The sequence below is a fragment of the Dasypus novemcinctus genome, chromosome 29 (assembly GCF_030445035.2).
Source record: "Dasypus novemcinctus isolate mDasNov1 chromosome 29, mDasNov1.1.hap2, whole genome shotgun sequence".
Classification (NCBI taxonomy): Eukaryota; Metazoa; Chordata; class Mammalia; order Cingulata; family Dasypodidae; genus Dasypus; species Dasypus novemcinctus.
Window position 1 is genome coordinate 13,088,799 of NC_080701.1, and position 233,005 is coordinate 13,321,803.

Genomic DNA, 233,005 nt, shown 5'->3' on the forward strand with positions numbered 1-233,005 from the left:
ACTGAACTGTTGGGCACCCAAAAAACCAAAAACTGATTCTGCAAAGTCCAAGCCTCTGGAAATCAAGCTCCCAGATGAAAGTGCCCCATTGGAGGACTTAACTAAACTTGGGACTTGTAAAATCAGGATGAAGATGCAGTTATGTAGGAAAGACTTGTGGAAAATCTGTCTGATGGTTCGACCCTTGCTTCTTGCATGCTAAACCAACAAGGTTTTTGAGAGAGCTGTATGAACAAAACTATTGCCAGCTTGGACTAAAAGGGACATGGAAAGGAGAGATTGAAGGAGAAACAGTTTTAAGAGGAAAACCATGGAAGCTGAGATCTGGAATTCAGACATTACCTTGGGCTGAGAGAAACCCTACCCATGTTTTCAAAGAGGGTGAGTTTGCACCAGCAGTTGAAGAGAGTGGATGTTCCCACCGATGTTTTAGGAGAGTTTTGCCACTTCAGGGTACAGAGAGGGTGGAGCACATTCCAAGGATTATGGCAGCTAAGGTCAGCACCCCACAGGTCTGAAAGGGGTGGATCTGTCCTCACAGATTAGGGGAGGCCAGGTGGTCAACTCATTGCCCTGAGAGGGTTGAGCCCATATGCCAAAGGTTAAGGGGAATGTTGTCTCCACATCACTGTACTAGGGGGGTTAAGACTCTAACCAAAGATTGAGTAAGGTGTGGCAGTCACCCCAACACTCTTTGAGGGTGAGGTCTGGAGCTTGGTCAATGCTTGATGAGGGTGGAACCAAGAACATGGCCATTGGGCAAGCATGTGGAAAGGGTGGGTTCCCATATGGCCCCAGGGAGAAGAAACCATCTTCTTAAGAATGGCTCTCAGACTGAAATCGAATGGAGGATGCCCTGTAGGTTTACTGAACTGTAGAGGACACGGGATTCATGTTTCCCTTCCAACTTCTCCTTATTGTAATGAAAATGTCTATCCTTTGCCCATTTGTGTATTGGAAACAGATAAATTGTGTTGTTAGAGGTCTATAGCAGACAGGACTTTGCCCCAAGACAAACTGTATTTCTTTAAATTGATAGATATGATTTACTACTTGCATTGTTACTGAGTTAAGGTTTTTTCAAATATTGTAATGTCTTTTTGGAATTCAGAGGGTGAAGTGCAGCAGTTTGATATAGTTATGAACTCCAAAAATAGATTTTGGATTATGTTTGTATTCTGGTCTGTACCTGGGCATGATTATGATTAGGGCTTTGATTGGGTCACTGTCATTAGGGCCACCAAGGGGTGGGGACTCACAGATAAAAGGCCTGGCAAAAGACAGAGTTGAGGGTTTTTGATGTTTGAGTTTGATGCTGAAGCCTTAAGCTAGAGCCCTGGGAAGTAAACTCACAGAAGAAAGAGAAGCCAGCCCCAGAAAGAGCTCAGGAAGAAGCGAGACCTTGGAAGGGAGGAACCCAGGAAGACTGAACCCTGGCAGACATCAGCAGCCATCTTGCTCCAGTATTTGAAAATACTTTGGTGAGGTAAGCAACTTATGCTTTATGGCTCTGTAAGCTCCTACCCCAAGTAAATGCCCTTGACAAAAAACAACCAATTTCTGGTATTTTTCATCAGCACCCCTTTGGCTGACTAATACACCTACCTAAGGTTACTTGAAAGCAGATGACATTTCAGTCAGGCCTTATAACATCAGGAAGATTCCCAGGTATAGATGCTTAAAGATGGCCCCAAATCTTTTACCATTTCTCCTTTTGAGAGGTGAAGTCCAAATCCCTTCCCCTTGAATCTGGGCTGGACTTAGTGACTTGCTTAACCAGTAACTTGTCACAAAGGTCTGACATTCTAGAACTTCTGAAGTTAGGTTATAAGCAGTTTGCAGCTTCTGCCTGGGACTCTTTTACCTAAGTGGAAAGAATGTTCCACATGAAACTCACGTGCACCCTTATGTTCCAGCCAACTGAACTCTGCCCTCTCCCCTGCATACTGTGCCCAATCCTGCCATCACTGCATCTTCCACCTGTCCTCTGATCTCTACAATCCCCAAATTTCAAATCCTCTCTGACTTCAAAGCTTTCCTCAGTCTTCCCAGTAAGATGGCATTTCTACCTAAGATTACTTGAAAGCAGGTACCATGTCTTTCCTTCAACAAAAATCTACTGAGTACCTATGATGTGTCAGACGTGTGTCATGTGTTATCCTTTAAATCTTTTTACTGCACATGGCGCTGGGTTAGGCCAGATCGCCTCGAGGGCTGATGAGAATGAAGACTGCAGCTTGGCTACTGTTACTTCCATGTGGGTTTACTAGAAAGCCAGCAAACAGGTAGGGCAGAGGATACAGAGGAGAGATCAAGAACACAAGGTGCCAGAGGGGAGGGGACTACTGGGCCTCCCCTTTCTCTTATGGAGGCACACCCAAAGTTTGGGGTCCAAACAGAGTGAGAAACTGACCCAGAACCTTGAGCCCACGGCCTTATGAGCTCAGGGGGAAGGGAGTAGGAGACAGTGGTTGCCAGTCTCCGTCCAGGTTTCGGGGCTGTTTTCTTTTCTTCCATTGCATAGGCACTGGCCTACCTGAAAAGTCAGCGTAGCAGCCTGGCCGTGGCTGACATGTGGTCTGAGCCATGTCTTCCACGGGACATGGCTAACCTCAGGTGTGGATGGGAGCTTGTTTATAAATAGGACCATCAAAGATCCTGCTGAGATGCGGCCAAACTGGATCAGGGTGGGCCTTGGGCCAAGGTGACTGGAGTCCTTAGAAGCAGAGGAAATGTGGACACAGGAGTAGGAATGCGGAGACCGATGACCATGGCACGGAGGGAGAGACAGTCATGGATCACTGCTAAGCCACCACCAGGACGCTACAGACTTTGGAGAAAAGCTTGCCAATACCTCGTTCTGGACTTCTAGCTTCCAAAATTACGGGACAGTAAATTGCTGTTGTTCAGGCTAACCAGTCAGTGGTATTTGTTATAGCAGTCCTGGCACACACTAGGGCCACAAGGAAGACATTCAGTAAAAGGGTCATAAAAGAAAGCAGTAGCACTATATCACTACTGAAAGCCATGGAAAAATTCAACCAGGTTACCTAGCTAGTAAAGGCTAATGGCAATAAAATGCTAAACACCTAAGTGATTTCCACAGTGTTCCTCCAATTGCTACAAGTTTCTTCTCTACTCTGGTCTTCTGAAAATTAGCCAAAACCCCTAAGTTCACAACATCAAATTTTACAAGAAGCCTATGATTTATTTTCAAGTTTTTGGAACAGTTTTCAGATAAAATTGACAACAAATATTGAAAGCATTCATTGAACTATGACTCTTAGCATAGGAAGGGACTCTTGAAGTACTCAAGCCTCCAAAAGCAGGAATAATCACTGCTACAATGTCCCTCCAGATATTTAACCAGTTTCGTCAAATCTTTTTCAACCCATAAAAATGATACAAACAGTGTTTAATCGTTTAAAACAAAAGAAAGAAAAAAAAAAAGTGGGCAGGTCTTAGCCTGAAGCAGTGAGAGTAGACACTGTCCCAAACCCTCAAGGCTGCAGAATGAACAAAAATAAGAGGCAGTATAACTGCTGTCTAAAGTAGATTTATTGTTGTTATAGTTACCTTGTGTTACTTGGGTAACTTGTAACATTGATATAAAACATACATTTTTAATTAAAAAGTAAAAACTTTTCAAAAAGGGGGGATAGGACTCTCAAGTTGTGTATTTAAAGTTCACATCCTTGAAGTAGCTTTGCAATATGCAGAGCACAGTACTGGCTTCAAAACAATAGGAAGATTCTGTGCACTCGCATTATTTAAACTATGACAAGCTGCTGACAGCTTCCTCTATATTCATTCAAGCACATTAATTTACTTGTACTTCATATAGTTTTATACTTGGGATGAGGCTAAAACCAACAAATGAAAAAACCACAGCTAGCGAAGACACGTTTTTTGTTTTTGTTTTTTTTAAAAACCACTTTAAAGTATTAATCGTGATGAGATGTGATCAAATGAAAATCAATCCTGGATAACAACAACAAAATTTTCCATTACATGAAGACATTCTGTTATTTACTGAACATTTCCAATATAAGAAGAATCCTTTTTTAAAATAAAGAAATACATAAAACTGGAAGAGTAAGGAAATAGGAAGTTGTGCAGGCTCAGCTGCCAGCAATGCTTCTCTGGGTTCTCAGCGGAGCGTGACCAGCTCTTCGGAAGAGGTAGGGTGAATGGCCACCGTGTTGTCGAAGTCGGCCTTGGTTGCTCCCATTTTCACAGCTACAGCAAAGCCCTGCAGCATTTCATCACACCCGACTCCTTGCATGTGGATCCCAACCACCTGGGGGGGAAAAAACTTCCTTAAGTAAACTTTTTGACAGGGTACATAGTCATGAGCTGCACCTGGTATTTTAAAACTGCTACCAAATGACTTACACTCCTTCTGATCCCAGCGTAGTCTAGAACAGCCTACCAGGCGACCTGCCTCGATGTCCCTCTCACCTCGCCGAGCTCTCCCGCAGGCTTTCCGCGGCCCCGGCCTCACCATGCTCGGTTCCCTGCTACAAGTGGGCCTCCCTGCCGTGTGGCAGGGAAAGTCTGCTCATGCTTTGGATCGTGACAGAACTGTGCCTGCCCTGCCCTTCCTGACCCTGTTACGCTCTCAGTGGCGTGCTCTCACCACCAAGACGGATGTGCTTCATGGTTCAACTGCGGCTGCTATTTTATATTTGTGTGACTGTGCAATTATCACCCACCTTTCTGAGTACTTTCTAATCTCCAGAGGTAGGGCCCTGCCTGTTCTCGCTTACCACTCTAGGTTCTGGCTCAACACAAAGACTGGCACTGGGTAAAAATCCGTTGGATGGCTGCATGGATGGTGATTAAAAGGAGCTTGTGGGCGGCGGACTTGGCCCAGTGGTTAGGGCGTCCGTCTACCACATGGGAGGTCCGCGGTTCAAACCCTGGGCCTCCATGACCCATGTGGAGCTGGCCCATGCGCAGTGCTGATGTGCACAAGGAGTGCCCTGCCACGCAGTGGTGTCCCCTGCGTAGGGGAGTCCCACACGCAAGGAGTGCGCCCCGTAAGGAGAGCTGCCCAGCGTGAAAGAAAGTGCAGCCTGCCCAGGAATGGTGCCGCACACACGGAGAGTTGACACACAAGATGACGCAACAAAAAGAAACAGATTCCCATGCTGCTGACAACAACAGAAGCGTACAAAGAAGATGCAGCAAAGGGACACAGAAAACAGACAACCGGAGTCGGGGGGGTAAGGGGAGAGAAATAAATAAATAAATAAATCTTTAACAAAAAAAAAAAAAAGGAGCTTGTTTCAGGGGAGCCGATGTGGCTCAGTGGCTGAGCGCCAGCTTCCCACATACAAGGTCCTGGGTGCAATCTCTGGCCCCGGTACCTCCAAAAAAAAAAAAGAAAGAAAGAAAAAAAAAAAGGTGCTTGCGTCAAATCACATTTTCCACTGAAGTTTCTCAAATATCTTTAAACTATTAGTGAAGGCTCACCTTCAACAGATACTTTCAGGGAAAATATCCACTGAGAAGCAAAATTAGAGAAAATAAAATGTAGCCACAGAAAAGATTTGTTAAAAAAAATCAAGTAGGGAAGCGGCTGTGGCTCAATCAGCTGGGCTCCCGTCTCCCATACGGGAGGCCCTGGATTCGTGTCCCGGGCGTCCTTGTGAAGGCGGGCTCGCCCACATGCCATGGAGCGCCACCTGGCCTGCAAGCGCCGCGGAGAGCCGACTCAGCAAGGTGATGCAACAAAACGGGAGACAAGCAAAAACACGGAAGAGAGCGCAGCAAATGGCCAGAGAGCAGACAGCAAGCAAGCTGCAAGGGGGGGATAAACAAAACAAACAAAAGCAAATCAAGTATATCTCAGTGAATTAAACGTAAGCATAATTTTAGACACTGTGATCTAGTTGAACTGACAGAGCCTCTGGTGATGGCAGGAACTTTCTATGAGTCCTCTCCATATTGCAGTTCTTAGTTTTAGTAGATTTGGGTGATATTTATCAAATGAATGAATGGTCAATGGTATGAAGGAATAATTGATATGAAGAGATAAACAGGGACCTTGCTGGTTCAGTATCCAGAAATCTTAGCTGAGGAACTTTAAGACCAAGAAACAGGAACCTTTGATTTGCTGCTAATCTAGTTACTTTCTTCTCTTTGCCCTGATCCTTGACTTCTGTCAGTTCTCAGTGACACTGAGTTTCTGCAAGTCAGGGACGATCTCTTGTGGCTTTGGGGACAGGCCACAGGATCAGACACAAAGTTCTTTTTTTAAAAAAGATTTATTATTCATTAACCACCACCCCCCACCTTGTCTGCTCTCTGTGTCCATTTGCTGTGTGTTCTTCTGTGTCTGCTTGTATTCTTGTCAGCGGCACCAGGAACTGATGCTGGGACCCTCTGGAGTGGGAGAGAAGCGATCATTCTTTTGCGCCACCTCAGCTGGTCTGGAGTGTTGCTTATTTGTCCTCTGTGTCTGTTTTCAGTGCATCATCTTGCTGTGCCAACTCTCCGTGTGGGCCAGCACTCCTACCAGGCCAGCACTCCCCACAGGCCAGCTCGCCACATAGACTAGCCTGCCTTCACCAGGAGGCCCCGGGCATTGAACCATGGACCTCCTACATGGTAGATGGGAACCACAATTGCTTGAGCTATATTCGCTTCCTTCATTTTTTTTTGGAGGCAAACTTTATTCATTCTTCTCTCCCCTTTCCCCTCCCAGCTCACTTGTTTGTACTCATTGTCTTTTTTGTTTGTTGTCTATTTTTTCTTTAGAAGGCACCAGGAACCAAACCCAGGGCCTCCCATGCAGGAGGCGGGCACTCAACTGCTTGAGCCACATCTGCTCCCTGCTCATTTTTTTTTGTTTTTCCTCGTTGTCTTCTTATTGTCTTCCTTGTTGTTTTTGCTCGTTGTCTGCTCATTGTTCATTTGTCTTCTTTAGGAGGCCGGGGAACTGAACACAGGATCTCCCGTGTGGAAAGGGGACACTCAACTACTTGAGTCACATCCACTCCCCATACTGAGCTCTTTTAAAAAGAGAAGCTGGAAATTACTCCTGAAGCTTCAATTAAGCCACTGTCCCTCCCAAACCTAGGACGACTAGAATCAAAAGATAGATATTAACAAGTGTTGGTAAGATGCAGAAAAATTGGGACCCTTGTACACTGCCGTGGGGATTGTAAAGTGGTACAGATGCTTTGGAAACTATGTGGCAGTTCCTCAGGAAGTTAAATATGGAATTATCACCTAACAGCAATTCTGCTCCTAGGTATATTTCCAAAGGGATTAAAAACATAATTACATATGACTGTTCCATAGCATTATTTACAATAGCAAAAAAGCTGAAGCCACCAAAATGTCAACTGATTGCCGAATGGATAAACAAAGTGGGGTATGTGGGCATAATGGGATATTATTCAGCCATAAAAAAGGAATGAGGCACCAATATTTGCTAAACATGGATGAAAATGGAAAACTTTACATTAAAGGGGAAAAGCCAGACATGAAAGGCTACATATCATATGATTCCACTTATATAAAATGTCCAGAATAAGCAAATCCATAGAGAGAAAAATGATCAGTGGTTGCTAAGGACTGGGGGAAAGAGGGAGTGGGTACTGCATTTCTTTTTGGGGTAAGGAAAATAATTTAAAATTAGATAGTGGTGATTACTGCGCAACTTTCAATACACTAAAAACCACTTTAAAAGGGTGAATTTATGGTATGTGAATTATATTTCAATCAAACTGTTTCTCAAAATAAGAAAAAAATCTATTGCCAGGAAATTGAAAAAATTAGAAAATATCTCCCTAAACACAGAAAGTCATAACAATTCAGCATATTTCCTTTATTCTCATCCCTTTTTTCTTTTTAAAGATTTATTTTATTTCTCTCCCCTTCCCCCCTACCCCGTTGTTTGCTTTCTGTGCGTATTCGCTGTGCATTTTTCTGCGTCTGCTTGCATTATCCAGCAGCACTGGGAACCTGTGTGTGCGTCAGCTCTCCATGTGTGCAGCGCCACTCCTGGGCGGGCTGTGCTTTTTACATGCAGGGCGGCTTTTCTTGAAGGGTGCGCTCCTTGCGTGTGGGGTATACCACATGGGGGTGCCCCTGCATGGCACAGCATTCCTTGCACGCAGCAGCACTGCACGTGGACCAGCTCAACACACGGGTCAGGAGGCCCTGGGTTTGAACCCTGTACCCTCCATATGGTAGACAGATGTTCTATCAGTTGAGCCACGTCTACTTCCCTCATCCCTTCTTAATGTATATATTTTTACAGTTGAAATCATAAAACAAATACAATTTTGTATTCTATCCTTTGATCCTTAACATTGTATTACAAACATTTCCCCCATATCATTAAAATCCATCAGAAACATTTTTAATGGCTATATAGTACTTTATCATTTGAATGTACAAAAAAGTACTAAATATTTCCATGGTGCTGGACATTGAGGTAGCTTTGATTTTTTTTCCCTTTTATAGGTGACCTGTGAGAAAGATCATTCTGTATAAATCATTACCTACATTTCAGATAATTTCTTAGAGTAGATCACCTCAAACAGGTCAAAAAGCATATGAAATTTTTTGTTCTAATTTCTTGATTCATCCTAGAATGGTCGTCCAGGAGATGCACCAATGCATAACTTAGCCATTGGTTTATACAAGTTCCTATTTCTTAGCATCCTGCCAACACTGGGTATCATTTGTCTATCTTTGCTAACTTGACAGGCCAAGATAATGGCATGCCACTGTTATTTTTATTTGCATTTCCTTGGGGGAGGTTAACTTTTCCCCTTTATGATTATTAATATCCCAGCCTCTATTACATTTCTTGCCTATGTTTTCCTAGCTTAAAGCTTGCTTATTGTCTTTTATTTACAGTATCTTGTGACAAAAGAAAAGTTTTAGTTTTTATGTAGTACAATTAGTGCCTTTCCAGCTGATTTTTTTTTTAAAGACCGTGTCATTTGCTGTGTGTTCTTCTGTGACTGCTTGTCTTCTCTTCAGGCAGCACCAGGAACCGATCCTGCGACCTTCCAGAGTGGGAGAGAAAGGTGCTCAATCTCTTGTGCCACCACAGCTCCCTGGTCTGCGGAGCCTCTTACTGTCTCTCCTCTGTGTCTCTTTTTGTTGCATTGTCTTGCTGTGCCAGCTCTCCGTTGGGGCCAGCTTGCTGCAGTGTGGGCCAGCACTCCACTCGAGCCAGCTCGCCTTCACCAGGAGGCCCCGGGAATCGAACCCTGGACCTCCCATATAGTAGATGGAAGCCCAATTACTTGAGCCACATCTGCTTCCCTTCAGCTGACTTCTTGTTTTTAAGCTAGCAGTACTTTAGATCAGGGGAATAGTTATCTCTAGGTGCTGTTTTTGTGGTTTCAGTTTTCACAGTTAGCTTTTTAATATCTCACCTGAACTTTATTTGTGGGTATAGTATGATCCCAAAATAATTTCTCACCAAAAATACACAACTGATTCTCAGAAAATTTCAATGAATAAACTTTCTCTTCTGCACAAATTCAAATTTATCTTACAATTTTTATATTTACATTTTTGAGTTTCCTATCTATCCTGGCCTACTGGTCAATGATGAGTTTTTGTGGTTTTCAACCTTCTCCCTTGTTTCTAAAAAGCAGTGGAACCTTTTTGCAAAAGGAAATATTAGGAAGAATCCCCAAACAGAAGGCAGGTAAAATGGGACTGTGTCAGCCACCAGAGGCTTCAGCACTTGGTCTCCTCCCTCCTCGCCCCACGAAAATATGGCTATGCCTGCCAGCCACACAGAGCCACAGAGAGCTCACTCGATTTCCCCCATACCTTTTCCTCTTTGCCAGCACAAACCATTTTCATCACACACTTTATTTTCCTTCTGGTAATAGCATGATACATTGGCGTAAAGGAGGTTGCATAGATCTTCACATTTTCTTCTCCATATTTAGAAATGGCCTGATCTAGAATACATATAAAAGAAGCACCGATCAAAAACTAAACAATGACACTGAGCTTTCTAGGAGTCAGATAGCTAGGGAGACATAATCTGAATCAAATCATAAGGAAATAGCAAACAAAACCAAAACAAGGGACATTCTACAAAATAAATGTCAATGTTAGGAAAAACAAAAGGGGGAAGGAGAGGAGGCTCAAGCAGTTGGGCACCTGCCTACCACACGGGAGGTCCTGGATTCGATCCCACTGGCTCCTAAAAAAAAAGTAGATGCAAATAATGGGGAGGGGTGTAAGTAAATCTTTTCAAAAAGGGGGAAAATGAGGAATTTTGTCTCTAGATTAAAGGAGACTAAAGAGATATGAAAACTAAGTACAATGCATTCATCTTGGATTGGACCTTGGAAAATTGAGGACATTATTGGGAAAGTTTGAAAAAGGCCTAGAGTTAATTGAAAATATTGTATAAATTTAAATTTTCTCATTTTGAGCTTTCTACTGGGCTTACGTAAGGCAATAGTCTTGTCCTTAGGAAATACATCCTCACGTGGACATGTGCGTAAAGACAGAGCAAAGAAAGCAAAGGTGTTAAGGATATACAAGAGTCCTTTGTACTGTTCCTGCAATTTTTTAAGTCTGAAGTTAGTTTAGAATAAAACACTAAAAGAGGCAAACGGTGATGTGCAGGAAAGGAAATGTACTCTCAAAGTATGAGTTGAGGAGGAAACTGAAGCTGTGATGAGAATACGAAAGAGGAGTTTAACCCACAGGGGTGGGAGAGGTTGAGGCGGGTGAGAGAGGCCTAGTTTGTAGCTGGAAGTGGGGTGGGGAGTAAAATTATAAATGACCTTCGTTTCTAAATACCTACCTTCCGTGAGCCCCACCGTCCCAATAGGGGGGTGGCTGAAGACCACTGTAGGAATGTTCTCATAGTCTAACTTGGAATCTTCTTTGTGTTCAAAGAGCCTATGGGCAAGTTTTCGGCCAGCAGCTATGGCAACTACAAAGAAATTTTAAAGTCAGTGTTTACTTATTTGTTCATTTTAACACAGAATAGTTCTACTAGCCATTTAGCCATCTGGTTTATTAGGTCTGACAAATTTTATGCCAATGCTTATTATAATATCTAGTTCAATCTTGAAACATCGCAGAGTTCAGTAAAAAAGCAGCAATTATTATTGTTGACTTCAAATTGAAATTTCTTTTTTCAAAATAGGATACATACAAAGATGTCTTCATTTTGACATCGTTTTCCACTGCTAGACTGTGTTATGAAGTTTTCCAAACTTTGCTTTCATTACCAGAACTTCCCTAAAGGCACCAAGAGGCTTTGGGTATGTGCCGTCACGCGTTTCCACCCTCAGGCCGCTCTGGGAAGGTTGGTGAGGGCCCACGGGGTAGAGTCCAAATGGATGAACAAATGAAGTCAGCAATGGACAAAGAGCTCTACCTGGTGCCAAGAGCCTCAGGCGGTGGACTGAGGGCTGAGGCTGTATCAAGACAACCGGCCATGTAAGAGTGCCACTCTAAGTTAATCCTTCCCCAAAGCCACTTCCTTCCACTGTCACCACACACAGCACTGACTCTAACGTACAGAGGGCTTCAGAGGGTGACTGATCCTGAAAACCTCAGTCTTCACAAAGCATTAAAAAAAAAAAAAAGAATATTGTTCAGAAAATGGCAGACACCCAACCAACATATAATTCAATACATTTTTTTCATTTTGATGATGTAATAAGATACTGATCCTTTTAACTCTGCTTGAGCTGATTGGTCTGTGAAGAGCTGGACAGCTCTGTAATGCACAGGACTTCCCTTCTTCAAAGAAAGCAGCAGCATTACCTGGAGTAAGAAGAGCTTTTCCACACACATCCCCAACTGCATAGATGCCTTTTGCACTGGTATTCTGGAACTCGTCGACGATGATATGCCCTCTGTCATCAGTCTGAACACCCTAGAATTGTGAAGTGACATCACGTAAGGACTTAGTCCATTAACTCAAAACGGTGGACGAAATCTCTGCTGCTTCATTTCACACTGATGCTTCTCCAGCCTGATTCTCCAAGAGACCACAAGACTCAACCACAGATGAGAAACATGTAAAGGTGGCGAGTTTCACACCTTTTGCTTAATTTACCCAACCTTGACGTCTTTTTAAAGGATGTGACTTTGCAATGTACAGTTCAACTGGCCAGCTAAACGTGAAAAGGAATTACTGAAGCTGGACAAGGAACCACTCAATTATCAACATGTGCCACTTGCGGTCCCCGTGCAGCCCACCTGAGTCAGTGCTTCTTAGCTCCTTCCACTGAAGCACTGCCCCCCAGGCATGCCAGCTCACTCCTCAGAGAGGAACAGCCTGCACAGCCACCAAAAGAGGAGGATTTTGGAAGCTTACCATTTCATCTTTAAAAAGTCAAGCAAACCTTACGTTCTAGTCTAAACTGTATTGATGTTTCGCTTAGCCAAAACTTTTCTTCCCTATAATTATGTCAAATTTTTGCTCCAAGTCTTGTGACGCTGCAGAAACCCAGGAGTGTATGCTCCAGTGTGAGCAGCAGAGATACAGCAGAAGTAGAAGGCAGGTAGTAGAGCAGACGAGAACTCGTCCTAGGGAGCCAGAGAGACCTAGGTCCAAAGCCCAGCTCTGCCTCTCACTAGTCACGAGACCACCTTGCACAACCACCTATCTATCAACACATATTTGAGCTTCTCTTACAAACGAGGCATTAGCATGGCCCAGGGGAATCCAGTCACTACCCCAGGGCGTTTTCAGCTTGACAACTGTGTGTTACATCTGTGTTCCTGCTTTCTTCATCCTTACGTCTCAGAGAGTTGTTGGGAAGGTTAAATTAGATAATATGAATTTGCTATTTCATTATACAACTTTGAGGAGACAAGCATCCTAGTAAATAGAAAGTCTGTAAGAAAGAGCCAGCGAACTGCTGGACAATCTAGATTAAAGGTGGCAGGGAACTGATCTAGAGAGATGACATTAGAAAGGGAAAGTTTTTTTTTTTAATTGCAAAGGAAGAAGTAATGGAACTCAATGACAAACTGGATACACAGAATGAAAAGAAAAAGATTTCACCAAAATTTTGGGTGTCTGGGGAAGGGGTGGGGAATCACAAGGCCACTAACAGACTCAAGAGTGCTTTGGGCAGACCAGGACAACTCACCACTTGGTTTAAGTTAAGGTCCCTGGTGTTGGGGTCCCGCCCGATGGCCCAGAGCAGGCAGTCGACGTGCTGGATGGTGGTAGAGGTGGGTTCCCTCCCAGGAACTGAAGTAACCACAGAGAGTTCCAAGCCAGACGAGGTCTGCTTAACCTCCCTGACCTATTGGCAAATGAACCGTGTTGAATGGAATAAAAAAGGAAAGGAAAGCAAGGAAAGGTTAAACTAGAATTCTGAACCCTTTTAAAATACCCGCTGAATCCTACATGCTGACATAGGCACTGACCAGCAGCACTAAAGCTCGCTGGGGCCAGGTGCGTTTCCCAGGTTCAAATCATCCAGCTGAGCACTTGAAAGGTCTGCTCAGATTCACCCCGTAAGTCACAAACGTGAGCCGGTGCTTCTCAACTGGAATGCAGGGAGGGAGTGGCCGCAGCAGCACCACACAGGGAACTTTTTCAAACCATACAATCTCGGCTTCTCCCTGGGCGTTCTTAATCAGAGTGGGGGAGAGGTGGGTGAGAACTAGCCCCAGCAGGGCTGAGCCTGTATTTTAGTGATTATCCTAAAGGGGTTCTGACACAAACCCCAATCACCAGTCTCACACTTCCGCCTTCACAGAGCAAGTTCAGTTTGTTACTTTAGTTAACATGGCTATGCTGAAAAGGTGGAGTTGGGGGAAAAAAAATCAGGTTTTCAAGGCTAATTCTCTAGGAGAATGGTGCTGAAATCCAAGCAATTCCCTGAAGGGTATTTTGTAATTCTATCCATCTATTAAACCCAAAAGAATAGCTTTAAAAATAGATTCCACAATAACATTTCCCAAAAAGCAAATATAAACCTGAAAAACAAGGATTCTGGTAAGTATTAAAGTATAACATTTTTTTAAGATTTATTTTATTTATTTATTTCTTCCCACCCCCTTCTTGTTTTTCACCTGCTGTGTCTTTTTGTCTTCCTTGTTCCTTGTTTCATTAGGAGGCAATGGGAGCTGAACCCGGGACCTCTGATGTGGGAGGGAGGTGTCTGGGTTTTTTTTTGTTTTTTTAATGATTTATTTTTTATTTCTCTCCCTTTTCCCCTCTCCCCCCAGATGTCTGCTCTCCGTGTCCATTCGCTGTGTGTTCTTCTGTGTCTGCTTGTATTCTTGTCAGCGGCACCCGGAATCTGTATCTCTTTTTGTTGCATCATCTTGCTGCATCATCTCTCCATGTGTGTGGCACCACTCCTGGGCAGGCTGCGCTTTTCTCATGTGGGGCAGCTCTCCTTACAGGGTGCTCTCCTTGCGCATGGGGTTCCCCTACACGGGGGACACCCCTGAGTGACACAGGACTCCCTGTGTGCCTCAGCACTGTGCATGGGCCAGTTCATCACACGAGTCAGGAAGCCCTGGGTTTGAACCTCGGACCACCCATGTGGTAGGCGGACGCCCCATCCGTTGAGCCAAATCTGCTTCCCCTCTAATTGTTTGAGCCATCTCTGTTCCCTGCTTTGTTGTGTCTCTCATTCTGTTTTTCCTCCCCATGTCTCTTGTTGTGTTATCTTGTTGAGTTAGCGCACCACACCTGTTTATCACATCAGCTCAGTTTTTCGAAGGCACTGGGAACCTCTGCTCCCTGCTTCTGTTGTGTCTCTCATTATGTTTTTCTTCTTACATCTCTTGTTGCATCATCTTGTGCCAGCTAGCTGTGCCTGCTCATTGTGCCAGCTCACTGTCTTCTTTAGGCAGCACAAGGATCCAAACCAGCGACCTCCCATGTGGTAGGTGTGAGCCCAGTCACCTGAGCCACATCCACTTCACTTCAAGTACAACTTTCAATGCTTTAGTTCTAAATTCAACTGCTAGATTTCTCATTTTTTATATCTTGATTTCATTACTATCTTAATGTGAAATACAGCTTTTCAGACGAAAGGAAATAATTGCTAGGACTGCAGAAGGGAATAAAGCAACTGGGGTCTCCATAGAGTTTCATGTTTATAAAACTAACTGGAGGAGGCAAAAAGCAAAAAGTGTGATTCAGGACAGACAGACAGCTGAGGGGCTAACCTAACCTTGCCTGGGCTCGGTCATACCTGGGAGTATTTCAGGACCTCTATGCCGGCGTTCTCCAGCTCTTCAGTGCAGTTTGAACTGATTACTGAGTCGAAATGCCTAAGTACCTGTATACAAACACAGGCAGCAGAGGGATGGGAAGTGGGAAAGGGAATAAAATTTGATTAAAGACACGCTCAAACTCAGGAGGGATATTTCAGTGTTGTACTCCCTCCCTCTCATCTCCTTCTTCATTCATGGCCATGTTGTGAGCTGGGATTTAAGTCCTCTATTCCCTAAGTTGCCACCAATGTCTGGACTGCAGGTGACGTCACCGACTCCAGTTTTAAAATTAAATGACGTCAACCCTCAGTCTCGATTGTCATCATGTTCCTCACCTCCCGAGTTTGTCCCTGTTTCCAGTAAGACTAGGGACCAGAAATTCCCCTGCCTTTTCAGTATTCCAGGCCTGTTCCCCGGTGACAGACTTTAAAGCAGGGGTTCTTAAGAGGGGTCTGTGAGCTTGCACTGACATTCAAAAACACATCATTCTCATGGGGATGTGTTGGTGCAGGTGTGATATATTTATTAAATAACGACACACAGTATAGTGTGGAACTAGTAAGGGTCCATGGTTTTCACCCAAATGGCAAAGGGGTCAGCGAAACACAAAAGGTTAAGAACTCCTGCATTAAGGGAAGGTTCTCTGTGAAATCGCCTTAGCCTGGCCTTATGTTTATTTGTGATACTAACACACATGCACACCTCCCAGGCACAGTTAAGGTGCGGGGTCATGAGTCTCCACAGTGGTGCTCCAGACTGGAGTTACCCAGGCCAGGGAGAAGAGGAAGAAAGGGCAGGAAGCACTGGAACAGGGAGGGACAGGAAGCCCAAGCTGCCGAGGCTCTCTGCAAAAGAGCCGGCTTTATAAAGGCGGGAATTATCTACTCCACTGTAGATTGTTTATGTACTTATCCATTTACTAAGTTCAGGTTAGCTATCTCTCTGCTTTTCCCCTTCCTTCCAATTTATTGACATACATTCCAGCAATGCAGAATAATGTTTGCCTATGAAAAGCATTTTTCAGGACACAAATCTCCCAGGGGTTAATTGTATGACAAGTTTCCAGGCCAGTGAGAAAGCTCCTTGAGGTACACGCAGTGACTAGGACGACCGCATCCCTGTCTCCCCCCAGTAACTAAAGAACAAGAATCACTGCATCTGGGAGCAGGGATCTCGGAGCTCCTCTCCCAGCAAGGGCCCAAAGCATCAAACGACCTGCCCAAACCACGCACCTGTTAGGGGCAGCCAGCAGTGGGACCCAGATTCTCGGCTACTGCTCTTGCTACTGTTTCAGCGAGTGTTTGAGAACACTAATACTGGGCCACATCAGCAGTGCTTAACCGAGGAATGGCTGGCGTGGCGGCTGCATTTCAGCACCGAGAATACTGGTCTGGGCTTTCTGCGGCCTTAATTGACTCCAAGTTTTGAGACTAATTGGAAGTCATAAAACTTCTTTTGGCTTTAATTTTTTTTTTTTTTTTTTTAAGGTACTGGGGACAGGGAGTGAACCACTGAGTCACATGGGCTTCCCTGAGTTGGTTTTTCTCTGTTTGCTTGCTTGTTGGTTGTTTTGGTTTTAGAAGGTACCTGGGACTGAACCCGGGACCTCCAATGTGGGAAGCAGGCACTCAACTGCTTGAGCCTTAATTTCTCATTCTATAAAATGAGGTAGAGTAGACCATCTATAAAGTTCCTTTTAATGCAAAGAATTTAGTGAATTTTTTTGAATGTTGAAACAGTCTAACACTACCTTATCGTATGAAATTGATTTCCAGAATAAGAAATCAACCTGCCAGTCTATTTAGCTAGTATTTATATTTAACCTTGAACATAGGTGTCTGGTGACTATCTACCACCGGCTGAGGTCAAATCAAAATCACTGCCATCAGCCAGGCACAGGCAGCTGGGAGGGGCTATCAGGGTTATTTCTAATAACGTGGATCAGCCCCGCCTGATGTCCATGTGCTCTGTATTCTAGTATCTAATTAATGTACCCTAGTATTTAATTAAGGACAACAGAGGAGAAAATCCTCTGTGGGTTTTTTTTTTAATCGACATGAAGAAACAGGAAGGGAAAAGGATTGCATTTACCTTATCATGCCGTATCATGAGTGAGGTCCTAGAGCCCAGGGCTGAAAGGATTCCGGCGATCTCCACAGCGATGTACCCTGCGCCCACGATGACACTGCGGCTAAAAGGAGAGCACAGCGCTCATTTTAAAAAAATGAACTTTTAGGGAAGCGGACTTGGCCCAGTGGTTAGAGCGTCCGTCTACCACATGGGAGATCCGCGGTTCAAACCCAGGGCCTCCGTGACCCGTGTGGAGCTGGCCCATGCGCGGTGCTGATGCGCGCAAGGAGTGCCGTGCCACACAGGGGTGTCCCCCATGTAGGGGAGCCCCATGCACAAGGAGTGCGCCCCATAAGGAGAGCCACCCAGCGTGAAAGAAAGTGCAGCCTGCCCGGGAATGGTGCCATCCACACGGAGAGCTGACACAGCAAGATGACGCAACAAAAAGAAACACAGATTCCCAGTACTGCTGATAGGGATAGAAGCGGTCACAGAAGAACACACAGCGAATGGACACAGAGAGCAGATAACTGGGGGTGGGGGGAAGGGGAGAGAAATAAATAAAAAATCAAACCTTTAAAAAAAAAAAGAACTGTTATGGGGAAGTGGATGTGGCTCAAGACACTGGGCTCCCATCTGCCATATGGAAAGTCCTAGGTTTGGTACCCGGGGCCTCCTGGTGAAAGCGAACTGGCCCGCATAGCACAGAGAGCTGGCACAACGAGATGAGCCAACAAAAAAGAAACACAGAGGAGATACAGAGAAAGACACGACAAACCAGGGAGCTAGGCGGCTCGGGCAATTGAGTGCCTCTCTCCCACGTTGGAAGGTCCCAGGATCGGTTCCCAGTGCCTCCTAAAGAGAAGACAAGATGAGAGGACAAGAAGACACAGAGGAGTGCGTAGCAAATGCTCAGAGAGCAGAGAGCGAACATAGGTGGTGGGGGTGGGGTGTGGGGTGTGGAAATAAGTCTTTTAAAAAAACAAATTTGGGGGGGGGATAATTTTAGATTTATAGAAAAGTTGCAGAGATAGTACAGAGCTTACCCTCTGTGCCCTGTTTGTCCTGAAGTTAACATCTTACATAACCATGGCATAGTCATCAAAACTAAAGTTGACATTGATACATTACTATTGGATAAGTTCCAGACTTTATTTGGATCTCACTTGTTTTTCATCAATGTTTTTTCTTCTATTTCAAGATCCAACCCAGGGAAATGGATGTGGCTCAACCAATTGGGCTCCCATCTACCATATAGGAGGTCCAGGGTTTGATGCCCAGGGCCTCCTGCTGAGGGCGAGCTGGCCCATGCGGTGAGCTGGGCCACGTGAAGTGCCAACCCACACGGAAATGCCACCTTGCGCAGAAGTGACACCCTGGGTGTGAATGCAGCCCAGTGTGGGAAAGCTGCCCGCACAGGAGTGCTGGCCAATGTGGAGAGGTGGCGCAGCAAGATGATGCAACAAGAGACACAGAGGAGAGAAAATAAGATGAAGCAGAAGAGGGAGATGGGTGGTGCAAGAGAGGAATCACCCCTCTCCCACTCTGGAAGGTCCCAGGATGGGTTCCCAGAGCCGCCTAATGAGAATACAAGCAGACACAGAACACACAGTGAATGGATACAGAGAGAACAGACAACAGGGGGACGGAGGAGAGGGAAGAAACATATAAAAAAATAAGTCTTTAAAAAAAAAAAAGACCCAACCCAGAATATCACAGTGCAAATTTAAGTATAAAATATGCCTTTGTAGAACAAGGGAAACGCATTTCTAGTTATTTTTTTAAAAAGGCCGTTAGCCCTAATTCTTCAGAGGAGAAACAGAAACACCTTTGAAACTAGAGATGACTCCTTATTCAAAGATCCTTTGAGCTCAAACTAAAACTGGGGCCAAGATTCTCACCACCATTGTTCTACTCTGCTCAATAATTCTCCTGGCTCTTTGTTCAATTCCATCAATCCTTGATTAATGGGCAATTTCAGCAAGTCACTTTAATTTGCAGGCTACGTCTGAAGTAAAGCTAAGCTCCTTGAATAAAACAGGGTCTAAGAAAGAATCTGATGATGGCAGCACAATATTGTGACCATAATTAACAGCACTGAATTACATAGTTAAAGGAGGAACCTTTGGGTTATGCATATGTTACTAGAAAAAAATTTCAATGAGAAAGAACCACAGGACTATGCAACACCAATATAGAGGGTGAACTATGTTGTAAACATAGTTCACATCAGTGAACCCTGATGTAAACTTTGGGCTCCAGCAAATAGGACAATTATAATATTCTTTTGTCAATTGTAACAAATATACGACACTAATGCAAGGTATTGATAACAGGGTCTATGGGTACTCTATTTTCTGCATGATTTTTCTGTAAACCCACAGTTACTCTAATAAAATAAATAAAGGTTTAAAAACGAGAGAGAGCAGATGTGGCTACACCTGCTTCCCGCGTGGAAGTTCCCAGACGTGGTTCCCAGTGCCGCCTAAAAACAAAAACAAAACAACAAGCAAACAAATGAAAAAACCAACTCAGGGGCCTGCTGTGGCTTATTAGTTGAGCACCGGCTTCCCACATACGAGGTCCTGGGTTCAAACCCTGACCCCAAGACCTAAAAAAAAACTAATAACAACAACAACAAACTAGATGAATGCTTTGATGAAGGTCTAAGTCCACAGCGGAGAAGCTCTGATCCTGCCCAGAGCAGCAACGTTTTCTGCTGCGCTGTAGCCCAGAGAGTAAGAGCTCGTCAGCGATCGCTATTCCACTCGGGCACGGAGCCTTCTAAGGCATCAAACATGGTCCTTTACCCCGTCACAGTGCTTGTGCAAGAAGTATGCAATTACAGGAAGAACAAAGGAAACCTTCCTCTAGCATCTTCTATAAGCAAGGGATCTGTATTGTGAGCCCCTGTCCTTGGAGGGCCTCTGGCTCCAAGTTCGAGGTGATGACTCTCAGCCGACAGTACAGGACGCACATCTGTGTGGTTCAGAACCTATGGAAGGAAGCTCTGCTTCCTTCTCTACCTCCCTCTCTCCTATTACGTCGGCCTCTTTCCCCTTCCTTGATTCTTCCCTCCTCCTTTTCGTCATCTGTCTTCTCTTCCACAAATACTTATATTCGTGTCTCAGTACACTACAGAGGATGGACGGTGGTACCTCCGGTAAAGAGGGGAAACGTGCCCTGAAGGCTGCTGGGGCAGAGAGGCCAGGTCAGGTCTCGCAGGGGTCTTGAGGGCTCCGAAAATGCTCCCGAGTCTTGAAAAACGAGTAGTTGTTGCAGGGATTGGGGGACACATCCAAGCAGAGGGGACATACAAGAAACCATAGTGAAATGACCTGGCTTCTCCAGGCAACTGCAAGGAGCTCAGTGCTGCTCTCCCAGTTCCCAGCACTTACACCAAGGCGACCACAGAAATGATCTTTTGTTCCTCTGAATCCTCAAACCACTTCTCTTTTAACCTCATGACGGTACTCAGAACCTCTTGCTCTATGGCTGGTCCACATCTTTATCACCACCCAGACCATAAAGCCCTCTGAGGGCAAAAACCAAACTGCACTGCCCACAGCACATGGCGCCTTGCTCACAGAATTCGTCCTTCCCCACTTATTTACTTATTCACAAAAGCTGTAACAGGTACAGGGGTCTTATGAAAGAAAAAGGAAAGAAAAATCATGTTATCAACTGTTAATTCATTTTCCTGTGTCCCCAGAGCCTCTGTTAATAACATGCATGCCAATACAAGTTTAATAAATGAGTGTAAACTGTTTAATGGACAGGTGGCTATCATGAAACTCCTCTGACGAGTCTAGACTGAATTACATCATCTAAACACGGTGCGCCGTGACCGCATTTCTAAGTACATGATCACATGCGTCATATCATTCAACCCTAAAACCAAGCAGCACAGGGTGGTTCGTGAGGCCGTGAAGGCCGTTCTCCAACACGTGTCTCTATGTCCGAAAATCTAAAAACTGTTTTGATCAAAACTCCGCAGGCAGGAGATTGACTCAGCACCCTGTCTGCTCTGAGTATGGAAATGGGACGTTTTCACTGGAGCCGGGGAGCCGCACAGAAGTGCTCGCTTGTCCCTTCCTGTGACTCCATGTGAATGAGATTAAAGGTAAGAACGTGGATTACTAGTCATCCTCAAGGAAAGTCTTCATAAAAGCCAAAGATTAGGCCCTCGGTCTGGATCAGCGACACGGGGAGGGGGCAGCAGGGCTGAGCAATCCCGGCTCCAGAGGGCGTCCTCCAGGAGCAAAGGCCGCCTCTGGGCCAGCTGAGCCCCTCCTGGGTCCCTGGTGGACTCCTCTAACCTCAAAGGCCTCCAATTTGCAGCATCCTCAAATTAGGGAAATCGTCTTCCTCTTTATCTTTTTTCCCTCCAGGTATGTAACTCTATGACAGAAGACAAGTGAAGTTATTCTGACAAGCGCATGTAAAGAAAAACTTCAGAAAATGCATTTTTGTGGGGCTGACAGAACTTTCAGCGCTAGCTGCTCTGAAAACCAGAATCAAAATTAATTTACGTACATCATCTGGACACTCCCTATCAAGGTGAAAAAGGAAAGACAGCTTTAAACTTGCTTTTGTTTTCATGTTGGAAACTCAGGCTGACTTTAGTGGACTTTACTATAGATTCCAAGAAATCACCCAGTATTTGATTCTGATTATAAAAATTCTGCAATGGCCTCTGACCAAAACCATTAAATATCTGAGTCATCTGATTAGTGGAGGAGGCCACCGGCCACGAATACTGAAGGGATAGAGAACGAATTCAGGAAATTCTTACACTTAACGGTTGGGGCTGGAGAGGGTAGAAGAAATGCCAGCAGGAGAGATGGCAGGAGAACGAGCCATGGAGGTCAGGGAGGAAACCAGCTTACCGGGGCAATTCTTCTAGCTGAAAAAACCCATCGCTGGTTATTCCCAGGCTGGCACCTAGGTAGAAAAACACCATATATCACATAACGTTGTACTTGCCCTTGAAAAATAATCGTAACATTTTACGCAAGAACCAAACACTTTCTCAGCCAACATAATCTCTGTTTTGACAAGTTTTGTGAAAGCTTCCACTTGGGAAGCCACCAACCAAGTCTTCCCTGAATCAATGTTTTATTTTCTCTGTAGAAATAGGAACAGTGATGACTAAACAGCCTTTAAATTTGTCTGAGGAACTAGCATCTCCTCAGCTCTGTGAAGAGACTCTGCTGGTTCTGCTCCAGCCTGCTTCTCTCTACTCTCTTCTTCAAAGGTTTCAAACAACTCATCTCAATGTGGAAGATACCCAAATGCATAGTTCCAGTTTTGGTCTTCTTCCAAAATTCCTGTTCTATTTTTTTTCACTGTCCTATGACACAATGCCACTTTGCTTCAAAACTCAATGTAGGAAGCAGACTTGGCCTAGTGGATAGGGTGTCTGCCTACCACATGGGAGGTCCGCGGTTCAAACCCCGGGCCTCCTTGACCCGTGTGGAGCTGAAGCTGGCCCATGCGCAGTGCTGATGCGCACAAGGAGTCCCGTGCCACGCAGGGGTATCCCCCGCGTACGGGAGCCCCACATGCAAGGAGAGCACCCTGTAAGGAGAGCCGCCCAGCACGAAAGTAAGTGTAGCCTGCCCAGGAATGGCGCCACACACACGGAGAGCTGACACAGCAAGATGACGCAATAAGAATAGACACAGTTTCCTGGTGCCACTGACAACAATACAACAATGGAAGTGGGCACGGAAGAACACGCAGCAAACAGACACAGAGAGCAGACAACTGGGGTGGGGGGGGAGGGGAAGGGGAGGGAAATAAATGAAAAATAAATCTTTAAAAAAAAAACCCAGTTTATTTAGAATTGAACCTTAACTGTATCTCTCAAGTCACATCCCTCTCTTAAGTTCAGCACTTCAGTCAAAGCCTTGGGCTGTCGATTTGATTCCTTCTCTTTCATCCCTGCCCTATCTCATCATTTACTTAAAACACTTGCTTTTGATCAAACCCGAGACACCATGATTAAAAGACACCCTGATTTCAGAAGTGTAATGAAACTCACTTCTGCAGCCATGCATAACATCCAGTATTCCCATGCACCACCCCACCACTGCCACCTTGCATTGGTCTGGAACATCTGCTACAACTAATGATAGCACATTTTATAATTGTACTATTAATAAGGTCCATGGTTTAATTCAGGGTTGACTGTGTAGTGGAGTTCCATGGATTTCTTTTTAATTTTTTTTTGTTACCAAATATACAATCTAACATTTCCCTCTTTAAACATTAGATACATATTTCACTGCTGTTAACTGTGTTCACAGTGTTGTGCTACTATCACCACCATCCATGACCAAAACATTTCCATTATTCCGAATAAGAAGCCTGTACATTTTGAAGCTTAACCTCCCATTTCTTATCCCCACCCTGTTCCCGGGTAACTTATATTCTAGATTCTGACTCTAGGAATTTGCTTATTCTAATTGTTTCAAATCAGCAAAATCACACAGTATTTGTCCTTTTGTGTCTGGCTTATTTCAGTCAACATGATGTTTTCAAGGTTAATCCATGCTATCATATATATCAGAACTTCATTCTTTTTTAGGGCTGAATAATATCCCATTGCATGTATATACCACATTTTATTTATCTATTCATCAGTTGATGGACACTTGGGGTGCTTCCATCTTTTGGCAACTGTGAATAATGCCACTGTGAACACTGGTGTGAGGAATGAAATTTTCAGTACGATAAAATGTGTGCCTTAAAAGTCAATGAAATACAGTAACTGATTCTTTTCTCCTCTATGTCTCTATGCCTATTTTCTAGCGCCTGTCGTGTAGCAGGGGCTCAATGAGTGCCTGCAGAACAGAGCTGACGACCTCACATTAAGTAAGTTTCAAATAAATATTTGTTTGTTTCTTTTATGGAAGTTGTTCTTTACCTTTTGGGGGTCATGAACCCCTTTTTAAAGCTGGTAAAAATTTATAATCTCCTAAGAGAAGAAAAAAATGTAGACACGCATACACACTCCAAATCTTGCACACAAGGGCAGGTTGGTCATGGATCTTAAGAAGCCAATCATGGAGAGCGCAAAAGATGTATAAACGATGCCCACTGGCCGCAAAGACCTTAGGAGCTGGTTAGGGAGGAAGACATGGACGATGTTTCTTGCCTAAGAATAAGGCAGGAGGCTCCCTCTTCATCCCTGGGCTCAGCCCCCATGTACAGAGAATGCACAGGCCAGACAGGCTATCGCGGAGGCTCCTTACTGCTTTAGCCTTTTAACTTGGCCCATATTAGAGTAAAATATGCATATAAAAGAGACTTAAATTGCTAATTCTCCTTATAAGATTTCTCTCCCTTAAATCAAAGAGGAAACGCCCCTCCACCGGTGCTGAGAGGAAAAGGTGGGGTTCTGGGCTCCCCCCCCCGTGTTACCTGCAGGAGGCCTCCTTATTCCTGAGCGGGGGCTGGAGGTGTCTTTCTCAGCCCCATCGCTCGCCACCGCTTAAGCCAATTACCTTCAGGTTCCGCAGACACCTTCTCTTGTTTCTCTTGTTCTCTTTTTCAAAAGACATAACTGGTATGGGCAGGCTGCTGCTTTGGCTTATAAGGTCGAAAGCAACAGTCAGCTGCTCCCGCCTGTTCGTAAGAAGGAGGTGCCTCTGGAAGACTCACCGGGGACCTGGCTCTCCTGTGGAAAGGCAGGCATGCCTCCCGTGGCAATCAGGATGTGCGGAGCCGTGTATTTTCTCCCGTTGACCTCTATCGTGGGCTCGGGGTCGCCTGTGAATGCTGCACGGCCACGGATGATTTCTATATGGGACTGAAGCAGGAACCATGGAGACATTAGCTCGTCCTTACCATAAAACAAAATGCGCACTGTAACTTATCAGATCCTTCCCCTCTTCTACTGCGGATTTTGATTTCTGGTTAGCTGATGCCAAGACAAGCCGATGCCATTATCCCAGATTTCTGCCAGATTCCTAACCCAGAAATCAAGAAACACATGCAAGTTACCCATACAGAGAAAAAGACTGCATCCTAGTCCCCACGTCTTGAGGGTGAGAGTCCTCCTCACTTTCAGTGAACATAAATTGAAGAATCATGTGTTGCGGGGGGGGGGGGGGGGGGGGAGCTGATGGGGTAGGGCAGCAGGTAGAGAGAAACAAGAAGTGGAAGGGAGGGAGAGTCCAAAGAGAAATAAAGACTCAGGTCAAGGGAAGAAAATACAATGCTTCTGTTTTCTGAAGCAAAATGGGAATAAAATCACAAAATCACATGACCGTGAAGTTCTAGGCTGGAGGTGTCAGGACCAGGGCTTTGATTTGGGGGACCGCCAGCCAGCTTCTGCCCGTCGTGACACAGGCACTGGAAGGCAAACACAGACCACTCCCAAGGACAAAGGAACCATGCCAGCTCGAGCACAGAGCGGAATGCTCTAAATCTGGGGACATGCTTGTCTCTGAATTATCTCCTCCTTTTCAAAGACCACAATCCCAGGCCTGTTTCTGCAGGTGCAGAGCTTAATCAAATGGAATTAAGATCAAGGCTAAAACTTACAAGGCTCCAGAAGTATCTGCCCTGAGGAGATAATGATTTCTTAAGTGGTGGGAGACAAAGAGAGGTGTGTCGGAGTTACAATTGTAAGATAACAGTTTGGGGAGGAACTGATTAGATTTTATGTTTTCGTTTCCTAGGATATTAGAAGATTTCCTTACCTGAATAGAATTTATGAATCAACTTTAAGTAATTACTACCCCATAGTAAAATGCCAGCAAGAAAAAGGTCATTGTAAATTCTACCATAAACTAAGATTTGTTATTTTTTAAAAAAGCTATTTCCTTCAAAAAAATCCTTTTCCAATCTCTTTTACAAAAGTATTTTTCTAGTTCCATTTAAAAAAAGATTTTTGAAATTAAAAAAAAAATTTCAAGAAATAAAAAAATAATAAAAATAAAAAAAGATTTTTGTATGGGTGTTTCAGTATAACAAATGGTATTTTTTTTTTTTTTTTTTTGAGGTACTGGGGCAGGTATTGAACCTGGAACCACATATTTGGGAAGCTGGTGCTCAACCACTGAGCCAATCAGCTCCCCTAAGTTGGTTTTTTTTGTTTGTTTGCTTGTTTTGTTTTTTCAGTAGGCAGCAGGAACCAAACCCAAGACCTCCAATGTGGGAAGAAGGCGCTCAACTGCTCGAGCCACAACCGCTCCCCAACAAATGGTATCTTAATGCTCATGTATAGCAGCCCTGAAATGGAGTCAATGCACAGGAGAGAGCAGGCCCCAAATAATTTCCTCTTGAATTAGAGAGTAACATCAGAAAACACCACTCTCCAAAAATTAAAGCCAGGAATAAGAATATAAAAATAGTAAGTTATTAATAGAAGTAACTCATCCTAAAGTGGTTGATAGACATGCTTTTACAGTGGCCCAAATATCAAGAATTTACTGATACAAATATAACCTATGTTAAAATCTTAGAAACTGCAAAGTAAGACCACAAAGATAGATGAAGGGTGGTACGATATACACTATCAAGAAAAAGGCAGAGGAACGGGTGTAGCTCAGTGGGTTGAGCATCCACTTCCCATATACAAGGTCCTGGGTTCAAGTCCTGATATCTCCAAAAAAAAGAAAAGAAAAAGGCAAGTGGAATGGTGCACAATCAGTCAATGTCTCCAGTCTAGTCCAGGTAGAAGAGGGAGGATATCCAAGGTTTAAGGCAGGAAAAGCATTAGCGCAGTGAAGGACAACATGCTAAGCTGGAGACAGACAGACATCTGCCCAATTTCCTTTATCAGATTTAATTCATACAAACAACCTTCTGAACCCTAAATTTGGTCTCCTGAGTAGATGTAGCTACCAAGGATGAAGTTGCTTTAAGTAACTGGACAATACCAGCTTTTCAGCCAGATACGCTCCTGACTTTCGCTAATAAACTGGCCTACTGGTATGTGAGTCAGCTTCTTACATGTTTGATTTGAGCAGAGAGCTACACCTACTCAAAATGTAGCAGCCAGGACAGACCTGGCCAAATGACTCACCCACATCACCCACACCACCCACTCTCCATAGAAAATAAATTGGCCCACAGAGCCAGAGGCTTCTGCTCTGACAGGTGAACTTCTTAATTATTAATTACGCAAGAAATAAGAGAAGCAAGAGCAGTAATAAGAGATATGCCCAGAGGCGACATTTCAGTTTGGCTCAGTAGCATGCTCCAGCAGAGAACAGCTCCTCTTCGGCGCTGAACACCCAGCTGACAAACCTTGGTTAGGTTGTTTTGATAGATGGTGTTCAGGCGGCTCACATAGGCATCCCGCTTTTCCTTTATGACACTGCAACAAAACCTGAGTCATTACGGGGAAACAGGGCTTTCCTCTCGCGTGAGGAACAAAGTCAAATGTCACCGAGACAGTCACCCCTTCCCCACAACCCTCTGCTTTCTCCTCTGCTTTCTCCTCTTTGGGGAACCGGCATTCCACTCTATGGACAATGCTTGGCAGACATCTACCATAAACAAACTCTTTTCTGCTTAGAAAACTAGTGGCTTTGGCAAGGTGCCTAGCACAGGGTAGCTACTCAACAAGTATGTATTGAGTGAATGAATGAATTTGCTAAAATACTTTAAAATATTGATGGCTACAAAAAAATTATGGCTCACTTAATTATGAAAGAAAAATATCTATATTTGCAATCAAACTCTCTAAGCACTCACCCGCCAATGAAATTTACCTCTCACAGCTTTCAAAGCCATAATCAACGTGGTCGTGCATGAGCTCAAAGTGGACAGCTGTGTTCCACATTACCTGTAAAAAAAAAAAGTAACCAAAACAGGAGTGCATGAGTCCCAAAGGAAGAAAGAAACCATATATTGGATGGTAACTATATAACAGCATGTATAAATACTTACCTTAAATTAAAAGCAAAACTAAACATTTTCAAAGAGAAAGTCCAGAAATATGATCAGATAGATTTTATAGAGAGGTTTTCTTCTGAAAAGTCTGGAGAAATTACTTCTACTGTTAAATAATCTTGATTATAAACACTATAAAAGCAGATTATAAGCCTCAAATTCCTTTTTTTAAGTTAAAATTTAAGTCCTGCCCCCTTTTTGAAAAATATCAACTCTAGCAAATGGAATTGCATCAACAACTTTATAGTGGAGTCACAAGAAAATTTTTAGATAAAGTTGAGGAACTGGAAACTTTTAGAGAATGAGTTCCTATTATATATTCAACAACTACGAAACATGTCCTTTTTGGAATATATGTAATTAGAACTCAAAAGGCTCAAAACACTGCTTGTGGAATGTATCCTATAAAACCATAAAGGCCCTTTGTGCCAAATGATCTTCATGGCAAGTGAATTCAAACTGCCACTTTCCTTCGTCACCACACGCTTTAGACCCTTCTTGAAGAGCCTTACAGTCCTTTGTACCATCTCTTCAGGCATAATGAATAAACTGATGACTTTGCTAAATTATTTTAAACAGTGAGTAATAAAGATCAATACTACAAATAAATTGTTATTTTAACAAATATCACTTCATCTCCTATCATCACAAGGTACGATATTATTTGCTTCCAATTTGTATCGTGGGCAATGTTACAGCGTCAACCCCTCTGGAGCACCTCCGTATGAACTGCATTGGGTTTCAGGCGCAGACCGAACCAGCATGGTCGGGGCCAGCAGCCCCAGCCTTCTGCTTCTCTCTATTGCTGCTTCACTCTGCCCTTCTAGATGGGGGGAGTTGCTCTGGGCGTCAGTCTATTTTTCTACAAAATAAAAGGCAGGTGCCAACTAACCTCAAGAATGCAAAAGCACAGCAGCGGACTTGGCCCAGTGGTTAGGGCGTCCGTCTACCACATGGGAGGCTCACGGTTCAAACCCCGGGCCTCCTTGACCCGTGTGGAGCTGGCCCATGCACAGTGCTGATGCGTGCAAGGAGTGCCCTGCCACACAGGGGAGCCCCACGTGCAAGGAGTGTGCCCCGTAAGGAGAGCCGCCCAGCGCAAAAGAAAGTGCAGCCTGCCCAGGAATGGTGCCACACACACGGAGAGCTGACACAACAAGATGAAGCAACAAAAAGAAACACAGATTCCTGTGCCGCTGACAACAACAGAAGCAGACAAAGATGACGACGCAGCAAATAGACACAGAGAACAAACAACCGAGGTGGTGGAGGGAGGGGAGAGAAATAAATCAATCTTTAAAAAAAAAATTAAAAAAATAAAATAAAAATTGGGCTACCATGCAGTATTAGCCCAGATAGCATTTTAAAATTATGAGGCCCTGAGGTAGAACCAATTAACACTGAATTTATAGCCATAATTGATTTAAACTCCATAAAACCAACTTATAATTAATTTACACAATATATATATATATCCATAATTGCATGGCTTCAAGTAGAATGGATGTAGAAATCTAGGATCAAAAGGAGAGAAAATAATTGAGGGAAAATGTCCCAAAGAAAATTTCCTAAAACAGGAAAGATCTACTTATACTAGGGAAGAGATTAGGGCAAACCTTGCTGGAATTAAAGGCAAGCGTGCATTACTAAGGAGATTAGGGTATTTGCGTAGATGATTCCAGAAAGCTGCCAATGGAAAATGTACTCTAGGTAACAAAAGGTTGTAAACTTGGGATTATAACATGTTCTGACAGTACATGCAAATAAAGAGTCAAATTATTTGCAAGTATAAGCAACAGGCAGCTTTGGAAATGAGAGCTGATAATTCTTCTCCTCTGTCAAGGGTGAATTTACACTATGTGACTGGTACTATATAGATTTTCGACCAAAAATCACTAGAGTGGTAAAGAGAATTCACAAGGCCGCAGAATCTGATGAAAATAATTAAGAAGATTCCATTCAATAACCTGGTTTGCTAGCTGGGTCTCCCTACTGAGAAAAAAGTATCATGTGCAGATGACCAGCCCTAATTACCAGGCCCCGATAAATTTTCACGCACTCTAAAGTAAAAAGGCAACGTATCATTTTCTAAGACAACTCCTTGTAATGTTGGGTGATGAATTCACTAGTCTGATCACTCCTGAGAAAACCTATCAGTGGAACATGCATTTTTGGAACTGCAAAGATGGGGATTAAGATACAAGTGAGTGCAAAGCAATTTTATCAGCAGACTACTTACCACAAAGGTACCCATATCCTGTGCCCAGATATGTCATTCAAACAGCTTGAGAAACACAATTTTAGACTGGCCCTGAGATACCCAAGTTACATAATACGTGATTTAAAAATGAATAATTCATAGGGAAAAGTATTTGTATTTAAAAGCAAAAGGTTGGGAAGCAGGTGTAGCTCAGTGGTTGAGCATCTGCTTCCCATATCCAAGGTCCTGGGTTCAATTCCTGGTACCTCCAAAAATAAAAATAAAAATTTAATTTAAATTAAAATAATAAAACAAAATAAAGCAAAAGGTACCACCAACAAAACAAAAGAGACAAGAACCCACAACAACCTTGACACATCTTGCCAGAAGAAAAACAGCTCTGGTTTCCCTGGGAAAAACTGATTTAGAGAGGCGTCAGGGTAGATGAAAGACCAGAAGGCGGCAGGCCAACCCCCTCCCCTCTGCAAAGTCACCCCGGGACTCTGGGTGGTGAACCCGGGCCACATGTGGGAGAAGCCTCCACTGGCATTGACGTGTCGTCCTGTCACATCAGCACTTGGGCTGCAAGTTGGGTGTCACCTTTTCTATCTGCTGGCGGGATCTCCCCACTGAGGAAAAGCAGCCTTTGCAGATGGGTCGTGCTTTCCTTGTGGGCCCTGACCGCAGACGGCTTGCTGGTCCTGGTTTCTTCTAGACCATCATGACCACACACTGCGCTGGTCCTGGTTACCTCCCCACGAGAAGCCACCACGTGGTGAACGTTCAGGATGGATTTCTTCAGCATGACCGGCAGGGATCTCCTTAGCAACCTCTCCCTTCCCCGTCCTCCCGCTTGCCAGCCTCCCCGCAGGGGCAGCCCAATCCCGCCAGGAGGACCTACAGCAACGTGGAGCCCGGCCCGTGGGAAGAGTCTGCCTGGAGCTCGCGGAGCCTCTGTGGCCGAGGGGGGCTACTGCTGACTACATACCCAGGAAGGCAGAAAGGAAAGGGGCGAGAGAGCTGGCCTCCTCTCAGCCCGCTGGCGTGCTAAGCCAACTCAGGAACTGCCTATCTCCAGGTTCTCAATAAGTGGTAATGAACATTTTAAAACCCACCTTATTATTTAAACCATTTTAGTTGGTTTCCGATTATATCCTGCAGAAAGAATCTTAACAGATACATCCAGAAACAGCCTTAGTCTCGTCATGATGTATCAAATATGAAAAAAGGAGTGTGGATGGAGAAGAATTAAAAATCCTACCTTTTTGGGTACACAGCCGACATTCACCTAGAGGAAAACAAAACAAACTTTAAGCACATTAAAATAATAACATCAAATAAACCTGCAGAAATGCACCCCAAGTCTGAGCCAGGAGACCTCCCTGAGTTCTAAATCCCAATGAACTAAATTCTACACCGTTATTTTCCTTTTTCCTATTCTAGAGTTAGAAAGATACAAAGATTTTCATTCATCAGTATTTTCTCAAGAAAGGCAGTCGAGAGAAAGGAGACAATTCCATTTCCAGGGGACTGTGCCGCGGAGAGGGCCACAGTCAGATGGCAGAAGCCCGAGCGGATGGAGCAGTGCAAGGAAGAGAAGAGCAGCAGGGAGGTGAGAGGACCTGCCCGTGGGGGCCGAGGGACCACTGAGTCTCACAGGGTTTCTCGGAAACTTACAATGGAGTACGCTGGGCAAATTACCCAGGAGGTCCCGAGACAACCTCTGGTGGAAATCTACGGGATTCCTCAGAGCAAAGGATGATGGATCAAGAGGTGAGATTCATCCACGCTCTAAAGTCTACACACTTGTGAAAGAGGGACCACAAATGTGACTCTTGACCTTGGAGCAACCAACACGAAAGAGAAAACACACATTGTTGTAAGATTTCATCAAATAATAACTAACCCATTGCTTAGGAAAAGAACAATTCATACCAGTAAGGCAAGAGAGGAATTCCTCCCAAAGGCCCTTCTAAACAACCTGCAATGTATTTTCTTACACTCATATTTTTGTTCACATCTGTTTATTTCCTTTGGATAACTAAAATTTCTAACATTAAAAAAGACCCGAACAAGCTGGGTTAAGTATGACTTTAATTACACGGAGTGGTATAGCAGAGGAACTAGTTGTAGGAGAACTAGATTGACCTCACTTTGGCATGTTTTAGACTCCTTAGCTCTCTAGACCTGGGTCTAATGTACATTCCAGGTGCCCTTTCACCTTATAAAATACTTACTGGAACATGCTGGGGTGTGTTGGGCAATGTGCTTAGTCACTACAATAAAGTTTTGAGATTTAAATAAACAAGGTATCACTGTGTATGTTAAAAAAAAAAAATCTGCATGCTCACTCATGCTTACTGGCACAGTTATTATATCTCATACAAAATGCCCAGGACATGACTATTTCTAGGCATTTAGCCTAAAGAAGCAACCCAACATATAAAAAAGCTAAAAGCACAAAGAGAGTCAGGTTATGTATCAACACATATTTGGGTATGATCATTTCCCTACTGTTAGCTATTATTTGGGAAAATACTTAAGTAATAAAAGTAAAAAAAAAAAGCAAGATTGAATAAAACAATTTTTAAAAATGATAAAAGATAATCTAAACAATTAAGTATTTTTAATCTCCCAGATTCCTAAAAATTTAAAAGACTGATCATAATCAGGGTTTATAAGCATATACCATTTGGCCCAGCAATTGTTTTAGGAATTTGTCCTGGAGAGAGAGTCAACATACTAGGCTCATGTGCCCAAATATGCATGTTGAAGGAAGTGCCCCGGTGCACTATCACAGTGGATAAGGGAAACAAATTGCCTATCAGTAGGGAAGATTAAATAAACTACTGTGCACTGAGGCTATGGAATACGCTACCACCATTTAAAAGGATGAGGTAGATTTCTACACACTGTTATGGAAATAGTTCTAAGATAAATAGCAAGAGGCCGTATAAAACCTATTTCACGATCCACTTGTGTTATGTAGATTTAAACACAGTTTGGCTCTATTACAAGCTGGCAACAGTCTTTACCTGACTGGGAGGGAGAAAGCCAGCATATTTTACTCTATATACTTTTTTCTTTCAACTTTTAATTTTGACACCGAACCCAGGACCTCCTGTATGGGAGGCGGGTGCCCAATGGTTGAGCCACATCTGCTCTCTTATGACAAATTTGATGACAATGACACCTCTGTTACTTCTGCAACCTATTGCCTGCCTGTGCACAAAAAGTATATGGAAAAAAACAGGAGATAAGTTCCGCCAGCAGATCCCTATCTGAAACAAATCAATCGTGATCCTTCATTACAAAGAAACCTGCTTCCCAGACGGGTAGGTACTAGGGTGAAGGGGCTCTGGCTTCCCAGAGATGCACATCGCCAGAAAGACCTAAAGCTACAACGCTTTTCACCTGGCAAATTCCCTTGCCGACCCCTGCATTCTCCAGGGGGGCATTACTCGAGGAGGAGATGCAGGAACAGCCAAGTGTCTTGCACTCTTGAGTGTACTCATTGTCACAGGGGTGCCTGTAAGTTATGTCTCCCTTTCCAAGCTGACAGTGATAGTTCATCCAATCTGGTGTTGAGAATCCCACTGTTCAGTCGGCCACTGCCTCACAGGAAACAATATGTGGAGTCTGGTGAGAAAGGTGGCAAAATTCAGGGGCTTCATTTTTCCTACTTACTTTCAATTCTGCCTAGATAGGTAAAACTTCACACTGCCCATGCCAGCAGAACTAGAACTTGATGAGTAATTTACAACTGTACCTCTAAGATGTCACCTATGCATTAAACTATCTTCTAGTCCCATGTCCCCCCCACCTCCCCGCCCCCCATAATTGTCTATAGTTCCTTCTTTCTGTCTTCCTTCTTTGCTGGTTAAAATCTAGTCCAAGACCAGTATGAGGAAGGAAGCACTTCTTAGAAAATGGACCCATCATCATTTACCAAGCAAAATACCATCGATTCATCAACTTATTCGTTCAACAAATGTATACTGAGCACCTACCATGTACAAAATACTGTTACAGGGGCTTGGAATATTTTGGGAACCAAAATAGATAAAGATTTCTGTCTTTACACAGTAACTGCACTGTCCAGATACCGCTTAGCCCTGTCCCTGGCACATAGTAAATGCTCAGTGGTCATGCCTTAACTTTTAAAACCTTTTTCATTTCAGATAAAGGCTAGCCCAGGGAGGGCATCTAACTTGAGAAAAGGGGAAAAAAGCATTCCTTGCAAAAGAAGATCTAAAGCAGGAACTGAAATATCTGCAAAAGGTGTTAAAGGGTGAGACTAAAATTGTTTTGGGTTCAATACTTAGCAAACCAGAACATTAGATTAATCTGAACTTCCCAGTGCCAGGGATCATCAAACTTAAAAGGCTTGCTACTCTGGGACATTCAGGGGGACTCAAAACTCTTCTGGAAAGGCATTTTTACCCAAGTCAGTTCTCTGCGCTATCTGACGCCCACTGCACAATAATACATCTGGCCTCTCTAGCTCATGCCGCCACATGCACCAAAAAAGAAAACAACCTGTGATTCCACATCTCATTTAATCTCTAGTGTTGCAACACCCAGCGAATACAAGATTATCACTTATGACTCACTGGAATCCATTCATAAATTGCAAAGGTTATTAGTATTTCCAAATTCCTCAGATTCCGCTCCACAAAAGAACATTCTCTGCTGCTACTTATTCAAAGTACCTTTTACCACCCCACCCCACCCCCAAAAAAAAGAAAAGGAACTCTGAGGAGTTCAGGGGCAGTCTTTCTTTATCTGTCCCTGCAGACTTAGAGGGTTGTGAGGCAGATGGTGAAGAAATATTATACTCAGATTGGTGCAAAAAAATCAAACGGAGGGGTGGGGGTAAGGAGTGGAGGTATATGGGAACCTCTTATATTTTTTATTGTAACATTTTGTGTGATCTATGTACCTTTAAAAAAAGACAATAAAAAATAAATAAAACACACAAAGACCAAAAAATTAAACAATCATCAAGGTAAATCAATAGACAATTTTTAACAACAGTATTTGACAAATTCCTCTAACCTCATCCTTTCTAAATCACTCCTTTATTTGGCACTTACAAATACAGGTGTGCCCCTTTTATGAAACTCTAAACCCACGAAAACAATTTGGATAATTTTCTGTTTCTGAAGGGTATCTGTCGATATTGAAAGAACTGAGGGCAGGGTTCTTTAAAATAGTAACTCAAAAGAATGGTATCTTATTAAAATGTATATTCACCCTACCTCACATCTTATACAAAAATCATCTCAAAATGGATCAAAGACCTAAATATAAGAGCCACAACCATCAACCTCCTGGAGGGAAATTTAGGGAAGCATATTCAGGATCTTGTGTTAGGCAATGGTTTCTGAGACTTTGTACCCAAAGCACAAGCAACACAAGAAAAAAATAGATAAATGGGACCTCTTCAAAGTTAATAATTTTTGTGCATCAAAGAACTTTATCATGAAAGTAAAACGACAACCTACACAATGGGAGAAAATATTTGGAAATCACACACCCAATAAAAGTTTAATACCTAAAATATATAAAGAAATCCTTCAACTTAATAACAAAAAGACAAAACAACCCTTAAAAAAAAAAAAAGAGGCAAAAGCCTTTAACTAAACAACTATCCGAAGAAGATATACATGAAGATATACAAAGAAGACATACATGAAAAGATGTTCAACAACATGAGCCATCAGGGAAAAGCAAATCAAAACCACAATGAGGGAGCAGTAGGGGCTCTAGAGGCTGAGCGCCCACTTCCCACATGGGAGGTCCCAGGTTCGGTTCCCAGTGCCTCCTAAAACAAACAAACAAACAAAAAAACAAACAAGCAAAACAAATGAGAAGGGGAGGAGGCTGAGCACCAGCTCCCCACATATGAGGTTCTGGTACCTCAAAAACAAACAAGAAAAAAAACCCACAATGAGATACCGTTTCATACCCATTAGAGTGGCTGCTATTAAAGAAAAGAACAATGGAAAATAACAAGTGTTGGAGAGGAGGCAGAGAAATAGGAATACTCATTCATTGCTGGTGGCAAGTAAGATAGTATAGCCGCTGTGCAAGATAGTTTGACAGTTCCTCAGAAGCTAAGTATAGAACTACCATACGACCCAGCAATCCCAGTACTACATATATACCCAAAAGAATTGCAAGCAAGGACTCAAAAGAATATTTGTGCACTGATGTTCATAGTGGCATTATTCACAATTGCCAAAAGATGGAAGCAACCCAACTGTCCATCAGTGGATGAATGGATAAATAAAATGTTGGATATTCATAAGATGGAGTATTATTCAGCCATAAAAGGAATAAAGTATTGATACGTGACAGCAGAGATGAACCTTGAAGACAGCATACTGAGTGAAATAAGCCAGACACAAAAGGACAAATATTGTATGATCTCAATGATTTGAAGCAATTAGCATAAGCAAACTCCTAGAGTCAGAATCTAGAATCTAAGTTACCAGGGGACAAGGTAGGGATAGGGAATGGGAAGTTAAGGCTTAAAACATGCAGGGTTCTCATCTGAAATGAGGGAAATGTTTCAGTAATGGATGACGATGATAGAACAACATTGTGAATGCAATTAGCAGCACTGATATACATATCTGAATGTAATAAAAAGGGAGAATGTTAGATTGCATACATGGTAACGGAAAAAAAAATTTTTTTAATCCATAGAACTACACTACAAAATGAACCCTAAGTTAAACCAAGGACCACAGTTAATGGTACAATTATAAAAATATGTTATCTTCACTGTAACCAACGTTCTACACGAATGCAAGGTGTTAATGGTAGGATGGTATATGGGAATCCTGAATTTTAAGCTTGACTGTTCTGTAAACCCAAAACTTCTCCAATAAGGGGAAAAAACTGTATCTTCAGCCTTATGGGGATACAGATGTCAAAATCTTCGCTCAGACACCTTCGAGGTAGGTCACAATTCCCATGTTACTTAATAATTGTTTTTAGCCTAGACTTAAACACAATCACCTACTGTGCACAATCACCTACTACTCAGGCCTCTTTGAAGCCGCCCCCCGCCGCCAACGGTGCTGCGGTGCTGCACAGCTCACAGTGACACTAACATCCACCCCGGAAGGCCTCTGGCACAGTGCCTGGCCCTCACTTCCCAGCTCTCACTGATGAGTCCGGCGTGCCAATACCACAGGAGCACGATTTCTCTATCAGAAAATCAGTACAGTCAGCAAGCGCCTGGAACAGGTGCTCCTGCAGACCCTGGGGCAAAAGAGCTGGTAAGTCAGAGTGAACTCTTCCCCAAGCTGACTCTTCTGACCTCTGCGTGGGCAGAGCAGTAAACCGCAGACAAACCTCCTGGAGGCTCTAACTCACCTCCGCGGTCGGCAGTCTTTGCCTTTCTCCTTGGTCTATGTTTGATCATGAGAGAAGCATTCTATACAGGTTTTTGGAGACTCAAAAAGCCGAGGTTTAAAGATCATGTCATCTGGTTTTCTCCCCTTTCTTCATGGCAGCAGGTGGCGAGGGATTACTTACCTTTAATTGAATTATATAGATTATTTCTGTTTCCTATTCTTCATGTCTAACCCAATACCCTACACTCCTGTAACTTTTTTTCCCTGTGCAGTTTTCTGTGATGTATTTTATTTTACAAGTTTAAAAAAAAACACACCCTGGGCAAACTGGGAAAAAACTTTGCATCTCATATTATGAATAAAGGACTAATTTCCCCCAAGCATAAACAGGTCCTAGAAACTGCTAAAAAGATCAACAACGCAAGGAGAAAGCTGAAGGCAGGACATGGACAGAGTTCCCAGAACAGCAGACATCATGGGCCCTTCCACCAACAAAGAGGCTCAATGTCACTGCTGGAAAGATAAGTGCAGATTTTAAAAACCTGGAAGGCTGCTAAGGGGTGTGGAGTTTTTCTTTTTGGAGTAATAAAATTGTTCTAAAATTTTTTGTGGTGATGAAAGCACAACATTTTGATTACGCTAAAAGCCACTGACTCTACACTTGGGATAGACTGAAAGGTATATATCTGAATAAAACTTAATAAATAAATAATTGTGCAAAAATGGCCAGAAACAGCCGCTATGTACGGGAGGGGAAACAAGGATTGAGAAGTGATGAAATTTTCTTGTTTGTTGGTTGGTCTGTTTTTCATGATTATTATTGAAATAATGAAAATGCTCTAATAATGATTGAAGTGATGAATGCACACCTATATGAGTATACCAAATACCACTTTTGATGAATTGTATGCTTTCTTAATATGCACCAAAAAAAATTTGTTTAAAAAAAAAAAACCTGGAAGGTTTCTTCCTAGAGTTTCCTTAAAAAAAAACAAAGCCATTTTTTTCCACTTCCTCGGGCGTTTTGTTTGTTCACTGTGGCAGTATCATCCTGTCCTAACCCATCGCAGAGGGTGGTTTGTTCCTCGCCCGGGTTCAGCTGGGAGGCTCGAGGGAACCTGTCCGCTCCTCTCACCTACACCTACATCGCAGCGCATTCACCCACAGCCTGCCTGTAGTCCTTCACTGCCCGCCTGGGCGTGTCCTGTGAAAACGTGGGCCTAGAAGGGGTCTCACAGCAGGGGTTTCAGCGGGGTCATTTTGCCCCTTCAGAGCTTTCCACGAAAAGCCCCCAAGGGGCTTTTCAGGAGCCCGGAGAGGCAATGTGTGAGGGGCAGAGCAGCTGCGGGCAGGCCGGCCATGGGGTCCAGAGGCCAGATGGACGGCGGGGTCCCCACCTGCCCTGGGCTCCCCCCCCCACCCCCGGGGGGCATCCAGGGGGGCCCCCACCACCAAGTGTGAGGCCAGCGCTCCACGACTCTGCCTGGCGCCCCCCCTACATCTTGATCCAGAAAAGGAACACTTAGTTTGAGAGTGGAAATGTGCCTTCCGAGCCGCACGTGCCTCTTCACGAGGGTCAGCCGTTCAGGTGTGGAGGACGTTCTGGTCCTCCTCGGCCTCTCACTCTGAATACACGATGGGGACAAGATCGTCTCCCACCCAAGCTGCTCACTTCCTTTTCTCAGGTGTCTTGGAAGTAATAAATTCTACTCAAGAAAAGGGAACTCTCAGACACACAAACAGACGTCACTCATCTTGAGAATAAGCAGGAACAGGAGGGAGGAAAAGCCTCCTGGGAAAGAAGACTAAAGAGGAGTCAAAAAGGCAAGTAGCCACGCCATACAGAGGCATGAAATTAGGAAACGGACTAACTGGTCCTCTGCCCTTCACAAGGTCGCAGGCTTCACCCGACTCCCTCTAATGCTTCCAGGGGGGGAAGGTCCAGTCCCTGCTCCCCACAAAGCCCCTGACACTGTGTGTGACTCACATACACTAGTGGAGGCACACAGCAGAATCACCCACGGAGCTTGCACACCCGATCAAAACCACAGCGTGATACCACTCTGCACCCATGCGAATGGTTATCGTTAAAAAATAGAAAATAAGTGCCGGCGTGGATGCAGCCAAATAGGGACCTTCAGATGTTGTTGGCAGGAATGTAAAATGGTACACCTGCTGTGGAGAAGTTCAGTAGTTCCTCAAAAAGTTAAACATAGAATCAGCATCTGACCCCTCAATCCCACTTCTAGGTATATACCCAGAAGAATTGAAAGCAGATTCGAACAGCTTTTTGTACACCCATGTTCACAGCAGCATTATTCACAATTGCCAAAAGATGGAAACAACCCAGGTGTCCATCCACCGATGAGCAGATAAACAAAATATGCTGTATACATATAATGGAATATTACTCAGCCGTAAAAGGAATGAAGTTCTGACACATGCCACTACCTGGATGAATCTTGAAGACATGTTGACTGAAATAAACCAGACACAAAAGAACAGATTTTACATGATTCCACTACATGAAACAAGTAGAATATGCAAATTCATAGCCAGAAAGTAAAGCACCATTTGGGGAGGGAAGTATATGGGAGCAGGGGAAAGGAGAATGTGGAGTAAATGCAAAAAGGTGCAGGGTTTCTGTCTGGGGTACAGGAAAATTTTTGGTAACAGATGGTAGCAAGGGTAGCACAACATTGTGAATATGATTAATGCCACTGAATCGTATGCTGGAGAGTTGGCTGAGATGAAGTTTTATGTTGTATATATGTTATCACAATTAAAGAGAGAAAGACTAAAGAGACAGTGACATTTAAATGTAAATAATACATGATCCTGGACTGGATCAGATAATGGAGGAAAGAATGCCCAAAAGGATGCTATAGGGACAACTGGAAAAATTATAATAAGAACTGTATGCTCTAGATCTATATTTCTTGAACTTGATAGGAGTATGTAAGGTGGTTACATAAGTGAGTATCCTTGTTCTCAGGAAATGTACATGCAAGTGCTAAGTGTTAGAGAAACACAATATATGCACCTACTCTCGAATGTTTAGCAAAGGATAAAATAGATGGGTAGAATGATACAACAAATGTGGCAAAATGCAGATGGTTGGTAAAATCAGGTATCTGGGTGGAGGGAGGTACACGGGAGTTCTAAGTATTGTTTCTGTATTATTTTTGCAACTTTCCTGTAAGTTTGAAATTATTTCAATATAAAAATTTAAGAAAGAAAGTAAATCAGTATATAAATAAAATACATCTGCTGGGGCTTCATATCAGATCTGTCAAGTTAGCAGCGCTGGGGGAAGAGACCTACATGGTAGACCCTTAACTAAATGTTTTTAGAATGAATTGATGTCTGGTTCCTCAGAAGCAGCACTGAAAGGTTCCCCCTACACTTGAGAACAAAGCTTAAAATTGTTTACAAGTCATGGCTACCTCTAAGCAAAGGGATGGTTTCTGACGGCTGGGTCCCTTGTTCCACAGGTTATACCAATAAAAGCTTCCTACTTTTCTTAAAATATCATTCGTGATAAAAACGGCAGTGATAGAAGAAAACTTTTTAATGAACATTATTCTAAAAACATTAAAAGTTGGCAACCGTACATAGTAACCCCATTTTTAAAGAAACAGCAGTTTAGTCTGGCTGGGAAGCATTAGATTTATAGATCAAAAATCACTTCCCAGCAGTCAAGCAGGTGAGTGCCTGCTTCCCACACAGGAGATCCCAGGTTCGGTTCCTGGTACCTACTTAAAAACAAAAAAAACAAAGAAATGGAAAAAAAAACAAACAAACCCGACTCAGGGGAGTGATGTCGCTCAGTGGTCTAGCACTGGCTTCCCACATACGAGGTCCAGGGTTCAATCCCCAGTCACAGTACCTAAAAAAATAAGCCACTTCCCAAAGGTGGACTGTGGTTAACAATATAAATTTGAGAGTGTTCTCTCATGAACTATAACAACTGTATAAGACTAACACGTGGTGTTAATAATAGGGAGCATATGGAAAAAATATACCAAGTGTAGACTACGGGCCATAGTTAGTGGTAATACTCTGATGATGTTCTTTCATAATCTGTAATAAATATTCCACAACAATGTAAGGTGTTGGTGAAAGGCTGATACACGGGATTGCTGCACATTATGCATGATTGTTTCATAAGCTCACTTCTCTAATTTAAAAAAAAAAATTAATCACTTCCTGTTCTACCACTCCATGCTAAATTTTCAAGGAAGAAGGTTTAAATCAAACTTGTTTAATTTTTCTTTTACATGGTACAAAAAAATAAACTCCATGAAGGGAGAGATTTTAATCTGCTTTGTTTGCATCTAAAAAAGTACCTGGCACACAGTACATGTTCAGTAATATTTGTTAAATAAGTTAATAAATGAACAAAAACAAAACATAATCCCACCATTTAGAAATAGGCACTACTTAGAGGATGACTCTAATTTGAATCATCCATATGTATTCACCCACAGCAACTACTAAGCTTTAGAATTAAATATATTTTAGGAAAAAAACTGGTTCAACAATCTTAAACTATGTGGCTTCGCGAAGGGGCTTTTCTCAACAGCACCACTTACCAAAAAATCACTTTTACTGTACTTTGTGTCGCTCTCCTTCTTAAAACCCTTACACACTTCAGTGTGCTTCCATAAACTCTACATTTTGGCCACAACCTACCCACGAGTTTCCCATCTCTTACTTCTATCCAGAGGTACCCTCTGTTCCAGTTCAACTGGATTACATAATAGATCCAGCCTCTGAGCCTTTAGCTCAGATGATGCTCATCTTTTAAGGTTCATGGTGCCCAGGCAGAAGGGGAATAAGTGATTATTCTGACCTTCCTCTTAACTACCAAAATCTGTTAACTGCCTAGGACAATTAAGAAAGGTAACTCCGCTGTGGAATTGACTGACTGTATTTATCTCCCTCACCAATGTAAATTCCTCGAGGGAAGGGATCCTTGTCTCACAGATGTTTACCTGCCCCTTCCCCCTCAGTCTGCCCAACCCTAGCACCTCAGTACCCAGGAGGATAACAGAAATGAATCCATGAACAAATGATATAATGCTTCAGAAAGCCTCAATTTTCCCTACACCCGCTTGGAATCATTGCACTTAAGTTTGTGGATAGCTCAAATAAATGTAATCCTCAGACTTCCTAAACCCAGGTTTTATTACCTGGTTATATTCAACCCATAGCTGCACCCTGCCTTGCCATTCAAAACCAAAACCCACGTTGAGAAGAGCCCTAATGGAATGTCCCACAAAAAATCAAATGGAGGATTTGCCAAAAATATCAATGCTTTTAGGGAAACCAAAGTTGGTGCAGCAGCAGATGACAAGGCCATGCACACAGTAAGGCAGTAGTAAATGGTAGACTGTCCTGAGCTGCCCTTTGCTCATTCTGAGAAGTCGTTTATCTCCCTCGGTGTTCACTTAACAGGAACCTAAAAATGGGGTCAGCCCCTACATGACTTCTCCCAGTGAAACCAGGCAGTGGCAGGGGATCCCACAGGCAGATTACGACATGAACTAGGAAGGAGGGCATCAAAGAAGAGAGGAGATAAAGAACTTGGATAAAGTTAGATAAAGAACTTAGATAAAGAATGTTGACTTGAAAAAATTCCACATCCTATCCTCACATATATATTTTTAATGTAATATTATTACAAAGTCAATAAAAAATAAAAAAATAAATAAAAAATTAAAAAAAAAAAAAAAAAAAAAAAAAAGAAGAGAGGAGAGCGCCCCAGGGGGGAGGAGTGAGGCTGTTCTCACTGGGAGCCCCGGCAGGGGTGGGGGTGCTCTCAGAGGTACCTCTTAGTCCACCTCCACAGAGAAAGGCTTCTCTAGTTTGTCTAGACTAGGGGGTCAAGGTGCAAGTTGATAATTAATAGGGATTTTTTCCTTTCTCATTCCCACTTTCATTTTCAATGTGAAAAATGGGCGATGGGCAAAGGAGTGAATCCTTTCTAGCCATCCATTTTCGGTTTCATTCATTTCACAAGTGGTTAGCAAGGAAGGTATTGTGTTAAGGTGATAGGAGGCCTTTGAGGAATTCCCAACTTAGTATAATTTAAACATGGGTGTCCAAAGGAATTTAGAGAACTCATCCTCAATCCCTGGTTACTGTTGGATACACCATTTTTTAAAAATTTATTGTCTTTAAAATAAAAAATAAAAAGATCACACAAAACGTTATGTTAAAAAACATAAAAAGGTTCCCATACACCCCATTTAATAGTCAGCAGCAAGCACCTCGCACCAGTTTTGTAATAGAGAAGCCTGTACAGGGAACCGGATGTGGCTCAACTGAAAGAACATCTGCCTACCACGTGGGCGGTCCAGGGTTCAAACCCAGGGCCTCCTGACCCGTGTGGTGAACTGGCCCACACTCAGTGCTGCCATGTGCAAGGCGTGCCATCTATGCAGGGGTGTCCTCCGCGTAGGGGAGCCCCATGTGCAAGGAGGGCGCCCCTCAAGGAGAGCTGCCCCATGCAAAAAAAGCACAGCCTGCCCAGGAGTGGCACCGCACACACGGATGCCACTGACCCAGCAAGATGACGCAACAGAAAGAGACACGGATTCCCAGTGCCACCGAGAATGTAAGCGGACGCAGAAGCACACACAGCGAATGGACACAAGAGAGCAGACAACTGGGGGAGGGGAAGATAAATAAAATAAAATAAATCTCCTTTAAAAAAAAAAAAGGCTGTATCAGTAATTTGAGAACCAAATTTATTTTTAGAAATTATCAATGACTTTCCAATCTCAGGAGTCACACACCTCCTCCCCTTTTTCTTTTTTGTCATTTTTAAATCCATCCAACACAAACCAAATACACACAAACAACACAAATACAAAAGCACAAGGTCTGAGAACCCACGTAATAACAACCCTTCATCAAGGTAACCTGTAGCCAGTGAGTCTCAATCTTGGCCGCGATTCGGGATCACCTGCCGAGCCAAAAAAAAAAAAAAACAAAACAAAAAACCTCAAAGCCCAGGCCGCACCGGGCAGCAGGGCGTTTCCAACCTGCCCGGGGGATTCGAACGTGCGGCCACGGCTGAGAGCCACGACCGTCCCGCCCTGGAACCCGAAGGCAGCGGCCCCGGCCCGCCGCCTCCCCCGCACACGCGCGCGCAGCCACGTCTCGGTTCGGTTCTGCGTTTCGCGGGTCTACCGACAGGTCAAGCGTTTCTCTACCAGGGAGCGTCTATCCCCCTGAGGCGCGAGGGTGAGCCAGGGCGGTCGTTAACGCCACTCGGCGGGGTCCTGAACGGAGGTGGCAGTGCGGGGCCCGCCCGCTCCCCTCTTCCTCTAAGCCCGGGGGGGGGGTCCCGCCCCGCGTCGCCCGGCGTCGCCTCAGGAAAGGGCACGGCTGCCCGAGGAGAAGCGCCCGGAAGGCGCCGAGCCAGGGGCGCGGGGAGCCGCCCCGGGGTGGGGGGGCCCCGTACTCACGCAGGTGCCGCCCAGCTTGTGGCTCTCCACCACGGCGGCCCTGGCGCCGAGCTCGGCCGCCCGCCGCGCGCTGGCCAGCCCGCCCGAGCCGCCGCCGAGCACCAGGTAGTCGAAGGAGGTGGCGGCGGCGGCGGGCGGCGCGCCCCGCGGCTGCGGCCTGCTCGCCATGGCGCGGCAGAGGGCGGCGGGCGTGCGCCGCGGCGGCAGCGGGAAGCCGGGCGAGGCGCGCGCCGCCCGCCGGGAGCCCGACCGCACGCTCGCGCCCAGGGCGCGGGGCAGCAGGGCCATGCGCGCGGCCCGGGGCGGGAGGGGGCGCGCGCCCGAGGCCAGGACGCCCTCACGGTGACTCAGCACCCAGGGGAGCGGGCGAGGACGGCCCAGGGCGCCCAGCCAGGGCCCGGGGGCGGAGGGAGGGCGAGGAGGCGGGCTCCGGAGCGGAGTGGGCGGGAGCCCGCGCCCCGTGTCCTTTGCCTGGGGGAGTCCCCGCCTCGGTCTCCACCCCCTGCACCTGGGTCCCGCGCCCGTGGGCTCGGCGGGAGTGGGGTCTCTCAAGGCTTCGCGAGCCGCGGCAAGAGGGAGGCCCTCCCGCCCTTCCCCTGCCTTCCCTCCGCCGGCGACCTGGGAGTCGCCAGGGAGAGCTTTGCCGTCAGTTGGGGCTTGGGGGTTGATGTTTCACGAAGTTTGAGCCGCAGACTGCCTGGACTGTTGATTCTCCTGAATCTCGGGCCTGGGATCCCCGGAAATATTCATTTTAAATTACACCCTCCTCCCCGTCAAGGGACCCTTAAGCGCACTTACTTTGAAAAATATTGGAATTATAGGCCGAATCTGGGTAATGAATTTTGTGATCCACAGATGGTGCTTAGAGGAGACACTAAAGCATTTTTTTCCCAGACTCTAGAGACTGCGGTGTCCTTTTGGAATGACTGGGATGAACTCTAACAGCAAAGTGCAAGCCTTGAATGTGTGTGGAGATGGGCCACGGTCCAGTGCCCTCTGCCCAGATGGACTACAAAGAGGTCATTTTATCACAGGCTGTGAGCCCTCTGCCAGGAGGAATGGCAGAGAAGCTTGGCTGAGGACACACTGAGGGCAAATGGAAATGTGCACACACCAATCAGAATGGTATCCCATTCGTTTCTTAAAGTGTTTTGTTATTGTTTTTAAAAACTAATATAGGGGCAAAAGGGAAAGTTTGTTCCAGTAGAATGCCAAGTAATAAGTGTTGAAGGAACAAAAGAATTTGAAAAAATCACCATTTTAGTGATAATTATGTGGCCAAAAAGCATCAATGAATGTTGTACACGTTAGGCAAAAATTGGGGGAAAAGGCTATTTACACAGTCTCAGAGTAAATTCCCACAGACTGCTTTTTTTACATTGCTCCCCACTCCCCCCCAGTTGTCTGCTCCCTGTGTCCATTCGCTGTGTGTTCTTCTGTGTCCGCTTGTATTCTTGTCAGCAGCACCAGGAATCTGTGTCTCTCTTTGTTGTGCCATCTTGCTGCGTCAGCTCTCCATGTGTGCAGTGCCACTCCTGGGCAGGCTGCGCTGTTTTCACGTGGGGCAGCTTTCCTTGTGGGGTGCACTCCTTGCATGTGGGGGCCCAGGGGACACCCCTGCATGGCATGGCACTCCTTGTATGTGTCAGCACTGTGCGCAGAGGCCCTGGGTTTGAACCCTGGACCTCCTATATGGTAGATGGATGCTCTATCAGTTGAGCTAAATCCACTTCCCTTATTTTTTTTTTAAAGATTTATTTCTTTCTGTCCCCTTCCCCCCCCCCATTGTCTGCTCTCTTGTATCCATTCATTGTGTGTTCTATGTCTGCTTGCATTCTTGGCGGCACCAGGAATCTGTGTCTTTTTTGTTGCGTCATCTTGCTGTGTCAGCTCTCCGTGTGTGCAGTGTCAGACTCATGGGCAGGCTGTGCTTTTCACATGGGGCGGCTCTCCTTGCAGGGCGCACTCCTTGCGTGTGGGACTCCCCTACGCAAGGGACACCTTTGCGTGGCATGGCACTTCTTGCGCGTGGCAGCACTGTGAGTGGGCCAGCTCACCACACGGGCCAGGAGCCCCTGGGTTTGAACCGTGGACCTCTTATATGGTCGGCGGATGCTCTATCAGTTGAGCCACATTCACTTTCCTGTCACTGCTTTTAAAATCTAAGTTTCTAAAAGTTTTATATTTCAGTACAAAAATGATCAGGTTCACATTAACTGCCAAACATTATGTTTTAAAAAACTGAATATTCTTTGTTAAAGAGATCACAGGAAATGCTTTCCAATATCTTAAATATATTTTAAAAATTCTGATACACATAATCTAAATAAAAAGCCACAAACGGTGGCTAAAATCCTGTCAGTGTTCAACCCAATACAACTTAAATCCACAGTTATTATACATAAACAATTCAAAATTAAAGTTCATAATAGTAATGTGAACAAGTTATTACTACATCACTACTGATGGGTTCCACTAGACTTTCAGCCAGGCACAGCATATGTACATATATGATAGAATGCTTATGAAATTAAAGTTATCAGAGTTACAAATAAGGAATACATAAGTACTAACACAGCAATGCCAAAGTATTAGGGCCATCAAAAAAAATGAATAGGATGTGAAGTAACACATTTGATAGTTACCTCTGAACCACTTTCCACTGATTTACAAAGCATGGTTTTATAATTCTTTTAAAAGGCAAATGTCCCTACACTGCTGCATATAGAATGTAATTTCATTCTACATTCTTGACTACAATGCAGTCTTCAAATCCTCTTGCAGAGTTTGACAAAGGTATTAGGATTTCCTCAGAAAGTCAATTGTCATATTTTCAGCAGGCTTTGGTTCTTCGTTGGCCTTGCAAAGTTCCTTAATAACGAATGATAAAGCTTCTGGGTTAATTTCTTATTCACAAAGCCATACACAAATACACTGAGTTTCCATACCTAAGCCAGAATTCAAAATTCGGGAGCTCTCAAGCAGAATATCCATGGTCTCCCTTACATCTGCTGTCACTGCTGCCTCGAGGGGGCTGCTACTGTTGGCCGTAATCAAGGCCCCTCCAGCCTAAGGCCTTTTAGATCCATCACTTTATTGTCATTTGAGTGCTTTCCAAAGGGAGCAAAAGTTGATTCACACGTTTGTCCCCCCTAACCTTATCCAGATGCAAGTAACTTTTACCCATTTTTTAAAAATGTTTTTTGTGAAAGCTTGGAAAATATAACCAAAATACAGAAAATATGCACTAATAAAACAAAAACACTAAGTGAGAAATGCTTGGTATATAGAGCTGTCAGTGTAAACCTTTTATTATTACATAAATTATCCATAATATTCTTCCTAAAGAAAAACCCTGTTAATATTTTACATCCATGTATTAGTCAGCCAAAGGGGTGCTAATGCAAAATACCAGAAATTGGGAAGCGGACTTGGCCCAGTGGTTGGGGCGTCCATCTACCACATGGGAGGTCCGCGGTTCAAACCCTGGGCCTCCTTGTCCCGTGTGAAGCTGGCCCATGTGCAGTGCTGATGCGCGCAAGGAGTGCCGTGCCATGCAGGGGTGTCCCCTGCGTAGGGGAGCCCCATGCGCAAGGAGTGCGCCCCCTAAAGGAGAGCCGCCCAGCGTGAAAGAGGGTGCAGCCTGCCCAGGAATGGTGCCACACACAAGGAGAGCTGACACAACAAGATGACACAACAAAAAGAAACACAGATTCCCATGCCGCTGACAACAACAGAAGCGGACAAAGAAGACACAGCAAATAGACACAGAGAACAGACAACAGGGGTGGGCAGGGGGAAGGGAACAGAAATAAATAAATCTTAAAAAAAAAAAAAAACAGAAATTTGTTGGTTTTTATAAAGGGTATTTATTTGGGGTAGGAGTTTACAGATACTAGGCCATAAAGCAGAGGTTACTTCCCTCAGCAAAGCCTATTTTTACATGTTGGAGCAAGGTGGCTGCTGACCTCTGTGAGGGTTCAGGCTTCCTGGGTTCCTCCCTTCCTGGGGCTTGCTTCTCTTTCCTCTGTGAACTTACTTCCTGGGGCTCCAGCTTAAGGCTTAGCATCAAACTCCAACATCATAACCCCTTAATTCTGTCCTTTGCCATACCTTTTATCTGTGAGTCCCCACCTACCAAAGGGTGGGGACTCAACACCCTACTGGCACAAGAGGTTTACATAATTCCTTAAGTAAACCTATGAATCCAATATAATCTAATATGTCTAGAGGTGTTGGAAACTGAGACACAGTGGCCTCACAAGGAGAGATGTACTGTCTCCATGGCTATGCTTGCACCCTAAGGAATGTGGTAATTAAGAGTTTCCAACAAATGGGATGAAGCTGTTAAAGGCTGAAAGAAAAGATGAGTTCATACCTTTTGTAGTGAATAGAAAACTTAGACTGTGTACCTTTTTTTAAAAAATAACTGTCAAATCGTTTTTTTTTAAAGATTTATTTATTTACTTCTCTCCCCTTCCCCCACCGCCACCCCAGTTGTCTGTTCTCTGTGTCTATTCCCTGCGTCTTCTTCGTTGTCCGTTTCTGTTGTTGTCAGCGGCACGGGAATCTGTGTTTCTTTCTGTTGCGTCATCTTGTTATGTCAGCTCTCCGTGTGTGCGGCGCCATTCCTGGGCAGGCTGCACTTTCCTTCGCGCTGGGCGGCTCTCCTTTAGGGGGCGCACTCCTTGCGCGTGGGGCTCCCCTATGCGGGGGACACCCCTGCGTGGCAGGGCACTCCTTGCGCACATCAGCACTGCGCATGGGCCAGCTGCACACGGGTCAAGGAGGCCTGGGGCTTGAACCGCAGACCTCGCATGTGGTAGACGGATGCCCTAACCACTGGGCTGAGTCCACCGCACTGGACTTTGTACCTTGAGATAAGATTTTTTAAAATTCCTTAGACTATGGGTAATGCTGATAGTTAACTGCATGTTGCTGCTTGTTGTCACGTAGGCTATATGTTGCTGCTCGTTGTCATGTAGGCTACGTGTTCCTGCTTGTTGTCATGTGGACTGGAGTATATAGAGAGCCCCTTGTAAACAATAAAGTTGTCTGAGGAGTTATTACTCACAGACCCCCTGATCCCAGCTCTCTCACTCGTTCTTTCTTTCTTTCTTTTTTTTTTTCTTTCTTTCTTTCTCTTTCACTCTCCCTTTTCTCTTTCTTTCATAACCTTCGGGTCCAAATCTCCAGCACAGAGGAGAAGATCAGTTTACAAACATAATCCAATATTTCTTTTTGGAATTCATCAGTAATATCCAACTGCTAAAGTCTATATAAACATGTATTTTTTTCTTAGAGATTTTTCCCCCTTTCCCTCCTCCCACCCTGCTGTTTTTTTGCTATCTGTGTTGTCTTCTGTTCTCACTTTCTCTCCTCTAGGATTCATCAGGATTCGATCCTGGAGATCTCTGATGGGGAGAGAGGTTCCCGTCAATTGTGCCACCTCAGTTCGTGGTTTTGCTGCGCTTCACCTTGACTCTCTTTTGATGACGCATCATCATCTTGCTGAGTGACTCACTTGCGTGGGGCACTGGATCACCACGTGAGCACTCATGTAGGTGCTGGCTTGCCGTGCAGGCACACCTTTCTCTTCTTCTTTTTCACCAGGAGGCCCCAGGGATTGAACCCAGATCCTCCCATATGGCAGATGGAAGCTGTATCACTTGAGCCACATCCACTTCCCAAACATGTCTTTTTCACATAATACTTTCTGGAATTCTCTTGGAAGACAATCTGTTTTTCATATTGGACTATATGAAAATGACCATCTGCAGCAGTGTCATCCCCAAAATGGGCAAAAAGAATCATCATTAACTTGAGTGATGTAAAGCAATGTTCAACCAAATCTAAACATGTAGAAATATGACTCTATATGTGTAAATAAGTAGATATTTTATAAAAGTCCCATGCTTGCAGCTACCACTTTTTATTTCTTTTTGCAATGGAAGTGTGATTTAGTGGAAAGTGAGTGCGTTTAGATAAACTTTGGTTCAACCCTCAACTCCACCATTTACCAGATACAGGGCTGAGGAACCCGTTAACTTCTCTGAGATTCTGTTTCCTCATCTTCAGAATTTGCGTAATAACAGCTAACATTTTGTAAGCATCTACATGTAAAACGTTACAGACATTTTCTCAGTTAGCACACTGCCTAATGAAAAAGGTACTATTTTTAGTTCCCAAAATTTCAATCTCCTTCTTGAATTTTCAGAACTCGTGATTACTATGCTCCAGACACACTGCTTATTTTTTGCCTTTGTACTTGCTTCTCTCAGCTCTTTTCAAGATTACTTCTTTCTTGTCATTCTAACTTCCAGCCAAATATCATTTTCAGAGGGAGGCTTTTACTGATTATCTAAAGCTATAGTTCTTAAACATCAGTTTTCATCAAAAGAACATGAGATTGCTAAGACCCATCTCCGGAATTTCATGTTAGTTTCCTTCCTTGTCTCTCCAACTAGAGTCTAATTCCATGCTGAACAAGGACATTGTCTATCTTATTTATGGTTTTATCCCCAGCATCTGTAAGAATATCTGGGGCATTATAGGTGCTTCCTATTTGTTGCTGAATAAATGAATCAAGCCTAAAAGGGTTCAATCTTGGTTGCTCATGTAATATCATTCCTTCCTTGAGTGTACCCTCTCTCCCCCTCCTCAGTGGTATCTCAATGTGGCATATCAAACTTACCTATGGAGCATTTTAAAAATAATTTCTAAACCAGACTCTGTGAGGGAAAGAGTACACCTACAGATGAAATATTCAATGATGAATTTCTTAAAAATGTATTCATTTATACTCTACTTCTAAAGATAATTTAAGATGGCATTTTTATTAATCAAATAGTAATATAAGAGCAATATTATGTATTGAATCATGTCCACCACATTAACTTGTACTAATCCCTGATCCTGTGAATGCGAATTCATTAGTAAACAGGATTTTTGAAGATCTTGTTAGTTAAAATGATGCCAAACTGAACCAGAGTAGGCCTTAATCCAGTGTGACAGGAGCAAGCAGAGGAAATTTGGACAAAGTAGGAGATAGGAGACAGATGGTCACATGACGGAGGTAGAGTTGAGTTATGGATTGCCAGCAAGCTGCCACCAGAAGGTTACTACTTCAAAGAAAGCATGATCCTGCTGACACCTTGATTTTGGACATAGAGCCTAGACAGATACTTGGACTTGCACATTTAAAGTGAATGTTGGTAAATCTCACCTAAACTGAGAATTGTTTTAGTTTGCTAAATGCTGCCAAAGCAATATACCAGAAATGAGTTGGCTTTTACAATGGGGATTTATTGGGTTAAAAGCTTAGTTCTGAGGCTGTGAAAATATCCAAATCGAGACATCATCAGGAGAGCCTTTCTCACTGAGCTGCAGCTGTGGGAGATCAGGCACATGGCAGCTTCCCCTAGTCCAGGGGTTTTTAACCTTTTTTGTTCCACAGACCCCTCTGCCAGTCAGGTGAAAACTACAGACCCCTTACTAAGTCCACACTGTACAGTGTATTATTTAGTAAATGTATCATACCGCACCAACATGGCCCCACAAAAATAATGTTTGTTTTTTCTTTCAATTCAAGCTCGCAGACGCCTGTGCTAGTCTCTTCCCTCTCCTCCTGGCCTGGCTGCGTCAGGCTTCTGGCTAACGTGGCTTCCTCTCAGCTTCGTTGCTCCACTGATTTCAGCTTCTGGGTTCCTCCCTGTCCCTGCAGCATTTTTCTGTGTCTGTGGCTTTTTATTTCCAAGTTTAAAGGACTCCAGTAAGAAGATTAAGACCACCCTGGATCATACAACCTAATCAAAGGCGCTTAATTGAATCTAATCAAGAGCTCCCACCTGCAATAGGTTTACATGCACGGGGATGGATTAGCTTTAAGAACAGGAAATCTGGGGTCCACAAAGCCTTCAAACTGCCACAAGTTTTAAAAGCAGACTGGAGCTGGCAGAAGAATCAGTAAACTTGACAAGACAACTGAAGTGCTTCAGGTTGAGAAGCAGAAAGAAAAAAGAATGAAGAAAAGTGAACAGAGCCTAAGAGACAAATGGGACACCATAAATGGTACCAATATATGCATAATGGGAGTCCCAGAATAAGAAAAAAGAGAGAAAGGATCAGAAGGAATATTCAAAAACATACTGGAAGACAACATCCCAAATTTAACAAGACAGGGATATGCACATTCAAGAAGCCCAATGCATCCCAAACAGGATAAACCAAAGAGAACCATGTCCAGACACACTGTTGTCTGTCAAATTCCAGGACAAGAAGAAAGTAATGAAAGCTGCAAGGACAAAAGAAGATGCTATGTAAAAGGGAGTGCCAATAACATTAAGTGCTGATATCTCATCAGAAACCATGAAGGCAAGACTGCAGTGGGACAACATATTTATAGGACTTAAGGGAAAAAAAAAATTACCAGCCAAGAATTTTATATCTAGCACATCTGTTTTTCAAAAAATGAAAGACTGATTAAGACATTGCCAGCTAAACAAAGGTTGAAGGAATTCATCACCACCAGACCTGCCCTACAAGCAATGCTAAAGGGTGTTCTGCAGGTTAAAAGGAAAGGTCACTAGACAGTGGGTCTAAGAGACATAAAGAAATAGACCTCTGGTAAAGGTTACCATATGGATAAGTATAAATGCCAATACAATTGTATTAATTGTATTTTTTATATGTATCTCTACTTTTTACTTCTTACAGGATTTAAAATGCAAATGCATAAAAAAGTAATAATGAACATATGGTTTTGGGCATACAATGTATAAAGATATAATTAGTAACAAATGCCATAAACAGATGAGGGGATAGAGGGGCATAAAGGTAGTGTATGTGTATGCTATTGAAGTTAAGGGTATCAAACATCACTGTTTTAAAATTAGTGTATTAAACTTAAGCCCCATGGTCATCACAAAGAAAATATATGAAAAATATATACAGAAAGAAATGAGAAGGGACTTAAAATGGTACACCACACAAAATGAAATATATACAAAAGTAGGCATTAACAGAAGAATTGTGGAAAAGAAAGATATAGGACTTACAAAGATCAAAAAGAAAAACCCCTGAAGAAAGACCTTCATATCCAGTAGTTACTTTAAATGTAAATGAATTAATCTCTCAGTCAAAGGCAGAGACTGGCAGAATGAATAAAAAAGCATGATGGAACTCCGGGAAGATGGCAGACTAGAAAGACATGGCACTTTCTTCTCTCCCAGAAAAATGGCTAGAGGACAGGCAGAAATGTCCTGGAAGAAAATCTTCTAGGGTTTAAGACACCAGGGGAAGGCTGGACACTGCCCAGAAGAGAGAGGAACAAAAGAAAAGATGGCAAAACTGTGAGTTAAAAGTGGCAGCTGCTACTGCCTGCAATCTCCTCCACACTAAAGAAACATTTGAATACTCAGGCCTCTGGGCCAGTGGCTACAGAAAAAGGGGGACCCAGGGATCAACCTCCCCAGGAAATGGGAGAGAAATATGGTCTGCTGTGTCCCACAAGCCCTTCCAGGCTGGGTGGGGCCACGCCATTGTTTGCTTTGGCAGCCAGCTCAGGACTAAAGAGATCTGGGACTAAAAAGATCCAACCCTCTCAAACTCCCTCTCTGCTAACCAGGACTGATTGTGGAGGTGTCAGAGGGCAGTGGAATTATTTCCTAGGGGAAAAGGAAGGAGGCTGTCAGTAAAGATTGGAGAACTGTCTCTGAGAAAGTTTGAATTACAAGGTTCATAGCTTCCAGGCAGGAACTGATATCACAAAGATCCAGTCCCTGTTGCAGCAAACTCGACCAGGCATAAACAGAGATGGATGCCAAGCATGCCAACTGCCGACAGACCAAGGAAGTACAGGTGAGGAAATTAAAAGTAAAGAAGTAGGGTGCCCTGGGGACTCCATGAGGGCGCAGCCGCCATGGCTCTGGAGTCCTGTGCGACCCAATGAGACCTGGTGCTGCATGGATGGCTGGGCTTCTGTGGCCTGTGCTCACTCTCCTGCTGAAAATAAAAGCCAGGACCATAAAACTACTAGAAGAAAATGTAGAGAAACATCTTAAAGACCTTATGGTAGGTGGTGGTTTTTTGGTCCTTATACCCAAAGCCCAAGCAAGAAAAGAAAAATAGGTAAGTGGGACCTCCTCAAAATCAAACACTTTCGCACCTCACAGGACTTTGTCAAAAGGGTGAAAAGGTAGCCAACTCAGTGGGAGAAAATATTTGGAAATCACATGTCTGATAAGGGTTTAATATCCATGATATATAAAGAGATGCTATAACTCAATAAAAAGACAAACTACCCAATAAAAAAATGGGCAAAAGACTTGAATAGACATTTGTCCAAAGAAGAACTACAAATGCAAAAAGAAAAAAGAAAAGAAAACACACATGGAAAAATGTTCAAGATCACTAGCAATTAGGGAAATGCAAATCAAAACTATAATGAGATATCATGTCACACCTATCACAGTGGGCACTATTAAAAAGACAGAGAACAACAAGTGATGGAGATGTGAAGAGATAGGAACATTTATTCACTGTTGGTGGAAATGTAGAATGGTACATCCACTGTGGAGGATTGTTTGGCAGTTCCTGAAGAAGTTGAATATAGAGTTGCCACATGACCTTGCAATACCACTAGAAGAATTGAGAGCAGTGGCATGAACAGATATCTGCACACTGGTGTTCATAGTGGCTTTATTATTCACAATTGTAAAAGCTGGAAACAACCCAGGTGTCCATCAACCAAAGAATGGATAAGCAAACTGTGATGTGTTCATGGAATGGAATATTATGCAGCTGTGAGAAGAAATGACGTCAGAAAGCATATGACAACATAGATGAACCTGGAGGATATTATGTTGAGTGAAGCAAGCCAGGCACAAAAGGACAAATACTGTATGACTGCACTTTTATGAACTAAATAGTGTAAAATATTATATGATTCCATTTACATAAAATATAAATCAATTTATAAAGATGAAATAGATTATGTTTCTGTAGGGTTGGGGAAGGCATACTAATGGGTGTGGAGTTTTTCTTTTTAGAATAATGAAAAAGTCCTAAATTTTTTTGTGGTGATGAATGCACAATATTGTGATTATACTAAAAGTCATTAATTATATACTTTGGATAGATCATATGGTATGTGAATATATCTCAATAAAATGCTTAATAAATGTGCAAGAACAGTCAGAAATAGCAGCTATGTACAGCAGGGGAAACAGAGATTGCAAGGTAAAGAATTTTCTTGTTTTTATTATTATTGAAATAATGAAAATATTCTAATAACGACTAAACTTATGAATGTACAACTATATTATTATACCAAATACCATTGGTTGTACACTTTGGATGAATTATATACTTTATTAATATGTACCAATAAAATTCATGTTTCAAAAAAACAAACAGGGAGGCAGATGTGGATCAAGTGATAGGGCTTACACCTACCATATGGGAGGACCCAGATTCAATCCCTGGGGCCTCCTGGTAAAAAAAGAAAAGGAGAAAGCTTGCCTGCGCGGTGAGCAGTGCCCGTGTGAGTGCTTACGCAGTGAGCCAGTACCTGTGCAAGTGATTCAGGCAGCAAGATGATGATGCAAGAAAAGAGAGACGAAGGGGAAAGTCAAGGTGAAGCACAGCAGAAACTAAGAACTGAGGTGGCACAGGTGATAGGGAACCTCTTTCCACATCAGAGGTCCCCAGGATCAAATCCTGGTGAATCCTAGAGGAGGAAAAAAAAAAAAAAGAAAGAAATAGATACAGAAGATCACACAGCAAATGGACACAAACAGCAAAATCAGCAGGGAAGGAAAAAAAATGACCCAACTATATGCTGTTTGTAGAGACTCACCTTAAATTCAAAATTGGTTGAAAATAAAAAGGATGGGAAAAAATATATAAATACTAAAAAAGAGACCTGGAGTAGTATACTAATATCAGGCAAAACAGACTCAAAGTCAAAATTTGTTACAAGGGACAAAGAAGGGCACTATATACTGACAAAGGGCTCAACTGAACAAAAAGACATAATTATAAATATATATGCAGCCAACATAAATATACGAAGCAAATATTGATATATTTGAAGGCAGAAATAGATGGTTCTACATTATTAGGACATTTTAACACACAAGCTTTCAATAATGGGTAGCACATCTAGACAGAAGAGCAATAAAGAAATAGAAGACCAGAACAATATTAGAAATCAACTACACTTAACAGACATATATAACACTTCCATCCACAGTAGCAGAATATATATTCTTCTCTAGTGCACACAGATTATTCTCCAGGATTGACCATATAGTTAGGTCACAGAACAAGTCTCAATAAATTAAAAAATATTAAAATCATACAATGTATCTTTCCCAACCACTGTGAAATGAAGCTAGAAATCAGCAACAGAGGGAGAACTGGAAAAATCACGAATATGTAGAAGTTAAACAACGAATGGCCCAATGAAGAAATTACAAGGGAAGTTAGAAAATATTCTGAGGTGAATGAAAATGAGAACGCATACCAAAGTGCAAAGGCAGAGCTGAGAGGGAGATTTATAGCTGTAAATGCTTACATTAAAAAAGATCTCAAATTAGAGACCTAACCTCACAACTGGAGGAATTAGAAAAAGAAGAGCAAACTAAATCCAAAGCAATCAAAAGGAGGGAAATAACAAAGGATAGAGCAGAGATAAATGAAATAGATAATTAAAAAAACAATAGATTGAATCAACAAAACCAAAACTGGTACAATGAAGAGAGCCATCAAATTGACAGGACTTTAACTAGATTGACAAAGACAGAGAGAGCAGACTCAATAACTTAAATCAGAAATGAAGGCAGGAGGGCAACATTACTACTAACCCTACAGAAATAAAAAGGATTGTAAGACAATCTCCTGAAGGCTACGGAGATTCACAGGTTCTTTAGTCATGGCAGATGGCTCTGGAGTTCAGTGCCATATCAGTGGGCCCTACTTTGGAATTTGTGTTCCTGAGTGTGACGGAGTTGGACTCAGATGTGACCTTTCTACACATGCCTCTTCTGTCCCTCTTACTGAACCTGTGGTTGGCGCTAGGGTTGGTGTATACTCAGGAGACTTGACTCTCTGGACTGTCCTTGTGCCAGCTGGGTCCTGAGCCTCAGTAGAGTTGCAACTCCTACTTTCTGGTTCATTGGACTTACCCAGGTCAGCTATCAGGGAGGTGAAGATGGTCAACCACCACACCAAGGAACCAAGAGTGCCTACAACTGCAAGCAGAATTGCATCCTTAATCTATGTGGAATCTAAGCCCCCTCTTGATATAGAGGTGGAGTGGACATCACCATCCCAGGACCCAAAGGATGAATAAAATATGGATTAGAGTGGACTTACTGATATTCTACTGCAGAACTATTGTGATAGTAATGGAAGAAATTGTAGCATTGGTGTGGAGAAAGGGGCCATGATAGTTGCTGAGGGCAGAGAGAGGGAAGAAGAGGTGTGATGTGGGGGCATTTTCGGGACTTGGAGTTGTCCTAAATGATATTGCAGGGACAGATGCTGGACATTATATATCCTGCCATAACTCACTGAATGTACATGGGGAAGGTGTAAACTACAATGTAAACTATTATCCATGTGGTGCAGCAGTGCTCCAAAATGTATTCACTAAGTCCAATGAATGTGCCACAATGATGAAAGAGGTTGTTGATGTGGGAGGGGTGTATGTGTGGGGGGCAGTATATGGGAACCTCTTACATTTTTTTGAAGTAACGTTTTTTGTGATCTATGTATCTTCAAAAAATACAATTAAAGAAACTGATGGGGGTGGGGGATAGAGAATAGGGTATATGGAAACCTCTTATGTTTTTTAATGTAGTGTAATGTGTTGTGTAATCTATTAACTTTAAAAAAAAGATTTTAAAAAAGAGGCTACTATGAACAATGTTATACCAACAAATTAACCTAGAGGAAATGAACAAATTCTAATAAAAACACAGTAACGAGAGATGACCTCAAAGAGTAATAACAAGAGATTGACTCAGTCATTAAAAGCTTGCAAGGGAAGTAGATATGGCTCAAGAAGTTGGGTGCCTGCCTACCACATGAGAGGTCCCAGTTCTGTTCCCAACAAGCAAGACAGCAAGCAAATATGGCAGGCTGGCTTGCCGAGCTGATACAATAAGATGATGCAACTAGATGATGCAAAAAGGAGACACAACAAGGAAACATAATGAGAGACAAAATAAGCAGAGAGAAGAGGCGGCTCAAGCAATTGACACTTCCCTCCCATGTGGGATATCCAGGGTTCAGTTCCCATTCTCTCCTAAAAAAAGAAGACAACGAGCAGACACAGAGTACACACTATGAAGAGACAAAGACAGCAGACAACATACACAAATAATGGGGGGGGGGAGTAGGAGAAATAAATAAAATAAATCTTAAAAAAAAAAGCCTTCCAACAACAACAACAACAAAGCCCTGGACTAGATGTCTTCATTGGTGAATTTTACCAAACACTCAAAGAATTAACACCAATCTTACTCAAATTTTTCCAAGAAAGTAGAGAGAACAATTCATAATTCATTTAATAAAGCCAGTGTTTCCCTAATACCAAAGCCAGATAAAGATAACAAAAGGAAAAGAAAATTAGCAACCAATATCCCTTATGAATTAGATGCAAAAATCATCAACAAAACACTAGCAACCTGTATCCAGTTGCACATGAAAAGAATTATACACCATGATCAACAGCAGGTTATCCTAGGTATGCAAGAGTGATTCAATAAAAGATCAATTAATGCAACGCACCAAATTAATAGAACAAAGAAAAAATCCTTATGATCATCTTAATTGATGCCGAAAAGGCATTTCAGAAAGTCCAGCAACTCTTCTTGGTAGAAATACTTAGAAAACTAGGAATAGAAAGAAATGTGATAAAGGGCATCTATGAAAAACCCACTGGTAACATTATATTCAATGGGAAAAGACTGACAGTTTTCCCTCTAAATCGGGAACAAGAAAGAATACCCACTATATTCAACATTGTACTTGAAGTTCTAGCTAGAGCAATTATGCAAGAAAAATAAATGGAAGGCTTCAAAATTAAAAAGGAAGAAATAAAACTTTCCCTGTTTGCAAATGAAATGATCCTATTTACAGAAAATCCTGAAAAATCCACAACAAAGCTCCTAGAGCTTTGAATAAATTAGTTCAGTGGTGGAGTACAAGATTACTGCACAAAACCTAATAGTGTTTCTATATGCTACTGAGGAACAACCTGAAGATGAAATCAAGAAAGAAATTCCATTTACAATAGCAGTTATCAACAGAGCAAGAATAAATATCCAGGAATAAATTTAACCAAGTAGGTAAATGATTTGTGCACAGAAAATAGCAAAACATTGCTAAAAAAAATCAAAGAGGACCTAAATAAATGGAAGGACATTTTGCATTCATGGATTGAAAGATTAAATATTGTTAGGATGTCAATCTAATCAATCTAACCAATCTAATCAAAGTGATTTACAGATTCAATGCAATCCCAATAAAATTCTATCAGACTTCTTTGCAGAAATGGAAAAGACAATCATCAAATTTAAGGATAAGTGACCCCAAATAACCAAAACCATCTTAAAAATGAAGAATGAAGTCAGAGGACTCACACTTCCTGATTTTAAAATGTATCACAAAACTATAGCAATTATAGCAATCAAAACAGCATGGCACTAGCACAAAGACAGACATATAGACCATTGAAATTTAATAGAGAGGTCAAAAATAAACCTTCACATCCAAGGCCAACTGATTTTTGACAATGACGCCACATCCACCCAATGGGGAAGAATAGTCTCTTTAACAAATGGTGTGGGAAAACTGAATGTCCGTATGCAAAAGGACCCTTACCTCACCCCATATACAAAAATTAGCTCTAAATGTATCAAATACCTAATTATAAGAACAAAACTTATAAAACTCTTAGAAGAGAACATAGGTAAGCATCTTCAGGACCATGTATTAGGCAATGGTTTCATACTGTTTATACCAAGAACATGAGCAACAAAAGAAAACATAGATAAATGGGACTTCATCAATATTAAAAACTTTTGTGAGTCAATGGACTTCATCATGAAAGTAAAGAGACAAGCTACAAGATGAGAGAAAGGTTTTGGAAACCACAAATCCAATAAGGGTTTAATACCCAGAATATATAAAGAAATCCCACAACTCAACAACAAAAGACAACACAATCTAAAAATAAGCAAAACAGGAGAAGATGTGGCTCAAGCAATTGAGTGCCCACCTCCCACATAGGAGGTCTGGGTTTGGCTCCTGGTGCCTCCTAAAGAATAAAAGAAACAACAGACAACATGCAAAAACAATGAGCAGACAAGCAAAAAGCAAAGGAGCAGACACTGAACAAAAAAAATGATGAAAAGAATAGACATTTCTGCAATGAAGATACAGAAATGGTGGAAGCGGACATGGCTCAACTGATAAGAGCATCTGTCTACCATATGGAGGGTCCAGGGTTTGATACCCCGGGCCTCCTGACCCATGTGGTAAGCTGGCCCATGTTCAGTGCTGCCGCGAGCAAGGAGTGCCATGCCATTCCGGGGCACCCTTGCATAGGAGTGCACCATGTACAAGGAGTGTGCCCCACCAGGAGAGCTGCCCCATGTGAAAAAAGCGCAGCCCACCCACACACACAGAGAGCTGATGCAGCAAGATGATGCAACAAAAAAGAGATGGAGTTTTCTGGTGCTGCCTGAAAATGCAAGTGGGTGCAGAAGAACACACAGCAAATGGACCCAGAGAGCAGACAATGGGGGGGGGGGGGGGAGGAGAGAGAAATAAATAAAATAAACCTTAAAAAAAAGATATAAAAATGGTCAAAAAGCACATGGAAAGATGCTCAACATCATTAGCGATTAGGGAAGTGGAAATCAAAACCATAATGAAATACCATTTCACAATTACTAGAATGGCTTCTATTACAAAAATGAAAAATCAGAAGTATTAGAGAAGATGTGGAAAAATAGGAACACTTGCTCGTTGGTGGGAATGTAAAATGGTGCAGCTGCTGTGGAAGACAGTTTGGTGGTTAGTTCCTCAGAAAGTTAAGTATAAAATTACCTTATGTCCCAGCAATCCCACTTCTACATATATATCCAAATTAATTGAAAGCAGGGACTGAAACATGTTTGCACACCAATGTTCACAGCAGCATTATTCACAACTGCTAAAAACATGAAGAGGACCCAAGTGCCCAAAGAAAATGTAGTATATACATACAACAATATTATTCAGCCATAAAAAGGATGGCGTTCTTATGCATGATACAACATGGATGAACTTTAAACACATGTTGAGTGAAATAAGGACAAGTATATGTTCTCCTTGATTTGAAATAAATAGAATAAGCAAATTTATAGAGTCAGAAAGTAGAATACAGGTTAGCAGGGGCTGGAGTGATGTAGGGAATGGGAAGCTAATGCATAACTGGCAGTTTCTGTTTGGGGTGATGGAAAACTTCAGAATTGGATACTAGTGATGGTAGCATAACAATATTGTAACACCACTGAATTATATAAGAATGTGGGTAAAATGGGAAATTTGAGGGCATACATATGTTACTAGAATAAAAATGGAAAAGAAAGGACTGGATAACATAAACAGTGAACCCTAATTCAGCTGTAGGCTTACTTAATAGTATAATTATATTATTTCATCCTTTGTAACAAAGGTATAACACAAATGCTGAGTATTAATAATAGGGAAAACTGTGTGTGTGAGGCAGGTATATGGGAATTCTGCTTTTTCTGTATGATTTTTTTCATAAACCTACAACTTCTCAAATAAAAAATGATTGATGGATAAAAGAATAGATATGTGATTTACACACAATAGTAAAATGTGGTGGGTATATGTCTTTCATTGTAAATTTCTTTTAACTTTTATGTCTGTAAATTTTTTAATACCATACTGAAAAAATTAGTTGATTTTTTTTTAAATACAAAAATTCCAATCAACAGGTTAAAAAAGCTTGGATACACTTAATATATAAATTCAGCTCCTATATAATAAATATTTGTTCCCCAAATCAGATTATTTGTAATTTTAAAATGTGTTGACAATTGTACTTTTTCATACATAAAGAAAACTGGTTGCATTATTTGTTAAGAAAAATGTGAAATATGAGTTTTAGGAATGTTAACAGAGAATGATTTAAAATAAAAGTTATTGAGATAAAAATTTTCTAGTTTAAAAATCTCATCTTTATAAACCACATTCAATGGGCATTCATAACATTTTATTGTGAAATCTGAGACATCTGCGCTGCATAAGTCATCAGGACTCTACAACAAATCAACATGATTTTACAATTTGTTACAGGAAATTCTTGCCCAAGAAGATAGACTGTACATGGGTAATAATTTCATAGTTAGCTTTAGGAACTTCCAGAAAATCCATCCATCTGAACAATGGTTGCTAATCTGGGTAGAACATTAAGATCAAAATCTAAGAAGCCTTTCCTTCTCACATAACAGATCACAGAACGCTGCAGATCCCCTTCCTTATCTGACAACTGTTCACAAATCTGTCTCCAAGGGCTCACCTTGCTAGGCCCACCAAACCTAAACTAATAAATATACCAAGAACTATGTCCAACTTTTCAGCTCCCTGCATTTATGGCCCACCTTCACTCCAACCTAAATTTCAAAACCATCTAAAAATCATCTTTGAAAACTCCTCTAAAAGACGTCTAAGATTATGTCATTGTAGTGTTTTCCCTTACTGCAGGAATAAACTAAGCCTTACCTGATAAACAGGTTAAATCTTTGGGGGAAGTTGGCAGTAGAAATTGCAGTGAAGAGAGTTCACAAGAGTTTGGGGAATGCTGAATCCTGTGCTTTAGATTTGAAGCAAATCTGGAGTAGTTTGGAACCTCCATTTTATAGTCAAGAGAGAGGTTAGGCATCAACAGATTGAGTCATGTAATGTAGAAAGCCAGGGAAGAAAAAAAATACCAGAGGGAGGAAATCTTGTGAAAAGGAAGATAGCACTTGTAGAACTTCCTTTATTTCCTGTCTTCATGCATGATGGACACCAGATACACAGACAAAAATGAGAAACTCTGAATGAGTCTGTTAGAGTTAGCTAAAGCCAAGAATTACTTAACATCACATTACGGTTTGCATTACTTTAATCACATTGATCTTGAGATTGTGCTCTTATATTTTGCACCTTCACTTCCCACCCACCAAACCCCCAATTTTTAACATTTCTGATGCAGTTTAGGCATGATTCCTTCAGGAAAGTTTTCTCCAACTGTCAGGGAAGGGTTGAGTAGCTCCCTGCTCATATCTCTTATCACAGGGCTCAGACACTAACTATATTTTATCTGTTTACATGGCCTATCTTTCCCATTTTTCCTAGTTTCTTGGGAACAAATACAAGAACTTATTCATATTTGAGTCTCTCTGATTTTCATGGTACCTGACAAATTATGGGGCTCAATAAATGTTAGTTGACGTAGAGTGGAGGGTGAGGTGGGAGGATTCTAGTGGTTGGGTCAGAAAATGGAATTTTAAATCTTGAAGTCTTTAAGTATAGAGTACCTCTCACTTAGCTGAGCTGCAACATAGAGGTGAGTCACGGGATGGCAGTGAAGTCATAGAACCAAGAGGCCAAGGTCATTTATGATAGCACCTGCTGGGAAAATTAACAAGGGGTGGAGCGAGGGATAGCTGGCTTCCAGGGAACTGGCACCAGGATGTGGGTTGGGGTAGGGATTTGGTGCCAGTTCCTACTTTGGAGTTGTCTCCTCCTATGAGCCAGAGAAGGTGAAGGCAGCCAAGAACCCCTTAGAGAGATAAGGCCGGTGTTTCAGATAAGAGTGGTGACAGGCGCTTAGTAGCTGGACACAAAAGCCCACAATCACCCTCCACAGCCACAAGCTGCCTCCTCACAGCTTCGGCTGCCTGTACACTCTCATTGCCAGGTATTTTACTCTTTTTTTTTTTTTCAATTATTTTATTTTATTTATTCATTAAAAAATATATTACATTCAAAAAATATGAGGTCCTCATTCACCCCCACCGCCCCCACCCCACCACTCCCCCCACAGTAACACTCTCCCCATCATCATGACACATCCATTGCATCTGGTGAGTACATCTCTGGGCATCGCTGCACCCCATGGCCAATGGTCCACACCATAGCCCACACTCTCCCACGTTCCATCCAGTGGGCCATGGGAGGACGTACAATGTCTGGCAATTGTCCCTGCAGCACCACCCAGGACAACTCCAAGTCCCAAAAATGCCTCCACATCTCATCTCTTCCTCCCATTCCCCACACTCAGCAGCCACCATGGCCACTTTTTCCACACCAATGCCACATTTTCTCGATTATTAACCACAATAGTTCATGAATAGAATATCATTAAGTCCACTCTAATCCTTACTGTATTCCTCCTTCCTGTGGACCTTGGCTTGGTTGTGTCCATTCCACATCTATGTCAAGAGGGGGTTTATATTACACATGGATACTGGATGCAATGCAATCCTCCTACTTTCAGTTGTAGGCACTCTAGGCTCCATGGTGTGGTGGTTGACATTCTTCAACTCCATGTTAGCTGAGTGGGGTAAGTCCAATAAATCAGAGGGTAGGAGCTGAAGTCTGTTGAGGCTCAGGGCCTGGCTATCACATTGTCAGTCCAGAGATTCAAATCCCCTAGATATCTTAAACCCCAGCACCAACTACAATTCCAGTAAAGTAGCATGAAAGGCTTGTGAAAAGAGATCACATCTGAGTCGAGCTCCATCACGCAGAAACACCAACTCCAAAGAAGGGCCAACTGACATGGCAGTGAACTCCATCTGCCATGACCATAAAACCTGTGGGTCTCTTTAGCCCTCAAAAGAACCAATACCTGGGGTTGTATCTACTTTATCTGTCTCTGAGACTCTGCTCAGGTGTGCATAAGGACAATCCTTCTGACAACCTCCAGACTCTTTTTTAGAGACTCATAGCCATATAAACTCATTTGTCCTTTCCATTTCCCCCTTAATTTAGGTCAAACAGCATTTTTAACACCTGTTATTATATGTAGACAGGGATATTCTGCTGGTCCGCGTTAAACCTTTAATTCAAGATCATTTTCTAGTTACGTCATCAGCTGGTACTTGGTAGTGATCCCTCGGCGCCAGGAAAGCTCATCCCAAGGTGTCATGTCCCACGCTGGGGGGAAGGCAGTGCATTTACATTCTGAGTTTGGCTTCGAGACTGGCCACATTTGAGTAACACAGAGGCTGTCAGGAGGGAACTCCTAGGCACACTGCTGCTCTAGGCCTTGTTCTTATTTCAGGTGTATAGGCTCACAAGCATAGTCATTAGTATCAGGGGCTCACTGTTGGACCCTCATTCCTTCCTGGTCCTTGCCATTGCACCCAGGGGACTGCCGCTGCTCCCCTAGGGACCATGACAGAGCACCCCCTGGCCAGGAACCCAGTACCCCCCCAGCTGTTGTTTTTAATTGTTTCCACTATGAGTATATCCAAACATTTCCATGCACCCTGGACACATGCCCTGTATAACTCCCTGTCATCCATATGTCCCTGGTCAATGACATCCCATACCAGTATTCCTCCACTGCCATTGTTGAACCACTCTGTGATCCAAAACTTTCTGAAAAGTGAAGCCCAATATAATGCCAGGTTCCCTTAACAGTAAAATGGAATATAGTGATGAATTTAAAGGTTAGATATAAAATACATATTGATTTGGAAAAATTCTACATCCTATATTTTTCTTTTTTCTTTTTTTCCTAATTATTGAGCTTCTCTTCACAAGAGCCATAGATCACAGTAATTCATATATATAATATACAGTACTCCCCATATTCAATATAAAACCTTTTCCCTTCCACAGCGGTATTCTTTTAACTTATTCATATCATATTTACTGAAACTGATGTACAGATATTGAGACAATAGCTTTCAAACAAGGTAACATTTGTGTTTACATTGTGGTTTATACTTTAGGCTATACAGTTTTCTAAATTTTTAGTTTTCCTATGTTTTACATTATGGTTTACATTATTAGTCTGTCATCCCCTATATGTTTTTGGTGTAATATTACATGTTTTATATCCATCCTTGTGTACTCTTGTGAAACACTTCTACTGCCCTCACGTTGGTTCCATCTATTCAATATCTCCCTTGGAGCACACAATGACAGTCAATCTTCATTTCTTGAGGAGCTATGTTCAGAGATACTTGCAACAGTGTTGAGGGCTTGACTTGCTCAACTACCCTAATGCTCTGGGAGCCACCATTTCTCTTGAGACATACAGTTCCCTCTATTTGATGGCATTAGTCCTCCCCAGGATGTGGGTCTACCTTCACTCTCATTACATGGGTCTCTACCCAATGGTATAACCCACTCTGGCAAAATGAGCATTCAGATATTCCCTAGGAGTCGGTCCTGCGTCAGATTATCCCCTTTAAGTATCTTAAACAGGTAACTTCCCTAATTATATTTTGAAAAGGTTTTCTCAGCATTATACTCTCAACCAACACCTGACAATCTCCTATGTTCGTATGTTGCCCTATTCTCCCCCCAATTTCTTGGGCAATATTACCCATCCGCCCATCCCTAGCCCCCCTCAAACCCACAAAGCCCCACCCAAAGGTAACCTTACGCCCCCATTTTATCCCTTCCTTGTACACATACTTACCTCCAGCTTATCATAGATTTCACCCATGTAGATGTCAGCTTACATCCTTCCTCTACCCCCCGATTTCCTGTAAGCCTATCTTCCGTCTCTAGCTCTCTGAGGCAGCTTGCTTATTTCATATCATTGAGGTCATGTAGTGTTTGTCCTTCAATGCCTGGGTTGCTTCACTCAACACAAGGTTCTCAAGATTCATCCATGTTATCACGTGTGTTTGTAGTGTATTTGTTCTTAAAGCCGAGTAGTATTCCATTGTATGTATATACCACATTTTATTGATCCACTCATCTGTTGATGGGCATTTGGGTTGATTCCAACTTTTGGCGATAGTGAACAATGCTGCTATGAACATTGGTGTGCATATATCGGTTTGTGTCCTTGTTTTCAGTTCTGCTGGGTATATACCCAGCAGTGGAATTGCTGGGTCATATGGCAAATCTATGGTTAGTTTTTGAGAAACCGCCAAACTGTCCTCCAGAATGGTTGGATCCTTCTGCATTCCCACCAGCAGTGGATGAGTGTTCCCATTTCTTCACATCCTCTCCAGCATTTGTATTCTGTTTTTTTCATAGCTGCCAATCTTATGGGAGTAAGATGGTATCTCATTGTAGTTTTGATTTGCATTTCCCTGATAGCTAAAGATTTGGAGCATTTTTTCATGTGCTTTTTAGCCATTTGTATTTCTTCTTTGGGGAAATGTCTGTTTAAATCTTTTTCCCATTTTTTAAATGGGTTGTTTATCTTTTTATTTTCAAGATATAGGAGCTCTTTATATATGAAAGTTATAAATCTCTTATCGGATATATGGTTGCCAAATATTTTCTCCCATTGTGTAGGCTCTCTTTTTACTTTCTTGACAAACTCCTTTGAGGTGCAGAAGGCTTTAATTTTGATAAGTCCCATTTATCTATTTGTTCTTTTGCTGCTCATGCTTTTGATGTGACATTCATGAAGCCATTTCCTATTACAAGGTCTTGCAGATATTTCCCTACACTGCTTTCCAAGGTCTTTATGGTCTTGGCTCTTATATTTAGGTCTTTGATCCATGTTGAGTTGATCTTTGTATAAGGTGTGAGATGGTAATCCTCTTTCATTCTTCTACATATGGATATCCAGTTTTCCAGGCACCATTTGTTGAATAGGCCATTCTCTCCCAGTTGAGAGGGTCTGGTGGCTTTATCGAATATTATATGGCTATATATATGAGGTTCTATATCAGAACTTTCAATTCGATTCCATTGGTCTGTGTGTCTCTCCTTATGCCAATACCATGCTGTTTTCACTACTATAGCTTTGTAGTATGTTTTGAAGTCAGGTAGTGTGATTCCTTCAATTTCGTTTTTCTTTTTCAATATGTCTTTGGCTATTCGGGGCCTCTTTCCTTTCCAAATAAATTTCATAGTTAGCTTTTCTAGTTCCTTAAAGAAGGTTGTGTTGATTTTTATTGGGATTGCATTGACTGTGTAGATCAGTTTTGGTAGGATAGACATCTTAATAATATTTAGTCTTCCTATCCATGAACAGGGAAGGTATTTTACTCTTGAGAGAGAACTCCGGCTTTACCAAAGGCGCAGGCGCCGCCGACCTCGAGCTCACACACTGGCTTCACGGCACCTGGCGTGGCCCGACGCCCGAGAGGCGGTGCCTCCCCGGAACAACCTGTGACAGGAGGGGGTGACCTGTGTTTCTCCTAAAAACGGCTTCAGACTATGAGTTCAAAACCAGAGGGACTCCTCTCAGGCCGACCGAGGAGTCCCCTTTAAGGTCCAGCTCTGGCCCCAAATCCCTCCCTTAGGAAGAGCGCCACCCGCCCCAGAGAGGAAGGCGCGACCGGAAGGGGCGGGCCCTGGCGCGGGGGTCCCGCCACAATGGCTTCCCGTGGGGTCCTTGGTGTTTTCCTTCTCTCTGTTCTCCCCCTCTTGTGCCTGGAACTCCGACGTGGTAGCCCGGATCTAGGTAAGCGTTGACTTTTGCCCTCTGCCTCTCACCCGGTGTCCTGACCCACGTAGGTCGCTTAGAATTTCTTATCTTGAAGGCCGCGTTGCCCAAGGGCGGCTTTGACTACGGCTCCCAGGCTGCACCGCGCCCGGCCCCGCTTCCGGCGCCGGCCTGGCGGACCCTGCTGGGAGCGGGTCTCCCGGGGTTGTGGGGCTGAGGCGGGAGCTGGGGTGAACTTCGCGGGAGGACTTTCCCTCCAGGCTTAGCTGTTCTCACAGTGAATGCCCACTCTAGGTCGGGCTTGGCACCAGGCTCCCGGCGTACATGTTACAAGCTCTGGGGAAGTTTTTCGAGTGGAAGGACCAAGGCTAAAATCCCAGACACAGAGACGCAGACTACTTTCAAATTGCCCCGCATGCCCCCACGGGCACAATCATAGTGATTTGATGAAGGCTTTCTGAGGTATTTTAGCTGAGATTTGAAGGATGGTTAGGAGCCATCCCTGTGAAAAACCAGAGGAAGAACATTCCAGGCATATGTGATTGTGACATGTTACAGGAACGGGATGAAGGACATTGGCTGGATCGAGGAGAGTAAGGTGGAGACTGGCTCAAGATGATAACATTTATTGAGCCCCTGTTGTAATCCAAACATGTGATGTTTATCATTATTTCATTTAATCTGCACCACAGCCATAGGGGGTAGATACTTTTATAATTCCCATTTTACAGTTAAGAATCAGATACATGGAAAAGTGTCTTTCCTAAGGTTGTTTAAAGGTCACTCTGGATTCTGTGTGGATAAAATTTGAAAAGCTGTAGTAGAAGCAGTAAGGCAAGTTAGGTGTTTGAAGTAGGCAAGTAGTAATGATAGCCTGGATGAACAGAGAGATGAAATGTGGACAGATTTGGGATTATTGAGGAAGTAGAATGAAGAGACCTTGTTGATGGGTTGACGTTTTGGTTGAGAGGAAAAGATTCAAGATTGATTTCCACAGATGGTGTTGAACAACTCTAGGTAGTCAGAGTGCCATTGAGAAGAAGAAACAGGATTACTGAGGAGAACGGAGAATCAGGAGTTCGGTTTGGAAATATTAATGTTCAGTTTACATGTCTTGTCTCCCTTATTGAGTTCTAAGGGTAGAGACGATGATGAACCTTAGCTTTGTGTATCTCCACCCTGCTTCTCCACCTTCCCTTTCGCCAGAGAGTCAGATACAGAAATGTTGCTTGAAATAGGAAATTCAACAAAATGTTTTTTCTAAGCATTTGCAGAGAACCCATCCCCCCAACCAAACCTTTATCAAAATGAAATAAAAGAATGTTAACTTCACATTCATCTGTTACAAAAGTTACTTGCTCCATTAACCTTTACAGCATCTATTCCTACTCTGCTCATCTATAATCTCCTACTTTGCACAAATAATTGAATCACTAGTCAATGAGAAGATGGTTACTGAGGGGTCGGAAGGAATTCTGCTCACGTGATCACTTCTGACCCCAGGGGGATAACTTCTTGAGAGCAAAAAGACCACAAACAATTTTTATTTTTATTTTAAATTTTTAAAATTTATTTTTGTATTCCCAAAACCTATCATAATGTCTAATTTAATAAAAATTAGACCAGGAATTCTAAACCATGCACCTAGGCTGAAGACAGCATTTCCTTCTGGTTCTTGGAATTTTCACTTGATGGATTCCTTTTGACTAGTATCTTCTCTCTGTGAACTGGTGTTAGTTTCCTTTGGTTTCTTTTTTTTTAAGAGATTTATTTATTTTTGTTGATTTCTCTCCCCCCCCCATGTCTGCTCTCTGTGTCCATTCACTGTGTGTTCTTCTGTGTCCGCTTGTATTCGTGTCAGCAGCACCTGAAATAGTGTCAGCAGCACCTATGTCTCTTTTTGTTGTGTCATCTTGCTGCATCAGCTCTCTGCGTGTGTGGTGCCATTCCTGGGCAGGTTGCACTTTTTTTGCACTGGGTGGCTCTCCTTACGGGGTGCATTCCTTGTTCGTGGGGGTCCCCCATGCGGGTGACACCCCCGCGTGGCATGGCACTCCTTGCGTGCATCAGCACTGCACATGGGCCAGCTCACCACATGGGTCAGGAGGCCCGGGGTTTGAACCTTGGACCTCCCGTGTGGTAGGCGGAAGCCCTATCCATTGGCCCAAATCCACTTCCCCCTTTGGTTTCTTGATATTGGGTTCTCCAAATAATAACAGTATATAAGTCTGTTTTATAAATCATACATCCCAGTGTGACAGCTGGCGGCTGTGCTTTATGTTTTATGTGGAACATTACTTACAGATACTGCTACTCTTAGCAGCTGCCCCAAATTGAGTTCCCAGAGGGAAAAGTGGAACTTCCAAACTACGCTGTATTGCTAAACATAGAAAAATAATCCCTATCTGTTTCTACTATGTAAAAGCCTTCATTGCCAATATAATTTACTTGTACTTCAGCTACATATTTTAAGAGTGTTTCTTCACATTTGTTATTCTCTGAAGTGTCCTTCTTATGGGCCTTTGAGAGTAGGAATTTAAAAAATCAACTTAATTTTAAAATTTTTACTTGGAGGGTATGCACCAAGGTACTGGTGTTGGAGGATGTCCTGATTTTAAACTACCTGAACATTACCTGTTCAGTAGTTGTTGCTGTCAAAAGTTGGAGAGAGATGATACAAAAAAAATTGTATTTCTTCCTTAAGCAATTTTTAATTGTTTCTTTTTTAAGGATTACATATATCTGTTTTCAGTTTAAAGTATTTTAAGTCTGAATATAAAAATTTTAAATAATCTTCCTTCATTCCTTTAGTTAATTGACGTACCTACCAGACCTGATCACACTGGTAAGATAGTTCCTCTGTACCTCTGCCATGTGACTTTTTTTTAAACTTTTTATTTTGAAATAATTTCAGACTTACATGGATTTACAAAATTAACACAAAAACAATACATGGAATGCCAGCGTACCCCCATGCAGATACCCAGATTTACCAACCATTAGCATTTTGCTACATTTGGTGTGTCATTTGATCTAATTATGGCTACCTATCATCTGTATTTATTTATCTATATCTATCTATCTTCTCAACATTTGAGAGTAGGTTGCATACATCATTCTCTTCTAATACTTAACACTGCCATATATATTTCCTTAGACTAGGAACACTCACTTATGTAACTACTTAATTATATCACGTTAAAGCAATTTAACATTAAGGTATACAGTCCATATTCCAGTTTATTCAGTTTCAGTAATGTCCTTTGGGGCATTTTCCTCTCCATTATTAGATCTAATCCAGGATCATGTATTGCATTTAATTATCATTCTCTCTCTCTTTCCCTCTCTCCCTCTCTCCCTCTTTAACCTCCCTAGACTACCCCTTTCAACCACATTTACATTTATAAATCAGCAGCGTTAAGTATACTCACTATAATAATATGTAACCATATTATATTCTTTGTTTTTCGCTAAATGATTTAACTACCATACATGATCACATTGGTAGGATGGTTCCTCCATATCTCTGCCATATCATTTTTAAAAATAAAATAAGGGAAGCGGACTTGGCCCAGTGGTTAGGGCATCCACCTACCACATGGGAGGTCCACGGTTCAAACCCCGGGCCTCCTTGACCCGTGTGGAGCTGGCCCATGCGCAGTGCTGATGTGTGCAAGGAGTGCCCTGCCACGCAGGGGTATCCCCCGCGTAGGGGAGCCCCATGTGCAAGGAGCGCACCCCGTAAGGAGAGCCACCCAGCGCGAAAGAAAGTGCAGCCTGCCCAAGAATGGCGCCGCACACAGAGAGAGCTGACACAGCAAGATGACACAACAAAAAGAAACACAGATTCCCGGTACCGCTGATAAGGATAGAAGTGGTCACAGAAGAACACAGCAAATGGATACCGAAAGCAGACAACTAGGGGAGGGGGGAGAAATAAATAAAAAATAACCTTTTAAAAATAAATAAATAAAATAAAATAAAAATCCTAAAAACTCCTGTAGGGTAGAAACCATTTTTTGTGTGTGGTTTAAGTCTTTTATTATGAAAAAATCTCAAACATAGAGAATAATATAATGAACCTCCTTGTACCATCACCCAGCTTTAACAATTACCAACCTTTATACAATCTTGTTTCAATTATACCTCCACCCACATCTTCTCTCCTGTATTATTTTCACTTAGCATATTTTTTGTCTGATATTATCATCTTGTAACATTAACCTATGTTCAGTTTCAAAGAAAAACAGTCATATATGCAATTTTACTGATATTTCACATTTACTATGCTATACATTCCCATCCTACATTTTTCAGCTTTCCTTTTAGTAATGTACATGACCTTAGACTTTCCCTTTTGACCACTGTCATACCCATATAATAGCACTGTTAGTACAGATGTTATGTTGCTTTCACCTTTTCTATTCATTTCCAAAGATTAACACACATCTTTTTTACCAACTCTACACAAGTCAACCCTCAGCTTTCCATTCTCTATAACCTATTCCCTGGTGACCCGTATTCAAGTTATTAATTCCATGAGATTATACAATATATTTAGTGTAGTCAGACATTATCCTTTTATGTCTGGCTTGCTTCACTTAGCATAATGTCCTTCAGGTTCATCTGTGTTGTCATATGCTTTATGACTTCATTTCTTCTTACTGCTGCATAATATTCCATCTTGTGTATATATCACAGTTTGTTTATCCATTCATTGGTTGATGGACACCTGGATTTCCATCTTTTGGCAATCGTGAATAACACTGCAATGAACATTAGTGTGCAGATGTCTGTTCACGTCACTGCTCTCAGTTCTTCTGAGCGTATATCTGGTAGTGGTATTGCTGGCTCACATGGCAAATTTATATTCAACTCTTTTAGGAATGCCACACAGTCCTCCACAGTGGCTGTACCATTCTGCATTCCCACCAACAGTGAATAAGTGTTCCTATCTCTCCACATCCTCTTCAACACTTGTAGTTTTCTGTCTTTTTAATAGTGGCCATTCTAATAGGTGTGAATCATTATAATTTTGATTTTCATTTCCCTAATCTCTAGTGATGTTGAACATTTTTTCATGTGTTTTTTTATCATTTGTATTTCTTCTCTGGACAAATGTTTATTCAAGTCTTTTGCCCAATTTTAAACTGGGTTTCTTTTTATTGTTGAGTTGTAGCATCTCTGTATATCATGGGTCTTAAACCCTTATTGGATATATGATTTCCAAATGTTTTCTCCCATTGAATTGGCTGCCTTTTCATCCTTTTGACAAAGTCCTTTGAGGTACAGAAGTGTTTAATTTTGAGAAGGCCCTATTAGTTTCTATTTTCTTTTATTGCTTGTGCTTTGGGTATAAGGTCCAAGAAACCACCACCTACCACAAGATCTTTAAGATGTTAAAAACCATTTTTCCCCCCTTAGATGGCTCTGTTGTCTGTCTGCTCATTGTCTCTGTTCATTGTGTCTGCTCATTGTCTCTGCTCGTCTTCTTTATGAGGTACCAGGAACCAAACCTGGGACCTCCCATGTGAGAGGCGGGTGCACAACCACTTGAGCCACATCTGCTCCCAGTTTGTTGTGTCAGCTCATTGCATCTGCTCACCTTCTTTAGGAGGCACTGGGAACCGAACCCAGGACCTCCCAGCTGCTTGAGCGACATCCACTTTAGAACCATTTTTAATCCAACTTTTAATCTCCCTTCTTTCACCACTTAGCAAAATATATTCTCAAAGTAAGTACTTGTGTACATTTTTACTGATTTAATTTTCATCTTAGATCTTAAACTATTGTGATACAAGACTAAATGCTGAATTTTTACTTCTTCTAGGCATACATGTCAATGGTAATTTTACTTACCAATGACTTTATAAATATTGAGAAATAGAGAAGCACACAGTTGAAGAATTTTACCATAAGAAATAAGAATTTAGTGTTTCAGTGGTATATTAGAGTTCTCTAGAGAAACAAAACCAACAGGAGAGAGAGAGCAATAGAGAGGAGAGAGATCCAAATATTAAGAGATTTACTTATAGGAGTTGGCTCACACAGCCATGGGGTTGTCAAGTCTAAATTCTGTATAGGGCCACAAGCTAGAAACTCTGCAGGTGAAGTTGTATTCCCCAGAAGAGGCTGGCTGCAGAAGGGGCAGGCGTTCTTCCTGACCGCTGAGAGCCTCACTTCTGTCTTAAGACCTGATTGGCTGCGGAGACCCCTCACTGCTGAAAGTGATCTCCTTTATTGTTTGTGGATGCAGTCAGTTTAGCTGCAATCACCTGACTCCAGATGCTGTTCCATCTACAAAATAACCTCACAGTAACAAAGAGGCGAGTGCTGGCTTGCCCAAACAACTGGGCACCTTCACCTAACCAGGCTGGCACATGCAATTAGCCATCACAAGTGGGAATGAGTTTTAAAATAGAACTAGGACTTGACAAGTTGACACTGTCACAATTTAATTCCTAATTATGTGTGTGATTTTCCCTTCTCAGAGAAAAGGAAACCAGAGCTTATTCATTATGATAGTCATAATAGTTATAATGTAGCCAGTCACTCTTAACTTTACCTGTATTCCTAAAACAGAAGATGCTTGTTTCAGATGTTTATTTTCTGAAACTTATTCTGTTAATGACAACTATTATGAATTTTATTGCACAAAAGAGAACATTATATGAAAATAATTAAGGCAGTTGCATAAAATAACTTTTAGTATACTTTCAGTACAAATAATCTTCCAATGTATTATGATTTATAATTAATATTAAGAAAAATATTTTAAATTTTAATTGTACTTTTTTTTTTCCTTTATAAGGAATTAAAGATTTCATTTTGCTGTGTGGCCGGATTTTCTTATTGCTTGCTCTTCTTACTTTGATCATTTCTGTGACTACCTCATGGGTTAACTCATTTAAATCTTCCGAAGTTTATCTGAAAGGTAAGTTTATTCTTTATGATACCCTCTTAATACTTTTCTACTCAAATTTTTTCTTTGTTTATTCTAGAACTTCATTAAGAACCATTTTAATAATTTGTCTTTTATTTTATTTACTTTTAATTAATTTATGATGTGTAATTTCAAGATAGATGAATCATTACAACTTTGTCATGATTATTTTGAAGGGACTATAAATCCTATTATTTTTATTTAAAAATTGTGGGTATTCTTATATATACATTGGAAACTATCATTTCTAAATTGATAATTATTAATTCCCTAATTTTAGATTTAATTGTCTATTTGTGCAGTTTAACTGCAGTTTGGCACCTAGAGTTTATACACTAGTCTACAAATGGTAAATGTATCTACCATTAATCTCTAGACTAGTCTTTTCACCCTTAATTTATTTTTCATTTCGTTTTAGAAAATTTATTGAGGCCCTTATATCTTGTTATACAGTTAAGTACTCTAAATTTTAGTAAATCATGCTTGTTCTTCTTTTCGTTTTGTTTTGATATGCACAAATTTGTGAGTTCTAGAAACCTTTTAAAACAATATTGTAATTAGCCCCAGAACAGATGAATCATAAAACTGAAGCCTATATTCTTATATGCTATTAGAAATTTGCCGATAGTGAATTAAATTGTGTTTTATTTTGCTCTTTATTTTTGTAAGTAAGTATAAAGGAAAATAAGCAGTGTTTCATTTATAACCCTTTCAAATCAACTGTGCATAAAACCATAATCTTAGAAGCTTACACTTATTCAGCCTAAGCATTAAATATGTGGGAGTTTCAGGTTCTCACAGTTGAAGATTTTAGAAAATTTTTTTCTTCTTTTAATAAATTATTTCATCTTTTATACTTCAAATTGCTCACCTGGGAAATTAAATAAGAGTTTTGTAACTTCTCTTAGAAAGTTTGTGTTAAATGCATTTTTGATACCAGGAAGGGTATCTGCTGTATACATTAAACTACCAGGTCAGATATTCTGTGTTTCACAATTAAGGGAAATGTGCACTTGTCATGTGTCTGTACTTTAAGTTGTACATTTATGTTGTTGTAGTTGAAATCCTTTTGGCACATTTTTGGGTTGATAACTTTGAGACAGTCACTACTGAAGGTTGTAACTCTGTTATGTAATCATATTTAAGACTGTCTAGAGCCTAATTATAGTAACATTTTCTTCAAATGAATAAAATATCAGCTTTCTCACACATGTTCTGTCTTCCCTACTGTCATTAGGTATTTTTTTTTTCAAAGATTTATTTTTTTTTAAATTTATTACCCCCCCCGCCCCTAGTTGTCTGCTGTCTGTGTCCATTTGCTGTATGTTCTTCTGTGACCACTTTTATCCTTATCAGTGGCACCAGGAATCTGTGTTTCTTTTTGTTGCATCATCTTGTTGTGTCAGTTCTCCGTGTGTGTGGCACCATTCCTGGGCAGGCTGAACTTTCTTTTGCACAGGAGGCTCTCTTTACGGGGTGCACTCCTTGCACTGTGGGGCTCCCCTACAGGGGGACACCCCTGCGTGGCAGGGCACTCCTTGCGTGCATCAGCACTGCCCGTGGGCCAGCTCCACACGGGTCAAGGAGGCCCAGGGTTTGAACTGCGGACCTCCCAGGTGGTAGGCAGATGCCCTATCCATTGGGCCAAGTCTGCTTCCCTGTCATTAGGTATTGAGATACAAGTCTTCAGATTCATCCCAAACTTTAATCCTCCTTATTTTGTAAAATGCTTGCAAAATGAGGTATATCAAAAGTTCCGTATTCTATTCATGAACTATTGTGATTAGTAATCGAAGAAAATGTGGCATTGGTGTGGAGAAAGTGGCCATGGTGGCTGCTGGGGGTAGGGAGTAGGAGGAAGAGATGAGATGTAGGGGCATTTTCGGGACTTGGAGTTGTCTTGGGTGGTGCTGCGGGGACAGTTACTGGACATTGTATGTCCCCCATGGCCCACTGGGTGGAATGTGGGAGAGTGTGGGCTATGGTGTGGACCATTGGCCATGAGGTGCAGCAGTGCTCAGAGATGTATTCACCAAATGCAGCGAATGTCTCATGATGATGGAGGAGGTTGTTGTTATGGGGGGAGCAGTGGGATGAGGCGGGGGGTATATGGGGACCTCATATTTTTTGAATGTAATATTAAAAAAATAAAGACAAAAAAAAAGTTTACTGGAACACACACACACACACAAAGTTCAGAAGCTGTCAGTTCTCATTGACTTTAAGAATTATCCCCTGCTATTGATTTATTTAAAGTTTATATTCTTTGACTCTGAGTTTGGAAGGAGTCTTAAGTTCACTGACTGATCACGTAACAAGTTAGTGGCCAAATTGGGCCTTCCAATTTTTTATTGCCCTTTCCTGCCCTAATCTTTGTGTTTTAAACTTGAAAAAATGTTTACTGCCACAGCGATCAAGTTGCTGACAGATGAGAAAGCAACTATTTAAGGAGCGAGGCTGTTCAAAGGATGTATTTTCCTAAGAGATGGGTCATTCCTCAGGGGAATGCCGTTTCTGGTACATTTTTTAATATTTGTGAACTCTCTTGAACGTCATTATGGCTGCAACAGCAGACGTGCTTCCTCTGATGGCCAGGGATGACGACGGGTTCAGGCATCTAGGAGCTGTTGGGCACACCCTGCCTTGGGAACTGTGCGTGTGGTTTCCAAGTCACCTTCAGGGGTGACTGAGGGGCAGCCTTCCTGCCTGCAGTGCAGCGCTGCGCTCTTCGTGCCCAGTGCTGGGCACCGCGCCGCTCTGTGGAGCTCCTGAAGCCCCGTTGGGGGCCCACAGAAGAAAACCCACCAGATTCATTCCTGCCGACTCCCTGCCAGAACTATGACATATAATAGAAATAACCTGTCAGAGAATTTTTGTTTCAGAACAGAGCTTTTATTACAGCCTTTTCTTTTAGATTTCTTTATTTCAGCTGCCTGTCTGAATCTGTTTCTTGATTTGAAAAATGTAATGTTACGTAAGGCTTCTTATCTCTCCCACAATGTTAAAATGTACAGACTGTTTTCAGGGAAAGTAGCGTTCAACTTATTGATACTTTGAAATTAAAAAGCATTTTTATGCTTTGATGTGTTAGAAGAAGAAGAAGAAGAGAAGAATGAGAAAATGCAAAAGCTTGTGCGAAATAAACAACAAGAGGCACAGAGTGAACAGGTAAAGCATTACTTCTAGACATACAAAAAGAATACAGAAATATCTGGGGCATTTAAAATTGAGGTCTGTTGCTTTCTATGTTTGTGCCAAGACTAAGTTTTTTGTTGAGGTGAAATTATTCAATGTAATAGTAACGTTTTTAAAGTGAACCATCCAGTGGACATTGGTAATATTGTACAACCACTCCCTCTATTTAGTTCCAAAACAAAAGAAAACCCCATGCCAATGAAGCAGTCACTCTCCATTTGTCCCCAGCCCCTGGTAACTACCAGTCAGCTCTCTCTGTCTCTGTGGATTTACCTATTTTGGATAGTTCATAAACATGGAATCATACAACACGTGGCATTTTGTATCTGTCTTCTTTCACTTAGCATAATGTTTTCAAGTTTATCCATGATGTACCAGCTATTAGTATGTTATTCCTTTTTCTGGAAATAATACTCCATAGATGGTTATACCACAGTTTGTTTCTCCATTCATCTGTTGATGAACATTTGGATTGTTTCTACCTTTTAGCCATTGTGAACAGTGCTGCTATGAACATTGGTGTACAAGTATGTGTTGGAGTACCGGTTTTCAATTCTTTGGAGTCTACATAGGAATGGAATTGCTTAGTCATGGTAATAGTACGTTTAGCTTTCTGAAGAACCACCAGTCTGCTTTCAATAGCAGCTTCACCATTTTACATTCCCGCTGGGAATGCACAATGGTTCCAATATTTCCACATCCTCGTCAATACATTTTAAAAATTATACCATCCTGATGGATGTGTAGTAGCTTGTTGTAATGGTTTTGATTTGCATTTCAAATGACTAAAGGTTTTGAGTGTGTTTTGATGTGTTTATTGGACATTTGCATATCTTCTTGGTAGAAATGTTTATTCAAGTCCTGGCCTTTTTAATCGGGTTGACCCTCTAGAAAGTCCTGTTCGTCTCGTGTGCAAGATCCCATCCCAACATCCCCAGAGCCTTAAAGCATTTCAGTAACAACTCCAAGTCCAAATCAGTAATGGGTGTGGTTTGTCCTGGAGCAAAATTCCTCTCCATCTGTGGATCTGTGACACCCCAAAAACAAGTTCTCTGCTTTCAGAATACAATGTTGGGACAGGCATAGGATAGATAGTACCATTCCAGAAGGGAGAAATTGGAAGGAAGAAAGGCGTCATGGGTCCCAAGCAAATCTGAAACCCAGCAGGGCAAACGCTATCAAATTCAACTGAGAGTCATCTGTGGTTCAGTGCTTTGTCCCCTGGGCCTGCCCCACCCTCTCAGAGCACCAGGCCAGCAGCCTCTCCCGGAACACCAGGGCAGACGACCCACCCCTTCCAAATGCTCCTGTGGGCTTGCCCTTTCCAAATGCTCTGGGGTGTGTCCTTTCCAAACGTTGGGGTTTGCCCTCTGGCCCTGCCCTTCCCTCTCCAAATGCCAAGGCCAAAGACCTGCCCTATCCAAAGTCCTTGTTGGTGGTCCGTCTCTTGGCCCAGACCTCTGGTTCCACGGTTCTACCCTTGAAGTTATTTCTCCTTCATTTCATCCCATCTCTCTCCCTTTCACTCAAGGCTGGTAGTGCTTCTGCTCATATCAAATTCTCAAAAACCTTGTCAGCTTTCCTTGCAAATTAGGGAATCCATGCACTCAAGACAAAAGGACCTTCCACAGATCCTTTCCGGATAATTGCATTTCCAATCCTGACTTCCTCCAAGATTGATGACTGGGCCCATGAGTCATTTGCCTAATCTCTTCAGCAAACAGCTGTTCAGCCACACCTTCTTTATCAGAGGGTTGTTCTCCCACACCCTCAGCAAAGCCTGTTCTCTGGGAACCCACCTCCTGGGAGCTCAGGAGGGTGCTGAGAGAGCCACTCCTAATCTCAGAGCATGCTATGCTGAGAATTTTCCAAGTCATCAAGTCCTGGTTCCTTTTGCTTAACAGGTTAGTCCTCAGTTTATCCCTTTGCTATCTAATTTTACTATAAGTAGCAAGGAGAATCCAGGCTGCACCTTTTACACTTTGCTTGGAAATCTCCTCAGCTAAATATCCATATTCATCACTTAAAAGTTCTGCCTGCCATCCAACATCAGAACAGTTTCATCAAGTTCTCTGCCACCATAAAATAAGTATCACTTTTCCTCCAGTTTCTAATTCATCATTTCCTTCCAAGAACTCACCGGAAGTACATTTAATGTCCATATTTTGTTAATGACCATCTGTGTATTCTCTAAGAGAAGAAAAACTTCTACAAAAACAATTCAGGCATTTTCTTTCAAGTACTTCGAAATTCTTCATCCTCTCCCCATTACGTAATTCCAAAGCCTTTTGTAACAGAAGCACCCTACTTTCCAGTACCAAAAACTGCCTACTTTGCCAGTGTTGCTGTGACACACAGCTCACGCTGGTTGGCTTAAACAATAGGAATTTATTATCTCACAGTTCTGGAGGCTGACAACAAGGTACTGGCAGGGCTTTCTTTCTCAGTCTGTAGCATTCCAGCAGTCCCTCATCACGGGGTGATCCCTCTCCCCTCTTGAGTCTGCTTCTCTGGTTTCTGCTGACTTGTGGCTTTTTACCTCCATGTCTAGTTTCCTTCACTTAAAAAGATGCCTGTCAAATGGATTAAGGTTCACCCTAATTCAATTAGGCCTCATCTAAATAGGAGCTTCGAAGATCCTATGCACAAACTAGTAATAAAATCTTCAACGGTCCTAGTTACAAATGTGTTCATACCACTAGAACTGGGGTGGAGTTCAGGGAGATTGAGACGTAACCATTTCTTTATGGGGGACATGATTTAATCCCCAGCATATCCTTAGCTCCTAGTAAGTTTTTGATGCACCAAAACCACATTAAGGGAAGCGGATTTGGCCCAATAGATAGGGTGTCTGCGTACCACATGGGAGGTCCAAGGTTCAAACCCAGGGCCTCCTGACCCGTGTGGGGCTGGTCCATGGGCAGTGCTGATGTGCGCAAGGAGTGCCCTGCCATGCAGGGGTGTCCCCCGCTTAGGGGAGCCCCATGCACAAGGAGTGTGCCCCGTAAGGAGAGCCACCCAGCACGAAAGAAAGTGCAGCCTGACCAGGAATGGTGCCATGCACACGGAGAGCTGACACATCAAGGTGATGCAACAAAAAGATACACAGATTCCAGGTGCCACTGACAAGAATACAAGCAGACACAGAAGAACACACAGTGAATGGACACAGAGAGCAGACAACTGGGGGGCGGGCAGAGAAGGGGAGAGAAATAAATTTTAAAAAATAAATCTTTAAAAAAAAACACATTAAATGATATATATACGGACTACCATTCAACCACAACATTTGAACTTTGTTGTTGTTGTTTTTAATAACAGGGCAATACTTTATTTGCTTTTACCTTTAGTATAGAAGGAGTATATCCCAAAAGAAGTCAACTCTTCAACTCTAGAATTACAGAAAATATAGTGTCTTTGCCTGCCTTTTAATTCACATATTCATTCCATGATTGTTTCTTAATTCCTACTTAAATATTCTTTGTCTAAAGAAAATGCTTTAGGACCAAATTGTAAGGATATACAGATAAGTTGCTTTAAATCCACAAAATATTCACATTATAATATCTGTAAATCTGTATAATGCTAACTTAAGGCACAATTCTTTTTTGAAGTAGAGCATTATTCCTGTAATTATTATTTCATATTGTTATACTTGCCTGTGTTTTTTTTCCTGTTATGTAATGTGTTTTTAAAATTAAAACTTTTTGTTTTGAGATAATTGTAAGCATGCAGTTTTAAAAAATAATACAGATTGATTCTTGTACCCTTTACCCAGTTTCTCCCAGTGGTAACATCTTGCAAAAGCTATAGTACAATATCACAACCAATGGCAGTAAAGTCCATGGATATTATTCAGAGCTCACCAGTTTTGCATGTATTTGTGTGTGTGTGTGTGTGTGTGTGTGTGTGTGTACTTGGTTCGGTGCAATTTTATCACATGTATCCATTACCATAAATAAGTTCTTTCACCACATGTATCCTTCCTGTTGTCCTTTTATAATCATATCCACCTTCTTCCCCTTGGCAACCTAGAACATTTGTTTTTAGTTGTATCATATACAAATACAAAATTTTAGAGACCAAAACAAAAGCTAAGTGTGTACTGCCTTTTTTGGTAAAATGGAGTCAAATGTGAAAACATAGTTTCTTAACCAGTTCTTATTTGCAACTTCATAGACAATGTAAATTTTTAGGAACATTAATGTATAGCAATAATACCTAATTTATTTTTCTGGACAGGCGATCAGATACATAGAGAATGTTTTAAAACCTCACCAGGAAATGAGGTTGAAAAAACTGGAAGAGCGCTTTTATCGGATGTCGGGTGAAACCTGGAAGTTAAGCAACGGTCACAAACTTGGGGTTAGAAAATACTCTCATTTTATATTTTGAATTCTGCTATCCCTGTGTTTCCTTCTATAGTTATGGATAATTTTAATTGAAAAGGTTAAGCTGTTAGTACAGTCTGTTTTTTAGGAGTTATTACTAATTGTGATTGTACATCAGTTTTTATTTAGTATGCTTGTGTGTTGAGTGGTTAAGTGGTTTTTGCTGCTTATAGAATATATAGCTTGGATCCTTGAAAAGCCCTAACATAAGGTGATCTTTGAGAAAATTGGCAAATAAATCAATGTGTTTTCCCATGTAAGAGCATTCAGATCTTTCCTTAAGATTTCCAAGGTATTATAAACTCACATTGTATTCATAATGTCTGGGGTTTTTTAGGAGATACTGGGGATTGATTGGGACCTTGTACATGTGAAGCAGGTGCTCAGCCACTGAGCTACACCCACTCCTGGCTTTGCTTCATAAAACTTGAATTAACGTTTGACTGTTTTTTCCATTGGCCTTGGGTATGAAATTTGTCATTTGCTAATGGAGGTTTACAATCTTCAGTGCTCTCGAAGAGCAAAAAGGATAATTATAAAGATATTAAGTTTCCACGTAACAGGCCAAAGTTTTCACTTGTAAGACCATTTTGATCCCAAAGATATTTCTGTCCCTTTTGCCTTCTGTTCAGAGAGCACTGTCTTGGTTTGCCAGACTGTGGGTTGGCTTTAACAGCAAGTACTTCCTGCCTCACTGGTTCAGAGCCTAGGAGTCCAAAACCACATCACCAGCTGGGGAGTCCGGGAAGTCCTGGGGCTGGCTTAGTGCCTCCCTGGGGTGCTCAGCCTCCTGTCGTGTGGCCTGCTCTGACTTCTCTTTCTGAGGCCTCCAGCAGCGTGGACGAGGCCCACCCTGCTTTGGTTGGACTACCACTAAGCTGTAAATAATGTCCTCAGAGCGCCTCTTTACAGGGCGATCAGATCAACAGGGATACGGATTAAGGTTATGAACTTTCTTTCGTTAGGGTGCATAAGTCAATTTACCATCTGTACCTTTCACCACCTTGTAAAGAAAATGATCCATGAAAGGTGAACAGAATTGTAGCGAATCAGAATCCATTTTTATTCATTTCCTAATGATGAATGTCCTAAAATAATCATGAGTAGGTAATCAATGTGAACCATGGGCTGCAGACACTGCAGCTGCCATCTACAGTCCTTTCACGACCAGCCTGAATTTTCCTGTCCACTTTTGGGGCATTAGACATTGGTAGCGTGATTTTAGCCTGCTCACTGCCATTCTGAGTTGTTCACATTGCGCCTCACTTGTCCTGCGCCGGGCTTTTCAGCTCTATGCTCATGGTACTACCAGTATGTATTTACCTGACTGGTAGGACAATAAGAAGTCAGGGACAAGGGCAGACTGTGGGTCTGGTTATGACTAAAGGCCCTTAGGCCGATGGAAGACGAGCGTGGCAATGTTGGAGCCGGGAGCAGTACACCCATCAGCTCCCCCAGCCCGACGGATCGCGCAAGGCAGCTGGGGCGGACTGCCCAACCTCGGGAGCCCCCAGTCCTCTCCCCAGGCTGCTTCCCCCAAATCCTCGTAATGCAGAGGAATGGGGAGAGCCCCCCAAATCCTCCTAAAGCAAAGGCCCAGGGAGAGCCCCACAAACTGGTGAGCGGCTTAGTCTTTTAAAGAGAACTTCTTCTAGAAGGTTCATAGATAGGGAAAGATGTTTTTAGTCTGCTAAGTATGTATTTGAGAATTTGACATTTAAATGAATTATTTAGCTAAGGAAAAAATTTCATCAATAGTATTAATAAAAAGTAATTCTTAAGGTTTCTGGAATTAAATCCTGGAATAAAATCTGGAATAAAATCACCTCCTAAAGTGATTTAGTAAAATGGGAGCTCAAAGTTGAATTCGAGAATGAAAATATGTTTATACATAACAAAATGGTAAGGTTGGGGTGTGGATATCAGTGATGGTAGCACAGTATTGTGAATGTAATAACTACTACTGAATTCTACACTTAAAGTGATTAAAATGGGGAATTTTCAGTTGTATATTTGTTCCTGCAATAAAAAGATTTTTTAAAAAGGTACTACGGCAACATTCAGTGACAGAAGTTTTACGTGGTCATAAACAGACTTTTTTTTTCTCTTGGCATACATGTTCTCTTTGCAGAGCCTTTTAAAGCATAATTACTTGCACTGCCCTGACTGCTTTACTGAAAGAGGGAAAGGTTATCATTCAGGTTTTCCTCCTTTTTCCATCCTACTGAGAAATTTTGGAGTCAATTAAAGATGGAAAACGGCCCTCTCAGCCTTTTATCTTTCAGCAGGGACCCAGAACCAGATGAGAGTCATTTCTACAAGAGGTGAAGCCCCACAGTTTCTTAGGAAGGAGATAATATGTTCATTATCTGGGTCTAGATAAGGACCTGCTTATATTTTTCTAATGAAATGCCTCCAGGGTGAAAGAACTAGCCAGTGTGAGTGGAATAAAGTCTATAGAGAGCTTCTCTTTAGAAATTGTCTGTTTTCTTTGACCAGGGCCATGAAGAGTCAGTACTTGAAAATGCTAGTCAGGCATCTTCTGAAACTTCAAACAGAGAAGCTGCGAAGAGACGGAACTTGGCTCAGCCTGTAACCAAACTGTCACGACCTCCTGAACAGCCCATACAGAAGAAGGTTCCTGGCTTAGTGCCTGCTTAACTGTATCGGTGTACTATAGGAATATTGTCCTCTGGGGGCGTGGGGTACTGGGTGAAGAGTGGAGCTGGTATTTAAATCCAGATTTATTAAGAATCTCTTGATTTATTAAGAATCACCTTCCCTATTTAATACTAGAATTAACATTCTGAACCAAACTTGAAGCGAAGCTATGAGGATGGATAATAATATATTTAGAAAAGACTCAGTTCTTTTTGAGGAAGTAATTTGGTTGTGTAGAAATTGGAAAATATAATATTCACTGAGGAAAACAATCCTACTAGGTAGTTTAAGACATTATTATTATTATTTTTTCTCTCCCCTCCCCCCCCACCCCAGTTGTCTGTTCTCTGTGTCTGTTTGCTGTGTCTTCTTTGTCCGCTTCTGTTGTCAGTGGCACGGGAATCTGTGTTTCTTTTTGTTGCGTCATCTTGCTGTGTCAGCTCTCCGTGTGGGCGGTGCCGTTCCTGGGCAGGCTGCACTTTCTTTCGCGCTTGGCGTCTCTCCTTACGGGGTGCACTCCTTACGCATGGGGCTCCCTTACGCAGGCGACACCCCTGCATGGCATGGTACTCCTTGCGCGCATCAGCACTGCGCATGGGTCAGCTCCACATGGTCAAGGAGGCCCGGGGTTTGAACCGTGGACCTCCCATGTGGTAGACGGACGCCCTAACCACTGGGCCAAGTCTGCCGCCCAGTTTAAGACATTATTAAACCATATTTACCGAGTGGCTAATACTGACTTTTAAAATGAGTACATAATTTTCCTCACTGGCCCTTCTAGGGAACTGGTTGGCAGCTCTTCACTTTGGAATAGTGCTCAAGTTTATTGTTCCAGCTTTTCTACTTTCAAAATTTTAATTCCTAAGTTGACTGTGACATGAAGTTGGAAGAAATTGGAAATAAATCTGTATTTACTGAGTTCTTAGGGAAAGCTGGACTGAAAGTAGTTTCTCATGTTGCATCTCAACCTGAGATTCCCTCGTCCCATATCCCAAAAAAGTTCTTGAGGCCAGGGATGAGTTCATTGAACCTTTTATTTATTTATTTATTTTTGAGGCTTGAATCCGGGACCTCATATGTGGGAGACCAGTGCTCAACCACTGAGCCACATCAGCTCCCCTGAGTTGGTTTTTTGGTTTGTTGTTTGTTTTTAGGGGACCAAACCCGGGATTTCCCATGTGGGAAGCAGGTGCTCAACCACTTGAGCCACACCTACTTCCCCTATTCTTTTTTAAAGATTTATTTATTTTTCTCTCCCCATCCCTTTGTTGTTTGTACTTGCTGTGTCTGTTCATCTTCCTTGTTTCTTTAGGAGGCACAGGAAACCAAACCTGGGACCGCTGATGTGGAAAGGAGGTGCCTGATTGCTTGAGCCACCTCCATTCCCTGCTTTGTTGTGTCTTTCATTACGCTTTTCTTGTATCTCTTGTTGTGTCATCTTGTTGTGTCAGCTTGCTGCGCCTGCCCATTGTGCCAGCTTGCTTTCTTCTTTAGGCGGTACTGGGAACCAAACCGTGGACCTCCTATGTGGTAGGCAGGAGCCCCGTCACTTGAACCACATCTGCTTCCCTCCCCCTATTTTTAGTATTTCCAAAAAACCTAATGAATGATACAGACTAATTAAAAATTCAGATTTATTTGAGGTTTGCTAATAAAACTAATTATCTTACGCTGATGGTAGATTTCAGTTAAGAGTCACATACTTTTTATATCTAGGGAAGCAAATGATTCATAATTTAATATACACAGTTTGTTAGATAAAATGTTAGAAAATATGGAGTCTGGGGTATTAAAAAATAAAAAGGGTCCTTGGAGGTGAAATGGTAGCTAACTAGTGTCTTAGTGAGAAGAAATGATCTGAACACCTTTTCCATAATAGATTAGCAAAATAGGAAAATGTGAGTAAGTGATGAAAGCAACCCAAATGAGTGATTGCCCACCAGTTCCCTAGAAGGACCAGTGATGCACTCATAGTAAAATGTGTATACGTAGGGACCTAAACAATTTAGGGGTCTTTTTGAACTTAATTCCTGTTACTATTTACCCTTTGTTTCTTTAAATAATACCTATTTATGTGGTATTCAAGAACTTCCTAAAGACAAAATTTTTTAAAACATATATAGATTGGTAGTTGTTATCTCAAATATTATTCTTGATCTGTTGTTAGCATAATTTTATTTACCCAAAAATGTTATTAATTTACCTCTCTCATTGTAAACTTCTTATAGATGTTTATTACAATTAATAGCTTTCATTATATTTAAATATACGTAAACTCTGTATTTGAAGGAACTTCCCATGAGATTATTTTTTTCTTCTTAAAATGTTTGTATTCCTGTTACCAACACTTACTTTTCTTTAGGTTCTTGAATTACCTGAAGAACCTCCTAAAACAGCTGACGAAGTAAGCTTACTTTTTCTTTGAGATTAAATATATTTTCTTATTTTCTTCATCTAACAAATAAGATAAATACATCTTATTTAAAGTTTAGAAAGAAAAGATAGCATAAATGCTTGTGTGACTGGTCTGTAATTAGGTCTTGTTTTAAATATGGTACAAGGTTAAACTCTTAGATCGAGTTCTGCTTTGAAAGCCTGCTGTCTGCTGAGTTTGTGTTTTAGAGCCACCCACTGCTTCAGGTACATGTGCTTTTCCAAAATGTCAGGTCAGCAAATGAGTTCCTTACACTGAATAAAATAGGCAGAACTTCAGTGTGCAGTTCTCGCCTTAAAAGAGAACACGTAAAAATGCACAGCTTTTAGACATTTTAGTTTCCCGGATGGCTTGCTGTTTGGGGGCTGGCGTGGGACTCAGCCTCCACTCTGCACAGAGCGTCTTTCCCCACTGCTTTGTTAAATCCTCGCTGCCTTCCTGCCCTGCCCGGCGTAGTTACAGACACACCTCTAACGTATGGGGAGCATGTGTCTTTGATGCCTGTAAGTCATTTAGGCAATAAATCTAGAAGGAAAGTCCTTGGGGCTTTCCAGTTCTCAGCACTCAACAACCATTACACTCTCCTAAAAACCATTTTTCAGATAGTCATAAAAGCAATTGGGAAGGTGACATTTTTGTCAACACGTTTGCAGCATTTAATTTTAGTACTTTGGAAATCTGAGGAAAACCCAAAAGTCATAGGACAATAGGGACAAGGAAGTCCGCAGGCCACATACTGAGCACCCAGGAGAGACAATTCTTTTTTTAAAATACTTCTAATTCATTGCTGTACTTGGCAAACTCAGGCTCGAGATACAGCTACCCTGACCCTTCTACATTCTCACTTTTCATCAAGTTCTGGGTTGGTATCCATGGGAACCACTTTATAATAGGGGAGTAATTAAATATAGCTCAGATTTGACAGGGAGCTCCTTTAATGAACTTACCCTGGCTTGGAAGTGCATGATATTACTCCTGCAGAAGAGCTGCCTGTCACCCAGGGTTACAGATGTTCTAGAGGTCAAGAAGTCAGTGAACCCTTTGAATTGTACCTTAATGTGCTGATAAGTTTTTCTACAGCCTCATATCTGTCACCCTGAAAAGGTTAAGAAACCCCTGTGATAGAAAGACGTGGTGCTCTCCCCTTTTTAACAGTTATTCCATTTTGTTTCCTTGCTACCTTTTTCCAGTACTTGTTATACTCATTAAAGTGTAGGTCAGACCAAAGGGATTTTAGAGGTAGAATGAGCCTAAAAAACTATCTGATCCCATCTTCTCACTTGAAGCTGGAGCCACAGATGGGAAGTTTGTTGGTACCTACTAGTAGAACCAGGATTTGAACCCAGGCCCCTGGCTCTCGCAAGTGTTCTTTCCTGTATTCGCTCTATAGGCAATGGTAGCCCTGTTTTCTTCTCCCAGTTTTCCCTCCTCTGTTTTGATTAATAATGTAAAAAAAGTTATGGTAAGTAATTGTTACCTGTGAAAATCATATGTAAAATACGCGTACCATGTGCATAGTCTTAATTGGTACAAGCAGCTTTTGTATATTGCTTCATGAAGTTTTTTTAAGACAAATGTATACTTGGTTCTTTCACAGTGTCTGCTAGTCCACATTAATCATGAAAAGCTAGGGGACATTGGAATCTTGTCATCCTATCAGGGTCATCACGGGGCAAGGCATCTATGCTGTTTTCCTGCTTAGACAGTTCAGTGCAAAAATTCTTAGTCCAACAAATAACACCAAAGAGCTGTAGTGGTCATTCCCTCTGTGGGTTTCGTGCCTCGGAACACCTCTTACGCCCCGTTCCATCTTTCAGACTTCTCTGGTTCTCAGTGCCCTGGACCTTGTTTTCCTCCTTTGATCTCTTGGTCTGTTGCTGTACAGTCAAGCTGCTCCTGACTCCTCTGCCTTCCGCCTTTCCCCTCCATTGTGGCAGACTCTTGGAAAAAAAGTGCACTAGACTTTAAGCATGGAGGATTAGACTCGTCGTGCAAGATAAAAAACAAAAAAGGGATGTGTGCCTTTCCAACCTATCCTGCCCTATCACCCGAAGAGAGAATTTTCAAAGAAAAAAAGCCATGCATACAGTAGGGAATGGGCTGTACCCTCAGCTCCAAGATTTTAGGAGTTTGTCTTTGTAAATTATGTAGTCGTATTGTTTGTAGCTATCTGCAAAATGCTATTTCCTGTTTTATCAACTTACCGGTTTTAGTCTGTTACCATGATCATTGCACAGCATCGTTTCTATGAGCCTGCTCCTGTCATAAACATATTTTAATCACTAAGCTACATAACTGTTTTATGAGTATATATGTCAAAGAATAATTTCACTTTTAAGAATACTGGAAATTATAACTTCCATGAAATTCTCTATTTCCTTATTAAATGTAGGCCCATTAAAAATGTCTGGTATCACCTACAGAAGTAGAGGGACCATCTTTATAATTCTGTATTGCTCGTGGGAGGACTAACATTCATTTTAAACATTTTCAGAACGAGAAGGAGCTTTCTCTGTCTTGCTTTCTCTTTCTCTTTCTCTTTCTCTTTCTCTGTATATGTATACACACACACACACACACACACACACACACACACTTTTTTTTCCCACCCCACTGGAAAGTGATCCTAAATGCAGTAGCTGTGACTGTATTATAATGGGCCACATGAGAAAATTCCTGTTATGCTGGAGGCATGCTTGGATTTAGGAACAGACTAATAGATGAAGGAACCAATGACTAATTTTGGTTTCCAATAGGGGATAAGTCACACAATTCTTACTTAAGCAGTACACCTTGATTTGTTCAGTACCTACAATGTAGTTAGTATTGTGCAGTCCATAGAATTCTAAAATATTAATATGGTAAGATTTTTAAAATGAGAAGGAAACAACTCATGTTAGTCCAGAAATAAAAGTAGAATATTCACCATATGTTACTCTTTGACTTTTAAATTGAAAAGAAAATAACCATAGACTTTTAGGTGACAAAAAGGAGTTTGAAAAACATCACATAATGCTATTGTATCACAACAGCAACCGTTTTCATTATGGTAAGCTGTCTTACTCCATTTGACTAGGTGTGCCTGGAGCACTGATTTACTTTCCAGTTTGGATTGTGGCCGTGTCTTTCATCCATTTGGTTGTCAGTCTACTACATAGTCAGTATTAGTAAAAAAAAAAAAATTCCCAGTCAGTCCTCATTGTAATTATAATAACAGACAATTGTTAGATTTCAAACAAAGGATAATATTACTTCTCTCAAGTATTTAATCATCATGAAAAATATTGGTTCACTATAATTTAACCTTAGTTTTTTGAGACATAAAGCAATTGATTCTCTTTGTATCAGATCATTAATTTGGGGGGAAAATCTCACTGTAAAATTATTAAATTTTATTGTTTATAAAAATAAGTTTAAAAAGATTTAAAAATAAGTAAAATTGGCCTTTAATCTGTAATTTAGTTATTTATGATTTCTTTGTGATTTTATCATAAAACTTTTTTTTAAAAGATTTATTTATTTATTTATTTATCTCCCCTTCTCCCCCCACCCTGGTTGTCTGTTCTCTTTGTCTATTTGCTGAATCTTCTTTGTCCGCTTCTGTTGTTGTCAGTGGAACGGGAATCTGTGTTTCTCTCTGTTGCGTCATCTTGTGTCAGCGCTCCGTGTGTGTGGCGCCATTCCTGGGCAGGCTGCACTTTCTTTCGTGCTGGGTGGCTCTCCTTACAGGAGGCACTCCTTGCACGTGGGGCTCCCCTATGCGGGGGACACCCCTGCGTGGCAGGGCACTCCTTGCGCACATCAGCTCTGCGCGTGGGCCAGCTCCACACGGGTCAAGGAGGCCCGGGGTTTGAACCGCGGACCTCCCACGTGGAAAACTTTTCTTTAGTAGAAGTAATGGCAGTATAGAACTTCCAGATAACATTTCCCAATATCTTAACTACTTGGGTGGAAATATTTCTAACATGGCATTCCTGAGATGGGTTGCTGCTCTGAAACCACCATTTTTATATAATTCGGAGCCTGCAAAACTACCAGAACAGTTAATGATAGTGTTAGCCCAAAGAAAGGGTTTGCTGGCAGGCAAATAGTGAACATCAGTATAACTTGCTAATTCATCATCTTCTGTGTTTATAATGTCCTTTAATATACTCTCAGTTTTAGAGCTCTTTTTAGCTGTTTAACTGTTTGATCCAAGGATGGATTATGGGGAAATTGAGTATGTAAGGCGGATAAAGGAGAGGGGCACTCCTAGAGCTCGTAGCTACTGGGGCAAACCCTGTTGGAATGGTTTGGGTGCTGTGCAGGCTACAGCACGATAGGGCCTGGGTCACTTTTTGATTCCTTCCCTTCTAGTATTTTTTTTTCCTTTCTTTATTATTTTTTTAAAATGTTCCTTCTGGTATTTTTCTTGTCTGCAGAATGTGAGGTGGCACTGGATCTCCTTTGTCTGAAAGTCAATTTTGAAGCCATGTCCCAACCTGGATATTACCTACCAGACAGAAGCATTTAGTCTGTGGTGTCTGCTTTGGAAGGCTCTCTCACAGATAGCCTAAATTTACAGGAGTTTCTTTTTCATTTTCTGAAATATTATTTTCACATTTAGAGGAATGTTTTCTGGACCTTGATGTTGGTGTCCTACCCTTAGAGCTAAACTGGTACAAAACCTCGTAGAGCTTTTATAATCACAGAGGTTTAGTAGAAATAGTAATTTTGGCATTGCAGAGGGCAGTGGATTGGAATCCTAACTGAACATTTGTATTTCTCAGGTAGTTACGGTCGCTCTGCGATGTCCAAGTGGGAGTGTCCTGAAGAGAAGGTTTTTTAAGACTTGCAGTTCACAGGTAAGTGGGGAAATTCTTATTTTGATAAATGTTTTTTAATGAATTTGACAAAAGCTTATTCACATGCAGGGGGAGGTAATATCACACTGTCAACTAATACTTCATCAGGTGAGAATAAAGGCCATTTATATATTCTATATACATGGCAGAAATTTGGATAACTAGGCATGGTGGGCCTTTTTGAACTATTATTTCTACATTAAAATTATGTTCAGTTCTCCCTTTTTTGTTGTTTTTTGTTTTAATTACATTTTCATAGCTTCATGGGTAAGAAAGCTTTCACATCCTTAGCCAGTTTTAACTTCATTATCTCCTGATGGATTATAAATACCAGATTTCATTGTTTTTATGTAATCTTCTGTCATTCTCAACAAACTTTTTTTCTTTTGTCCTAATAGTTTTCTTAAATTTAAAAACAATACTGTGAACATTAGGAATAATTTGGAAACATAGAAAAGTAGAGGGGAGCAGACGTGGCTCAGGCATTTGAACACCCTCCTCCTGCATGAGAGGTCCTGGGTTCCGTTCCCAGTGTCTCCTAAAGATGAGCAAGACAGCGAGCTGACGTGATGGGCTGGGGCAGCAGGCTGATGCAATGAGGAGACACAGCGAGAGACACAACAAGCCGGCAGTGGATGTAGCTCAAGCAATTGGGTGCCTCCCTCTCACATGGGAGGTCCTGGGTTCAGTTCCCGGTGCCTTCTAAAGAAGACAAGCAGACACAGAGAACAGACAGTGAGCACAAACAACAAAGAGGGGGAGAAATAAATGTCTTAAAAAAAAAAACAATAGTGAGCGGACAACAAACAAGAACAATGAGCAAAATAAAAAAGACAACAAATAGACAACGAGCAAAACAACAAGCGAAAAAACAAACAATGAGCAAACAGACAAGGGAGCCAACTCAGGGGAGCTGATGTGGCTCTGTGGTTGAGCGCTGGCCTCCTGCATGTGAGGTCCTGGGTTCAATCCCTGGCCCCAGTACCTCAAAATAAAAAGAAAAAAGAAAAGTAGAAGAAAAAAGCGTCTGCTGTCTAACATTACAATCAATGATTATTTTCATGTATTTCCATTTTTAAGTATATTTAAAGATATAATTATGTGTATATGTAAATTTTCTGTCTTGATTGTTACAGTTAATGCTCTATGACCAAAATGTAATAAGTTGTAATGGGAAATACTTGACTACATAAAAGTTTAAAATTCTCTCAAGAAAAATATCGTAAAGTTAGAAAAAATATTGTACTGTCTGATAGTTTTTACTTGATACAAATCAGGTAAAAGATAAACACCTCTGTAAAATAGCAGATAAAAATAAATGAGATTTTCCAAAGAAGAAAGGGCAAGTGGCATGAAAATGTAAGAAAAATGTTTGGCCTCACACAAACTAAAGAACTGCAAATTAAAATGAGACATCATTTTATACCTATTAGATTCCAAACATTAAAAAAGGATCGTACTGGGGAGCAGATGTGGCTCAGGCAGATGAGCATCTGCTTCCCACATGGGAGGTCCCCGGTTCAGTCCCTGGTGCCTCCTAAAAACAAAACCAAAAAACCAGACGATAAACAAAAAAATAACAACTCAGGGTAGCTGATATGGCTTAGTGGTTGTGATGGTTAGGGTATTGTGTCCACTTGGCCAGGTAACTGCCCAGTTGTTTGGTCAAGACAAGCCCTGGGCTAACTGTAATACAAGGGCATTTATGGACTTTAGTCACCAGTGAATTTACTTCAGTGGTTAATCATAGATAGCTGGTTATACTTACATCAATCAGGGAGCTTGCCATCAGCAATGAGTGACACTTAACCCAGTCAGCTGAATGCCTTAAAAGGGGAAGTGATTCCAGTATTGAGAGAGAATTTCCCAACTTGTCTTTGGACAGCCAACATCTCCCAGAACTCGTCAAGAACCTTCACTGGACTTTGATTGCAGCCCCTGGTTGCAGCCTCCCTGCAGAACCTGGACTTGTGCATCCCGCAGCTGCGTGAGAGGCTCTTGTAGAATTGCATACTACTGACAGATATCTCTTTTTGATTCTGCTTCCATAGAGAACCCTGACTAATACAGTGGTTGAGCACTGGCTTCCCATATGAAGTCCTGGGTTTAAACCCTGGTACCTCAAAAAAACAAAAATAAGACAAAACAAAAAAGAGTAGTACCTAGGGGAGCGGATGTGGCTCAGAGTTGGGTGCCCCCTGTCCCGTGGGAGGTCCCAGGTTCAGTTCCCTGTGCCCCTAAAGAGGACTAACAATGAGCAGGCAAAAAGCAAAAACAAGGCAATGAGCAAACAACAAGCAGACCATGAGCAGGAACAAAAATGAGTAGGGAGTGCATGTGGCTCAAGCAGTTGGGCACCTGCCTCCCACATGGGAGGTGCTGGGTTTGGTTCCTGGTGCCTCCTAAAGAAGAAATAGACAACGAGCAGACAAAGAGCAAAAACAGTGAGCAGACAGATGAGGGAACCATCTTGGGGAGAAAAAAATAGAACTACCTAGTTTCTAGTTTTGGTAAGTGTGTGGGGAAAATAAGATTCTCATCAATTGTTAAGGTGAATGTAAATTGGGTCAGTGTTCCTATGAGAGAATTTAGCAATATGTATTTATATATGTTGATGCGCACAAGGAGTGCTGTGCCACACAGGGGAGTCCCCCGCATAGGGGAGCCCCACGCACGAGGGTGCACCCCTTAGAAGAGAGCCACCCAGAGCAAAAGAAAGTACAGCCTGCCCAGGAATGGCGCTGCACACATGGAGAGTTGACACAGCAAGATGACACAACAAAAAGAGACACAGATTCCTCGTTCCGCTGACGAATATTTATCTGTGTTGATCCAATAATTTCATTTATGAGAATGTATTCTATGTAAATAAGATAGCCATTCAAAGGTATAAGTGTCTGTCTATGTAGGATTAGCTAAATGAGGACATATCCATATATTGGAAAATTATGGACCTTTAAAAATTATGACATAAGTGTACATGTGTTTTCTCTGTTTCTGGCATGGGGAAGAAGTAGCCACCGCCTTCATTTATCTGTTTGTTTTTCCCACAAGATGTACATGTGTTTCATGGCGTATCTCAGGTCCTTGGAGGGTGCCCAGAAGTCAAGAATGACCTGTATTTGATGCTGTAGCTTCCCCCAGAACACGTTATCCACCTTTATTCCGAAAGCCAAAAGCCATCCTTTGTTTAAAGTAAAATTGGTTTGGGGACAGGCAGTGTTTTTGTTTTGTTTAGTTTCTTAAACTTTTGATTCTGAAATAGGTTCAAACTTACAGGACAGTTGCAAAAATAATGCAGAAACCCTTACAGAGAATTCTGTATCTCTATATCTCTGTCTCCAGATTCCCAGATCCACCCATATTTACATTTTGCCACTTTTTCTCCATCCATGGCTCTATCAGTTAACTCATCTGTTTATTTACTAAATGCTTGAGAGTGGTTGTATACACTATGCCCCGTGAACACACAATACTTACAGGCAACAGTAAATGGACATTTTGATAATTATTGTGGGAATGTTCATGACAGAAACTGCTATAAATTATAGGGGTGGCCCATGCAGAGTCTCTGGGGCCAGGATATGTCTATTTGGACAAAGTCCCTGAATGATTTAGAATTTTTTTAAAGATTTATTTTATTTATTTCTCCCCCCACCGAACCCGTTTGCACTCGTCTACTTTCTGTGCCATTTGTTGTGTGCTGTCTTCTTTTTCAGGAGGCACTGGGAACCAAACCCCGGACTTCCCATGTGGGAGGGTGGCACCCAATCACTTGAGTCACCTCTCTTCCTGCTTGTTATGTCTTCTGTTGTGTTTCCTCATTGTGTCTCTTTGTTGCAGCATCTCATTGCATTAGCTCACCATGCCAGCCCATCCTATCAGCTCGCAGTCTTGTTTGTCTTCTTTAGGAGGCACTGGGAACCGAATCTGGGACTCGGGCACCCAACTGCTTGAGCCACATCCACTTCCTTTGATTTTGATCCAAATCACTTTTTTCCCCAAATGCTAACCTTCCATTCTTATTTTATTTAATTGAATAATCTTTGCATTCCTTTATAACTCTGGGAGGTTTCTCTGTAAGTTGTGAAAGCTCTGTTTCATTACTCCTGGGTGCATGATTTAACAATGCCAGGATTGTAAAATACCATGGAGATCAAGAGGGACGCAGTGTGTACAGGTATTTGGCAATGACTGTGCTTTCCTGTCTTTTAGGTCTTACTCGACTGGATGATGAAAATTGGTTACCACACATCCCTTTATAGCCTTTCTACTTCCTTTCCCAGAAGGCCTCTGGAAGTGGAGGGAAGTTGGTCGTTGGAAGACGTAGGAATAACTGTGGATACTGTACTCACGGTGGAAGAGAAATAGCAGAGCAACTACTTAGGAAGCGAGAACGGCCTGTTCTACATATAATCAGTTACGTGTGCCTATCCAGGACAGTGAAGGGTTCACGGTAAAACTGTGTTATGCCTTGATTGGGTGCAAGGCAGTAAACACTCTGATGTTGATATCCATGGGAATATCTGGACGTAAAATATTAGGGGAGGATTGTTCTCTGCATGTAATAATTTGTGGAATGTGCCATCTTAAACCAAGTGAGAACCAGGTGAAAATGAACACAATAAAATACTCAATAAACATTTTTTCCCGGCTGACATCATTTCTCTGGTGGTTAAAATACAAAGTCCTATGACTTCAGTCTCTAGGTCTCCAGCCATTTTACCTACTACATTGTGGATATTTCACAGTTCAGTCAAACCCTTTGAAGTCCAAAAAGTAAAAATGTTTATTCTGATGTCTTTCTAGAAATTAAAAACTTAAATTTTCAAAGCTTTTGAAGGCTTTAAAGTTTGTTTTCATAGTCACCTATTAATGTTTACCTAGTGAATGTTGAGATTTATACCATTCTGCCTTGCATTATATTGTAACATTACAAAATTCCAAGTGGATTAATATTTTTAAAAATGAGGGAAGCGGACTTGGCCCAGTGGTTAGGGCATCCATCTACCACATGGGAGGTCTGTGGTTCAAACCCCGGGCCTCCTTGGCCCGTGTGGAGCTGGCCCACGCGCAGTGCTGATGCACGCAAGGAGTGTCCTACCACGCAGGGGTGTCCCCGCGTAGGGGAGCCCCATGTGCAAGGAGTGCGCCCCGTAAGGAGAGCCGCCCAGTGCGAAAGAAAGTGCAGCCTGCCCAGGAATGGTGCCGCACACATGGAGAGCTGACACAGCAAGATGACGCAACAAAAAGAAACAGATTTCTGGTGCCGCTGACAACAACAGAAGTGGACACAGAAGAACACACAGCAAATGGACACAGAGAGCAGACAACTGGGGGGGGTAGAGAGAAACATAAAAATAAATCCTTAAAAAAACAAGTGGGAGCATGACATGTCCAATAAGAGGTTCTAAAGGCTGTGGCCAATCGTGGCCTTCTCTCGGTCACTCACTGAGCAAAACCGTGTTGTGAGCAGCCTGGTGGAGAGGCACCTGTCAGGGAGCTGAACCAGCAGTGTGGTGGGTTGAATCGTTTCCCCCTGAGAACTATGGGCTTGAGCGTGCCTGTATTTGGAAATAGGCTCTTGGCCCGTATCATCAAGGGGAAGTCCTACCGCTTCAGTGGGCCCTGCAAGCCCTGCCTGGTGTCCCTAGGAGGAGCGGGGTGGGGAGGCCGACGGGTAGAAATTGTAGGGACCCAGCGACAGGCCATGGCGTGCCCAGGCTGGCTGGCAGCCTCCGGGAGCCAGCGCGAGGCTGGGCAGCCTCCCGAGGGCCTCTGGAGGGGGCACGGGCCTGCGGACCCCTGGCCCCTGCCAACCCCTGGCCCCCTGCCGACCCCTGGCCCCCTGCCGACCCCTGGACCTCTCTGTTGACCCCTGGCCCCTGCTGACCCCTGGCCCTCTCTGCCGACCCCTGGCCCCCTGCCGACCCCTGGTCCCCTGCTGACCCCTGGCCTTCTCTGCCGACCGCTGGCCCCCTGCCGACCCCTGGCCCCCTGCTGGCCCCTGGCCCCCTGCCGACCCCTGGCCCCCTGCTGGCCCCTGGCCCCCTGCCGACCCCTGGCCCCCTGCTGACCCCTGGCCCCCTGCTGCCCCTTGCCTTCAGACTTCAGCCAGAACCATGAGAGGACGGATTTCCACTGTTTTAAGCCCCCCAGTTTGTGGTGATCTGTTAGGGCAGCCCCGGGAAACCTGTACCCGGGGTAGCTGGGACAGTGTGAGGCTTTTTGTGGGTCCCAGAAGGGATCATGAGCTTGGAGCTAAGTCATTCCTGGCGTGGGACCCTCAGATTGGATTGGATTCAGTTGGAGGCTTTCTTTTTTTCCTAAAAGATTTATTTTTATTTCTTTTCTCCCCTCCCCGCAACTCCCAGTTGTCTGCTCTCTGTGTCCATTCGCTGTGTGTTCTTCTGTGTCCGCTTGGATTCTTGTCAGCGGCACCGGGAATCTGTGTCTCTTTCTGTTGCGTCATCTTTCTGCGTCAGCTCTCCATGTGTGCAGCGCCACTCCTGGGCAGGCTGCGCTTTATTCACACAGGGCGGCTCTCCTTGTGGGACACACTCCTTGCGCGTGGGGCTCCCCTACGCAGGGGACCCCCTTGTGTGGCAGGGCACTCCTTGCGCACATCGGCACTGCACATGGGCCAGCTGCACACGGGTCAAGGAGGCCCTGGGGAGCAAACCCTGGACGCTCCATATGATAGGCCGATGCTCTATCCGTTGAGCCACGTCCGCGTCCCTAGTCGGGGGCCTTTGATGAGGATACCTCTGTGAGGCGTGACACAGGGTCGGTGCGCCCTTGTGCTTCCTTGTCCTCTTGCCCGTCAGGGCCTGGTGTCCCCAGTCAACGCCGCCCCGTGCCTGGTGGCCCCCAGCCGAGCCCAGAGGGGAAGCGGCGATAGATGATGCTGCCACGTGCCTGGTGGCCCCCAGCTGAGCCCGGAGGGGAAGAGGCTCTAGAGGATGCTGCCACGTGCCTGGTGGCCCCCAGACCTTGGTGAGACAGCATTGCTTATCATGCCTGAATTTGGACACTTTCACAGCCTCAGAAGTGTACGCTTTTAACCTAATATATTCCCATTGTGGTAGCCAACCTTTTCCAGCATACTGCTTCCAGCAGCCTTTAGCAAACTAAAACAGTTTCTGAAGTCTGTGGAATAAAGTTCTCCTCCCCACCCTGTCCCCACAAACCAATGTCTAACCAAAGAAATCATTAGGGTCATTATTTCTTTGCTGGGCAATATGTTTTTCTTCTTTAACACAAAGGACAAACACTATGATCTCATGAATCACTAAAGAACTAAAAATAAAGAGAATTGTTTCCTTGGTTACAAAAGCAGGGTTCTCTCTCTGAATTTAGAGAAAGGAACTACTGATGGCTTAAACCATGGTTCAACTGAGTTAATTCTCAGATTAACACTAAGTAATCTTTAGAATCTTGGTTAGTAATATTGTTCCTTTGTATTGTAACCCTTGTACATGATTGAGGAATTACTAATTTTTCTAGGTGTGATGATATTTTGATTAGGTAAAAAGGGAGAGAGAGAAAATCCTTATCTTTAAAGATACGTACTGTAATATGATAGGAAATAGAGTTAAAAATTTTGATTCAGAATAATCATTGGGGAGACAGTAGGTGGGGATATAGATAAATAAATATTGAAGCTGAGAGGTAGATACATGGGGTAGTCTCTTCTCTCTACTCTTTTATAATTTTCCACAATAAAAAAAATTATCAACAGGCTTAAGATAAAAAAGGGTCAAACTTGCAAGTTTGTCAAGGGATATGTGAGAAGGCTCTGACTTAAATACATAAAATTGCTTCATTTTTTTAATGGCCCCAGAGAAAACTAACTTGAATCCTATTTTGGCTTGGGATTGGTCTGTTTGGGATTGTTTTTAATAACATCCTTCAGTGAAGGAGTGAAATAGAAAATTTTAAACTACCTACACCTTAAGTATTTTAAAGGATATTCTAAGTATTTTCAAAATAATATGCATTAAAAACGATCGAGTGCATTGAAAGTAGTAGTGAAAGCAATAGCCCCTGAATATTTGCTGAACTATTACCTATATAACCTCAAACTGACCCACCTTTAGCACATACACCACCTATCCTTACTTACAGAGTTTTCCTTTATCTTATTACTCTTCTTCTCTGTTCTTACGACACTTAGTAAATCCTCTCCTGCACTGTAATGGATTAATATAGGAAATCACCCATTTCAATTTAATAAGACGACAGATGCCAGTTCTCAAAAGAACAAATCACTGTTGTGGGCCATTTTTTTTTTTAACAAATCAATTTTATTGATACAAAGTAATAAAGCATAAATCCATCCAAAGTGTAAAATCAATGGTATTCAGTGTAATCACATATTTGTGCATTCGTCACTCCAATCATTCTTAGAGCACTTTTCATTATTCCAATAATAATAAACAAAAAACAAAATTCATCACCTCAATCTCTCAATGCTTCCCCTGCCATACATAGCTGCCATTCTTTTTCCTACTCTCTAGTATATTTGTATCTATATTTTGTAAAAATAGTCTTATATATGCAATATCATGCATATTAGTGTTTACATGAGGTTTTACTATCTCATATAGTCCCATGTTAGAGTTTTTAGCTTTCCTTCTAGTAATAAACATGACCTTAGGCTGTCCCTTTCAACCATTGTCTTATCCACACAATAGCATTGCTGATTACAACACCATGATATTCTTTAACCATTTCTATTCATTTCCAAAGATTTACAAACAACTTTTTAACAATTCTACAAAGATTACCTCTCAGCTTTCCATTCTCTACCTTCATTCTATTTTCTGGTGACCTATATTCTAATTGTTAACTCCATGAGTTTGCACAATATATTTAGTTCAAAATAGCGCAATCATATAGTATCTGTCTTTTTTTTTTTAAGATTTATTTAATTATTTCCCCCCCTCCCCTCCTCCTGCCCTGCTGTTTTGCTGTCTGTGTTGTCTTCTCTTCTCATTTTCTCTCCTCTAGGATTCACCGGGATTTGATCCTGGAGACCCCTTGATGGGGAGAGAGGTTCCCTGTCAATTGCACCACCTCAGTTCCTGGTCTCTGCTGTGCTTCACCTTGACTTTCCCTTGTATCTCTTTCTATGCATCATCATTTTGCTGTGTGACTCACTTGCACAGGCACTGGTTCACCACGCAGGCACTTGCATGGGCACTGGCTCACCGCGTGGACACTTGTGCGGGCACTGGCTCACCACGTGGGCACTTGCACGGGCACTGGCTCACCGCGTGGGCACCTGTGCGGGCATTGGCTCACCACGTGGGCACTTGTGCGGGCACTGGCTCACCGCGTGGGCACTTGCGCGGGCACTGGCTTACCGCGTGGGCACTTGCATGGGCACTGGCTCACCGCGTGGACACTTGCGCGGGCACTGGCTCACCACGCGGGCACTTGCGCGGGCACTGGCTTACCACGTGGGCACTTGCGCGGGCACTGGCTCACCGCGTGGGCACTTGTGCGGGCACTGGCTCACCGCGTGGGCACTTGCGCGGGCACTGGCTCACCGCGTGGGCACTTGCGCGGGCACTGGCTCACTGTGTGGGCACGCTTTCTCTACTTCTTTTCCACCAGGAGGCCCCAGGGATCAAACCTGGGTCCTTCCATATGGTAGGTGGAAGCTCTATCACTTGAGCCACATCTGCTTCCCAGTATTTGTCTTTTTGTGTCTGGCTTGCTTCACTCAACATAATGTCCTCCGTGTTGTCATATGCTTCACAACTTCATTTCTTACCACTGCATTCATCATGTATATATACCACAATTTGTTTTTCCATTCATCAGTTGATGGACAACTGGGTTGTTTCCAGTTTTTTTTTATGTGAGACATCCGGTCTGGGGATTGAACCCTGGACCTTGTATGTGGGAAGCTGGTCCTCATATACTGAGGCACATCAGCTCCCCTGAGTTGGTGATTTTGTTTATTTGCTTGGGTTTTTTTTTTGTTTTTAGGAGGCACCAGGAACAGAATCTGGAAACTTCCATGTGGGAAGTAGGCGCTCAACCGCTTGAGCCACATCCACTTCTCTTTCCAACTTTTCGCAATCGTGAATAATGCTGCTATGAACATTGGCGTGCAGCTATCAGTTTGCGTCTCTGCTCTCAGTTCTTCTGGGTATATACCTAGTAATGGTATTGCCAGGTCTCATGGCAGGTCTATATTCAATTTCCTTAGGAACTGACAAACAGTCCTCCACAGCAGCTGTACCATTCTTCATTCCCACCAACAGTGAATCAATGTTCCTGTCTCTCCACATCTCTCCAACCTTTATAGTTTTCCGATATTTTAATAGCAGCCAGTCTAATAGATGTGAAATGATATCTCATTGTAGTTATTGATTTGCATTTCCCTAATCACTAGGGACATTGAACATTTTTTCATGTGTTTCCTTGCCATTTGTGTTTCTTCTTTGGACAATTATCTTTTCTAGTCTTTTGCCCATATTTTAATTGGGTAGTTTGTCTTTTTATTTTTGAGTTGTATGATCTCATGGATATTAAACCCTTATCGGATATGTGATTTGCCAAATATTTTCTCCCATTGAGTCAGCTGCCTTTTCACCCTATTGACAAAGTCCTTTGAGGTGCAAAAGTGTTTAATTTTGAGGAGGTCCCATTTGTCTACTTTTTCTTTTCTTGCTCGTGCTTTGGGTGTAAGGTTTAAGAAACTACCACCTACCACAAGATCTTGAAGATATTTTCCTACATTTTCTTTCAGAAGTTTTATGGTTGTCACTTTTATATTTAGGTCCTTGATCCACTTTGAGTTAATTTTTGTATAAGGTGTGAAATAGGGGTCATCTTTCTTTCTTTTGGATATGGCTCTCCAGTTCTCCCAGCAACATCTGTTATATAGACTCTTCTGGCCGAGCTGGAAGGGCTTAAGAGCCTTGTCAAAAGTCACTTGACTGTAGATGTGAGGGTCTATGTCTGGGTTATCAATTCGGTTCCATTGGTCAATGTGTCTGTTCTTTTGCAGTGTCGTCCTTTTTTTTTTTTTTTCTTTTTTTTTACCACCGTAGTTAAGTAATAAGTTTTAAAGTCCGGAAGTAAGAGTCCTCCAATATTATATAATTATCATTTAGCATGTGTGCAGAATTAGCCATCTTGGGCAGCAGGTGTAACTCCATCTCCTCTCTTAAATGGAAGGACTGCTATTAAACCCTTCTAGAGTTTTCCACTTGTTTATTCAGTAATAATTTTGGCATGCACTGAGCACTAACTCTATGCCAGGTACAGAGCAAAATGCTGGAAAAAGAATAAGTCTGATGCCTTCTCTGAGATTTGGGCCACACTAACTTCTCTGACCTCATTTCCTCCAACCTTCCCCGCCCTCACTTGGATTCAGCCACTTTCTATTTCCATAATGCCTTTTGATCTTGTGCCTTTGGAATTTTGGACGGGTTGTTTGTTCCGTTTGGGATGTCCTCTCCTTAGAATCTGCATGGCTGTCTCCATCACCCCGGCAAGTCTTACTCAAGTATCATCCTCTCGTAGAGGCCTCTGCAATTGTTAATGGGTATTTTGTTGTGAGGAGGAAATAACATAAAAAGCAAAGCTGTATTTTTTTAAATCTTATTTTGAAAGAAGTTTTAGATTACAGAAAAGTTACATTGAAAATATAGGAGAGCCCCATATACCCCACCCCACCGCTCTCATTTTCCAGTATTAACATCTTTCGTTAGTGGGGTACATTTGTTGCAGTTGATAAACACACATTGAAGCGCTGCTACTAACCATGGTCTGTAGTTTACAATATGGTTTACACTTTGTACCACATAATTTTATAGGTTTTGACAAAATGTATAATGGCCTATATCCGTCTTTGTAATATTGTGCAGAACAATTCCAAAGCCCTAAAAAAAGAGCCCTATTTCCACCTCTTCTTCCCTCCCCCTCCCCTCAGTACCTCTGGTAACCACTATCTTTATATCAATGTTGCTTCATTTTTCTGAAGGAAATTTTTAATAAAAAGAAATACAGATTTCCTCATGTGGGGGAACTGACCTTAATCAGTTCACTGCTTGCTTGAAATGGAGAGTCTGAAAATAATGAGTTCTAAATCACCCAACATGTTTGGACATCCACTTCCATTTAAGCTGTAGAAAGCTGCAAAGAATATTGGCCCAACCCTAGCAACAAGAAAAAGCTGTATTGCCTACAAAACATAACTTTTGTGAGCCCTCAGAGAGCTGAGATTGCAAAGCAACCACACAAACTGAATTCCAAACTATTCCACTCCAGTGAGAGCCAGGATGTACTGTCTTCCTTTTGGCATAGCATGGGCAAAAGAGATGGCTGTTTTATAAGGAGACAATAGCATTTCAGCTAAAATTACAATGAAATGTTAAAAGCCAAACTTTGGCCAGTGTATCCATTTGAAGAGGACATTTTTAATTTGTGGGTCTCAGTGCAAAAAGAAAACGTGAGAACTCATTCCTAAGTTTTTAGGGGAACTATGCCCATCGTGGAGCTCCTCCAAGAGTGGGACCCTATGTGAGCATACAGGTCACACACTGATACCAGTCCTGGTTTAGAATGTCTGGGCACCTTTGATACAAGGGGAATTCACACTCGAAAGCGCTTCTTCATGGGCTTCCACCAGGTGTTGGTGAGAATGACCTGGAACTGTGCAGAAGGCCAGGGAGAGCTGACCCAGAGTGAACATGGAAGAGGCTGTTGGCGGCTGCGAGGAGCAAGCACAAAGCCCCACTAGCTTCCTGAGTTCCTTTCTCTTACAAAGTCGAAGTTCTAAGTCACCGGAGGTGGCACAGCAAATACGACCCACAGGGCACTGCAAAGATCTAGGTCTTCTGGAGGAGTAGAAGCAAAATCCATCTGCTTCTCCCAGGACACAAGCTAGCATTTATTGCTGCATGGTGGAAGGGTAGAAGTAAAAATTCTCTATCCCTGTGGGAGGAGTGGATGCATCGATACCAAAGAGTTGTTTGCTAATAGAGAAAAACATTCTTGTACCTCAGCCCCTTCCCTAAGAATAAGGTAACTGCAGCCCACCGTTAGTGGAATGTATGGGTCATGACAGAATTTCATACCTAGCAAAACTATCTTTCAAAAATGAATGTGAGGGCTGCGGACTTGGCCCAGTGGTTAGGGCGTCCATCTACCACATGGGAGGTCCGCGGTTCAAACCCCGGGCCTCCTTGACCCGTGTGGAGCTGGCCCATGTGCAGTGCTGATGCGCGCAAGGAGTGCTGTGCCATGCAGGGGTGTCCCTGCATAGGGGAGCTCAAGCGCAAGGAGTGTGCCCTGTAAGGAGAGCCGCCCAGCACGAAATAAAGTTCAGTCAGCCCAGGAATGGCGCTGCACACACGGAGAGCTGACACAACAAGATGATGCAACAAAAAGAAACACATTCCTGTGCCGCTCACAACAACAGAAGCGGACAAAGAAGACACAGCAAATAGACACAGAGAACAGACAGCTGGGGTGTGGGGGGGAGGGGAGAGAAATAGATAAATAAATAAATCTTTTTAAAAAAATGAATGTGAAGTAAAGCATTTTTACATTTAAATTTTTTAATTTTATTTACACACACTTCCCCTTCCCACCTTCTCCCCTTCCCCCATCCTCTGGTGACCTCTAACCTACTCAGTCTCTGCAGATCTGCTATTTCTAGACATCTCTTACAAGTGATATGCAATATTTGTGCATAAGTGTCTTGCTTATTACACTCCACATAATGTTCTCAATGTTCTTTCATGTTGCAGCATGTCTCAGAATTTTATTCTTACTTATAGCTGAATACTATTCCATTGTACATACCACATATTGTTTATCCATTATTTGATGGACACTTGGGTTGCTTCCACTTTTGTCTATAGTGAATAATGCTGCTATGAACATTGGTGTACACGTATCCCTTTGAAATGCTGTTTTCACATTCTTTGGGTATACCTAGGAGTGGAGTTACTAGGGCATATTGTAATTCTATATTTAACTTTTGGGGAACCATCATATTGCTTTCCACAGTGGCAGAATCATTTTACATTCCCACCAACAAAGCACTAGATTTCTAATTTTTCCACATCCTCGCCAACATTTGTTATTTTCTATTTTCAGAATAAATAGCTATCCTTGTGGGTATGAAATAATATCTCATTGTGGTTTCAATTTGAATTTACCTAATGGATAATGATTGCTGTGTATCTTTTCATATGATTATTGGTCATCTGTATATCTTCTATGGAAAAAATTCAAGTCCTTTGTCCATTTTTAAAAATTTTCACTTTTTAAATTTCAAATAAAAAAAAAATCATGCATACCATACAGGATTCCCATATACTGGAATTCCCATACATTGACCCATCACCATCATCACACATTGTTGTGATGTTTGTTACAAGTGATGAAAGAACATTGTCACAATATTACTGTTATCTACAGCCCATAGCTTATACTTGATGTATTTTTCCCACAAACCACCCTATCATTAACACCATGTATTAGTATTTTATATTTTAGTTTGTGAGACAACATTCCCTAATTTGTACTGTTAAACACAGCTCATCATTCACCAGGAAGACCACTGTGTTCTATCTTGAACAATCCATCCAAAGTGTGCCCTCAGTGGCTCTCAGTTTCATCACAGAGTTAGGCTCTCATCAGCTTAGTCCATTTCAGAATGTTTTCATTACTCCAAAAGGAAAAATCCCATATCCACTTAAAACCTCCATTATTGACCTTAGCATTGATATAATACCTTCTTTGCCATTGTTGTAAAAATACTATGTTACTATTAACTATAGTCTTATATATTACATTAGTTGTATTTTTTTTCCATCTATCTCCCTCCATATTCTTAACACCTTGTAATAGAAGAACATTCTTATGTTTGTACTCTTAACCAAATCCTCATCTACCACTGAAATCATTATGTTATATAGTCCCTAAATTATCCTCCAGCTTTGTGTCAATTGATAGTAATCTCCCTAGGCTAAGCCTTTTAGCCATAATACCATTTTTTAAAAACTGTTTTGTTGTGATGTATCCATAGAGAATACAATCTTTCCACAGTGTACAACCCATGGCTTTTTTTTATAGTCACAGAGTTGTGCATTCATCACCACAAAAATTTTAGAACAATTTCCTTACTCCAAAAAGAAAAACTCCACACCCCTTAGCAATCACCTCTCGCTCCCTCTATTCTCCCCCAACCCAGCATAACCACTAATCTAAAATCTTTATAAATTGATTTATATTTACATTTTATATAAATGGAGTCATACAATATGGAGTACTCTGTGTCTGTTTCTTTCACTTAGCATGATGGGTTTTTTTTGCTTGATATTGACATCTTGTATCAACATACGTTTTTGTTCAGTTTCAAAGAAAAACAGCCACATATGCAATATTACCCATATTCATATTTCACAAGAGGCTTCACTATGCTATACAGTTCCATGTTACATTTTTTACTTTTCCCTCTAGTAATATACGTGACCTTAGACTTTCCCTTTCAACCACTGTAATAGCACTGCTAGTTACAAACACTATGATGTGCTTTCACCTTTTCTATTCATTTCCAAAGATTTACAAACAACCTTTTTAAAAATTCTTCACAGATTAACATGCAGCTTTACATTCTCTACCTTCATACTATTTTCTGGTGACCAGCATTCTAGTTATTAACTCCATGAGTTTACACAATATATTTAGTTCATAATAGAGCAATTATAGTATTTGTCCTTTTGTGTCTGGTTTGCTGTACTGTGGGCTCGCTGGCAGTGATTAGCGGCCCACGAGGTCCGGGCAGCCTTCCACGGCTCGGCGGGAAGCCCCTAGGCCAGCGCGTAGGCCTAGGTTCTCCAAGCGTGGGGGACGCGCGGTAAAAACCACGGAGACAGCCTGAGCGCAGGAACAAGTCTGCTTTATTGCGGAAATACACTTGGTTATATAGGGTTGGGTAGAGGGAGGGGCAGGAGCTGGGGCGGGTTAACTACGGGGCGGTAGTGGATAGGCGGAGTTGTGCAGGCGGCTATGAGGTAGGCAGTAGCCAGGGAAGAAGGCAGATTATATATTGGCAACGTGGGCGGGACTGGCGGGAAGGACAGCAACGGCTGGAGGAAGGAGATAACAAAGGCTGGGGGAAGGGATGCAGCAACACTGTACTCCATATAATGTCCTCCAGGTTCACCCCTGTTCTCATATGCTTCACGACTTCATTTCTTCTTTACTGCTACATAATATTCCAATATGTGTATGCAACACAATCTTATCCATTCATTCGTTGATGGACACCTGGGATGTTCCAACCTTTGGCAATTGTGAATAACACCACTATGAACGTCTGTGTGGAGATGTCTGTTCATGTCACTGCTCTCAGTTCTTCTGGCTATACAGGTATTAGTGTATTACTGGGTCATGTGACAAATCTATATTCAGTTTCTTTAGGAACTGCCACAAAGTCCTCCACAGTGCCTGTACCATTCTACATTCCCAACCAACAGTGAATAAGCATTCCTATCTCTTCACATCCTCTCCAACATTTACAGTTTTCTGACTTTTTAATAGCTGCCATTCTAATAGGTATGAAATTATATCTCAATATAGCTTTTTTTTTTTGTATTTCCCTAATCACTGGTGATGTTGAACATTTTTTCATTTGTTTTTTGGCCATTTATATTTCTTCTTTGGACAAATGTCTATTCAAGACTTCTGTCCATTTTTAATGGGTCATTTTGTCTTTTAATTGTTGAGTTGTAGCATCTCTTTATATAGCATGGGTAAGAAACTCTTATTGGATATGTGGTTTCTGAGTTCTTGGTTCCGTGCCAGTGGTCATACTGTCTGTCTTTATTCAAGTACCATGCTGATTTTACCACTATAGGTAAGTAATATGCTTTAAAGTCAGAAAGTGAGAGTCCTCCAACTTTGTTCTTATTTTTAAAGACATTTTTGGCTATTTTGGGCCCCTTACCCTTACAAATAAATTTGACAATTGTCTTTTCCATTTCTGCAAAAATGACTGTTGGGATTTTTATTGGGATTGCATTGAATGTGTAAATCAGATGGGTAGAATTGACTTTTTTTTTTTTATTTATTTTTTTTTAAATTTCTCTCCCCTTCTCCCAATTGTCTGCTCTCTGTGTTCATTTGCTGTGTGTTTTGCATCCAATTGCATTATCCGGTGGCACTGGGAAATTGCATCTCTTTTGTTGCATCATCTTGCTGTGTCAGCTCTCTGTGTGTGCGGCGCCACTCCTGGGTGGGCTGTGCTTTTTTCACGCGGGGCGTCTCTCCTTGCGGGGTGTATGCTTTGTGCGTGGGGCACCCCTACATGGGAGTGCCCCTGCATGGCAGGGTACTTCTTGTGCACAGCAGTACTGCATGTGGGCCAGCTCCACACGGGTCAGGAGGCCCTGGAGAATTGAACCCTGGACCCTCCATATGGTAGGCAGACGCCCTATCAGTTGAGCCATGTCCGCTTCACAGAATTGACATCTTAATAATATTTAGTCTTCCAATCCATGAACACAGAATGTCCTTCCACTTAATTTAAGTCTTCTCCAGTTTCTTTCAGCAATGTTACCTGGTTTTCTGAATATAGGTCCTCTATGTCCTTGGCTAAGGTTTGTTTTTTTTAAAATTATTTTTATTTTATTTTTATTTATTTCTCTCCCCTTCCCCCCCACCAGTTGTCTGCTCTCTGGGTACATTAGTTGTGTGTTCTTCTGTGACTGCTTCTATCCTTATCAGTGGCACTGGGAATCTGTGTTTCTTTCTGTTGCGTCATCTTGTTGTGTCAGCTCATCATGTGTTTGGCGCCATTCTTGGGCAGGCTGCACTTTGTTTCGCACTGGGCAGCTCTCTTTATGGGGCGTACTCCTTGTGCATGGGGGTCCCCCATGCAGGGAACACCCCTGCATGGCACAGCACTCCTTGCATGCATCAGCACTGCGCATGGGCCAGCTCCACACGGGTCAAGGAGGCCAGGGGATTGAACCACGGACTTCCCATGTGGTAGGCAAAAGCCCTATCCATTGGGCCAAGTTGGCTTCCAGTTTATTCTTTTTTTTTTTTTTTTTAAAGATTTATTTTTATTTTATTTAATTCCCCTCCCCTCCCCCGGTTGTCTGTTTTTCTGTGTCTTTTTGCTGCGTCTTGTTTCTCTGTCCGCTTCTGTTGTCGTCAGCGGCACGGGAAGTGTGGGCGGCGCCATTCCTCGGCAGGCTGCTCCCTCCTTCGCGCTGGGCGGCTCTCCTTATGGGTGCACTCCTTGCACGTGGGGCTCCCCTACGCGAGGGACACCCCTGTGTAGCACAGCACTCCTTGCGCGCATCAGCACTGCGCATGGGCCAGCTCCACACAGGTCAAGGAGGCCCGGGGTTTGAACCGCGGACCTCCCATGTGGTAGACGGACGCCCTAACCACTGGGCCAAAGTCCGTTTACCAGTTTATTCTTAAATATTTGATTTTTTTAGTCATTATTATGAATGGAATTTTTTTTTTCTGATTTTCTCCTCAGATTGCATATCAGTAGTGTATAGAAACTCTTGATTTTGTGTATTAATCTTGTATCCTGCCTGTATTAGTCAGTCAAAGGGGTGCTGATGCAAAATACCAGTAATGGGTTGGTTTTTATAAAGGGTATTTATTTGGGGCAGGAGCTTACAGATACCAGGCCATAAAGCATAAATTACTTCCCTCAGGAAAGTCTATTTTCATGTGCTGGAGCAAGATGGCTGCCGATGTCTGCCAGCATTCAGGCTTCCTGGGTTCCTCCCTTCCAGGGTCTTGCTTCTCTCTGGGTTCAAGGTTCCTTTCTTTCCAGGGCTTGCTTCTTCCTGGACTCAGGGTCCTCTCTTCCTGGGGCTGGCTTCTCTTTCCTCTGTGAGTTTACTTCCCGGGGCTCCAGCTTAAGGCTTAGCATCAAAGTGCAACATCAAACTCCAACCTCAAAAACCCTCAGCTCTGTCCTTTGCCATGCCTTTTATCTGTGAGTCCCCACCCACCAAGGATTGGTGGCCCAATCAAATCACTAATTAATCATGTCCAGGTTCAGACCAGTTTACAAACAATCCTATATCTATGTTTGAATTCATAACTATGTCAAACTGCTATACTGCCACTTTGATGAACTTGTCTATTCTAGTAATGTTGTGGTGGATTTTTCAGGATTTTGTAGATATAAGATCAAATCATCAGAGAATAGTGAAAGGTTTACTTCTTCCTTTCCTATTTGGGCCCCTTTTATTTCTTTATGTAGCCTAATTGTTCTCCCTAGAACTTCTAGCACAATATTGAATAACAGTGGTGACAGTGGGCATCCTTGTCTTGTTCCTGATCTCAGCAGGAAAGCTTTCGGTCTTTCACTGTTGAGTACGATGCTAGCTATAGGTTTTTCATATATGCACTTTTACCATATTGGGAAAGCTTACTTCTATTCCTATCTCTTAGAGTGTTTTTATCAAGAAAGGGTGCTGGATTTTGTCAAATGCCTTTTCTGCATCAATCAAGAGGATCATGTGCTTTTTTTCCTTCAATTTATCAATGCGGTTTATTACCCTAATTGATTTTCTTGTGTCAAACCACCCATGCATACCTGGGATAAAACCCACTTGGTCGTGATGTATAGTCTTTTAATGTGTTTTTGGATTCTGTTTGCAAGTATTTTGTTGAGGATTTTGCATCTATATTCATTAGAGATATTGGTCTATAATTTTCTTTTTTAAAAATTGTTTTATCCACTCCCCCAGTGGATCCCTCATCTGTCTGTTGTCTGCTCATCTTCTTTAGGAGGCACCAGGAGCCGAACCCAAGACCTCTCATACGGCGAGCAAGTAACCAACTGCTTGGGCCACTTCCGCTCTCTGGTTCCATTGTCTGCTGGTTGTGCAGTTGTGGCATCTGTGACATCTGCTGGTTGTGGCATCTCTGGCTGCAGCATCTGCGCATTGCAGTGTCTTGCTGATTACAATGTCCTGTTGGTTGCAGCATCTTGCCAGTTGTGGTGTCTGCTCATTGCAGTGTCTACTTGTCTTCTTTAGGAGGCACCGGGAACTGAACCCAGGACCTCCCATGTGGGAGGCGGGCCCCGATTGCTTGAGCCGCATCTGCTCCCCTTCTTTTTTTGTAATATCTTTATTTGATTTTGGTATTGTTGTGATGTTAGCTTCCTAGAAAGAGTTTGGTAGCATTCTTTCCTGTTCCAGTTTTTGGAAGAGCTTGAGCAAGACTGGCATTAGATCCTGTTTGAATAATTGGTAGAATTCACCTATGAAGTCATCTGGTCCTGGCCTTTTCATCTTTGGGAGGTTCTGATGACTCTTTCAATCTCTTCACTTGTCATTGGTTTGTTGAGGTCTTCTATTTCTTCTAGGGTCAGTGTAGGTGGTTCATGTATTTCAAGGAATCTGTCCATCTTGTCTACATTGTCAAGTCTTTTGGCATACAGTTGTTCATAGTTTCCTCTTACAATTTCTCCAATTTCTGTAGGGTCAGTGGTAATGTCTCCCTTCTCATTTCTCATTTTATTTATTTGCATCTCTCTCTTCTTTGTTGGTCTAGCTAAGGATCTGTTGATTTATTGATCTTTGCAAAGTACCAACTTTTGGTTTAGTTGATTTTCTCTATTGTTTTTTATTGTTCTTGATTTCATTTATTTTTGCTCTGATCTTTACTATTTCTTTCCTTCAGCGTGGTTTGATATTACTTTGCTGTTCTTTTCCTAGTTCCTCCAGATGTGCAGTTAGATCTTCAATTTTAGCTCTTTTTTTTCTTTAGGAGGCCCTAGGAACTGAACCCAGGACCTTCTATGTGGGAGGTGTGTACTCAACTGCTTGAGCCACATTCACTTCCTGTTCATTTTACTGTTTTTGCTCTTTTTTTTTTTTTTTTTTTGCTTGTTGTCTGTTTATGTTTTTGCTTGATGTCTGCTCATTTGTTTGTCTTCTTTAGGAGGCACTGGAAACTGAACCCGGGTTGTCCCTTGTGGGAGGCAGGTGCTCAACTGCTTGAGACACATCTGCCTCCCTCTTTTTTCTTTTCTTTTTCAAAATGTAAGCATTGAGAGCATAAAATGCCCTCTCAGTACTGCCTTTGCAATGTCCCACAGGTTTTGACATGTTGTGTTCTCATTTTCATTCGTTTCAAGATATTTGCTGAATTCTCTTGCAATTTCTTTTTTGACCCACTGATTATTTAAGAGTGTGTTGTTTAATCTTCTTATATTTATGAATTTTCCCTTTTTTATTTTTTGCCCATTATTGATTTCCGTCTTCATTCCATTATGATCAAAGAAAGTGTTTTGTGTAATTTCAATCTTTTAAAGTTTATCAGGACTTGTCTTGTGACTCCACAGTTGGTCTATCTTAGAGTATTTGGCCCATGAGTACTTGAAAATACTGTATATCCTGATGTTTTGGGGTGCAATGATCTATAGATGTCTGTTAGATTTAGTTCATTTCATATTATCAAGCTCTCTGCTTCTTTCTTTATCCTCTGTCCAGATGTTCTATCCAATACTGAGAGTGGTGTATTGCAGTTTCCAACTATTATTATATAGACATCTTATTTCCCCCCTCAGCTTTGCCATTGTGTGCCTCATGTGGGGAACCCAGGTTAGGTGCATTGTAGCATAGTTACTTTTTCTTGGTGAATTGCCCGTATTTTTAAGACATAAAGACCTTCTTCATCCCTTGTAACAGTTTTGCATTTAAAATCTATTTAGTCTGATTTTAGTATTGCTACTCCACCTCTATTTTGAACATCTTTTTCCAACCTTTCACTTTCAACCGGTTGTGTCCTTATGTCTGAGGTGAGTCTCCTGTAGACATTATATAGCATATAGATGGCTCTTTTTTTAATCCATTTTTTTCAGTCTGTCTTTTGATTGGGGAGTTCAAGTCATTAACATTCACTGTTATTACTGTAAAGGCATTACTTACTTCATCTATTTTGTCCTTTGGCTTTCTGTTGTCATATCATTCTACTGTCTGTCTTTTTACACTTTAATTCACCATTCCTAATAATCTTGATTTCTACACTCTTCTCCAAGTCTCTCAGCCTTTTTTTTTTCCCTTTCTGTTTCACTCCCTTTCGTATCTTTTGTAATTCTGGTCTTTCGGTAACATTCACTCTGTTTTTGCCTGTCTCTGAAGACTTTAAACTCAGCCTCGTTTTTGAAGAACAGTTTTGCCAAATATGGAATTCTTGGCTGGTGTTTTTTTTCTTTCAGTAATTTAAATACATCATACCACTTTCTTCTCACCTCCATAGTTTCTGATGAGAGGTTGGCACTTAATCTTATTGAGGGTACCTTGTTTGTGATACTTTGCTTGACTCATGCTACTTTCAGAATCCTCTCTTTGTATTTGATATTTGTCATTTTGGATGGATAGTAGGTGTCTCAGAGTAGGCCTATTAGGATTTACTCTGTTTGGGGTACATTGTCCTTCCTGGATATTTTTATTTATGCCTTTCATAAGGGTTTGGAAATTCTCAGTCATTACTTCCTCAAATATTCTTCCTGCCCCCTTTCCAGTCTTTTCTCCTTCTGGAACACTGATAATGCATATGTTCGTGCATTTCATGTTGTCATTCAATTCCCTGAGACCTTGTCCCATTTTTTTTTTTCATTCTATTCTCTTTTTGTTCTCCTGTCTTTTCCAGTTCAGATATTCTGTGTTAGAAATCACTAAATCTGCCCTCCCTCAATTCAAAACTACTGTTGTATTTCTCTATTATATTTTATTATATATTTTTAAAGATTTGCTTACTTTTATTCATTTATTCCCCCACACATCATTGTTTGCACTTGCTTTCTGCTCATCTTTTTTTTTTTAGAAGGCCCTGGGAACTGAACCTGGGGCCTCCCAGGTGCGAAGGAGGCACGAATCCCTTGAGCCACCTCCACTCCTATAATATATTTTAATCATCCACTGTGTCTTTCATTCCCATAAGTTCTGTTACTTTCTTTTTACAAGCTTTCAAATTCTTTTTTTTTTTTTTACATTTTGAACTGTACACCTTTATACATTCTGACAAAATTTGTAATGGGTGGTAGCTGTCATTGTAACCTCATACAGAATGATAACATGCCCCCAAAATGCTGTATTTTCCAACCATTCTTCCTTCCCCTGGGAACCTACTGCAACCTCTAAGTTTCAATTTTTGAATAATAAGATTCATAGTTCCCTGCATTAATATTGAGGGTTTAACATACTGGTCTATTTTCTTTTATTAGGCACTGCTGATGTACTCGAGAGATTCTTGCCCTCCTATTTGAGAATGCAGCAGACTCCCAGGATGGAATTTTAATATTTTCTTGTTTATTTATTTATTTTTTTAATGATTCTTTTTTTTTTGGTCTTTATTCATTTTTTAAATATTACATTAAAAAAAAAATGAGGTCCCCATATACCCCCCACCCCCCTCACCCACTACTCCCCCCATAGCAACGTTCTCCTCCATCATCACGAGACATTCATTGAATTTGGTGAATACATCTCTGAGCACCGCTGCACCTCAATGGTCAATGGTCCACATCATAGCCCACACTCTCCCACGTTCCATCCAGTGGGCCATGGGAGGACATACAATGTCTGGTAATTGTCCCTGCACCACCACCCAGGACAACTCCAAGTCCCAAAAACGCCTCCACATCTCATCTCTTCCTCCAATTCACCACACCCAGCAGCCACCATGGCCACTTTCTCCACACCAATGCCACATTTTCTTCGATTACTAATCACAATAGTTCATGAATAGAGTATCAGTAAGTCCACTCTAATCCATATTCTATTCCTCCATCCTGTGGACCTTGGATTGGTTGTGTCCATTCCACATCTATGTCAAGAGGGGGGGCTTAGATACCACATGGATGCTGGATGCAATTCTCCTGCTTTCAGTTGTAGGCACTCTTGGATCCATGGTGTGGTGGTTGACCTTCTTCACCTCCATGTTAGCTGAGTGGGGTAAATCCAATAAACCAAAGTGTAGGAGCTGAAGTCTGTTGAGGCTCAAGGCCTGGCTATCATATGGTTAGTCCAGAGATTCAGATCCCCTGGGTATATAGTAAACCCCAGCACCAACTACAATTCTGGTAAAGTAACAGGAAAGGCTTGTGAAAAGGGATCACATCTGAGTCCAGCTCCATTACACAGAAACACCAACTCCAAAGAAGGGCCGACTGACATGGCACTGAACTCCATCTGCCATGACCATAAAACCTGTGGGTCTCTGTAGCCCTCAGAAGAACCAACACCTGGGGTTGTATCTACTTTATCTGTCTCTGGGACTCTGCTCAAGTGTGCATAAGGGCAACCCCTCTGATAACCTCCTGGCTCTTTTTTAGAGACTCATAGCCATATAAATTCATTTGTCCTTTCCATTTCCCCCTTGATTTAGGTCAAAAAGCATTTTTAACTCCTGTTATTGTATGAAGACAGATATTCTGCTGGTCCAAGTTGACCCTTTTATTCAAGGTCATTTTCTAGTTCCATCATCAGCTGGTACTTGGTAGTAATCCCTCAACGCCAGGGAGGCTCATCCCCAGGAGTTATGTCCCATGCTGGGGGGAAGGCAACGAATTTACATGCTGAGTTTGGCTTTGAGACTGGCCACATTTGAGCAACATGGAAGCTCTCAGGAGGTAACGCTTAGGTACACTGCTGCTCTAGGCCTTGTACTTATTTCAGGTGCACAGGCTCACAAGCATAGTCATTAGTATCAGGGGCTCATTTTTGGACCTTCATTCTTTTTTGGTCTTTGCTGTTGCACTTGGGAACTTTCAAATTCTTGTGTTCACCCAGTGTCTTCTTTTTTTTTTTACACAAGTCAATTTTATTGATACATATTAGTAAAGGATAGAATCCATCCCAAGTGTACAATCTATGATATTTGGTATAATCACATAGTTGTACATTCATCACTTTAATCTAAAATTATTAGAGTATTTTCATTATTTCAATGATAATACTAAACAAAAAACACACAAAAATTCATTACCTCTCAATCTCTCTATGCTTCCCCTGCTGTACATAGCTACTATTTCTGACTATTTTTGCATTTTAGTGCCTTTTATTTTTTAGGTACCAGGGTTGGGGATTGAAACCTGGACCTCATATGTGGGAAGCCAGCTCTCAAAAACTGAGCTACTTCGGCTCCCCTGAGTTGGTTTTTTCATTTCTTTGCTTGTTGTTTTGTTTTTTGTTTTTTTTTAGGACTCCCTTGTGGTATAATGGCTTGAGCCACATCTCTTCCCCTCAGTGTCTTCTTAATATCTTTAATCTTATTCACCATCTCATTGAATTTATTAAGGAGATTTGTTTGGCTATCTGTGAATAGTCATCTCAAATCCTGTTCTTCCTCTGATGGCTTACTCTTTTCCTTTAGTTGGGCCATATCTTCCTGTTTCTTGGTATTGCTTGAATCTGCTTTTTTTATGGGTTTGTTCTGTATTGCTTCTTTCTTTTTAGCTTATGGCTTTCTTATCGATTGTTTCTTTGCTAAAGGTTGCCCTGCTCCTCTTCCAAGAGTGTTAGTCTGCTCGGTTTGTTTTTCATTTGCTCTATATTTTTAATACTCCTTTTGTCTTCTCTTACCTGGAGGGCCAATTTCGGTAGGAGCCTCCCGCCGTGACGACCCTCCCAGCTCTGGTTTCTTAGTCCCAACAGGCCCGGGGACAGTGAAGGAGTGAAGACGGATTCCCACGTGCTCTGCAGAGGAGAACTTCAAGGCTTCCAGCTCCTCTTTGAGGTCTCTCCCCAGATCTACACTTTCCGAAGTCCCCAGCAGGTGGGACTCTTCATCCAGTTCCCTGCAACCCTCAAGGCCTTCACTGCTCAGCGGACAGCCCTGGCGGGGGCGTGGGGAACGCTGAGGTTTGCAGACTAGCTGGCATGAAACTCCCGCCCAGCACCCAGTCCCCGGGGTCTGGGTCCTCTGGTTAACTGGCGCACCCTCTGATGGGCCCCCCAGGTGGGCGGGGTGCCTCTGCCCACACTGTCCTGGGAGAGAGAGTTTTTCCGACTGTGGCAGTCACCTCCCTCCTGGGGAGAGCTGGGGAGGAGAGCGCAGCGGCCAGGTACGGTGGGCAGGTACACCTGCCCCACTGCTGCCGGCGGCGCTTGTGCAGAGCGCAGCAGCCTTTTCAGGTGCGTGGAGTGAATCTGCCTGCACGGTCAGAGACGGGGTGGGTGCGTCCTCTCCTTGCAGGGACAAGGGTGCCTCAGTCCTTTAAGGAGGATGCGGTGACTCAATGCCCTCTGCCCCAAGAAACGGATCAGTTTCCACTCACGCAGGGTGTGGGGGCCCACGCAGAGACATTCCAGCCTGGGCAGGCGGGACCTGACCCCTCCCGGCCTGGGGGTCTGGCGTGTTGCCCAGTCTCCCCCGCGTCTACTGCGGGCTTAGCGAGCACAAAGGCTGCCGCTTCCTGGTGACTCGCGCAGGCTTAGACCCGGGCGGTGCCAGGATGGGACTCGAGCTCACTGCATTTCCTCATCAGCAGCCTTCGTGGGCGCCAGGCCACTTGCTCTACCCTGCCCCGGGGTAAGGCAGCTTCTGCTTCCGGCCGGGGAGTGGGTCCCCAGGGGGCCCACCTGGCCGGTGGGGGGCGGGCAAGCCCCTCCTCCAGTGCTCAGCGCAGACGGTGGGTCTGCTTTCCTCGCTCTTCTCCGAGTGGTGTGCTGTGGTCTTGGGGTATCTGGAGTCCCCACAATGTTACCGGATTCTGTCTAGGTTCTTGGCTGTGCTGCAGAAATGAATTTCAAGAGCACCCCAGGTGAGTTAGGCCAGTGATTTATTCAGGTAGGAAGGGACGGGAAATGGGAGAAAATAACAGAGCAGGGGTCCCGGGTAGAGAGGAGGGGGCTGAAAAGTGCTCCAGCGGGCTGATGCACAGACCACAATTCCCCACTAGAGATTAGAAATGCCCAGGTCTTACCTGCGTGGCGACCTTGGCAGGGGAAAAAGTGGTGAGAGCAGGGAGCAGAGGGCAGGAACCGGGGCCTCACACCTGCTTTTTGAACCGTTCATTATTCCACCCCTTTGCTAACGGCAGGGGAGGAGTCCCAGCTGTTTGCTGGTTTGATTGATCACCCCACATCAATCCCCCATGAGGGCCCAGTGATAAAACCCTTGGGGGAATATCCGGGGCTTCTCCTGGCTTCTGGAGGAAGTCTTGTTCTGAATGGCAGGATCTTGGGGGTGGGGGTGGGGAGGGGTCCTCCAGCAGCCGCCATCTTGGGGGTATTGCCGTCCATGTGGACTTCTTGCCAGGTTCCAGATCTGTCTATTGATTCCATCTTACTAGCCTGCTTCAAAAAGATCCACACAGATGCTGGTTGCTTGCTAGCTGTGCTGTGGGATGAGCTGGTGGTCGGTGCTCTATCCTCTTTTGCCATCTGGGGTCTCCTTCTTGATATCTTTTGTCTTTTTTCCTGGAAATTGTTTTAATATGCTTTTGGATTCAGTTTGCAAGTATTTTGCTGAGGATTTTTGCATCACTCTTCGTTAGAGATATTGGCCTGTAATTTTAATTTTTCACAGGATCTTCATCTGAAATGTTGGCGCCGTAGAATGAGTTGGTAGTGATTCTTCTGTTGAGCAGGACTGGTATTAGCGTGTCTTTGAATGTTTGATAGAATTCATCCATGAAGCTATCTGGTCTTTTTTCTCATTTTTGGGAGGTTTCTGGTGACTCTTTCAATCTCTTTACTTGTGTTTGGTTTGTTAAAGTCTGTTTCTTCCAGGATCAGTGTAGATTGATTGTTTCTAGGAATTTGTCCATTTCATCTACATTGTCTAGGTTGTTGGTGTAGAGTTGTCCATAGTGTCCTTTTATGATCTCTTTAATTTCTGTGGGGTCAGTGGTAGTGTCCCCGCTCTCATTTCTTATTTTATTTATTTACATCTTCTCTCTTTTTTTCTTTGTCATTGTAGCTAAGGGTTTGTTGATTATGTTGATCTTCTCGAAGAACCAACTTTTGGTTTTGTTGATTCTCCCTATAGCTTTTTTTGTTGTGGTTGTTCTCAACTTCATTTATTTTGCTGTGATCTTTATTTCTTTCCTTTAGTATGTTTTAGGTTTAGTTTGCTGTTTTTCTAGTTGCTTCAGTGTACAGTTAGGTCTTCAATTTAAGCTCTTTCTTCTTTTTTAAAAAATATTATTCAAGTATATCATTCATACATGAACATATATAAAAAATAAGTGTATAGTAGTTGTTGTCAACTTACAAAACAAACATACATATCATCATACAAGGCTTCCATACATTAGCCCACCACCAGTGCCTTGCATTGTTGTGAAACCTTTCTTACAAACTATGAAAGAGCATCATCAAAATACTACTACTAACTATAGCCTATATCTTATATTTATTGTATTTCCCCCAACCCACTCAATTATTAATACTCTATAATAATATTATATATTTGTTATAAGTTCATGAGAAAATGTTCTCATATTTTTCCATCTTCCGCCACAGGATTCTTGGTGTTATACAGTCCCATGCTTTGTACAATCCATTCATAGTGCACACTCAATGGCTTGACTTCTCATTACAGAGTCGTGCTGTCATCACCTCTGTCAATTTTACAATGTCTCATTACTCCAAAAGAAAAAATCCCATGCTTCCTTACACCTCCCTATTATCCCTTAGAACTAATGTATTATCTTCTTTGCCATTGCTACAAAAATATTACAATATTACTGTCAGAATCCCCTCTTTATCTCTGGCATTTGACATTCTGAATAGTAAGTATCTTGGATTAGGTCTATTTGAATTACTTTTGTTTGGGGTGTTGTATTAGTCAGTCAAAGGGGTGCTGAGGCAAAGTACCAGAAGTTGTTTTTTTTTTTTTTTTAAGGGGACAGGGAGTGGTGGAGGTGAAGGGCAATTTATTTTTTATTTTTAAAATTAATTTCTCTCCCCTTCCACCGCCCCCCACCCCCCCGGTTGTCTGCTCTCTGTGTCCACTCGCTGTGTGTTCTTCTGTGTCTGCTTGTATTCTTATCAGTGGCAGCAAGAACCTGTGTCTCTTTTTGTTGGGTCATCTTGCTGTGTCAGCTCTCCGTGTGTGTGGCACCACTCTTGGGCAGGCTGCACTTTTTTCACATGGGATGGCTTTCCTTACAGGGCACATTCCTTGCATGTGGGGCTCTCTTACGTGGGGGATACCTCTGCATGGCACAGCGCTCATTGCATGCATCAGCCCTGCACATGGGCCAGCTTTACCACACAGGTCAGGAGGCCCTGAGTTTGAACCCTGGACCTCCCATATGGTAGGTGGATGCTCTATCAGTTGAGCCAAATCCACTTCCCTGGTTGGTTTTTATAAAGGGAATTTATTTGGGTAGAAGCTTAGTTACCAGGCCATAAAGTTTAAGTTACTTCCTCACCAAGGTCTGTTGCCATGTGTTGGAGCAAGATGGCTGCCCACCTCTGCAAGCATTCAGCCTTCCTTTTCCTCTTAAGGCTCCGTTGTCCCAGCTTTTTTCAATCTCAGCTGTAGGCTGGGATAAGTCTCACCTTTCGCTGGGTTCAGCTGCTCTGGTCTCTCCACAAGGTCAGCTGTAGACTATCAGCTCTCTCTTCCCAGGGCCTCTGCCATGTCTATGGAGCCGTCGCTCTTCCTCTGTGTTCTTCTCCTGTGTGTTTACTTCTCAGAGCTCCAGCATCAAAACTCCAACTCCCTCCACTGTCATGTCGTTTCCTCTGTGAGTTCCCACCCACCAAGACCCACTCAAAGCCCTAATCATAATTTAATCAAGAAAAGTGAAACCTCTGATGTTAATACAATCTAATGTGCCCAGATGAACAGACCAGTTTACAAACATAATCCAATATCTGTTTTTGGAATTCATAAAAAATACTGAACTGCTATAGGTGTGTTGTTCTTGGACATTTATATTTATGTCTTTCATAAGGGTTGGGAAATTTTCAGTCATTAGTTCCTCAAATGTTTTTTCTGCCCCTTTTCTGTTCTTTTCTCCTTCTGGGACATCTATAACTTGTATATTTGTGCATTTTATATTGTCATTCAGTTCCCTGAGACCTTGTTCTATTTTTTCCATCCCTTTTTCTCAGTTTTCCTGTCTTTTCAATTTCAGATGCTACCTCTTCTAATTCACTAATTTTGTCTTCAGCCAATTCAAATCTGCTGTTATATGCCTCAAATGTATTTTTAATCTCATCCATTGTGTCTTCCATTCCCTTAAGCTCTGTTACTTTCCTTGGCATGCTTTCAAACTGTTCTTTATGCTCATTGAGTGTCTTCTTAATATCCTTTATGTCTGTAGCCGTATTTTCCTTCAGTTCCTTCCTGGAATCGACTTAGGTGATTTGTGTGAACATCATTGAATAATTGTCATAAATCCTATGTCTCATCAGGACTTTTCATTTGTTTCCTTTGGCTGGGCTTATTTTCCAGTTTCTCAGAATGGCTTGTAATTTTTTGCTGATGTCTAGGCATCTGATTATGTTGGTGAATTTACTTTGAATGACAATTTCTCCCTCATGCCTAGTGGTTTTGTTTCATGACTTTTCTTTGATTTTGGATTTAACTTACTCTAAATCTCAAAAATTGCCCAGCTTGAGTTAACAAAAACAAGGCCAGGGATTCACTAATAGAGCATAGAGCAGATCAAAGTTCCTGGGACATGAGAGCCTCTAAAACGTTTTGTTTGTTTTTCTTTTCCCCTTGCAGTTAGTTTCCTGGCCTGCCAGCACATGGTGCTGTTCATCGAATATTTCCACGGAGGTGCCGTTTTCAATCTCCACTTACTAGACTGGCTAGAGCCAAGATTCAGAGTGGACTGTGTTGGTCAAACTCAGTGAAGAGAAAACACTCCCTGCCTCTGCTGTACCTCACTCTTCCCACGGGGGAAGATCTCCATTCCCCTCTTAGTTGGCTGCAGCGAAACTTTTATCAAGGTTGTTTGTCCTGAGGGTGGCGGTTGGGTGCTGTTCCCAGCTACAGGGGTGAGTAACTCACAGTTTTCACAGTTTTCACTTCTTCAGCTCTCTGTCCTTCACCCTCTGGTCTGCAGATTCTCAAAGCAGCTCCCTCGGACAACATTTTACCTTTCCTCCATTGTTTTTGTAAAAGAGATGAGCCTTGCCAAACTACTCTGATGCCATTTACTCAGAAGTCCTCCTTTGTCCATTTTTAAATTGGGTTGTCTTTTTGTTGTATTGTAAAAGTTCTTTATATATTTTGGCTATTAAACTCTTAACCAATATATGGTTTGCAACTATTTTCTCTTGGTTGTCTTTTCACTTTCTTGAGAGTATCCTTTTGCACAACAGCTTTTAATTTTGACAAAGTCAAAAATTTATCTGTTTCGTTTGTTGCTCATGCTTTTGATGTCATATCTAAGAATCCATTGCTGAATCCCAGGTCGTGAAGAATTTGATGCTATGCTATCTTCTGAGAGTTTTATGGTTTTAACTCCTATATTAAGTTCTTCACCTGTTTTTTCAAGTACGCATTTTTATTTTTAAAGAAGCTTTAGATTACATAAATGTTACATCAAAAACATAGGAGATCCTATATGCCCTACCCTCTCACCTCCCATACTTTCCCACATCAACAACATCTTCAATTTATGTGGTACATTTGTTACAACTGATGAACACATATTGAAGCATTGCTACTAACCACTGATTATAGTTTACACCCTGCCACGGACAATTTTATAGGTTTTGACAAAATGCATAATGACCTCTGTCTGTCATTGCAATGTCATGCAGGACAACTGCAATGTCCCCAAATGTCCCCATGTTGCACCTACTCTTCCCTCTCCCTCCTGTCAGAAGCTCTGGTGGTCACTGCCTTTATATCAATGATACAAATTCTTCCATTGCTAGAATAATAATGTCTGTAATAGAATAATGCTAAGCCTATTTTAGTCCATTGTTCATTCCCCAATCTTGAGAATTTTGGGATGGTAATGCCCACTCTGTTTCTAATTGAGAGGGGACTTAGATCCCATGGGACAGATGGATAGAACTGTCATGCTTGCAGTTGAGATACTCTGTTTCTTCCTTGTTCGTTGTCGTGGGTGAGTCCAATGAACTGGAGAGTAGGCGTTGCAACTCTGCTGAGATTCAGGGCTCAATCGTTATTCTACCCATATATTAGGGCTGCTAATTACAAACCCTATGATTGTCTGTCACAATTTCTATTCATTTACAAACATTTAAGAACAATCTTTTTATCATTTCTGCACAGATGAAGCCTCAGCTTTCCATTCTCTACCTTCATTCTATTTTCTGGTGATCTATATTCTAATTTTTAATTCCACTTTACATAATATATTTAGTTCATAAAAGTGCAGTCATACAGTTTTGTCCTTTTGTGTCTGGCTTGCTTCACTCAACATAATGTCCTCCAACTTCATGTTCATATGTTGTCATATGCCTCACAACTTCATTTCTTCTTACCACTGCATAATATTCCATCATGTGCATACTCCAGTTTGTTTATCCATTCAATCAACAGCTGATGGACACCTGGGTTGTTTCCAACTTTTGGCAATTGTGAGTAATGCCACTATGAACATCATTGTGCAGATGCCTGTTCTTGTCACTGCTCTCAGTTCTTCTCGGTACATACCCAGTAGTGGCATTGCTGGGTCACATGGCAAGTCTATATTGAACTTCCTTAGGGACTACGTAACAGTCCTCCACAGTGGCTGCATCATTCTACATTCCCACCAACAGTGAATAAGCATTCCTTTCTCTCCACATCCTCCAACATTTACAGTTTTCTGACTTTTTAATAGAGGCCAGTCTAATAGGTGTGAAACAATATCTCATTGTTGATTTGATTTGAATTTCTCTAATCACTAGTGATGTTGAACATTTTTTCATGTGTTTGTTTTTTCACCATTTATATTTCTTCTTTGGACAAATGTCTATTCAAATCTTTTGCTCATTTTTAAATCAGGTTGTTTATCTTTCTTAATGTTGAGTTGTAGCATCTCTTTATCATGGATATGAAACTCTGATTGGATATGTGATTTCCTTTGCACCCTTTGGACAAAGTCCTTTAAGATGCAAAAGTGTTTAATTTTGAGGAAGTCCCATTTATGTATTTTTTTCTTTTGTTGCTTTTGCTTTGGGTGTTAAGGTCCAAGAAACCACCACTTCCCACATTATCTTAAAGATGTTTTCTTACATTTTCTTCTACTAGTTTTATGGTCCTGGCTTTTATATTTAGGTCTTTGATCTGTTTTGAGTTGCTTTTCGCATAGTGAGTGAGCTAGGGTTCCTCTTTTTTTCTTTTGGTTATAGATATCTAGTTCTCACAGCATCATTTTTTAAAAGAAACTGTTCTCAGTAAAGTGGCCTTGGTAGGCTTATCAAAAATTAGTTGACCATAGAGGTGCAGGTCTATTTCTGAACTCTCAATTTGATCCATTTATTGGTGTGTCTATCCTTATGCCAATCCATGCTGTTTTGACCACTGTAGCTTTGTAATATGTTTCAAATTCAGGAAGTGTGATTCCTCCAACTTTGCTCTTTTTTTTTTTTTAGGATTTTTTTTTTGGCTATTCAGGGCCTCTTTCCCTTCCAAAACATTTTGCTAATTTACTTTTCTATTTCTGTAAAATAGGCTGTTGGAATTTTGATTGGGATTGCATTGAATCTATAAATCAGTTTGGGTGGAATTGACATCTTCATGGTATTCAGTCTTCCAATCCATGAACATGGATGTCCTTCCATTTGTTTAGGTCTTTGATTTCTTTTTGCAATGACTTGTAGCTTTCTGTGTACGGGTCCTGTAAGCTGCTGTAATTTTGGTAAGGATTGCACTGAATCTGTAGATCCCTTTGGTGGTAATGACATTTTAACAATATTAAGTCTCCCACTCCATGAACATTTATATCTTTTATTTATATCTTTAATTACTTCCAGCGGTGCTTTGTACTTTTCATTATATATCTTTCATATCCTTATTTAAATTAATTCCAAAAATTTTTATTCTTCTAGATGCTATTGTAAATGGAATTGTTTTCTTAATTATCTCCTTGGTCTGTTTATTGCTAGTGTATAGAAACACAACTGATTTCTTCATGTTTATCTTGTACCCTGCTGAATTAGAGTTTATTAACTCTAGTAGTTTTCTTGTGGATCCCTTTGATTTTCTATATATAATGTCATGTCATCTGAAAATAGTGATAGTTTTACTTCTTCGTTTCCTTTTTGGATCCCCTTTCCTTCTTCATGCCTAATTGCTCTGGCTAAATGTTTAGTACAATATTGAATAGCAGTAGTGTAAGTAGAGATCCTTGTCTTATTCCTGATCTTAAGCAGAAATTTTTTAGGCTTTCATCAGTATTTGATTTTAATTTAGTATCATTCACTTATGAAACTGAACCTTTAATATGTACAATGAAGTAGTATGTTTACAATGTTGTGCGACTCCCACCACAATCTACTTCTTGAATATTTTCATCACTCCCAAAAGAAATCCCATACATTTAGCCCTCACTGCCCACTCCCCTCTTCCTCCAGGACCTCACAAGCACCAGTTCACTTTCTGTCTCTATGGATTTGCTTATTCTGATATTTAATATAAATGGAATAACACACCGCATGGCAGTTTGTTTGGCTTCTTTCACTCAGAATAATGTTTTTAAAGGACATCGATGTTGTGTCATGTATCAGTACTTCATTCCTTTTTATGGCTAAATAACATTCCATTGCACAGGTATACCATATTTTGTTCATCTATTCATTGGTTGATGTATAGATTCTTTTTCACTGTTTGGCTATTATGAACAATGTTATCTACATATATATATGTGTTTTGTGGGAATGTGTTAAATTCTTATGAGTTTATACCTTGGGGTGAAATTGCTGTCCTATAGTAACTCTAAGTTTAAAGTTTTCAGGAACTGCCAAAATTGTTTTCCAAAGAATCATTTTACATTCCCAGCAACAATGTATGAGATTTTTGATTTCTCCACATCTTCAACACTCATTGCCTTTTTTTTTTTTTTTTTTAGGGTTTTTATTTCTCCCTCCCTCTTTCGTTGTTTGTGCTTGCTGTCTGCTCTGTGTCTGGTCATTGTGTGCTCATCTTTTTTTTTTAAGGAGGCACTAGGAACCGACCCCAGGACCCCCTATGTGAGAGGGAAGAGCCCAATGGCTTGAATATGATGTATCTTTTTTTTTAAAGACTTATTTACTTCTCCCTACCCCATCATTGTTTACATTTGCTGTGTCTGTTGTGTGCTTGTCTTCCTTTTAGGAGCACTGGGAACCAAACCCAGGACCTTCTTTGTGGGAGGGAGGTGCCTAATTGCTTAAGCCACCCCTGCTCCCTGCTTTGTTTTCTCATTTTCCTCCTTGGGTCTCTTGTTGCACCAGCTTGCCATGCTAGGCCATCAGGTCAGCTGTCTTGCTTGTCGTCTTTAGGAGGTACTGGGAATGGAACCTGGGACCTCCCATCTGGTAGGCAGGAGCTCAATCACTTGAGCCACATCTGCTTCCCTCATGTTTTTTAAAAAATAATCATTTACTGAGGTAAAATTCATATAACATGAAACTTACTTTTTTTTTTTGCACATGGATATCTACTTGTTCTGTAACAGTTGAAGTGACAGTCCTTCCCTCAATGAATTGCCTTTGTCATTTTAAAAATTTCATTGATTAATATAAATACATGCGTTTATTTCTGGGCTTTCAATGCTGTTCTAATGATCTATTTGCCTAAACATATATCTGTAATCCAATGTCTTGAAAACTGTATTCTTTATACTGTTTTGAAATGGGAAAGTCAAAGTACTCCAGCTTTATTCTTGCTTATCAAAATCATTTTGGCTGTTTTATTGTCCACTCATTTGTATATAAAGTACTTTCATAACCAGTTTTTCAAATTTCATTTTAAGAATTTTAGTTTCCAATATAATTTCATGTTGTTCAGTTTTTAAACTTCGGAGTGAACAAATTATATTCCTGCTATTGACCTCTAAGTTAAGTGTACTGTAGTCAGAGAAGGTCTGGTGTACCAATACTCTGAAATTCTTTGAGACTCACTTTTTGGCCTGATACTTGGTCAATTTTTAAATAAATATTCTATATACACTTGAGACAAACATACAGGTGCAGAGATCTATAAATACTTATTATATCTATCTTATTAACTGCATTATTCAAAGATACCTTATTTTGTTCAAGGGAGAAGTGAGTTGCTAACTCTTTCAATTGTGATGAAAATTTCAGAATCTGCCCCCACTTTGCTATGAATTTTTGAAGACAGAAGTCATTTTAATATATGCACACAGGCTTAGAACTGTGAGGTAATTTAGCTTTGTTTTCTTAAATTTTTGTCTCAAAGTCTATTAACCATTAATATAGCTACCCTAAATTTATCATTTTCCTGGTCCGTATTTCCCATATTTGGGGTGTGTGTGTGAAATAGCTTGTAATATACAGCTGGATTAAAAAATAAAACTAATTTAGTCCATTTACATTTATTGTGATTCTGATACTTGGACTTATTTACCATCTCATTTTCTTCTAAGTTTTTTCAGTTTCATTTTTCTACTCCTAACCCTTACCTCCTGCACTTTACTCCATATTTTCCTCTCTTCTGATTTATAGTATACATTTAACATTTCTAATATTACTAAGCCACTCTCTTTTGGAGACCTATTTATTTCAGTTTCTAGATGAAAATAGATACAAGAGCATTATTTTAGTTTACAAATTACTTAATCAAATGACGTTTAGAAATAAGAATGATTTTTTAATGATCTGAAAGTTATAAATATTTGAATTTTTCTTTTGAAAATAAGCCCTTTACAAAGAATATTACATTTTAAATTAACAATTGCTTTTTATAGGTCGAGAGGCTTATACAAAGTTTTAATAATAGGGAAATTTTCATTTAATGTAAACCACAGTAAGTCGAAGTATTTTTGTTTAAAATGGAAAGTTTATTTGCTCAGTACACCAAATACGATGCAAGCACTGTCATGACAAATATACAGAAATATGCAGATCAACGTAAAACAGTAATTTAGTTTAAATGAAGGGAAATCTCTTCAAATGTTATGGCAACATATTCCCAAGAAGACTCTTTTCTTCAGTTAAGTTAACTATACATTTCAATAAAATAAAGGTGATAATGGAGTAAGTGGATGTTAGCTAGTGTGAATTTTTCTTAAAAAATAAAACTCCCAACTCTATAATCCATGCTAGTTAAACACTATAACTAAAATTCTTCAAATAAGTGCAAAAAGAGAGAAAGGAGTTAGTTACCATTTTTGTTTGATTAGTCCAGAGAAAAATGGTTACTACAAATACAGCAGGCAAACTCTTAAGACTGATCTAGAACAGTATGGTACTGAATTTCAGTCTCAAATTGTGCTAAATGCTCATCATTGGTATGGCACATTTTGGTCCATGATGTGGTTATAATGCCAAGCTAGATCCCAATTTGTTACAGAAACACATAGATTACTGTTGCTTTTTTGTTTGTTTTTAAATATATGTATTTTAAAAAGCCAGGTATACTTCCACATACAAAGGCAGGTTTTCTGAGGCGCAATTTACAGGAAGTAGTCTGGAGTGCGCCGGGTAACATGAGGTTCTCCACGACGAGGTGCTGGGTCAAACTGAAGGCTATAAATGGCAAAAAAATGAAGCAATTGGTTAAATGATTCAATTTTGTGGGCAAACATCAATGAGGAACAAAATAATACAGTACAAATAGTCCTGGGTTCCCACCTTGTAGGGAATTTTCTTTAAACAACCGTCATGCTGCTTCAACATCTCTGCCTTGTCATGAGTAACACAAGGGGTTTTTGTATTGTTATAATGCCTCAGCACCTACCCCTGACAACTGCTTATGCAAGACAAACAGCTTATCAGCCTCTTTCTCCCCACATCCCACCTAGGTTTGTGCCCTCCCAAAAAAAATACATTCCTCCCCCCAAAACCCTATTCATGCTTTACCAACCACTCCAGCCCACCTACATGACACTGTAGAGGCAGTCCCCAGCTCCACGACAACCTTTTCCTCCCCATCTGCTTGTGTGAGCCTACACTCCTGACGTGTCTCCCTGTGTGACTCCGAGAGCATGCCACTCCTCTCTGTGCCAGGACATGTGAGTGCTAACAGACTTTTCTTCATACTTCTCTGGTATCACTTGTCCTTGCTGCACCTGGGTATTTATATAAAGATCCCTATAATAAACTCCTCTACGGTGTTGTTAACAACTGTGTTGACGTTGGGTAAATCACTGCAGTTGAGTGTTTTCTCACCTATAAAACTACTTCATAGGGTTATGGTGAGAATTTAAGTAAACAGAATGCATTGTTCAGTGCTTGGCATAAAAGGTCTGCAATATTATTATCAGCAATATTTTATTATTATTATAGGCTCCGACACAGCAACAAGAATATACTCCATAGTAACATAAGTAGGAAGTCTAGTTTTGTATTATGCGTTTTATTCTTATCAGAGAAAAAAGGGCTGCCTTAAAAATATTTATTATTTGATCAAGTATTCTCTGCCTTCTTTCTTCCCACACTGTTATAAATGGAAGTGTAACTTAGGTGTGCTGGGGTGAGTAGAAAGAAGGCTTCAGGCATCAGTGAAATTCAGACCATTCCAATTCAGCATGACCAAGAAAAAAAATATTTTAGTAACTTCCCTGGTTTCTTTCCCTCTCTTCAGGCCTCCCTACTCCCTGAGATACAACAATATTGAAATTGGGCCAACTACTAACCCTGCAATGGCCTCCACACTTTCAAGTGAAAGAGTCACATGTCTTTCACTTTGAAACAAAAGCCAGAAATGATTAAACTACTTAGTAAGGAAGACATGTCAAAAGCCATGATTTGTCGAAAGCTAGGCCTCTTATGGCAGTTAGACAAGTTGTCAATACAAAGGAAAAGTTCTTGAAGGAAATGAAAAATGCTACTCTAGCAAACACACGAGTGTTAAAAAAGTGAAACTGCTTCATCACAATGTGAAGTTTTAGTGGTCTGGTTATAAGATCAAACCAGCCACAACATTCCATTAAGCCAACGCCTAATCCAGAGCAAGTTCCGTTTAACTCTCTTCAATTCTATGAAGGCGGAGAGAGGTGAGGAAACTGCAGAAGTCTGAAGCTAGCAGAGGTTGGTTCATGAGGCTTAAGAAGCTGTCTCCATAAAATAAAAGTACAAGGTGAAGCAGCAAGTGCTGAAATAGAAGCTGCAGCAGGTTATCCAGAGGATCTACCTAAGATAACTGATGAAGGTGGCTACATTAAACAACAGATTTCCAAACAGACAAAACAGATGTCATCTAGGACTTTTGGAGCTAGAAAGGAGAAGTCAACACGTGGCTTCAAAGCGTCAAAGGACAGGCTGACTCTCTTGTTAGGGGAAGCTGGTGACTTAAAAAGCTGAAGCCCATGCTCGTTCACCATTCTGAAATTCTAGGGCCCTTAAGAATTATGCTGAATCTGCTCCGCCTGCGTCCTATACATGGAACAATAAAGCCTGGATGACAGCACATCTGTTTACAACATGTTTTACTGAATATTTTAATTCCACTGTTGAGAGTTATGATCAGAAAAAAAGATTCCTTTCATAAGATTACTCATCACTGACAATGCACTTGGTCACCCAAGCGCTCTGATGGAGATGTACCATGAGATTAATGTTTTCATGCCTGCTAACACAACAATACATTTTGTGAGGCTGTAACTGTCATAGATAGTGATTTCTGATGGAGCTGGGCAAAGTAAATTGAAAATCTTCTGGGAAGGATACACTACCAATTTTAGATGCCTTTAAGAACAGCATTCATGATTCATAGGAGAAGGGCAAAATATCAACCAGAGTTTGGAAGAAGTGACTGCAGATGTGGTAGAAATAGCTATAACTGGAGCTTGAAGAGATGACTGAATTGCTGCAATCTCATGATAAAACTTGAATGGATGAGGAGTTGCTTCCTATGATGAGCAAAGAAAGAGGTTTCCTGAGATGGAATCCAGGAGATGCTGTGAACATTGGTGAAATGACAACAAAGGATTTCAAATATCATATGAACTTAGCTGATAAAGCAGTGGCAGGGTTTGAGAGTATTGACTCCAATTCTGAAAGAAATTCTACTGTGGATAAAATGCTATCCAACAGCACTGCATGCTACAGAGAAATCTTTTCTGAAAGGAAGAGTAATTGACGCAGCAAAGCTCACTGCTGTCTTATTTTAAGATAAAGCCACATCCATCCCAACCTTCAGCAACCACCACCCTGATCTGTAAGATGCCGTTAACAGAGAAGCAAGAGCTTCCACCAGCAACAACGTGCCAGAGGCTCAGATGATGGTGTTTTTTCATTAAGGTATGTACTTTTTTTTTTTTTTTGGCAAAAAGTTATTGCACAGTTAATAGATTACAATATAGTGTATATATAATTTTCAGGGAAGGAGACTTGGCCCAATGGATAGGGCATCCGCCTACCACATGGGAGGTCCAAGGTTCAAACCCTGGGCCTCCTTGACCCATGTGGAACTGGCCCATGCGCAGTGCTGATGTGCACAAGGAGTGCCCTGCCACGCAGGGCTGTCCCCCGCGTAGGGGAGTCCCATGTGCAAGGAGTGCGCCCTATAAGGAAAGCCACCCAGCGCGAAAGAAAGTGCAGCCTGCCCAAGAAAGGCGCCACACACACGGAGAGCTGACACAACAAGATGACGCAACAAAAAGAAACACAGATTCCCAGTGCCACTGATAAGGATAGAAGTGGTCACAGAAGAACACAGAGAATGGACACAGAGAGCAGACAACCTGGGGGGGTGGGGGCGGGGAAGGGGAGAGAAATAAATAAATAAATCTTTAAAAAAAATATTAGTATGCACCACTGGGAAATAAAAAAATTCATGTGACTTGCTTTATTTATAATGGTGTGGAACCAAATCTGCAATGTCTCTGAGATACGCCTATCCTTACTGAATAAAAGAACATTTCTTATGAAGTTTAATACTGAATGACTGAGTTAATCTTAAATCAGTCTGCCAAAAAATAAAATTAAACAATAAAATGTTCTGTTCCAGTGAAATTAAGACTTTAATACTGAAAAGGGATATTATGCATGTAATCCAACAATGAATGTATTCAAAACCAATGCTGTTGATTGTAATTGGTAGATATATACAGATAAGGAATCAAACAGTGAAAGCAATTTATATTGCCTAGAACAAAGAAATAATAGCCACTATTCTACAGACAGATGATCTGTTAAACTTAAGCAAAATAAACATTCCCAAGACTCATACTGAAAAGAAACAATATTCTAAAACTATACTAAACAGATAATTCATGAACAAAACCTTAAGTAACATAACTTTATTTGGGTGTTTACACAAAAACCCACAATTAGGTTTTTAAAATAACTTCTCAGTCATGATGTATTCTAAATATTGCTTTCAGTTTTATAATTGTGGAGGATGAATACTAATTCTCTATAAATATATATGCAAGAGGGTAACTGGAAAAAAAAGAGCTTATGTTGTTTAAAATTTGGTTGTGGTCAAATAACTGCTCAATTAATAATTAATGAATTTTTTTTTTAAGGGTCCCAGGGATTGAACCCAGGACCTCATACATGGGAAGCAGGTGCTCAACCACTGAGCTACACCTGCTCCCCACTGAACTATTTCTCAATCCTGGAACTACTTCAATCAATGATCGCTTGTTCAAAAATAGTTTACCGAGCACTGTCATATGCCAGGTACAATTTCAGATACTAGCAGGTGAAAAACAAAAATATGAAATCAGTACAAATGCTATAATAGGGCTTTGAGTTAATACTACCGTTTTTTTCTAGTATGCTTACTACGTGGTAGATACTCACATACATTACATTTAAACGAAATTAAACAACCTGGCCACACAGATACAGAAAAGAACTCAAAGTTTAAAGAAGTGTCAAAAACCAATCTTTTCAAAAGGCAGAGCTGGAATCTGAATCCTGATCTGCTTACAAAAACCCATGTTCTTTCCACTCCACTATCCTGACTCTCCAGCATAAAGCTATATAACATCATTTCTCTTTACCACAAAAGACCTATTTCCAAAGAACATTTGATAACTAAAACAATTTCTTGTTCTTTTATGATAAGGGGAAAAGTGCTAACAAGTTGTAGTATGTAGATTATAGCTTGCACATAAGTTACTTCTACTTTTATTAAAAAAGCTTATTGAGATAAAGTTCACATACCATAATTTTCACCTGTATAAAGTATACAATTCAAAGGTTTTTGGTATAGTCAGAGTTGGGCAACTTTCACCGCAACCTAAATTTAGAACATTTTCAATACCCTGTACCCCCTACCAGTCATACTCCCTATTCCCATCTTGCTGTAACCCCTGGCAACCACTACTCTACTTTTGTCTCATGAATTTGTCTATTATAGACAGTTCACATAAATGGAACCATATCACATGTGACCTTTGTGTCTGGCTTCTTTCACCTAGCATATTGTTTTCAAGATTCATTCATGTTGTAGCATGTATCGAGTACTTCATTCCTTTCTACGGCCAAGTAATGTTCCATTGTTTGGATATGCCCTATTTTGCTTAGCCATTCATTAGTTGATGGACACCTGGGTTGCTTCCACTTTCTGGCTACCATGAATGCTGCTGCTGTGGACATATGATCACTCTATACAAGGTGATGTCATATACAAATAGAGAGAGTGTTACTTTTTCCTTTCCAACCTGGATGTCCTTTGTTTCTTTTCCTTGTCCGGGTTAGAACCTCCAGTACTAGGTTATGACAGTGGCAAAAATGGACACGCTTGTTTTCTTCTTGATTTTAGGGGGAAAGCGTTCAGTCTTTAATCATTACATATGATTAGTTAGCAGTGGGTTTTTCTTAGATGTTCAAAATCAAGTTGAAGAAGGCCCCTTCTATTCCTAGTATTTTAAGTGCTTTTATTATGAAAGGGTATTGAATTTTGTTACTTTTTTTTGCTTCTAATATGACTGTGTAGTATTGGGTTTTTATTCTATTAATAAGGTATATTACTCATTGATAAGCAACTTTGCATTCCTGGGATAAATGCCACTTGATCATGTTGTATAATTCTTTTTATATATTGCTGAATTTGTTAGTATTTTGTTGCACATTTTATATCTTTATACAAAGGATACTGGCCTCTAGTTTTATAATCTTGTGATGTTTTTGGTTTTGTAGAATATTAACACAGGTCTCAAAGAATGAGTAGAGAACTGTTTCCTCCATTTCTGTTTTCTGGAAGAATTTGGTAGGTATTTGGCAGATTTCATCGGTGGCCATCTCAGGGCTTGGGCCTTTCTTGTGGGAAGTTTAGAATTTATTATTCAACTACTTAACTTGTGGAAGGTTTATTCAGATTTTCTAATTGAGTAGTTTTTGTCTTTCCAGGAATTTGTTGATTTCATCTAGGGCGTCTAATTTGTTGCCATAGCTATAGTATTCTCTTATAATGCTTTTCATTTTTAAATTAAATTATCCCCTCCCCCCCCCACTGTCTGTTCTCTGTGTCCATTCACTATGTGTTCTTCTGTGTTTGTTTGCATTCTTGTCAGTGGCACCAGGAATCTGTGTCTCATTTTTGGTGTATCACCTTGCTGCATCAGCTCTCCGTGTGTGTGGTGCCACTCCTGGGCAGGCTGCACTTTTCTCGTGCAGGGTGGCTCTCCTTACGGGGCGCACTCCTTGCGCGTGGGGCTACTCTATGCAGGGGACAACCCTGCGTGGCACAGCACTCCTTGCACGCATCAGCGCGGCACACGGGCCAGCTCACCACACGTCTGGTAGTGATTTGGATCATTTGTCCTCTTTTCCTCTCAGTCAGTCTAGCTAAAGACCTGTGAATTTTGTCGATTTTTCCAAGACTACTTCTGCTTTAATCTTCATTGGTTGTTCCTTCTGCTTGGTTTGGGTTTAGTTTGTTCTTTTTCCAGTGTTTTTTCAGTAGAAAGTAAGGTTATTCATTTGACATCTTTCTTATTTTTCAGTATGTGTTTACAGCTATACAGTTTTCCTCAAACCACTGCTTTTGCTGCATCCCATAAGTTTTGGTTTGGTGTTTTTGTTTTCATTCCTCTCAAAGAGATTTCTTCTTTGACCCACTAGTTATCTAAGAGTATGTTCATTTCCACATATTTATGAATTTTCCAAATACTCTTGTTACTCATTTCTAATTTCATTCTAATGCAGCTGGAGAAAACACTTGGTGTGATTCCAATCCTTTTAAATGTACTGAGGTTTGTTTTATAGCCTACCTTATTGTCTTGGAGAATATTCCATGTGCACTAGAGGAGTTTGTATTGTCACTGTTGGATGGAGTGTTATACAGGTAGGACAGGTCAGTGCAGTTCACTCATAGTGTCTTCTCTCTCGTTGTTGTTCCTTCTATGTAGCTGTTTTATCCATTTTTGAAAACGGGGTGATTAAGTCTCCAACTATTAATGCTGAATTGTCTATTGTGCATCAAATTTGTGCTTCATATGTTATGGGACTCTGTTATTACGTACATGTATGTTTATTATAAATATGTATATTTCTTAGTTGATAAATCTTCCAGATGGATTGACTCCTATCATTATGAAATGTATCCATCTCTAGTAATAATTTTTTTTAAATTTTTTTTTTTTAAAGATTTATTTATTTATTTAATTTCCCCCCCTCCCCTGGTTGTCTGTTCTTGGTGTCTATTTGCTGAGTCTTGTCTCTTTGTCCGCTTCTGTTGTCGTCAGCGGCACGGAAAGTGTGGGCGGCGCCATTCCTGGGCAGGCTGCTCTTTCTTTTCACGCTGGGCGGCCCTCCTCACGGGCGCACTCCTTGCACGTGGGGCTCCCCCACGCGGGGGACACCCTTGCGTGGCACGGCACTCCTTGTGCGCATCAGCACTGCGCATGGCCAGCTCCACACGGGTCAAGGAGGTCCGGGGTTTGAACCGCGGACCTCCCATATGGTAGACGGACGCCCTAACCACTGGGCCAAAGTCCGTTTCCCTTTTTAATTTTTAAAGAAGCTTTAGCATCCATAAATGATACACTGAAAATACAGGGGGATTCCCATTTACATCCTCCCCTTCCACTTTTCCCCATTAACATCTTTCATTAGTGTGGCACATTTGTTACAATTAATGAACATATATTGAAGCACTGCTACTAACCATGGTCTATAGTTTACATTAGTTTACACTTTACGCTGCACACTTATAGTTTTTGACTATAGAATGTGTAATGCCCTGTCTGTCATTGCGGTGTCACTCATAACAATTACAACGTACCAAAAATACCTCATGTTCTAGTAATTTATTTAATGTCGATTTTTTTCTGCATCTATACCTGCCATTTTGCTTTGTTTTCTATTTTTCACATCTTTTTTTGTTCTTCTGTTCTTTTAAAAAGAGTACCATTTCAATTATTATAAAATTACTTTATTTGAATCATTTTATTACTGGTTGCCTTAAAGCCTACAATATACACTTAACTCATGAAAATTGACTTCAGATTTATAGTAACTTAATTCCAGGGAACTAGAGAAAGTTTATTCCTATATAGCTCCTTTCTGTCCCCCTCTGGTTTTTAAGTTATATATACCGATATGTTAGAAATTCAAAATTGCATTGTTATAATTATTATTTTATATAATCTTATGTTTTAAAAAAAAGATTTTTTAGTTAAATTAACTTTCTTATTTGCTGTTTCTCAGTTTCTTCATTACTTACTTTGGATGCTCTTCATTTTTTGTGTGCAGATGTAAATTATGTCTGATGTCAGTTGCTCTCAGCCTGAAGTCCCTTTAGTATTTCTTTTAAGGCATGCCTGCTAACAACTAATTCTCTCAGCTTTTGCTTATCTTGAAATGTCTTTAATGTACCTTGATTTTTGAAAGGTAATTTTATTGGATATAAGATTCTTGGTTGAGTTTTGAATGTGGTTCCACTGTCTTTCTAATGAGATGACAGCTGTTTATGTTATTGGGATTCTCTTCTACATAATTGTTTTCTCTCTTACCACTTTCAAAATTTTCTCTTTATTTTATACTTTCAATATTCAACTATGACGTGTTTGGGTGTGGATTTCTCTGCATTTATTCTACTTGAGAGTTTATTGTGCTTCTTGGATGTGTTAATGGTTTTTCAACAAATTTGTAAAGTTTTCAGGCATTTCTTTAAATATATTCTGCTCCTTTCTCTCTTGTTTTTGGATGTCTCATTTATATTTGTTCGCTTAATATTGTCCCACATTTCTCTCAGGCTCTGTTCATTTTTCCCACTATTTTTTTCTTTTCTTCAGATTGCATAATCCCTTGATTATCTTCAATTTCGTAGAGTCCTTCTTCTACCAGCTCATATCTATTTTTTTCAAAAGATTTTTATTTATTTATTTCCCTCTGTTGTTTCCACTTGCTGTCTGCTCTCTGTGTCCATTCGCTGTGTGCTCTCTTCTCTTTAGGAGGCACTAGGAATGTTGGAACCTGGGACCTCCCATGTGGGAGAGAGGTATTCAGTCGCTTGACCTCCGCTCCCTGCTTTGTCTTTCTGTTTCCTTTTCATGTCTCCTGGTTGCGTCACCTTGTTGCGTCAGCTCACCGTGCCAGCTTGCTGTCTTGCTCATCCTCTCCAGGAGGCACCAGAAACTGAACCCAGGACCTCCCATGTGGTAGGCGTGAGCTCAGTCGCTTGAGTCACATCTGCTTCCTTCATATCTAATGTTTAACCCTCTAATGAATTTTAGTTCATTTATTGTACTTTTCAATTCCAGAATTTCTATATGATTCGTTTTTATGGCTATTCTCTACTTGATGATTCATAGTCATCATATCTTCCTTTAGACGTGGCTTCCTTCAGTTCTTTGAACAAATTTATAATGACACTTTGAGCTCTTTGTCTAAGTTTAACATATCCACCACTTCAGAAGAAGTTTCCATAGCCCGCTTCTTTTTCCTATTCTTTATGTGTCTTGTAATTCTTTTGTTGTTGAAAACTGGGCATTATAGATAATATATTGTAGTTAACTCCAGATATTGAACTCTCTGGGGATTGATGCTGTTTGCTTGGGTATAACTCTCCCTCACAGTATGCAAGCTTTGTGGCCCTGTTCACATTTTTTTTCCTCTCTTATTTTAATCTTTTAGCTTGGCTACATGCCTTTGGTAGGCATAAATAAGCCTCTTGGTCAGGTGTTATGCTAAAGCCCCCTTGGCCAGTTAGATTTTTACCCTTTACCACTGGATGTGTATGTGGCTTAGCGCTGCTATCACTCTTAAAGTAATTTATTTATATTTTGACCCACTGTTCAGCCAGCATCCAGTTGACTGCATTTCCCAATCAGTCCTGTTAGGGTACAACTTACTGTTCAGCTAGCATTGACCAGAGGTTTTACTTAAGCCCCAAATGGTTCCAGGCTTTCTTGATTAATCTATGTGCAGCTTGGAGGATATTGTCTAGTCTGCCCCAAGTCCTGCTCTGATTGCTACTGGGTAGGTAGTGTGGCCTATGTTCACAGTCTTCTTGGCTGCCTCTTTCCTGGCTCTATCTGTTAAGACTTCCGGTTGCTCTGTTGTTTTGCTTGTCTGTGTTTTTTTTAAAAAGATTTATTTATTTCTCTTGTCTCCCACCCCCCACCCCGGTTGTCTGTTCTCTGTGTCCATTTGCTGCGTGTTCTTCTTTGTCCGCTTCTGTTGTTGTCAGCGGCACAGGAATCTGTGTTTCTTTTTTTGTTGTGTCATCTTGTGTCAGCTCTCCATGTGTGCAGCACCATTCCTGGGCAGGCTGCACTTTCTTTCGCCCTGGGTGGCTCTCCTTATGGGGCGCACTCCTTGCGTGTGGGGCTCCCCTACGCGGGGGACACCCCTGCGTGGCACGGCACTCCTTGCGCGCATCAGCACTGCGCATGGGCCAACTCCACATGGGTCAAGGAGGCCCGGGGTTTGAACCGTGGACCTCCCATGTGGTAGACGGACACTCTGACCACTGGGCCAAGTCTGCCACCTATTTTGCTTGTTGATACTAGAATCATGGGATACTAGCATTAAGAGCCCTCTTAATTACTCTCCACCAGGATATTCATTGTTTTTGATGTCCTAGGCTTGGAATTCTCCAAGCTTTGTTCTAAATAAGGTCAGTTCCCTCAGGCAGGGATGACAAGTTTTTTGACCTGCCTTTCCCCCTAGGTAGAACTTCAGTGTGACTGTTCCACTAGAGATCTGGAGCTGGGGCAGGCACTGCAGCCTGCTTCTCAGAGTGACACCTGTTCTGTGAGCAGGCGCTGGGCCAGGAGCTATTGGGGATCTAATATTCCTGACCTGCTGTGCCAAGAGTAGAGCTTACACCCTAGAGATTAAGTGGGACAAGGAGTCTCAGCCCTCTGGTCATACCTGCCAGGAAGAGAGTTGCTGCAACTCAGGACTGGGGTAGATGATAAAGGAAACTGTAGCACCAGACCTGGGGAAGAAGGAGGTGGGGGAAGGAGACTTCATCTTCTTATCTAGGCCTGACTAGATTAGAGTGCCTGGAACAGTCCTTTCTATAAATCAGATATGGGCATGGGGGTTGTAAGAAAGTTGCGGCTCAAATGTCACAGGCTCTGACTGTTATTACAGATATTGAGTAGATTTTCTTGAATTAAAACTTTTTTCTTTGTTGTATACCCTTGGGACAATACTACTGTTTTCTTGGGGCGTGGATACACTGCACTCCTCCCTCCAGTATTCCAGAAGCAGAACTTCTTTCTGTTTTTAATATCTATGTTTTAATTTTCTTTCTACATATTCATTACATTCAATTAATAAAATTCAATTTAAAGTTACTTACAAGGAATATTTTAAAGTATCATCTAATTCCATGATAGCAGCCTGGTTCCCACAACGATAACAATAATTGGGTGCACTGAAGATAGTAACCACATTACGATCATGACACCAATTATATCCCTGCATTATTAAAAAAAAAAAAAAAGATTATTTCACAAATTATGATTCTAACATAGGTAAATTTAGGAAAGTAAATTCAAACATTACAAATACTCTCTGTGGAAAGGTAGTCTTCTCTGTACGTTCTACAATATTCATCTTTAATAGTTGTGTTCCTGCACAGAATGGAATACTATATAACTGGTGGTCACAGGGTTCCGTTAATCGGGATTCATTTATTGTGTTGCTCTCATCTTCACTGCTACCAAATTTTTTTCTTTTTTTGGTGCCTGCTTGATCTATGCTTGTGATCTTGGCTAAGATGTGTATTAAAACCTCTCCCACAATTTCTCTTTGTAATTGTCTGCTTAATATGCCAATAAACATTTTCCTTCTCTCTGCCTCTTGCTTGTGGTGTCATTATGTTTTAGGTATGTCCCAGACAATAGCTGAATTTTGACTGCTTATCCAATTTGAGAGTCTTGGTCCTTTAGGCAAGGAAAATTTTTATTTACATTTTTTAATGATTACTGATATAAGTGAATTTACTTTTACTATTTGAATTTGTGTTTTTATTTACCAAGCTCCCACCGCTCTACTTCTATTGGGTTGGTAGAGTATTCTTTAATATAATTTAACCATTCCTACTGGTTTGGAAGGAATACATTCTATTTCTATTCCCTTAGTAGATACAAAATAATAAGATCAGAGAAATCTGACGATACCATCTTCAAGTCATCAAATTTAACATATTCAGAAATGGAACAAATAAATTTCATGTCCCCAAACATAATTCTCTGAGAAGGTAGAACATCAATTCTGTGGCATGGTTGGCCAAAAATGTATAACCTGAATCTATAATCATAAAGAAATATCAGTCAAATCCCAAACTGAGGGATATTTCTTCAAAAGAAATCACTTGTATTCAAAACTGTGAAGATCATACAAAACAAAGTCTGGGGAATTATTTCCATATCAAAGGAGAGTGAAGAGCTGTGCATCATGACTAGATGCAAAATTTTGAATTGGATCACACGTAACACACAATTAAGTTTTGCTATAAAGGATATTAGTGGTAATTAGCAAAATTCAAACAAAATGTTTAGATATAGTACTATATCAATAGTGCTAATTTCCCGACAAAAATTATACTGTGATTATGTAAGAGAATGCCATTTTAAAAAAATAAAATACACATGGAAATTTGGGAGCAAAGCGTTATGACTGCAACTTACACTCAAATGGTTAATAGGAAAGTAAAGTGTGTATGGGAAGAAGGACGGTGAGAATGACTGATGAAGCAAAATTGGTAAAATATTTACATTTGGGGAATCTGAAGGAGACAGAAATTTTTTGGGCAATACTTTTACAACTTTTCTCTAAGTCTAAATCAATTTCAAACATAAGTTAAAAAATTAACATGCAGACAAAGTTTAAAATTAATCTCATAAATGACCTCTTGTTTAACTTTATGGTAAATATGGTAAGAATAAAGAATTCTAAAGGGGAATTTTCAATGCAAATAATTTTGCTCTAGACAAGTAGCACTTCCCGATCTGCTAAAATCAGCAAATTTTTCCTCCTTTCATAAGCAGTGGGCAGCAATGTTTCTTATATTCTAAGTTAGAAAGCCTTATTACAGAAAATCCTGTAGTTAACAGTACACACCTCCATTACAAGTTGGTGAGCGCGAGAAACCAGCGTGAGGCCATTGGCATGGTTAAATGTTTCAGAAATGTCTTGTCCAAATGTGTAGCCAGCACCACGTGGAGAAATGCCCCACCCACCACGATCATCTGGATCTGACCATAACAAATCACACATTGGGCCCTGGGCAAGAAAATGAAGTACATGTTATAAATTATTAGCAGCCACATTTAACTAATTTGCCTGTAGCACAATGTGATTACGTCTCTTCTTTTCTTAATTACCTCATGTGGAACTTCTTGTAAACGATCCAGGGCCCTTATATGATCCAGTGTATCTATGGATGGAGAGAGGCCACCATGGAGGCAGAATATCTGTTTATGAATTAAAAAGTAAAAGTATTTGTTTTATTTATTGCTCAAAATTAATGGAGAGTACAGAATGATTAGCATTGTCAGTTCTAATAGTTCCTTTCAAAATTTAATAAAATTCACTGTGGAAAATTTATCAAATGCAATGAAAAATAAAAAACTGTATTGCCGGAGATAACTATTAACACTTAAGTATGTATTTCCTCCCTGGTTTTCTTTATAATCCTAGGTCCTGTTCTCTAATGAACGGGATATCCATCCCTGTAGCCTGCCATTACATTTTCAGTTGGTAACAGTTAATATATAAAATTCTTTGTTCTTATAGCAAGCACTCTTCTGATTCCTGTTATTGGTACCAATAGCTTTTCAGTTTTCTTTCTGAGCACCTAAATCATGTCAATTGCAAAAATATTTTTGTTTTTTTCCTTCTCAATGTTTATATATTTTATTTTCATTGCTCAATGTATTGGCTCAGACTTGCAAAATAAAATTTAATACAAGATTTAGGGGGCATTTTTCTCTCAATTTTGATGAAAAGGTTTCTAGTGTTTCACTAAGTAAATTTATTTAAGGATATTCTATTACTGAGTTTTAAGATTTATTTATGTATCTCCTCTGCCCCCTTGTTTGCACTAGCTGTCTGCTTTATGTGTCCATTTGCTGTGTGCTCTCTGTGTCTGCTCATCTTCTCATTAGGAGGCAATGGGAACTGAACCTGACCACCCATGTGTGAAAGAGGTGCCCAATTACTTAAGCCACCTCAACTCCCTGCTTTGTTGTGTGTCTCATTGTCTTTCCTCTCTGTGTCTCTTTGTGTGTCATCTTGTGTCAGCTCGCTGTGCCTGCCTGTTGTACCAGCTCAATGTCTTGCTCGTCTTCTCCAGGAGACACTGGAAACCTAACCCAGGACCTCCCACGTAGTAGGCAGGAACATAACCACTGGCACCATATCTGCTTCCCCTGAGTTTTAAATTATAGATACTGGATTTTTTCAAATGATTTGGTCTATGATTTTGTTTTCTTTGTTTGTCTGATTTGGTATTGGCTTATACTTGCTACATACACTCTGAAGCTCTGGAACACAGAAATTAACCACTACTTAACATTATATATAGGATTAGTTTATAGTACTGTCTAGACCTGGGAGCTATATCTTTAGTTACTTTTCTAATTCCTTCAAAGCTTGGCAGTCTATTTATATTATACATTTGATATATATATCTATATATATCAAATATAAATATATCTATTTATATTTGCTCTAACATATTTAACCCAGCTTTTCAAATTTATTAGAGTAAAGCTGTTATCTATTAGGATTTTTAATCTCTGTACCTATAATTACGACTTCTTTCTCATTCCTAGGGGTTTATGGGGCTCTCTCTTTTTTCTAGATAGGTTTTGTCCACTGTACTGAATTTCTAAAAAACTGCTTGAGGCCATTTGATCAGCTCTATATTTGTTAGTATCTATTTCTGTTTTTAACTTTTTCTTTGTGTCTTTTTAACAACAGCAATCATTTATTTTGCTCAAGCACCTATAATTTAGGAAGAACTCAGTGCGGATGGTTCAACTCTGCTCCAGGTGCTTCCACTGGGGCAGCTCAACTGGCGACTGGATTATCACTTTCAAGATGGTGCACTCACATGGCTGCTGCCCGGAGCTCAGCCAGGGCTCAGGACTGGGAGGGTCTTAGCTCCTCTCCACTTCACAGGGGCTGCTCAGGCTACCTCACAACATGCGGTGACGTTCAAGAGCAGGGGTCCCACAAGAACAGGAATAACTACTGTGCTTTGTGGTCTAGCCTCAGAAATCGTATAGCATCACTTTAACTATAGTCACAAGCTTGCCAGATTCAAAGGGAAGAATATCAAAGTCATATGGTATGAAGACTGTGGGGTGGGAGATAATGTTGTGGCCATCTTTTGAAAATAAATCTCCTACTTCTTTATTGTGCCAGTCACACTCACTCAAATGTTTCAGCTTAAATGTCTTTTGCAGGAAGGTCTGTATTTGACTCAACGGAGTTCAGACACCTTGTTACCTGATATCTGGACAACATGTACTTCATCTACTATGTCAATCTTCATACTCTTGCAATGACTATTTAATGCCTGTGCTCTTATCTTTAACTGATCCCTTAAGTTTATTTTATTGTTTAATTTCCCTTTAAAGGTTTATTTCATAGTATTTCCTTTTTTGTTTTCTAAAAAAATATCTAAGACTGAATTTCCTTGCAGTATACCTTTTGTTTACATTTAAAACTTTTGGTCTATACCATGTTTCCAATGTCAATCACGTAGAAATAATATGTGTTTTTTCTTAAGAGTTTGCAGAAGACCGTAAAAGTTCTCAAGCAAATAGATTTTTTTCCTACCCATTTCTATTTAATTTCTCATATAAAATATTTGAAAATATATAAATAATACCTAAAAAGAATATGGTTTCTGCTTGCTGAGTACTGAATGCTATTACTATCTATATCTGCTAGGTAAGTTTGTCACATTGTTCTAATCCCCTATATATTTCTTATTTTGTATCTATTTGATTTCTGTGTGCATATATCTCCTGATAACAACAGTTTATAATATAAAAAAAAATCTGTCACCAATGGTGCATGTGCATTGGCTGTTTTGTTGCTTCAAAGTACTATGACAAGAATGATCAGTGGCCCATAGAAGCCAAGAGTTTAGGGGAGCAAGAGGGAAGAGAAATAAATAATTTAACTTGAATACACTCAATAAATAAAAATTCTATTAATAAACCTAATGATACTTTTCTAAAATTATGTCCATTCATTTTTTTTTTTTTTTAGGAGGTACTGGGGAATGATCCCAGGACCTCGTACATGGGAAGCAGGTGCTGAACCAGTGAAATTACATTGGCTTCCCAATGTCCATTAATTTTTACATTAATGAAGACTATACCTTTTCTTTACAAAAACTGAAAGCAAACAACACTCTTTAAATCCACACTGTTTTTCTTTCATTTTCACAAGTTTAGGTAAAACAGTGTCCTTTTAACTAAATTAGCATAGGGTTAAAAAATCATGGCTGGGAAAATGTGGACTGTCAGGATTACCCAGAAAGGTCAAATTATACTCCCACCAGCAGTCCATGAAAGCATTTATATTTAGTTTGTGTTAACAATGATTACATCTAGGAACTAGCATTACAAGAAATTTGCATGTATTTTTCTTACATTTTCAAATATTTTATAGTTTGACTACAATGCTTGTTACAGTTGGAAACGAAGCATTTACTTCTTGGTGAAGAAGATATAACACACAATATAACTGCTTGCAATTACAATGAAAATAAGAATGAAAAGCTATTTAATGGAAACCAGTAGACACTACGTATATATGTGCAGACAGTTCTAAAAAAGCAGCTTTGCTTTACTAGTATTATGTATCAGGGTCTTAAGCAACTATTTGCAATATTTATCTCTAATAAAAAAAATCACACTGGCATAGACTTTGGTGAAAATATTTACATGATTCTCAGAACAGGGAAATATTATAGTCTAAATATATATAAAAAACATATCCAATCCCTTGCCTTAAAATTTCAAGTATAAGGGAACGAGGCAGTAAAGGCCAAGAAAATGTAAAAATGTTATGTCTTTAAAGGTAAGCTCTAAATTACTAATAGAAAATCTTTTCCTAATTTTCTAACCCTCCCTTCCCAAAATGTAAGCACACATACATATACACACATACCTGTCCATCTACTAAAGCTGTAAGTGGAAGATAATCAAAAAGATCTGTGAAATATTTCCACACATTGGCATTTCCATACTTTCGTAGACATTCATCATAAAAGCCATATACTTGGGTAATTTGTCGGCTTTCATGGTTTCCTCTCAATATTGTGATGCGCTCTGGATAACGCACCTGGAAGAAAAGCAAAAGCAACCCATGATACAATCATAATCTACTAGTGTCGTGTTAAAAAGCACATCAATCTGATCTGTTTCTTTAAATGGCTCTTTTGTCTATTAAAAATTTAAATGTTAATAACTTTCTCATTCAGGCTCTAACTGATTAACTTTTGAACTAGTCTTATAGTTATCCTTCATCACTGTCCACTCTTATTGGAGTCTTTATTAATGGATACTTGTATACAATAATGAACTTCTGATTCTGTTTCTAGCATCATCTTCATTCTCAAACTGTCTTTCAGAAAGCTAAGACTTCTGACTGCAGAACGGATTCTGAAGATCAGAGGCTTGGAACTGAGATTAAGGCTTCCACAGTCTAGCTTCTCCCTCCTTTTTCGAACTTTATTTCCCAAATGAAGATTGTATTTGCCAAATTAAATACCAAACAGGTCCTTGCCAAATCTGGCCCAGATTTTAAATGGATTAATAATCTCCTTTGTATGACAAAACATACAGAAATATCATATAGTACAATATTTAGTAAAGAACGTGTCTGTTAAATATGAAAAAAAAAATCAGACTCTGTAAATCAACTAAAAAAGCACAAATGCATACTTCATTTTGTACAGATTTACCAAGCATCCATTATGTGTCCAACATTAATCTAGGAGTTTGAGTCTGATTCTATAGGCAACATGAAATTACCAAAGAGTCTGGGGTGTAAGTAGGTAATCAGATCAAAGTGTCACTTAAGAGAGATTTATTCTGACCAGCATATATACGGTAGATCTGGAATTCAGTGCTTGGAGGCAGAAATATTAGTTATCATGTTATTACAATAACTGAAGTATGAAGTGATGAGAATATGGATTTTGTGGTGACAGCAAAAATAGACATGGAATAGAGATATTTCAAATCAGTGATTAAAAAAGACTTGTTAATTGACTATGAGATGATAGGGTACTAAATCAAATATTCTAAGGCTTCAGCTATGCATACCAGAAGGAGGCAGGAAAAGGAATGTATCATTTTATTTTTAATGTAAAACCACCTATTTTAAGGTGCTATAAACTAAATGGGCCATAATACAGAACAGAATAGAATGAAAATAGAATGCAATAGTGCTATTCCAGCTTTTTAAAACTAGTTTAATGCTTTAAAGAAAGAAAATAAAACTTCACTAAATCATACCTTTAATGCCACAAGAAGAGTCACAGTCTCCACTGAATAATAACCTCTGTCAACATAGTCCCCCATGAATAGATAGTTTGTGTCTGGTGATTTCCCACCAATTCTAAAGAGTTCCATAAGATCATGGAATTGACCATGAACATCTCCACAGACAGTAACAGGGCAACGAACCTCTTGCACATTTGATTCTTTTGTTAAAATCTCCTTAGCCTGTTAGAGAAAATGAAACCAACAATGAAAATAAGGTTCTTCTATGGTAGGTAAACTATTACAAATTTAAAATAATCACTTCTAGTCTATTAAAATAGAAGTCTGAGGAAAAAAAGAACACTTGAAATGTATCTTATAAAAGCATAAAATCAATCCACTGTGAGATACCACTTTACACCCTCTAGTATGGCTTTAATAAGAGCACTGATAGTAAGCATTGGTGAGGGTGTAGGGAAACTGGAATCTTCATACATGGCTGGTGGGAATGGAGAATGCTGCAATCACTGTGGAAAAGCCTGGTAATTCCTCAAAAGTTTAGAGAGAGTTACCATATGATCTAGTAAATCTAGTCCCATGCATAAACCCCAAGAGAAATGAAAACGTATTTCCACAGGAAAACTGATACACAAATATTCAAAGGATCATTATTTACAATAGTCCCAAAGGGGAAACAACCTAAATATCCATCAACTGGTGAATGGATAAATAAAATGTGGTATATATCCATACAGTAGAATATTATTCAGCAGTAAAAATAAACAAGGTACCAACACACACTACAACCTTGAAAACTTTAGGCTTACTGCAAGAAGGCAGCACAAATGATTATATATTCTATGATTTCATTTATAGGCAATGTCCAGAATAGGCAAATCTACAGGGTTAGTTCATGCACAGGGCCAAGGGATGGGGGTGAGGGGGTGGGAGCGGGGAGTGACAGCTAAGGTGTACAGTGTTTCCTTTAGGGGTAGTGAAAATGTTCTGAAATTGTGGTGAGGATGCACAACTTTGTGAATATACTAAAAGCCACTGAATTGTATACTTTAAATGGGTGAACTATATGGTATGGAATTATGTCTCAATAAAGCAGTTTAAAAAATCTTACAGATTAAAATAGAGTAGATACATAAAAAGTAAAAAATTAAATATATAAACAAACATTCTTATACGAATTCACAGGCCAACCTTCAACTCCTTTATTCCAAAGTCTGTTATTTATAGTCAAGTTTGAATATACAATTAAGAAGCACTAAAGTACAGAATTTGGATAAAGTAAATACACAAATGAAATTCTAGGTCATTAGTATCTCACATACTGGGAAGCTTGTCTAACAAGAAAAAGAGCCAGAAAATTAAAAAGGCCCCTGAAGTAATAAAAACAGATATGATAAAGTGTATGTACCACCCTTTCAACCTGCTACAAGTCCTGGTTAGTCAACTACCCAGCATAATTCCTACACTAATTCATAACACCACACCTGCCAAGCTTTCGTAAATATCTGAATCTGTTTCTGGATTTATTTGTATTGAACACACCTTGTACCCCCTCACAGATGCTCCTTGCACGCATTAGCACTGCGCATCGGCCGGCTCCACATGGGTCAAGGAAGCCCGGGGTTTGAACCACGGACCTCCCATGTGGTAGGCGGACGCCCTATCCATTGGGCCAAGTCTGCTTCCCTCCCCTATTACTTCCTAATATAACTTTTCTGTAATCTAAAACTTCTCTAAAAATATATTTTTTAAAAGACATAACCCAATTTAATAATGGGCAAAAGGTTTGAATAGATATTCCTCTGTAGAAGACATATAAATAGTCAAAAAGCACATGAAAAGATGCTCAACATCATTAGCCATTGGGGAAATGCAAATCAAAACCACACTGAGAAAGATGAACTGTAGTTAACCTAACAAATACGAGAACATTCTCTCATGAACATAATAAGTATATAATACAAATACAGGGCGTCAATAACTAGTTGATTTGGGGGGAAAACACACCAAATATAAGATATTGGGTATAGTTAGAAATGTTTTGATGATGCTATTTCATAGTTTATAACAATTATTTCATAGCAATGCAGGGGGAGGGTGTTGGTAGTGGGGTGATGCATGGGAAGCCCTGTATGATGATAAGCATGCTTGTTTTGTAGGTTCAAAACCTTTGCTATACACTTACTGTTTATGGACGTTCGTGTACGAATAATAAACTTGAATAAAAATACTATATAAAAAATACCGGGAATGTTGGGGGGGGGGAGGGGGGGTGGGGGGGTGGGGTTGAATGGGACCTCACATATATATTTTTAATGTAATATTATTACAAAGTCAATAAAAAATAAAAAAATTAAAAAAAAAAAAAAAAAATACCGGGAAGCGGACTTGGCTCAATCGATGGGGTACCTGCTTACCACATGGGAGGTCTGCGGTTCAAACCCCAGGCCTCCTTGACCTATGTGGAGCTGGCCCATGCACAGTGCTGATGTGCGCAAGGAGTGCCCTGCCACGCAGGGGTGTCCCCCACATAGGGGAGCCCCACGCACAAGGAGTGCACCCTGTAAGGAGAGCCACCCAGCACAAAGGAAAGTGCAGCCTGCCCAAGAATGGGGACCACACACATGGAGAGCTGACACAGCAAGATGACCCAACAAAGACAAACACAGATTCCCGGTGCCACAGATAAGGATAGAAGCAGTCACAGAAGAACACACAGTGAATGGACACAGAGAGCAGACAACTGGGGGGGGGGGCGGGGAGGGAAGGGGAGAGAAATAAATAAAAAATAAATCTTAAAAAAAACCACAAAAACCAATTCACTCCAAACAAATGGAAAGTAACAAATGTTGGAGATGATATATGGAGAAACAGCAAAACTCATTCATTGTTGGTAGGAACATATAATGGTGTTGCAAACAATTTGGCAGTTCTACACAAAGTATAGAATTATCATATGACTCGGCTGTCCCACTTCTAGGTATATATACCCCAAAGAACTGAAAGCAGGGACTCAAACAGATATTCACACACTGATATTCAGAACAGCACTACTCACAAATGCCAAAAGGATGAAAGGGACCCAAGTGTCCATCAACCTATGAATGGATAAACAAAATGTAGCACAGGGAAGCGGACACATGGCTCAACTGATAGAGCTTCCACCTACCATATGGAGGGTCTAGGGTTCGATCCCCAGGGCCTCCTGACCTGTGTGGTAAGCTGGCCCACGTGCAGTGCTGCCATGTGCAAGGAGTGCTGTGCCATGCAGGGGTGCCCCCGCATAGGGGTGCCCTATGCGCAAGGAATGTGCCCTGCAAAGAAAGCTGCCTGAGTGAAAAAAGCACAGCCTGCCCAGGAGTGGCACCACACACACAGAGCTGACGCAGCAAGGTGATGCAACAAAGACACAGTTTCCTGGTGCTGCCTGATAATCTAAGCAGCTGTAAAAGCACACAGCAAATGGACAGAGAGAGCAGACAACGGGGAGGTGGGGGAGAGGGAGAGAAAAAAAAAGCAGTATATACATACAATGGAATATTATTCAGCTGTAAAAGGAAGTTCTTATACATCTATCTGGCTATATGGATGAAACATGAAGACACCATGTTGAGTAAAATAAGCTACACACAAAAGGGAAAATATCGTATGATCTCAATGATATGAAATAATTAGAACAAACAAGTTAAACGAGTAAGAAACTAGAATACAGGTTACCAGGGGCTAAGGTTGGAGTAGGGAACGGCAGGAGTTAATACTTTATTGGTACAGAGTTTGTGCCTGAGGTATGGAAAAATTTTGATAATGGTTGGTGATGTAATCAACACCACTGAATTATATATCTGAATGTGGGTAAAATGAAATTTTAGGGTGTATATGTAATCAGAATAAAGATAAAAAAAACCAACAACACAGGGCTGTATAAAACAAATAATGAACTCCAATGTAAACTATGGGCTATAGCTAATGGCATAATATTGTTTCGTCAATTCTAACAAAGATACCACGCTAATGCAAAGTGTTATTTTAATAGGAAAACTGTGCGTGTGAGTGGGGGTGGAGTATATGAGAAATATATTTTCTCTTCCTATATCTAGGTAAAGAGGTTTTCTGTGATATTGATGGCTTTGTTTTAATGGAACCAAAGACTTGTAATGTTGAGAATGAAGTTTTGTTGAAAAAACGGTCTGCTTACTTAATATACATATAGAGTAAGGAATTTGGCCTCACCTAAAGAGAAGCCTGGCCTTACTCAGGGGTTGGAATCTCAGGAATTTCCTGATAGGAGGGTCTTCTTATTTACCGGTGCTACCCACCTCACACACTGGTAGTCTTAGGGTGGGGGCTGGCCAGGCCAGAACCTCTGGTGAGAAGTGAGGGTGGCTCTGGGAACTCCAAAACTGCTGGCTACTCTCTACTGAGGGCAGTCTTGTGGCTTTTTACCTGTGATGTCTGCGCAGACCCTGGGTAATTAGTGTCAGAAATGCAAAGCAACAGATATGAATGCAGTTCTCAAAGTTTTTTTTCATCACGCCACACAGAAACACTGTTCCCATTAAGTAATAACTGCGTGCTCCTCTCCCCCTAGCCCTTGGTAACCTCCAATCTACTTTTTCTAAGATACTGCTTTGTTTTAGTTTTTTGGGGGGGAAGCTGGCACTCAACTGCTAAGCCACATCAGCCTCCCTGAGTTAATTTTTTCACTTGCTTGTTTCTTTGTTTTTAGGAGGCACTGGGAACTGAACGCAGTACTTCCCATGTGAGAGGCAGACACTCAACTGCTCGAGACACATCCACTCCCACTGTTATTTTTAAATGAGTAAATATTTTTAAAATTTTGTTTTAATTCCCAATACAGCAAATATCAATAGGCATAACCTCAATAAATTTAAAAAGAATAATGTGGTCATGAGACCAAAGGGCTTGAAAATCTCTATATTAATTATATTAATATATCTGCTGTGTTGACCTACATGTAAAATGGAAGAAACATGAGACCACGAAAAATTTTGAGTGAATTCATATTTCTACAAAGACATTTATGCCACTTGTTTCCAGTAACTATCCAAAGCACTGATTTTAGAAAATAAAGTTTGTATACACACTGCAGGAATCACAGGCAACAATACATCTGTGCCAAAGGGATGCACCTAGTCAGGACTTTTATCTTGAAGTGACACAAACAGCAAGAACAATGACAGTTCTGGTCTAACAGAGGCTTCCCTACAAAATATTCCTAAAGTGCTCACTTTGGCAGCACATACACTAATACAGAGAAGATTAGCATGTCCCCTGTGCAAGGATGACATGGAAATTCGTGAAGCTTTCCATGTTTTAAAAAAAATTTTTTAATCCTAAGGTATGATTTTTGACTGTAGCTCTATCTTCCCTTGATTCTTGCAAATTTTCTAAGCTCAGTTTTCCAGCTTTCCTTTAGCTTCTGAGGTACTAAATAGTCTTCCAACAAATGCCTATTCTCCTTAAATTAGTCTCGTAACACCCAAAGAATGATGAACAATGATGCCCAAATTCCTTTTCTCCTTGACTACAACTGTAACAGAATGAGATATGTATGGGTTCTCTTTCCAGTTCTAATCTGATTGTGGAACCTTAAGATGTATATAACCTGAGGCACCCTTCAAGACTCTTCAGATAGACTAGATTTCAAATTACATTATGATGATCAATTTTTTTTGGGGGGGATAGGGAAGGACTTCAAGGGTGAGTTTATTTTTCTCCCATAACAAGAAGTCTGGATGCAGGCTGATGCAGCAACACAAGGGCCACCACCAGGGTAGTCAGTGACTCTTTCCACCCACCTTCTGTCATGGCTAGTAAACAGAACTGTCACCTCATGGTCTCAAAATGGTGGTGTCTGTAGGCACTGCCTGCATCTGGTGTCACAGCCAAAAGGCACAAAGGGCAAAAAAAAAGATGCAAAAGGGCACATGCCAACCTAGTCTGCTCTTTTCACTCACCCTCTCCTGCTCCATCTCACCTGACAGCTGAGACACACGGCCCCCTGCACCAGCCACTGGACTGCAACTAGAGTGAGGGCAGCATCTCTACAAGGTGCTTCTGTCTGAAAGGAATTTGAGAGATCTCTCCTGGGAGGTGTAGGGAAGGCAGTCTGTCAGATGAGAAAACTATGGTTCAGAAATGTCGAAGATCGCAAAATGAAAGCGCAATCTCACCAGAACCAAATTTATTTTGTAAGACAGCTTCCTGATATTACCCAGATAGTAAAAAAATTAAATTGAAGAGCAGAAACTCAGGAAATTCATTTTGGAGCTGATGTCTTCTATTTTTTATTTGTAGTAGTACTAAAAAAAAAATAAAAACAAAAAACCAAACACAAAAGACAAAAATAAAAACAACCAATGCTCACCCAATAGTCCAAATTCTCTAAGAAAGGAAACAATTACAGCATTTTTTATTTTACTTTAAATACAGAAATTTAAGCACTAAAATGTAAATATCCAATTCAATTGTTCTTTTAAAACTACATGGTCTTCTTAAGCTAGCACAGGTTCCAAACACAAAACTACAGAGGTTAAGATGTACCTTACACCATGATGTGGACCAATGACCATGAGGTGCAGAGATACCCAGAGATGTACTTACCAAATGCAATGGATGTGTCATGATGATGGGAGTGAGTGTTGCTGGGGGGGGGAGGGGTGTGGTGGGGTCGAATGGGACCTCATATTTTTTTTAATGTAATATTTTTACAAAATCAAAAAAAAAAAAAAAAAGATGTACCTTACAGAATATGTGTGCATACATATTCTTTATAACCACGCATCCTTAGCTTTTATCTATAGTAAGATAAAGATAGCCAAGGGCACTACCCCCACCCCCATATTTTATTTCCACTGTTGCAATAAGCTGATGTTTTTAAACCCTTGATTTATAACTAACACCCTTAGTTCAGATTCCTGACTCACCAAGTGATCTTATGGGAATCTGGCTTGCCTTCAGGGAAAGATGTACTAGATGGCAGAATTAAGTATCCCGATCCCGTCCACCTGCCACTTAGAATTCTCTGTAGAAGAACATGCTGACTTGGTGTGTCAGAGGTTCTTAAGATCATCCCAAGGCTCAGTGATTCACTAGGACTCAAAGATTCAGGATAGTTATCCTCATAGTCATGGGTTATTACAGCAAAACACTTCATTTTCTCCTTTACCCTTTTTAAGGAATGCGGCATATGTTTATCTACTCAAGTCTCTCACAACCCCTACCAGGTGACATTCTATCCCTGTGCTGGTACCCAACAACCAGAGCCTTATTAACAAGAAGTGACTATATTTGGTATTTGAAAAATTCTGCTCTTTCTTCTCTACACATAAATGATCTGCAGTAAGAAATTTTAGGCTACTTCTTACTCTCCAGGCAAACTCATCTAAAGGAAGCCATAGGACAGGCTGACCTGAGACAAATGAGATGAAAAGTTAAAAAGCCTACAAGAGATTTTTTACTGTAGTTATGACCATGTGTTAATGGAAGAACTTGTGACACACACGTAAGGTCTGTGGTTGCCAGGGGTTCAGAAGGGCTCAGAATAGGCAGACCACAGGGGAGTTTTAGGGCAGTGGACTGTCAGGCGTGATACTGCACCGATGGACACCTGACATTATACCTTTGTCAAAGCTTATAAAACTGAACAGCATGAAGTGTAAACCATACTGTAAACTATAGACTGGTTAGTAGCGACGCTTCAATGCTGACTTAATCTACTGTAACAAACCTGCCATACTAATGTAAGCTGTTGATAGGGAAGCTGTGTGTGTGTGGGGGAGTGGGGGTGGGGTGGGAGTAGGCAGGCAGGGTGTTTATATGGGAATTTCCTAAACTTTTGGTGAGATTTTTCTGTAAATCTATAACTTCTCTAAATAAAGTTTACTATCTCACACACACACACACACACACACACACACACACACACACAAAATATCCCATACAGCTAAATTAATGGAAGCAGGGTGCTTGTCCTCCTACAGTTAAGATTATTCCATAAATGAAAGTTGGCATTTTTTTCATGTTAACAACAGTAAAGTGTATGTATGCCAAGCATTGCAGAAATGAATCATAAACTATTAAAAAAAAATAGGCCAAGATGGATGTATAACAACATACCACAATCAGCCCCTCAATTACAACACATGTTTTTTGCATATAGAGAACAAAGCCTAGAGTAATTACATAGACAGGATGGGGAAGGAAGGGATGGTAGAGTGGAGAGCTTTTGCTTTCTTTCCTATATTTGTGGGTCCTTGAAACTTTTAAAAACAGATATGCATAGTTTTTCAGTCTAAAAAAAAAAAAAGAGCCCTTTAAGCTTCATAACAAATTCCAGATGGTAGGACCTTGATTATAGAAACAATCAGAGTGCTATATCCATACTGTGGCAGTTTGAGATTACTTATGAATTCCAAAAAGAAATATCAATTATGTTTGTAAACTGGTCTGTTCCTCTGGGCATGATACCCTTTCACTGTATTAAATTCAAAGGCTTTATATTTACTTGATTATGTTAAGATTAGGGCTTTGATTCAACCATGTCATTAGGGAGTGCACGGTTAAGTCCCTGCCCCCTTGGTGGGCTACATAAACAGACACTCAATGATTAAGATAAGAGACCGAAGTAGATACTCAGAGGAAGAAAGACAGCTCCACAGACACAGCAGAGGTGCCTGAAAGAGTGATGAGCCATCCGCCTGATAGTTTACAGCTGACCTTGTAAAGAGAGCATCTGAGCCATTTATATAAAATGTCCAGAATAGGCAAATCCATAGAGACAGACTGGATCAGTGTTTGCCAGGGGCTGGGCTGAGAAAGATAAAGGGAGGGACTACTAATGGACAGAGTGGTTCTTTCTGGGGTAACAAAAATGCTACGGAATTAGTGGTGACGGTCACACAACTTCTTAAAAATACTGAAACTCAATGAATTGCACATTTTAAAAGGGTGACTTTTGTTGTATATGAATTATTTCTCAATTAAATCCAAATGTGAAATATACTGTGGAAGCCTGTGGAGTGAGAACGAAAGCCTCCAGTGGATTCAAATTCTACCCTATCATTTCTTTTTAAAATAGGCACAGTTCACACTTTACATGGTTCCGACATACATGAATTTCATTCACAATTTAAGTAACATAAGTTCCCCAATTTAAATAACATCAATTCCCCAATTACATGGTTCATATCTCAGTCACCAGAGTAACTAAGAATAACTGCATAACGCACAAACTTTGCTGCCATTCCACAAAGCTCTACCTAGATAACAGGTGAGTACATCGTGAAGGCATGCACATCACGCTCAATGGCCAATCATGTCACTTCTTTCAGAGTCTACTGGCAACTGGTCACTGCATCTGTTACTCAGTTTATATAGACAGCAAAGCTGTAGTTGTGCTGCCACCTTGTCTGCCAATAAGAAACATATGTGACATTTTACAAAAATGGACACTTGGAAAGAGAGAGTTGGTCAAAAAGGATGAAATTATAACAAATAAGGAGAGAAAGGAAAGAAAAAAGTCAACAGTGCTGGAAATGAAAACCATCCATTTATGTGAGGCTACATTAAGCACATAGAAAAACAGCTGACTGTGGTCATGCTGGCCCTGCTGACATTCAAGAGACTTTGGCTATAGGAACTTGGTAAAGCAAACTGAGAGACAAAAATGAAGAAAGTGAATACAACAAAAAGGATGAAGATGTCCCAGAGAAAGTAACACTGGCACAAAACTTCTCAGAGGAATTCTCAGAGATATTTCCTGACATTGAGAGTACAAAAGATAAGATGCTAGAAGCTGATACAATCTTAAAAAGGAGAATGGCAATTGACTGAGGCATAGAAAAGAGCATGTTTCATGTATGTTCTATGATTACAAGAAGGTAAACACTGTTCAAACTACTCTTGAAAAGGAAAAAAAACATGGGTAAATTTATCAGAATTTTAGAGTATCATAAAGCACCATTTCTCACACTTCAACGTAAAATTTCTACATCAGCATGCCTGGGATGCTCTTTAACTATATATTCTTGGACCTGCCCAAGACAGTCAGTCAGTCATTTTCTGGGGTGCCATCAAAGAACCTGAATTTTTTTATATGCTTTCTAAGGATTCTTATGCATGCTTAAAGTTCATGGAAAAGATGGGTAATTTTGACTACATAAAAATGTTAAAATGTGTATAGTAAAAACAACAAAAAACATACTGAGAAAGAGTATTTCACAATTAACAAATGGTTAACTCTCCGATTTTCAAAGACTTTACAGAACCAATTAAAAGTTGCCACAAATAAAACAAAATAAATCAAAAAAGGATATGCCAAAACAACTCGATATGAGATCTACCCATGTTTTATTCATGTATTTTGGTATAACTTTTATTATTAAGTTTTAGATATCTAGAATTTGTTATGGAGTAAATATATTTTTTTATTACACAAATGAAGAATTTATTACAAAAATGAAGAAAGCCTTTCTCTGACCACCCTACTAAAAGAGTCTCCTGAACTCAAACCCATCACTCTCCCTCTTCTCTTTCTCTGACCACCCTACTAAAAGAGTCTCCTGAACTCAAACCCATCACTCTCCCTCTTCTCTTTCTGTTCACAGCTTAATCTTCAGCACCTCTGTGATGGTTAGGCTAAGTTGTCAACTTGGCCAGGTAATTATGCCCACTTGTTTGGTCAAGCAAGCACTGGGCTAATTACAACACAACGACATTTATGGACTTTGATCATCAGTGAGGTGATTACATAGATGGCTGATTACATCTGCAATCAACTAAGAAGAGTGATGTTTTATCCAATCAGTTGAATGCTTTAAAGGGTTAAATGATTTCAGCATCCAGAGAAAATTTTTCAGCTTGACTTTGGACAGTCAGTGTCTCCTAGGAACTCATCAAGGACCTTCATCAGAGTCCCTGGTTTGAAACCTGCCCGCGGAATTTGGACTTATGCATCCCACAGTCATATGAGAGAATTTTATAAAATCTCATACTATTTATTCATTTATATTTAAAAAACAAAATTTAATTTTCCTATATTTTTGATGTATTATTGAATGTGTTAAGAGGCACATATGTATAGTATTATATGTTTTTTATTTAGTAACTCTATTTCAATATTTGTAACTCATTCCCTTTGTAATTTTATTTTATGCATTTTAAACATTCTTGTGGGGACATGTTGGTGTGTGTGATATATTTATTAAATAATTCACAGTACAGTGTGGTCTTAGTATGATTTTTACTTTGATATAGCATGTTCTGAGTGCAGTGGATAACTGTCTGCAAAAAGGTTGATAAAGATGGCGGAGATGGTTTTATAACACTGTGGGAAAACTTGAATTTCTAAATGTTTGCCTAAAATGACCATTGGACCAGATGTTGTACCGTGTAGGTTGTCAGGTATTGAAATTATGGGAAAACTGTAAAACACAATTTTAAATAATCCTAAAATTTAATTTAAAGACATGCTGATGTTGAGTGTCATAAAACTATCTGCCGCTACATTCTGAGGAGTCTGTGGTTTTTACCCAACTGGCAAAGGGGTCTGTGGAAGAAAAATGGTTAAGACCCACTCAAGAGATATTAAAATGAAATTGCCTATTAGATTTCTTGGTTGTTAAGACCACTATTTTTTTATTTTTTAAGATTTACTTTTAAAATTTATTTATACCACCCCCCCTCATTGTTTGTGCTCGCTGTCTGCTCTATGCTTCCATTTGCTGTGTGTGCTCTCTGTCTGCTCATCTTCTTTTTAGGAGGCACTGGGAACTGAACCTGGGAACTCCCCCGTGGGAGGGAGGCACTCAAATTGCTTGAGCCACCTCAGCTCCTGGTTTTGTTGTGTGTCTTACTGTCTTTCCTCTTTGTGTCTCTTTGTTGCATCATCTTGTTTTTTTATCAGTCCACCATGACAGTTTGCTGTCTTGCCTGTCTTTTCCAGGAGGCACCAGGAACTGAACCTGGGACTTCCCATGTGGTAGGTGGAAGCTTAATTGCTTGAGCCACATCTGCGTCACAAGACCACTATTTCTTAAGTTTATTTTTTAGCTGCAACTATCAGAGAAGAATGACACTAGAGATTTTTCTTGACTCACAAAAACAGTTCATTTTTTAGGCCCTAACCTTCATTAAGATGGTTTTTGGCTTTTCAGGATTTTAAGCATGCTATTTCACACTGGGAATGAAATAAGTAAATACCATAAACATATTTCTGCTTATTTCAAGGCTGAAGCTGGGCACAGAAACATACCCATTAGTCCAATATAACACTTTGTTACTACACAAGCCTCAAAATTTTCAGAAATTGGTACTTTATGATCATCACAACAAAGATCTGTCAGGAAACAAATAGGCTAAATTTCCCTCGCTACTTAAGAGTATTATTAACAAGTTTCTTCAGTTATGAAATAAAGTTTATCAGGTCAAAGAGCCCAAAATTTTTCCTCTGCTTAAGGCTCAGAGTTAAATATAGTACTAGTTACAGACTGTCCTGAACAGCACCAGATTGGCTCTCCAAGCACAATCCTTTAAAATTACTGTGCATACTGCTGCTTCAAGAATGAATTGCAGAATGAAAAAATTTCTCTACATGAGTCAAATTTAGATTTTGCTTCAAAAGGTGGACTGCTAATTTAAGTTAGTGTTAAGAGGTAGTTGTCTTAAAAAATGTGCCATACTATTTAATCCAATTTCTCACTAGGCAGAAATTAACCTCAAAAGCCAGACATACCCATATTTTTGTAGTTATTCTCTCACTGGCACTAAGATGGATTTTACTTTTGCCACTGTTCCAAAATGGAACCTTTCCTAGTAAGACTTTGGTCTTGATTTCAGCTGACTCTGTCAGTTAGACTAGGAATTTAATCTTAAGGGAAAAAAAACAGCACCATAGTGGTAAAACCTTTTATAATATAACTGTCTGCAGAGTTGTATTTCCAACAGGAACAAAAAATAAAAAACAAATCATGCTATTAAAAAGAGAAAACCCAACAAACTAAAATCTAGTCGCAAGGAATTAAACAAAAAGTTGATTTCTTGTAATTAGGTTTGACCTTTTTATTTTTCTCTTCCATTCTTTCTGTATACCTGCCATTTTGTCCTGAAGGGGTAGGGCATAAAGTAGGCCAAGTTAGGAGTAAAGTCACTTCGCAAATTTGTTACTAACCCCAGTATTTTGTGCCTCAGATAACTGGGACCAATAGAAATACTCAATGAGATTGTGTATTTTTCAGGGTTCTATACCCTATATATAAAATCTCCTTTGAAGTACATTCACCACTAAGGTGTAATACTAACTGATCTATTTATCTTTTCCTCATTAACATTCACTGAATGCTTATTTCCTTTCAGGACTTTGCAAGGATCGTCTTACTTGGCACAAGCAATCCAGTAGATAGGTAATATTATCCATCTTACAGATAAGGAATCAGAAGTGCAAAGAGACTGGCAGCTAGCAAGTTGTGGAGGCAGGGTTTGAACTCGGGCTGTCTACAATAACTCATTTTAAACACTTTTTGTAGGGATAAGAACAGGAATAGTTACATAAAACAGAATTTGGCAGTAAAGATTAGAATATAGAATGTATATATCACAAAAGAATAGGTACATCACAGTTGCTAGTAGAGGACTGCAAAATTAAGCATTGTTCAAAAGAGTAGAGAGAAAGGGTACTAGCAACACAGCTCCATTCTATTGACAAATCCGTCAATGGGGGTGGGGGCAAAAAAAAAATTGGTTGAAGATCTTCACTTAAAAACTCACAATTTGTGGATAAATACAGATATTCAAAGAGAAAAGTGGGTAAGATATAAACTTAAATTACCTATAAGATTCCAAGAATTGGCAGGACAATTTATTTAGGAACTGTTAAAAATAACATTTCTTAATACAGAAAACTTCAAGTGATTCTTTTTTGTGTATGTGAAAGATTTATTTATTTATTTATTTATTTCTCTCCCTTCCCTCCCCCACCCCGGTTTTCTGTTCTGTGTCTATTTGCTGCGTCTTCTTTGTCCGCTTCTGCTGTTGTCAGTGGCACGGGAATCTGTGTTTCTTTTTGTTGTGTCATCTTGTTGTGTCAGCTCTCCATCTGTGCGGCACCATTCCTGGGCAGGCTGCACTTTCTTTGGCGCTGGGCGGCTCTCCTTACAGGGCACACTCCTTGCGCGTGGGGCTCCCCTAAGCGGGGACACACCTGCGTGGCACGGCACTCCTTGCGCACATCCGCACTGAGCGTGGGCCAGCTCCACACGGGTCAAGGAGGCCCGAGGTTTGAACCGTGGACCTCCCATGTGGTAGATGGATGCCCTAACCACTGGGCCAAGTCCACCGCCCTCAAGTGATTCTTAAAACAAGTGTAATTATTTCAAAGTAGTGGTACAAGTTTTTCCACAAGAAATACATCTTAAAATGATTAGAAAGTCATATGGAAAAACTGGATTCAAAATACCATCTTTGTCCATAATGTCAAGACTATATCTAATATTCACAATGTAGCTAAATGAACTCAGCTAATGGATATTTCACTTGACTAGAGAGTTTGAGACATATGTTCTAAAGTGTAAATTTGAGACTCATGAAATTATAGATTACACTAGGAAACTGAAGTAAACAGCTTTTCACAAGAGAAAAATACCATTTACTTGGTAGTCCTATTTACAGATACAAATTGTGTTAACAAATATTTAATATCTAAAGGCCTTGCTTTTTTTTTTTTTTTTAAAGATTTATTTATTTTTCTCCCCTTCCCCCTGACAGCCCCCGCCCTGGTTGTCTGTTCTCTGGGTCTATTTGCTGCGTCTTCTTTGTCTGCCTCTGTTGTCAGTGGCACGGGAATCTGTGTTTCTTTTTGTTGTGTCATCTTGTTGTGTCAGCTCTCCGTGTGTGCAGCGCCATTCCTGGGCAGGATGCAGTTTCTTTTGTGCAGGGCGGCTCTCCTTGTGCATGGGGCACCCCTACGTGGGCACACCCCTGCGTGGCTCGGTGCGCTGTGCATGGGCCAGCTCCACATGGGTCAAGAAGGCCCGGGGTTTGAACCACGGACCTTCCATGTGGTAGGGGGACGCCCTATCCATTGGGCCAAGTCCACTTCCTGCTTCTTTATACTTACTAAAAAGAACACTAAACCTAGGCAAAACCCCCCACTACTGTAATACTAGCTATTACTCCTGTTAGAAGCTGCATAATTTAAAGAGTGTTCTATGAATAAGATTGACAAAATCTTTCCTTCTCTGGTGCATTTTTGGGGCCTCCTGACTTCCGAATATATAGAGTTTTACAGCTTAAAAAAAAAAAAGCATTAAAGCACAAATAACCATGGACTTAAAATGGGACTTTTTAACATAATACATAAAAATTAAATTATTTATATATTGTAAAATATAAATAAGAAAAACTCTGGACCTTAATGTAATTAAGGTGGAACAGACAGATAACTAGATAGAATGATAGGCAAATTGGGCAAAATGCTAAAAAAAACCAAAATGGATCTAGGTATGTGGGGGTGGAGTATGTTGGAGCTCTCTGTATAGGGTCTGCGTAATTTCTGCAACTGTCCTGTAAGTATGAAATTATTTATAAATTAAGCTTTTTTTTTTTTGGTGAAGGTCAATAATGCATTTACAGTAATAGAGTTTTTTTTTTTTAAGTAATTAGAATGCAGACCAAAATAATTTTGGTGGTTAGGAAAAAACAATGGATATAGAATTCACAAAGCTGTCTCAAGATCACACAGGCAAAAGGACTGTATACAGTTAGCCACTTGCCCATTTTATTAAAATAAAAAACTTTACATATAATGAAAGTGGAAATAACTTTCTGAAAAGCGCTATCCTGAACGAAAACCAATACCCTATTTATCATTTCAAGCTCCCAGACTTAGAGACTTGCTGCCCGGTTTCTGAAACGGAACATTTTCCTTCTAAGAGCCCCACAATTTGAAAGCCCAGTCGCCGTCTCCGTTTCAAACGAAGTGAGCCTCTATTTTAAAAGCCACCGTTCTGCGGTCGCGCTCAGGGTTCACTCGTCACACACACACAGGCTTGGCCCATCCGACTTGGCGAAGGTCCGTAGGGCTCGCGCGCCTAAGAAAAAGTCTGCTTTCACGAATAAGTTTATGACTCACGGCAAGTTCATTTTCGGTGCATTTCCAAACGAGAGGCTGCCCTTAAGACGAATTTCCAGGCACCCCAAAGCGCCGCGACTGCTCGTCCGCCTGGAAATGCTGGGGTGGCACCTACCCCGCGAAGGGGCGAAGCCGACCCCCGTCAACCCGAGGCGCGGGCCGGGGGAGGGGAGGGGGCCCGAGGGAGGCCTGCGGGTCCCGGGCCGAGGCCGGGAGGGAGGAGGGCGGCCCGCGCCCCGCCGCCTTGCCTCACCTTCTCGCACAGGGTCCGCACTTGGTTCTCGTTCAGCTGCTTACACTCGTTCAGCTGCTCCACCCACTGGTCCAGCTCCTTGGTGAACGCCTTGTCGTCCATGGCGGCCCGAGCGCCTGCCGCGCGGCCTCCCTGCGCTCTCCCGCCGCCGCGGCCGCCGCCAGCCCCCGGCCGGCGAGCACGGAGCCGGGCAGGGCGGCCCTGGACCCCGCGCCCCGCCCAAGCCCGGCGGGCGGCGCGGCCTCGGGGAGCGCCCCCACCCGCCCTTCCCGGCCCGGCCGCGCGCCCCGGGAGTCAGCGCCGGGCGCGCGAGGCGGCGGGGAGCGCGGCGGAGGCCCCGGGTGCAGCGGGCGACGGGCGGGCGCCACTCGAGCCACCTGCCCCGCCGGCCGCTCCGGGCTCCCTGGCCCGTCCCTGTGGCGCTCCCGCTCCCCTCCCTCCGAGTTTCCGTCATCGCCCGGGCATTTCCGCCGGGAAAAGGGGAGCAGGCGGCGGCCCCCGGGCTGGGACACGAGGAGGAAGGCGGCGCCCTCTGGTGGCTCGGCGGAGAAACAGTCCAGGCGGACCAAGGGGCGCGCCTCTTGCCCTCTCTTCCCTTTTCAATCCTTGTCTCGCCCAGGGTCCCGCTCTCCTGGTCCTCACAGGCGGATCTGGAAACTTCATCTTCACCTTAGCCTCCAGCACTGCTTTTCAGCTCTGGATAGGGCATTGGGAGGCTTGGACTTTTTCGGAACATTGTATCCCCAGAGTCTCGCGCTCCCCCACATTGGGCATTCAATAAATATTTATTGAGTGAATAAATGAATTATCTCCAGCCTCGTCTCTACCACTAGTTTCGGGAATCTTCCCTTTCAGCATCAGAAACATGAGAAGACTGTTTTGGGTGATCTCAATCTGCCTGCCTTCCATCTCCATCCTTCTTGACTTGTTTACTCCGATGTCTTCTGATTTCTAATTATTTGTTCATTAAATATTTATCAAGCAGCTGCTAACTGCCAGATACTGTGTAGAGCAGGTGCTAAAAGACCATACTTCCTCTCTTATTTTGCTGTTGCCTAGAAAAGAAAAAAGAAGTTTGTGGGCATTTTGTGTGTGTGTGTGCCAGAGCACAAATGTGTCAGAGACCCGTGTTTGGAATGCTATGAATACTCCTAAGGACTGAAGCAGGGTCATATGGAGGGAAAGAAGCTGGATGAGCCCCTGCTCTCAAGTGACTTGTAAATAATAGCAAACCACCCGAAAAACAAATCAAGAATAAGTGATGAAACAATAACCAACAGAAGGGTACCTGCACAATCGTAACAGATCAGCAGTCTCTGAGGTTAGTCTGGATTGCACCAAATTCTAGAGAGTCTTGAAACAGAATGAGAGTGAGAAATGAGTATGGTGTTTTTTGTTGTTGTTGTTTGTTTGTTTTTAGTTCCTAGAGAAGATAGACTGAGAACAGAAAATAAACCAGGAGGAGAAATGGAAATATGGGTGGCAGCTTTGGGAGGGAAGTCCTTGAAGTAGAGGCAAATGTATTGGGACTTAATGGGAGAATATGTTCTTAGAGATGAAAGTGGGGTGGTGAATTTGTGAAAGCAATGCTTATGAAAGTTTAGTCAAGTAGTGCTCTAGACCAAATAAGAATACTTTTTTGAATGTTTCTTTTTTTTAAAGATTTATCCCCCCCCCCCTTCCTCACCCCACCCTGCTGTTTCTGTTATGTGTCCATTCACTTTGTGAACTTCTGTATCTATTTCTCTTTGGTCTTCTCTTCTCATTTTTTCTCCTCTAGGATTCACTGGGATTTGATCCTGGGGACCTCTGATGTGGAGAGAGGTTCCCTGTCAGCTGTGCCACCTCAGTTCCTGGTTTCTGCTGTACTTCACCTTGATTATCCCCATCCTCTCTCTTTTGTTGCATCATCATCTTGCTGCGTGACTCACTTGCATGGCACTGGCTCACCATGCAGGCACTGGCTCACTGCACAGGCATGCTTTCTTTTCTTCTTTTTCACCAGGAGGCCCCAGGGATCAAACCCCGGTCCTTCCATATGGTAGGCGGAAGCCCTATCACTTGAGCCACATCCACTTCCCTTGAGTGCTTCTTATATGCTAAGTGCTTTATATGTATTATCTTACTTAATTCTCCCAATTCTGCCTCTATGAGGCAGGTGCTATTATTACCCTCTATTTTATAGAGCAGAAAACAGATGTGTAGAGGTTTAAGAACTGTTCAGGTCACACAGATATGACTCGTTGGAGTATGAATAAAAACTCAAGTCTGTCCCCAGTGTGGGACATGACTCCTGGGGATGAGCCTCTCTGGCGCCTAGGGATTACTACCAATCACTAGCTGGTAAAGCAACTAGAAAGAGACCTTGAATAAAAGAGTCAATTCAGACCAGCAGAATGTCTCAACTTACATGTAGGATGATGTGTTAAAAACTCTGTTTGACCTTGAATAAAAGGGGGAAATGGCAAAGATAAATGAGTTTATATGGCTAAGATCTTCAAAGGAGTCAGGAGGTCATCAGAGGGGTTGCGCTTATGCACACCTCAGCAGGACCCCAGAACAAGCCAAAGTAGATACAACCCTAGGTACTGGTTCTCCTGAAGGCTACAGAGACCCACAGAGAATATGGTCATGGCAGATGGATTTGGAGTTCTGTGCCATGTCAGAGGGCCCTACTTTGGAATTTGTGCTCCAGAGTGTGATGGAGATGGACTCAGATGTGACCTTTCTAGACAAGCCTCTTTTGTCACTTTTATTGAACCTGTGGTTGGTGCTAGGGATGGTATATACTCAGGGCACTTGAATCTCTGGATTGCTTCTATGCCAGCTGGGCCCTGAGCCTCAGCAGAGTTGCAACTCCTACTCTCTGGTTCATTGGACTTAGCCATGTCAGGTAACAGGGAGGTGAACATGGTCAACCACCACACCAGGGAATCAAGAGTACCTACAACTGCAAGCAGAAGAATTGCATCCATCATCCATGTGGAGTCTAAGCTCCCTCTTGATATAAAGGTTGAGTGAACGTCACCATCCAAGGGTCCACAGGATGGAGAAATAAAATATGGATTAGTGTGGACTTATTGATATTCTACTGTAAAACTATTGTGACTAGTAATAGAAGAAATTGTAGCATTGAGGTGGAGAAAGTGGCCACAGTAGTTGCAGAGGACAGGGAGAGGGAAGAAGAGATGTGATGTGGGGGCATTTTGGGGACTTTGAGTTGTCCTAAATGATATTGCAGGGCCAGATGCTGGACTTTATATATCCTGCCATAATCCACTAAATGTACTGGGGGAGAGTGTGAACTACAGGGTAAACTATTATCCATATGGTGCAGCAGTGCTCCAAAATGTGTTCACTGAGTGCAATGAGTGTGCCACAATGATGGGGGAGGTTGTTGGTGTGGGAGGAGTGGGGTGGAGGGCAGGGATTATACAGGAACCTCTTTTTTTTTTTTAATGTAACATTTTTTGAGATGTATATATCTTCCAAAAAATACAATTTACAAAAGTGAGGGGGGTGAGGCGGTGGGGAGTGGGTTATATGGGAACCTCTTATGTTTTTTAATGTAGCATCTTTGTGATCTATTAACTTGAATAAAATAAATAAATAAAAATTAAAAAAAAAACAAAACAAACTCAAGTCTGTATGACTTCCAGTCCCATACATACAGTTATGCTGTATCTTAATTAAAATGAGAACAGTAATCCTTAAACTTCTTTCATTCTTTGTTCTTTGATTCTGCCAAATTATATTTGTATATACAATATAATATTTGTGTTTGTTTTCTTCTGCACAATGTAACCATAATCTCCAATCCTTGCTAATTACTTGTCACGCAAAATTGCATTCAATTTTGGCTTTGTAAACCAGTTCTAAGATTATTTATTTACCAGAAACATTCTTAAATTTATTCTGTTTACCCTTTTCTTTTGATCAAAGAATTTAAAAATTGTTGACTTTAGCAAATCCTTCTTCTTAACATTACGTTAGATTTTGTTCTGACACAATTGACTCAGTTTTTAAAATATATATAAACATTGATATTTTCCTTGATGTATTATTATATCACTTAAATTTTGAAATATGATTCATTGACTTCTTGTGATGTATAGTTATATGCTACATCGAAATTGTATTGTTCTAAAAAGATTCTTCTACATCTGCATAAATTTCTACAATCCTCCATAATCTTATAGAGATTAAAAAGATTAAATATATTTACTTCTAGTTTAAGCCCTTCTGACAATTGGAATGTGAATATGATAATGCAATTGATAAAGGCCATTTTGTATCAGAAATCCCAAAAGTATCGATGAAATTTTTTAAAAATCAAATTGGAAGTACTTTCCTTGAAATTAAAAACTAAAAATCACAATAAAAAGGTCACAGTTCTTGCCCCTCCTTCTCACCCTTCTGCCCCCAAAAGTGTGGTCCTAAAAGACCTTTCAAATTTATCAAACAAGAGATGGAATTGTTTGAAGATCCAGGAATCAGAGAAGAAGTGTTGGAAACTGAGGCACAGTGTCCTCATAAGTAGAGACGTGCTGTCTCCATGGCTACACTTGCACCCTAAGGAATGTGGTAATTAAGAGTTCCCGGCAAATGGAATGAAGCTGTTAAAGGCTGAAAGAAAAGAGCACATACTTTTTGTAGTGAATAGAATACTTAGACCTTGTACCTTGAGATAAGATTTTTAAAAATTCCTTAGACTATGGGTAATGCTGCTTGATGTCACATAGGCTACATGTTCCTGCTTCTTGTCATGTAGGTTATGTGTTCCTGCTTGTTGTCACGTACACTGGGGTATATAGAGAGCCCCTTGTAAACAATAAGTTGTCTGAGGAGTTATTACTCACAGACTCCCTGATCCCAGCTCTTTTGCTCATTCTTGCTCTTTGTTTTCTTCCCCCTTTTTTCTTTCTTTCATTACCGATACCCTTCGGGTTCAAATCTCCAACAAAGAAGCTATGTTTAATATTTTATCTTTATTTTGTTGACCTCAGTAGATTAAAATCCCCCATGATTATATCTTCAAAGCTAGAATTATGTCTTTTCCCTGGAACTTATAAAGATACAAATATTTTATACCTAGCTATTCTATCATGTATCTGATGGCGCCAGCATTGTTAGTTTTTAAGTGACTAAAGATGCATTTTCCTTGTTTCTGTTGTCTCGTATTCTAGTGGCCTGATTTCAGCGTGTTTGGCAGTGTGTGGCCAGAGCCCTGTAGGCCTCCCTTGGAAAGGTTTTCTCCAGAAAATTTGCTTCTAAATCTCTGATAGCCAGGAAATATCACTAACCCAACAATAGTCAGCAAGAGTTGTGGTGAGTGAGAGTGTCTGATTCTGTTTCCCCACCACCTCATTGCTGCCTCCAGGTCCAGTACCCCCATGGCAGTGTTGCTTTAGGAGCTCAGGCTCAGAGCATTCACTCCTGCTCAGGCAGGTTCCCCATTGCTTCACCTTCTGCCACTCAGGCCATGGCCTCATCCTCCATGGCCCTAGCTCCCAGTTTCTTTATAACTCTTCAGATGATTTAAGGCTCAGATCCTCTCCTCTCCAGCCCCAGCGTCCACCCATTCTGGGCTAAATGCATGCTTGTTTGTTTCTTTTGGAGAAATCCATGGAGACTTACGCTACCTTTCTAAGACCAATAAAGAGTAAGAACGGGTCTTATCCTCAGTCTGCTTGTCTAGGAGCAGGCAGCTCCCTCAGCGGTCTTGGACATTCATAACACTGGAACTGAAAGTTCTCTTTTAAATAGTTACGGTATTTCTGCAATTGATACATCCATCCTGACACTGAAACTGCCACCCACTAACCCACTTTTCAGAGTAATCCCTCCCTTACTGGTGTGAAGAAGTTTGTCCTTCCCTTTAGTTCTGTTGGAGATTTGGACCCGAAGGGTATTGGGAATGAAAGAAAGAGAAAAGGGAAAAGGAAACAAAGAGAAAGAAAGAGCGAGAGAAAAAGAACGAGAGAGCTGGGATCAGGGGGTCTGCGAGTAATAACTCCTCAGACAACTTTATTGTTTACATGGGGCTCTATATACCCCAGTGTACGTGACAACAAGCAGGACTACATAGCCTACGTGACAATAAGCAGGAACACGTAGCCTACCCTATGTGCCATCAAGCAGTAATAGCGTACGTGACATCAAGCAGCATTACCCATAGTCTAAGGAATTTTAAAAGATCTTATCTCAAGGTACAAAGTCCAAGTGTTCTATTCAGTACAGAAGGTATGTGCTCATCTTTTCTTTCAGCCTTTAACAGCTTCATCCCATTTGCTGGGAACTCTTAATTACCGCATTCCTTAGGTTGCAAGCGTAGCCATGGAGACAGCACTAGCATAGAGACAGCACGTCTCTCCTTGAGAGGCCACTGTGCCTCAGTTTCCAACAGGTTCAAATGCCCACCTCCTCATGCTTATTCATAGGAGACTTGCTGCTTCCCAAGGTAAGTCACTGTTACTTCTCCCCCTTGTGGCACCTGCTAGACTGGTTCTGAAGGGTTCCAGTCATGAGCATGCTGAGTATAGACTAAGCGTAATTTGCAACCAAACATGCATGGTTCAACCTCGCCTTTCCTAAACTGGATTGGCCTACATAATCTCACCCCATCCTTAGTCACTCCCTTAGGCCCACCTTCCCCAGATGTTGTAAAACCCTAGTGCCCACTTTGTTTGGGGAGATGGATCTAAGACTTGCCTCTGGTCAAGAAATAAACTTTCTTTTCTCAAAATCCTGGTGACTCAGTATTGGCTTCTGTGTGCCTCAGGCAAATGAACCTGCTTGGGTGGTAACACTTTTTCATTTACATAAAATAAACTTTTGTGATCTACCATGGGCTTTAAAAAAAAGGGGTCAGCAGGTTTCTAAAGACTATGGCACAGGTTTAGTACTGATTTCTCAGTCACAGCTAAGAGTGTCGCCTCTGAAACCTAGGATACTTTCAAAATAAACACTGGAGGAAAAGCTTTAGTCACTTGAATTGTGACAGCCACTTTACTGCTTTAATGTATTTTTTTTTTTATTGACTTTGTAATAATATTACATTAAAAATATATATGTGAGGTCCCATTCAACCCTACCCCCCCCACCCCCCCTCTCCCCCCCCCAACAACACTCGTTCCCATCATCATGACACATCTAATGTATTTTTTTTTAAGAGTTATTTTTATTTATCCCCGCCCCCCTGCGGCTTGCTCACTGTTTGTTCTGTGTCCATTCATTGCGCATTCTTCTGTGTCTGCTTGTCTCCCTTTGTTGCGTCATCTTGCTGCACCAGCTCTCCGCGGGTGCAGGCCAACTTGCCTTCACAAGGAGGCCCTGGGATGTGATTCCAGGGCCAGCTGTTATCAACTGAGCCACAGTCGCTTTCCTTTAATGAATTTTATTCAACTACTTACTGTTCTCTCAGATGCTCTTCAATTTCTAACTCCATGTCTTTAGGTTCATCCACTTGAAATACTATTCTTCCTCCTCCAAGCACAGACAAATCATCCCCAATTTCAAAGGCAGTGTCAGGTCCATCTTTTTTCATGAAGGTCTTTCTATTATTCTGACACCAGAAGGCACTCATCTCTCTACACTTAAAAACTTCCTCGCTTTACAATGAACTAAAAATGGATCAAAGACCTAAATATAAAAACTAAAACCATAAATCTCCTAGAAGAAAATGTAGGGAAACATCTTCAAGACCTGGTGGTAGATGATAGTTTCTTAAACCTTACACTGAAAAAACAAGCAATGAAAGAAAAAAATGGATAAATGGGACCTCCTCAAACTTGAACACCTTTGTGCTTCAAAGGACTTTGTCAAGAAAGTGAAAGGGTTTGATTTACATTCTATATAGAGATCATAAAACTCAAGAATAAAAGGGCAAGCAATACATTTAAAATATGGGCAAAAGATTTAGGCATTTCTCCAAAGTGGAAATACAAATGGCCAGAAAGCACATGAAAAATGTTAAATATCCCTAGCTATTAGGGAAACGCAGATCAAAATTACAGTGAGATATCATCTCACACCTCATAGAATGGCCATTATTTTTTAAAAAAGAAAATAAGTGCTGGAGAGGATGTGGAGAAATAGGAATACTCCTTCACTGTTGGTGGGAATGGGGAATGGTGCAGCCTCTGTGGAAGACAGTTTGGCGATTCCTCAGGAAGCTAAATATAGAACTGTATGATCTGGCAATCCCTCGACTAGGAATATATCCAGAAGAAATGAAAGCAGGGATGCTAACAGACATTTGCACACTGATGTTCAAAATGGAATTATTCATAAGTGCCAAAAGATGGAAACAACCCAAGTGTCCATCAATATATACATGGATATACAAAATGTCATATATGCATATGATGGAATGCTATGCTGCAGTAAGAAGAAATGAAATTGGAACACATATGATAACATAGATGAATGTTAAGGACATTATGCTGAGTGAAATAAGCCAGGCATAACAGGCAAGTATTGTATGCTCTCACTAATATAAACTAAATACGATGAGTAACCTCGTGAGGTTAAACTGTAGAATATAAGTTGCTAGAGAGTAGAATGAGGGTTGAGAATGGGAGCTGATGCTTAATATATGTAGGTTTTTTTTTTAAGGAGGTACCAGATATTGAACTCGGGACCTCTTACATGTGAAGCAGGCACTCAACCACCGAGCTACACTTGCTCCATTGTATGTAGAATTTTTAATTAACTTCACGGTAAAAGTGTGGAAATGGATACAGTTGATGGTAACACATTATAGTGAGTATAATTAACATGGCTAGTTTATAAGGGGGCTGGTGGCTGGAAGGGGTAGTTTAGGGACATAAATGCCAATCGAAAGGAAGCTGGAGAATAATGTAGAGACTGAATATCATAGTGAACCTGGAAGTGGATAAGGATTGAGGTTAAGAGTACAAAGAATGCTCTTCTATGAACTAAAACAAATGTGCGTCACTGTTACAAGGTGGTAAGAATATGATGATACATGGGAAAAATACTATTAACGTAATTTATGGGCTATAGTTAACAGCAATATTATAATATTTTTGCATCAGTGTCAAAGAAGGTACTATATTACTGCTAAGGATCAATGATGGGGGTATGGGATTTTTTCTTTTTGACTAAGGAAAGTGTTCTAAAATTTACTGAGGCAATGACTGTACAACTCTGTGAGGAATGTGAGAGCTGATGAATGTACAATTTGGATGGATTGTACGAGGCATGGGACCATATAACACAGTGAACCATGTGGTGGAAGATGGACTGTGTTTTACAGTACAAATGTGAGAGTGTCTCTCATGAACTATAACAAATGTACAATACTAATACATGGTCTTAATAATAGGAGGTGTATGGAAAAATACACCAAATGTTCGCTATGGACCATAGTTAGTGTAATAGTCTGATGATGTTCTTTCATAATCTGTAACAAATGTTTCACAACAATGCAAGGTGTTGATAGAGGGAATGATGTATGGGAATTCTGCACATATGCATGATTGTTTCATAAGCTCACAACTTCTCTAATAAAATATATGTATATATATGTATATGTTTCTAAAATTTCATTGCTTTGCATCAGTCCCTTTTTCATAACACATACCTTCTATTTCTTGTTAATTATTTGTATGCATTTCTTCTTTTCCCTATTAGACTATGAAGTTCTTGACCACGAGATGCATATGTATGTTACATTTGTTATGCTGCAAGACCTTTAAAGAGTAGGTGCTCAGTAAATATTTGTTGAGTGCATTGAGGAAAGTAGTAGGGGTTACAAGAATGAACGGGAAGTGGCATTATGACTAAAATGATTACTTACAATCTTAAGCACTGGCCCACTATAAGGAGGTCTCAATATTTGCTGCATCTCCCTCTCTTAAAAGGTATATTTATGCTTTCATTATGATTTTTTAAAATATTATTTATTTCTCTACTCCCCCCCACCCTCCCCCATTGTCCACTCTTTGTGTCCCTTCTTCTGGGTCTGCTTGTCTTCTCTTTAGGCAGTACTGGGAACCAATACTGGCACCTTCCAGAGTGGGAGAGAGGTGCTCAATCTCTTGCGCCACCTCAGCTCCCTGGTCTGTTGCATCTCTTATTATCTCTCCTCTGTGTCTCTTTTTGTTGTATTATCTTGCTGTATCAGCTCTCCGCTTGCCACGTGGGCCAGAACTCCTGTGCCAACCGGCACTCTACATGGGCCAGCTCACAACGCAGGCCAGCTTGTCTTCACCAGGAGGCCCCAAGAACTGAAGCCTGGACCTCCTATATGGTAGATGGGAGCCCAATCACATCTGCTTCGCTCATTATGATTTTGATGCCGTATTTTTCATTCTACCCAACACTGGTATGGCAGCAATTGCTAATAATCTAGCCAATATCCACTGTTCATTTCTTCCTTATTACCAGGTCTGTTTGGAGTGAGAAGTGTCCAGCTTAAAAATACCCAGGAATGGCCATGTGACCTACTTATGGCAAAAGGGATGTAAGGAGAAATAGCTGAGTGGGGTTCTATGGGAAATCTTTTTAAAGATTAAATTCAAAATGCCCCTGAGTGGAACTGGAGATGGAACAGCCACTTTGAGGCCACTAAGAAAACAGCATGAAGCTAAAGGTCATACGTTAGGGTTGACTTAGAAGAAAGATGGCTTCTTGATGGCAATGTAAAGCCGTAATACCAGCTCTTGATTGCTTGCCTCCAGGTTTCTTTTTTTTTTTTTTTTTTTTTATTAATTTTTTTATTTTTTATTGACTTTGTAATATCCAGGTTTCTTATTAGGAGTGAAAAATAAAATTAGCATTTGTTTAAGCTACATTTTGGAGGATTTGTTACTTTTATCTAAACAAAAGCCTGTTTGTATATTATTATTGGCTATTATTATTGATTTTAAGCTTTGGCCCAATGATAGCTAAAATATTATATTAATATAATTGTACCTCTTTGATGATTCATGAAGTTGAGTGATGTTCATATGCTTTTTGGATATTTAGATATTATGTGTGAATTGAGTATTCATCTTTTTTATTGAATTTTCATCTCCTTTTTAATAATTTCTAGGCTGCTTGATACATACATTGTGAGTATTTTACCCAATGTGCTACTTGGATTTTATATTTGTTTATAGGGGCTTGCCATACAAAAGTTTTAATTTTTATGTCATGATAAAAGTGCCTATTTTGTGTCGGGCATTATTCTAAGTCCTTAGACTAATTACTTCAATTATTCTCTTCATAATAACCATATGAAGTAAGGTCTCTTATTATAATGGTGCAATTACTATGGTACAGAGAAGATAAATGATTGGCCCAAGGCCAGTCAGTTGGAGCTGGGAAATGACGCCAGCTTGTCTAATCCCAGAGCCTGTGGTCTTAACCTCTGTAATACATGCTCTCTTTCTGTCATCAATCCTGTCAATAATTTTTTAGGCTGTTTAGAAAGCCTCCTCTAACCCAAGATTATATTATATTATGCAAAATATACACCTTTATGTATTATCTGTCTTTAACCTCAGGATTACCTCTACCCTGACACCTCTCAGAAGCTTTTAGTATTTTATTCTAAAATACCTGATTTATCTGGATTATACTGTATTTATTTCTCATTTGCATTTTTCCATGTTCTATGTCATATTTCATTGATTCTAAGGGAAATTAATGACTGTAAATGCTTAGATAAAGAAAGAAAAATGATCTCAAATCAATAACCTAAACTTCCACCGTATGACACTAGAAAAAGAGCAAATTAAGCCCAAAGCAAGCAGGAAAAAGGGAAAAAGAAAGTAAGATTAGAGTGGAAATAAATGATATAGAGAATTGAAAAACAATAGAGAAAATCAATGAAATTAAAAGCTGGCTGTTTGAAAGATCAAGAAAAATTGATCAGGAGGCGGACTTGGCCCTGTGGTTAGGGCGTCCATCTACCACATGGGAGGTCCATGGTTCAAACTCCAGGCCTCCTTGACCCGTGTGGAGCTGGCCCATGTGTAGGGGAGCCCCACACGCAAGGAGCGCACCCCATAAAGTGAGCCACCCAGCACGAAAGAAAGTGCAACTTGCCCAGGAATGGCGCTGCACACACGGAGAGCTGATGCAACAAGATGACGCAACAAAAAGAAACACAGATTCCCGTGCTGCTGACAACAACAGAAGCGGACAAAGAAGATGCCGCAAATAGACACAGAGAACAGACAACCGGGGCTGGGGGGAGGTTGGAAGGGGAGAGAAATAAATAAGTAAATCTTTAAAAAAAAAAAGAAAGAAAAATTGACCAAACTTTAGTGAGAATGGCCAAAGGAAAAAGAAAGAAGCCTCAAATTACTGGAATTAGAAATGGAAGACAGAGATTCCTGGTGCCGCTGATAAGGATGGAAGTGGTCACAGAAGAACACACAGCGAATGGACACAGAGAGAAGACAACTGGGGGGGAGGGAGGGGGGAAGGGGAGATAAATAAATAAATCTTAAAAAAAAAAAGGAAATGGAAGAGGACATTGATACAGACTTTACAGAAATAAAAGGATTATAAAGGAATACTATGATCATATGCCAACAAATCAGATAATTTAGATGAAATGGACATATTCTTAGAAAGACACAAACTACCAAAACTAACTCAAGAAGAAATAAACAATCTTAGACCTATAACAAGCAAGGATTGAATTAGTCAAAAAACTGTCCACCAAGCCCAGTCAGATGGCTTCACCAAGGAATTCTACCAAACATTTACAGAAGAATAAACACCAGTTCTTTTTTTTTTAAGGTTTATTTTATTTATTTCTCTCCCCTTCTCCCCCACCCCACCCCAGTTGTCTGTTCTCTGTGTCCATTTGCTGCGTGTTCTTTTTGTCTGCTTCTGTTGTTGTCAGCGGCACGGGAATCTGTTTCTTTTTGTTGCATCATCTCGTTGTGTCAGCTCTCCATGTGTGTGGCGCCATTCTTGGGCAGGCTGAATTTTCTTTCGCGCTGGGTGGCTCTCTGTATGGGGCGCACTCCTTGTGCGTGGGGTCCCCTACGTGGGGGACACCCCTGTATGGCAGGGCACTCCTCACGTGCAGTGACGCGCTGCATGTGGGCCAGCTCCATATGGGTCAGGGAGGCCCGGGGTTTGAGCCATGGACCTCCCATGTGGTATGCGGACGCCCTATCCACCGGGCCGAGTCTGCTTCCCAACACCAATTCTTAACAAATCCTTTGAAAAGCAGAAGAGGAGGGAACTCTTCCAAAACATTCTATGATGTCAATATTACCCTGATACTATAAAACAAAGACATCACAAGAAAAGAAAATTACAGGTGTTATCTCTTGTGAATATGGATGTAAAAATCATCAACAAAATACTAGCAAACTGAATCTAGCAATATATAAAAAGAATTATATACCAAGTGGGATTTATCCCAGGAATACAAGGTTAGTTGAACATCTGAAAATCAATTAATGTAATATAGCAACAGAATGATAACTAAAATCATTTGATCATCTCAATAGATGCAGAAAAGCACATGAAAACCACCAACACACTTTAATAATAAACACTCAATAAACTAGAAATGGAAAGGAATTTTCTCAACATGATAAAGGCATCTAAGAAGAACCTACAGCTAATGCCATACTTAATGGTGAAAGGCTGGATGCTTTTTCCCTAAGATTTGGAATAAGACAGTGATGTCTGCTCTCACCACTTCTGTTCAACATTGTATTGCAGGTTCTAGCTAGGGCAATTAGGTAAGAGAAAATAGAGCCATCCATACTGAAAAAGAAGTAAAACTATCTGTTTGTAGATCACATGATTATGTATATAGAAATCCTAAGGAATCATCATTAACAACAAAAACTATTAGAACTAATAAACAAGCCCAACAAGATTGCTGGACATAAGAACAATATGCAAGAACCAACTGTATTTCTGTACACTTACAATGAATGAGCGGAAATGAAATTAAGAACACAATTCCATATACAAGAGCATCAAAAAGAATAAAGTACTTAATAAATTTAACAAAAGAAGCTCAAAACTTACACTCTAAAAACTATAAAACTTTGCTGAAGAAATTAAAGAAGATATAAATAATTAGAAAGTATTCCAGATTCATGGATCAGAACACTTATTATTAAGATGACAATTCTCCCCATATTACCTTGCAGATTTAAAATGATCCCTATGAGGGGAAGTGGACTTGGCCCAATGGATAGGGCATCCGCCTACCACATGGGAGGTCTGCGGTTCAAACCCTGGGCCTCCATGCACAGTGTGATGCGTGCAAGGAGTGCCGTGCCATGCAGGGGTGTCCCTCGCATAGGGGAGCCCCACGCAAGGAGTGCGCTCCATAAGGAGAGCTGCCCAGCACGAAAGAAAATGCAGCCTGCCTAAGAATGGTGCTGCCCACATGGAGAGATGACGCAACAAGATGACCCAACAAAAAGAAACACAGATTCCAGTGCTGCTGACAACAACAGAAGTGGATGAAGAAGACAGCAGCAAATAGACACAGAGAGCAGACAACTGGGGCGGGGGGGGGGGGGGGGGCTCGAGGGGAAGGGGCAAGAAATAAAAAATAAATAAATCTTAAAAAACAAAAAAAACAAAGAAACAAAACCAAAAAAACCCAGGCCTCCTTGACCCGTGTGGAGCTGGCCCAAGCACAATGCTGATGCACGCAAGGAGTGCCCTGCTACGCAGGGGTGTCCCCCACATAGGGGAGCCCCATGCACAAGGAGTACACCCCATAAGGAGAGCCGCCTGGTGTGAAAGAAAGTACAGCCTGCCCAGGAGTGGCGCCGCACACATGGAGAGCTGACACAACAAGATGACACAACTTAAAGAAACAGATTCCTGGTGCCGCTGATAAGGATAGAAGCATCACAGAAGAACACACAGCAAGTGGACACAGAGAGCAGACAACTGGCAGCAGGGGGGAAGGGAGAAATAAATAAATAAATCTTAAAAAAAATAAAATGAAGTGATCCTTATCAGAATACAAGATCACTTCTTTTTCAACATTAACAAGCTGATTTTAAAATTCATATGGAATTGCAATGGATCCAGAATAGTAAAAGAAAAAAAAAATTGTTGAAAAGAACAAAATAGGAGGACTCACACTTTCTGACTTCAAAACATATTACAAAGCAATGGTGATCACGATAGTGTGATATTGGCACAGGGATATATATGTATAGATAAGTGGAACAGAAATGAGAGCCTAGAAATCTCTTCATCTTTGGTCCACTACTTTTTGGCAAGGTTTTGAGACCATCCCATGAAGAAAGTACAGTCTTTTCAACAAATGGTACTGGGACAACTAGATAACCAGTGCAAAGGAATAAAGTTGTAAACAGACAAACCCTTAATTATACTGACAAAGAAAAAAGAGAGAAGATGCACCTAAATAAAAGCAGAAATAAAGGGGGAAGGGACATTACGACTTGAACTTACAGAAATAAAAAGGCTTATAAGACAATACTATGAAAAATTGTATGCCAACAAATTAGACAACTTAGATGAAACTGATAAATTCCTAGAAACACAAAATTTGCTTTACTAATCAAGAAGAAATAGAAGATTTTAACAGACAATACAAGTAAAGAGAATGAATCAGTAACTAAAAATCTCACCCAAAGGAAAAGCCCAAGACTAGATGGTTTCAGTGGCGAATTTTACCTTACATTCAAAGAAAAATTAGCATCAGTCTTTCTTAAAATCTTCCAAGAAATTGAAGGGAAAGGTACACTTTCTAACTCATTATATGACGCCACTCAATACAAAGCTAGCTAAAGATATCACTAAAAAAGAAAATTACAAACCAATATCCCTTATAAATATAGATGCAAAAAGTCCTCAACAAATTTGAGTCCAACTGCACATTAAATGATTATATAACATGACTAAGTGGGATTTATCCTAGGAATGCCAGGATATAATACACCACATTAATAGAGTGAAGAGGCAACCCCACACACACAATTATTTTAATTGACACAGAAAAGGCATTTGACAAAATTTAGCACCTCTTGTAGATTTAAAAAAAACAACAATGAAGAAAAATAGGAATAAGAGGGAACGTCTTCAACATGATAAAGTGTGTATATGAAAAACCCAAACCTGACAACATATTTAATGGTGAAAGACTGAACGCTTTCCCTGTAAGATGAGACACAAGACAAGGATGTCTGCTTTCATTCATGCTATTCAGCATTGTACTAGAATTCCCAGCATGTGTAATTAAGGCAAGCAAAAGAAATAAAAGGCATCCAAATTGGGAGGGGAAAAAGCAAACTTATTGTTATTCTATGATGACATGATCTTATATATAGCAAATTCCAAATATTCTACAAGAAAGCAATTAGAGCTAATAAATGAATTGATCAAAGTAGTGGGGGTACAGAATCAACATGCAAAATTCAGTGGTATTTCCAAATACCAGCAACAAAAAAGTCCAAACGGGAAATCAAGAAAACAATTCCTTTTATGACAGTGTCCAAAAGAATAAAGGAAGCAGATGTGGATCAAGAAGCTGAGTTTCCACCTACCACATGGGAGGTCCTGGGTTCAGTTTCCAGTCCCTCCTAAAAAAACAAAACAAAAAGATGAACAGACACAGAGAGCACAAGCAACAGGGGGGTGGGGAGTGTATAAATACATAAATCTTTTAAAAAGGTGAATAAATTTAGCCAAAGATATGATGAACTTGTACAAGGAAAATGATGAACTTGTACAAGGAAAATTATAAAACATTGCTGAAAGAAACTAAAGAAGACCTAAATAAATGGAAGTACACCCTATATTGGAAGATTAATATCATTAAGACATTAATACTTACCCCAAATGATTTACAGATTCAATATAATTCCAATAAAAATTCCAATAGCCTTCTTTGCAGAAATGAAAGAGGCAATCCTTAAACTTATATGGAAGGATATGGTAGCCCAAATAGCCAAAATTTGTAGAAAAAGAATGAAATTGGAAAACTCACACTTACTTGTCCTGATTTTAAAACTTATTACAAATCTATACTAATCAAATCAGCATGGTCTTGGCATAAAGATATAATACTAATTCTAAAAAACATATGATAATACTGAAAAACAAAAACCAACCAAACAAAACCTATCATCTCTAAATCTTTCTGTTTCTCTGTCATACATAGCTGCTATTTTGTTTCCTTCTCTCTAGTATATTTGTATTTATATTTTGTAAAAACAGTCTTATATATGCAATATCACATATAATAATATTTTACATGAGGTTTCACTATGTTATACAGCCCCATGTTACATTTTTAAGCTTTCCTTCTAGTAATATACAAGTCCTTAGGTTTTCCCTTTCATTTTTATTTTAAAGACGTTTTCGTCTATTTGGGGCCTCTTACCCTTCCAAATAAATTAGAGTATTGGCTTTTTGATTTCTGCCAAAAAGGTTGTTGAGAATTTTACTGGGATTGTGTTGAATCTGTAAATCAGTTTGGGTAGAATTGACATCTTAATGATCTTTAGTCTTCCAAACCATGAACACAGAATACCCTTCCATTTAAGTGTTCTTTGTTTCTTTTAGCAATGTAATCTGGTTTTCTGAATACAGGTCCTTTATGTCCTTGGTTAAGTTTATTCCTAAGTCTTTGATTTTTTTAGTTGCTATTACAAATGGAATTGTTTTCTGATTTCCTCCTCAGATTGCATGTCAATTGTCTATAGAAATGCTATTGATTTTTTCATATTAATCTTGTAACCTGCTTGTGGCAGTTTGATATTATTTATGAATTCCAAAAGCATATAGATACAGATGATATTTGTAAACTGGTCTGTTTCTCTGGGCATGATACCCTTTGATTATATTAGATTCATGAGATGTCTTTCATTAAATTATGTTAAGATTAGTACTTTGACTCAACCACATCAGTAGAGTAAAATAGTCCCTGCCCCCTTGGTGGGCTATCTATGGACACTCAATCAAGAACACAGAAGCAGATAGGCAAGAAAAGAGGAAGGGAGCTCCATAGACACGAAAGAGGATCCTGTGGGCCCCCGGACGAGAGATGAACCATTATCTGATAGTTTACAGCTGACGTTGTAAAGAGACCAGAACAATTGAGCCTGGAAAAAAAAAGCCCTCTAGCCTACAGCTGAAATTGGAAGGGGTTGGGACCACAGAGCCTTAAGAGAGAGGAAGGCTGAACCCTCGCAGACATTTTCCATCGTCTTGCTTCAACACGTGGCAACAGACTTTGGGTAAGAAAGTACCTCTTATGGTATCTTGAGTTGGACTCTTTAGGGCCTTGTAACTGTAAGCTTTTACCCTAAATAAATACCCTTTATAAAAGCCAACAGATTTCTGGTATTTTGCATCAGCACCCCCTTTGCTGACTAACACAATGCCACTTTGCTGAACTTATCTATTCTTTTAACTTTGTTTTAGATTTTTCAGGATTTTCTAGATATAGGATCATATCATCAGCAAACAGTGAAAGTTTTAGTTCTTCCTTTCCTATTTGGGTGCCTTTTATTTCTTTATCTAGCCTAATTGCTCTACCTAGATCTTCTTGCACAATATTGAATAGTAATGGTGACAGTGGGCATCTCTGTCTTGTTCCTGATTTCAGTGGGAACTCTTTCAGTCTTTAACCATTGAGTACAATACTATCCGTAGGTTTTTCATATATATACTTTTTGATATTGAGAAAACTTCCTTCTATTCTTATCTTTTTGTGCTTTTTATCAAGAAAGAGTTTTGTATTTTGTTAAATTCCTTTTCTGCACTGAGAGGAACATGTGATTGCTCTTCTCACTTTATCAATGTGGTTTATTACACTAATTGATTTTCTTGTGTTGAACCTCCCTTGCATACCTGGAACAAAACCCAACTTGACTGTGGTACATAATTCTTTTAATGTGCTTTTTGATACTCTTTGCAAGGATTTTGTTGAGGATTTTTGCATCTATATTCATTAGAGATATTGGTCTATACTTTTCTTTTTTCATAGTATCTTTATCTGGTTTGGGTATTAGGGTGATGTTGGCTTCATAGAATGAGTTTGGTAGCATTCTTTCATGTTCAATTTTTTGGAAGATCTTGAACAAGACTGGCATTAGGTCATTTTTGAATGATGGTAGAATTCACCTGTGAAGCCATCTGGCCCCAGGGTTTTCATCTTTGGGAGGTTTTTGATGATTGTTTCAATTTCTTCCCTTGTGATTGGTTTGTTGAAGTCTTCTATTTCTTTAGGGTAGTATAGGTGATTCCTGTGTTTCTAGGAATTTGTCCATCATGTCTACATTGTCTAGTTTTTTTGGCATATAGTTATTCATAGTATTCTCTTATGATCCCTCTTATTTCTGCAGGGTGAGTGGTAATGTTCCCCTCTAATTTATGATTTCATTAATTTGTGTTTTCTCTTTTTTTTCCTTGTCAGTCTAGCTAAGGGTTTGTTGATTTTGTTGACCTTAAAGAACCAACTTTTGGTTTGTTGATTCTCGCTATTTTTTGTTCTTGTTGTTGTTCTCGATTTCATTTATTTCTATTTCTTTCCTTTGGCTTGGTTTGGGATTAGTTTGCTGTTCTTTTTCTAGTTCCTCTAGGTGTGCACTTAGGTCTTCAATTTTAGCTCTTTCTCCTTCCTTCCTTCCTTCCTTCCTTCCTTCCTTCCTTCCTTCCTTCCTTCCTTCCTTCCTTCCTTCCTTCCTTCCTTCCTTCCTTCCTTCCTTCCTTCCTTCCTTCCTTCCTTCCTTCCTTCCTTCCTTCCTTCCTTCCTTCCTTCCTTCCTTCCTTCCTTCCTTCCTTCCTTCCTTCCTTCCTCCCTCCCTTTTTCCCCTTCCCCTCCTCCTGCCCTGCTGTTTTTGCTGCCTGTGTTGTCTTCTCGTCTCATTTTCTCCCCTCCAGGATTCACCAGGATTCAATCCTAGGGACCTCTGATGTGGAGAGAGGTTCCCTGTCAATTGCACCACCTCAGTTCCTGGTTTCTTCTCTTCTTCTCCCCTTGTCTCTCTTTTGATGTGTCGTCATCTTGCTGTGTGACACATTTGTGTGGGCACTGGCTCACCACACAGGCACTTGTGTGGGCACTGGCTTACCATGCGGGCACTTGCGCTCACCATGCAGGCACTCACGTGGGTACTGGCTTGCCACATGGGTTCTCATGTGGGCACTGGCTCCCCATGCAGGCATGCTTTCTCTTCTTCTTTTTCACCAGGAGGCCCCAGGGATCGAACCCAGGTCTTCCCATATAGTAGGCGGAAGCTCTATCACTTGATCCACATCCACTTCCCTCTTTCTTCTTTTTTTAGTGTAAGCATTGAGGGTTATACATTTTCCCCTCTCAGCACTGCTTTTTCAGTGTCCCATAGGTTTTGATATATTATGTTCTCATTTTCATTTATCTGAAGATATTTTCTGAATTCTCTTGCAATTTTTTCTTTGAGCCACTGATTATTTAAGAGTGTGTTGTTTAAATTCCATATATTTGTGAATTTTCCCTTTTTCCATCCATAATTTATTGCCAGCTTCATTCCATTTTGATCAGAAAAAGTGTTTTGTATAATTTCAATCTTTTTAAATTTATTGAGACTTGTCTTTTGACCCAACATATGGTCTATCTTAGAGATGAATCCATACGCACTTGAAAAGAATGTATATTCTGCTGTTTTGGGGTGCAATGATCTATAAGTGTCTGTTAGGTCTAGTTTATTTATCATATTATTTGAGTTCTCTGTTTATTTATCCTATGTCCAGATGATCTATCCAATACTGACAGTGGCATATTGAAGTCTCCAACTATTATTGTAGAGACATCTATTTCTCCCTTCAGCTTTGCCAGTGCATGCCTCGTGTATCTAGGGGCACTGAGGTTAGGTGCACAAATATTTAGTATAGTTATTTCTTCTTGGTGAATTGCCCCTTTTATTAATAGATAATGACCTTCTTCATCCCTTATAACATTTCTGCATTTAAAATCTATTTTGTCCAATATTAGTATTGCTACTCCAGTTTTTTTTTGTTGTTGTTGTTACTATTTGCATGGAATACCTTTTTCCAACCTTTCACTTTTAACCTGGTTGTGTCCTTACCTCTGAGGTGGGTCAACATATAGATGGCTCATATTTTTTTAATCATATTTTATCAATGTATGTCTTTTCATTGGGGAGTTTAAGCCATTATCATTCAATGTTATTACCATAAAGGCATTACTTACTTCATCCATTCTGTCCTTTGGCTTTCTATTGTCATATAGTATTATTGTCTTTCTTTTTACCTTTTAATTTATCCTTCCTAATAATCTCATTTCTACATTCTTCTCCAAGTTTCTCACCCTTGTTTTTTCCTTTTAGACTGCAGCACTCCCTTTAATATCTCTTTTAATTCTGGTCTTTTGGTATCATATTCTATCAGTTTTCATTTCAGAAGACTTTGAACTCACTCTCATTTTTGAAGGACAGCTTTGCCAGATACAAAATTCTTGACTGGCAGTTTTTCCTTTTTGGTCCCATAAAGACATCATGCCACTTCTCTCCGTGGTTTCTGATCAGAGGTCGATACTTAATCTTATCATGGTTCCCTTGTATGTGATGCTTTGCTTTTCTCATGCTGCTTTCTGAATCCTCTCTTTATCTCTGATATTTGTCATTCTGAAAAGTAGGTTTCTTGGGGCATGTTTATTCAGATTTATTCTGTTTAGGGTGTGTTGTTCTTCTTGAATATTGATATTTATGCCTTCCTTAAGGGTTGGGAAGTTTTCAATCATTATTTCCTCAAATATTCTTTCTGTCCTGTTTCCATTCTCTTCTCCTTCTGGGACACCAATAACGTGTATTTTTGTGCATTTCACATTGTCATTCAATTCCCTGAGATCTGTTCCATGTTTTCCATCCTCTTCTCTTTCTGTTCTCTGTCTTTTCCAGTTCAGATGTTCTTTCTTCAAAATCACTAATTCTGCCTTCAAGCAATTCAAATCTCCTCTCATGTGCCTCTAATGTATTTTTTCTTTTTTTCACTCTTCTTTTTTTTCTATCATTATGTCAACAGTGAGTCTAATGTATTTTTTAAAAGATTTATTTTTTATTTATCTCTCCCCCCCCCCCCATTATCTGCTCTCTGTGTCCATGTGCTGTGTGTTCTTCTGTGTCTGCTTGCATTCTTGTCAGTGGCACTGGGAATCTGTTTCTCTCTTCATTGTGTCATATTGCTTTATCAGCTCTCCACGTGTGCAGTGCCACTCCCGGGCAGGCTGCACTTTTTTTGCACTGGGCGGCTCTCCTTACAGGGCACACTCCTTGCGCGTGGGGCTCCCCTACACGGGTGACACCCCCATGTGGCACGGCACTCCTTGCGCGCATCAGCACTGCGCATGGGCCAGCTCACCACACAGGTCAGGAGGCCCTGGGTTTGAACCCTGGACCTCCCATGTGGTAGGCAGAAGCTGTATCTGTTGAGCCAAATCCACTTTCCAGTCTAATGTATCTTTAATCTCATCCATCGTGTCTCTCATTCCCATAAGGCCAGTTATTTTTCTTTGCAGATTTTCAAACTGTTCTTCATGCTCACCCAATATCTTCTTAATATCCTTTATCTCTTTAGTCATATTTTCTTTCAGTTCTTTAAATTGATTTAGGAGATTTGTATGATTATCATTGATTGTCTTAAATCCTGTATCTCTTGGGATATTTGGATTGTTCCTTTGGCTGGGTCATCTCTTCCTGTTTCCCAGCATGGCTCGTAATTTTTTGCTGATGTCTAGGCATCTGAATAGGTTGGTCAATTTACTCTGATGGACACTTTCTCTCTCTGGCCTATTTATTTTTCACAGCTCTTCTTTGATACTTGGCTCAACTTATTCTAAGTCTTTAAAATTGCCCCGCTTAAGTCATCAAAATAGTGCCGGGGATTCACTAATGGGATGCAGATTTTCTCCCAGGGTTTAGAGAACAGAGAGCCCAAAAGCAGTTTTTGTCCTTGCAATTTCCAGCCAGCCAGCAGATGGCACTCATCAAAGCACGGTTCCATGGAGAGAAAAACGCCGTTTTCCTTTGTTTTGGTCTGGCCAGAACTAAGATTCAAAGTAGGCTCTGCTGGCTGAGTTCACTGAAGAAAAGTCCCTTGACTCCCCCTCCACTTTCCCTTGTAACAGCTGACAGAGAGGAGGATGTCTGTTGCTCTCTGTCAGCTGCAGTGAACCACAGGTTTTACCTTCTTAATATCTGGGGATAGGGGAGGGGAACCCTCTCTGGCTGCTGCGAGTTTGGTAACTCACATTCTTCATCTCTCTGTCCCTCACCCTCCTGGGACTTGTGAAGGATTTTCCTGGTGTGCTGACCCCCAAAACAGTTCCTCAGACAGCTTTTGGCTTTTTCTCCATTGTTTTGTACGCTGATGTCTGACTGCCTAATACAACACCATCTTCTCATAATTCTTTTCTGGCCAACTGATTTTGACAGAGGTGCGAAGTCTCTGCAACAGGGAAAAAAGAATAGTCTCTTCAACTAATTGCTGCATTCAGCTCACAATAGGTTGGCTCGAGAGAAAGGCAAAGCAGAAGTAAAGGTAGAGGCACAAGAGGGGAGACAAACCTGGGACCAGGGGACTCACAGCTTCTGGAACTGAGAGCCTCAACACTAGTTTTCCCCATCACATTTATTGGGACACTACCAAGCAGCTGTTTGCTATCTGAACTGCAACATCATTTACAATAACAGGGAACAATTGCAACATCTAACAACTGCTATATTTAACAGGTGTAACATTTACAATAACAAACAGGTAAGCCAGTTTCCCACAACAACTAATGGTGCTAGAAAACTGGATATCCACATGTGAAAGAATGACTCATTCCTCCTACCACATAAAAAATAATTTAAAATGGATCAACAACCTACATATAAGAGCTTATATTATCAATTCTTAGAAGAAAACATAGAGACATCTCTTTAGGACATGGTATTAGGCCAAGGATCCTTAGACTTTACTCTAAAAGCACGAACAACAAAAGGAAAAATAAATGAAACTCCATCAAAATTAAAATTTTTTGTGCCTGAAAGAAATTTATCAAGAAAGTAAAAAAGAGAACTTACACAATGTGAGAAAATATTTGGAAACAATATATTCAATAAAGGTTTAATATCCAAAATATATAAAGAAATCCTACAGCTCAACAACAGAAAGACAACCCAATCAAAAAATGGTCAAATGGGAAGCAGACTTGGCCCAATGGTTAGGGTGTCCATCTATCACATGGGAGGTCCGCGGTTCAAACCCCAGCCTCCTTGACCTGTGTGGAGCCCACGTGCAGTGCTGATGCGCGCCAAGAGTGCTGTGCCACTCAGGGGTGTCCCCCATGTAGGGGAACTCCACACACAAGGAATGCGCCCTATAAGGAGAGCCACCCAGCATGAAAGAAAGTGCAGCCTGCCCAGGAATGGCGCCGCACACACGGAGAGCTGACACAATAAGATGACGCAACAAAAAGAAACACAGATTCCTGTGCTGCTGGCAACAACAGAAACGGACAAAGAAGAACATGCAGCAAATAGACACAGAGAACAGACAACTAGGGCGGGGGGAGGGGAGAAAAATAAATAAATAAATCTTTAAAAAAAAAAGGTCAAATGACTTGAATAGTCATTTCTCCAAAGAATATATACAAATGGGCAATAAGCACATGAAAAGATGCTCAGTATCATTAACCATTAGGGAATGCACATTGAAACCACAGGGAGATACTACTAGAATGGATATTATTAAAAACAATAACAACAACAGAAAAAAGTGCTGACAAGAATGCACAAATAGGGATCCATATACACTGTTGATGGGAATGTAAAATGGTGCACCCACTGTGGAAAACAGTTTGGGGGTTCCTCAAAAAGTTGAATGTATACTTACTATATGACTCAGCAATCCTACATCTACATATAAAACCAAAAGAACTTAAAGCAGGGACTGAAATAGATATTTGTACACCAGTGTTCATAGCCTCTTTATTCAGAATACCCAGAAGGTGAAAGCAATCAGAGTTACTTCACAACAGATGGTCAAACCAAATGTGATGTGTATATATATATATATGAATAATATTCCATAGTGTGTGTGTGTGTATATATACATATGAGTCTTTATAACAGCATTATTCATAATAGTGAAAAGCTGGAAACAACCAAAATGTCTATTAACTCATGAATGGGTAGACACAATGTGGTATACCCATGCAATAGAATATTATTTGGTCACAAAAAGGAAGTCCTGATATATGCTACAACATGGATGAACATGGAAAACATTATGCTAGGTAAAAGGCAGTCACAAAAGATCACATATTATATGAACTCTTATATGAAATATTCAGAAAAAGGAATTACATGAAAACAGAAAGTAGATTAGTGTTTGCCTAGGGCTGGACAATGGGGTTTGGGTGCATAGGGAAAGGGCAATGTCTTTTCCTTTGGGGTGATGAAAATGTTCTAAAATTGACAGTGTTGGTAGATGCATGTATTTGTGAATTTTACACTTTAAATTGGTGAATTGTATGGTATGTGACTTATATTTCAATAAAGCCATTAAAAAAAAGAGGGGAATTGACTAATGAGAGCTACAGAGATCTCTAAAGAATATAAGAAAAGCAGATGAAGGGAGAGCTCTAACTTTATGACTGAGGTACCTAAAGAAGAAATGAACTTGGAAGAGCCACTGCCTCCATCCCCCACCAAGGTCTCCTTGACAGTGCACTTGTAACCCACTGGATGGCAGAGAAGTTTAGTAGTGTTTTTCAGCAGGAAACTAGCTACTGGGTGCTGACAAGACTCGGTAGGAAGTTGCTGACTGGAGTGCCAGAGAAACTCACTGGATTTTACTGCCCACCAAGTGCTGGCAAAACTTGAGGGAGTGTGTTGGCCACTGTATCTCTCCCACTTCACTGGCAAGGCAGTGGCCCACTGGCAGCCACAGCTTAAAAGCAAGAAGAAATGCGTTGAGTCAGGTAGAGAAGTTCCTTCCTCTTGAAGGGTCTCTCCAGTGTCCTCAACATCATGCCAGATGGTAAAGGAAAAATGTTTACATGGGTCAACTCCAATAACACCCAAAGGGTGATTTGGAATTGAGAGACAATAAGTTAATAACTGGCATAGTTATGTTTGTATCAATTTTAGTATTTAATTTTTGGGGAATGTTTTTAGATGTACTATCATATCATCTGCATAGAGTTTTACTTTTCCATTTCCAATTCCTAAGCCTTGAATAACTTTTTGGATTGAATTGACCAATACCTCAAAAAAAAGGTCAAATATTAGTAGAGGCAGGGGGCATCACATTTGTCCTATTCCTGACTTCAGCAAGAATAAGTAAAAGTGACAGAAGAGGCATTTGTAGAGAAGTCACATATGAGTCCAACTCCATCACACTCAGGAGTACAAATTCCAAAGTGGCGCCCACTGGCAAGTGGCTATCTGCCATGACCATAGGACCTGGGTGTCTGCATAGCCCTCAGGAGCACCACTACCTGGGGTTGTATCTACTTTGGCTGTCTGAGTTCCTGATGAGATGTGCTTAAGCACAACCCATCTGAATGACCTCCCATTTTGAAGTCTTTTAGCCATATGTCTTTACCATTTCCCCCTTTTATTCAAGGTCTTTTTCTAGTTGCATCACTAGCTGGTGCTTGGTTGAAATCCCTAGGTACCAGAGAGGCTCATTCCTGGGAGTCATGCCTCACACTGCAGGGAAGGTAATGCACTGGTAGGCTGAGTTTGGTTTAGAGAGTGGCCACATTAGAGCAACATGGAGGCTCTTGTGGGGTAACTCTTAGGCACCCTGCAGCTCTAGGCCAAGTTGAAACTTTAAGCACACAGACTCATAAGCATAGTCATCAGTATCAAGGACCCATCATTGGACCATCCTTCTTCACTGGTCTTTACCTTTGCACTTGGGGGATTGTTGCTGCTCCATTTGGGAATGCAACAGAACTCCCCAGGATGGGAACTCAGCACTCCCTCAGGTGTTGTGTGAAACTCTACGCACTATGTCAATACCCAATGTACATCTGAACAAATCTATATACCCTCTATGCATGCCCTGGAGAACTCCCCCCACCCATGCATCCCCCATCAATGACACCCCACACCAATGCTCCTTCCTTGCCATAGTTGAATCACTCTGTGATCCAAAACTTCTTTAAAAATGAAGCCTAACTGGACTGTCCATGTGCCAGCTGGGCCCTGAACCTCGGCAGAATTGCAATACCTAACCTCCAGTTCATTGGACTTACCCAGGTCAGCTATCAAGGTGGAGAGGATGGTCAACCACCACACAAAGGAACCGAGAGAGTCTGCAACTACAAGAAGGTGAATCCCATCCATCAGCCATGTGGGATCTAAGCCCCCTCTCAATTTAGAGGTGGAGTGGACATCACCTTCCCGTCATCCTCAGGATGGAGGAATAAAATATGGATAAGGTGGACTTACTGGTATTCTACTATAGAATTATTGTGACTCTAGCAATAGAAATTACATCACTGATGTGGAGACAGAGGCCATGGGAGTTGCTGAAGGCAGGGAGAGGGAAAAAGATGTGTGATATGAGGGCATTTTCGGGACTTGGAGTTGTCCTGAATGACATTGCAGAGACAGATGCAGGACATTATATATCCTGCCATTAACCCACTGAATGGACTGGGAGAGAGTGTAAACTACAATGTAAACTAAAATCCATGCTGTGTAGCAATGCTCCAAAATGTATTCATCAAATGCCAATGAATGTACCACACTATTGAAAGAAGTTGCTTATGTAGGAGGAGTGGGGGGTGTGGAGAATGAGGTATATGGGAACCTCTTGTATTTTTAATGTAACATGTTGTGTGATCTATGTATCTTTTTAAAAAAATGAAGAAAAATTTTAAAAAATGTATTCATCAAATGCAATGAATGTATCACACTAATGAAATAAGTTGATGTGGGAGGAGTGAAGGGTATGGGGAATGAAGTATATGGGAATCTCTTATACTTTTTTTTTTCATTTTCATAATCTTCTTATACTTTTAATCTAACATTTTGTATGATTGAGCTTAATGTATTTCCTCCTTTATCTCCTTTCCTCTCATTTTTGTTACTTCTACTTCGTCAAAATATATGCTATTGACATGCTATTCTCTTACCTTGCTACTGAGGAGAGTTTTCAGAGCTGTGAGGAGGGTTTAGGAAAAGTAACAAAGAAGATGCCACATTGCAGGGCTGGTAACAGTGGGGAGCTCCTACTACCCTTTGACCTGAAGGGCAAGGGGAGGCAACAGTTCCACAAACTGAGAGAGACAGACAGACAGGGCTGGAGCTGTCAGAGGGAGAGCATTTTACATACAGATGACAGAAAATGTGGCCGCTGGGAGAGGGTTGGTGCAACCTAGAGCAATCCATCAGGGATGGAAATACGCCAGCCTCACTCTTCTTCCCTTCTCTGGGTCTCCTGCTAGTGCCTCCTCTCAGATAAACCCAGTGAGAAGCCACGGGGCAAAGCTGTGCTGGTTGGCTTCCCCGGGACCCATACGACAGGTACTGAGTGAGTCTGAAAGGGCAACCTAGACCCATAGCAAAGTATACTTTTCTAAAAGATTTATTTACTTTATTTTTCTTTTTCTCCCCCTCCCCCAGCTGGTTCTCTCCTCTGTCTGCTCATTGTTTGCTCCCCTTCTCCAGGAGGCACCGGGAACTGAACTCGGGACCTCCCACACATGAGAAGTGAGTGTCCAACGGCCTGAGCCTCATCTGTTCCCCGTGGGCTGCAGTGTCTGCTGGCTTGTAGCATCTGCTCATTGTGGGGGGTTGGGTGGGGGGGGGGCAGGGGGGAGAGAGGGTGGCGTCCGCTAGTTTTCTTTGAGGAGCCACTGATACCTGAACCTGGGACTTCCCATGTAGTAGGCAGGTGCCCAACTGATTGAGCTCCATCTCCTTTCCTCTATTCTTTCTAGATATGTAACATTTTTATTTTGAAAAATTTAAATATATTTAAAATGACACAGAACTGTATAATGAACTCCCATGCCCATATAAACTGGCTTCAACTATTTTCAATTATGGCAGTCTTTTTTCATTAAACCCCTATCCATTCGCCTCCTTATTATGTGGAAGCAAATCTCAAACATCACATCCATTCACCTATAAATATTTCAGTAGATATCTCTAAAGGCTCATCTTTTGTTAAACAAAACCAAAATATTATCATACACAACAATTTCTTAATATCCTCAAATATATGTTCAGTGTTCACATTTCAATTGCCTCATCTTTTTAACTTTGTTTGACTCAGAGCCAAATAAAATAGATATACTGAAATTGGTTGATAAGTTTAAGTCTATTTCAATCTGTTGATTCTTTCCATCATTTTTCCTGACAATTTATTTATTTAAACAATCCAGGTATTTTATCTTGTACTATCCTACAATCTAGATTCAATGATTGCATCTATGTGGTGTCAATATGGTTTTCTGTCATCTATATTTCCTATAGATTGGCACTTTGATCTAGAGGTTTGTTGACATTGAGTTTCTGTTGTTTTTTGCAAGACCATTACATAGATGGCACTGTGTTCTTCCATCAAGAGGAACATAAGTGGCTGGCTGCCTTTCTGTAATACTAGCATTCTTTAGTGGCTCCTGAGTCATAAATTTCCTTCTTCATTTTTTTGATGGGCTATTTCCATAAAGACAAAATTTCCTTTATCTATTCTGATTATTCAGTGGTACAGTCAGATAGGAAAAGAAATATAAATGCTTGATTCTTCATATATATATTCAAACGATTATATATATATATATACACTATTTAAATTGTAAACATATTTCAAACTTATTGGTAAGAATACAACAGAAAACTTCCATGTATTTTTTACACAAATCCAGCTGTTTTCTCAGCATTATCTTTATTTTACCCCCTATCATTTATCTTTTCTGAGTAGGTTACATACATCATGCCCCTCTTACCCTTCATATTCCAGTGTGTATTTCCTAAGAACAAGAATATTCTTTTACATAAACACAATATAATTATCGAACTAAGAAAATTTAACATTGCCACACCTACTTTATACCCATATTCCAATATTCTCAATTGTCCCAATTTTCTTTTCTCCCTAGTAAAGGATCATATATCACATTTAATTGTTTGTTCTCTTTAGTCTTCTTTAAGCTGCAATAGTTCTTCCACCTCTGTTAGTCTTTCGTAATACTGACGCCTTTGAAGAATAAGGGCTAGTTATTTTTTTCAATTTTAAAAAAAGGTAAAATATTTTCATTTTGGATATATCTGAAGTGTCCTACTGATTAGATTCATATTATACATCTCTGACCAGAGTACTATAAAAGTATTCTGCTGTCAGGGTTTCACAGTTAGTGGCACGTCAAGCTGCTCCTCAATGGTGGGGCTAATTTTGATCATAGGGGTTATATTGTTTCTCCACTGAATAGTTACTTTCCCCCCTTACAACTAATATGTAATTGGTGGGGAGATATTTTAAGACTATGAAAATATCTTGCTCATATTGAACTCAGTCCTCCTGCAAATTCAGCAGTCATTTTTTTTTGAAGATTTATTTCTCTCCCCTCCCCACCCCCACCCCAGTTGACTGTTCTCTGTGTCTATTTGCTGCATATTCTTCTTTGTCCCCTTCTGTTGTTAGCAGCACGGGAATCTGTGTTTCTTTTTGTTGCGTCATCTTGTTGTGTCAGCTCTCTGTGTGTGTGGTGCCACTCCTGGGCAGACTGCACTTTCTTTTGCGCTGGGTGGCTCTCTTTATGGGGTGCATTCCTTGTGCGTGGGGCTCCCCTATGCAGGGGACACCCCTGCGTGGCACGGCACTCCTTGCACACATCAGCATTGCACATGGGCCAGCACCACACGGGTCAAGGAGGCATGGGGTTTGAACCACAGACTTCCCATGTGGTAGATGGACGCCCTAACCACTGGGCCAAGTCCACTTCCCTCAGCAGTCATTTATGAGTCTTGCCCAAACAAGCCTTTTTATGAAGCCTGCAAAATTATGATCTTCTTGCTCAACCATTCTCTGCTCATTTATCAATCAGTCTTCTATGCTAAGAAAGAGCCCATGTGGAGTGCCAGCTCACAGGGAATCCCACCCCACGCAGGAGTGCCGCTTGCATGGGTATGCCGCCCAGTGCAGGAAAGCTGTCCCATGCAGGAGTGCCGGCCAATGCAGAGAGCTGGTGCAGCAAGATGATGCAACAAGAGACACAGAGGAGAGAAAAATAAGAAGACATAGCAGAACAGGGAGATGAGGTAGTACAAGAGAGTAATCACCTCTCTCTCACTCTGGAAGGTCCTAGGATCAGTTCCTGGAACTGCCTAATGAGAATATAAGCAGACACAGGAGAACACACAGCGAATGGACACAGAGAGCAGACAATGAAGGGACCAAGGGGGGCGGGGCAAAATGAATAAAATAAATCTTTAAAAGATATATGTATGTATGTACATATCACTAATCCATACTGATACCTTACCTTTTAATTCCCATCCCTCTCTGGATTCTTCTATGTCCTCCCTTTTTCTACCGTGAGAACTCAGGCTCCTCAAAATATCAACACATTTACTCATTTGCTTAATTCTACAATATTTGTAATATAGTTTCAGAATTTATATATATATATATATATATATATATATATATAACCATGAAAAACAAACTAAAAAGGATTCAAGATTTGTTTGCAGATTTTTTCTTCTTAGAATGAGGGTTTATAATCTAAGTACTGTATTCAGAAGTTATTTTACTTGGTTTGGGCTCCCCGTCTCTCAATTAAGTGTGGTTATGATATTCATTTAATACTGTTAGTTATATTTGTTTCTGTTTGTATATAATTTTAATTTTTCTGTTCCTATTGATTTTTAAATTTTGAATATGTAGAACATTACATACTCAAGCTCCCAAAAGTAAAATTTATGCAAAAAGGTACATTCAACAAAATGCCATTCTATCCCTATCCCTTTCACTCTGTTCTCCTTTACTCTCTGTGGGTATACAACTACATTGTTTTCTTGTTTGTCCTTCCTGCATTCCTTTAGGTTAAAGAATGGATAATATATTTCCTCTTCTTTCTCATGGAAAAGGTAACATACTATATATACTCTTTACCCTCAACTTTTTTCATTTAACAATATTTATCATGGAAAACATTCCTTATTGGTTCATACAGATTGTCCTCCATTCTGTTTTACAACTTCATGGTCCTGAACTGTGGTACATCATTTATTCAAACAATATTCTATTTGGTCATTTAGGTAATTTCCAACATTTTGCAATTATAAATAATACATTTATATTTTTATATTATCTGAGGGTAAATATCTGGAAGTAGGACTACTGGCTCAAAGAGTAAAGGCCTATATATTTTCTTTTATAATTATTATTTTTTAAAGATGATTTAGATTATATAAACTTTACATAGAAGATACAGGGAATTCCCATATACTTCAACCCCCCATCCCCACTTTCCCCCATTAACATCTTTCATTAGTATGGTACATTTGTTACAGTTGAACACGTATTGAAGTATTGCTACTATCCATGGTCTATAGTTTAAATATGGTTTACACTTTGCACTGCACAATTTTTGTTAATACATATAATGGCCTGTATCTGTCACTACAATATCATGCAGAACAATTCTAATGTCCCCAAAATGCCCCATGTTACACCTACACTCTTCCCTCTCCCTTCCCTCAGAACATTTGGTGACCACTGCCTTTATATCAATGTTACAAGTTCTTCCATTATCAGAATAATAAGTCTTCTTTAGACCATAGTTGCAATCCCCTTATGTTTGTTCATTCCTTGATCTTGAGGATTTGGGGATGGTAATCTCACTCTGCTTCCAACTGAGAGGGGACTTAGATCCCATGAGGCGGATAGATGGAACTGTCTTACTTGCAGTTGTAGATGCTTTATTTGGGATGGGTGTTGTCCATCATAATTCTTTCGTTAGTTGTCTTGGTGAGTATGATGAATTGGAGAGTAGGTGTTGGATGCAACTCTGCTGAGAGTCAGGGCTCAATCAACAGGTGAATAGCCAGAAGATTTAAGTCTCTGGGACCCATATTTAATGGGTATATGGGTATGTAGCAGTTTGATATTATTTATGAATTCCAAAAAGAGATATTGTGTTTGTGAACTGGTCTGTTCCTCTGGGTGTGATACCCTTTGATTGTATTAGAATCAACCGAGATGCCTTTAATTAAAATATGTTAAGATTAGGGCTTTGATTTAACCACATCATCAGGAAGGCTTAGTTTGAGCCCTGTCTCCTTTGTGGGTTATATAAATGGAAACTCAATCAAGAGAGGAGACAGAAGTAAATACACAAAAAAAACACATGGCAGAGGAGAGAACTTGGTTTTGATGCTGGAGCCCCGGGGAGAGATGAGCCATTTATCTGATAGTTTATAGTTGACCTTGTGAAGAGACCAGAGCAGCTGAGTCCAGAAAAAAATGAGCTGGGAAGAGAGAAAAGTCCTATGCCAGCCTATAAGTGAGATCAGAAGATGCTGGACCCATGGAGCCTTAAGAGGGAAGAGGAAGGCTGAACCCTCGCAGATGTCACCAGCCATCTTGCTTCAACACATGCCCATAGCATTTGGTAAGGAAGTAACTTTGAGTTGGACTCTTTAGGGCCTTGTATTAATAACTAAATTTCTAACCCAAATAAATACCCTTTAGAAAAGCCAATAGATTTTTGGTACTTTGCATCAGCACCCCTTTGGCTGACTAATACAGATTTTGTTACTAAGAATTGGGTTTGTGCTTTTGCAATTACCAAAATGCTGGAACGGTTTTATAAATGGGTAAGGTGTATTTTTTGGAGGAATTTTGAGATGCTTGATGGAAAGGCCTAGATTGCTTTGAAGAGACTTTTGGTAGGAATAAGGATGCTAAAGAGACTTTTGATGAGGACTTAGAAGTAAATGATGAAACTATTATTGGAAACTGCAGGAAAGGTGATCTGTGTCTTAAAGTTGCAGAGAATTTAGCAAGATTGACTCCTGATGCTATATAGAAGGCAGTATTTGAAAATTACAAACTTGGACAGTTAACTAACGAGATTTACAAACTAAATGTGGAAAATGCATCCCGGCTTCTTGAAGCTTATAGCAAAGTGTTAGAGGAAAGAGATAAATTGATAACAATATTAGGCACAAAGAAAACAGAAACTGATTCTGGAATTTCTAAGCCACTGGAAATCAAGCCCCCAGAAAATTGTGCCCCATTTAAGGAATTAACCAAACTTGGAACTTGTAAGTCAGGATTGAAAATGCAGCTATCCAGGAATCACTTGTAAAAAATTTTACTGTCTGAAGGCTTGCACCCCTGCTTCCTGCGTGCTAAACCAACAAGATTTTTGAGAGAGCTATATGAACAAAATCACTATCAGCCTGTACTAAAATGGACATGGAGGGTAGAGATGAAAAGGAAAACAGCTTTAAGAGGAAAACCACGGAAGCTGAAGTCTGGAATTACCAAGCTAGGAATTCCACCCATGTGTACAGAGAGGGTGAATTTGCCCCGGCACTTGAAGAGGGTGGATGGTCCAGCCAGCTCTTCAGGAGAGTTTTGCTGCCCCAGGCTGCACAGAGGGTGGAGCACATTCCCCAAGAGTTGGGGTGAGGTTGACACCCCGTAAGTCTGAAAGAGGTGGGGCTGTCCTCCACAGATTAGGGAAGACCAGTTGCCAATTTATTGAGAGGGTTGGGCCTGTACACCAGAGATTAGGGAGAATGTTACCTCTACCTCACTGTACTAAGGGCATTGAGAATCTACTCCAGAGATTGGCTAAAGTGTGGTCATTACCCCAATGTTCTTGAAGGGTGAGGTCTGGAGCTCGGTTGCCACTCAGATGCTTGATGAGGGTGGAACCAAGAAAGCACCCATTGGGCAAGTTTGTGGAAAGGGTGGGCCCCCATGAGGACCCAAGGAAGAGAAGAAACCATCATCTTTAGAATGACTCCAGACTTGAAATCTAATGGAATATGCTACGCAGGTTTTCAGAACTGTTGGGGACCAGTGACTTATATTTCCCTCTAAAATTCTCCTTCTGGTAATGCAAATGTTTATCCTATGTCTGTCTCTTTGTATATTGGAAGCAAATAAACTGTTTTGTAAGTTTCACAGGTCTACAGCCAGAGGGGTCTTTGTCCCAAAGCAAACTGCATTTCTTTAAATTGATTGTGATATAATTTTGTACTTAGCATTGTTACTGAAATAAAGTTTTTTTGGAATAGTGTAACGTCTTTTAGGAATTCAGAGGGTGGAATGTGGAAATGTGATATTATTTATGAATTCCAAAAAGAGGTCCTTATTGTGTTTGTGAACTAGACTGTTCCTCTGGGTGTGATACCCTTTGATTGTATTAGATTCAGTCGAGATGCCTTTGAATAAATTATATTAAGATCAGGGTTTTGATTCAACCATGCCATTATGGTGACTCAGTTTGTGTCCCCACCCCCTTTACGGGCTATATAAAAGGACACTCAATCAAGGAGATACACAGAGAAGTAGATACACATAAAAAGACAGGGCAGAGGAGAGAAGTTGGTTTTGATGCTGAAGCCCTGGGGAGAGATGAGTCATTCACCTGATAATTTACAGCTGGCCTTATTAAGAGAACAAAGCAGCTGAGCCCCGAAAGAAATGAGCTCTGGGGGTAGAGAGATGAGCCCTATGCCAGCCTACAGCTGAGATTGGAAGAAGATGGGCCCACAGAGCTTTAAGAGGAAAGAGGAAAGGAACCCTCAGAGATGGTGTTCACCATCTTGCTTCAACACGTGGCAAGAGCATTTGGTAAAGAAGTAACCTTGAGTTGGACTCTTTAGGGCCTTGTAACTGTAAGCTTCTACTCCAAATAAATACCCTTTATAAAAGCCAACAGATTTCTGAAACTTTGCATCTGCACCCCTTTGATTGACTAATACAGGCTAAATATAGGTTCAAATAAAAAGGGGCATAAGAACCACATGTAGGAAAATTATAAACAAGTTCAACTCTAATACATTGGGTGCATAGGTTTTCATTTATTCCACGGTAAGGCCCACTGACAGGGTGCTAAATTCCTGGGGTTGTCTGCCTGCCTATAGTGTCCAGATGTCTCTAGTACCCTAGGAGCCCTCCTGTTTGAGGCACTGTTTACTGAGGCAGTCAGAGAGATCCTCCTAAGATGTGCATAAGTGTAACCTCTGGAATGACCTCCTGGGTCACTTTGAAATCTCTTAGTTATAAAAAATAATTTCTATTTAATATTTCTCTCTTTTGTTCAAGGTCTATTTCCAAATGCATCACTAGTTTGTGCTTGGTAATAATCCCTTGGTGCCAGAGAGGCTAATCCCTGAGAGTCATGTCCCATGCTGGCGGGAAGGCAGTGCATTTATATGCTGAGTTTGGCTTAGTGAGAGGTAAAGGCATATGTATTTTCATTAGACATTGACAGACAGACTCTGTCCCACAGAGATTGTACAATTTTACATTCCCACAAGCAATGTATAAAAGTGCCTGTTTTCCCAATTCTCCAACAGAGTCCATGGTCAAGCTTTTAAAATTTTGCCAGTCTGACAGGTGAGAAATATTATCTGATTTTTTGTTTGTTTTTTTAGATACTGAGGGCCAAGGAATGAACCCAGGACCTTGAATGTGGGAAGCTGGTGCTCAACCACTTGAGCCACATCCATTCCTCAGTGTTGTTTTAATTTGCATTTATGCGTTTTCATTTTACTGTACAACTAGATTACTCTGATTGGTTTAGATCAATCATGATTAATCCAATACCCTAGGGTTGGAGTAGTGGTGTATCTTCCTTCATTTCCAGGGCTCTTTCAGTATCTGAACAAAAACAAAATCAAGGTTTGGATAGCAGCAAAGAAATGCATGTGTGGGTAAAGGGAATGGCTGTTGGGAAGGCAAAGAAGCATATTTATTGCAAACATCTAGGTGTAGCTACCCAAAGTCAAACTGTGCATGGTTTTTGCATGATTCTTTAATGAAATTAACATGCAAAAATCCAGTGAATAATTGAGAAACAGGATGGTATATTTATTAAGGCTGACACTGTCAAGAAAGGTAGCAAATATCAAGAATTTGATGGATTATTGAGCATTCATTTAAAAAGATTATTTTTAAAATTAGTCTTAAAATAAGCTCTTAAAGTCAAGATCTGAAAATGAGGAGTGATTGGAAATTGGAAACTAGAAGTGCCTCAGAAGTAATCAAACAGAAGTACTGGATACAAAAAACATAAGAATTGATAATAAAAGGGGAAGAGAATATCATAGGGATTATGTTTACAGTTGTGAGCACTGTAACATCTTGTAAGGTATCTTACAAGATATTACAAAAAAGAATTGAAACACTGTAATAAATATATTAAGTACTGACAGAAAAAAAAGATTTCACTTGCTGCACTGCTTGAGATACTGATTCTGACAGTTGCTTACAGGGATACATGTAAAATAAAAACATGGAAAACATTTGAGAGGACTATTCAGCACAATGTATGAGTCAATGGATACTCAGATTAAATCGTCGGATAATGGATCATATTATTTCTGCATACATACTCATTTATAACTGTGAAAGAAATGCTGAACAGCAAAAGTTACCCTGGGTTTGCCTGTTTATATATATTATCATTTCCCTCATGATCTTATTTAACTGCACCTACTAAATATGTCACATGCCAATGAAGTGAAAAAATTTCCAATAATAACTTTATTTGTTTATTTCTGGGTGTCTTAGTTTGCCATATGGCTGCCAAAGCAAAGTACCAGAAATGGGCTGGCTATTATAATGGAGATTTTATTTAGGGTAAAAGCTTTTAATTCCAAGGCCATGAAATGTCCAAATCAAGGCACCATCAGAGATGCTTTCTCACCAATGTCAGCTGCTGGTCATCCTGGTGTCCTGCCATGTGGCAAAGATACTGGCCAATCTCTGCCAAGGTGCCTGTGTTCCCCTCCAGAATGGGGCTTTTCTCTTTTGGGCTTCCCCTCTGTCTTGGCTTCTCTTCTTTCTTCCAGAGTTTAGCTGTGAGCTCTCAGGCATATGACCCCTCTCTTCAGCCTTGTGCTGCTCTGTGGGCCCAGCCTCTTGAGAGCTTCCTGTTAGCCATCCTTGAGTTCTCTCACATGGCAGTGTCAAAAATGGCAGCTTCCTTTTTCTCTGTTTATATAAAGCTCCAGTAAGATGGCAGAGACCCAATGTGAGTCATCCCTTATGACACAGTCCAATCAAAACGGCCCCACAACCACAGGAATAGATTAGTTCAAGAACATTCTTTTTCTTTTTGAGATTCATAAAAGAATATCAAACTGTCACAATGGGTTTCTAATTTTTAAAAAAACTGTTTACCTAATACTTTATTACTCTCAGATTTTAACTTAAAATAACTTAATTTTATCATCAATTTTCTTTTGGGGGTGTAGCAATTTGATACAGTTATGAATTTTAAAAATAGATATTGGATTATGTTTGTAATCTGGTCTGTACCTGGGAATGATTAAATTATGATTAGGGCTTTGATTGGGCCACATCATTAGGGCATTGTGTCTCCACACCTCAGTGGGTGGGGACTCACAGATAAAAGGCATGGCAAAGGACAGAGTTGAGGGTTCTTGAGGCTGGAGTTTTGATACTGGAGTTTGATGCTGAAGCATTAAGCTGGAGCCCTGGGAAGTAAGCTCACAGAGGAAAGAGAAGAAAGCCCCAGGAAGAGAGGAACCCTGAGCCCAGGAAGAAGCAAGACCCTGGAAGAGAGAAACCCTGAACCTAGAGAGAAGCCCGAGGAAGGGAGGAACCCAGGAAGCCCTCGCCCTTGCAGATGTCAGCAGCCATCTTGCTCCCACACATGAAAATAAACTTTAGTGAGGGAAGTAACTTATGCTTATGGCCTGGTATCTGTACGCTAATACCCCAAATAAATACCCTTTATAAAAACCAACTAATTTCTGGTACTTTGCATCAGCACCCCTTTGGCTGACTAATATAGGGGGCAATTAGCAAATCTTTGTCCAATATTAAACTGTGAGGTTTATCTTTCTACCTATACTGTTGTTTTTTTTTTAATAAAGGAACATGTATCATGTAAGTATTTATCTTAATACATTTTCTGACAGGTGAATTTAAGCCATTTATAGTTTTGGTTAAGACTGTAACTACCTTATTTAACACTTAAAGTTATATTAATGTTTTCAATGCATGAGTATAATTTATAGCCTTTCATAGTTTGGTTTGGAAAGTAACTCTCCACTTTCTTTTGGATCTCAGACACACAGGTATAATTAATTCTCATCCTATTTCACAGCACATTGCCAACACATCTGTGCAAAAGTCCTTGTATTTCCTCTTCATAGCTTTCAAATATCATTTACCTCACTTGAGAAACATCCCCTCTAATGTATTTGGCAGTTATCTTCAAATTATCTCTGTATAAGGTAGTATTACATATGCATTTTATTTTTATATAAATGTATTATTATGACATACATTTCATTGTTTCTGACTTCTTTCACTAAGTGGTGATTAATACTATATATTTAGTTTTTGTTTCAATTGATGTATAGTATTTTACTGCATGAATCTACTACATTTTATCCCTAATGACATTTCTCTAATGATATTATCCACATCTGTAATTTTTGCTATTCTGATGAGTGTAAAATGGTATCACATTAAATGTGCACTTCTCTGCAAATTATAATTTGAACTTTTCTTGTTATACATTTCTTGACCATTTGGGCTTCCTCTTCAGTGATTTGCTCAATATTTTTGCTTGTTTATTTCCAGGAGTATGTTCCACAGGTTAATCTCCAGTTTTATTTGTGGCCAATAACCTCTCTTGTGTCTTTGTTTTTTCTTATAGCATTGACCAGGCCTCTAACAATTCTATGCTACACAGTAGCCCTGATAACAGGCAATCCTATCATCTTCCTTTTTTTACTTTTAATTTTGAAATATTTTAAAACTTAAAGGACAGTTAGAAAAATAACACAGACCCCATACAAAGAATTCTAACTTACCCCTACGCACCAGATAGATTTGTTACATCAAATCTATAACAATTTCATTTGCTATCATACCAACTGAACTTCAATAGTACACAAGAATTACGTTTCTGTATCCTTGCATTCTCCCACCTTTATGGAGTTCTTATCACAAATTGACATGTTTATATGATTCTAAAACCAATGATTTATCATTACATTTTATGAATTTGCCTTTTAGATCCTGTAGGAAGTAAAAAGTGGAATTACAAACCAAAAATACAATAGTATTGGCATTTGTTTTTACCCATGCACTAAACAGAGATCTTTATTTCTTCATGCCACTTTGATCTATTGTCCAGTGTTCTTTCCTTTCAACCTGCAGAACTCTATTTAGCCATCTTTGTACAGCCCATTTAGTGATAATGACCTCCCTTCACTATTTGTTTATCTGGGAATGTCTTAACTTCTCCCTCATTTTTGAAAGACAGTTTTGCTGGACATAGACTTTTTGATTTGCAGGGTTTTGGTTTCAGCACTTTAAATGTCATCCCACTGCCTCCTTGCTTCCAGTTTCTGATAAGAAATTGGCACTTAATCTTATTGAGAGCCCCTTGTAAATGACACATTTCTCTCTTCTGGCTTTCAGAATTCTCTTTGACATTCAAAAATTTGATAATAGTATGTATGACATGGCATGGGTCTATCCTTTTTAGAGTTTAGTGTCTTGGATGTGTATATTCACATCTTGTTAAATTCGGTACGTTTATAGCCGTTATTTCTTTGAATATTCCATTCCTTTCTCTTTTTTCCTCCTGGAAGTTCCACAGTGTATACACTGGTACACTTGGTGTCCCTCAGGTTCCTCGGTTTCAGTTCACTTTAAAAAAATATCAATTTATTGAAATACATCACTCATACATAAACATACATAAATAATAAGTACATAGTAATAGTTGTGAACTTACAAAACAAACATATAGAACATCATAAAGGACTCTCATAACTCACCCTACCACCAACACTTTGCATTGTTGTTAAACCTTTTTAACTACTGATTAAAGAGCATTGTCAAAATATTACTACTAACCAAAGTATTTTCCCCCAACCAACCCTATTATTTTTATACCACTTATATATGAACATACATAAACAATGAAATGTATAGTAAATGTTGTGAACGTACAAAGCAAACATGCATAACATCATACAGGGGTCCCATACATCAACCCTCCACCAACACCTTGCATTGTCATGAGACATTTGTTACAAATTATGAAATAATGTCAAAATCTTACTACTAATTATAGTCCTTTTCTTACATTTCATGTTTTTCCCCCAACCCACCCTATTACTATTTTCTAAAATATATATTTTTTATGACAGAAGTTTAAACTTATAAAACAATCAATTCCCAAACAACACACCTCTATCAACACACCACACTGTGGTGAAACGTTGTACAGATAATATCACCTGATTGTTACCACATCCATAGCGTACATTTGGCTCACATTTTCCATACTGCCTCATTATCAACACCATATATCTTTGGCATAGATGCAAGAATATTATATTATTACTGCTAACCACAGTTCATAGTTCACTCCAGTTGTATTTTTCCATGCATTCCCAACACCCTGCAGTAGTGATGTACATTTGCTCTAGCTCACAGAGGACACTCTTGCTTCTGTACCATCAACCACACTTCTCATCCACCTCTTGGTTTACTGTGCTATTCAGTTCCTAGATTATTCTCTAGCATTCTGTCAATTGGCATTTAAATACCTGGACTACCATTTTCAGCCACATCCCCATTTATAAACTAGCTGTTACTCACTATGTTACCATCCACTCTATACATTTCCACACCTTTACAATAAAGCTAATTAAACTTTCTACATACATTAAACATCAGTAGTCCATCTCAGTCCTCCTCTTAGCTTCTTTAAGAATCTACCACCTATCACCAAATCTTGAAGATATTTTCCTAAAATTTCTTCTGGAAGTTTTATGGTTTTTGCTTTTATTTTTAGGTTTTTGATCCATTTTGAGTTAATTTTTGGATAAGGTATGAGATATGGGTCCTCTTTCCTTCTTTTGGCTATAGACATCCAATTCTTTTAGCACCATTTGTTGAATGGACTGTTCTGCCCAAGCTAGTAAAAAATCACTTGACCATACATGTGAGAATCTGTTCCTGAACCATCATTTAGTTCCATTGGTCTGTGTCTGTCTTTATGCCAGTAACATGCTGTTTTACCACTATAGCTAGGTAATATGATTTAAAGTCTGGAGATGAGGGTTTGCTTTTCCTTTTTTTTTTTAAAAGCATTTTTTAAAAAAAGATTTATTTATTTCTCTCCCCTCCCCTCCCCACCCCGGTTGTCTGTTCTCTGTGTCTATTTGCTGTGTCTTCTTTGTCCACTTCTGTTGTTGTCAGCGGCACAGGAATCTGTGTTTCTTTTCTTGTTGTGTCAGCTCTCCGTGTGTGAGGCACCATTCCTGGGCAGGCTGCACTTTCTTTCACGCTGGGCGGCTCTCCTTACAGGGTGCACTCCTTGCTCATGGGGCTCCCCTACACGGGGGACACCCTTAGGTGTGGGACACCCCTGCGTGGCAGGGCGCTCCTTCTGCGCATCAGCACTGTGCATGGGCCAGCTCCACATGGGTCAAGGAGGCCCAGGTTTTGAACCGCGGACCTCCCATGTGGTAGACGGACGCCCTAACCACTGGGCCAAGTCCGCTGCCCTGCTTTTCCTTTTTATGATGTTTCTGGCTATTCAGGACCCCTTACGCTTCCAAATAAATTGATAATCATGTTTTCAATTTTTAAAAAATGCTGGTGGAATTTTTATTGGTATTGCATTGAATCCGTATATCAATTTGTGTAGAACTGACATCTTAATGATAGTCTTCCAATCCATGAGCATGGAATGTTCTTCCAGTTATTTAGGTCTTTTTCCATTCTTTTAACATTGAGTTGCAGTTTTTTGAATACAAGTGCTTTACATTGTTGGTTAAGTTTTTTCCTATTTGAGTTTTATCTGTTATATTTTATTTTCACCACTCTTTTAACACTTTGTTACTTTTATTGATATAATCTTCATTTCTAGACTCTCTTCCAGGCCTCTCTCTCCTGTCTTTTCTTTTCAGACTCTAGCACACCCTTTAGTATTTCCTGAAAATCTGGTCTCTTGGTTAAAAATTCTCTCAGTTTCTGTTTATCTGTGAATATTCTAATCTCACCTTCATTTCTGAAAGACAGTCTTGCTGGATATACAATTCTTGGCTGGAAGTTTTTCTCTTGTAGTATCGTAAATAGATCACTGTCTTCTTGTCTCCATGGTTTCTGGTGAGAAATCAGCACTTAATCTTATTGGGTATCCCTTATGTGTTATGCATTGCTTTTCGCTTGCTGTTCGCAAAATTTTCTTTGTCTTTGGAATTTGACAATTCTGATTAGTATGTGTCTTGGACTTGACCTCTTCAGATTTTTTTTTTGGTGGGAGTATGTTGTGCTTCTTGGACATGGATATCTATGTCCTTCGATAGTGTGGGGACATTTTCTACCATTATTTCTTCAAATATTCCCTCTGCCCCTTTTCCCTTCTCTTCTCCTTCTGGGACACCCATGATACTTATGTTTGCATGCCTTTTGCTGTCATTTAGTTCCCTGAGACCTTGTTCAATTTCTCCATTTTTTTTCTTCATGTGTTCTTTTGTATGTTCACTTTCAGAGGCCATTTCTTCAAGCTCACCAATCCCTTCTTCTGCCTCCTCAAATCTGTTATTTTATGATTCCAGTGTTTTAAAAATTTCATTTATTGCACCTTTCATTCCCATAAGATCTGCTATTTTTTTATGTATGCTTTCAAATTCTTTGTGCTCATCCAGTGTCTTCTTAATATCCTTAATCCCTTTAGCCATCTCATTGTATTAAGGATATTGTTTGAACATCTATGATTAGTTGTCTCAACTCCTTTATTCAACTCCTTTATGTCATCTTGAGGCTTATCTTTTTCCGTTCACTGGGCCATATCTTCCTGTTTCTTGGTGTGGATTGCAATTTTTTTGTTGGTGTCTTGGTATCTGGCTTACTAGAGCATTTTTCTGGTTGCAGTTTTTCTCTTTAGTTTAGGACTTCCCTCCCTTTCTCCCTATCTGGTTGTGCTGTAGGAGCCAGCAAAGTATGTAATTGGTTCTATAAGCTGTGGAGGCTCAAGATGCCCTTACTGCCCCAGGGACCGATGAAGCTTCTCATAACTTTCTCCTTTGCCAGAGGTAGGGACAGAGTCACAGCTGTGTGGCATAATCCAAGTCGTGCAGGCCCAGACTGTAGTTGCCCAGAAAGACTGATGAAGCTTCATGCCTCTTTCTCCCCTGCCTGGGGTGGGGATGGAGCTGCCAGTGTGGGCAGCAATCTATGCAGTGCAGGCCCAAGATGACTATAGTAGCCCTGGTAGACTTCTGATTATTCAGCCAGTCAAAACTACCTGCAGTTACCTGGGCAGGCTGGTGCAGTGCCCACCAGCCTCCTCCCCATCAGAGGTGAGGCTGAAGCCAAGTCTAGGGCTACAGGCTGATCTGGGTGAAAGAAACTGGTTCCTACTGTCACTGTGAATTCCAGTAAGCTCGGGGTGGAGTCAAAATGGCAGCCACTGGCCTCATGCTGTGGGTGGAGTCAAAATGGCGGCCACCGGCCTCTTTCTGACTTGGACAGAGTCATACCCCACTGTTCCTAGGGTTATAATTTAGCCAGTCGAGTCTACCAATCAGTAGCAGAAATTGGTAGCCAACCATCTCTTCCTCCCCAGTTTCTGGGAAATGGTGCTTCCAATTCCAGCCACAGAATAGCCCCTGGGGCAGCTTGCATTGCCAAAGTAGGACAATCATCAGCCTCTATGGCTTGGCCGGTAATTTCCTGGAGAGGCTGGTGCAGGTCGCTGCAGCTTCCACCCTGCTGGAGGTGGGTTGAGGCTTATCCTAGAGCTGCAATCTGATCATGAAGGAAAGCCAGTCCCTACCAGCACTGTGATCTTCAGTCCATCCTGCTTCCCCTCATCCTAAACGTGTAGTTAAGATGGCAGCTTCCGGCCTACTTCTGGCTTGGACAGGTTCAAACTTTAGGTGTTCTCAGGATTATACTTGAACCTCCTGAATTTACTCATCAGTAGCTGGAGGTGGTGCCCAAACATTCTTCGTCCTGTTTTTGTATTTTTTTAAACAATCTTATTTATTTATTTATTTATTCCCCCCACCCCTTGTGGCTTGCTTGCTGTCTGCTCTCTGTGTCCATTCGCTGCACTTTCTTCTGTGTCAGTTTGTCTCCCTTTGTTGGGTCATCTTGATCTGCCAGCTCTCTGCGGGCACGGACCAGCTTGCCTTCACAAGGAGGCTCTAAGACACGAACTCAGGTCCTCCTATATGGTAGATGGGATCCCAATGGATTGAGCCACAGCTGCTTCCCTCTCCCGTTTTTGGGAAGTGGAGCTTCAATTTTAGCTGCAGAACAGCTCCTGGGGCCACTTGTGCTTCATGTGGAGGATGGGCACTAGTCTCTGGCATGTGGAGTGCTCTACTTATGAGTCTTCTTTGCAGATGAGCAGGCTTCTCCTTCCATTCCTTCTAGGATGTGGCAGGATGCTCTTCTGGCCTTCCGAAGCCCCCAAAACAGGTGCTTCAACTAGCTCCAGGTAGCTTTGGGTGTTTACTGCCTGATAGCAGGAGCTGACTCTAGGAGCTCCTTAGTCTGTCACCATCTTGCTGGTTCTCTCAGTACACTTAAAATTTTTTTTAAAAAAAATTTATCCTCCCCTCCCCCAAATGGTTCTCTCATCTGTCTGTTCATTGTTTGCTCACCTTCTCCAGGAGGCACTGGGAACTGAATCCAGGACCTCCCACATGGGAGGCAAGTGCCTAACAGCCTGAGCCACATCTACTCCCCACAGGCTACTGTATCTGCTAGCTTGTGGCATCTGCTCTTTAGGTGTCTACTTGTTACAATGGTGTGGTGTCTACCTCATTGCAGCAGTGAGGCATCTAGTTTGTTGTGGCAGAGCCTAGTTCATTGCTGTGGATGTGGTGTCTTCTTGTCTTACTTAGGAGGCACCAGGACCTCCCATGTGATAGGCAGGCACCCAACTGGTTGAGCCACATCCACTTCCCTCAGTTCACTTTTCATTCTTCTTTCTGCTCTGCAGACTGGGTGTTTTCAATAGCCTTATCCTCAAGTTCCCTGCTTTTCTTTGCCAGCTACAATCTGCTATTGTGCCTCTCTAGAGAATTTTAAATTCCTGTTACTGGTGTCTTCAGCCCTGTAATTCCTTTCCATAGATTTCCATCTCTATATTGATTCTCTGAGTTCATCTATCATTTTTCTGATTTCCTTTAGTTTTTTGTCTATGCTTTCCTTTAGCAATTTGAACATATTTACTATCATTTAAAAAAAAAATTTTTGTCTGTTATGTCCCAGGAAGTCTATTCCTCCTCCATGGTTTATAATGCTTTAATCTTTTCCTTTGCCTGGGCCGATGCTTCCTATTTCTTCCTAAGTTTTGTAACCTTTTGCTGAAACCCGACAGTTTAATATTTTAATGTTATTGCTGGAATTTAGACTCTGCTTCTTAAGCATAGAACTTTGAATGCTAGGAGCTAACAAAAAAAAGAAAAAAGAAAAAAGAAAAAAAAAAACCTTTCCCTGTCTTTGAAGATTGACTTAAGTGCTCTTCTTCAGGATTCATTCATATGAAGACTTTAGAGAAGAACTCCAGGCCAGAGCACTGGGGCCACCCTGAACTTTCTGTGCATGAGTCTTGGGCATGTGCATGAGGCCCTGGGAATTCCCTTATTTATACTGATACAAATGTCTCCTCTTTCCTAGGAAACAGTTTTCAGTCCTTCAGTCCAGGGCAGGGTATGGTATGTGCTACAGCCAACCAGGCAGCATGACTTAACTGCTCTCCTACACTTTCTGTAGAAGAGTTGGGTGAGCTGCTGTCTATACACAGAGCAATTTCTGCAACAGTGAGTCCCTTAGGCCACCACCTGACAGAATGGGCCAGATATGCATGTTTCCTCCTGCATCTGTTCCTTCTATCTGTGGGCTGTTTTCTGGGATAACAAGCTATCATGTTTGAATGCAAAATGCTTAAAACTCAACTTTTATGAGACTCATACCATACCAGGCAAATGAAGAACTAAACATGAAAGACTAAATGTAGGATACTTTTAGGACATACAATTAAAGGCTCACATTCAATACTAAGATACCTATCCCTTTTTTGAACTCTAAGGGCACTCAAAAAATGTCTGTGATTTTTATGTTCTGTCATTTGTATTTGCAATGTAACAAGATATTTCCCATCCATCATTTGTTAAATTTTTGGGTTGAGTTTGGGAGACATATTTATTCCATTATTAAACTAGCTGAAAAATTTATTGAGTGAAATATATGAATTTTGGGCATTACAAGATAAATTCCACCCAAGAAATTTTAACCAGGGTTCTATTCTACAGGACATGCCTTTTCACCTCTGTGCAAACCCAGGGTTAGTCCAAGTGATAATGCCAAGAGGCTATGCTAGTTTGCTGTCTTATCAAGAATGTGAAGTCTATTATTTTTTCCTTTCAATGTTCAACTTAAATCATACTATGGGTCATAGAATGTAATATACGTCTCCTTTTCACCTCTCCATGATACATATAGCCACACATACAATGTTGGTGGAATGTTTTTATTTGTATATATTCATATATATCACTTCCATCTAAAGACTTATTTGCATCTTTTCAGTATTATAACTCAAATACGTTCTTCAAGACTAAGTATTTCTTACTCTTAGAAGTACTCTTGAAATTAACACGAGTTATATGGTATTTCTAAGTCCTATAATACCAAGAACAAGCATCTGTTTAATATTTGGTTTCTAGCATGCCTCTCACATTCCATACAGACTGTAAGCTCCTTTCAAGTCAGAAATATATTTCATTGGTTTTTCTATTCCAAATGTCCATCATGTTAAGCTCAGCAAAAGAAGGAGCTCGTTAAACATCTGTTGTTCCTAACTTGGTAGTGTATTTATACTGAATGGAAAGAATTTCCCTATTTTAGGAAGTCGGCAAATCATTGTTATTTCCACCCTCAAATCTTTTTTTGGAGTGCTTTTCCCCCATTATGATGTATATCCTAAAAAACACTCATAATGATATATTATTTACTAACATTATTTCTATTTTGCCATTTGATAGGTATCAGCAATGGATTATAGGGGAAACTATTTTTTACTACTGCAGGTTCCTGGGTTAAAACCCAGAGATTAGGGTAAGAAAATTAATTTATAGTTCTGAAAAACTGGTGGAAGACTAAAAAAAGAAATGTAGCTGATCCAGTACTTATGTGGTGTTTTCAATAGATGACATATTTGAAATACTGAATTGTTTAATTTTATAGTTTACCTGTGTTAGAAGTTTACAATAATTAATGAGCTGTAGCTCAGTTTTCCCTGATATATCAGCATTGGGAAAAAGGCAAACCCCTTCCCCTGTGTCTGAGGGCACTTTCCCACAGGTTAAACAAAGGAACCTCGTAGAGACAGGAGTAAAGATAGAGATCTTCATCATCTTCGTATCAGAGGGAGATGGGTATCTTTACTACCTCTACCTGCATTATCAGAAGGAGATGGGAACCTTCACTATTTACATATCAGAGGGAAATAAAGAAATCTTTTAAATTCCTTCTGATCAAAAGAAACATCTGCTCCTGCAGCATTCCAAGAGACCATAAACTCCCTAGTCATTACCAGGAAAATTTTCACATCTAGAGCTACATATTGGTCCCTGCACCTCACTCGGACCCTCAACCCTCTCCCACTATCATTTCCCCCCCTAGGAAAGTTCTGTATAAATTCAAGTGTAAGTCTGAAGTGTCTCTCTTCAGACTGAAGTCTGTTCTTCAAACCCTCTCTGTTGGGAGAGCTTCTCAATAAATACATTTTCTACCTGTGGTCAATCAGTCTTTGTGTTTCAGTGAATCCCATTTTTCTCCAACAACCTGTAAGAAAGGTTAAGAGAATAAAAACTGCCACAGAAGTGGAGTCAATGGTTTTGGAATAACCTAGAAAATAATGAGGGATGAAGGAAGGTGGTAGAGAGCACCTCTTGTAAGGATACTGGACAGATTAAGCTTCAGGATATCATCTGAAGAGGTAAAGTGGGGACAGAGTCAATTTTGAGGAAAGTGATATTTCCATTAATATTCAGATTTGGTTTCAAAATACCTTCTTTGGGATGCTGTAGTCTAGAAGTCATTTGTTACTTGATTTAGCATAACTCCTAATAAAAAATACATCTACTTCTTAATATAATTAGAACAATGATAACCAAAGAACTAAAATTAGGAGAGGGGGCAAGATGGCGGCTGAGTGAACATCCCTGTTAGAGTCTTCTGCAGGGAATCGGCTGGGCGGCGTTGGAGACTCTTTGGGACCGGATTGTTTCGGGATTTTTGCTGGTCCGGAGGTGTCTGGACATCGATTTGGAGGGAAGGTAACAGAGAGGATTCGTCTGTGAAATATACACGGAGATCCCAGCTACCTGCAGAGGATTCCCTTCTTGGGTAGGCGGAGACGAGGCATCTAGCCCCGCTCGGTGGGGCTGAGCCAGGCCGGGCCGGGCCGCGGTAGCGTTTGGAGCCGGGCGGGCCGGTGCAGGCCCCGGCTGCGGGCCGCAGTAGCGCTTGGAGCCGGGCGGGGCCGGTGCAGGCCCCGGCTGCGGGCCGCGGTAGCGCTTGGAGCCGGGCGGGGCCGGTGCAGGCCCCGGCTGCGGGCCGCGGTAGCGCTTGGAGCCGGGCGGGGCCGGTGCAGGCCCCGGCTGCGGGCCGCGGTAGCGCTTGGAGCCGGGCGGGGCCGGTGCAGGCCCCGGCTGCGGGCCGCGGTAGCGCTTGGAGCCGGGCGGGGCCGGTGCAGGCCCCGGCTGCGGGCCGCGGTAGCGCTTGGAGCCGGGCGGGGCCGGTGCAGGCCCCGGCTGCGGGCCGCGGTAGCGCTTGGAGCCGGGCGGGGCCGGTGCAGGCCCTGGCTGCGGGCCGCGGTAGCGTTTGGAGCCGGGCGGGCCCGGGTCAGGCCGCGGCGGGTACGGAGCCGGGCAGGGCCGGTCCAGGCCGCGGTGGCGGGAGGTGGATGCCGGAGCCGGCTGGGCCGCTGTAGCGAGCGGAGCTGGGCGGAGCCAGGCCAGGCCAAGGCGGCGTGAGGAGCCGGGCAGAGCCGGTCCAAGCCTCCGCGGCGGGCGGAGCCGGGCCTGCGGAGGGGTTTCTGTTTTTTTTTGTTTTTGTTTGTTTGTTTGTTTGTTTGTTTTTTTTTTTAATTTTACTTAAATTTTTTTTTTTTTTTTTTTTTTTTTTTTTTTGAGCATCTGCAGTACTGGGGAGTTCGTGGGCCCTGGGCGGCCTATTGGGGGTTTGTGGGAAGGGAGGTGCTTGCAGACCCATTTGGGCAGACAGACGGGGGGGTTTTAGGGCAAAGCGGGGGGAAGTTGTTGTTTTAGATAGTGTTGCAATTGTGACACGTGTGTACCTGTATCTCTCTTCTCCCTATCCGTTCCCCACCGTTTGCCCATCCTCTTTTTCTTTCTTCCTTTCTTCTTGCCTTTCTTTTTTCTCTATTATAATTAGTTTGTTTTTTTTTTTTTTGTTTTTTTTTCGGTTTTCTCTTTCCCTCTTGTCCCTCATCTTCCACTTATTTTTACTTTAATTCAAGTATACAATAGGTGCTACAGGGAACACCTCACATTTGCTGGGTTTTCCCATCCTCCACTGCCTCATTTCTGTGTGAACTGATTTAGGCTACCTACACTATCCCCCTTCCCCTGCATCTTGATATCCACTATCATCTACTGTCTCTCCTATATTCCACCCCCCACCTCCCGTTCTTTGATCCACAAAGTGTCTAACTCTTAATTTCTAATACCTTTGTTCTGTTTTCTGTCTATTATCCACTCTTGAAACTATTACCTTTCTTTTCTTTTTCCCTCTCTCATGAAAACAATAGCTGTGTAGTTCATACCATATTCCTCCCAAATTCAGTCATCAACTTCATAAAAGGTACTCTACCTACAGCTATAACTCTATACAATCTACATGAATCTAACCTCCATCCTTCCAGATCTCATATTCCTGCTTTATTAACATACATCACCAATACAACTTTACACTTTTCCCTTGCTTACACAATTGCCTTTCCCCAACACTAATACTTTCCTCTAAAGTGAACTTAACCAACAACAAGTAACTAGAATAAGAAGAAAAAAGTGACAAAGAGAAGATATAACACCTGTGCAAAAATAACAACTAATTAACCTCCAAGAGCAGACAAAGAAGCTAAGGAACTGATTAAATTCGTCAAAATAAAGAGATGACCAGAAAGCAACAAAAATCTACGAACCAAACCAATAATCAGGAAAACATGGCTGAATCCAATCAACAAACCAATAATCACGAAGGGGAGCAAAACTTGGCACAAGCAATGAAAGATCTCAGAACATTTATCACCGACAAATTTGATGCAGTAATGAAAGAGGTTAACAACATGAAGACATCACTTGGAGGGGAAATTGCAGACATACGCAAAAACATAACAGATATGATGGGAATGAACACCACAGTTCAAGAAATCAAAAATACACTTGCAGCAAATATCAGCAGACTAGAAGAGACAGAGCAGAGAATTAGTGATGTGGAAGACAGTACATCAGAAATCAAACAGATAGTAGAAGGGGTCAATAAGAAGATAGAAAAAATCCAATTAGGATTTAGGGACCTGAATGACAATGCAAAACGCTCAAACATACGTATTATAGGCATTCCAGAAGGTGAAGAGAAGGGAAAGGGGTCAGAAAGAGTGTTGCAGGAAATAATGACTGAAAACTTCCCAAATCTACTGAAAGAGACAGATGTACATATCCAAGAAGCACAGCGCACTCCACAAGTCATAAACCCCAACAGGCCCACCCCAAGACATATACTTGTCAAATTATCCAATGCTCAAGACAAAGAGAAGATCCTAAAAGCAGCAAGAGAAAAGAAAACCATCACATACAAGGGAAGCTCAATTAGATTAAGTGCTGATTTCTCTTCTGAAACCATGGAGGCAAGAAGACAGTGGTATGATATAGTCAAGGTACTAAAGGAAAAAAATTTCCAACCAAGAATACTCTATCCAGCTAAACTAGCATTCAAACATGATGGAGAGTTCAAAATATTTGCAGACAAACAGAAACTGAAAGAGTATACCAACAAGAAACCTCCCCTTCAAGAAATTCTAAAGGGAGTTCTGCAGGAAGAAAGGAAAAAACAGGAAAGGCAAAGTTGGAGGAGAGTATAAGACCAACAACAACAACAAAAAAGACAAAAAAAAAATATACAAACAAAATATGACAAACACAAATCCAATCAAAATATGGCTAACACAAATAATTCCTTGATAGTAATAACACTGAATGTCAATGGATTAAACTCACCTATCAAAAGATTCAGACTGGGACACTGGATAAGGAAATATGACCCATCCATATGCTGTCTACAAGAGACACATCTTAGACCCAGAGACGCATGGAGATTGAAAGTGAAAGGCTGGAAAACAATCATACAAGCTAACAATAACCAAAAAAAGGCAGGAGTAGCTATATTAATATCAGACAAAATAGACTTTAAATGTGAAACAATTGTGAGAGACAAAGAAGGATACTACATTTTAGTCAAAGGGAAAATCTGTCAAGAAGATCGAACAATCATAAATATCTATGCCCCTAACAAGGGTGCCTCTAAATACGTCAGGCAAACGCTGGAAAAACTAAGTGAAAGAATAGATACATCTACAATTATAGTGGGGGATTTTAATACACCACTATCAATTCTGGACAGAACATCTCAAAAGAGAATCACCAAAGACACAAAACATCTGAATAGTATATTAGAGGAGCTCGATCTAATAGACATATATAGATCGCTACACCCAAACACAGCAGGATATACATTTTTCTCAAGCGCACATGGATCATTCTCCAAGATAGATCATATGCTAGGCCACAAAGAAAGGCTGAACGAATTCAGAAAGATTGAAATCATACAAAACATTATCTCTGACCACAGTGGAGTCAAGCTGGAGATTTGCAAGGGAAAGAAGCCCAGATTTCACACCACGATTTGGAAATTAAACAACACACTCTTAGAAAAACAGTGGGTCAAAGAGGAACTCTCAAAAGAAATCAATGACTACCTTGAAACAAATGATAATGATAACACAACATACCAAAATTTATGGGATGCAGCAAAAGCAGTACTGAGAGGGAAGTTTATAGCCATAAATTCATATATCAAAAAAGAAGAAAGAGCAAAAATTGAAGAACTAACTGCACATTTGAAGGAATTAGAAAAACAACAACAAAGTAACCCAACAGGAAGAAGAAGGAAGGAAATAACAAAGATAAGAGCAGAACTAAATGAAATAGAAAATAAGAAAGCACTTGAACAGATAAACAAGACCAAGAGCTGGTTTTTTGAGAAGATTAACAAAATTGACAAACCTTTAGCAACACTAACAAAGAAAAAAAGAGAGAAGATGCAAATACACAAAATAAGAAATGAGAAAGGCAATATCACCACTGACCCCACAGAAATAAAGACTATCATAAGAGGATATTTTGAAAAACTATATTCCAACAAAAATGACAATCTAGAGGAAATGGACAAATTCCTAGAAACACATAAACAGCCCATATTGACAAAAGAAGAAATTGATGATCTTAACAAACCAATCACAAGCAGAGAGATAGAATCAGTTATTAAAAATCTCCCAACTAAGAAGAGCCCAGGGCCAGATGGCTTCACAGGTGAATTCTATAAAACATTCCGGAAAGAACTGACACCAATCCTGCTGAAACTATTCCAAACCATCGAAACAGAAAGAACATTACCCAACTCCTTCTATGATGCCAACATTACCCTAGTACCAAAGCCAAACAAAGACATCACAAGAAAGGAAAATTACAGACCAATTTCTCTAATGAACCTAGACGCAAAAATACTTAACAAAATACTTGCTAATCGTATTCAACAACACATTAAACGAATTATACACCACGACCAAGTGGGATTCATCCCAGGTATGCAAGGATGGTTCAACATAAGAAAATCAATCAACGTAATACACCATATAAACAGATTGAAGGAAAAAAATCACATGATTATATCTATTGATGCAGAAAAAGCATTTGACAAAATACAGCACCCTTTCTTGATAAAAACACTCCAAATGATTGGAATACAAGGAAATTTTTTGAACATGATAAAGAGTATATATGAAAAACCTAAAGCCAATATTGTTTACAATGGAGAAATCCTAGACTCCTTCCCTCTAAACTCAGGAACAAGACAAGGATGCCCACTGTCACCGCTCCTATTTAACATTGTCTTAGAAGTACTTGCTCGAGCACTGAGGCAAGAACCAGAAATAAAAGGCATTCAAATTGGAAAGGAAGAAGTCAAAATTTCATTATTTGCAGATGACATGATCCTATACATAGAAAACCCTGAGAGATCTACAAAGAAGATTCTAGAACTCATAAATGAGTTTAGTAAAGTCGCAGGTTATAAGATCAATGCGCAAAAATCAGTAGCATTTCTGTACACCAATAATGAGCAAGATCAGGAGGAAATCAAGAAACAAATACCATTCACAATAGTAAATAAAAAAATCAAATACTTAGGAATAAATTTAACTAAAGAGGTAAAGAACTTATACACTGAGAACTATACAAGATTGTTCAAGGAAATCAAAGAAGACCTAAATAAATGGAAGACTATTCCTTGTTCATGGATAGGAAGACTGAACATTATTAAGATGTCTATCCTACCAAAATTGATCTACACATTCAATGCAATCCCAATAAAAATCAATGCAGCCTTCTTTAAGGAACTAGAAAAACTAACTATGAAATTTATTTGGAAAGGAAAGAGACCCCGAATAGCCAAAGACATACTGAAAAAGAAAAACGAAATTGGAGGAATCACACTACCTGACTTCAAAACATACTATAAAGCTACGGTGGTGAAAACAGCATGGTATTGGCATAAGGAGAGACATATAGACCAATGGAATCGAATTGAAAGCTCTGATATAGAACCTCACATATACAACCACATAATATTCGATAAAGCCACCAAACCCTCTCAACTGGGAGAGAGTGGCCTATTCAACAAATGGTGTCTGGAGAACTGGATAGCCATATGTAGAAGAATGAAAGAGGATTACCATCTCACACCTTATACAAAGATCAACTCAAGATGGATCAAAGACCTAAATATAAAAGCCAAGACCATAAAAACCTTAGAAAGCAGTGTAGGGAAACATCTACAGGACCTTGTAATAGGTAATGGATTTATGAATATCTCACCAAAAGCACGAGCAGCAAAAGAACTAATAGATAAATGGGACTTCCTCAAAATTAAAGCCTTCTGCACCTCAAAGGAGTTTGTCAAGAAAGTAAAAAGGGAGCCCACACAGTGGGAGAAAATATTTGGCAATCATATATCTGATAAGAAACTTATAACCTGCATATATAAAGAACTCCTACATCTTGAAAATAAAAAGATAAACAATCCATTTAAAAAATGGGAAAAAGACTTAAACAGACACTTCTCCGAAGAAGAAATACAAATGGCAAGAAAGCACATGAAAAAATGTTCCAAATCTCTAGCTATCAGGGAAATGCAAATCAAAACCACAATGAGATACCATCTTACACCCATAAGATTGGCAGCTATGAAAAAAACAGAAGAATACAAGTGCTGGAGAGGATGTGAAGGAAGGGGAACACTCATCCACTGCTGGTGGGAATGCAGAAGGATCCAACCATTCTGGAGAACAGTATGGCGGTTTCTCAAAAAACTAGCCATAGATTTGCCATATGACCCAGCAATACCACTGCTGGGAATATACCCAGCAGAACTGAAAACAAGAACACAAACCAATATATGTACACCAATGTTCATAGCAGCATTGTTCACTATTGCCAAAAGTTGGAATCAACCCAAATGCCCATCAACAGACGAGTGGATCAATAAAATGTGGTATATACACACAATGGAATACTACTCGGCTGTAAGAACAAACACACTACAAACACATGTGATAACATGGATGAATCTTGAGAACCTTATGTTGAGTGAAGCAACCCAGACATTGAAGGACAAATACTACATGACCTCAATGATATGAAATAAACAAGCTGCCCTAGATAGCAAGAGACTGAACGATAGGCTTGCAGGAAATCGGAGGGTGGAGGAAGGATATGAGCCGATGTCTGCAGGGGTGGAATTTAAGACGAGATGGTGGTAAGTATGAACACAAAGAAGAGATAAAAGGGGGGCAAGGGGTTGCCTTTGCTTGGGGCTTTGCGGGTTTGAGGGTGGCTGGGGAGGGACGGGTGGGTAACGTTGCCCAAAAGTGGGGGGAGGGAGGGGTAGCATACGAACCAGGAGAGGGTCAGGTGTTGGTGGAGAGTAAAATGCCGAGAAAATCATATCAAAATATAATAAAGAGGGTTACCTGTTTAGAATGCTCGGAGGGGAGGGTCTGATGCAGGACGGGCTCCTGGGGAATGTCTAAATGCTCATTCTGCCAGAGTGGGTGACACCATGGGGTAGAAACCCAAGTAGTGAGAGTGGGGGTGGACCCACATCCTGGGGAGGACTAATGCCATCCAATAGAGGGAACTGTATCCCTCGAGAGAAAGGGTGGCTCCCAGGGCATTGGGGCAGTTGAGCAAGTTAGGCCCTGAACACTATTCCATCTATCTCTGGAAGTGGCTCCTCAGGAAACGGAGGTTGGCTATCACTGAGGGCACTAAGGTGGAAGGGAAAATGGACGTTAAATGTGTGGAACCAAAGTAAATGGGGGGTAAGAGAGGAGTTTCTTGAGAGTACACAAGGATGGATATAAAACATGTAATATTACACCATAACATATAGGAGATGACAGACTGATAATGTAAACCATAATGTAAAACATAGGATAACTAAAAATGTAAAGAACTGTGTATCCTAAAGTATGCACCATAATGTAAGCACAGATGTCACCTTGTTAGAAAGCTAATGTCTCAGACTCTGTACATCACTTTAAGTAAATATGATATGAATAGGGCGTAAGAGTATCACTGTGGAAGGGAAAAGGTTTTCTGGTGGATGTGTGGGAGTGCTGTATATTATATATATACATTGCTGTGGTCTAGGACTCCTGTGAAGAAAAGCTGAATAATTAGGGGGGGGGGGAAAAAAAAAAAAAAAAAAAAAAAAGAAAAAATTAGGATGTGGAATTTTTTCAAGTCAACATTCTTTATCTAAGTTCTTTATCTAACTTTATCCAAGTTCTTTATCTATCCTTTAAACTCATCGCTATATGCCATTCCCTAGTAAGGGACCATGACATTATATTGGGCTTCAAATTTCGGGGAGTTCTGGATCACAGAGTGTTTCAACAATGGCAATGGAGGGATACTGGTATGGGATACCAATGACAGATGATATATGACTGACAGGGAGCTGTACAGAACATATGTCCAGGGTGCATGGTAATGTTTGGATATACTCATAGTGGCAACAATTAAAAACCACAGTAGGGGGGGTACTGGGTTCCCGGCCAGTGGTGCTCTGTCGTGGTCCCTAGGGGAGCAGCGACAGTCTCCCAGGTACAGTGGTGGGGACCGGGAGGGAGTGAGGGTTCAACAGTGAGCCCCTGATACTAATGACTATGCTTGTGAGCTGATAAACCCAAAATAATAACAAGGCCTAGAGCAACTTTGTGCCTGGGAATTTCCTTCTGTCAGCCTTCATGTTACTCAAATGTGGCCAGTCTCGAAGCCAAACTCAGCATGTAAAAGCAATGCCTTCCCCCCAGCGTGGGACATGACACCCGGGGATGAGCCTCCCTGGCAACGAGGGACCACTATCAACTACCAACTGATGATGCAACTGGAAAATGACCTTATACGGAAGGTTCAATGCGGATCAGCAGAATATCCATGTCTACATAAAATACCATGACTTTAAAATGCTGTTTGACCTAAAGTAAGGGGGAAATGGAAAGGAGAAATGAGTTTATATGGCTACGAGTTTCTAAAAAAGAGTCTGGAGGCTGGCAGAAGGTTTGCCCTCATGCACAACTGAGCAGAGTCAGAGAGACAGATAAAGCAGATACAACCCCCAGATATTGGTTCCTTTGAGGGCTAAAGAGACCCATGGGAGTTATGGTCATGGCCGATGGGGTTAACTACCAGGGCAGATGGCCCCTCTTTGGAAATGGTGTTTATGTGTGATGAATCTGGACTCAGATGGGATCTCCCTTCATAAGACTTTCATGCTAATGTGCTGGAGGTGCAGTTAATGTTGGGGTTTAAGATATATTTAGGGGATTTGAATCTCTGGACTGACAATGTGATAGCCAGATCCTGAGCCTCAACAGACTCCAGCACCTACAATCTGATTTATTGGACTTACCACACTCAGCTAAGATGGAGGTGAAGAAGGACAACCACCACACCATGGAGCCTAGAGTGATTACAACTGAAAATGGGAGGATTGCATCCAGCATCCAGGTGGAATCTGAGCCTCCTCTTGACATAAAGGTGCAATGGAAACAACCAATCCAGTGTCCACATAGAAGAGGTGGCATTGGATTGGGAAAAGTGGACATAATGGACAAAGGGTATGGGGAAAGGCAGGAAGAGATGAGAGGTGGAGGCGTCTTCGGGACATGGAGCTGCCCTGGATGGTGCTTCAGAGGTAATCACCGGACATTGTAAATCCTCACAGGGCCTACATGATGGAATAGAGGAGAGTATGGGCCATGATGTGAACCAATGTATATGAGGTGCAGAGGTGCCCAAAGATGTACTTACCAAATCCAATGGATGTGTCATGATGATGGGAACGAGTGTTGTTGGGGGGGGGGGGAGAGGGGGGGTGGGGGGGTGGGGTTGAATGGGACCTCACATATATATTTTTAATGTAATATTATTACAAAGTCAATAAAAAATAAAAAAATAAAAAAAAAATAAAAAAAAATATGCTACAAAAAAAAAAAAAAAAAAAAAAGAACTAAAATTATTTATATGCATTTGGAACAAATTATTTTACCCACAAAGAAATTTCAAAATACTTGAATTTTTGCAGTCTATACTCAAATTTTAAGAGAGGGGATTATGTCCCAGTTGATGTCCAGAACTGAATTTAAGAAAGCAAGTTACATGTCAAAGGAGAGAGATTTAAGCCTGATCTTACATTCTTTTCACATCAATAGTACTGGAAACTATCAAACTATTAACTGATGTTCACAAAGATAAGAGGTGCAACAATATCTTGAAGGGAATTCTGAATAAATGAACTTATAAAGTAAGCAAACAATACTTTGCTTTAGAGGAGTGATATAAAATTTGATACATCCACACACATAGGATAGTTTTCCAATTTTTTTAAGCATGAGGGAGATGCTTAACAATTGCTGACTGAATGTAATCTTTAATTAATCAAACATGGCTCAAATGATTAAACTACCGTTTCAAGACAAACTCTCATTCACATTTATAAAAAGAAAGGAAGCCATCACAGAACTTAAATTATTCTTAATAAAGGGAAAAACTCTTTAAAAATAAGCAGAGTTACAAACCCTAACATGAATGCAGTTTCCCATGACATCCAAGTAGAACAAAATATTTTGAGGTTAATAGTTGTACAGTATATTTCAAATATATTTCTTACAAATAACCTCAGAGGGAATCTTTTATGGTTGTAAGATTGAGAAATAGGATAACAATAAATAGAAAAGTAATATGCACACAGTAGGGCTTACACACAAGAAATGAATAGGATTTATAGTTTTACAAAATTTCTTTTTTATTTATTTCTCTCTCCTTCCCCTCCTCCCCAGTTGTCTGTTCTCTGTGTCTATTTGCTGAGTCTTCTTTTGTCCGCTTCTGCTGTTGTCAGTGGCACGGGAATCTGCTTCTTTTTGTTGCGTCATCTTGTTGTGTCAGCTCTCCGTGTGGGTGGTGCCATTCTTAGGCAGGCTGCACTTTCTTTCGCACTGGGTGGCCCTCCTTATGGGTCGCACTCTTGCATGTAGGGCTCCCCTACGCGGGGGACACCCCTGCGTGGCAGGGCACTCCTTGCGTGCATCAGCACTGCGCATGGGCCAGCTCCACATGGGTCAAGGAGGCCCAGGGTTTGAACCGCAGACCTCCTATGTGGTAGATGGATGCCCTAACCACTGGGCCAAGTCTGCTTCCCCAAAATTTCTTATCTTAATCTCTATCCCACAAGCTCTTTTACATCTTATTCCACATCACATTAGAGGCAACAAGTCCTTAACTTTCCAAATTCTTTTCATTAGTAGCTGCTAATTAGGAATTTGCAGTCAATGCTTTTAAAATTTTATTAATCAGAACTAATTTAAAAATACTGGTCAAGGACTTAGTTTTCTTCCTCCACAATCATACTTTTCAAACTGTATAAATTGGGAGTTTACCATGTTTTTCAAATATTATCAATACTATGAATTGAAAACAAACTATATCTGTTTTTAGACATGAGTTTTAATAGTTTAAAACACCTTCCAGGTATGGTATTAATAATAGGGTGGTTTATGGGAAAAATACAACTAATGTAAGGTATAGACTACAGTTAGTAGCAATATTTGGATCCTCTTCTATTAACAAATGATTCACAAAAAAGCAAGGTGTTGGTGATGGGGAATCCTGTATGATTGTTCTGTAAACTCACAACTTCTCTAATAAAAAAAATACCAGCAATGCCTGAATATTGTTCTCTAAAATGATCCCAGTGAAAGGAGTATGTAGCCTCACTCCTTGAAGTTTTAAGTCATTAAATTTAAATTAAAAAGATTTAAGTCATTAAGTCTTTGGGGAAGATATTAGTCTGAAATGACCTAAATCAAAAGTAGTTTTGGATTGCTGAAGTACGGAACCAGCCCCAGTGACCATCAACTGAAGAATGGATTTTAAAAATGTGGTATATACATACAAAGGAATACTATTCAAGCTGTAAGAAGAAACAAAATTGGGATTCATATGACAACATGGATGAACCTTGAGGACATTATGCTGAATAAAATAAGCCAGACTCAAAAGGACAAATATTGTATGGTGTCACTAATATGAAATATGGTGAGTAAACAATGAGGAGATAAACTCTAGAGTATAGGTTACTAGACAGTAGAATGAGGGTTGTGAATAGGAGCTGATGCTTTTGTATGTAGAATTTTTAATAAGGTCAATTGTAAAAAGTGTGGAAATGAATAGCATTGATGTTAACACATAATAGTGAGTATAACTAACACTGCTGATTTATAAACCTGATTGGTGGTGGAAGATTGTGGTTAATATAAGAATGTTGTTCTATTACAAAATGTCAAGAATATTGTGATAGGTGGGAAAATTACAACTAAAGAAACTTAATAGATGTTAGCAGTAACATTTTAATATTATAATTGTATTGATTCTATGGGATAACGGAGGTATAAAGGGGTATGGGATTTTTCCTTTTAAAGTAACAAAAACATTCTAAAATTGACGATGGCAGCACAAATCTGTGACAGAAATGAGAACCACTGAGTGTAAGCTTTGAGTAGATTGTATGAAGCACAGGACTGTAAAACACTGGGAATTCTGTGGTGGAAGATGGACTGTGGTTAACAAAATGAGAACATTTTCTCATGTAACATATATATAATCCTAATACAGGATGTTAATAATCAAGTAAGTTGGGGGAAAATACACCAAGTGTAAGATGTGGGCTATAGTTAGCAGTAATATATTGACAATGCTCTTTCATAGTTCATAACAAATGTTTCACAACAGTGCAAGGTGGTGGTGGTGGGGTGATGTATGGGAGCCCTGTATGATGATAGGCATGTTTGTTTCTAAGTTCACAACTTTTAGTATATACTTATTAAGTATGTTCATGTATGAACGATAAACTTCAATGTAATTGTATTTTTTTTTAAGTAGTTTTGGAGACTTCCAGGAAGATGGCATTGGAGTAGGTGGCAGGGCTTATATCTCTTAAAAGAACAATGGAAGAAGGGCAAAAACTGTCCAAGGGAGCTGCTTTGGAGATCTGCAGACTGGAGTGTGCTGTGCACATAGTCCAAGAGGGAGAGGGACAGAGATATGAAGATGTCAAAACAAAAACCATGAGCTACTTGCCCCCATGGCAAGGATGACACCCATCTCCCACCCTCAGGGCAAACAGTCTCTGTAAATCCCATGGCTGATGTGACCAACTGGGAAGAGAATGGACATCTTCCCAACTGGGAAAAGGGAGAGTGTGGCAGAGGGCTGATTACGGTTTCTGTTCAGTGCATTTGGACTGCAGGGCCCAGATTTGAATTGCAGTCTGGCTAGCCTAGAAACACAAGCCAGTGGAAGTTGAAAGATTCATTTCAGTGGAAAGGTTTGCTGAAAATCACCATATGCTGGTAGACCAGGAAAATGAAAGAAAAAAAAAAAAAGATTTTTGGAGTCTCTCATGTCTCTAGGCCCCCTTGGTTCTGGTCTGCACCGCATTAGTGGGTCACTGACCCTATTTGATAATCTAAGCAGAGCAATTTCAAAGATTTAGAATAAGTTGAACTGAAAATCAAATAAGAGCCACGAAACAAAACCACTATGCAAGAGAGAGAAATTGACTGTCAGTAAACTCACCAACGTAGTTGGATCTCTCAACATCTGCCAAAAATGACAAATCATACTATGAAGCAGGAAGATGTGGCACAGCCAAAGGAACAAAATCAAAATCCTGATGAGATACAGGATTTAATAAAAACCATCAATGAAAATCATACAAATCTCTTAAATCAATTCAGGGAGTTGAAGGAAAATATTGATTATGAGATAAAGGATACTAAGATGACACTGGGTGAATGTAAGGGACACTTTGAAATCTTGCAAAGAAAAGCAACAGAACTTATGGGAATGAAAGACAAAATGAATGAGATTAAAATACATCAGAGGCACGTAACAGCAGATTTGAAATAGCACAAGCAATAATTGAAGTGGAGGACAGAGCATCTGAACTTGAAGACAGTAGAACACAGAAAAGAATGGAAAAAACTGAACAGGATATCTCAGGGAATTGAAAGATGGCATGAAATTCACAAACATGCTATTATGGGTACCCCAGAAGTAGTGAATGGAAAAGGGATAGAAAGAATATTTGAGGAAATAATAGCCCCAAATTTCCCAACCCTTATGAAAGATATACCTATCAATATCCAAGAAGGACAATGGACTCCAAACAATATATTCGAATAGACCTACTCTAAGACACCTACTCTTCAAAATGTAAAATGCAAGAGATAAAGAATTCTGAAAGCAGAAAAAGAAAAGCAATTCATTACATACACAGTAAACTCGATACGACTAAATGGTGATTTCTTTTAAGAAACCATGGAAGTGAGAAGGCAGTGGTATATTTAAGACACTGGAAGAAAAAAAAACCAAACTGCCAGGCAAGAATTCTTTATTTGGCAAAACTGTCCTTCTAAAGTGAGGGTGAAATTAAAGTCTTCACAGATAAACAGAAACAGAGAGTTTGTCAGCAAGAGACCGGACTTACAAAAAATTCTAAAAGGAGTGCTGCAGCCTAAAAGGAAAAGAAAAGGGTGAGAAGCAGGGAAAAGAGTGTAGAAATGAAAATTATTAGTAAGGGTAACTAACAAGTAGTTTTGGATATGAACATACACTTAAAAAACATATAGCTGAAATAACTTAGAAGTGAGCATGGCATGCTTCAGAAAAGTCTTATAGAGGGCTCAAAAAGGCAAAAATGATGACAAAGACATAGTTGCATGCAGGTATTTTGAATTTTTTTCTTTTACAAAATGAGTAAAACATGAAATATTTTTACATAACATACAATTGGTTTTTAACCATTTCCTCTATATACCTAGAATTTATATAATTTACTGTGGCAGTTTGTGATTATTTATGAATTTCAAAAAGAGGTATGTTTGTAAACTGGTCTGTTCCTCTGGGCATGTTTCCCTTTGATTGATTTAAATTCAAAGATTAGAGCTTTGATTTGACCACATCATGAGAGCATGCAGGGTTGAGTCCCTACCTCCTCTGTGGGCTATATATGTGACTCTCAATCAAGGAGACAACAGAAGTAGATACACAGAACACAGAGGATGATAGACAGCTCCATAGACATGGCAGAGATTCCAGAAAGAGAGATGGGTCATTCGCTTGATAGTTTGCAGTGCTGAGAAAGCCCTGGGGAGAGATGAACCCCATGCCAGGCTACAGCTGAGAATGGAAGAAGCTGGGATCAAGGAGCCTTAAGAGGAAAGAAGGAAGGCTGAACCTTCACAGACATTGGCAGCTATCTTTGGTGAGAAAGTGCCTCTTATGGTACCCTGAGCTGGACTCCTTAGGGTCTTGTGACTATAAGCTTCTACCCCAAATAAACAACCTTTTTAAAAGCTAAAAGATTTCTAGTACTTTGCATCAGCAACCCTTCTGCTGACTAATACATTTATCAAAATAATTTTTTGGGACAATGGAGGCTTAGTCTTATATCTGGCTAGATTCAGAACTGAAGTTTTATAGGCACTTTTGCATCATGTATGTTAGTTGAAGGCAGTGTTCTAATTATATAAAATATAAGAATATGAAAGTTAGTTGATTACTTCTCAATAAAGCCATCCCTGAACACCTCAGATTACATATCACCCAGTCATTTTCTATTGCATTACTTTACTGTTTTTTAAATATTTCTCAGGATATGAAATTATTTATTTACATATTTATTACTTGTATCTTGACTGGAATGAGAACTGCTTTAGGGCAGGGATTTTGACTTGTCATATGAAACTCTAGGAAGCCATGAAGTCTTACTGTAAGAGTGAGGAGAAAAGGAAGAAAGGAGGTAAAGGCAAAATCAGCTGGAAAGGAAGAGATACTCCAGTAGTTTATGCAGTCATGTAGTTAAGTCAGTTCTTCTGGGTTGTTTTTCATGTAATGGATATGTGTAAACCAACAACAGTCCATATTTACGCTCATTATTTAAGAAACACAAAGAAAATAAAACCTCAAAACTAGAAGGAATTCAGTTAATCATATAGTTCTTCTTTAAATTTGAAAACGTGACATTAACAAAAGCAAGCAGGTTCCTCTGCTCATAATGTTTCCTTAAATATTGTTCTATTTTTATTTTTAAGAACATATACATGAAGGTAAAAAAGAGAAAATACTCCATTATCTCATATTATGTTTCAAAATGCATATTTTCTATCATAACTGATTTCGATAAGGTTTTCACTATTTCTTGGGAGAAATTAAAATGTATGAAATAAAATATCACAAAGACATTGCCAACAGATTTTGATTAAAAAAATCTTTTTTTGGTTTACCTAATGGAAATATTTTTAATAGTGAATGTTGTAAGATCTTTTATTGCCAAACAAATCAAATGGTTGAAAGTGATCTTTTAAGTTAATATTACTGCTTTAATAAATGTTCATTTCTTGTTTTGACAGACTATTTTCAGTAAGACAACTATTGACAAAATATTTTAATATTGATTTAATTCTAGTAATTTTATATTCTTTATTTTTTTCTATTGTTCTCTGCTTAATTCCTTTTTTAAAGATATATTAGAGAAGAACCCTAAAGTATTCTGAATTCCATCCTATTTGTAATGCGTTTAAAAAGGCTTATCCTGGGAGTTCTCAATGTTTTTTACTAAGTTGAAAAATTATCTTACAATAAATAGGGTTGAATTATACTCTCTTTGGAGTGCTGTGCTAGCTAAAATAAGTTTGCTAACATAAGAAATTTGAGGAAATACTGAAACTTTGTTAGTTATTTGTTTAGACTCAGCCAAAGCAAATCTTGTCACATTTTAGAGACCTCTAGCACTTGAAAATATTCTATCCAGTTATGAAGGAATTTTCTGACTAGGATGTTGCTAAGCAATAAAGGCAAGTACAGGCAAAGAAGTTTCTCAAAATTATAGTTACACACTACACCCCTACAGTGATTATCAGATTTTTTTAACTTTGAAGATTGACAAAGAAAAAGAACTATGTCCAAAGCACTTAAACCAAACCTGCTATTTGTGCTGCATTATTTAAATTACTGCAATATAACTAATTTTAACTAATGGC

General features: G+C 40.7%; 3 protein-coding genes, 2 long non-coding RNA genes and 1 pseudogene across 7 annotated transcripts; 4 read left to right on the top strand and 2 right to left on the bottom strand.

Moving 5' to 3' along the window:
• Positions 1-3,187: 3,187 nt before the first annotated feature.
• GSR (glutathione-disulfide reductase) lies at positions 3,188-45,542 on the bottom strand. Its single transcript, XM_058289989.1, is given in 13 exon segments — positions 3,188-4,300; positions 9,814-9,947; positions 10,808-10,939; positions 11,782-11,893; positions 13,119-13,277; positions 15,189-15,275; positions 17,302-17,401; positions 22,170-22,224; positions 24,949-25,096; positions 27,544-27,625; positions 27,990-28,084; positions 31,653-31,679; positions 45,240-45,542. Coding segments are annotated over 13 exon segments (1,569 nt in total). The 5' UTR covers positions 45,528-45,542; the 3' UTR covers positions 3,188-4,150.
• On the top strand, positions 44,740-58,952 carry LOC131276585 (uncharacterized). The gene is made up of 3 exons (XR_009184047.2): positions 44,740-45,015; positions 46,134-46,364; positions 50,625-58,952. It is a non-coding gene; the product is annotated as an uncharacterized lncRNA (long non-coding RNA).
• A 10,701-nt stretch (positions 58,953-69,653) lies between these two features.
• On the top strand, positions 69,654-99,016 carry UBXN8 (UBX domain protein 8). 3 transcript variants are annotated; one of them, XM_058290082.2, is made up of 9 exons: positions 69,654-69,921; positions 76,715-76,837; positions 79,938-80,014; positions 84,284-84,406; positions 86,932-87,069; positions 89,456-89,497; positions 94,297-94,371; positions 96,257-96,358; positions 98,587-99,016. In XM_058290082.2, exons 1-9 carry the CDS (start codon positions 69,834-69,836, stop codon positions 98,740-98,742), a joined length of 924 nt encoding a protein of 307 aa, XP_058146065.1. In that variant the 5' UTR covers positions 69,654-69,833; the 3' UTR covers positions 98,743-99,016. The 3 variants fall into 3 exon arrangements, with proteins under 3 accessions (XP_058146065.1, XP_004475223.1, XP_058146066.1); XM_004475166.5 differs by lacking the exon at positions 96,257-96,358; XM_058290083.2 differs by lacking the exon at positions 86,932-87,069.
• Positions 99,017-120,679: 21,663 nt separating this feature from the next.
• On the top strand, positions 120,680-130,866 carry LOC131276601 (uncharacterized). Its single transcript, XR_009184058.2, has 2 exons — positions 120,680-121,162; positions 125,089-130,866. It is a non-coding gene; the product is annotated as an uncharacterized lncRNA (long non-coding RNA).
• Positions 130,867-131,311: 445 nt separating this feature from the next.
• On the bottom strand, positions 131,312-166,985 carry PPP2CB (protein phosphatase 2 catalytic subunit beta). The gene is made up of 7 exons (XM_004475169.5): positions 166,780-166,985; positions 150,395-150,604; positions 149,043-149,216; positions 145,235-145,324; positions 144,972-145,133; positions 143,206-143,324; positions 131,312-132,020 (listed from the first exon to the last, which is right to left on the bottom strand). The coding sequence occupies exons 1-7, from the start codon at positions 166,879-166,881 to the stop codon at positions 131,948-131,950; spliced, it is 930 nt and encodes a 309-aa protein (XP_004475226.1). The 5' UTR covers positions 166,882-166,985; the 3' UTR covers positions 131,312-131,947.
• Positions 155,621-155,716, top strand: LOC111759603 (U6 spliceosomal RNA; annotated as a pseudogene).
• Positions 166,986-233,005: the final 66,020 nt, after the last annotated feature.

What these genes read in the sequence shown, in the direction of transcription:
- UBXN8 (XM_058290082.2), top strand. Translation starts at nt 69,834, where the DNA reads ATGGCTTCCCGTGGGGTCCTTGGTGTTTTCCTTCTCTCTGTTCTCCCC. An exon ending in TTCCGAAGTTTATCTGAAAG is followed by an intron (nt 76,838 to 79,937) that starts GTAAGTTTATTC and finishes TTGATGTGTTAG; the next exon opens with AAGAAGAAGAAGAAGAGAAG. An exon ending in TTAAGACTTGCAGTTCACAG is followed by an intron (nt 94,372 to 96,256) that starts GTAAGTGGGGAA and finishes GTCTTTGGACAG; the next exon opens with CCAACATCTCCCAGAACTCG.
- PPP2CB (XM_004475169.5), bottom strand. Translation starts at nt 166,881, where the DNA reads ATGGACGACAAGGCGTTCACCAAGGAGCTGGACCAGTGGGTGGAGCAG. An exon ending in TACAAGAAGTTCCACATGAG is followed by an intron (nt 145,134 to 145,234) that starts GTAATTAAGAAA and finishes TTTCTTGCCCAG; the next exon opens with GGCCCAATGTGTGATTTGTT. An exon ending in CTCACCAACTTGTAATGGAG is followed by an intron (nt 143,325 to 144,971) that starts GTGTGTACTGTT and finishes TTAATAATGCAG; the next exon opens with GGATATAATTGGTGTCATGA.